A 288,358-nucleotide genomic window follows, 5' to 3' on the forward strand; every position below is an offset into this window, starting at 1 on the left:
GACGTTTGGTGAGATGTCGGATTGCCGAAATACAGGAAACAATAGCAACAACCACAAAAAACTGCCCATGGCGATCAATGTAGGAAGGACATTGTGCAGGGTGTAGAAGAGGAGAACATCCTTTCTGCTATGCATGTGGAAACGGTAGTCAATCCAATAAACTCTTCGCGGCGTCAATCAGCCTCGTGTTTAACCGCTCCAACTTTCAGGCATTGAAGTCTTCTTTCTTTTTTGAACTCAGAGCACAGCTACGTCACTATGGATCCTTATAAATGTCGGAATATTTATCCGGAGCCCTCCACTACGGCGTCGCTCATGGCCTGAGTCGCTAAAACTAAACCAAATGTTGCAATGCAGACACGTTAAGAAGATTCAATTTTTTTCCTGTCTCAAAAGAAAGGAAAGAACACATTAGAAGGGAGTGCAAAAGACTCTTCATCAGTCAGTTCCATAGTAATTTTAAATCATAGCCGACGGTCGTCAGGATGAAATTCCTGGGAGTGTTTAGGGTACTTTGTGGCGTTCCAAAGATACATCTGTGCGCTTATGTTTCAGTATCTTTAAAGGTGCACTGAAGAGGAATCTGAACTCGCCTTTTTGCCGCGGGAACTCAATCTACACGTTCTGAGCATTCTTAGAAACTTCGATTTATTGCCCTGTGTGGCCGATTTCCCTAATTAAATCGAATTAACATCCGGCTCCCGCCTTTTTTTTTAATTTTCCCCCGTACAGTGGGCGGAGTCCACCAACGCGCGGAGTGCCTTTCACCCAGTCCCGCGAAAGCTTGCCGCTCTGCCATCGGCGGAGTAATACGTAGTAATCCGTAGAACCAAATAGTCTCCGCTTATTTTTATTTCTGCGGGCTTATTTTGCGGCTATATTATCTGCGAATGAAACTATTTATTCACGGAAACCTAAAAAACAATGATAAAGTGAAAGCAAAGCCTTCACGGAGCTGGCTGAAAGGCACTCTACGCGTTGGTCGACTCCGCCCACCGTACGAGGGAAAATTCAAAAATAAAGGCGGGAGCCGGACGTTAATTCGATTTAATTAGAGAAATCGGCCACACAGGGCAATAAGTCGAGGTTTCTAAGAATGCTCAGAACGTGTAGATAGAGTTCCCGCGGCAAAAAGGCGAGTTCAGATTCCTCTTCAGTGCACCTTTAAGGACTACAGAGGCCATGGTTCTCCATAGTAAAAGTAAGAACATGCCAATAAAAAAGGACGCCAGGCCAAGGGCACTTTCTACATAATGTTATGGAACGTGTGTTTGCAGGAGATACTCATGGACTGTATTGCTAAGAGCTGGGGATAAAGGCAAACGTAGGAAATTTTAGTAATCTCTGATTTGCTGGTGACATTGTCCTCCTGACCAACTGCGCAAATGAGTAGAGCGAACGGTTCAGAGCCTAAGCACTGAAAGCAGAATGGTGGCGCTAAAATTTGGTATGAAAAAAAAAGCTGAAGTAATGGTCAACAAAAAGGGAATTCAGTGAAGAACGGGTTGTAATAGGCAGCTGAGTATTGGAAGTGTTGAGGAAATACCTCTATCTGGGGCAAGTATTGACTGCATATCCGGAGGATAAGAGGGAAAAACCAAGGAAAATAAGAATAGGATCAAGTGCGTTTGGCTAGTATCCTCAGGTCGAGAATAACATCTTGCCAATACCTCTGAATAGTAAAACAAGTAACAAAGTAACAGTTGTAAACTTCCAGCTCTTATATACTGGGCAGAAACTTGGAGGCTATAAAATAGGCTTTTGATTAAATTGAGGTCCACGCAGCCACCTACGGAAAGGACGGCGAAAGGTAACCTTAACCATAGGTAACTGGATGAAAACAGAGTGGTTCAGAAAACAAACGGTGGTTTATATAGTCGAAATCAAGATAAGACAATGCACATGAACAAGACATGCAATGCGGAGAAAGGGTAATCCGTGGCCCTTTGGGATAGTCGAGTTCATTTCAAAATGAGGCAATCACAGCACGGTCCGGCAAACAGGAAGCTTTCGCGGATGATGTAACAGGCGCAGGACAGGATAAACTGGGGGGAGGGGGGGGGATGTATTAGGCCGTTGTCGTGCAGTAGACGTAGTTGGGCTGACGATGATGACAGCAGGTGACAATAAGCGATCGGTTTCTGCATGTTCATTCAAGCTCTGTCGGTCCGTCTTTAGGAGCCGTTTCTCATAACAAGTGCTCAACAACTAGCCTGTCCGTTCGTTTATGAAAAATGGATGAACAGAAAGTTGAAACAAAATAACTCTGATGTGACAAGTCAAGAATGCGAAACAATAATTTGATTGAAATCGCGGAAATTACGAAGAGGGTTTGCGTATTCGGGAGTGTAATAAAGCCCTGTTTATTTCAGGAGAGAATCTCCCGAACTTCTCAACTAAGCTAAAATACCTCGCACACAACTGCGCCAATGAATAAAAAGGACGATCAATGACTCGATTTCTTTGAAATCTTTGCCTCTTCGATTTCTATTTTAAGAGAGAACAGGCATCATCGTCAAAGGTTTATTTCACAGACTTTGAATTATTTGGAACCGGCCTTCTTCGCTTTCTCTTTTGTGGAGTTGCGCAAAAAATGTACCGTGTACGTGTCACGGCGGGCACATGTAATTTAATACACACCCAACTGAAGAAATTGAATGGTTGACTCCTGGTGCGGAGCATGCATATAAAAACTGGCACACTTTATTATATACATCTGAGGAAAACAAGTGAATAAACTGTGGGAGATGCTCTTGAGATGGCCATACTACCTCCCTGAAAAAGACGTACCGTCATTGGTTTTGTTCTTAGGGACGCGGAACTTTCTCTTGGACAGCGAGCATTTCGTGACCGCATGGGCGAAAAACAGGCTTGTGAGACGCAGAGCTAAGCCATTTAAGCGGCTGAGAATCCTGCCATGGGCGTTGTGTGGGCTGGTTCGCAACATCTTCCTGATCTGCCGTGAAGTTAAGCTGGGCGGAGACACGACCCAAAGCAAGCGTCGACGAGAGGTTATGGGAGGCTCCTATAGGCTAACACACTCACATTAAAGCCTATAGATTACATCGTTATCCTGGAAAGCAAAAAGCAAATTAATTAAGGAGTCTCATAAGCAGTGTCCAACCAAAAGGGCGGAAAGTCGATTCTGTCAATGCCAGTCGTTCAGTTCCTCACTGCAAGCGAATCAAATAGATAAATTGGGGCAGTTGCTCAATCTTGCAATGGTCTTGAATTAGATCTTAAACAGTTGCATTGAAAGTGGTCATGACTATTTATTTACTCATGTATTTTTCATACTGTTAGCCCACTTTTGAGTGTCGCGATAGGGGGGGTATACAAATAATTTGATCAAAACACTGCTACATTCTAAAGGTTCAAATGCGAAACATTATAACGGCGAACATTTCCAGCTAGATTAGCGCAAACGCAAAACTCAAATACTGTTACGCAGGAGCTGATGACACTGAAAGCATAAAACAAAGCTTCTTGTCGAGGCCAAAATAATTTTGCTTTTTTTTTCTTTCCAGTGGGACCTGCCACTTTTCCGGCCACGCAGAGGGAGTTGATGCATCAACACTAGCTACCACTATTTCCAACTTACCCTGACGTTAGGCTAAACAAGTTTACAATTGTAATGTACACCAAAATACTTTGTAAAACAGCTCGTGTTTCCATCATTCAGATTATACACCATGCGACGCAAAGATCCAATAACCAACAGTGAAGGTTGACTGACCCAGACAACAAAATCGGAGTACGTCCGAGCGGTGGCTGCGCAAGACAACGATTCTGAGAAATTTTCATCCCGCGTGTTGCAGGCACTGCGCAATTCTTTAAAGCAGTGCTTAAGGTCAGGAGGGTCTCGATGGGTCTCGCACCCCTCCCCCCCCTCTTCCCCCGTCCGCAGAAATAACAAGGGATCCGGGACACCTCATACTGGAATGATGGCACCGCATGAATCCGAAGCAAGCAGCCATTTTTTATTCTTCTTGTCAGTTTTGGTTTTAACGTTCCTAATCTATTGTTTTGAAAATTTCTCAGTGATTTTAGACCAAAACCCCTAATGCACGACTAAAGCTGCAAAAGCGGGGCTATCGCTGAAGCCTTGACCTTGATTTTGAGTAAATAAATAAATATTGCCGCGACTGACTTCCGAACCAGCCGCGGCGCGAAAACATGAGGTTCGCTGATCACTGTACGAGAGCAGTTAGCTGTTGCCGCAGCCGATCCCGTGTCATGTGTTAAACTGCAACATACCCTCGCACTAGTACTTCTTCTTTTTCCTCTGAAAACATGGCACACACCCACATGGGGGGATTGACCAAGGTGTAGTGGCTTAAAAAAGGAAACTTGCATAGGCGATTACTACAAAATATTAGTGCCAAGCGTGAATCTTGAGAAACATAACGATGAAAAACGACAGAAGAATATTTAAAGTGAAATAACAAACCGCATTTTGGTGAAAAAAGAAGAGCTTTAAGAATTTTGAAAGAGCAAATAAACCTACAAGTTGCAACTATGTAATCATGAAGAAACCCACAAATTGAACCCAATGCAAATCCCTCGCACCGAACAATAACAACACTGGCTGAGTTATCGAGAGCCCTAACCTAGAGAGAGGGACTTCCAGGTAAATCTCTCTCTGAAGTGCGAGCTTTGGACAGTAAAGCAGAAAATCGTCTACAGATTCAATGTCCCCGCATGAGTAGCATAGGTTTGTCGGTGACCACCCCCATCTGTATAGATATAAATTTAATCTGGGAATCCTGCACCGCTACCGCGTCATTGATATCTCACGCAGGCTAGTTTTACACGAACGGACGTTCCAATTATATGCTAAGCGCTGATAACCTGCGATATTTAGCAAGGGATCGCGTAACCTGCCTGATATGTGTTGGAACCACTGAAACCTGGAACTCGCCAGCAGTCTGAAATTCGCGACGGGATAAGTCACTGATCCTTCAAGAGCTGACCTTGCTAAGTAATCAGCCACCTCGTTTGAATGAATACCTACATGACCAGGAACCCAGACAAAACGGACCTCCTTTAAAGGGGATGGGACAAAACATCTCAGAAAACGGCTAAAAAATCTCGCACTGTGTATTCCACATCGTCGTCTTCATCGAGTTAAATAGGCGGCGCGAACAGATCACATCTTAACAACAGAGCTTAACCCTAGCCTAATATCGTCGCCAGACGTGCCGACGACCCAGCAAAGCAAAACTATGAGCCAGTCAGAATAAACACACGCTTTCGCGCGTCCACGTGGTTTAACTTCGTTAAAACCCTATTTCATTTTCTAAAACCCGACACGGAATACCAAGTTGGCAGCGCTACAAAAACGTGGGAAAAAAGAAAACCCGTGCCCGTGCACAACGCGTCAGTCCTGAGCTGGCCACTCAGCTCCATGGCTGCACAACAAGAACAAGCACAATGACACAGCGTATGGATAGTTTGTTTCAGGTCTGTGACAAACTGAACAAACAACCTAATAAATGACTTGTCCCTTTCGTATAAAACGATATGTAAAACAGGCCGTCAGTCGCTATCTCCCTTTTCCTATTTATTTCATTTCCCACTTGTGCTCGAATCACTCGAGAAGCCTTTGTGTAAGACGGGGGTTTTTCGAAAGGAGCTGGAAGACGGAAGCAGCGGCCAAAAGAGTCCCAGGTCAGGAAGGGCGAGCACAGACATACGTGGCGAGAGCAATGCGGCTGAAGCGCAGGGCCGTGAGTGCGCATCTTCGTCTTTAGATTTGAGTCAGAGAAAAAACTTTTAGTTAGCATAGATTAATTCGCAGGAGCCGAGTGGTCGCTGCCCCTAGTCCACGGCTCCGCTGGCGGCAGCTGACTTGCGGACTAGATGGATGATCCAGGCTTGCTGGTCCAGGCTGTCGCTGGTCAGGGCCTCCTCCCGCTGCTCGTGTGTCACGTGTGCCGCTAGTGACTTTTTATCCTGTTTGACCTCGCATAGTGTGGTAGAGCGTGGGGCTTGCTCCGCACCAAGGACAGTAACTCCGGAATTGCTTGGGTCTGATCTTGTGTAAAAGTGAAGACTTGAATATGTGTTTGTTTGATTGTATTCTCCTCCAGTCACTGGCATCCGAGTTGTTTGTGTGGCGGTGAGAACTGTCTTCTTTCTAGCTAAGGTGTTCTAGCCAGTCACCATACAGTCCTAAGAGGGGAGGGGTCAGCGGCGTAGCCAGAAATTTTGCTTGGAGGGGGCTCATGTTGCAGCGCGGCCTCCTCATAGAATTTGTGGAGAGTCAAACGAAATAATAATAACTGCATTGTCATAGACAATGTCATTGAGTATTAGATAACGCTACGCATTGTCTAGGCAAGTGAAATATGTATTTTTTAAAATCAAAGAATGTATTCGTATGTCTTAAAAATCGTGGCAGACATAATTGATACCAGTGCTTCCACGTTTTTACATATTTATTAAGTAAAAAAAAATCACATGAAGTCTACAACTATATCAGTCCGAAACCAGCAAAGAAGTGCATGCCGCTAATATGAAAAACGCAACGGTCATGAAATGAGCAAGTAGAGGACAAATATTTTAATGAATCTTTGTCGTTCAAGAACATTTACATTTCTGTGCATATGCAACGGCCAGGGAAAAATTTCAATGACGCTGTCCTTCGTTCCAGTGTACTGCGCAGCAGCAGCTGTCACCAGTCGTGTATTGCGAGCAATTCCACCGAAATTTTAGCCGCAACAGCGAGCACATGTATAAACGAGGAGTTCGGCAATATATACATTAGAAGTGTGAAGATAAAATGGAAATACAACTTGATAAAGAACAAAAAAGTTTCAACGCAAACAAAGTCACTGTATGTATACACAAAACCTCGCAACAAGATTTTAAATACACATGTCTCCATTAAATCCACGTATCTAAGCAAACGTCACACTATATAACGCATCAAATGAGGCAAATAAACATCTTGCGCAATCACATATAGTAAACTATACACAAGGAAAGAGAGACCATCCAGGCAAGAACAGTACTTTGATACAAGAAGTCGCGATTTGGACTTGGGCCATGCTGCGATTGGTGACAGTTCGAAAAAATTTCGGGGGGGGGGGGGGGGGGGCTGAAGCCCTATAAGCCTCCCCCCCCCTTGGGTACGCCCCTGGAAGGGATAGGGATGGGGATCCGCCCTGTTTGTGAGAGCTCGGGCTAGATCACTCGCTACTTCGTTTCCAGCTAGGCCACCGTGACCAGGTGTCCATGTTACTCTTTCTGAGAGTGAAAGTGTACTTAAGAGTGTGCTCGCCCTTCCGTCATCTTTTCCAGGAAGGTAACCCTGCAAGCTTGTTGGGAGTCCACCACTATGTGCGATGACTTCACCTGTTGATCTTGAGTCTTGATTGTGATGGCTATGGCTAGTGATACCACTTCCGCAGGATCTTCGGTATTGAATAAAGCCCTGTCGTCGACCGCAGCAGTCGCGAACCTGCCTGGCACGGCATAGGCAACGATGTCCACGTATACCGTTTCAGGTTGTTTTGATAGTTTTTTACCGAAAAGCTTCACTAGGCTCGTCAACACCGCGCTTCGCGTGAGCTGTATCCCCCGGACTGACGTCACCCACGGCGCAGGCTACTGCGCATGTGCGCCGCCAATTCTCCTCCTCGCCACCGTTTGACCTTTCGCCGCAGCCTTGCGCGGTGCGCATTTGAAAGGAGGGGTATATAAGGCGAGCTTGCCCATAGAACAGGCCAGTAGCAGGCCCGTGCAATTTCCTTTTCATCCTTCTCTCAGTCACAACAGCAACAGAACAGGCGCCGACAGTCGCCACGGAAAGAGAACAAGAAGCAACAGACAGTGCGCCAGGAAACACTCATATCTCGGTGGACACCCGAACCGCGCCGTAAGGGAAGGAAAATAAAAAGAAAATTGGTTTTAAGGAAAGCAAACGACGCCTGTCACTCTCATATCTCGGTGGATACCCGAACCGCGCCGTAAGTGCCTTAAGGTAAATGAAATGAAATGAAAATTGCTTTTAAGGAAAGCAAATGTCTGTCTCTCATATCTTGGTGTACACCAGAAAGGAATGCACACCACAGTACATGTCTCAGAAGCAACCTTCTAAGACAGCACCGTAAACACTACAGGCGCGGCTCCTCCACCTCCTCGCCGCAGCTTTTTGCTTCGAGATATCCAGACTTAACCTCAACTAAGCCACAGCCAATTTTTTTTTTTGCGTGCTTTTTGTCTCTGGCGCTCCTTCTATCCTTCTGCCGTTAGGGATGCATGTGCCTTGTTATCGGGTTTACATAGATCTTTTCTCTTTAAGGTGTCAGAATTTAGGACTTGATCCCGCTAGTTCGTAATGCCTGCCATAGCCCCGGTGTCGTCAGGATATCCCTACCTTCTTGTCTCGTGGTTAAGCGTTTTTTTTTACCCTGTAGAACCGCTTCCCTGAGGTCGTCACAGGTGCTGTGTACTCCGAGTTCCCAAATACTCTCCATTGTTGTCGTTCATTGGATGTTTAGGCAGTTTTATGGGCTCCCCTTATGATGGTATCAGTGGCCCTTCTATCAACGATTCTGATCGCTTGATAAGGGAGCCCCTAAGTAATCCTGCTTACGACTAGGGCGAAACTGTGGCCCGGGCGTCCCTGTCGGCTGCAGCTCCTGTTCCTCCGAAGCTAACCAGCGGTACTCCATCAGGTTGAACTGCTGATCTTTCCTGCTGACGTGTTGGCTTGAAGGCTTTTGTTGTTGTTTCTTGTCATTTTGGACGGCGGTGTTGTTGTGCCTGGGTCCAGTGACTAGCTGCCTTGAGGCGCTCCTCGCAGTCTCTGTCTCCCGTTGCATGGTTTTCTTGGCAGGCCAATCACTCAGCCTCGCAGCTGTGGTTTTCCTCCGGGTCCTGATGTCCGTAGTCGCGGCACAGGTTGATCCCCGGGGTTGGGCACACGTCCGCGATGTGGTCTGCTTTGAGACATACTTTGCAGGTCTGCTGTGTCGGCCTACATGGTCAGCACGCCGTCTATCCTCCGTAGTAGATGACGTAACGGGGAAGGATGGGGCTCAGGAAGGTTAGCACTGCTGTGCGAGGCCCTCCAAACATGCGTGCTTGAACGATCTCTACCTCGCCGGGTGCGCAGTCAAAGGTTGGCTAAGAATCATTCTCATGGAGTGTTTGGGTCCATTCCATGAATAACTCCTCTGATGGCATCCTCAGGCGCCGCCAGATAGACGTTTACTGCGTTAGTCTTGCCCTCCAGGCACAGACTCGTGATATGCAGTCCGGCATCCGTGGTCTCTTCACAGGGAGCGCTGACTATGAGGATTTTTGATACATTGTGTGCTCGCACAATAATGCGGTCGCACGATGGTAAGTAATTGTTGCAGGCTGCCACGATGGCTCTAGAAAACTGGGCTGGCACAAATTTCTTGACGTCCATGCCCTTCTTGGGTCTTATACTTATCTTGTAGTCAGTTGTAGTAGGCGGTGGTAGCTTCCTCTTCTTCTGAGTCGTGTGACGCACTGCCGGCTGGGCTAGCGTTACTGACGGCTTTTGCGGTTTTACGGCGCTCTGAAGTAGGTGCGTTGGGGGAGCATAAGTCTTTCCTGCGTTCACGAGTTGCACGCACTTTGCTAATCTTTTACGATTCTTCTTGCATATGTTTACATGCCAGTTGCAGTGAAGGTCGTCAGGCGATCAGGCACAGCCTTCGTCACCACCTGGATGATTTTGGATTTGGGCGTCTAAATGCATTTCCTTGGCATTCGTAGAGTTAGCTGGGTCAGTGGTTCGTAAGCATAGACCACTGAGAACCACCTCATTTTGGTTTGATGTATCCTTTTTTGTTTTTAATTCGAGATGTTTGCCATTAGGCATCATGCTGACTGGGTAGGCTGCACTAGGCCTCGCCCCACCTAGCGTGGTGGCCACCGCCTCGAAACCTCACAATTCCCTAGAAATGTCGGAAAAACGCTCACAGGCTTGAGAAAGGCGTCGATGGATACCGGATGATTTCGCAAAGCTCTTCGAATTATGATTTCCTAGATTGGAGGGATCTTTCGCAGGAAATTTGCCTTTTGGCAGAGCCCATGGGAAGCGCGTCCACATATACATCTTCTTCTTCCCCTCAGTAAACACAGGTTACATACCCACGCTGGAGGCTTGGCCAAGGTACGGTGGTGACCACTCCCATCGGCTCTCCGTCTTCGTCTCTATCTTTAGATTTGATCAGCTGGTATCGCATACATCGAGGTTTGGTATGCAGAACAACAGCGTGAAGTGCGCGATAACAACCCATCATAATCCAGCCTCTCATTCGGACAATTAGGTAGTTAGTACACCATATGCTTTGTTCCTTAATTTCCTCGCAGTCGTTGTCTTGTGTTGTCGTTCTCTGGTGTCATTGCAGTGCTTAGGATCTGGGTCCCTTTGCAGCCTCCTAATTCGCCCCAGACATTGAGTGGCTTTGTCGCCATTTTCAACCCAAGTGCATCCACTTGCAGCACAGAGGACTCCCCCATATTCCTCCATTAACCTTATGCACCCTATTCCTACAAAATTCTTAATCTGATCTGGCCACCTGCGCATATGTGCCAAATTTCAGTTATTTTTTTTAAAATACGTCCCTTTCGACAACAGCTGCTTGGCCGAAACGCCGGATGCGGTGGTCAGTTGGGTTGCGACCGTGGGCGGCAGCAGAAGTGAGGGCGCTGGAAGCTGCGCTGCCGGCAGCTGCAAAAGGCTTGGAGACGCTTTTGCCCTTTGCCAAGAAACAGAACAAGACAAAAAAAAAACTGACATCTTGAGCATCAGACGAGGCAGTGTGAATATGCACCATTCGCGAAGTGGTCCTCAAAAAATACAAAAATACTTCGTGCACTCGTTTTGCACTTTGTATTTGCGAGATATATATTTAAATAAAGATGTGAATTACCCAGCTGCGTACCTTACACCAGCGACAAATGGCGGCGGCTGCAGCCACCGATCGCCGATGGCAAACCATAGCCGGCCAGATTATTCGTCCAGCCCGGCGCTTTACACTTAGCTCGAGGGGAAAGAGGACGGGAGAGGATAATTTGGAGTGCATTCTTTCGCTACACGACTAGTGGACGCAGGCTGCCGTGTACTGAAACAGCCAGACGCAGTGACGACCTCCGGTCAGCAAAGAGGGGTACTGCTTGCTGCCTGCGAAATCTCAAAACTAACTTCTCTCCTGTTATCGGAACACTGCGCACAGTAATCGCAGTTTTTTTTATTTTGCACACCTTTTATGCTGGCACTGCAGGAACCGCGAGACACTGCTCTAAGGCATTCCTTTTTTTCTGCAGAAAATAAACGAAAGGGATTATCTGTAAGACTTCTTTCTCTTTTTGGTCTCACGAAGGCGTTGACAGCCTTTGCGGGAGACGTCTTCTGAGCGTCACCGTGACGCAAGCGCACGTTTGCCCACGGCCACCTGGAAACCGGATATCTTGCATTCGCATTACATGCCCTGGCCAAGCGCATCTCTTCCTCTGGATTTCGACTCGGATACCCATAACATGCGCTTGTTCCCAGTCCCACTCCGTCCCCTTCCTGTCTCTTAAGGTTACACCTATCATTTTCCTTTCCACACTTTTGCAAGCTGAATCCTTTTAGTTAGCCCCGAGGTTTTTTCCCCAGAGTGGACTACCGGTAAGATACAGCTGTTATATAGATTTCTCTTGAATGAATATTCTTAGCTTTTATTCCTGCTTTTAGAGAAACTGCGAAATGTGCTTGGACCCACTCTTATTATTTCAGTTATTTCAATATCGTGATGCGCATCTGCGGCCACTAGCTGTCCTAAGTACCATATTCCCTTAGCGCTTCCAGCACCTCGCTACGAATTGTAAGCTGCAGTCCCCTTCCGAGACTGTTGTATATTACACCGTTCCAATGGTTTTCTAATGGGTTCAGAATTTACCCCGGCCTCGTGCTTCGGCACTCCTGGGGTGAAATGCTTGAAAAAGGGCCTTTGGTCACATCACGCGTCCTCAATGGAAAATATATCCGCCAGGAACCATAACCTGCCTTGTGGGGTAAATCCCATTAGAGCCCTCTTTTCTTCTTTTCGATGGAAATGAAAATGAAGGGATATACAAAGATATCAAGATAGGGTTTGCAGTAGCAGCGCCAGTGCACTTTTTTCACGCAAGGAAGGCGACAACAAAACCCAAAAGTCTAATATAAACCTAAGCAAAGCCTGTAGACGATTCGATGTAGTCACCACACTCGTGAGTTTGAACCGGTGCAGAGGGGGTCAAAAAAGTTACGTCGGTATTTTCCAGCAATGAAAGTGTCTCCCGCTGCTGAAGAGATGTCGACGGGGTCACAAAGAGACCTGCAATCGCACCGTATACAGAATGAAAACCTCGTGGCATTGTGCTCCATTTCCCCCTTTAAACTCAGTACGACACGGCAGCGCCTTTTTGTGCACTCGGACAACCGTTAGCGGCGCTGCAGGTTTGCAGCAAGCAAACGACCCGACACGGTACAAAGCACCTGCGCATGCGCTGTGGTACTGAATGCCTGCAGCTGGTATGTTCCACTCTGGGCTGCACAGCGGATGCACACGTCTCTACCACAGTTAAGCCCCGCATAACGAATGGTAGCCTTATGCCCTAACACACCCCTCAAATTAAAAACAACGAGTGTAATGTTATCACTGCTATCAGGAAGGCTAACTGCGTCCGATCAAAGGGAAGGCTGACTGCATGCCGAAACGCCCGCGTCAGGCATTGGGTGTAAACACTGCCATCGACCACGGGCGAAGTGGCGCGGCGATACGCAATGTTTCCTTCACATTTCTTCAGTATCCCGCGGTCGTGCGATTAAAAGCGCGGTCGCGGGTAAGCAGGCGCTCACATGATACCACACGATGGCCTGGATCAGCGGTAGGTGGTCCCGTGGTATCCAGGATGATTGTTCGTGGCATGAGAATGGAGAAGCCAGAAGTCTCTCAATCTCGCCGCTGCGATCACGCCGTGACAGTACACATGACCTTCGCCATGACTGACACGGGTGGGGACCAGATAAGTGCTCGCGTAGTTCCATATCTCTGCTCCGGAAAGACAAATGTCGCTTGTCGACATTTGGGTAGCAAGGCCATATTCCACAAATGCTGCGTGCATCACATAAGAAAAAAACACAAACAAAGCGCTGAGACGAGAGGAACATTTGGCAGTTTAAAACGTGACACAGCCGCCAATCGCCTCCGCAGTAAATGCCAGTTCCGTCACCAAAAGGTGCTCCTTCCCTTGTTTGCTTAACCTGAAATGTGTTGTCACGCTGGGGGAACAAGAAAAAGGAAGACTCCAATAAGAGACAATTACACCGTCACGAAGAAGTGCATATGCGCTGCTGTAAGGTGCAAAACGCACGCGTAGATTAGTTGTCAACATATGAAGCGTGCCCAGCCAGTCAGAACGGAAGCTTCAGCGGGCAGCCGTATCGGCGGAAGCACCCGCCCAGTAACCAGCGACTTTAAAGCTGTCGAACGTAGTTCTCTCCATTCGCTTGCATTCGCGCTGGCTGAAGAATAGATCGACGCTGCATATGGCCTGCGCGGGTTCACGCGCCAAGTTCACTCGTCCCGAGGCGCGAGGAAAAGGGCGCGAAGAAAAATTGAAGGACTGCACATTTAAACTCTTTCCCTTGCAGAAGCGAGCGTACGTACGCATCCACCCGTTCACTCCCTTAAACCATCCTTGATACCGCATCAACCGCAACGCCCCTCTTTTGTCGAATGTATTTGTCACTAATGCGATCACTGCAACAAGCCTGTTTGTTCACAAAAACAGTAACACTGATAGCTTCTCACCACGATTCCATGGGGCGCAAAAAGCGTAACAAAATATTGTGGTGGTGCCACAAGCACTGATAACAAAAGAATGTAAGATTACGTTTCTGGCGCAACCACTGATCGCATGTACAGCGGGCAGATATCAGTGGCACACAAACGCGAACAACTTCTTTATGAAAAGTGGCGCAACGAACAAGGACGCATTATTAGCTGCTCTCTGAGACACGGTAGATACTGAAGATGGTTCGTTTGAGAACTTGAAAGCACAGATATAGAAAACTAGGAATGCAAGGGTATAAGTGGAAGCGATCACAGCTTGATAGAGACTTTTAAAGGAAACACTGACATCAAGCAACTGATTACCCGAAGACTGAGAACAGGTCGCACGTAATACACACACGCGCATGCACTTCCCACTCTGCGTGCTAGAACTGCGGGTTTCAAATTTTGGTGCTTCCGTTTTGTGTGCTGGACGTCCTTCTGAAGTGTCTTCTACTATGCAAGACTAGAAAACTATTTCCCTCAGAGGAACGCATACCAGATTTGAGCGCACACCACCACACGTGGTCATCCAGTTTAGACCGTTTGGTAGCCTTTTAAATGGCTGTAATTTCTTTATTGTTAGTATGTGCTACCATGGTTAACCACTTGCACATCAAGTCTCAGTGCGTCATCAGCGTCATCAGTCTGTTCCTCAGTAAAGTGCTTGAATAATACTTAGACGTGCCCAGAGCTTCAGCCACCTTGCGGAACTAAGAGGTGTCCTGAGAAGCTTTTAAAATCGGGTAGATTTAGCAATCACTTAACGTTAGTAACTTTTAATAAGATAGCATTTGATTTGTCGTCTCACAAAATAGTTACGGCTTAGGTCACGACATACCTTGATTGGTCAGGAGAGCTCACCTGTTGTTGTGTTGTCATCCATTCCTGCTCACCCCATTTAACTGGCCCATCGTGTCAGGTGGCAAAATAATGATTGGCCTCGAGAGGTCACGTGAGCGTCTGACGTCATCACAACCTGATTACCATGGCGACCTACGTACCGGGTTGTGAGCAGCCTGCCCCCCGTGGTACGCGGACAAGAAGTTAGTTCAAATTCATTGTATGAAATAGTCGAATTCTCACCGTGACGCATTGCATGAGCCTTACGGGTTCTCGCAAACACCAACGTGAGTATCTCAAGCCGCTCAGCTGGATCTGTTTGAAGCAGTCACCTACCAGCCAGTTGCGCACCGCACAAAAGCCTGTACCACTGCGGCAGAAGTGGTATGAGGACTCTTTACGTGCTATGAATGCGATTGAGAGAGCTGTTACGTCATCCGAAAAGTAGAGTAACTATAAGGCAGCGCCAAATTTGAAAATCTGAGGAATACCAACATTTTGGAAGTATGCCCACGACAGAAAATGGATTAAAAGGAAACTCGTTTTTTTTAATACATAAATACAACTTCTGTTTCAAATATCGTGTAGATCTACCGCAGTGTATTACAAACGTATTATTTCGACATGTATCCTCGAAAACTGTCCACACTCTCCTTGCCCCTGCGTAAAAATAAAACTTTTAAAATACCAACTACGAGTACTTAAAAAGAGCAAAAATAAGAAAATCGAAACCTAGACTGGGTTACGACCAAACGATGACGTCATGAAAGAGCATCCTGTGACGTCACGGATACTGTCACAAAATCTATCGTGTGGGCGTTGATTGCCCAAACTAGCGACTTTAAGTGAGAGATCAAGTCAGTATTTGTCTCGAATGACGAAAAGCCGGCTCTAAATTCTGAGCAGGAAACACAATAATATCAATGGCCATGCGTCCAGAGAAACCAAGTCACACACGCACATTTATCTGCGAAATCTCTCCAATGGAGGCGAGGAAATGCGGAAAGTTTAAAATTCGTTCACCCCGCTCATGAACTCTGCACAACAGGACCAGAAACCTATGGAGAAAATACCATAAAAGTACCATAAAGGCTAGCACACATGTACAAGTCAACTAGAAAGGTTCATCTATGAGGTACTACACTCTGCATTCTTTGTGATCCATGGACGCGACATCACTTCCCCTAGGCTTGCCCTTTCTTTCCGCTCCTTCCGCAGCAGCCCAGGAATGAGTTCCTTGGCATCATCGGAGACATGAGCAGGGATATGTATGTGCACATGTCGGATCCTGTCATAGGTAGTTCTTGCAGAGCTCGACTCAAAAGGAGGCTTTCCGACAAGGAACTCATAGATTACAAGACCTGGAGCCCAGAGATGCGCTAGCTCGTCGTAGACGCTGTTGTCAACCGTCTTGGGTGGTAAGTGATCCATGATACCGCACAGGTTTTTACGCCGTGAGGACGGAGCATAGATGGACGAGCCAAAGTCTGCTGTCTTGAGCACACCTCTGTAACCGATCAGGATGTTCTCCGGTTTTATGTCGCGGCGTATGAAATCGTTGTTGTGGCAGTACTGGAGTGTGGCCGGCTGGAAGCAGTTGTGGAGGGCGGTGTACGGGTAGGCCAGGCAGCCGTCGCTCACCCGGTGGTCTGGGAGCACCCCGGACCGCAGCATGAGGAACAGCAGCAGCAGGTGGCCGAACACCAGGCCCGCCACGTCGTGCCACACTGCCACTAGCACTGAGATGGGCATCTGCATGCCCCAGGCTCCCGCCAGCAGCCGGTGCAAGATGCGTGGCACCTCCAGGTGAGTCAGGATGCGCTTGCCGGTCGTCTCCTCGTCCTGACCAGACCACTCAAGCAGCAGCCCAGAATGTTCGGTAGCAGCGCCACCTCTGGACGATGGGAGCGCGCGATGAAGAGAAAGTGTCACGAGCCGCGTGGAAGAAAGGCTCGGTCTTCGGGTTCTTGTTGTTGCCCCTGAAGCCATCGCATATACCCACGGTGGTGTATTGGCCAAGATTTGGTGCAGAACCAAAGAGGATAAAACAGGGTTCATTCAGGCTTATTTCAAGCGGCCGATAAATAAAAATTGAAGAATCTGCTGAAAACGAGCGACGAATTTTGATAGATTTTGAGGAGATTTGAATGAAAATTAAGGACACAAAAAAATGACGGTTAAAAGAAATTATTCGAAAATAATAAGCATAAATAAATACATTTTGAAAGAAACGTAAAGGGAAAGGGTCGGCTCGAGTTCAGAACAAAAAAAAATTGCTGAGGCTTAGCTAAGGTTAAGCCTAGTCAGATGCGAAGCATATTGATGGCTAGGCTTGGTAATACATGGCTTTCCTTGGTTGAATACTTGGTCAATTTAATACAACCACTAGAAGCCTTCGTCGTGGGGGCAGACAACGGCATGGCTACAGCGGAACGCCGACTAACCCCGAGACGCGCGTTGGGTGAGCGCCTGGATTGCCACGGAAGCCGCGTCCGCCTGCCCGGTGGAGCGAGCGTTTCACCTCCACCAAGTGTGAACGCGCGTTCGAAATGCGCGGGAGTGTGACGTCAACATACCAGGTGATTCACACGGCGTGCAACCGCAGCGACGGCACAAGTTGGAGCCCCGTCTCTCATCTGTCGTGACGTCATTGTGTCACGTGGTGTGACGTCACCATACCACGTGGTCTGCACGGCGTGCAACCGCAGCGACGGCACGTGTTGGAGCCCCGTCTCTCATCTGTCGTGACGTCATTGTGTCACGTGGGGTGCACGGCGTGTAACCGTCACGAAGGGCTTGGGTTACCTATTATAATATGCTGGCCATAAAAAACTTATTTTCTTCTCCCCCCCCCCAAAGACGCCTTGATATGGTACAAATCAATCTAGCCGGGCCACTTCCACCTTGCAAGCGCACTGTTATTTGCCTGCCTGTAGGTACACCGGCACGCCTGAAGGTACACCACACCCCGATATTGCGGCCTTAACCGTCGCATCTGCTTCTCCTTTCTACCTGGGTGGCCCTTATTCGATATCCGTCTACAATCATTAGGCACCTCGACATACAGTTCGAGTCGTGTCTCTTTGCTGAGATTCTTCCCCTTCTCGGCACGACTCACCTGCGCACCACCGCGTACCACCCACAGATGAACGACCTAGTGGAACACTTCCACACCCAACTAAAGACCGCACTCACCGCCCTGGCTAAAGCAATTGAGTGCGATCAGGGCTAAAAGGCCATCAGCAACATCAGGAGTCCGCGTCATGCCGCCTATCTGAACCACACGTGTACGCCGACGCGTGCCGCCTGCGCGCGGTGGGCCACAACAGCGTTCCGCATTGTGCAAAAACAAGATTATCGTAAATCCGGGGAATAAAATAATAAACATCAGCGACAATGTTGGACGAAAAAAAATTGCAACACTCATATAAACATGCAGACGAAAGGATATTGAGATACAACGAAAGGGAATAAACAAAACGGGAAGTTTTCTTGGCTTATGAATCAAATTAAATCAATTGATTTGGCGATAGCTATTCGTAGAGACTGAATAACACTCTGCTGGGCTTCTCGTCATCGTAGTATAGTAGGTGACGTCGTACCTCTTCGCGATGCAGCATCAGCCGCTTATTGAGACACGGTAGATATTGAACATGTCTCATTTGAAAACCTGAGCGGAGAGATACAGGAAACTCGGGATGCACTTACACAAGTGGAAGCGCTGATCGCCTGACTCAGAATGAGCAGGAAACACTGAAGAGTGAAGGCTGAGAATAGGCCGTGCATATTGTACGCACATGAACCTACTTCTAGGCGTGCTAGAACCGCAGGTTTCAAAGTGTGGAGCTTCCCTTTTGGATGCTAGACGCCCTTCTGAAGTTCCCTGTACTATACAAAGTGACATTCTTCCCAAGTGCACTCCCAAGTGAAAAGTACATTCCCAAATGCAAGGTAATCAGCCCATTATTGCAAATGGATGGTTTCACTCCAGTCCTTTCCCGAATTGGCCTTTGGCAATATATTCCCAGTATTGGGCCGAATACCTTATCTTGTGCGGTTTCCCTCAGTTGCCGCCGTAGTTGCTCAGTGCTTGTGGCGCTCAGGGGCTGACCCGAAACCCGCGGGTTCGATCCCAGCCACGGCGTTTGAATTTCGGTGGAGGCGAAATTCCAGAGAACCGCGTATTGTGTGATGTCAGTGCATGTTAAAAATTCCCAGGTGATCGAAATTTCCGGAGGCCTTCACTACGGCGCCCCATGGTCTGAGTCGCTTTGTGACATTAAATACCTGCGATCCAAAAACATTTCACCGATAAGTGCATGTACCAGTTTTCAGCGCACACCACCACAGGTAATCACCCTGTTTAGATCGTGTGTAATCCTTCTTGCTTGATGTATTTTTTTTCATTTAGAACATCTTAACATCGTTAAATCACTTGTCCATCCACACACAGCGCTTCATCAGTGTCATCATTCTGTCTCTCTGAAAGGTGCTTGCTGGCTCTGACATCTACCCAGAGACTCAGTAACTTTGCGTAACTTAAGAGGGGCCGAGTGAAGCTGCTGGGCCAACAACAGAATACCATCGGTAAGCTTTAAAAATCTTTAACTTTTGACACTGTCAATGCGACAGCATTTCGGTTCTCATCTCGCAAAGAAGTTCTGTCACGAAACTCTCCGACTGGTCGTGAGAGGTCACGTGACCTTGTGACGTCATCCAAACCTGGTCGGTATGGCACGTGGCATTCTACCTTCTGGGTTGTGAGTTGAGTTACCTTCCGCGCGTGGTACGAGGCTGTGAAGTTAATTCAAATAAATTGGATGCAATTGGTTAATTCTCGTGTGGCCTGTGCATGAGCCGTACAAGAGCTGGGGAAGAGAAAACTGGGTGTCTCAAGCGCCACCGGTGGCTATGTTTGAAGCACCCGCCTGCCGGGCAGTGGCGCATCGCTCAACCGCTGCACCCTTCGCGCAAGCAGTGGTGTGAGGACTCCCTGCGTTATATGAATGCGATCTAGAGGGTCGTGACGTAATTAACACCGTAGACTATATAAGCATATGGCTTAGCCAAACTTGAAAATCCCAGGATATCGAAAATATTGCAAGTCGGCCAACCCTAAAAAACTAAAAAAGGCCAACTACGCTTTTTGTTATAGTTTGAGTTGATAATCACAGCCCATACCATAGACAGCCCTCACTGCGGTGGAGAAAACCGTTTTTCAAGGTACCAAGTAGGAGTATTTAAAGAGAACAGAAACTGGGAAACCGAAACCGAAACTGGGTTTCCACCAAACGATGTCGTCATTGCCGACCGTCATAGGAACGTCAGGGATACTGTCACAGAACGTATCGTGTCCGCGTTGACTCGCGAAGCTGGCGAATCTAGGTGAGAGCTTGGATCACTAGTTGACTGCAATGACGAAAAAATTCAGGAGGGCACTTTGCTGACCTAAAGTGCGATGAGGCGAAAGATTTAAGCGCAGTGTTGTTTAAGAGTGGAATGGGACAGCGTCTTGCAACGCGGTCAGGGAGTCCGGAGAACGCCATCGCCCGTTCGGCTCTACGGCTATCTCGTCGGTAAATTGGTTTTTGTGGAAAGGAAATGTATCCGTCTCGCATATCTCGGTGGACACCTGAACCTCGCCGCAACGGGAAAGGAGGAAGATGGAAGTGAAAGAAGACACCGTATTCGCTAGACGCGCCTTCGTTCATTTCAAACCATCGAGCTGGCATGACGGAGTGGTTAGCGTTCTTCACTCGCAATCCGGAGACCCTGGTTCGATTCCCCAACTCGACCAATTTCCTACTCGTTTCTTTTATTCATATGGTCTGGCTAATCGGTTAATTAACAAATTAACTCAGCCCAGTCCCACTAATTTGGAGCATCACTATACGAACCCTTTAATTGGTGGCATGGTCACTAGCCAAAGTACAATTGGCCCCTTTTCAATTTCGCGCACTGCGACATCCCGACCGTTTGGACCAATTGAAAAGCGTGACATTTCTGTCGACAGCTCCTGCTTACAACGAAGAAGCATTAAAGGCTTCCGCCTTAAAAAGCATCTGGATATTCTGTCCAGCAAACGGATAAAGAAGATCGACGGGCGTGCATCCAGTGACGTCACACACGCAAGGTCAGCGGGAAATTTGTAAAATAGCTCTCTCCGCCGAAAAATTCGGCACAAAGGACCACGAAAGTAAGTAGAACGGACCATTAAAGTTTCTGTAAAATCAAAAGACGTAGAAGAAACATTACAGTTGCACTTTCAATCTGTTTAATAGCGGATTAGGGTGGATTAGGTGCTCGGAGTTGTATAATTCGATATGATAATCGTGTGAAAAGTACTCAAACATTTTAGGTGTTGACTAATGCGTACCATATAAGTTTGGAGTTTTCCCAGAAAAATCGCAAGAACATTAGACGCTTATTGTGTAGAAGACAGTAGCGAACCTAACTACTATCGCATTTTCATCTTTAATAATGGGGTTGACAAGGTCCGCAAGGTTTTTGACCCTTAGCACCATTTGAATTTTCGAAATGCATAGTAGTCCATCCGCCTAAAACAATGTTGCATGAAACAACCTGGATGTTGCACCGCGTTGCAAAAAAATTTCTTTATGCTTTATGTGTTGCACTATTAAGACATGATAATTGATATTCTGTATGTATCCGTATGTAGACTTACAGAGCCCTCATGCCTTTGTATGTAGATACGGTTGATTTGGGGGCGAACACATTCAACAGGATGTGAAACGGCTCGAGGCCGTATGCCTTTACATGTGGTGACAGCCGCTGAATGTTTTTTTGGAAGCACTGGTGCTGTTACAATGGCCTCCACTTCCTCATGTGAAAAAGAACCAGGGTAAAAGCACGCAAAACTTTTATTGCGAAAGCAATACTAGTTGCACTTCAGCCCGTCGCGTAGCGAGGCCGCTGGCTACCATATTAGCATATTGGATTGGATTGGATTGGATTGGATTGGATTGGATTGTATAACCGATGCATCACCAGAAGTCTAACCACAACCACCATCAGCTACACTACCAGCTGAACCATGGCATAGCTACGGATATTGCTTTCGCAAGTACCGGGCTTAACCAAGGTAAGCCACAGCCATTTTTTTTCCGCTCTTAGGCAACTAAACAAAAACAAATTCCGCATTACGTACTGCTAACTCTAATGGAATAGTATGGGATACGGGTGGCATTACTTTCTTTGACTGTTTCCGGTTAAGCAGACAAGATTAGTACTGGTAGACCGGTTATGTTCTAAGAGGCCACTGAAGTCCTGAGAAAGCTGAGTAATGGAGTGAACTGTACTTATGCAAAAAAACAGCGCGAACAAACGGGGACGAGACGAAGAATACACAGGAACAAGCGCTTGTTCCTGTGTATTCTTCGTCTCGTCCCCGTTTGTTCGCGCTGTTTTTTTGCATAATGTATCACCAACTCGCCCGCTTAACTATCCTGTTGAACTGTACTTACCAGCACTGAGCTAAGGCCTATGTAGAAAGCGTGGGCAGAGTTGGCTGGGCCCTTCGGGGGATGTTACTGACATGGTTCACTAGACTTAGCCTTGCTGCCTCAAGCAGCTCGCCATAACCATCACATCCGCAAGCACAGCAGCCCACGTGGTTGATAATCGCAGCAGCCTCCATCTGCGTTGCCAGTACGACGCTGAACTGTCGATCAAAAGGGGACCGACGACGCAGTACGTCCGCATACTCTGGCTGTGAGCGCGGCGCGCAGGGAGGCACGAAGTAGCGAGCACTGCTCTCGCGCAGGGTAAAGTGCGGTACAAGCGAACAAATTGTTGCCGATGCAGCAGCTTCGTTCGAGGCGATCGGTTAGGTTAGGCACCGGCGGGCCGCTTCCCCCTTCCGCCGTGGACCGCCGTCTAAAAATAAATATTGCAACCGCAGCGCGGGTAGTCGCGAGGGTTGGGGACAAGGTAGGCGCATCGGGCACATCGGAGTCCGTTCGAGGCATTGGGGCCAAATGGATTGTGATTCCTTGAAGGGAGCCATTACACGGTACAGAAGGAGGCGTCAAGGAGGTCTCCCATGGTCGCAAAGGGCCGAGACCTTTTTGTCACGAAATACGAACGAATAGTTAAGGGCGCTCGCAATTAGAGCTAGTGGCTTGAAAGTAAAGCCTACTCTCCTCGAAACCGCCCCCCTGCGCATTTCCGGACGTACGGGGTCAACTAAGCCGGGCTCTGGTGAGCCTCAGGCCCAGCCTACTTGCATGGTTATAGCTTCCAATGTGCAATACGAATGGATTAAATTGTACGGGAGCACAAATAGTATGTACAGCTCCGCGCAGCTACCGAAGCTGGTAAATGAAGCCGCAAAGGACCGAGTGGAAGGAGTGTTTCGAGTATCTGTTTCGCCAGCGTTCAAATCGCCTTTTCTTAACTGCCTTTTATGTTGTCTTCCGTCCCTAATAATCCATTTTTGTTAAGAAGTTCGAAGTTGACTGCCCAAACCCGCAACCTTTTGCCAGGCTAGCGTAGGGAGACTCAAGGTGCTCTCAATACTTGCAACTGCCTTATACTATCATTCACTATCGTGCCATCATCATCATTCATCGACCGCGTCGATCATCTGACCAGCCTTAACATGGTCCTTCGAAAGTTAACTAGCACATGCACAGTACTTTGAGTTCCTCGGGGGTCCCGCGCTTGTAAATCGAGGCACGTGAAAAACGAAACCACGCGGGCACACAAAACTCATAGCCGCAAAGCCCCAAAATGTGCCTAAACTCACCTGGCCGCCTGTGGCGCCGGCTTGTATCGGTTTTCTTTGCCTTCCAACATTCAGGTTGTCTTTTTTTCTGCTTTCTGTGCGTGATAAAAGCCCACTTGCGGTTTCAAAGTCAAACTTACTTTAACATTGAACCGCGTAACTCGTACTGCTGTCGGCTCAGAGAGTGTTTGGCGACGATGACCTTTTTAAACTTGGAATTACAGGCAGCCTGGACTCCGAAGCAGTTTTGTAAAGCCTCTGTATGGTTTTTCAGCGTCACAGATTCCTGGCGTCTTTTCTCCTATTTTATCATCATACATGTTCTTGCGAGATTGACCCGGGGCAACAATACCTGTTTTTTTTTTGTTCGTACTCCTTTCTACCTTACATGAGCTTTGTTTTCACTAAGGTTGGTTTTTTGTAATGAGGAGGTGGTAGTCTTCTATCGATACAAGCCAACTTCTATCTCTCCTCAGTGTCCGTTTAAAGGGCCTTCAAACTGGTAGCACCTTACCTACGCTTGCGGAAGAACGCCGCCTGGCTCTCGTAAGTCTTCGAACGGCTCAGAGTGTTGCCCTTGGCAACACTGGGCAGACGTGGTTCCCTTTCAGAGCTCAGTGTGTAAGCAGTCGGCTCTCGAAGACTGTGCGTCAATGCCGCCTTGTGCCTGGTTCTGCCTGCTCTGTACTGCCCCCTCAAGTCTTGTGCAGGCTCCTTCCAAGGCCTGTTTGTGGCTCTCGTTTGGTCCTGGCCGCTGCAGACTAGCTACCCCTGCCCTTCCCAGACTGGGCGTCTTTGATTGTCAGCGAGGGCTGCGCCTGCGCTGAGTTCAGAAGCTAAAGTGGCCTTCACGTTGCTTCATCCTCTAGAGCTGGGCACCTCCGAGATGAGCTTTGGACTTCGGGTTGCACGCTTGGTGCTGGGTTTATCTTCGCTCTCTCTAGCTGCCCATGTGGTTCTAGCAGAGACCTCCTATGGCTTCCTCTTAGTGCGGCTGTGTGCTGACACTTGTTTCTCATTGGTAGCCCTTGTCCTGGGCGCTGGTGATGTTTGACTTGTGGGCCTCCATTTCGACTCCCTGCTGTGCGCAGCCCTGGTCAGAGTAGCTGGCGATCTGTGAGATGGTGGGACACCGGCATTTTTCCTACGTGATGCACATGCTGCCACTGTTTCGAAACCGTGTTCCTCCTCACTGGAAGCAGCCTTCCGCCTTTCCCTGAGGTTGTAGGAAAAGATCACAATTCTATGCCACTAGAGTTGTTCAGTTGAACGCTAATGTTTTCTTACACCTTTTTCCGCGCCGCTTTAATCGCGCTTTGCTTCAGGTTCTGTGCGTTTTGGAGGTGAGTCTTCCAAGTTTGTAGTCGTAGGAGATGGCTTCGCAGGCGTCTCCTGCATCCTTCTGGCATCACCCGGCGATGGTGAGCGATCCAAGGCGCTGATCGGAGCCACAGGAAGAAAAACTTCAGCAGCACCAGGTGCCGCCTTCCCTGCGGCGACGAGGACTCTTAAGGAATGAAGTCTGTGTTAAAAATCCATTTCGGACCTATTCTATTAATTGAATATTGATTTTCTGTGATTTTGTCCCATTAGGTAAGACCAAAATGAATGCTTTTTCTGTATTGAATAAAACTTTACTGTCGCAGAAAATGTCAGAACTGCAACTTTTGCTCGCTTAGTATTTTTCTGACATATTGCAAATTTACTATATTCTATACGGCTTATAACAGCCCGAAAGTTCCTTTTACTGCATTAGACGTAATTCGGTTGTCCAACGACGGAAACTATCACTGCCTGGCCGACCCAACAGTGTAGTCATGACTCATTATTGTGATAACCATTAGGAGTCAGGTTTCAAAGAAAACGAGGCATTGTCATAAATCAAGAGATCGATAAGGTAGCGATGTCGCGGGACGTCACTTAGCCGGGAGAGATGTCGCCACACCACGAATGGCGACTGAAAGTTATGTCAGTAAACTGGATGCATTCCGACACGTGTAGCAGCTGGCTTGGCATACAAATACTTTCCGAGAGACGACACATAACCTTGTCCGGTGAGGCGTTCCTGACGCAAGGACTATGGGCCTCGAAATTGCTGCTCTAGAGCGGAACTAGTCGTGTTCGAAAGTGGGATGGTCTAGAAGCGAACTGCTCAGCGGAACTTACGTCAGGCGTCCGTCAGGAGCCGAACTGTCAACCAAAATTTACTTAGGCGTCTGTTGAAAAAATACGGTCCTGCGAGTCGGAGTCCTTTTGCCTGGATTGTCCGGGTCCGCAGATTCCCAACCCGCGCTTCTCGGTCTAATGTTATCCCACTCTCCACACGTAATGCAATAAGTTTTGGTTATCTTCCTGCCAGTTTCCTAAACACGAAGAGTCCGGAGAAAATGTGTTTTGATTGTTCCCCGGAAAACCGATTTCGAGCTCCAGATTGTTCCACGGCAGCATGAAGATTCCTGCTACAATTTTAACGAGGACTGCTTATTTGTTAGTACTGAAGAATAATCTCGACGAACTAATTTCATTTTTACGAAAGTACACTTTTCTGTGCTGCCAACACATTAAAACAACACAGTGGGCGCGGCGGAAGCTCAAGGAATATGCGTCTTACAAGCCCCTTCTTGTTTCTTATCCAGGCCGTGCACTTCATCGCTGTGAAGCTTTCACCAGGCGAAATATGCTTCGGTTTTGCTGTCGAAGCGACCGAGCATCACGTTTTCTTGACCAACCAGTCAGCGGAAAACACTTGCGGAACTGAAAATCCGGACCTGCCCGCCTGGAATCTACCACACGCGATTATCACCAGCCACCATCATCTACGTCACCAGCTCCAACGCGTATAAAGACGGACCTGCGGTGCAGCCTTGTCAGTGGGCGCGGCGGAAGCTCAAGGAATATGCGTCTTACAAGCCCCTTCTTGTTTCTTATCCAGGTGAGGGACAAGCGTCCTGTCCACGTTTACCATAGCGATGATGCCTTTCTTTTGCTTCTGCCGTGCCCACGGCCCCTGAGCGTAGTGCTTTTGGCGATTTACCATTGTTTCGTGGACTTGCTTTGTTCTTGTGGTGACGTCGAACTTAATCCTAGACCTGGCACTGAAACTATGTTTACACAAATTCTGGCTGAACTGAATGTCCTAAAGCAAACCATGCAGTCAGTACATCAACAACTTGGAGAAACAAATAACAGGATAGCTGCTATCGAAGGAAAACTGGACGGATTGACTTCTACTGAGGGACATCTTACATCTGTTACATCTTACATCTGTTACATCTTATTCACAGAGAGTCGACGAAATGCAAAAAACTGTGGACACTTTGCTTCGTAAGGTTGACGACTTAGAAAACAGAAGCAGGAGAAATAATCTAATTGTCTACGGTGTGCCTGAAAATAATGAAGAGCAGCACCAGGACCTAGAGGCAATTGTGTCTGAAAAAATTCTCAACGACATACTGAAGGTGTCTAATGTAGCTATCGAGCGAATTCACAGACTTGGAAGACCTGCTGAAAAGAAATGCCGCCCACTAATCTTTAAACTGTTGAACGGAAGGAACAAGGGAAGGATCCTTCAAAATTGCAGCAAGCTAAAAGACACGAAATACGTCATCTCAGAAGACTTTTCGCCACGGGTTCAGTCGATACGTAAGAAGCTTTGGGACAGCGCCCAACAGCAAAAAGCAAATGGTGCGAAGGTCGGGCTCTTTTTTGACAAGATAAAGATCAACGGAAAACTGTTCCGATGGGATGAAACTCTCGAGGAAAGAGTGCCCGTAAATGATCCCTGACCAGTCTGTTCGGACGCTCGCAAATATCACAGACATGCGCAGACTGTGAAGTTACCCAGCCAATGCCTCAAAGTCCGCCCCACTGCGGGCTCTTTTTCTTTTTTTAACATTAATGCCAGAAGCATATGGAATAAATGCGATGACTTAGAACGTCTTCTTATCACACACGACGCAGACATCACAATCATAACCGAGACTTGGTTGAACGAAGCTATTCCTGATTCAGAAGTAATACCCAACACTCATGAGATAGTACGGCACGACCGTAGCAGAAGGGGAGAGGGCGTAGCCATAGCTATAAAAAAGGGACTAGATTACACAGTTATTCCTCATAATACAGGCATCGAAATGGTTTGTATATTGCTTCGGTTTAACAATTTGAACATTTTTATTGGTTCTGTGTATAGACCCCCGGATGCAGACGCCTCGGTTCTAGAACAACTGCACGAATTTTTGTTAGAACATGGTAAAAAATATGCTTATGTAATGATGTGTGGTGACTTTAATTTACCAAAAATCAACTGGGAACTTCTGCGTACTGTAGCTTCATGTCAACATTCTGATCTTTTGCTTGATATCGCCTTTGCATTTAATTTAAAGCAGGTCGTGCAGGGGCCGACACGTACTGCATCAGGTTCAAGCTCCCTTCTAGACCTTGTGTTTGTTACCGATACTATTGAAAAACTTGGCTTCTCCGTTGAAATCATACCAGGCATTTCTGATCACAAAGCTGTACTCTTCAAAAATAACATGATGCGACTGCCTGTTCCTGAGTTAAGAAAACCATTTCTTGACTTCAACAATGCCCTAGACGAAAGTATCTTAGATTTATTGGAACGAGACTACGATGAATTCGTTGAGAAACAAGCGGCTGGTCTCATGAAAGTTAATGACCTATGGGTGCACTTCAAGTCTATTGTACACAAGTGTATCACAAGATACGTGCCGACTAAACTTAGAAAAATGAATCGCAGTAGTCCCTGGATTACTCGCGAACTGCTCCAGCTCAAGCGTCGTATCAAGCATCTAGGATCCAAGCGATTTAAAACAGGGCACATTTCCCTACAGTCACTTCGCACAGAGTTGCGCATGAAAATTAAACAGTCTAAGAACACTTTTTTAACGTTAAAATTGTGGGAATCCTGGCTTTCCGCCGTTGCCTTTGCGCGGCTGTGCCGGCTTCCTGCGTTGTTTCTCCTCTTTCCCTTGCTCCCGCCTCAGGCGGTGGAGAGGCGGCTGGGTGACTAATGACTGTCATTTAGCCACAGCTCCGCCCCGGCTCCCCAAGGGCCTTTGCCATTGGCGCCTTTTGGCGGGAATCCGGGACCCGCTTTGGGCGGCCGCGCACTGCGCGACCGTCCGAGCGGGGCCCAGAGGGAGAGATCCCTCCGAGACAGCGTAAGGTGCGTACGTTACTGTTTGTCCGTGCCGGCCTTTGCCGTTCGGACCAGTGCTTACTCGAGCTCGCCCGCACGTGTCCTCTGACCTGCAGCGGCTCGAGCCTGTCCAGCGGGGTCCAGCGACCTCTGACAGGCGTACCTTGCGTTGAATGCCCACTCTCTCTCGCAACTGGCCCAACGGTCGACACGAGAGAGAGATCACAGCACTGCCGCGGGGACATTCTCCTGCAGCGGCGTGCTAGCGTCGCGCATTGCTCGAGTCGCTTCGTGCGCGCAGCGGAGCCTTGCTCCTCGCGCGCCCCCGGGACGGGGTGACGATTGAGTGTGTGTGTACTGCTGAAGGACGACGTGAATAAACGTCTCCTTTGTGAGATTGGAGGCCTATTTCTTTGCGGCGAATCGCTCTCCTCCCAGCGGAGGTTGAGTGCACCGCATCGGTGTCCCAGTGTGTGTGTGGTGACGGCTGATCGGGGCCCTTGGCTCGCGCGAAGCTCGAACCCGCGGTGGGTGGTGGCCTTTGTCCACGTAGAAACCCACAACTGGCGGCCAACGTGCTAAGTCATTGGCGCTTACGCCTTTGATGGCACATTAGCCGAGCAGGTCGCCTTGACGATCACGCTTGCGCACCATGTCTAACACCCCCAGCGGGGCACTCGGCAGCTACATGTCGGCTCCCTACGGAGTTGTAGCGTCGTTTTATCCGCTGGCTGCTGTTCCTTCGAATAGCTAGACACCGTGGTTGGCCGCGGCCCCCATTGGGGTTTACGGCGACACAACCCAAAATGTCGACCACGCAGCTCCCATTGGAGCTGTATCGGAAGCACCCTGCGGTGCATCCGCTGGTCACATGCCTCAGCTGTGCACGCTTTCCGCCCAGTGCGAAAGCAGTTCGTGTCACGCTGCCGCAACCGGCAGTTACGAACAGCAGCAGCCGTGCCCCGCGAGCAGTCAATTCTGCTCTGGAAACGGCGAGGCGCTGGCCCGGCTCCCTGCGGAAACCGCGCCGCTCATCGAACTAGGAGCCTTGCCTCCCTCGTTCGTGCAACCCGCCCAAGCCTCCACTGAGGCAGGGGCGCAGTCGCTGAGGCCGGGGCTCCATTGAGCCAGATGCGGAGAAACTTCGAGCCATACTCGAATTTCCCGCGCCCGAGGACGTACGCGGCCTGCGCCGTTGTGTGGGAATGGCCAACTTTTATCGTCCTGTGCCCGCGTGCAGGCACCCTTGACCAAGCTCTTGGGAGAGACTGCAGCGTGGCGATGGGGGCCCGAGCAAGAGCGATCCTTTCGCCTCCTGTCTAGTGCCATTGCCGAGACAGCGCAGCTCAGGCTACCCGACCTGACCAGACAGTTCGTAGTCCAGACTGACGCGAGCGATCTGGGTTTAGGAGCACTTCTCCTACAGGAATTCGATGGCGTGCTGCAACCGCTGGCCTTTGCCAGCCGCTCCTTGCTGGCCTCGGAGAGGAATTATTCCGTGACTGAGAAGGAGTGCCTCGCCATCGTGTTTGCACTGCGCAAATTTGACGTCTACCTTGATGGAACGCAATTCGTGGTGCAGACAGACCACAGTGCGCTCAGCTGGCTGATGCGGCTCCGCGAGCCTGCGGGTCGGCTGGCGCGCTGGGCTCTCCTGATACAGCATTACGACTTTTCCGTGCAGTATCGAAAGGGGAGCACAAACGTGGTAGCTGACGCGCTATCCCGTGCCCCACTCGCCAGCGGCGCCTTGACGCCTGTAGGCGGAGGGGGCGAAACAGCGGACGAGCCGCCGGGCGGCAAGGAGGGGGAGCCCGCAAACGGGTTAACCCATTCCGCTAACCAGGCAAGCAGCGCTTCGCAAAGCGGACGAGAGGCAAAGCTCTTCGTGAGCGCCTCGGAGTTGCCGACGCGAACGGCAATTTTGGCTGCAAAACTGAGTGGGGACGAGACCAGGCACCCCTCCGGGATGACTGGAATCGTTTTCAGCCGTAAAGAGCTACTGAAAGCCCAGCAAAATGACCCCTTTTGTCGCGAGGTGAGCGACGGTCTCAGGGAGACGGAGCGCCGTGACGCTACTTGTATTGTATCGGGCGCAGGGGGGCAGAAGCCAGCGTGTGTCGCGGCGAACCCCGGGGATTCATATTTGCTGGACAATGACGGGTTCGTGCTGAAATACATAGCCACCGATGACGAGTTCATCGACCCGTTCAAGGTGGTTATCCCCAAAAGTCTGAGGGGTGCACTGTTGAGATTCTCTCATGACGAACCACTGGCCGGTCATCTGAGTGGCTCCAAAGTTTTTGCAAAACTGAGTCAATCGGTGACGTGGCCCGGCATGAAGCGTGACATTTTCCGCTATTGCCGTTCCTGCCATGTCTGTCAAGCGGTGAAGTCACGGGGCGGCAAGCCGCCTGGAATGATGAAACCGATTGACAGTGTGCGTCCGTGGCAGATGGCCACCTGCGATTTGATGGGGCCTTTCCCCAGGAGCAAGCAGGGGTTCATTTACCTGATGGTAGTCGCTGACCACTTTTCCAAATGGGTTGAGTTGTACCCCCTTCGGAAAGTGTCAGCACGAGCGGTGCTGGATAAACTCCAGGAAGTGTTCTGTCGGTTCGGCTTTCCGGAAAGACTGATCACGGACAATGCGTCCTATTTCACCGCTCGGGTGTTCGGTAACACGTGCCGTTCCCTCGGAATCGAGCACAACACCACTTCACCCTACCACCCCCAGTCCAATTTGACCGAGCGAATCAACCGAACGCTCAAGCCAATGCTTGCGGCCTTTGCCGAGTGTCAAAAGGATTGGGCAGACAATTTGAGCGAGTTTGCGTTCGCCATCCGAACAGCTGAGAATCGCTCAACTGGTTTCTCTCCCGCCTTCCTCAATTTCGGGAGGGAGCTGGCGAATCCGATGTCAAACGTTGTGCAGAGCCAGCTCGGGGATGAGCAGACGCGGGCAGACTGCTCTGCTTATGCGTCGACGCTTCGGGACCGGCTTGGTCGGGCTCTCAACAGAGCAAGGCAGAGTTTGGCGGCAGTCAGAGCCCAACAGAAGGCTCAATATGACCGCAAGCACCGCCGCCTGACTTTTCAGGTGGGTGGTCTTGTCCTGAAGCGCAACCACGTTCTTAGCGATGCGAGCAAGGGGTTCTCAGCCTCGCTCGCTCCTAAGTGGCTTGGTCCGTACCGAGTGGTCAGAGTCTGGTCGCCACTCGCGTACCTGCTGGAGGATCCCCTTACGGGGTGTTAAGAACGGGGGGGCCACACAGGCCACCCCTGGAACCAGTGTTAAAGATGGGGCTTCTATCCCACCGCTGGAACCAGAGTTGAAGACGGAGGGGTCCCGGGGATGACTAACTCGTTTAGCCTCACAGGTACCGGCTCCGAATGACGATGTCGGACTGCGCTATCGAGGAAACTGTACAGAAGGGTTTATTCTACATATTGATGCGGGTAGACGACGACGACAAAGAGTGATGGCACGAGTGGGAAGAGTAGAAGACGACAACGAAGTTCGGACTGTGTTCTCGCTGCCGCTCGCAGCTGTTCTTGTCTATTTGTAAATATCTGTAAATATATTCTTTCCCGCAACATATTTGGTGGAGGTGCGGGGTATCGATCCCAGTACCTCTCGCACCCCACCACTGCTTACGCTCGGGACGCCATCTCCCAGGCCACGCAGGCGCGCCAAATAGCACGTAGTAGGCTCCAAGCCTCTCAAGTTTCCCAGAAGTCAGCCTACGACCGCCGTCACCAGGCCGTCGAATATACCCCAGGATCACTCGTCCTTCTCTGGACGCCCTCTCGCAGCGTCGGTCTCTCCGAGAAGCTCCTTTCGCACTACCGTGGCCCTTACCGTGTCGTGCGCCGTGTTACCGACGTGAACTATGAAATTGCTCCCCTTGAAACCTCGCCCTCGTCATCTGGCGCCACCACCGACATCGTCCACGTCTGTCGCCTTAAACCTTACCACGACGCTCATACGTCGCCGCCCTAACGCCGAGACGGCGTTTCAGCAGCCGGGGGTCCTGATGCGGGTAGACGACGACGACAAAGAGTGATGGCACGAGTGGGAAGAGTAGAAGACGACAACGAAGTTCGGACTGTGTTCTCGCTGCCGCTCGCAGCTGTTCTTGTCTATTTGTAAATATCTGTAAATATATTCTTTCCCGCAACAATATTTACAGAAGAGAATCGAATCGAATGCAATGCGAATCCAATGCTTTGCGATGAGTCACACCCGGCTCTCAGGACCACGTTGTCCACTCTTAACAGCTCGTCCGCGGCCCGAAAAATCTCGAATGGCCAGCGTTCACGACCGCTGGGCAGGAAGAGATGAGGTCGGAGTCGGGTGGAAGGGCTGGTTTCCAGAAATGGCATCCAAGCTCGAACATTCAACAAAGAATGGCATCAGTGGGCTGTTCCACGAGACAGGGCACTGACCCACAGGCAAGCGTTCGGAATTTGCCAAAGACCCACCAGGCTTCCCACAATGACAACAAATGTTTACTAAAACATGACAGAATTTTGGCGCAATTTTGGTGCCGAGAAAGCGCAAAATATCCCCTTTGAAATCGCCAAAGACGGACTGCTTGTACCAAGGTTAAAAACAAAAACCCACACACAGTAGGTGGTCCTACCAAGTACTCCTGTCTACAACAATCGGCTGAATCCATCAGCATTTCCGTGCGGTTTTCCGTTCCTGAAACGCATCGAGAAATTCTGTTTTTAGAGAGCAGGACTCCGTCTAAGCAAGCGACCATTTTTGGGGGGACAAAACTGTCATGAGCATGTGTGAGACGATGATCAGTCTCAAACATGAACTTTGCGCCGTTCAAGTAGCTCTGGTAACCCGACAACATCTGTGCCGTCTAAACCAAACGCGCGCTCTTTGTCTGAAGCGCTGAACGCTTCTTCTCTACAGGTCAGCCTGCGGCTGACGTACTGAACATGGTGCTCTTCGTGGCCGTCGCCAACTTGACTTAAAATAGCACCCAGTCCTCTATCACTGGCGTAACACTGAACTTCTTTACTGAAATAAGTGGCCTGAAGCAAAGGTTGGGACACGAGCGCTTCCTTCAGACGAGTTTTCTCTTCGGTCATTTCAGTGTATGTCAGTGAGGCTCCCTTTCGTAAGGTGTCAGTCAATCAAGGGATCTACGCTCCGTCTACGCGACGTTAAGAGTAGTTCTACTCGAGCTGCACTCCTGTGAGTGCCCTTATCTCTTGGTAGCATGGGAAATCGACACCTGTGATTTCTAACTCAGTGACACCATAGCCTTTCTAACTCAGTGACGCCATAGCCCTTGTCTAAGGTAAGGAAAAAAAACAGTAACCTCCGATCAACTCGTTTTAACTCAAAAGTAGCCTTTCCCTGCCTGATTTCATAAACACACACACAAAAAAAAAGAGGAATAAAAAAAAGAAACAGCTACTTCGAATCGCCACGCGGGGGGGAAAGCTGACTCCCCGCCGCCGAGTTGAAAGGATTAGTCTTTCAGACGCGCCCGCCGCGGTCGCGCTTTGACTGATTGTACTGCGGTCAACTCGTGACAAAAGGCTGCAGAAAAAAACGATCCCCGACTCTCCCTGTCGTTTCCGCGCCCCCTCGAGGCTCTCCGAAAACCTTGGTCGCCCCTACAATGTTGATAACCGACTCTGGCTCTGGACAACGAGCAGTGACCAGCGCGAGAAGGTGCCTCTTTCTCTCGCCCCAAGCAGGAAGCTCGGCTACTCATTCGCCATGCGCGCTTCCTAGAATGCGGGGCCAAAAGTGAAGGATGATTCCTTTTCAAGTGCGCCCGCCGAGCACGCCTGCATGTGTCGTCTCGGTTGTTCGACGCCTGGGTTCGCATGCGCTGAGTACCGCGCAACCTTGCGGTTTCTGATCTCTTGGGCCGCTTCGCCTTTTTCCTAACTGGCTTTTTGTCCCGTCTAGGCTTTCTTACAGGCCTATGCCCCTTGAAGCACTTCGCGCCTGTTCTGGTCGGAAAACGCACACTTCCTTTTCCATTGCTGCAGTCAACCCTCGAACGAGCTGCACATGTCGCCAGATCATTAACTGCAGTTGCAAGTCTATGAGGCGCAACGCGGGAAGGCTTCGCCTTTCCTTCCACCGCATTTCTTTCTTTCGCACCTGTGCGCGCAACCGAATCTAGGGCTTTGAATTTGATTCGTTTTCTCTTGGTTCTTGCCCTTGTTCTTTTTCTGCGCCTAGACTGTGTCGCGTGCGTCTCCTGATGACAACTAGCTATCTCTAGTCTTTCCGTCGCACCTCGGAAATTTTCATGAAATTCCAAACTGGCCTCTGTGCCTTCGCAGCAGAGTGCCAGCTCCACGCAGCTGACAGACGGACATGAAACTGCCCCTGAGATCCCTGGCTCATTCCTTAGGGAGTTGTCCTCTACCGCGTGCCTGTCGCTTTGCGCTCTATTCTCTGCATTGCAGTGCTCAGCCACAACTGAGCCCGCCTGGCTGTCGCTCTGCGCGCCATTCTCTACATTGCAGTGCCCAGCTACAACTGAGCCCGCCTGGCTGTCGCTCTGCGCGCCATTCTCTGTACTGCAGTGCTCAGCTACAACTGAGCCCGCTGCTTGGCTGTCGCTCTGCGCGCCATTTTCTCTACTGCAGTGCTCAGCTACAACTGAGCCCGCCTGGCTGTCCTTTTGCTCGGCAGCCTCGCCTTCTGCTTGCGCCAGCACTGCCAAGGTAGCCTCTCCGGAGCCTTTGTCACTGAAGCCACTGTGACATCCCAACTCGCTCTTACCGCGGTTGTTACTCTCAAAGGGGGTTTCCGTTGTTCCTACTTCGAAACCTTTCTCGATAGGAAAATCTCCCTTTTCGCGGTCCTGCCGGTTTGACGCCTGTATCGACTCTACTGAAAGGGTCGCGCTCGCAACTGTCCCGACAAAGTTGTCCGTTGCCACTCCTGCCTCACCTGGAGGAGACTCCTCGCACTCGTGTCGTTGAGACGCTATCTCGGAATGCTCTCTCTTAGCATTACGTCCAACTACACTGGACACGGTCTCGGATTCTGCGGCATTCCTTGGACTACCGCACCGGTTGAACGCGTTCTCTGCCACTTCCCTCGTGGTGTCGCGATTTACCAACGCGGCTACGGTCACAGACTTTTCGGGTCTTATCTGCAGACCTATTTCATAAGCATCGCTTGCTCTTTCAGGACTTCCGGCTCTCACACTACCGCCCTTTCTTCGTATTTCGTTTTGAACTTCTAATATCTTTAGTTTCGTTGTTTCAATTTCAACCTTCCACTGTTGCCGTTGCCGTTCCTTCTCTTTTTCCCACTCTCGATCAGCTTGCTCCTTACGTGCTTTTTTCTCCCGATCGGCTTTCTCTTTAGCCTCCTGGTCGGTTTTCTCTTTAGCCTCCTGGTTGGCTTTCTCTTTAGCCTCCTGGTCGGCTTTTACTTTGCGGGCTTTTTCCCCTTGTACCAAATTCCACGTATCTACCAGCAACTGATCGTTATGCTTGACTTGTTTAAGAATGAATTCGCCCAATTCAATTTTGGTTAGTTTGCTAGGCACTTCAACCGACAGTTCCTCGCATATCAACAGCAAGTCCGACTTGTACAACCTCATTAGGTCCATGACAACGCTTTCTCCGCTTTGGCTCTGCTAACACAACAATGCCTTGAGAATAACCCCTCTCAAACGACAAAGCCCTGATTCCCAGTCAAGATTATTCTCTGAATCTTAAAGCCTGGCGAATCCCTTAGCAAAAGCCAAAACGCTCACCCGTGGAGAAAGTACGATGTCGCACGGTCCATCCCAGCTGCTGCCAACCGTGTTGAGAACGGGCCACACACCCTCTGCTGGAACCAGTGTTAAAGATGGGGCTTCTATCCCACCGCTGGAACCAGAGTTGAAGACGGAGGGGTCCTGGAGATGACTAACTCGTTTAGCCCCGCAGGTACCGGCTCCGAATGACGATGTCGGACTGCGTTATTGAGGAAACTGTGCAGAAGGGTTTATTCTACATATTTACAGAAGAGAATCGAATCGAATGCAATGCGAATCCAATGCTTTGCGATGAGTCACACCCGGCTCTCAGGACCACGTTGTCCACTCTTAACAGGGGAAAACCAGCCGTGCCCACATCGCAGACCTGAAGGCCTACGCGTCACGGTTTGACGAGCTTGCGCCGGTACCCATTGGTATCAAAGGCAAGCGCAAAGGCACAACTGGTGCTGCGGAACGCAAGCGTACGGAGCACCGGTACAATCTGAGGCGACGGTCACCGGTGTGATTTATGCCGGACGGCGGACTTTTCCGCAACCGAAGGCACGCAGCCTCAGCTAGCTGGCGAGCTTTCTCGTCAGGCCCTATCCAGGCGAAGCACGGTGTGATAATTTTTTTGTTGTTGTTTTTGCAGCATGCTCAGTTCCAGCCTTGTGTGTTTATCAGTTTATTTATTTGTTTGCTTACGTCAGTTTCTAGCCACTTTCGTTTCCTGCTTGTACGTCTGTTTTCGTTCTAACGTACCGAGATTGTACATAGGCAACATGCGTCAGCATTGGCGTTCAGTTTTTTTTTTTTTTACCAGACTTGTACATAGGCAAACTTCAGCCCGCTCGTGCTTGCTCTTATCTTCTAGAAGCAATAGATTGGGTGTCGTTTGTACAGCGCTCCTTTTCTCATTTCCGGCCCGACTGTGGGTGGTTGGCTCGTTAAGGAGCCGTGTGTCGCGGTGTGAGTTTTGTGCGGCCCGTGTATCAGCTGGAGGACGACGTGAGTAAACGTCTCCTTTGTGAGATTGGAGGCCTATTTCTTTGCGGCGAATCGCTCTCCTCCCAGCGGAGGTTGAGTGCACCGCATCGGTGTCCCAGTGTGTGTGTGGTGACGGCTGATCGGGGCCCTTGGCTCGCGCGAAGCTCGAACCCGCGGTGGGTGGTGGCCTTTGTCCACGTAGAAACCCACAAAATGCATAACTTTCTCACCGCAGACCCACACAAATTTTGGATACACTTAAGAAAGAAGAAGGACACAGTTAGTAAAATTCGTTTGAATAACAGAGAAAGTAAGGATCCTTACGACATTGCATCAGCTTTCAATAATTACTTTTCTTCAGTGTTTTCTACTGACAGTAGGCAGGAGCCTGAATTTCAATCCACGTGCCTTATCTTACCAGACCTACAAATATCTGTCGAAGGAGTTTTTTCAGCTCTACTCAGTTTAGACAAAAAGGAGTCTCCTGGGCTCGATGGCATTCCAAATGCGTTTCTCTCCCGCTACGCAGAATGGTGCGCGAAATATCTTGTCATCATTTACAATGAAAGTCTTTTAAATTCAGAAGTTCCGGCTGACTGGAAGACAGCAAAGGTCATCCCTATCCAAAAATCGGGTGACAAACTTTGTGCAAACAACTACAGGCCAGTTTCACTCCTGTGTACCTCGGGTAAGGTTATGGAGCATTTCATTTTCAAGCACTTGATTTCTTTTCTAGAAAGCAGTAACTTCGTTTCTAGTAACCAGCATGGGTTTCGGCGTGGCCTGTCCACCGTAACACAACTAATTCACACAACCAATGAACTTTTGGCATGCATTAATCAGGGTGGGCAAGTAGATGCAATATTTCTCGACTTTGCGAAGGCCTTTGACCGCGTTTCGCACCGTAATCTAATAATAAAACTCAAACATCTATTACAAAATTAGCGTCTTGTTCAATGGCTCGATTCCTACCTCTCTGAACGGCACCAGTACGTCCAGATCTCAGGTTCCAATTCTATGCCAGCTCCAGTTCTCTCAGGAGTACCCCAGGGCTCCGTTCTCGGTCCACTATTGTTCCTTATTTACTTAAACGACTTAAACTTCGACTCCCCTGTACGGTGCCGTTTTTTCGCTGACGACTGCGTTGTATATCTGCCTATTCAAAATGCGGAGGATCACCATGTGCTGAATGACTACCTTTCAGAGGTCTCAAGGTGGTGCCTAGTCTGGCAAATGTCACTAAACACGTCTAAGTGCTCGAAAATGACATTTACGCGTAAAAAGTGCGCTCTTAATTACACATACACAATAAACGGTGCAGCTGTCTTCCCCGTAAACGAATACAAATACTTGGGGGTTGTATTCAATAGTAACTTGAGTTGGAGTTCGCCCATCGGGCATATAGTCTGAAAGGCGTCCAACAGGCTTTGGCTGTTAAGAAATCGTCTAAGGCACTACACATCTAAAACTAAATTAGCAGCTTACACTGCACTCGTACGGCCATTACTGAAATACGCAGATGTGGTTTGGGATCCGCACACCCAAGTAGATGTACAGCGCATTGAAGGCGTTCAAAGGAAGGCGCTTAGATTTATCTACAACGCATATGGAAGGCACGTTTCGGTTACTAATCTATTGAGGCAATCTGAACAGCAGACACTTCAATCTCGTCGCAAGTTGCACCGTCTAAAAATCTTGCATGGGATTGTTAATAACTTAACAAATATTCATTTTGAGACCTACATGGCATACAACACTTCACGACCAACGCGCAATAAACACAATTTGACAATCATGGTGCCACGGTGCCGAACGAAAGCGTATCAGTTTTCTTTTTTTTCCAAGAACGATATTGGAATGGAACGGGCTTCCGTGTGACGTGGTCCGTTTGACAGATCAGAAATCTTTTTTATCTGCTGTCATATCGTCATTTTAAGCGCAGTGTATTCATTCATGCTCTATTGTTTGCTTTCTTTTGTATCTTTAGGTAACCGAGTGCATTTAACCTTGCTCTTTGTCTTTCTATAAAACCCTGTGTGTTAGCTTTTGCTTCTTTTTTCGCATTTTTACTTGCTTTGTTTGTCGCGATGTACGATGTATTCTTGTACCGCTCCTGCCTTGGCCACAAATGGAGGCTGGCAGTATTGAATAAAGTAAAATAAAATAAATAAATACCTTTATTCACGCATTTTAAACGTGTGCAAAACATGGTGTGGGTGAAATATCAGAAACTTTACGAATAAATTTCGAATACCGAGGGAGAAATTTCAAGAACCTATCTCCTACATACTTTTCGAGCATTCATGAATACAATTTATGTTTAAAATACATTACAAATAACCCATCGTATATTACAAACGCATCAATTGTCGTTAAAGGACCTCCCCAAACTTCAACAAGAGGTCTGTCGGAATTTGGAACAAAGCCGAAAGACACGTTGATTTGTGCAGATTTTTCAGTGTGTTTCTTCTGCTGGTGTCGTCACCGCATCTTCTGAGTGGAGAGCGTCAGATTTAGAGGACAGGTCTCTCTTTTCCACAATGCAGAGAGCCGACTGATTTTCTTCACCTGCAGCGTATTATTCCCAACTGAGTACGAATGCTGACACACGGAGGCAGACTGTTGACGCCTTAGAACAGGCTCTGCTTGATGGGTCTTCTAGCTCAGTGCCGTCGTTGTCGCCAAGAGAAGTGGGTTCCTCTTCAGCAGGCCTCCTGAATTCAGTAGTGCTGATATTTGCAGTGCCGACATGTGCAGGGCCGACATGTGCAGGGCCGAAGTTTGCAGGGCCGATGTTTGCAGTACCGAAGTTTGGAGTACCAGTTTGCAGTGCTGACGTGTATTGCAGTGCTGACGTGTAAGACGTACCAATTTTTTTTGCCAGCTTTTTGTCTCTGGCGCTCCTTCTATCCTTCTGGCGTTAGGGATGCATGCGCCTTGTTATCGGGTTTACATAGATCTTTTCTCTTTAAGGTGTCAGAATTTAGGACTTGATCCCGCTAGTTCGTAGTGCCTGCCATAGTCCCGGTGTCGTCAGGATATCCCTACCTTCTTGTCTCGTGGTTAAGCGTTTTTTTCTACCCTGTAGAACCGCTTCCCTGAGGTCGTCACAGGTGCTGTGTACTCCGAGTTCCCAAATACTCTCCATTGTTGTCGTTCATTGGATGTTTAGGCAGTGTTATGGGCAGTGTTATGATGGTATCAGTGGCCCTTTTATCAAGGATTCTGATCGCTTGATAAGGGAGCCCCTAAGTAATCCTGCTTACGACTAGGGCGAAACTGTGGCCCGGGCGTCCCTGTCGGCTGCCGCTCCTGTTCCTCCGAAGCTAACCAGCGGTACTCCATCAGGTTGAACTGCTGATCTTTCCTGCTGACGTGTTGGCTTGAAGGCTTTTGTTGTTGTTTCTTGTCATTTTGGACGGCGGTGTTGTTGTGCCTGGGTCCAGTGACTAGCTGTCTTGAGGCGCTGCTCGCAGTCTGTGTCTCCCGTTGCATGGTTTTCTTGGCAGGCCAATCACTCAGCTTCGCAGGCGTGGTTTTCCTCCGGGTCCTGAAGTCCGCAGTCGCGGGACACGTTGATCCCTGCGTTGAGACATACTTTGCAGGTCTGCTGTGTCGGTCTACATGGGCAGCACGCCGTCTATCCTCCGTAGTAGATGACGTAACGGGGAAGGATGGGGCTCAGGAAGGTTAGCACTGCTGTGCGAGGCCCTCCAAACATGCGTGCTTGAACGATCTCTACCTCGCCGGGTGCGCAGTCAAAGGTTGGCTAAGAATCATTCTCATGGAGTGTTTGGGTCCATTCCATGAATAACTCCTCTGACGGCATCCTCAGGCGCCGCCAGATAGGCGTTTACTGCGTTAGTTTTGCCCTCCAAGCACAGACTCGTGATATGCAGTACGGCATCCGTGGTCTCTTCACAGGGAGCGCTGATTATGATGATTTTTAAGGCGGAAGCCTTTAATGCCTCATCGTTGTAAGCAGGAGTTGTCGACAGAACTGTCAAGCTTTTCAGTTGGTCGAAACGGTCGTGACGTCACAGTGCGCGAATTTCAAACGGAGCCAATTGTACTTTGGCTAGTAACCATGCAACCAATTAAAGGGATCGTATAGTGATGCTCCAATTAGTTGGGAATGAGTTTTGTTCATTGCTTAATTAGCCAATTATCCTAATTAACCTTTCTAGTCAGCCGTATAAATAAATAAAACCGAGTAGAAAATTCGTCGACTTCGGCAATCGAACCCCGGTCTCCGAAGTGCGAGACGAGCATGCTAGCCACTACGCCATGCCAGCTCGATGGTTCGAAATGAACAAAGACGCGTCTAGCGACTACGGTGTCTTCGTTCACTCCCACCTTCCTCCCTTCCCGTTATGGGGAGTTTCAGGTGTCCACCGAGGTATGCGAGACAGATATATTTCCTTTCCTCAAAAACCTACTTACCGACGAGCAAGGCGTAGAACCGAACGGGCGATGGCGTTCTGTGGACTCCCTGGCAGCGTTGCAAGACGCTGTCACGTTTCGCTCCTAGAGGCGAAGCTTAACATCTTAACAACGCATCAGTGACACAAGCAGGAACACCGCGCTTAATGCTTTCGCCTCAACGCACTTTAGGTCAACAAAGTGCGCCCTGAATTTTTGATACGGTGTGTGGTCGCACAATAATGCGGTCGCACGATGGTAAGTAATTGTTGCAGGCTGCCACGATGGCTCTAGAAAACTAGGCTGGCACGAATTTCTTGACGTCCATGCCCTTCTTGGGTCTTACACTTATATTGTAGTCAGTTGTAGTAAGCGGTGGTAGCTTCCTCTTCTTCTGAGTCGTGTGACGCACTGCCTGCTTGGCTAGCGATACTGACGCCTTTTGCAGTTTTACGGCGGTCTGAAGTAGGTGCGTTGGGGGAGCACAAGTCTTTCCTGCGTTCACGACTTGCTCGCACTTTGCTAATCGTTTACGATTCTTCTTGGATATGTTTACATGCCAGTTGCAGTGAAGGTCGTCAGGCGATCAGGCACGGCCTTCGTCCACACCTGGATGATTTTGGATTTGGGCGTCTAAATGCATTTCCTTGGAATTCGTAGAGTTAGCTGGGTCAGTGGTTGTTAAGCATAGACCACTGAGAACCACCTCGTTTTGGTTTGATGTATCCTTTTTTGTTTTTAATTCGAGATGTTTGCCGTTAGGCATCATGCTGACTTGGTAGGCTGCACTAGGCCTCGCCCCACCTAGCGTGGCGGCCACCGCCTCGAAGCCTCACAATTCCCTAGAAAGGTCGGAAAAATGCTCACAGTCTTGAGAAAGGGGTCGATGGATACCGGATGATTTTGCAAAGCTCTTCGAATTACGATTTCCTAGATTGGAGGGATCATTCGCAGGAAATTTGCCTTTTGGCAGAGCCCATGGGAAGCGCGTCCACATATACATCTTCTTCTTCCCCTCAGTAAACACAGGTTACATACCCACGCTGGAGGCTTGGCCAAGGTACGGTGGTGACCACTCCCATCGGCTCTCCGTCTTCGTCTCCTTCTTTAGATTTGATCAGCTGGTATCGCATACGTCGAGGTTTGGTACGCAGAACAACAGCGTGAAGTGCGCGATAACAACCCATCATAATCCAGCCTCTCATTCGGACAATTAGGTAGTTAGTACACCATATGCTTTGTTCCTTAATTTCCTCGCAGTCGTTGTCTTGTGTTGTCGTTCTCTGGTGTCATTGCAGTGCTTAGGATCTGGGTCCCTTTGCAGCCTCCTAATTCGCCCCAGACATTGAGTGGCTTTGTCGCCATTTTCAACCCAAGTGCATCCACTTGCAGCACAGAGGACTCCCCCATATTCCTCCATTAACCTTATGCACCCTATTCCTACAAAATTCTTAATCTGATCTGGCCACCTGCGCATATGTGCCAAATTTCAGTTATTTTTTTTAAACTACGTCCCTTTCGACAACAGCTGCTTGGCCGAAACGCCGGATGCGGTGGTCAGTTGGGTTGCGACCGTGGGCGGCAGCAGAAGTGAGGGCGCTGGAAGCTGCGCTGCCGGCAGCTGCAAAAGGCTTGGAGACGCTTTTGCCCTTTGCCAAGAAACAGAACAAGACAAAAAAAAACTGGCATCTTGGGCATCAGACGAGGCAATGTGAATATGCACCATTCGCGAAGTGGTCCTCAAAAAATACAAAAATACTTCGTGCACTCGTTTTGCACTTTGTATTTGCGAGATATATATTTAAATAAAGATGTGAATTACCCAGCTGCGTACCTTACACCAGCGACAAATGGCGGCGGCTGCAGCCACCGATCGCCGATGGCAAACCATCGCCGGCCAGATTATTCGTCCAGCCCGGCGCTTTACACTTAGCTCGAGGGGAAAGAGGACGGGAGAGGATAATTTGGAGTGCATTCTTTCGCTACACGACTAGTGGACGCAGGCTGCCGTGTACTGAAACAGCCAGACGCAGTGACGACCTCCGGTCAGCAAAGAGGGGTACTGCTTGCTGCCTGCGAAATCTCTAAACTAACTTCTCTCCTGTTATCGGAACACTGCGCACAGTAATCGCAGTTTTTTTTTATTTTGCACACCTTTTATGCTGGCACTGCAGGAACCGCGAGACACTGCTCTAAGGCATTCCTTTTTTTCTGCAGAAAATAAACGAAAGGGATTATCTGTAAGACTTCTTTCTCTTTTTGGTCTCACGAAGGCGTTGACAGCCTTTGCGGGAGACGTCTTCTGAGCGTCACCGTGACGCAAGCGCACGTTTGCCCACGGCCACCTGGAAACCGGATATCTTGCATTCGCATTACATGCCCTGGCCAAGCGCATCTCTTCCTCTGGATTTCGACTCGGATACCCATAACATGCGCTTGTTCCCAGTCCCACTCCGTCCCCTTCCTGTCTCTTAAGGTTACACCTATCATTTTCCTTTCCACACTTTTGAAAGCTGAATCCTTTTAGTTAGCCCCGAGGTTTTTTCCCCAGAGTGGACTACCGGTAAGATACAGCTGTTATATAGATTTCTCTTGAATGAATATTCTTAGCTTTTATTCCTGCTTTTAGAGAAACTGCGAAATGTGCTTGGACCCACTCTTATTATTTCAGTTATTTCAATATCGTGATGCGCATCTGCGGCCACTAGCTGTCCTAAGTACCATATTCCCTTAGCGCTTCCAGCACCTCGCTACGAATTGTAAGCTGCAGTCCCCTTCCGAGACTGTTGTATATTACACCGTTCCAATGGTTTTCTAATGGGTTCAGAATTTACCCCGGCCTCGTGCTTCGGCACTCCTGGGGTGAAATGCTTGAAAAAGGGCCTTTAGTCACATCACGCGTCCTCAATGGAAAATATATCCGCCAGGAACCATAACCTGCCTTGTGGGGTAAAACCCATTAGAGCCCTCTTTTCTTCTTTTCGATGGAAATGAAAATGAAGGGATATACAAAGATATCAAGATAGGGTTTGCAGTAGCAGCGCCAGTGCACTTTTTTCACGCAAGGAAGGCGACAACAAAACCCAAAAGTCTAATATAAACCTAAGCAAAGCCTGTAGACGATTCGATGTAGTCACCACACTCGTGAGTTTGAACCGGTGCAGAGGGGGTCAAAAAAGTTACGTCGGTATTTTCCAGCCATGAAAGTGTCTCCCGCTGCTGAAGAGATGTCGCTGGGGTCACAAAGAGACCTCCTATCGCACCGTATACAGAATCCAAAACCTCGTGGCATTGTGCTCCATTTCCCCCTTTAAACTCAGTACGACACGGCAGCTCCTTTTTGTGCACTCGGACAACCGTTAGCGGCGCTGCAGGTTTGCAGCAAGCAAACGACCCGGCACGGTACAAAGCACCTGCGCGTGCGCAGGAACCTCCGAGTTCTCTGCGGATGCGCTGTGGTACTGAATGCCTGCAGCTGGTATGTTCCACTCTGGGCTGTACAGCGGATGCACACGTCTCTACCACAGTTACACCTCGCATAACGAATGGTAGCCTTATGCCCTAACACACCCCTCAAATTAAAAACAACGAGTGTTATGTTATCACTGCTATCAGGAAGGCTAACTGCGTCCGATCAAAGGGAAGGCTGACTGCATGCCGAAACGCCCGCGTCAGGCATTGGGTGTAAACACTGCCATCGACCACGGGCGAAGTGGCGCGGCGATACGCAATGTTTCCTTCACATTTCTTCAGTATCCCGCGGTCGTGCGATTAAAAGCGCGGTCGCGGGTAAGCAGGCGCTCACATGATACAACACGATGGCCTGGATCAGCGGTAGGTGGTCCCGTGGTATCCAGGATGATTGTTCTTGGCATGAGAATGGAGAAGCCAGAAGTCTCTCAATCTCGACGCTGCGATCACGCCGTGACAGTACGCATGACCTTCGCCATGATTGACACGGGTGGGGACCAGATAGGTGCTCGCGTAGTTCCATATCTCTGCTCCGGAAAGACAAATGTCGCTTGTCGACATTTGGGTAGCAAGGCCATATTCCACAAATGCTGCGTGCATCACATAAGAAAAAAAACACAAACAAAGCGCTGAGACGAGATGAACATTTCGCAGTTTAAAACGTGACACAGCCGCCAATCGCCTCCGCAGTAAATGCCAGTTCCGTCACCAAAAGGTGCTCCTTCCCTTGTTTGCTTAACCTGAAATGTGTTGTCACGCTGGGGGAACAAGAAAAAGGAAGACTCCAATAAGAGACAATTACACCGTCACGAAGAAGTGCATATGCGCTGCTGTAAGGTGCAAAACGCACGCGTAGATTAGTTGTCAACATATGAAGCGTGCCCAGCCAGTCAGAACGGAAGCTTCAGCGGGCAGCCGTATCGGCGGAAGCACCCGCCCAGTAACCAGCGACTTTAAAGCTGTCGAACGTAGTTCTCTCCATTCGCTTGCATTCGCGCTGGCTGAAGAATAGATCGACGCTGCATATGGCCTGCGCGGGTTCACGCGCCAAGTTCACTCTTCCCGAGGCGCGAGGAAAAGGGCGCGAAAAAAAATTGAAGGACTGCACATTTAAACTCTTTCCCTTGCAGAAGCGAGCGTACGTACGCATCCACCCGTTCACTCCCTTAAACCATCCTTGATACCGCATCAACCGCAACGCCCCTCTTTTGTCGAATGTATTTGTCACTAATGCGATCACTGCAACAAGCCTGTTTGTTCACAAAAACAGTAACACTGATAGCTTCTCACCACGATTCCATGGGGCGCAAAAAGCGTAACAAAATATTGTGGTGGTGCCACAAGCACTGATAACAAAAGAATGTAAGATTACGTTTCTGGCGCAACCACTGATCGCATGTACAGCGGGCAGATATCAGTGGCACACAAACGCAAACAACTTCTTTATGAAAAGTGGCGCAACGAACAAGGACGCATTATTAGCTGCTCTCTGAGACACGGTAGATACTGAAGATGGTTCGTTTGAGAACTTGAAAGCACTGATATAGAAAACTAGGAATGCAAGGGTATAAGTGGAAGCGATCACAGCTTGATACAGACTTTTAAACGAAACCCTGACATCAAGCAACTGATTACCCGAAGACTGAGAATTGGTCGCACGTAATACACACACGCGCATGCACTTCCCACTCTGCGTGCTAGAACTACGGGTTTCAAAGTTTGGTGCTTCCGTTTTGTGTGCTGCACGTCCTTCTGAAGTGTCTTCTACTATGCAAGACTAGAAAACTATTTCCCTCAGAGGAACGCATACCAGATTTGAGCGCACACCACCACACGTGATCATCATCCAGTTTAGACCGTTTGGTAGCCTTTTAAATGGCTGTAATTTCTTTATTGTTTGTATGTGCTACCATGGTTAACCACTTGCACATCAAGTCTCAGTGCGTCATCAGCGTCATCAATCTGTTCCTCAGTAAAGTGCTTGAATAACTCTTAGACGTGCCCAGAGCTTCAGCAACCTTGCGGAACTAAGAGGTGTCCTGAGAAGCTTTTAAAATCGGGTAGATTTAGCAATCACTTAACGTTAGGAACTTTTAATAAGATAGCATTTGATTTGTCGTCTCACAAAATAGTTACGGCTTAGGTCACGACATACCTTGATTGGTCAGGAGAGCTCACCTGTTGTTGTGTTGTCATCCATTCCTGCTCACCCCATTTAACTGGCCCATCGTGTCAGGTGGCAAAATAATGATTGGCCTCGAAAGGTCACGTGAGCGTCTGACGTCATCACAACCTGATTACCATGGCGACCTACGTACCGGGTTGTGAGCAGCCTGCCCCCCGTGGTACGCGGACAAGAAGTTAGTTCAAATTCATTGTATGAAATAGTCGAATTCTCACCGTGACGCATTGCATGAGCCTTACGGGTTCTCGCAAACACCAACGTGAGTATCTCAAGCCGCTCAGCTGGATCTGTTTGAAGCAGTCACCTACCAGCCAGTTGCGCACCGCACAAAAGCCTGTACCACTGCGGCAGAAGTGGTATGAGGACTCTTTACGTGCTATGAATGCGATTGAGAGAGCTGTTACGTCATCCGAAAAGTAGAGTAACTATAAGGCAGCGCCAAATTTGAAAATCTGAGGAATACCAACATTTTGGAAGTATGCCCACGACAGAAAATGGATTAAAAGGAAACTCGTTTTTTTTTAATACATAAATACAACTTCTGTTTCAAATATCGTGTAGATCTACCGCAGGGTATTACAAACGTATTATTTCGACATGTATCCTCGAAAACTGTCCACACTCTCCTTGCCCCTGCGTAAAAATAAAACATTTAAAATACCAACTACGAGTACTTAAAAAGAGCAAAAATAAGAAAATCGAAACCTAGACTGGGTTACGACCAAACGATGACGTCATGAAAGAGCATCCTGTGACGTCACGGATACTGTCACAAAATCTATCGTGTGGGCGTTTATTGCCCAAACTAGCGACTTTAAGTGAGAGATCAAGTCAGTATTTGTCTCGAATGACGAAAAGCCGGCTCTAAATTCTGAGCAGGAAACACAATAATATCAATGGCCATGCGTCCAGAGAAACCAAGTCACACACGCACATTTATCTGCGAAATCTCTCCAATGGAGGCGAGGAAATGCGGAAAGTTTAAAATTCGTTCACCCCGCTCATGAACTCTGCACAACAGGACCAGAAACCTATGGAGAAAGTACCATAAAAGTACCATAAAGGCTAGCACACATGTACAAGTCCACTAGAAAGGTTCATCTATGAGGTACTACACTCTGCATTCTTTGTGATCCATGGACGCGACATCACTTCCCCTAGGCTTGCCCTTTCTTTCCGCTCCTTCCGCAGCAGCCCAGGAATGAGTTCCTTGGCATCATCGCAGACATGAGCAGGGATATGTATGTGCACATGTCGGATCCTGTCATAGGTAGTTCTTGCAGAGCTCGACTCAAAAGGAGGCTTTCCGACAAGGAACTCATAGATTACAAGACCTGGAGCCCAGAGATGCGCTTGCTCGTCGTAGACGCTGTTGTCAACCGTCTCGGGTGGCAAGTGATCCATGATACCGCACAGGTTTTTACGCCGTGAGGACGGAGCATAGATGGACGAGCCAAAGTCTGCTGTCTTGAGCACACCTCTGTAACCGATCAGGATGTTCTCCGGTTTTATGTCACGGCGTATGCAATCGTTGTTGTGGCAGTGCTGGAGGGTGGCCGGCTGGCAGCAGTTGTGGAGGGCGGTGTACGGGTAGGCCAGGCAGCCGTCGCTCACCCGGTGGTCTGGGAGCACCCCGGACCGCAGCATGAGGAACAGCAGCAGCAGGTGGCCGAACACCAGGCCCGCCACGTCGTGCCACACTGCCACTAGCACTGAGATGGGCATCTGCATGCCCCAGGCTCCCGCCAGCAGCCGGTGCAAGATGCGTGGCACCTCTAGGTGAGTCAGGATGCGCTTGCCGGTCGTCTCCTCGTCCTGACCAGAGCACTCAAGCAGCAGCCCAGAATGTTCCGTAGCAGCGCCACCTCTGGACGATGGGAGCGCGCGATGAAGAGAAAGTGTCACGATCGAGCCGCGTGGAAGAAAGCCTCGGTCTTCGGGTTGTTGTTGTTGTTGTTGCCCCTGAAGCCATCGCACATAACCACGGTGGTGTATTGGCCAAGGTTTGGTGCAGAACCAAAGAGGATAAAACAGGGTTCATTCAGGCTTATTTCAAGCGGCCCATAAATAAAAATTGAAGAATCTGCTGAAAACGAGCGACGAATTTTGATAGATTTTGAGGAGATTTGAATGAAAATTAAGGACACAAAAAGGTGAGGGTTAAAAGAAATTATTCGAAAATAATAAGCATAAATAAATACATTTTGAGAGAAACGTAAAGGGAAAGGGTCGGCTCGAGTTCAGAACAAAAAAAATTGCTGAGGCTTAGCTAAGGTTAAGCCTAGTCAGATGCGAAGCATATTGATGGCTAGGCTTGGTAATACATTGCTTTCCTTGGTTGAATACTTGGTCATTTTAATACAACCACTAGAAGCCTTCGTCGTGGGGGAAGACAACGGCATGGCTACAGCGGAACGCCGACTAACCCCGAGACGCGCGTTGGGTGAGCGCCTGGATTGCCACGGAAGCCGCGTCCGCCTGCGCGGTGGAGCGAGCGTTTCACCTACACCGAGTGTGAACGCGCGTTCGAAATGCGCGGGAGTGTGACGTCACCATACCACGTGATTCACACGGCGTGCAACCGCAGCGACGGCACAAGTTGGAGCCCCGTCTCTCATCTGTCGTGACGTCATTGTGTCACGTGGTGTGACGTCACCATACCACGTGGTCTGCACGGCGCGCAACCGCAGCGACGGCACAAGTTGGAGCCCCGTCTCTCATCTGTCGTGACGTCATTGTGTCACGTGGTGTGACGTCACCATACCACGTGGCCTGCACGGCGTGCAACCGCAGCGACAGCACGAGTTGGAGCCCCGTCTCTCATCTGTCGTGACGTCATTGTGTCACGTGGTGTGCACGGCGTGTAACCGTCACGAAGTGCTTGGGTTACCTATTGTAATATGCTGGGCATAAAAAACTTCTTTTCTTCCCCCCCCCCCCCCCAAAGACGCCTTGATATGGTACAAATCAATCTAGCCGGGCCACTTCCACCTTGCAAGCGCACTGTTATTTGCCTGCCTGTAGGTACACCGGCACGCCTGAAGGTACACGACACCCCGATATTGCGGCGTCCACCGTCGCATCTGCTTCTCCTTTCTACCTGGGTGGCCCTTATTGGATATCCGTCTACAATCATTAGGCACCTCGACATACAGTTCGAATCGTGTCTCTTTGCTGAAATTCTTCCCCTTCTCGGCACGACTCACCTGCGCAACACCGCGTACCACCCACAGATGAACGACCTAGTGGAACACTTCCACACCCAACTAAAGACCGCACTCACCGCCCTGGCTAAAGCAATTGAGTGCGATCAGGGCTAAAAGGCCATCAGCAACATCAGGAGTCCGCGTCATGCCGCCTATCTGAACCACACGTGTACGCCGACGCGTGCCGCCTGCGCGCGGTGGGCCACAACAGCGTTCCGCATTGTGCTAAAACAAGATTATCGTAAATCCGGAGAATAAAATAATAAACATCAGCGACAATGTTGGACGAAAAAAATTGCAACACTCATATAAACATGCAGACGAAAGGATATTGAGATACAACGAAAGGGAATAAACAAAACGCGAAGTTTTCTTGGCTTATGAATCAAATTAAATCAATTGATTTGGCGATAGCTATTCGTAGAGACTGAATAACACTCTGCTGGGCTTCTCGTCATCGTAGTATAGTAGGTGACGTCGTACCTCTTCGCGATGCAGCATCAGCCGTTCATTGAGACACGGTAGATATTGAACATGTCTCATTTGAGAACCTGAGCGGAGAGATACAGGAAACTCGGGATGCACTTGCACAAGTGGAAGCACTGATCGCCTGACTGAGATTGAGCAGGAAACACTGAAGAGTGAAGGCTGAGAATAGGCCGTGCGTATTGGACGCACATGAACCTACTTCTAGGCGTGCTAGAACCGCAGGTTTCAAAGTGTTGAGCTTCCCTTTTCGATGCTAGACGCCATTCTGAAGTTCCCTGTACTATACAAAGTGACATTCTTCCCAAGTGCACTCCCAAGTGAAAAGTACATTCCCAAATGCAAGGTAATCGGCCCATTATTGCAAATGGATGGTTTCACTCCAGTCCTTTCTCGAATTGGCCTTTGGCAATATGTTCCCAGTATTGGGCCGAATACCTTATCTTGTGCGGTTTCCCTCAGTTGCCGCCGTAGTTGCTCAGTGCTTGTGGCGCTCAGGGGCTGACCCGAAACCCGCGGGTTCGATCCCAGCCACGGCGTTTGGATTTCGGTGGAGGCGAAATTCCAGAGAACCGCGTATTGTGTGATGTCAGTGCATGTTAAAAATTCCCAGGTGATCGAAATTTCCGGAGGCCTTTACTACGGCGCCCCATGGTCTGAGTCGCTTTGTGACATTAAATACCTGCGATCCAAAAACATTTCACCGATAAGTGCATGTACCAGTTTTCAGCGCACACCACCACAGGTGATTACCCTGTTTAGATCGTGTGTAATCCTTCTTGCTTGATGTCTGACATCTACCCAGAGACTCAGTAACTTTGCGTAACTTAAGAGGGGCCGAGTGAAGCTGCTGGGCCAACAACAGAATACCATCGGTAAGCTTTAAAAATCTTTAACTTTTGACACTGTCAATGCGACAGCATTTCGGTTCTCATCTCGCAAAAAAGTTCTGTCACGAAACTCTCCGACTGGTCGTGAGAGGTCACGTGACCTTGTGACGTCATCCAATCCTGGTCGCTATGGCACGTGGCATTCTACCTTCTGGGTTGTGAATTGAGTTACCTTCCGCGCGTGGTACGAGGCTGTGAAGTTAATTCAAATAAATTGGATGCAATTGGTTAATTCTCGTGTGGCCTGTGCATGAGCCGTACAAGAGCTGGGGAAGAGAAAACTGGGTCTCTCAAGCGCCACCGGTGGCTCTGTTTGAAGCACCCGCCTGCCGGGCAGTGGCGCATCGCTCAACCGCTGCACCATCGCGCAAGCAGTGGTGTGAGGACTCCCTGCGTTCTATGAATGCGATCTAGAGGGTCGTGACGTAATTAACACCGTAGACTATATGAGCATATGGCTTAGCCAAACTTGAAAATCCCAGGATATCGAAAATATTGCAAGTCGGCCAACCCTAAAAAACTAAAAAAGGCCAACTACGCTTTTTGTTATAGTTTGAGTTGATAATCACAGCCCATACCATAGACAGCCCTCACTGCGGTGGAGAAAACCGTTTTTAAAGGTACCAAGTAGGAGTATTTAAAGAGAACAGAAACTGGGAAACCGAAACCGAAACCGAAACTGGGTTTCCACCAAACGATGTCGTCATTGCCGACCGTCATGCGAACGTCAGGGATACTGTCACAGAACCTATCGTGTCCGCGTTGACTGGCGAAGCTGGCGAATCTAGGTGAGAGCTTGGATCACTAGTTGACTGCAATGACGAAAAAATTCAGGAGGGCACTTTGCGGACCTAAAGTGCGATGAGGCGAAAGATTTAAGCGCAGTGTTGTCTAAGAGTCGAACGCGACAGCGTCTTGCAACGTGCTCAGGGAGTCCGGGGAACGCCATATCCCGTTCGTCTCTACGGCTATCTCAATTGGTTTTTGTGGAAAGGAAATGTATCCGTCTCGCATATCTCGGTGGACACTAGAACCTCGCCGCAACGGGAAGGGAGGAAGATGGAAGTGAAAGAAGACACCGTATTCACTAGACGCGCCTTCGTTCATTTCAAACCATCGAGCTGGCATGGCGGAGTGGTTAGCGTTCTTGACTCGCAATCCGGAGACCCTGGTTCGATTCCCCAACTCGACCAATTTCCTACTCGTTTCTTTTATTCATATGGTCTGGCTAATCGGTTAATTAACAAATTCACTCAGCCCAGTCCCACTAATTTGGAGCATCACTATACGATCCCTTTAATTGGTGGCATGGTCACTAGCCAAAGTACAATTGGCCCCTTTTCAATTTCGCGCACTGCGACATCCCGACCGTTTGGACCAATTGAAAAGCGTGACATTTCTGTCGACAGCTCCTGCTTACAACGAAGAGGCATTAAAGGCTTCCGCCTTAAAAAGCAGCTCGAAATTCTGTCCAGCAAACGGAAAGCGAAGATCGACGGGCGTGCATCCAGTGACGTCACACACGCAAGATCAGCGGGAAATTTTGAAAATAGCTCTCTCCGCCGCGAAATTCCGCACAAAAGGACCACGAAAGTATGTAGAACGTACCGTTAAAGTTTCTGTAAAATCAAAGCAGGTAGAAGAAACATTACAGTTGCACTTTCAATCTGTTTAATAGAGGATTAGGGTGGATTAGGTGCTCGGAATTGTATAATTCGATATGATAATCGTGTGAAAAGTACTCAAACATTTTAGGTGTTAACTGATGCGTGCCATATAAGTTTGGAGTTTTGGTGAAAAAATCGGAAGAACATTAGACGCTTATTGCATAGCAGCGAACCTAATTACTATCGCATTTTCATCTTTAATAATGGGGTTGACAAGGTCCGCAAGGTTTATGACCCTTAGCACCATTTGGATTTTCGAAATGCATAGTAGTCCGTCCGCCTAAAACAATGTTGCATGAAACAACCTGGATGTTGCACCCCGTTGCAAAAAAATTTCTTTATGCTTTATGTGTTGCACTATTAAGACGTGATAATTGATATTCTGTATGTATCCGTATGCAGACTTACGAGCCCTGATGCCTTTGTATGTAGATACGGTTGATTTGGACGCGAACACATTCAACAGGATGTGGAACGGCTTGCGGCCGCATGCCTTTACACGTGGTGACAGCCGCTGAATGTTTTTTGGAAGCACTGGTGCTGTTACAATGGCCTCCACTTCCTCATGTGAAAAAGAACCAGGGCAAAAGCACGCAAAACTTTTCTTGCGAAAGCAATACTAGTTGCACTTTCAGCCCGTCGCGTAGCGAGGCCGGTAGCTACCATATTAGCATATTGGATTGGATTGGATTGGATTGTATAACCGATGCATCACCAGAAGTCTAACCACAAGCACCACCACCAGCTACACTACCAGCTGAACCATGACATAGCTACGGATATTGCTTTCGCAATTACCGGGCTTAATCAAGGTAAGCCACAGCCATTTTTTTCCAACTAAACAAAAACAAATTCTGCATTACGTAGTACTAACTCTAATGGAATAGTATGGGATAGGGGTGGCACTATTTTCTTTGACTGTTTCCGGTTAAGCAGACAAGATTAGTACTGGTAGACCGGTTATGTTCTAAGAGGCCACTGAAGTCCTGAGAAAGCTGAGTAGAGGAGTGAACTGTACTTACCAGCACTGAGCTAAGGCCTATGTAGAAAGCGTGGGCAGAGTTGGCTGTGCCCTTCGGGGATGTTACTGACATGGTTCACTAGACTTAGCCTTGCTGCCTTAAGCAGCTCGCCATAACCATCACATCCGCAAGCACAGCAGCCCACGTGGTTGATAATCGCAGCAGCCTCCATCTGCGTTGCCAGTACGACGCTGAACTGTCGATCAAAAGGGGACCGACGACGCAGTACGTCCGCGTACTCTGGCTGTGAGCGAGGCGCGCAGGGAGGCACGAAGTAGCGAGCACTGCTCTCGCGCAGGGTAAAGTGCGGTACAAGCGAACAAATTGTTGCCGATGCAGCAGCTTCGTTCGAGGCGATCGGTTAGGTTAGGCACCGGCGGGTCGCTTCCCCCTTCCGCCGTGGACCGCCGTCTAAAAATAAATATTGCAACCGCAGCGCGGGTAGTCGCGAGGGTTGGGGACAAGGTAGGCGCATCGGGCACATCGGAGTCCGTTCGAGGCATTGGGGCCAAATGGATTGTGATTCCTTGAAGGGAGCCATTACACGGTACAGAAGGAGGCGTCAAGGAGGTCTCCCATGGTCGCAAAGGGCCGAGACCTTTTTGTCACGAAATACGAACGAATAGTTAAGGGCGCTCGCAATTAGAGCTAGTGGCTTGAAAGTAAAGCCTCGAAACCGCCCCCCTGCGCATTTCCGGACGTACGGGGTCAACTAAGCCGGGCTCTGGTGAGCCTCAGGCCCAGCCTACTTGCATGGTTATAGCTTCCAATGTGCAATACGAATGGATTAAATTGTACGGGAGCACAAATAGCATGTACAGCTCCGCGCAGCTACCGAAGCTGGTAAATGAAGCGGCAAAGGACCGAGTGGAAGGAGTGTTTCGAGTCTCTGTTTCGGCAGCGTTCAAATCGCCTTTTCTTAACTGCCTTGTATGTTGTCTTCCGTCCCTAATAATTCATTTTTGTTAAGAAGTTCGAAGTTGACTTGCGCAAACCGCAACATTTTGCCAGGCTAGCGTAGGGAGACTCAAGGTGCTCCCTATACTTGCAACTGCCTTCTACTATCATTGACCATCGTGCCATCATCATCCTTCATCGACCGCGTAGATGATCTGACCAGCCTTAGCATGCTCCTTCGAAAGTTAACTAGGACCTGCAGGGTACTTAGAGATATTAGGCGGTCCCGCGTTTGTAAATCGAGGCACGTGAAAAACGAAACCACGCGGGCACACAAAGCTCATAGCCGTCAAGCCCCAAAACGTGCCTAAACTCACCTGGCCGCCTGTGGCGCCGGCTTGATTCGGTTTTCTTTGCCTTCCAACATTCAGGTTGTCTTTTTTCTACTTTCTGTGTGTGATAAAAGCCCACTTGCGGTTTCAAAGTCAAACTTACTTTAACATTGAACCGCGTAGCTCGTACTGCTGTCTGCTCAGAGAGTGTTTGGCGACGATGACCTTTTTAAACTTGAAATTACAGGCAGCCTGGACTCCGAAGCAGTTTGTAAAGCCTCTGTATAGTTTTTCAGCGTCACAGATTCCTGGCGTCTTTTCTCCTATTTTATCATCATACATGTTCTTGCGAGCTTGACCCGGGGCAGCGATACCTGTTTTTTTTGTTCGTACTCCTTTCTACCTTACATGAGCTTTGTTTTCACTAAGGTTGGTCTTTTTGTAACAAGGAGCTGGTAGTCTTCTATCAATACAAACCAACTTCTATCTCTCCTCAGTGTCCGTTTAAAAGGCCTTCAAACTGGTACCACCTTACCTATGCTTACGGAAGAACACCGCCTGGCTCTCGTAGTCTTCGAACGGCTCAGAGTGTTGCCCTTGGCAACACTGGACAGACATGGTTCCCTTTCAGGGCTCGGTGTGTAAGCAGTCGGCTTTCGAAGACTGCGCGTCAATGCCGCCTTGTGCCTGGTTTTGCCTGCTCTGTACTGCCCGCTCAAGTCTTGTGCAGGCTCCTTCCAGGGCCTGTTTGTGGCTCTCGTTTGGTGCTGGCCGCTGCAGACCAGCAACCCCTGCCCTTGCCGGACTGCGCGTCTTCGATTTTCAGCGAGGACTGTGCCTGCGCTGTGTCTAGAAGCCAAAGTGGGTTTCACTTTGCTTCGTCCTCTAGAGCTGGGAACCTCCGAGATAAGCCTTGGACTTCGTGCTGTACGCTTGGTGCTGGGTTTACCTGCGCTCTCTCTGGCTGCCCCTGTGGTTCTAGCAGACACCTCCGATGGCTTCCTCTCACTCCGGCTGTGTGCTGACACTTGTTTCTCATTGGCAGCCCTTGTCTTGGGCGCTGGTGATGTCTCGCTTGTGGGCCTCCATTTCGACTCCCTGCTGTGCGCAGCCGCGGTCAGAGTAGCTGGCGATCTGTGAGATGGTGAGACAGAGTCATTTTTCCTACGTGATGCACGTGTTGCCACTGTTTCGAAACCGTGTTGCTCCTCACCTGAAGCAGCCTTCCGCCTTTCCCTGAGGTTGTAGGAAAAGATCACAATTCTATGCCACTAGAGTTGTTCAGTTGGACGCTCAGGTTTTCTTACACCTTTTTCCGCGCCGCTTTAATCGCGATTTGCTTCAGGTTCTGTGCGTTTTGAAGTTGAGTCTTCCAAGTTCGTAGTCGTAGGAGATGGCTTCGCAGGCGTCTCCTGCATCCTTTTGGCATCACCCGGCGATGGTGAGCGATCCAAGGGGATTATCGGAGCCACAGCAAGAGAAAAACCAGCAGCACCAGGTGGCGCCTTCCCTGCGGCGACGAGGACTCTTAAGGAATAAAGTCTGTGTTAAAAATTCATTTCGGACATATTCTATCAATTTAATATTGATTTTGTGTGATTTTCTCCCTACAGTTAAGACCAAAATGAATGCTTTTTCTGTATTGAATAAAACTTTACCATCACACAAGGTTGTCGTCACACAATTTACTGTATTCTATACGGCCTATAAAAGCCCGCAAGTTGGTTTTATTGCATTAGACGTATTTCTGTTGTCCAACGGCGGAAAATATCACTGTCTGGCCGAAGCAACAGTGTAGTCATCGCTCATTATTGTAATAATCATTGGAAGTCACATTCCAAAGAAAACGAGGCATTGTCATAAATCAAGAGATCGATGAGGTAGCCAGGTCACGGGACGTCACTTAGCCGGGAGAGATGTCGCCACACCACGAATGGCGACTGAAAGTTATGTCAGTATACTGGATGCATTCGGACGCTTGTAGTAGCTGGCTTGGCATAACAGTACTTTCCGAGAGACGCCACATAATCTTGACCGGTGAGGCGTTCCTGACGCAAGGACATATGGACCTCCGAATTGCTACTCTAGTGCGAAACTAGTCGCGTTCGAAAGTGCGGATGGTCTAGAACCGAACTGCTCAGCGGAACTTACGTCAGGCGTCCGTCAGGAGTCGAACTGTCAACCAAACTTTACTTAGGCGTCTATTGAAAAAATACGGTCCTGCGAGTGGGAGCTCTTTTCCCTGGACTGTCCGGGTCCGTAGATTCTCAACCCGCGCTTCCCGGTCTAATGTTATCACATTCTCCACACGTAATGCAATAAGTGGTGCTTATCTTCCTGCCAGTATCCTAAACACGAAGAGTCCGGAGAAAATGACGTGTTTTGACTGTTCCCCGCAAAAACCGATTTCGAGCTGCAGATTGTTCCACGGCAGCATGAAGATTCCTGCTACAATTTTAACGAGGACTGCTTATTTGTTAGTACTGAAGAATAATCTCGACGAACTAATTTCATATTTACGAAATTACACTTTTTTTGTGCTGTCAACACATTAAAATAACACATACCTTTATTCACGCATTTCAAACGTGTGCGAAGCATGGTGTAGGTGAAATATCAGGCAAATTTTGCGAATAAATTTCGAATGCCGAGCGATAAATTTCAAGAACCTATTTCCTACATACTTTTCGAGCATTCATGAATACAATTTATGTTCAAAATACATTACAAATAACCCATCGTATATGACAAACGCATCAATTGTCGTTAAAGGTCCTCCCGAAACTTCAACAAGAGGTGTGTGGAAATTTGGAACAAAGAGACACGTTGATTGCTGCAGATTTTTCAAAGTGTGTTTCTTCTGCTGGTGTCGTCACCGCACATTCTGAGTGGAGAGCGTCAGGTTTAGAGGACAGGTCTCTCTCTTCCACACAGCAGACAGCAGGCTGATTATATTCACCTGCAGCGTATTGTTCCCAAGTGAGTACGAATGCTGACGCACGGATGCAGACTGTTGACGCCTGAGAACAGGCTCTTCTTGGTGGGTCTTATACTAGATCAGAGCCGTTGTTGTCGCCAAGAGAAGTTATTTCTTCTTCAGCAGGCATCCTGAATTCAGTAGTGCTGATATTTGCAGGGCCGACATGTGCCGGGCCGACAAGTGCAGGGCCGAAGTTTGCAGGGCCGATGTTTGCAGTACCAGTTTGCAGTGCTGACGTGTGAAGTAGTAATGCTTGGAGTGTCTACATGTCGAATGCCGAACTGTGCAATGCCATACTGGGCAGCGCCGACTGGTCTAGTGCCGAAGTGCAAATTGCCAACGACTGCAGCAGCAGCCGAGCTGTATACTGTCTTTTCTTGCTCAGGTGTCATAACCACACGGCACTTGCTCAAATCAGGCTTCATGTGGCGGGTAATGTGCGAATGCTTGCTTTCAGGAGTTATGTACTCATAGCTGTCCATTAGCGGCGTTCCATCAAGGTCCTCTTCATCGAAAGTCGCCACAGTCTCTGCAAGGCTTGACGCTGCAGCTGCAGGGGCTGGCTGAGATGGTGACTCCTTGGGACCTCGCTGAGCAAGCCCGGCATCAGATGAATCGGCTGCAGTGGGCGAGTGCAGGCACCCGCGAACCTCTTGATCCAGGAACTCTGGCAGCAGCAGTGGATTGCGCTCTGGGGAAGATGTCTGTCCAGCTAGCGGTCCCGGTACGTTGTTCCCATCTATATCCCCGTCGTCCCTTCTGGGCTGCAAACTGGGATCAGGCTGCTGTGGCGTCGGTTGTGGAGAGCAAACCGGACTTGGAGTGCTGTCTTGCAGATCAATGCCAGATCGGTCGCTGTCAGTGGCCTTGGGAGTCGTAAACTGTCTGGATCGGTCACTGGAAATTTCTGTCTCCTATCAATCGGATGCCTCCTCTTCGCCATTTGCCTGCTCCTCAGGATGAGACTGCATGGAGGTGCCTCCTAGGTTCTGGCCAGTGGTGCAATGGTCAGGGCTAGCTTCTGAACTGTTCGAATCCGGTGTGAAAAATCTGACCCTCCGCTCTGATGTATCTGCAGGTATTCGCTGCACCTCCTCGTCGAGATCTGTGGGCGTCGGACATCTAGGAGCATGTTTTTGTTCGCAACCCCTTGGAAGAACAACTGGCGTGGAAGTAACAGGTGGGAGTTTCACGAGTCGCCGGTTCAAGAGGGACGCAGGTGCGCTTGTAGGTCGGTGTGCCGCGGAGGTTGTCCGCTGAGGATGGCCCTCCCACAGAGTGACGGAAGGCGTGCACAGGATCGATACTGTATCCTCGTCCGGCTTGCTTTGCGGGGTATAGTAGCTGGCAGCCGGAGCAGACATTGAGGCACACGATTCACTCACAGCTGTCTTGTCGGGAGCAAAAGGCATACCGGGTGGCTTTGGCGCCTCTGCAGCACCCATAGTGCCCTCACTGCAGCCACCTGCGTTGCCAGGCGAGGCGTGATGCCCCTGTGCGGCACACGAGTTGGCACAAACCCCGGTTACTGCTCTCGTGTGGCAGGCTGGTTTCGATTGCTTGATGCTAGATATAGCTGCGCTGCCGGCAGGGGCACTGACCGCGCGAAGCTCTGTATGAGTTTCTGCGTGGCGGAAAAATTCTCCCGCATCTCGCGAAGGCATGAGTGCTGCATCCTCCCCTCCCGAAACAGCTCCTGAAGAAGGCGGTCAGCGGCAGTACAGCATGGAGTCGTACGCCAGGAAGGAAGGGCAGCACCACGTAGCAAATCTGGGTCGGCTCGGCCAGCTTGCAGAAGAAGTTGACAAACTGCTCCTCCTCCGTGGAAGACAGCGGTACTTGCAGAAGTTGCTCCAGCTGTTCACGGGTTTCTCGCACTTTCGATTTTCTGGCGATTGCCATAATGCAACCCAGTAGCGGCGCCACGCTGGAAGGGTGCCCGTGCCCGCTGGTCAGCTCCAAGGAGTAGATGATTCGAGAGTTGGCCAGCAGCACGTCCAGCTGCACGGTCATTTTCTCCGGCATGGAGGCCACCTGCAGATGGCCGAGGCAGCGCTGGGCCTGCCGGTGCTGGCACTGAATCATTAGGCGCTCGGCGGGGCTCCAGAAGGCGCCCAGAAGCGGCCGCAGTTCAGCACCGGCGCGTTGTTGTCCCTGCAGCATACTCTCCATCCCTACCTCATAATTGCCATGGACGAGGTGCCAGATATTCTGGACAAGACTATGCACGTCAGTGCTCAGGAAAAATGCATACAGGAAACGCTTCAGCTTTTCCTTTACCGGTAGATAGTCGTGGATGGCGAAGGCGGACATGTGTAGTAGGAGGTTGTACGTGACATAGTGGTGAACAGCGCAAAAAAGGCGAGACAACGACAAGACAAGCGCTGAACTATCAACTGGGTTTATTGAAGGACGGAAGGGTATATATACTAAAACATAACACAAAGAAGTAAGATGATAGTGTAAAAGGGCCGTGAAAATCAAAACCTATGTCACATGTGTAGTGATGTATGCTAATTCCTTGTTGCTACGTGACGACGTACGTGACGTGACGACGTGCGGCGGCCAAGCCTCTACACCACGTATAAGACGGATATCGGTGGCGCAGTGAATGCTTGGTGACAGGTAGCTCACTCGTAGGCGACTGCCGGAGCTGGCCGCATCTCCCAGGCCCGCCTCTACCAGCCCGATGTTCACCAGCAGTCTCCTGCCTCGGTCATTCCTGGGCGTGTTGGCACCAGGTCTGGAGGGTGGTGTACGGGTAGGCCAGGGAGCCCTTGCTCACCGGTTGGTCGGGCAGCACCGCGTACGGCAGCAGCGAGAGCAGTACCGAGACGCTGCCGAGCCGCAGGCGCGCTACGTCGTGCCACACTGCCAGCAGGCCTGGCTTGGTCATCTGCTTGGCTCGAGCTTCCCTCACCAGCCGGTGCCAGAGGCGTTGCTCCTCCAAGTGACTCAGGATGCGGTAACTCGTCGTCACCTCGTCCTGACCAAAGCAATCCAGCAGCGGCCCGTAAAGTCCAGTAGCAGCGATATCTCTGGATGTTCGGAGCGTGCGAGGAAGTACAAGCAACGCGAACCCCGTGACAGAAAGGCTCGGGCTCCGGATCGGCTCGAGAACGGAATAAAAAAACTATTTCTTCTGTTTACACCAGATTTCCGCTGTGACACGATCAGCATCGAATAAGGCGAACCACTTTCACCTTGCTTCACCTTGCACACCCATTGGCCAGAAGCAACCACAGTCCCCGGTACTGCTAACTCTGCTGTCGCGTCTGCTTTCCTTTCTACCTTGGTGGCCCGTTTTAAATTTTCGTCTACAGTCTTTCTGAGCCTCAGCGGAAAGTTCGAGTCGTCTCTCTTTGCTGAGCTCCTTTACATTCTCGACGCGATTCGCCTGCGCATCACCGTGTACCACCCCGAGACGAATAGCCGAGTGGAACGCTTCCACCGCCACCCCATGGCTGCATTCACCGCCTTCGCTACACCAGTGGAATGCGTTCAGCGCAATCAGGGCGTGAGCAACACCAGGAGTCCGCGTCTTGCAGCCTATCTGAGCCGCAGGTGTACGCCGGCGCGTGCCGCCTGCACGCGATGGGCCACAATGGCGCACCGAACTCTGCTAAAGCAATATTGATGGAAACTGGCGGTGGCTTGCCAATGTGTCTTGCATTTTCAGGCTCTTCGATGTCAGTACTGCACATACTTTTTTGAAGTATCGTGTGGTCAGTGTGTACTTTAATGCCGACTGACGCGGCGCTCTGGTTGCATTTCCCACTCGCGCTTCTGCGGCTGTTCTTTGAGCGCGCGCTCCCGCCGTGTCGTCGTTCGTTGCTTCGTTTCGTTTCGTAACACGGCATGGTCGCTCTTTATTCACGTGACGTACGAGACAAATAAAGAAGCGCGCTTCTAGCTGTGCTGGTAGCCATGTGCCAACAAAAATGAGCATTGTGTCTTTTGTTTTGTACTGTAGGTACATAAGCAAGCGGGAAATCCATCGCGCCCTGAATTTTTATTTCTCGCTCCGGTCATCCACGAAAATGGCCGTACGAGATTCAGGCATTCTACTCTAAACAGGATATGCCCTCGCGATGCATGCCAACGTGTTCAGGCAGCCCTTCATGCCCCCGCCGCTCTTATCAGTGGTCGTAGTGTGTCGGGAACAGCAGGTGGAACAGGCGACATGTGATCGCCGGCATTTCATTTATTTATTTATTATTTATTTATTTATTACCTGCATCGCCTGTTTTAGGCATTACAGCAGGGGGGCATCATCGCAACAAAAGCACTTCGAAATCACATGCGCAAAACGTGGTAACAACATTCGATGGCAAAGCATTCCAGTTTCTAATCGTACGTGCAAAAAAAGAATAACGCAAGACGTCACTTTTAAAAGAAAGTTCACGAACTTTCAGAGAGTGGTCACGCCTTTTTGATATATAAGATGGAGGTTTTGTGAATAGATCTCTACTTATACCGGTTTTACAGTGGTATATATTATGAAAAAATTTTAACCTCAAATCTTTCCTGCGCTCCTTCAGCTCCTGTCATTTCAGTTTGGTTTTAATTTCTCGCACACTAAGATTTCTACTCCAATTACCGTGAACAAACCTCACTGCCCTGTTTTGTATCGTCTCAATTGCATCAACAAGTTCGGCAGTATACGGATCCCAGCACACGCAAGCGTATTCTAATAACGAGCGGATATTAGTAAAATATAACTTTTCTTTGAGTCTACTTGGCAGCTGACTAAAATTGCGTCTTAAGAATCCCAACACCCTAGAAGCTTTAGTCTTCACGAAGTTAATGTGTTTTGCCCATCTAAGATCTGACGTAAAAAGAACTCCCAGGTATTTATGTTCTGAAACGCTTTTTAAATCTGCGCTACCTAATGTATAAGTGTTTATTTGATATGACCTCTTTCTTGTAAAAGTGACGTGCACACACTTTTCCACGTTAAGAGACATCTTCCATTTATTGCACCATTCCAGTACTGTATCCAGATCATTTTGCAAGCACTCATGATCACGTGCATTATCAATCACCCTGTAGACCACACAGTCGTCAGCAAACATTCTGAAAGATGACTGAATACTTTCAGCAATATCATTTGTAAAAAGCAAAAACAAAAGAGGACCCAAAACTGAACCCTGGGGCACTCCTGAAGTCACATCAACATAAGCAGATGAACATCCATTAACCACCACGGTCTGCCCTCTTTGGGAAAGGTATTCGGCTATCCACATAATGATACTTTCGTTAAGTTTATACGTTCGCAATTTGGAGACGAGAAGGTCATGAGCAACAACGTCAAACGCTTTCCTGAAGTCGAGAAAAATACAATCAATCAGTTGTCTATTGTCGATAGCTACCGCAAAGACATGGGTAAATTCAACCAGTTGCGTTGAACAAGAAAACCCTTGACGGAATCCATGTTGACTAGGATGAATAAGAGTGTACTTGGTGAGACGAGACATAATGCAACTATAAAGAATATGTTCCATTGTTTTGCACACTACACTTGTTAGTGACACCGGTCTGTAGTTCTCCACGTGATTTTTTGGTCCCTTCTTATGTACGGGAAAAACACGCGCCATCTTCTAATCATTAGGTAATGCAGTTTCAACCCAACTATTTTGGAATAAAAGCAGAAAATATTTGGACAATATCACTGAACATTTAGAGATTAACGCGACAGGAATGTCGTCTGGACCACATGCTTTGTTTGCTTTAATGCCATTGAAAAGTTTTCTAATACCCATCACGCTAAAATTGACTTCTGGCATTAAATCTACTTCAATCTGGGAAACCACATCAACCGTGCGCGAGAAGCTCAGATTGAAGACTAAAGAAAAGTAACTACTGAACAGCTCAGCCTTTTGTGCATCATCATTAACTATTACTCCATGATCTATTAGCGGAGGGATAGAGACACTGTCTTTACCATTGCGTCTATCAAATCTCCAGAATTCTTTTTGATCTTCAATTAGCTTCAGTCCAAGGTCCTGAAAAAAGGATTCCTTTGCCGAAATGGCCATGTTTCGGAATTCGCGTGCAAGTTTATTAAGCTCAAGGTTTGCTCTAGCGCAGCCGGTGCGTTTTGTCTTGCGATAAGCACGCCGCACTCTACGAAGAAAAATACGCAGTTGTTTATTAAACCACGGTTTATCTCTGGATCGCTTGTTTGACAAGACCCGTGTCGGGATGAAAGCTTCGCTGAGTGTAAACAGCTTCTCTTTAAGGATGTTCCATAGCTGTTCAGTGCTCAGGTCGTCTGCTAGCGTACCAAACGTTGGATAAAAACACTCAAGGGCTGAATTAATCGCATCAAAGTTGCCTTTACTGCAATCGTACAGTTTTCTAGTGGGTTTCTTAATAATTGGCAAATTTTCAATATTAATGTCAGAAACAAATACATTGTGGTCACTAATGCCAGGCAAGACGTCCACATTTGATACAATAAATATAAACTACCAGAAGCAGCAGTTCTGGGCTTATTGTGTAACCAGTCAATGTCAGGCAGGTTGAAGTCCCCCCCCCCCCCCCCCCGTAAAAAACATGTGATCACATTTAACAGTATTGACTAGCTGCGACAATTTGGCAATCTGTTCGTAGGTTGCATTCGGAGGCATGGAATGCATTCGCTCGTCTAACAATCGTAGCCGCGGGAACCCCGCACTTGACGTCACTCGCATCGCACTCTAGGTAGCGCTGTTTGTAGGGCGACTCATGTTCCTGTGTTCACAGTCGTGTCTTATGACTGTGCCATCTAATGATAGTGACTGGCGAGAAACGCAATGCTGCTGCTTACAAAGCAACATTGGCTAAATAACATCATTTTACGCCAAACATCATCAGGCCTGATGCCCTTTGAGCTGTAAATCCATTTTTATTGGTGAGTGGCGAATGCATGAACTTCACCTTTTGATTTGGCTTTTGGCTGCCGGCTAATTTCACGGGAGGAGCTTATCAGCAACTCTTTGTCCATTGCTTCTTATAGTAAATAGCATGAATACACTTGATGCTGCTCCAATTTTTGCTGCACCTGTGTTGATGTATCGCAAGAAGGCTGGAATTGTGATATTGTGTGCTTGTTGCAACCAGAACACCACAATTACCCAAGAAATATAATGATGCAATATTAATTTATTTGTAATGTGCATTGCAAGAAAGCGTGGTAATTATGCATCATGAAGTCCACACAGTAGAAGTAAAGTTACCAGCGATTTAATTCTTAGTAGGTAAGAGATCAGGTCGATTGTGTTTAGATGTTGTATTTGATCTGCCCACCCACTCATCGCCATCCTCGATCCACCTACCTACCCCTCTGCACCCTGCAAAAGCTCCACCCGCCACTCATATAACCGCCTCCGTCCATTTTCACTCTGTAGAAGAATTCTCTCGTGTGTGTCAAGCCTCGGCTCAGAGTAAGCATTGATAAGAGTAAAAGCATCAAAATAACCATCCAAGGAAAATCCAGCAGCTTTTTAATTGTCGTATCCAATATCGGGTCATGCCGCATTTTTTCCTTTTTTTTCTCGGGTTGGTCACAGTGACAAAATAGCTCTCCAAACATTTAAATAATTTTACAGAAAGTACAAGTAAATCCAACCACAGGCTGGCTGTGGCTTCCAAACACAAGGCCTCCGTAAGTCCCGTATTAATCGCAACCACCAGTTCTACACCAAAAGCAAAAAAAAAACAAATTCCTCTATGCTTTCCTTGGTTTGTATGACTTTTGGCTTCCATATTTGCGATGTGACCAGTTCCTTGTTTCCCTAAGCATATCTGCTCACTAGCACTTTTAGGCTCTCGGTTCTGATAGTATTGGCACCTGTCTTGACAGGTGTAGCATGAGAGGGCCCTCACGCAGCTGCCCCCTGGTGATGGTTCATTAGTTGTTCATTCTCACTTTTTCAAGGTGATTTGCAGTGCAAATGTGTGCCTAAAGGGAAACGGCCCAAACGACATAACAGTTCATGGTAATCATTGCTGTGCTTGTTTCATTTCCTTCCCTTATGAAGTGAATTATGAGTAAATAAAGCCTGCACTTGACTTTAAACAACTTCTTTAAACACGTAACCTTAGGAGCCGGTGGAGGCAAGAGCAAAATACATCTTTATTGGTGAAACAGTATCATTTATTAAGAAACAGCATTTTTTTTTGGCCCCTATATTCAAACGCGTGATGTCAAAAAGAAAACTCTGTGGTCGCAGTTTGCAAGAGTACGGAGAGTATGCGCCAGCCTCAGAGATCAGCGTTTTATTTTTTTATATTTTGACATTTTTCGAAGCGCTAAAACAACATGGACGCAGAGAGAGCGCAGGGACGATGTTGTTTTAGCGCTTCGAAAATTGACAAAACTGCACCAACTTGCCCGATCCGCTACCCTTGTGATTTTTTTTTTATATAACCACTATTTCTTTTGGCAAAGGCCCCTGCCGACGATACCCACGTAAACGTTGAAGAAGGTACCTTAATTTCTTGACTCCAGACCGCGGACTATACATGTTTAAAAGGTTAATTTTTGCGTCACCGCGGCGGACTATGGTCTGCAAATCACGGTATTTTGTGCTCGCCCACCGAGCTCAATTAAAGAAGCTTTACCATTTCATTTTTAGCTCATAAAATCCTCTTCTTGAATAAAATCTGGACTATTAAATAACCTTTGGAAACAACGTTCGCCAACTGTGTCCATGGTTGACTCCACGGAATGGGATGGGATTGACCACCCTCCGTCAAACTTGCTCCTTGCTCTCGGCGTTGACCAGAAATCGTAGCCGGACGCATTTTGTCAGTGCCTCTCTTACGCGACTCCTTTGAAATGATCCAAGCGTTCTCCAGCGAGCGGTACAGTTTAAACGGAATTCATCAAAAGTTTCCGCTTCCCTTGTGCGATCGCTTACGGTTCTTAGACCGCGAAGTGCGAACTGAAGAAAAAAAATGGCAGAGGTTTAGCTCTGGTTAAACCTGGAGGATTGCGAAAGCAACGAGGAAATAGAGAGAGAGGCGATGGAGAGCGCGCGGCAGCGGCGCAACTCCACTGCGCACGCAACTCCGGCACGCAACTTCACTGGCCTTGGCAGCCGCTTTAGCCTGCTCACTCGTTGCGCAGGCCAGAGCGGCGGCCAAGGCCAGTGGAGTATATTTCTCCTCGAGTCTTTTATTTACCTTGTCAATAAAGTTTTCTACTACTACGACCGGCATGCAAGCTATGCGCCGCTACTGCGCATGCGCAACTGGCGAGCGCGGCCGCGGCACCTCTGAGTCACCCGTGCAGCCACGGCGGCGGCGCGCCAGCTGTGCGCCGTGCGGCGTCACTGCTTCTCGCGCATGCGCAGTATGGCCTTGCCTCAGCTCCGCGAAATGCCTCGGCGACTCGCGTAGCGTTGCTTTCGCAACAAAAATGGACGGTCGAAGGTTGAGTCCGCCGCTTGGTTCTTCATCTGCATCCGACTATACTGTGAAATCATTCAGTTCTGCAGCCGATGTTTCTATTCTCTTGTTCACGTTTCATTCGTCGGTGACAGGACGTTAAAGAACCCCAAGTAGCCGAAATGTATCTTGAGCCCTGCACTTCGACGCGTTTCTCTCTTCTCTTCATTCTCTGCTTGATTGCAGTCCTAACAGAGCGGTTGAGTGTCCGCCAAACGCTTGGTGCTGAGTCCCAACTTCTACGCTGCGAAAGAAAAGACGCATAACTGCCTCAGTTTGTAGGTGGACGGCACCGCCTAATCGGAGAGCGATTCTGGTGTCCACTGAATGGAAAGGAGAAGCTTTACTGATCTCAAAGATCAATGGGGTGGGATTAATGTCCCCCTAACGGAGGGCGACCTTTCGCACCCAGTCCGCAAGATTGGCTTGCGGGTTCCTGTCCCGCTCCTTCAGGAGCCTAAGCCAGCCTTCTCGAAAGGGAGCCGGCAGAAGGTCTTTTGGTGGTGGATTTTACTCACAGTCCCATAGGATGCGTTCGTCTGTCGCAATGTAAGCAGTTGGGATCGATGGGTTGTAAGGTAATTTTGGAGAGAACATGGGGGTCGTGACTGTCTTAGCTTGAGCTCTACGTAGGTTTCTGCCCTGCTTTCTGGTAAGGTCCGGGAGAGCTGCAGGGTAAAGTTTCCGTGTCTCACGGAGTTGATTCTTCATTTCTGGGTAAGTGAAATACTCGTTGATGTGGGACTCCGACACACACCCGCGTCCCCCTCGGTTTGCTAGAGCTCGGGCATATCGGTTCACCTTCCAGTGTCCCGCATTTTCCTCGTGTGCAGGGACCAAATTATTTTCTACGAGGCTTATCCTTCGCCTGTGTTTGATCAGTCCTGCGGCTGCAGAGCAAATCAGGCCTTTCTTGTAATTTTGGGTCGCAATCTTAGAGTTGCTAATTATTGTGTCTGCGCTGTCGTTCTTGAAAGCGAAGGCAATGGCTGCTTCTTCGGCCTGTGTTGCTGAAGTTACTACTGGTCCAGTCATCCAGTTACAATTCCTAATCAGAGGCTTCGCACAGACGGACACCGCTGAAACCCGAGGAGTGCGGCTAGATGTCCTATCGCACTAAACGTTAAGCGCCTGGGAAGAAAAGAGAGACGTCGGTTATAACCTCTTGCAAAAGCGCTCGTCACTCCTTGGATAGGAAAACCAACCGGTCTATAATTTTGCCTGCCTAGTGCAGCTTTCCAGTTTATTTCGGTTGTCTTGTTCGGGTTTCACTTGACGCTTATAGTGCGTTTAAGCGCCGTTGGTAATCGGAATTGATCCTGAGCTCTGCACTACGGCGCGCTTATCTGTTCTCTCAATCCTTCCTTCACTGCGATTGAGGTGTCCACCGAACGCTTTGTGCTGAGCCCTGACCACTGCTCATACATCGTGCATCTTCGCGTTAAGATCAAGGGATCAAAAGTCAAACATTTTGTACTGCGAAACACTTGTAGGGTTTGCACTCAAGAGATATTTTTGCTGATAACTACTGAATAACCTCTTTCATACGAGCTTTGTAAATTACACTAGTAAAATAAAAATAACAAGAAAAATTGTTTGCGCTTCCCTCCTTGACGATTCACTTCTAGGTTCCACCAAACTGTTACTTTATTCTACTCTTAGCTCTATAATTAGAGAATAAAAAACGAGCATTTGTGTTCAAAAATGACTGACCACATTCAAAGAGGGAGCACTCTTTTCAAAACCGACTAAGAATCTCCTATGACTGGCTACACATCCAATCTTGGAGCCGTCCATCACACTGCCACAGAAGCGCTGAATTTATCGAATAACTTTAACCCATTCAGCACGCGAAAATTTATTCTGTGTTCTTCCTACATTGTTCCAGCGCTGCGATTAGCAATGTTGAACACTTAACAGACGAATGCTATCATGCCGTAGCAGCGAAGACGTGTTTACGTGCACAAAAACAACTGCACTTAATGATAGACGCCTTCACGGCCGGAAAGGTCGTAATGGGAGTGAACGTTAATGCTGAAGACTCCAGCGGGGAATTTGACCTCTGTGTCGAAGTTAGGAGTGTCGTGAGTTTTACTCTGCGTTCCGTCGCAAATCTCTACTCTATTCGCAGGAGATATGCTTTCCGATTGCCCGTGGCTCCCGTAGCACCCGCAGTCACGAAAGTTGCATTCTAAATAAGAAAAAAAAAATAGTTATCGTGGTCCCTCTGTTTTAGAGGTGAGTAGCTATTTAGATTAATGAACAACATGATACATCTGCGGAGTGCCAGTGGTGAAGGCGTGAACGGGGTGTTCTGAACTGTCCTAAACAGGCACTTGAGATATGCGGCTGAGTCTTTTTATTATAATTTATTTTCAACACCTCAAATGGCCCCGTGCAGGGGTTTTACATGAGGGGTGGGCATTCGTCATGAGAGATTAGTTTTCAATGAACCGCTTGAAGTGTAGCTTGGTAGCTTAGTAGATGTGTGAATTGACTGTGATGGAATTTAGGTTCCCTGCTATGCTCTATACATTAAGTGTCTAACGTTCTTCCGATTTTTCTTCCAAACTTATATGGTATGCATGAGTCATCACCTAGAATGTTTGAGTATTTCGAATAAGATTACTACATGGGATTATACTACTCCAAGCCTCTGATCCACCTTACTCCCCAACGAAACCGATTTAGAGGGCTACAGCAGCGTTTTTTCTACCTCCTCTGATCTTACTGAAACTTTTTCAGTCCGCTGTACGCAGTTTTCTGATAGTTGTGCCAAATTTCGCTGCGGGGAGGACAAATTTTTAAATTTCCCGCTTCGTGGCCTCAATCGGCGAGATTTTGCAGGCAACCTTGTGTGTGGGACGTCACTGGATGCTAATGCTGGGCAGAATTTCGAGCTGGTTTTTCGTCATTTCGTCAAACTAGTGATCTAAGCTCTCACCTACAGTCGCCAGTTTGGCGAATCAACGCGGACACGACAGGTTCTATGGCAGTATTCCTAACGTCCATGATACAGTCAGTCGTGACGTAATCTTTTTGTAGAAACCCAGTTCCGATTTCGTTTTCCTGGTTCTTGCTCTTTTTAACACTCCTACTTGGTATTTTTAAAAACGGTTTTCTCCACCGGAGTGAGAGCACTATATTGAATGGGCTGTGATTATCAACTCAATTTATTAAAAAAAACGGAGTTGACCTTTAATCTATTTTTTAGGTTTAGCCGACTTGAATACAACTTTCAAGTTTGGCTGTTTGGCTGTGCCCTGTGATTAATAGTCTATCCGTTAATGACATCACGACCCTCTCGATCGCATTCATAGGACGCAGGGAGTCCTCACACCACTGCTTGCGCGGTGGTGCAGCGGTTATGCGATGAGCCACTGCCCGGCAGGTGAGTGCTTCAAGCACAGCCACCCGCCGGGCTTGAGAGGCCCAGGTTTCTCTTCCTCAGCTCCCGCTCGGCCCATGCACAGGCCACACGAGCATTAGACAATTGCTTGGAATTTATTTCAATTGACTTGACAGCCACGTACCACGGGCGGCAGGTAACCCACAACCCAGCAGGTAGCGTGCCACGTGCCGTAGTCGCCAGGTGTGGATGACGTCACAAGGTCACAGGACATCTCTCGACCAGTCGGAGAATTTCGTGAGAGAGAAGCCGTAAATTCTTTTCGAGATGAGAACCTGAATGCTGTCGTATTAATTTTTGTTTTATTGTTTTGTTTTATTGGGCTTTAACGTCCCGAAGCAACTCAGGCTATGAGGAACGCCGTAGTGAAGGGCTCCAGAAATTTCGGCCACGTGGGGTTCTTTTGACGTGCATTAATATCGCACAGCACATGGGCCCCTAGACTTTTGCCTCCATAGAAATTAAGCCCCCGCAGGCGGGATCGAACCCGCGTCTTTCGGGTCAGCATGTCGCATTAAGAGTGTCGAACGTTAAAAGATTTTTAAAACTTAGCGATGGTATTCTGTTGTTTGCCCAAGAGCTTCAGTGGGCACCTCTTACTTACGCAAAGTTTCTGAGACTCCGGGCACATGTCAGAGTCAGACAAGCACCTTTCTGAGAGAGAGAATGATGACATTGATGAAGCGCTGCGTGTGGATGGATAAGTGCTTAAAGATGGTAACCTGTACTAAATAAAAAAATTACATCACGTAAAATGAATTACACACGGTCTAAACCGAATGATCACCTGCACAAGTGTGCGCTCAACACTTCCATATGCCCCCACCTGGGAAATGTTTATTGATTGCAGGGGTTTAACGTCCCAAAGGGACTCAGGCTATGAGGGACACCGTAGTCAAGGGCTCCGGAAATTTCGATCACCTGGGAATGTTAAACATCTACTGACATCGCAGCACAGTGCACGGTTCTCTGGAATTTCGCCAGCACCGAAATTCAAACGCCGGGGCAGGGATCGAATCCGCGGGTTTCGGGTTAGCAGCTGAGCGCCATTACCACTGAGCAACTGCGGCGGCCTGAAGAGGAAACCCCAGCGGCTAAGGCAATCGGCCCAATGCTGGAAATATGTTGGCAAAGGCCGGTCCTACAAAAGAACAGAGTGAAACCATCCATTTGCAATATTGGGCCGATTGCGTTGGGTCTGGGAATGTACTTCTCACTTGGGAATGCACTTGGGAATAATGTAAGGTTGCATAGCACAGGGAACTCGAGACGGGTGTGTAGGACCTGAAAGGGAAGGTCCGACACCTGCGGTTCTAGCACGAGTAGAAGGAGGTTCATGTACAGTCTCCAGCGAAAAATATTAGCACAGATCATTGGCGATCAGAATTCGTATATCTCACCACGCGGCGCTGCGGTACGCAGACCTGCCTGACGGGCCGTTTCCATGTTTGCAGCCTAGGAGGGGACGGCAGGAAGTAAGCTTTATCAAACGTGCGCCGCCCGAGCATTGAAGTGCCGACCCTACGTGACTGTGCTTGCGGCATTTATTTTGGCTCGGTTATCATGAGCAAAGATGGCTTCTTTTTATTACTGTTTTTTTATGTCCGCGATGGTTGGCAAAAGGAACTCGCGGGAAGAACAGATGATAGCGCTGCTTTTAGCCAGTAATTTTGCTGTCCGTGGCAGTCCGCTGAACCCCCCTAATACTGTAGAATGGGAACGACCAGGCACTTTCGTTATCAGCCTCTTCGCCACCCGCAGCGCCACCCGTTATCATTCCGGCGCTCTAGTGTTCCGTCACGTGTGCTAATCTTTTTTACCCGCGACTGTAAGTGCAATACGTATGGCCTATTCTCAGTCTTCAGAGTTTCCTGTCCATTCTGAGTCAGGCTAACAGGGCTTCCGCTTGTGCATGTGCGTCCAAAGTTTCCAGTGTCTGTCCGTCCAGGTTCTCAAATGAAACATGTTCAATATCTACCGTGTCTGAAAGAGCAGCTGATGCTGCATCGCGAAGAGCTATGCCGTCACCTACTATGTTGCGATGATGAGAAGCCCTGCAGAGTGTTATTCAGCCCCTGCGAATAGGTATAGCCAATTCAGTTGATTTAATTTGATTACATAAGTCGAGGCAACGCCGGAAGGCATGAAACAATCACTTCGCGTTTCGTTTATTGCATTCCGTTGTGTCTGAATATCCTTTCGTTTTCATGTTTATTTGAGTATTGCAACTTGGTATGGTACACGGTGGTGCGCAGGCGAGTCGTGCCGAGAAGGGGAAGAATCTCATCAAAGGCAGATCACTTGAGCAGCATGTCGAGCTCCCTGATGATTGTACACGGACATCCATTAAGGGCCACGAAAGTAGAAAGGAAGGCAGATGCGGCGGCGGAGGCAGCAATACCGTGGAGTGGTGTAGCTTCTGGCCTGCGGATGTACCTACGCAGGTAAGTAAGTAACAGTGGCCTCGCACGGCGCAAGTGGTGCGAGTAGATAGAGGCGGACTATATCAAGGCGTGCGCCGGTTGGAAGAAATGAAGTTGTTATTTCATTCTGATCTCGAAACGACCCTTTAGTTTTACTTTTCTCTCAAATTTATTTACCCTCACATTTTTGATTCCTCAATTTTCATTCCAATCCCCTCAAAATCCCTCAAAATTCGTTGTTCACTTCCCGAGATTCTTCCAGTTTTATTTATGAGCCGCTTGAGACAAACCTGAATGATATTTTATCCTGTTTGGGCCTGCATTAAACCTCGGCCAATCCCCCACCATGGGTATGTGCCACCGCTTCAGGGGCAACAACAACAACAACAACCCGAAGACCGAGCCTTTCTTCCACGCGGCTCGGGACGCTTCCTCTTCATCGCGCGCTCCCATCGTCCAGAGGTGGCGCTGCTACAGAACATTCTGGGCCGCTCCTTCACTGCTCTGGTCAGGACGAGGAGACGACCGGCAAGCGCATCCTGACTCACCTCGAGGAGCGCCGCATCTTGCACCGGCTGCGGCGGGAGCCCGGGGCATACAGATGCCCATCTCACGGCTTGGGGCAGTGTGGCACGACGTGGCGGGCCTGGTGTTCGGCCACCTGCTGGTGCTGTTCCTCATGCTGCGGCCCGGGGTGCTCCCAGACCACCGGATGAGCGACGGCTGCCTGGCTTACACGTACACCGCCCTCCACAACTTCGAGTTTGGGATACCCTTAGGCAAAGGAAAGTTTGGAAACGTATACCTGGCGCAAGAGGAGAAAAGTAAATACGTCATTGCATTGAAGATTACGTTCAAGTCCCAGCTGAAGAGCAAGAATGGTGAGCACCAGCTTCGAAGAAAGATCGAAATTCGGTGACATATCAGTCATCCTCATATCCTGAGGCTATATTGTTACTTCCACGATGAGACTAGGGTTTACCCTATTCTAGATTGCGCACCCAAAGGAGATCGATACAAAGAGCTCACCAAAGGAAAAATGTTTCAAAGCAAAAAATTCGCGACTGATATCCACCAAGTTTGGAAGGCGCTCCAGTCCTTCCACACCAAGAAAGTCATTCACCGTGACATAAAACCAGAGAATATCCTGGTAGGTTACAACGGTGTGCTCAAGACAGCGGACTTTGGCTGGTCCGTCCATGCTCCGTCTTCAAGGCGTGAAACCCTGTGCGGTACCATGGATTCCTTGCCACCAGAAATGGTTGAGAACAGCGACTACGACGAGAAAGTGGATCTCTGGGCTCTAGGTGTTGTGATCTATGGGTTCCTAGTCGGAAAGCCTCCTTTTGAGTCGTGCTCCGCAAAAACTACCTATGACAGAATCCGAAGTCTGGACCTCCAGTTCCCTGCTCATATCTCCAATGAAGCCAAGGATCTCATTTCTAGGCTGCAGCGGAACGAGCCTAAGGAAAGGGCAAGCCTAGAGGAAGTGATGTCATACCCATGGATCACAAAGAATCTTGAGTGTAGTGCCTTATAGATGAACCTTTCTAGTGGACTTTTACATGAGTGCTTGCAAAGAAGACTCCTATATGCTGCATGCGCCTGGGGAGAAGGCATGTGGCGACGAGGAGGCAAAGCATTTAAAAGGAACATTCCAAGACCAAAAAGGAGGATGCTTTGAAGACGAATCTGTATCAGACAAAGTGACGTTTAGCCTCGTTTCGATTGTGGACACTCGTCGACGATGCATATCGAAAGGAATGTTTCTAATATAGGTTTGTAATTGATACATTTGTAATTTTAAACAAAATCTGTATTCAGTTATTCACTAAAATTCCAGCACGATTTATGCAACCCTGCTTTGGGAGCGTGCACTGGTATATACTTCGATATTTAAAATGATCCAAAGGGCCAAAACACTTGGAGACCTTCTTTACCTCATTCTTAATGAACAAAGTGCGGTAGCATAGAGGTTGCCTGCTATGCTCTGTACAATAAGTGTCTAATGTTATCCCATTTTTCCAGCGAAAACTCCAAACGTATCGCTTGCATGCGTGCGTTGCATTGGATTATCATATTGAATTATACTAAACCAGCCACTCAAATATAGCTTACTTCACTGACTAAACTGATTTAAACGGCAAGTACAAAGTTTTTCTATCTCCTGTGGATTTTTTTAAAACTCTTATGGCACTTTCTCCGCAGTTTTTGTTCCTTTGTGCCGAATTTGTTATGTGTAAAAGCAACTTGTAATCACTACATGACTCCTAATCAGCAAAGAAAACTTGAGCAATTGATGCAGTGTATTTGTGGGGGAACTGCATGCGTCAGATTGTAGCTTCGGCAACTGTGCCTCGCTAGAATGTGGCAGGCTCAGTGACAGCTGGGTTTCGCCGTTTTAGACATCGGCTTCAGGACTACAATGGTGCCGAACATAGCGGTAGTGCGACAAACTTTCCCATGTTTGTTTCATCCCATTTTCCACGGCCGGTGAGTGAGCTGTGGAGAATTCGCCCTCGGACGGGAAGTAGGCCGCCTCAGGCGTACATTTGGGGCATCAATTTCTTTTGGCGTGGCACTGAATGTCATCCGAGCGTGTGCCAAAGAAGCTGTACTGAATTTGTTACATACGTGCATCAAATTTAGTCTAATTTCAAGCACAAGTTGGTAAACAGCTTTTCACCCACATCTTATCGCTGTTTGGCTGTTTACTCGTAGGAAAAGTTTGTTGAAGACAAAAGTCAGACATGCAGGCGACATTTGAAGTACAACGAAAAACATCTCCACTAATACCATGCAGCCATGTCCCTGCCTCTCCTAAGCTGAGCATCAACCGCATCGCTCCTCTCTTGTAAAATGTATTTGCGTCTAGTGCGATCACTGCAACACGCCTGTACGTTGTTAAGAACGGGCCACAATCCCACCGCTGGAACCAGTGTTAAAGATGGGGCTTCTATCCCACCGCTGGAACCAGAGTGGAAGACGGAGGGGTCCTGGAGATGACTAACTCGTTTAGCCCCACAGGTACCGGCTCCGAATGACGTTGACGGACTGCGCTATCGAGGAAACTGTACAGAAGGGTTTATTCTACATATTTACAGAAGAGAATGGAATCGAATGCGATTGCTATGCTCCGATCACACAACCACATCCCGTTAAATACGGTTCGTATTCCCCATATCCCTGACTGGGGAATTTAGTCTGATGAACGTTGTCCAATAGAATGGGCAGTTGATGACGATGGCGGTACCACCCACGGCAGGGCGGTACTGATGCTCTCTCGCTCTCTCACAGCTCGGGGGATGAGAAGGGGAAGACAGTCATCAAACACAGATGCGTCACCTTGACCACTGCCGCAAGTTTTCTGTGCGTTGCCTCCGTGGGAAAGCAGAATCCTGCAGTCTCCTCGCAGGTGGTTGAACCTCCTTGAACTCCCCCGCCGGATGGCCGAAGCACGAGACCCATTCGACACAGCGTCTTTCAATTAGCAGCCTCGCTCAGCGTGACCCTGCGTAGCATCATCCAGTCCGGTGACCCGAAGGCCGACTCGGCCAGCGTATACCGCTGCTTCCGCCGTGCTTCTGCTGTCGCAAGCTCTCGCCGCATCTTTGCCTAACGACGACACTCGTCTGACAGTAATTTCTCCCAGGTCCGTGGGACACAGCGCCCTTCGATCGGTTCGGAGGTTCGGTGATTTCGAGTGCAACAACCCCGTCCGTCGTCGTCAATGCTTCTGCCGCCGGCGCCAGGCCTCGTCATATCCCTTGCTTTGCGATGAGTCACACCCGGCTCCCAGTACCACGTTGTCCACTCTTAACAACGTTCACAAAAACACCAACACTGAGGGCTTCTCGTCACGATTAGATGGGACGCAAAAAGCGTCACAAAATGCTACGGCGGAGTGACAAGCACTGATAACAAAATAATGTAAGATTACCTTTCTGGCGCAACCACTTATCGCAAGTACAGCAGGCAGACATCAGCGGCACACGAACGCGAACAACTTCGTAAGGAAAGCTGGCGCAACGAACGAGGACAGTGTTACCGGCGCCAAGAGAAGCACTTATCGTTGTTTCTAGCGGTCATCTTTCCTTCAAATAAAAATGGAGGAACGTCTAACCCTGAGCACAGCTTCTTTGGCACACGCTGGGATGACATTCAGTGCCAGGCCTAAAGAAATTGATGCCCCAGATGTACACCTGAGGCGGCCTACTTCCCGTCCGAAGGCGAATTCTCCACAGCTCACTCATCGGCCGTGGAAAATGGAATGAAACAAACATGGGAAAGTTTGTCGCACTACCGCTATGTTCGGCACCATTGTAGTCCTGAAGCCGATGTCTAAAACGGCGAAACCCAGCAGTCACTGAGCCTGCCACATTATAGCGAGGCACAGTTGCCGAAGCTACAATCTGACGCACGCAGTTCCCTCACAAATACACTGCATCAATTGCTCAAGTTTTCTTTTGTGATCAGGAGTTATGTAGTGCTTACAAGTTGCTTTTACAAATAACAAATTCGGCACAAATAACCAAAAACTGCGCAGAAAGTGCCAAAAGAGTTTTAAAAAAATTGATGAGTTAGAAAAACTTTGTACTTGCCGTTTAAATCAGTTTAGTCAGTGAATTAAGCTACATTTGAGTGGTTGGATTAGTATAATCACATATGATAATCCAATGCAACGCACGCATGCATGCGATATGTTTGGGGTTTCGCTGGGAAAATGCAATCACATATTAGACACTTATTGTATAGAGCATAGCAGGCAACCTCTATGCTACCGCACTTTGTTCATTAAGAATGAGGTTGTGGGTTCCTAAGTGGACACAGGCCACCACCCACCGCGGGTTCGAGCTTCGCGCGAGCCAAGGGCCCCGATCAGCCGTCACCACACACACACTGGGACACCGCTGCAGCGCACTCAACCTCCGCTGGGAGGAGAGCGATTCGCCGCAAAGAAATAGGCCTCCAAGTTCACAAAGGAGACGTTTATTCACGTCGTCCTCCAGCAGATACACACACACTCAATAGTCACCCCGTCCCGGGGGCGCGCGAGGAGCAAGGCTCCGCTGCGCGCACGAAGCGACTAGAGCAATGCGCGCCGCTAACACGCCGCTGCAGGAGAATGTCCCCGCGGCAGTGCTGTGATCTCTCTCTCGTGTCGACCGTTGGGCCGGTTGCGAGAGAAAGTGGGCAATCAACACAAGGTACGCCTGTCGGAGGTCGCTGGACCCCGCTGGACAGGCTCGAGCCGCTGCAGGTCAGAGGACACGTGCGGGCGAGCTCGAGTAAGCACTGGTCCGAGCGGCCAAGGGCCGGCACGGACAAACAGTAACGTACGCACCTTACGCTGTCTCGGAGGGATCTCTCTCTCGCTGGGCCCCGCTCGGACGGTCGCGCGGCGCGCGGCCGCCCAAAGCGGGGTCCCGAATTCCCGCCAAAAGGCGCCAATGGCAAAGGCCCTTGGGGAGCCGGGGCGGAGCTGTGGCTAAATGACAGTGATTAGTCACCCAGCCGCCTCTCCACCGCCTGAGGCGGGGGCAAGGGAAAGAGGAGAAACAACGCGGGAGGCCGGCTAGCCGCGCAAAGGCGACGGCGGAAAGCCAGATTCCCACATCCCCCTCTCCTTAAATGCCCTCCTACCCATCGGCAAAGCACGCGGCCAAAAATAAAGAAATCAATACACAAAAAAACTACACTTCAGTTCCAAAATAAAGAAATGAATACACAAAAAAAACTAGCTACACTTCAGTTCCAGCCAGAACAATGTAAAAAAAAAAACAAAGGAAAAACAAGGCAAACACTTGCACACTCTTCAGTAAATCAAAACAGCTTGCAGATTATATACACGGTACACAAGAAGATGTGAATAAAACTGTACAGCTATGTGACAGGTGGATGTCAGCCTCAAAGTTCGATGGCGCGGCCCAATGGGCCGGTCGGCGACTCACCGCTCGCAGACTTCAAGTTGAACGGGTTGGGAGGGCCGACGACTGATGGCGGTCTTCTTTCCGTTGATGTAGGGTGCGTTGATGACGACGGGGCCGCGGCAGAGCACTGACCTCGCGCCCTTGGACACGACATCACGTTCGGGCACAAGAAAGTTAGTGCGCCCCTTTCACGCCGGCTGAAACGGGCGAGGACGTTCGGCGGCGTCCAGATGTGTAACCTTGTCCACAGCGAGGGGTCCTTATCCTCGCGCTCACGCAGAAGGACACAACGGCACAACTCACAGGCGTCACCTTGGTTCATGGTTACGTGCGCACACAGCCACAGCCACAAACACGCATACACCGGCACGTGCGCGGACGCTGGTCGGCGACAACGACCCCCCATCAGAAGCGTCCAGAGGCGCCGCGGCGAGGGTCAAAGGGTGCACTTTCCGCCCCCCCATCGCTCCAAACGCCCCGCCAACTTCCCCTCCATACGGGCCGCACAAAACTCCACCGCGACACACGGCTCCTTAACGAGCCAACCACCCACAGTCGGGCCGGAAATGAGAAAAGGCGCGCTGTACAAACGACACCCATCGTTTTCTTCTTGAAGATAAGAGCAAGCACGAGCTAGCTGAAGTTTGCCTATGTACAAGTCTGGTACGTTAGAACGAAAACAGACGAACAAGCGGGGAAACGAAAGTGGCTAGAAACTGACTAAAACAAAACAAATAAATAAATAGATAAACACGCAAGGCTGGAACTGAGCATGCTGCAAAAACAACAACAAACAAAAAATAACACACCGTGCTTCACCTGGGTAGGGCCTGACGAGAAAGCTCGCCAGCTAGCTGAGGCTGCGTGCCTTCGGTTGCGGAAAAGTCCGCCGTCCGGCATCAATCACACCGGTGACCGTCGCCTCAGATTGTACCAGTGCTCCGTACGCTTGCGTTCCGCAGCACCAGTTGTGCCTTTGCGCTTGCATTTGATACCAATGGGTACCGGCGCAAGCTCGTCAGACCGTGACGCGTAGGCCTTCAGGTCTATGAACCCCTGCTTGCTCCTGGGGAAAGGCCCCATCAAATCGCAGGTGGCCATCTGCCACGGACGCACACTGTCAATCGGTTTCATCATTCCAGGCGGCTTGCCGCCCCGTGACTTCACCGCTTGACAGACATGGCAGGAACGGCAATAGCGGAAAATGTCACGCTTCATGCCGGGCCACGTCACCGAATGACTCAGTTTTGCAAAAACTTTGGAGCCACTCAGATGACCGGCCAGTGGTTCGTCATGAGAGAATCGCAAAAGTGCGCCTCTCAGACTTTTGGGGATAACCACCTTGAACGGGTCGATGGACTCGTCATCGGTGGCTATGTACTTCAGCACGAGCCCGTCATGGTCCAGCAAATATGACTCCCCGGGGTTCGCCGCGACACACGCTGGCTTCTGCCCCCCTGCGCCCGCTACAATACAAGTAGCGTCACGGCGCTCCGTCTCCCTGAGACCGTCGCTCACCTCGCGACAAAAGGGGTCATTTTGCTGGGCTTTCAGTAGCTCTTACGGCTGAAAACGATTCCAGTCATCCCAGAGGGGAGCATGGTCTCGTCCCCACTCAGGTTTGCAGCCAAAATTTCCGTTCGCGTCGGCACCTCCGAGGCGCTCACGAAGAGCTTTGCCTCTCGTCCGCTTTGCGAAGCGCTGCTCGCCTGGTTAGCGGAATGGGTTAATCCGTTTGCGGGTTCCCCCTCCTTGCCGCCCGGCGGCTCGTCCGCTGTTTCGCCCCCTCCGCCTACAGGCGTCAAGGCGCCGCTGGCGAGTGGGGCACGGGATAGCGCGTCAGCTACCACGTTTGTGCTCCCCTTTCGACACTGCACGGAAAAGTCGTAATGCTGTATCAGGAGAGCCCAGCGCGCCAGCCGACCCGCAGGCTCGCGGAGCCGCATCAGCCAACTGAGCGCACTGCACCCCTGCCTCAGTGGAGGCTTGGGCGGGCTGCACGAACGAGGGAGGCAAGGCTCCTAGTTCGATGAGCGGCGTGGTTTCCACAGGGAACCGGGCCAGCGCCTCGCCGTTCCCAGAGCAGAATTGACTGCTCGCGGGGCACGGCTGCTGCTGTTCGAAACTGCCGGTTGCGGCAGCGTGACACGAACTGCTTTCGCACTGGACGTAAAGCTTGCACAGCTGAGGCATGTGACCAGCGGATGCACCGCAGGGTGCTCCCGGTACAGCTCCAATGGGAGCCGCGTGGTCGACATTTTGGGTTGTGCCGCAGTAAACCCCGATGGGGGCCGCGGCCAACCACGGTGTCTAGCTATTCGAAGGAACAGCAGCCAGCGGATCAAACGACGCTACAACTCCGTAGGGAGCCGACATGTAGCTGCCGAGTGCCCCGCTGGGGGTGGTAGACATGGTGCGCAAGCGTGATCGGCAAGGCGACCTGCTCGGCTAGTGTGCCATCAAAGGCGTAAGCGCCAATGACTTAGCACGTTGGGCGCCAGTTGTGGGTTTCTACGCGGACACAGGCCACCACCCACCGCGGGTTCGAGCTTCGCGCGAGCCAAGGGCCCCGATCAGCCGTCACCACACACACACTGGGACACCGATGCGGCGCACTCAACCTCCGCTGGGAGGAGAGCGATTCGCCGCAAAGAAATAAGCCTCCAAATTCACAAAGGAGACGTTTATTCACGTCGTCCTTCAGCAGTACACACACACTCAATCGTCACCCCATCCCGGGGGCGCGCGAGGAGCAAGGCTCCGCTGCGCGCACGAAGCGACTCGAGTAATGCGCACCGCTAGCACGCCGCTGCAGGAGAATGTCCCCGCGGCAGTGCTGTGATCTCTCTCTCGTGTCGACCGTTGGGCCGGTTGCGAGAGAGAGTGGGCATTCAACGCAAGGTACGCCTGTCAGAGGTCGCTGGACCCCGCTGGACAGGCTCGAGCCGCTGCAGGTCAGAGGACACGTGCGGGCGAGCTCGAGTAAGCACTGGTCCGAGGGGCAAAGCCCGGCACGGACAAACAGTAACGTACGCACCTTACGCTGTCTCGGAGGGATCTCTCTCTCTGGCCCCGCTCGGACGGTCGCGGGATGCGCGGCTGCCAAAACGGGCCCAGGATTCCCGCCAAAAGGCGCCAATGGCAAAGGCCCTTGGGGAGCCGGGGCGGAGCTGTGGCTAAATGACAGTGATTAGTCACCCAGCCGCCTCTCCACCGCCTGAGGCGGGAGCAAGGGAAAGAGGAGAAACGACGCGGTAGGCCGGCAAAGCCGCGCAAAGGCGACGGCGGAAAGCCAGATTCCCACAAGGTAAAGAAGGTCTCCACGTGTTTTGGCCATTTCGATCATTTTAAATATCGAAGTATATACCAGTGCACGCTCCCAAAGCAGGGTTGCATAAATCGTGCTTGAATTTTAGTGAATAACTGAATAGAGATCTTGTTTAAAATTACAAATGTATCAATTCGAAACGTATATTAAAAACATTGCTTTCGATATGTATCGTCGACGAGTGTCCACAATTGGAACGAAGTCACTTTGTCTGATACAGATTCGTCTTGAAAGCATCCTCCTTTTTGTCTTAGAATGTTCCTTTTAAATGCTTTGCCTCCATGTCGCCAGATGCCTTCTCCCCAGGTGCATGCATCATATAGGAGTCTTCTGGGCAAGCACTCATGTACAAGTCCACTAGAAAGGTTAATCTATAAGGCACTACACTCAACATTCTTAGTGATCCATGAGTATGACATCACTTCCTCTAGGCTTGCCCTTTCTTTAGGCTCGTTCCGCAGCAGCCTAGAAATGAGATCCTTGGCTTCATTGGAGACATGAGCAGGGAACTGGAGGTCCAGACTTCGGATCCTGTCATAGGTAGTTTTGGCGGAGATCGATTCAAAAGGAGGCTTTCCGACTAGGAACCCATAGATCACAACACCTAGAGCCCAGAGGCCCACTCTCTCGTCGTAGACGCTGTTCTCAAGCATTTCGGGTGGCAAGGAATCCATGGCACCGCACAGGGTTTCACGCCTTGAAGAAGGAGCATGGACGGACCAGCCAAAGTCTCCTGAGTTGAGCACACCGCTGTAACCTACCAGGATATTCTCTGGTTTTATGTCACGGTGCATGACTTTCTCGATGTGGAAGGACTGGAGTGCCTTCCAAACTTGGTGGATATAAGTCGCGAATTTTTTGCTGTCAAACATTTTTACTTTGGTGAGCTCATTGTGTAGATCTCCCTTGGGTGCGCAATCTAGAATAAGGTAAACCCTAGTCTCATCGTGGAAGTAACAATATAGCCTCAGGATATGAGGATGAGTGACATGTGACCGAAATTCGATCTCTCTTCGAAGCTGGTGCTCACCATTCTTGCTCTTCAGCTGGGACTTGAACGTAATCTTCAATGCAATGACGTATTTACTTTTCTCCTCTTACACCAGGTATACGTTTCCAAACTTTCCTTTCCCTAAGGGTGTCCCAAACTCGAAGTTGTGGAGGGCGATGCACGGGTAGGCCAGGCAACCGTCGCTCACCCGGTGGTCTGGGAGCACCCCGGACCGCAGCATGAGGAACAGCAGCAGCAGGTGGCCGAACACCAGGTCTGCCACGTCGTGCCACACTGCCACCAGCACTGAGATGGGCACCTGCATGCCCCGGGCTCCCGCCAGCAGCCGGTGCAAGATGCGTGGATCCTCGAGGTGAGTCAGGGTGCGCTTGCCGGTCGTCTCTTCGTCCTGAAAAGAGCAGTTCAGCAGCGGCCCAGAATGTTCTGTACCAGCGCCACCTCTGGACGTTGTGAGCGCGCGAGGAAGAGGAAGCGTCACGAGCCGCGTGGAAGAAAGGTTCGGTCTTCGGGTTGTTGTTGTTGTTGTTGCCCCTGAAGCGGTGCCACATACCCAATGTGGGGGATTGGCCGAGGTTTAACGCAGTCCCAAACAGGATAAAATTTCATTCAGATTTGTCTCAAGCAGCTCATAAATAAAAATGGAAGAATCTCGGGAAGTGAACCATGAATTTTGAGAGATTTTGAGGGGATTAGAATGAAATTTGAGGAATCAAAAAGGTGAGGGTGAAACAAAGTATTTAAAAATAAGCATCACTAAATAAATTTGAAAGAAATGTAAAGCGAAAGGGTCGTTTCGAGATCAGAATGCAAAAACAACTTCTTTTCTTCCAACCGGCGCACGCCTTGATATGGTCCGCCTCTATCTACTCGCACCACTTGCGCCGTGCGAGGCCACTGTTACTTACTTACCTGCGTAGGTACATCCGCAGGCCAGAAGCTACACCACTCCACGGTATTGCTGCCTCCGCCGCCTCATCTGCCTTCCTTTCTACCTTCGTGGCCCTTAATGGATGTCCGTGTACAATCATCAGGGAGCTCGACATGCTGCTCAAGTGATCTGCCTTTGATGAGATTCTTCCCCTTATCGGCACGACTCGCCTGCGCACCACCGTGTACCATACCAAGTTGCAATACTCAAATAAACATGAAAACGAAAGGATATTCAGACACAACGGAATGCAATAAACGAAACGCGAAGTGATTGTTTCATGCCTTCCGGCGTTGCCTCGACTTATGTAATCAAATTAAATCAACTGAATTGGCTATACCTATTCGCAGGGGCTGAATAACACTCTGCAGGGCTTCTCATCATCGCAACATAGTAGGTGACGGCATAGCTCTTCGCGATGCAGCATCAGCTGCTCTTTCAGACACGGTAGACATTGAACATGTTTCATTTGAGAACCTGGACGGACAGACACTGGAAACTTTGGACGCACATGCACAAGCGGAAGCCCTGTTAGCCTGACTCAGAATGGACAGGAAACTGAAGACTGAGAATAGTCGATACGTATTGCACGTACATGAACCTCCTTCTAGGCGTGCTAGAACCGCAGGTTGCGGACCTTCCCTTTCAGGTCCTACACACCCGTCTTGAGTTCCCTGTGCTGTGCAGGATTACATTATTCCCAAGTGCATTCCCAAGTGAGAAGTACATTCCCAGACGCAACGTAATCGGCCCAGTATTGCAAATGGATGGTTTCACTCTGTTCTTTTGTAGGACCGGCCTTTGCCAATATATTTCCAGCATTGGGCCGATTGCCTTAGCCGCTGGGGTTTCCTCTTCAGGCTGCCGCAGTAGCTCAGTGGTAATGGCGCTCAGCTGCTAACCCGAAACCCGCGGATTCGATTCCTGCCCCGGCGTTTGAATTTCGGTGCTGGCGAAATTCCAGAGACCCGTGCATTGTGCTGCGATGCCCAGGTGATCGAAATTTCCGGAGCCTTTCACTACGGTGTCCCTCATAGCCTGAGTTTCTTCGGGACGTTAAACCCCGAGTAAAACAAAACAATAAAACAAATCTTAATCGACAGCATTCTGGTTCTCATCTCGCAAAGAAGTTACGGCTTCTCTGTCACGATATTCTCAGACTGGTCGAGAGAGGTCACGTGACCTTGTGAGGTCATCCACACCTGGCGACTATAGCACGTGGCACGCTACCTGCTGGGTTGTGGCTTACCTGTCGCCCGTGGTACGTGGAAACTTTTGACGAATTCTGTTTAAACTGCACCGCTCGCTGGAGAACGCTTGGATCATTTCAAAGGAGTCGCGTAAAATGAGGCAGTGACAAAATGCGTCTGGCTACGATTTCTGGTGAACGCCGAGAGCAAGGAGCAAGTTTGACGGAGGGTGGTCAGTCCCATCCCTTTCCGTGGAGTGAAGCATGGACACGATTGGCGAACGTTGTTTGCAAAGGTTATTTAATAGCGGAGATTTTATTCAAAAAGATGATATGATGAACTAAAAAAGAAATGGTGAAGCACCTCTAATTCAGCACGGTGGGCGAGCACAAAGTACCGTAATTTCTAGACCATAGTCCGCCCCGGTGACGCAAAATTTAACATTTTAAACATGTATAGTCCGCGGACTGTAGTCCAGAAATTATGGTACCTTCTTCAACGTTTACCAGTGGTATCATCGTCAAGGGCCTTTCTCACGAAAAATAGAACATTATAGATTATGGAACAACAAATTAAACACTGATTTCTGAGGCTGGCGCATACTCTCCGCACGCTTGCAAACTGCGATCACAGAGTTTTCTTTTTGAAATCACGCGTTTGAATTTAGGGGCCAAGAAAAAGGTTGTTTCTTAATAAATCAAACTGTTTAACCAATATAGACGTCTTTTGCTATTGCCGCCACCGGCTCCTAAGGTTACGTGTTTAAAGAAGTTGTTTAAATTCAAGTGCAGGCTTTATTTGCTCATAGTTCACTTCATAAGGGAAGGAAATGAAACAAGCACGGCAATGATTACCAAGAACTGCTATGTCGTTTGGGCCGTTTCCCTTTAGGTACACATTTACACTGCAAAGCACCTTGAAAAAGTGAGAATGTACAACAAATGAACCATCACTCGGGGACAGCTGCGTGAGGGCCCTCTCATGCTACACCTGTCAAGACAGGTGCCAATTCTATCAGAATCTAGAGCCTAAAAGCGCTAGTGAGCAGAAATGCTTACGGAAACAAGGAACTGGTCACATCGCACATATGGAAGCCAAAAGTTTTTTCTTGATTTTTTTTATTTTTGTTTTTTTTTGCTTTTGGTGTAATACTGGTGGTTGCGATTAATACGGGACTTACGGAGGCCTTTTGTTTGGAAGCCACAGCCAGCCTGTGGTTGGATTTACGTGTACTTTCTGTAAAATTATTTAAATGTTTGCAGAGTTATTTTGTCACTGTGACCAACACGGAAAAAAAAAGGAAAAAATGCGGCATGACCCGTCATATGATGCGACAATTATAAAGCTGCTGGATTTTCCGTGGATGGTTACTTTGATGCTTTTACTGTTATCAATGCTTACTCTAAGCCGAGGCTTGACACACACGAGAGAATTGTTCTGCAGAGCGAAAATGGGCGGAAGCGGTTATATGAGTGGTGGGTGGAGCTTTTGGAGGGCGCAGAGGGGTAGGAAGGTGGATCGAGGGTGGCGATGAGTGGGTGGGCAGATCAAATACAACATCTAAACACAATCGGCCTGACCTCTTACCTACTAAGAATTAAATCGCCGGTAACTTTACTTCTACTGTGTGGACTTCATGATGCATAATTACCACACTTTCTTGCAATGCACATAACAAATAAATTAATATTGCATCATTATATTTCTTGGGTAATTGTGGTGTTCTCGTTGTAACAAGCACACACTATCACAATTCCAGCCTTCTTGCGATACATCAACACAGGTGCAGCAAAAATTGGAGCAGCATCAAGTGTAGTCATGGTATTTATGAGAAGCAATGGACAAAGAGTTGCGGATTAGCTCCTCCCGTGAAATTATCCTGCAACCAATAGCCAAATCAAATTGTCAAGTTCATGCATTCACCACTCACCAATAAAAATGGATTTACAGCTCAAAGGGCATCAGGCCTCATGATATTTGACGTAAAATGATGTTATTTAGCCAATGTTGCTTTGTAAGCAGCAGCATTGCGTTTCCCGTCGGTCACCATCATTAGATGGCACAGTCATAAGACAGGACTGTGAACACAGGAACATGAGTCGCCCTACAAACAGCGCAGCCTAGAGTGCGATGCGAGTGACGTCAAGTGCGGGGTTCCCGCGGCTACGATTTTTAGACAAGCTTATGCATTCCATGCCGGCTATCACGTGTCGCCTGCTCCACCTACTGTTCCCGGCACACTGCGACCACTGATAGGAGCGGCGGGGGCATGAAGGGCTGCCTGAACACGTTGTCGTGCATCGCGAGGGCATAACCTGTTTAGAGTAGAATGCCAGAATCTCGGACGGCCGTTTTCGTGGATGACCGGAGCGAGATTTAAAAAATCAGGGCGCGTTGGATTTCCCGCCTGCTTACGTATATGCACAGCACAAAACAAAAGACAAAAGGCACAACACTCATTTTTGATGACACGTGGCAACAAGCACAGCTGTAAGTGCGCCTCTTTATTTATCTCATATGGTCACGTGCATAGACAGCGGCCATGCCGTGTTACGAAACGAAACGAAGCAACGAACGACGACACGGCGGGGCGCGCGCGCTCAAAGAATAGCCGCAGAAGCGCGAGTGGGAAATGCAACCAGGGCGCCGCGTCATTCGGCATTAAAGTCCACACTGAGAACGGATGTACACGATACTTCAAAAAAGTATGTTCAGTACCGACATCCAATAGCCTCAAAATGCAAGACATGCAAGACACATTTCAGGAACTGATTTTGATACACATACTAGACACTCTGTCATCGATACTTCGAAACATTGTTGAAATCAGTGTTGTGATCGGAAGGGAGCAGACATCTGTCACTGTAAATGCGCTTGAAAAAAATAAATAAAAACTAGTTTCGGACGAGCCAACACTCGCCCCATCAGCAACTCGGATTGTATGGGCCCTGAGGCACCGGGGCACGTGTCCACCGGCTGAGTTCAGAACCTCCGATGCTTGCTTTTTCCTACGTCCACAACACTAAGCTTCATAGGGGGTGGGACCCTGCTCCTCTACAGTTCGCTGGTCAGTCCTGGCAACTTCACAAAACTGCTGCCCCGGGTTTCCGGATAGGAGGCGCGCCCTCTCCAAGGCTTGAGCTCCCCTGGCCCCGAGGGTTGAATCTTATTCGCGGTTCTATTTCATGTAAATCGTCATTAGTTTATTACGGATATTTCATTTCGGTTCAAAAATTTTTTCGAGGTGCCGCGATTTTTGGCCGGCCGACACGGTTTTCAGTATGGCGTCTCACATGCGGACGAAACATACTACCTCTTGCGATGCATTTGCTTGCCACATTTTTTATTCGAGCGTGACGTCGGTCGTTGAACTCGACGAGTACTGTGTTGGTCACTTTTTTGAGCTGCTCTGGAGGCAAACCCTTAAAGAGACATCTAATGACTGTTTTTAGAAACTCAAATGACTTTCGATATTAGGCTAATATGCCTTTCTCATGACTTTCTGGTGGACTTTCCTTATGCATTCCTAGTGGCTTTCTGAAACAAATTTGCCAGCGTGGTTCTTGTGTGTTTTCTGTGTCCTTGTGTGAATGTTTTTTTTTTACGACACTTCTTGACTCTGTGATGTGGCGCTGCCCGTTGCAAAAACCAACGCAAATATTGGAATCAGTAGTGCCTAGTCAGAGCCCAAATAAATGAAGTAAAGCAAAAGCAAAAAAAAAACATAATTTCCCCGACGCCAGACGATTCGACCCGCTCACCTTCAACTCCCCAACTCACCGCGCCAACCATTACACAACGCCAACACTTTTCTTTCGTTATTGCAAAGGAAACCATCCCCTTTTTTTCTTGATTGCAACGGTAACCATTCCCGCCGAGCTAGCAAATGCTTTAAGAACGCACATACTATTCCGCAATGCAGACGCACATTCTCATGTCAGCGCACACTGCACTCCATCTGCACATCATAACTGTGGGAGACATACACTTGCGCCAAGAACCACCAACCATTCAGGCGGCCGGCCATGCGCAGCATAAACTCCCCGCACCAGGGCGCATTGTTCAGTGTACAGAGACGTAGATGAACGGGGTGGTTCTTAAGTCTAATCAGCATTAACAGATCACACTTAATCCCGGAGTCTCTCAGGACAGCCAAGAACCTTGTAGTGTAAGGCGATATCTCAATGTCCCTCTAGATTGTCCGCTGAAGTATGTCCCGGAGTAACACTCCATAACGCCACCACGCAAAGCAACGATAGTTCGTCTCTGGTTGGCCGCACAGGCGGCAGTTCCTCGACCACGGCACAAAAGTCCCCTTGGCGCGAAGCGAGAACTTGACGGGTAGAGTCGAAGTATGGTGTTTAAGAAAAAAAAAGGTTTTTTCAACTGACTCAATCTGCATTCGCTGAACTTGCTTCAGTGCACAGGAATCCAAAAAGCCAAGGTAGGCTTCCGATATACGAGCACAGAGAACAGAGATTCAATTAGCACTTTTGTCATCTGCCTTCTTGACTGGTGGAATAAATATTGCAACGGGTAGCGAACAGTCAGGAAATCAAAGGTATCAGCAACCACCCACGGGAAACTCCACAGAGCTGCCTCACGGCCGTGACCAGTCGAATCAAACAGATAAGGCAGACGACAACTGAGTCGCCTTCTAAGCATAGCAGAAAGGGTTGGCTTGAAGCTTTGAAGAAGGAAAACTGTGAAACGAGCTGCTGTACAAACAAGTGAACAAAGCCAACTCCTCCAGACTCGAAAGACACGAATGGCCTCCACGCATAGGCTCCTATTGAGAGCGAAAAGCAAAGGTCGCGAAAAGTCTGTGCAGCGCTTGTAGCTTGTTCCTCGCACAGTGCATCTCTTGCAAAGCACAGACAAGCTTTGCAACCAATATGTTGCAAACTTGTGCCCGAGCAAAACTCGAGAGCTCCCGACCCATTCACCCCTGCGTTTGGCGGCCCACACAGAGAATTTGTGACTCCCAGTAAAACCCATAAATCCGGTCCTGATTAATGTAACCCCAAGATACTGCAGGGAATCAGAGTCACAGCTTATGCCACTAAAACAATGAGTGCAGGTCGGCGATTATCGCCCGACGTTCGCACTCGATGCATGGCGGTGAAAAAATGCGCTCGCTGCCGCCTAATGGGTCCCACAAGATATTGACTTGTGGAACCTGGTGAGACTGGTAGAGCAACTAACGAAAGCTAATAGCAGCGCAGAAAGTCCGCTTTGCCGATTTAACTTTGCCGATTTAAAAGTAACTAAATACGTTACTCGTTACGCTAAGAAAAAAAGAACGCGTTACCGCCCTGCATTACCTACAAAAAAAGGTAACACGTTACCGTTACCGATACCGAAAAAAAGTATCGCACGTTACTTTGCCGTTACTCCATGGCCATAAATTTTAATCAGTGCGTCTTCGCTGTAACTGTAACCTATAACTCGTCTTCTCTGCAAGGCTTGTTTTCCAACCAAAAGGTCTCAAACCCTGACGACACGCTCATATTCTTCAAGCGAATGGAAACTCCGGATGGTCGCACTCTGCTTGCAACAGAGTCTAGGCAGGAAAAGGAGGGAGGCCGTCCTTAGTCCCAGTGCTGTGGGGCGTGCGTTGTTCCTTGTTCTGGCTAGGGGAGAAAGGGGGGGGGGGGGGGGGGGGGTATTACTATGACGGGAGAAAGTTGGAGCGACAGTGTTGTTCAGCAGAAAATTTTTAGAAAGTTTAGTGTGAGGTAGCTCACTACTGCCGGCACAGAAATTAACAATGGCCCATTTCCTTTTTTCCTCTACTTCGGTGCTACAGCCGGTCGACTGCAATCCCCTTTTCTGTGCTGTACCATTGTACTCTTTCGACGGCTCTCTGGGGGCCATCTTGAAGTAAAGTGACGACATTCCTGAGTTTACACAGAAGAGGGAACTTCTTCCACAAAGAATGCGAGAGTGTCGCCTGGGAACGAGACCTTTTGGCTGGAAAACAAGCTTACCGAGAAACTGACTTACAGATTTCTGCAAATGGTCCATTGGTGGCTGGGCAAGCGTCCACTGATTAGAGAGTTGTGTGTGTGTGTGGTTTGGGGGTGAAGACAAGTGTGTGAATGCGTGTTCGTGCTTTTTTTTTTAGTTGAGTGCGTCGTCAAGGGCAGGTGTTTTCTGGCATTCATTCGAGCCGCAACAAGGGTCGTCGAGCGCACCCGTAGGTTTCGTTTATTTTCAACATCAGTGTCGGCATTTTTTTTTTCTGAAAAAGAGGCGAAGGGGGACACCTCACGTTACCGGAAAATGTTAACGCAAGTACGTTACGCGTTACAATTCCGAAAAGGTAACGAGTACGTTACTAAGTTACCGAAAAAAGTAACGCGTTACCGGTAACGCCGTTACTTGTAACGCGTTACCGACAACACTGCTATACTTGCACAAAACGCTACTTTGTCAGGCTTAACAGCTGGAATATCGCCCTTCTATCTGAAAACAAAATATATTTGTCACTTGAAACTTTATGCCAGGGCAAGAATGGGCAAAATGAAGGCGAATACAACAGTTTAAAGGGCGATATCGCATCGAGGGATTAGAGACGAAGCTATTATCGCTGTGAAGCGGGCGGGCAGGGCGCCGCCATGTTGTCAGCGTCAGCGCTACGTACTATCGCGCTCGAAAGAGCTTGCAACCGGCGAGCGCGTGGCCGCAGGGTTTTCGGAAGCATGGTGGGGCCGACAAGCGGCGCGCCTGAAAGCTAAGTGGAAAGGATTCTAGTGTTCCAGCAGCCAGGCGCATCCCCCCGCGTCGTCTGCTCATCGAAATCTGAGCTGCTTAATTCTCACAGGCGCCTTTGCGTCTAGCCTTGCGCAGGCGTTGTTTAATGCTGGGGCCGACGTCTTTATGCTAAGGCCAGGGTGTAAATATGAGCTGAAGCACCGAGTTTTCCAACTGCAATGTGCACTGCTCCTCCAACGCCGACAGAAATCGTCAAAACCGCTCCAGCCGTACTGTGATTAAAGCGCGATTTGGGCCACGGTTTTATCGGGCATGACAGGTGAAGGCAAAAGGAATGAAACAAAATCAATACGGCCAAGACCAGACGGCACAGAGGAGAAGACTAAGTCGTGGAACAGCAAAATTATTTTCGTTTTGTTTTCAAGCACGTCGCTTGTCGGCTTCACCATGATTCCGGTGAGCGTTCCGGCCACGCTGCTTAAGGTTGCAAGTCATATTGAGCGCGATAGTACGCAAGCAGCGCAAAGAGCGCAACGTGAAAATCCGAATCTCACGCACAGGGGCGATGGAAAGAAACGTGAACAGAGCGGAGCCTAGGCGCACCGCTGTGCGCATTTCTTTTCGCCACACTTTTACTTCGGTCGAAGGAAAAAGACGCGAGAGTCGCCCGTGAAACATCATAGGACGACACTAGAGTTTCCCTTACCACTCAGGTAAAAGCGCGATGAAAAGGAATTCGAACAGCAGAAGCTACAAGAGGGCCGTAAGGTTGTCTGGGATTACACCCGGCGCCCTGTAGAGCGCGAGCGTAGCCTGATGGGAGACGCGGCCCTCACACGCATGGAGAAAAAAAAACAAACTGAAGAAGCGTCCGCGAGAACCTTGAAGCCTAGTCATAAAAAGTAAAAAGCATGTAAAAAGAAGACAGCCCCCCCCTCCCCCCTCGTGACCATATCACGTGATGGCGTGCTGTGATAATTATCAGCGCCGCGCGTGCGCATGCGCGGACCAGCGCGGGTAAACAAACCATCTCTCGAAACGCTGAACGCGCTCAGGCGTGCGCCGCATTATGAAGTGCTGTGTGCCCGGGTGCAGGAGACGCACAGAAATCGTTTCTTCGGAGGTTTCGTTCCACCGGTGAGTGAATATTTGTTCAATAGTGCCAGCGGTCCAAGCATGCGCTGATAGAAAAGAGTCGAATGGGTATTTTTTTTTTTTCAATATTGCCCGGCAGGTTTTTGAATGGCCCTGCAGCCAGAAAACGGTGGACTGGCGCTCTGCAACGTTCGGATAATTGGTTACAGACGAAATGGAGCGTTGTATGCTCCCTGCATTTTCGTGCAGAGGACTTCCAAGGCTTCGACAGGCCACCTTCGCCGGATGACAGAAAGTGCTGTGCCATCGCTGTCGGTTACTTCAGTAGGCCGCATGCGTGTATAGCATTAGTAATTAACAACTGGGGTTTTTAGCTACTTGCTGACTGTCGGCATAACTGCATGACGGAATCTTTGCGTGCTAAGTCGCCCTAATATTTCAGTGAGAGTGAATGCTTCTACAACATGCGCGACTGCAATGCATTAGCACAATTTCATTGCACTGTGTACAGCACGTTCCGAACTATCGCGATACCACCTGACACCAGCCGGGACGAGTTCTGCCAACTACCGTTCGTGGCAATGCCATGACATAGTAATCCTCATTGCGCACTACGAGCTGTCATTCCCATTTATAGCGCCCAGCTTAAAATCTATACAACACCATCTATCCGCTCTGTCAGTGCACGAATACGCTAGTTCCCAGACACTCTTGTTTGCAAAGGACATGGTGTCATATCGTTGCGAAACCAGTTTTATCTATCATAATCATTTTACTATACTGAGCATGAGCGAGCAGCGTACGTCTCCCTCCTCTGCATGTCGGCAACTGCACTGAATGACGCGTCAATGAAAGCCACCAAGCTCTCAAATGAACGTTTTTTTCCTGTGGTGCTCTGTAAAACAATTCCTTTAGTTGCGTCGTTTCCGGAGAGCGTCGTCGCTTTTCGTTTATGTATAGCCGATGATCTCTTCTTGACCCTGTTTCGGTTAAACCAACATAACGATGGCTGTGACGTGTAGTGGAAATTAGGTCGCGTGAGGTGCCATAAAACGGCAATATAACTGCTGATACGTCGTTCGTTGTAATTATAGGTCTTGGAAGTCGGCTGATTTAAGTGCTACAGTGAGTCAAAACAACGTATCAGCGTTTGTATTAGTTTTCCCGTGCCTCACGTGACCTAATGTTGAACTCACGTCACAGCCATCATTCGGTTGATGAAACCGAAACAGCATGGGAGAAAAAATTATTTTCTAAATTATTTAGTAGCAATAGACGAATACCACATGGTGATCCATGTATTCTAATATCTATGGCGTCATTTGAAAGGAGAAAACACGCAATAAAACTGGGTGTCTATAGTCATTTTAGTACCGATTGAGAATACCTTCCTTTCCTTTGTGTCATTTCCCACAAATAGACGAAATATTAGCGCGAGGACCCAACAATGTTGTGATGGTGGTTTTTGAGGAAAGGAAATGGCGCAATCTGTCTCACTTCTTGATGCACACCTGAACCGCGCCGTAAGAGAGGGAGGAAGGTGGGAGTGAAAGAAAAAAATTACCGACGATTACGTTACTTCCTAATGCGAAATTTGAGCGCAGCAAATAAGCTGTTTCACCTTTTCGATAGATTGAGGCAAAGAAATCGAGCAACACATGTATGCGCTATCACAGAATTTTTTTTTTTATTTTTCACACGTATTCGCAATTTCGGCTCGGGCGGTGCACATATACAGATCCGCCGCCACCGATCTGGCTCTCTGATTGCCACCGCACAGGGGTTGCATTGGAGGAGGAGCGAAGAAAGGAATTAAGTTCGAGCCGGCGCTTTGACAACCGGAGACTCGCAGGAAGAGGGGGGAGGGGGGCGGCGTGTACACCCAGCGGCAAACGATGGGGGCAGAAGCGCGCGCAGCAAGCGGACAACACGATAAAGGGAGGAGGGAAGAGATAGCAGCGACTGACTGATGCCGCTGACGCCGATAGCGCTGGGGGGATGAAAGGGGGGCGGAGCTGGTTACGAGGCCGAGGCCGACGCCGACGACGACGCGAAACCCAGGAACGGACGCCAAAGAGCTGCGCTCTAAAAGAGAAACAGGCGCAGTAGGAGTGAGCTCCGGAATAATTTCGACCAGCTGGCGATCCTTAAAGGGCAACTGCATAGGTTTTAGAAATCGACGAGCTTAAAAGGGTCGAATGTGTGAAACTTCCAGGTAAACTATGTGAAGTCCTTTTGGTCTAGCATTTGACCAATTAAATTTGCGATGGCCTTCAAGCTTCTCCGCAGCGCACAACGCGAAGTGGGACGCATGATAACGACATCGAAAGTATCCGTACATTTCCAACGCATAAACGCCTGCTTTGAAGGAAAAAAAACAACGCCACAGAAGTCAAAGCCCGCCGAACGTTGTTTGGCAGCGTCCAACGAGGCACGGCAGGGCGTGGCTGACGGCAGCAGTAATTTGAAATCATACCTTCCATGACATCACACTGAACTTCCCCGCACTCCTCTGTTGCTTTGATGGTTTGGTTTGGTTTGGTTTATGGGGTTTAACGTCCCAAAGCGACTAAAGCTATGAGAGACGCCGTAGTGGAGGGCTCCGGAAATTTCGACCACCCCGGGTTCTTTAACGTGCACTGACATCGCACAGTACACGGGCCTCTAGAATTTCTCCTCCAAAGAAATTCAACCGCTGTGGCCGGGATCGAACCCGCGTCTTTCGGGTCAGCAGCCGAGCACTATAACCACTGAGCCACCGCGGCTGCTCTCTGTTGCTTTGAGAAGAAGTGCAAAATTTAATCGTCGATTACGTCACTATTTTAAATGGTAGTGCAAAAAACTTGGCATGCTTTACCTACAGCCTATATAGATTCGAATCCTTGAGTATCGCGAAATTCTCAAAAAGTGGCGCAGTTGCCTTTTAACGTGCACTGACATCGCGCAGCACACGGTGCCTTTCGCGTTTCGCCTCCATCGAAACGTGGACGCCGGGGCTGAGTTCGAACCCGGTTACACCGAATAAGTAACCGAGCACCCTAACCACTGAGCAACCGCAGTGGTTAGTGCAACATTTACTTTTGTAGGCGCTCATTTTTTTAGACAGCAAGTTCTAAATAAAACCCCTCACGATGGGCCCGTAGGGCAATAAAGAAAAAAAATGGCTCAATGGCTGTGGAGCTCGGCTGCTGATTCCAAAGATACAAAAACCAGCGTGCTCTGTCGCACGTCGAAAATCCCCAGCTCGTCTCCGTTAATCTGGAGCCCTCCACTACACCGTCTGTCATGTAGCCCCAATGTCTACTATACACGTTATACCCGAGATATTATTACTAGTATTACTAAATGAAGGATGTAGAAATTGGTGCAGCTTCTTGATTTTTTTTTTAAATCCGCATATTCTTGTTTGCGCGGGACGGAAATAAGCAACGAAAGGCGGGTTTCATGGCAACGGTGGAGATGTACTAATAAGAAAAAAATTAAATACCGATTACACAAAAGGGCAATGCAGAAATACATGCGCTCGCTGGCATGCGATAGTGATTACGGCCAGAAAGATGCTACTGCGATGATATGTAATTGCGATGAAGTGATTTCGTTATGCCGATTCGCTGATTCCGATTCGCTGAAATCATTCTGCTTCTAAGCCGCCGCGGTGGCTCAGTGGTTATGGTGCTCGACTGCTGACCCGAAAGACGCTGGTTCGATCCCGGCTGTGGTGGTTGAATTTCTTTGGAGGATAAATTCTAGAGGCCCGTGTACTGTGCGATGTCAGGGCACGTTAAAGAACCCCAGGTGGTCCAAATTTCCGGAGCCCTCCACTACGGCGTCTCTCATAGCCTTAGTCGCTTTGGGACGTTAAACCCCATAAACCAACCAACCGTTCTGCTTCTAAGAAAAAATTGCTGCCAGTCGCCAGCGCGCGGCTCCATCGGCTGTTTTGGCACTAGTTGATCTTGAATTCTCTGTCTGGCGACTTATATCTACTTCTCGCAGTCATACTTCCCGTTCATAGTGTCTGACACGACAGGCTTATGATTGTTAGCGTTTTTTTTTTCGTAGAACGCTTGGGCGACTGAATACGTTGAACCTTCACAACAATCTGCATCGGCTATATCGGGTACAGGTGGGTGATGGGGGGTGGGGAGATGGGTGAAAGTTTTTGAAGGTTCATTTTTGCCAGTGAATGCCCTGATGTGCGCCCACCGGAGTGTGCATCAAGGATGGAGGCTGCACGCACGCAGCGCGTTTATTTTTGGAAAGCAGGCTATACTTGCTAACGCAGTAAAACGAACAACTAAAAGAGTATGCATAGTCTAACCTCCGACTCCGAGCGGGATTCATACTAATGGCGGCGCAACAGAAAACTCTGTTTATAAATGCTTTAGGCTATTCAGCTATCTTGTAGGCTTATTTTTATGGTTGTTGCATGGAATATTTGCAACCTCTCTGACCCTCCTCATGCCTTACTTGACCGCGTCGAATTCAGCGATCTCGGCATAAGGCCTCATGCCTCCATAACTCCCTGCCTCCGCCCTCAAATGAAAATTCCAGATGGTGCACAGGTCATGAAAGGGGAACCAGTCAGGAGGTTGAACTTGCGCAGCATATTCCTCCGGCGTTAAAGTGCACTGTTTTCTGAACAGGTTTAGGTTTAGGTTTATGGGGTTTAACGTCCCAAAGCGACTAAGGCTATGAGAGACGCCGTAGTGGAGGGCTCCGGAAATTTCGACCACCTGGGGTTCTTTAAGGTGCACTGACATCGCACAGTACACGGGCCTCGAATTTCTCCTCCAAAGAAATTCAACCGCCACGGCCGGGATCGAACCCGCGTCTTCAGGGACAGCAGCCGAGCACCATAGCCACTGAGCCACCGCGGCGGCTCAGTGGCTATGGTGCTCGGCTGACCAGTGACCTCGTGGAACACGGCGGTTCTGAGTCCTATGAACACGAAGAGTTCGCACGGAATTCCGGAGTTTTTCATTGCAAGCATAAAGGCTATAATGAAATGTATGATGTCAATGGGTTTTTTGAGAGGCTCCTTAAGTGTGTTCCAAAAGGATACAGCATCACGACAAATATATCATTTTATTGCTGAAATTGTTTCTCGTTGCTCGCACTGGTAGAAATGCACTGACCACTGCACAACACCCCTTTGGCGCGAAAGGCCGCCGCGGTGGCTCAGTGGCTATGGTGCTCGGCTGCTGTCCCAAAAGACGCGGGTTCGATCCCGGCCGCGGCGGCTGAATTTCTTTGGAGGAGAAATTCGAGGCCCGTGTACTGTGCGATGTCAGTGCACGTTAAAGAACCCCAGGTGGTCGAAATTTCCGGAGCCCTTCACTACGGCGTCTCTCATAGCCTCAGTCGCTTTGGGACGTTAAACCCCATAAACCAAACCAAACCAAACCTTTGGCGCGAAGGTACGTCCTAACATGTAAGGTCCATGTCTGAAGGGTGAAAAAGGTTTTTGTGGCCGATTACAACTACAGTCGAGTCCACTTATAACGAACCTGACGGTCACGCGGGTTCCATTCGTTATATCTGATGTTCCTAGCTAGTGGATTCTTCGACAACAGCCAAAAATACTAAGGCCGCTAAAAGTGGCAATTATTTCTTATAAAGGTGCGTTATGCGTGCCTACTTGTGCAAAGCAGAGCCTGTCGCGGCTCTTTCCAGGCTATCTAGGGCTGTCATTTAATCCTCGTCGAGACCTTGCTGCCAACTATCAAATTCAGGGATGGGGTATAACTAATCATGGATGAAGTGTGCATAGCAACCGGTGGCAGGTCGGCCACATAAATGAGATTCCTGGCAGTAGGGAGAGCGCGCACTTGGTGTTCAACGCCTCCGTCAGAGCAGGTGCTTCTGCGATTTTGTAGTCCGCAGGAACGTAGTTATCGGAGTAAACATCCGGTCGGCTATGGATCAACGAAGCGTTGCCATAACTCTGCAAGCATCTGGTCACGCGTGTTTTCGATCTGCTTCTGTCGTTCCTGGGCTGATGCAGCGACGAAGTAGCGCAGCGCTTGTGGCGCAGAATGCATTCGTTGCACTGTCCGCTATATGACAATGCCTGCACGCGCAAAAGACGGAGACGACTAGGTAGGCTATGCATACCACGTGAGTGGCATGGCCAGCAAGAATTTCAGAATTATCTAATCGCTGCTGTTAGTTGATCTGCGACCATGGCCAGTAGCTTCGCTTTTGACGATGCCCCTTTCTCACGCGCACCGCGGTTCTATTCGGGATGCTTTGCCGAGCCGGCGAACGCGTAGGCAATGATTTCCCTCGTTGGCCATCGACGCAGGTTTGGCCGGTGGTTACTTACTATTTCAATGGAGAATTATAGCATATCATTATCGTGTGTACTTTAGCGTTTACAGTGTTACCGGACGCCGGACTTTCCGGTTAGCGCTGCGCACAGCAGTGCCGCCTTTTAATTTCATTTCTGGGTTGACGTGTTCTTTCTGGGGCGGTGTCGTGAAGGTTGAGAGCCTTGGTTTGGTTTATGGCGTTTAACGTCCCGAAGCGACTGAGGCTATCAGAGACGCTGTAGTGGAGGACTCCTGAAATTTGGACCACCTGGGGTTTTTTAACGTGCACTGACATCGCACAGTACACGGGCCTCTAGAATTTCGCCTCCATAGAAATTCAACCGCAGCGGCCGGAATCGAACCCGCGTCTTTCAGATCAGCAGTCGAGCACCATAACCACTGAGCCACCGCGGAGGCTGAGGTTGAGAGGCACTATTTCATCTGCGTGCTTAGCGGAAGAACGACCTCTACAATCTCGGGGTAGTTAACCACGCCACCTCGTTCGCTATAACCGAGTAGTGTGGCCAGAGTTGTCCGCTGTATCTGCGACGAATTTCCGTTGCCCTTATGCATATTTTCACGGTGGCACCACACCCGCTCGTAATAAGCGAGCATTCGTTATATCTGCGGCCGTTAAAGTGGGCTACACTGTACATCCGCTGACTTCGCTTTAAAACACTAGTATCAAGAAAGTCTAGGTAACGCTGTAGATGTATGGGTAGAGAAAGTAATGACCGATCGCAACATTTGTCATCTGCCTTGTGGAGAGGCCGTACAGGTAAGCAAAAGCGAAGAGTGAGAAAGCCGTAGGCCGGCCCTCGCTGCAGCGAACTGGATTGACAGCCGGCCAAGTTCGAAGCGGATCCACTATCCAACGGCTTTTTACATTCGCTGGTGTGGGGTGTTTTTTGTTGTTGTTTTTTTTGCTAAAAGTTGCATTGAGGTTTCTTTACCGAAAACAGGCTGGACTTGCGGCTCTGCGCTTTTTCGTGTACACTGTTGAAACGCTAAAATAGAGCTCTGCGTTGCGTATTTATCCCTGTTGGCATAAAACCTGAATGGCAAACCATTTTTAATCGAGGGAAACATGTGTAGGCATCTGATTGTTTACTTCAGATGGTAACGTTCATCCAGTTTCGAGTAAACTCTATTTTGGATTTTTATACTGTCCTTTCTATAGTTCCGGCTCATAACTTTTTGCAGGGTTTCGTATTTAGTAAAGGAGACTATAAACAGGTTTTTTAACGCAGGTCCGGTGAATAAATGTTGCCGCAAAGATGAGTGAATGCTGCATTTTCACGGCGTATTTAGGATACTGAGTCCGTCCTTAGGTTATCAGGTAAATAGTTCGGGGAAGGTGACTGTGGGAATCGCTTGCTCCCGCAGCTCACGGCGCGCGCTAGAGCACCGTTTTTTTCTTGCCTACATTTGTTTACTGGGTTACGCAGTCAACTTTTTAGATGCTTTTTGTTTGCGATCAATCGAAAAAGTGCTTTAAAAACCTCGGAAAAGCGCCCACGGTCGATCGGTGATGCGCTAGGCATGTCGCCTGCAGAAACGGAGTGCGGCATGTCGCCTGCAGAAACGGAGTGCGGCTTCGCCGCATAACTTCGGTTGCAGAAGAGTTGAAATCTGGGTTAGTTGGTACATTATACTTAAGAAAAACCAGCCAAAAAGACGGGGGCAAAGGAGAGACGAGGCACACAAAACGACTGGACTATCAACTGTGCTTTATTGAAAAACAGCCAGTCTCCGAGAAAACCCAACAGAGCATGCGCAGCTCACCGGCACCGCAAAACGAGCACAAAAAACAACAGCGAGCTCGTAAGATAGTCAAGCTGCAGTGTCAACGGGACAAGTAACCTAATTCTTTCTGCATCAACGTGATAGAAGCCGTGCTGACACAGTTATCTCCATGATTGCTAATGTGAAATGCCTCGAGGATTTCCCGCTCAACCTTACCCTTGCCTCTACCGAGAAAAGTGACATTCGAAAACAACGGATAGCACCCGCAATCGCGGCAATGGCGAGGCAAGATTGCTCCGTCAGCCGGAGTCAGAGAGTTATGGTGCTCTCGTAGCCTTTCATTTATACACCGGCCAGTTTGGCCGATGTAAACTTTTTCGCATGTCAGCGGAATCGGTTGCTTGGCAGGCAAGATGGCGGACCTACGCGCAACTCTGCTCCCTGCGGGAGCATTAACAGGAACTCTAGCGCCGCTCGCTGGCAGCCAGTGTGCCCCGAGTGACGACAAACTTCGCTCTCGTCCTCGCGCGGGGGCTTGTCGCGCTTGATAAATATCTAGTGTTGCGTTCAGCTGCTCCGCTGTTGACGTTCCCGACGAAGGCGAGCGCGCATCGTCTATTCATCGAGCACATCTGGCTGTGGAAGATCAGTTGGACAGCCGCAGTCCGTCAAACCGCGGCTGTGTGAAGAAACGAGTCGGAGTTTTGTTTTTGGTTGCCCTTTTATATTGCCCTCATGTTAGATGTTACTGCTAATCCCCTGCATCCACCATAGCCGGATTTTAGGCAACGCGGTCCAATACGCCGCATCAGCAGCCACCGTGACGGACGCTTTTTCACGCCAGTGAACAGACTGCGAACTTTTCTACGGGCGCTGCTTCTCTTTCGGTTTGGTTTGGTTGATAGGGTTTAACGTCCCAAAGCGACTAAGGCTATGAGAGACGCCGTAGTGGAGGGCTCCGGAAATTTAGACCACCTGGGGTTCTTTAACGTGCACTGACATCGCACAGTACACGGACCTCTAGAATTTCTCCTCCAAAGAAATTCAACCGCAGCGGCCGGGATCGAACCCGCGTCTTTCGGGTCAGTAGCCGAGCACCATAACCAATGAGCCACCGCGGCGGCAACTGCTTCTCTTTCGAAGCTGTCGTATTGGCACTGTCTTCGCAATAAGCTTGATATTCTATTCAGCAAAACATCTGCAATTTTTTTTTAATTGGGGTCGACAATACGTAGTCTTTGACGATAATTTATTTACAATAGTTCAGTCCCGAACAGTTTCTTAGGAAGACGAATCACAAAAATTATTGTCAGTGATGAAATTTATTTGCGAAAGCAGATTAAATATTTCATTGGCATTCTTCAGAGTGACCTTAGAGAGAAGAAAAGTTGCCGCCTGCCGCGATGACTTGACTTAGTTGTCTTGGCATAGAGTCATATAGTGCCGCCACAAGGTCTGGACGTCGGCGCAGGGTTTCCCATTCCTCTTTGACGGCATGCAAGAGCTGGTCTGCTGTGCCACCACAAAGGCGCCTTGAGGAAAGTTCCTTTTTCATGACTCCCCAGATGTTTTCGATGGGGTTGAGGTCAGCCCCGTTAGGCGGCCACGGGAGCTGACGCACGGCGCCGCGCTCAAGAAGGTCGCTTACAGCACGCGCCTTGTGCACTTCCGCGCCCTGGCTGCCGACGCCAGGGGTCGTGCGGAGGTCCTCCATGACATGTGGGCCGCCAGCCAACGGGAGAACGCGGTCCTGCGCGAGCGTCTGGCGCGGGCCGAGGCCAGCCTCGAGCTGTAGCCCCGGGCTCCCGCTCCTTCCTTCGCGGACGTCTTGCGCGGGCGGGCGCCTTCTGCGGTACTGGACGCCGCGGAGGTGCAGTCGCCTGCGGCCGCGAACCAACATTCACGGCAAGTCCCAAACCACGTCGCCTTTCTGACCTCATCGGCACAGTCGCAGGTCGCGCCAAGCGACCTCGTAACCACCTTAAAAGAAAATATAAATGCGGAGGAAGCGGGCATCGGCCCGGTCGTTTTGCGGCCCACCGCGACGGGCGTAACTGTTTCTGCGCGGGATGGGGCGACAGTGGAAAACTGCGCTGCGCGGTCCAGACCAACTAGGTCACTTGCGCGGTCATGACTGTGCGAGTGGCCGAGCGCTGCAAGCCGCACGTTAGGATTTTTGGTGTACATCCTGACGTCGCGGACGGAGCCGTAATCGAGCAGCTGAACGCGAAGAACCCGGGGCTGGACCCGGACCCGTGCGAGACGACGCGGTGATATACCTTTAGACAGCGCGACGGAGCCAAAACTCACGTTTTGTCAGTCGCTCCGGACGCGCTGAAGCGCTTAATTGAGAGGGGACGCGTGATGGCAATTGGGTGGTCCTCTGCATCGGTCGCAGAGGACTTGCACGTACCCATGCGCACGTTTTGTGGAGCCTACGGCCATTCGCGCCGCGGCTGTAGGCAGTCGGCGCACACCGAGCGAGCTGTTTGAACGAAATGTGCTGGAAGCCACGTCGCTGTGACGTGCTCGGTTCGCGCGGGTGACGCGGCGGTGGCCTGCGCTGAGTGTCGCAGGGCGGGTCGCTAGGGTCCGCCGCATCCTGCGGGAGCGCTGTCTTGCCCCATTCTTATGGAACGGGTGGCGAGACTGAGCTCTCGCACTGATTATGGCGCGCCTTATTGTTGTTGTCCTCTAAATAATGGCGCGTACCCAGTGCGGGGGATTGGCCAAGACACAGGCCAAATGCGATCTTTGGCGCTGAGCGGGCGGGGAGCCGCGCTTTTTCTTTTTCTTTCAAGTCGCGGCCGGCGTTGCGCCTCAGGGCGCCGCCGCTCAGGCCGCGATGCGATCGTACTTCTTATTCTTCTCTGCGCCTGTCTTTTCGATGGCGGTGGAATTTTTCCATCAACTCTTCATCATATTTCGGTCCTCGCGCTGCGCTTCTTCGGAGCGCCGGCGATCGTCTCTTCTTTGCGTTTCTCATCTTTGTTTACCGCTTTCAAATCTGCCGCCAATTCTAGCTTTTTTCGGCTGCTGTTCCCCCGCCTTCTCGTTTTGACCGCTTGGGAGGTCTTGAGATCTTCTTTTAGTCACCGCGATAATACCGGACCGTCCGCTAGTCTTCGCCCAGGGTCCGTGCTTGATTCCGTCGCGTTCCCGCACGTTCCGGGCCGCCTGGGCGGTAGGTAATGCGCCGAACGAATGTTCAACCTGAGAGTACTTGTGTGCGGGTTCGGCGCGCAGGTACCACACACGACATCGCGATGCAAATCATTGCAGGAAGAGAGGCCAGGAGCTTTTCTAATTTTATGTTTCGTTTTCTTTTGTTGCCTTCTATTGGTATTTTTACAGCGTGCCTCTGACTGTCTACCTTTTATCTTTTTCTTTTTCGTCCCATACCTGTTATTTTCGTTTCCTTTCTAACCGTTTCTTGAAAGGTGTTCTTTATTCTTTCAACACTTCATCTGGCCTCTCTTCTTTGCGGTTTGCAGACACCGCCGCACATTCAAACAGGTTGACCTGTTTTCCGCGCACTGTATTTGAGTCGTGGTGTTTGGTTGTCGGCTCATATCGTGCTTGACGCATGGAATGCGGCAATGACATTATCATGAAGGTTTTATTTTCACCCAATCAAACCTTTCTAACCACCATCTTCGTGTCCGCCCCTTCGGCAGGCGCGTGCTGTGGCTTGTGTGTGTGAATGAGTGTTTGTTTTTTTTTCTTTTGTGTGTTTTCTTTTCTCTCTATCTTTTTATTTTATTTTTGTACAGAAACAAGTTCATTGTACATACCCTTTTTCAGTACATACTCAAGCATTACCTTCTTTATTTATTCTTTTATTTCTTTAATACATGTTTACTTTTTATTACTAATTTCCCCTTTTCTACCATTTTTTATATGTATATATAACGGTCCCTTACAATTCTTTTTTCCATCGTTTGTTTGCAAATATAAATTTTCTTTTTCTGGTAACTTAAGGGAAGGAATCTCATTCACATTTTTTCTATTACTTTCTACTGCTCTGCTTCTGTTTCTGCTTTTTTTTTTCGTTTCAGATCTGCTTCGTCCTCCTGCCCTTCCCTGTTTCTTTTCTCAACGACCAGATTAATCACATCATGCATATTTTTTTTTTTCACTTCTGTTTCTGTGTTTTTCTTTGCCCGTACTTTTCCTTTTTTTCTTTACACCTTCTGGGACGGTATTACGAGTTATCGTCTCAATTTTGAGACTCTGACGTCAAAATGACGACACCGCGAGATGCGAACGCGGAGTAAACCAATCAGCGGTGGCCAGTGAAGTCCCTAGCTAGGGGCTTTCACGGCTAGTAGCAGGGCTCCACCCAGGAAGCATTTAGTTGCGCAATAGGGGACCGTATGCAAACGTTTTGCTGTAAACAAGCCGTTAATAAAATGAACAATGTTTTATTTTCACAACAAACTATGTTTCAAACCTAACAACATTAAGAAAAACAAGAAGCGTCCTCAGTTCTCCAATTAAGTTTGCTCTTCAGTCACTTTTGCTGCCGCGAGAGCGCACTGACGATGGAAAAGCGTCGGCTAGGTGGCGTGAGCTGCCGCCTGATTCAAAGGATTCAGCTACGTTCAGCCTTATCCCTCCACCCACATATTCACCCATCGTAAACATGGCAGCCAGAAAAAAAATCAGCTGATTCGACTGCTGTCCTCTTTTTTTACACATTACGTAGAATCAAAGTACTGCGCAGACGTCTTAAGTGCGCGGAAAAATCTGCTTAAAGGCAGTGATTGCTACGAGTCTGCCGAGATCAATTTGGAAGGAGCGCTTGGCTCGAAAACCGGCGAAGGCAGCTTCAAGGCAAGTTCACACTGGCGAGTTGCAAACGTCGCGCTAGTATTCTAGGCGACCGATTTCGGTCAATTAGTTACGGTTTCCGAAGTACATGTTAAGCGGGGAGGAAGCGTAATAAATCGATTTAAGCCTGTCGCGCAACCTCCGCGACTCGCCAGTGTGAACTCACCTAGCCTGCTATCGACAGCAAATGTGCTCAAAGGGCGATGCGTGGTTCTATTTATTTTTGTTCAGAAAATACCAGGCGACCATGAATAATCACACTGCAGTAACTGCCGGCACACGGGAGCAGACCGGTGCAGCTGCTGGGAGCTTGCAATCTCACTGCGGGAATTAAGAGCCGGCACGCGCCCGGTCACTGCGCCAACAATCACTCACGACGCCTCGTAACCAACTCATGCCGCCCGCTTCGGGTTAAGCACTTGACATTCGTGTTGGTGGTGTTGCCGTTCCGTTCGGATAATGCTTGGATGACGCCGCCGGGGATACTGCGGTGGCGAAAGTTTATGCGAAGGAAGTCCTCCTTCGCCGCTGCCTTGTCTTGGGGGTCTCGCCGGAAAGCGCGTACCTTCTGCGACTTAACTTTGACAGTGGTCTCCGCAACTCACCGCAAACACTTGCAGTCGGTTGGGCTACGCCGACGTTTACTTCATTTCCGACGGTGTCTTCAAACCCACCGGCGGCGAAGGCGCGCACAGACTTGCCGCTCCACTGACCGCGCACTCACCCGCACACCTCCAAGTTCAACGGCGAGTTCGTCGCATGGCCATTGTGCTCTTTCCTATGTCAAAACGTCGAAACAACTCGTCCGGCACGTCAAAGCCGTCTTCATGCACCCTATTACACCGTTGCTCGCGCGGCCACCGGCCATGTAAACAACCCGCCATTTTCTGTCTCGAGCGGTTTGAGACCAATCGTTCCTGTCGCAAAAAATAGTCTCAATCGGCTCGCATAATTAGGTAAGTAACGTCAACACTTCTGCCCGTTCTATGACGTCGGCCGGTGACGCAAAAAAACAATATGGGCGCTGGTCACGACCGACCAATAGGAACGGGGCAAATGAGACACTTTTTGAGACACTTTCCGATTGAGACGATTTTGAGCGACTCGTAATCGCGCCCCTGTTTACAAACATAACTTTCCTTTTTCTAGTCACCTAAGGGAAGGGATCTCATTCACATTTTTTATATTACTTTCTACTTCTCTGCTTGTGCTTTCTTTTTCGTTTCAGATCTGCTTCATCCTCCTGCCCTTCCCTGTTCCTTCTCCCACCACCAGATTAATCACATCATGCACATTTTTACACTTCTCTTTCTGTGTTTTCCTTTATTTTTAGTCACCCTCATACTATAATGAAATGTGTCATTCATCAATAAATCAGCTCATGCAGAACACCAATGCAGGAACCTCGACCGCCCGTAAGAAGCTGCCAACACGTCATACCCGTCAACCGCCAATTTTATTCAATGTAGTTCATCAATTTGCGCAAGACTCTGACTTACTTGCGTTCGAAGGATCGCGCAGAAGCAAAGGACATATTAAGGGATTGCGTGTGTGTAGACCTTTTAGTAACATCTAAATATAAACCCTATACATCTCCGCTAAAGCTAGCTGGAGTGCTTGGAGGTCCTGATGCCTCCATAGGGAAGTCTGTGGCTGGGATGCTGTAGGCCCCCTTTGCATCTGGAATTGCAACAGGCGCCAGCTGCATCTGGTATTGCAACTTGTTCCAGTCTTAACTGGTTTAAGGAACAAATTTCTGGAAATGTGTTCCTTAAACCAGTTAGAAATTTTAACCCGGGTATTGGTCTATGTGTAGTCGTATTCTCTTTATATAGACGTCTAGACTGCGTAGACTGGCCGTACTTACACCGTCCACAATGAAATATCTCGTAAATGTCCAGCTGGATGTCTGCAAAACGTACTATACCTCGGTCTGGATTCTAATTTTGGTGTTGCAGGTACGTAGATTTTTGATAAACAGTACTAAAATATGTCTAGTAAAGGTGTCTGGTTTACTGGGCTAGGTAACAGAAGCGGCATTGAAGCGTAAGGTCCTCAGTTGTCCTCTGGCGTTTGGTGAAATCAGCACACGCTTAAGCAGTCGTGGCGTACTTCCTGAATGTCACTTTTTTTTATTCAGTTATGCCATGGTTCCAGCAATCGTACGAGGCTATACTCACCGACCGCCAGAATGTTCGACTGGGTCAATCGGTGACCACAGCTTCGCACGAAAGCAGGAACCCTAGGCCGCCCGTCTGAAGCTGCCAACACGGCATATCCTTCAACCACCAATTCTGTACAACGTAGTTCATCAATTTCTGCAAGATTGTGACTTATTTACTTGAGAAGGATCGCGCAGAAGCAAAGGACATATTAAGGTATTGCGTGTGTGTAGACCTTTTAGTAGCATCTAAATATAAACGCTATATATCGCCGCTGAAGCCGTTGCACAGATTTAGAACTTGATATTGGTTCTTGACATGGAGGAAGGAAACCATAGGAGAGGCCCTCGCTATCCGGGCAACGTGACAAAAAACGAGCAGGAAGTCACGTGGTTTTGCAAGGTCTACTGGGATTTCTTGGCCGACGGCGCAGCCAATAGCAGCGTTGGGCGCAGCGGCGTCGTCTGCTTCACGCATCACCCATGTCGGCAGAGCCGGTCGAGTAGAGTTGGAAATTCGCATTTTAGAGCGCAGCTCTTTGGCGTCCGTTCCTGGGTTTCGCGTCGTCGTCGGCGTCGGCCTCGTAACCAGCTCCGCCCCCCTTTCATCCCCCCAGCGCTAGCAGCGGCCGACTGATACCGCTGGATGCCGCTGACGCCGCTATAGAGTCAAGATAACGTGACTGCATAGAACACCGTCGCCGCCATGCAGAAAGAGGAGGAAAGGTTCCCCCTCCCCCCCCTGTTCTTGTGTGGCGGATAGGGTGCTCTTCAGTTGCCGACGCGCCGGTTGTCGGCGCGCCGACGATTACGTTACTTTACGTTCTGTGATAGCGCCGACGATTACGTTACTTTACGTTCTGTGATAGCCCATACATGTGTTGCTCGATTTCTTTGCCTCAATCTATCGAAAAGGTGAAACAGCTTATTTGATGCGCTCAAATTTCGCATTAGGAAGTAACGTAATCGTCGGTATTTTTTTATTCAATCGTTGTGGTCCGCGGGAGGCACAAAGTTCCAGAGGCCTGTAGTCGGTGCTGGTCTTCATTGCTGTGCGCTTAGTTCATTCAGGATGTCGTCTTGACGAAAGCGGTTGTTTTGGATGCCCGCGACAGCTTTCTCTGAAAAGGCTTGGCGCTGCAGCTTCGCTATTCTCTTTCGGCTTTGTGCGGTTGCGTCCCTCAACGCTTCTAGTCTTGTTCCAAGGAGAAATTGACAGTGCCGAGGGCTCATAAAGCGGTAGACGACGGTGACACGCTGGTTTATGGTTACAGCAGCGCGGGAAGAAAAAGCCATTTGCGAGTCGGCGCTTGTTTTGTGTATGTATACGTGTTCTGCGTGTTCCTTCATTTCTGTGTATTTTTCCCGCGCTGTTTTAACCACGAATAAATAAACTCGTCCAGACCGTGTCCTTGTAAGTATACCCGTTGCGTCTACATTCCCCTATGCATGACGGTCACAATTGTTGGCGACCGATATGCGTGGGCCGCGGTGTGCTCACCGAAGCGTGCAGTGCCAAGAAAGCCGCGCCGCATCCGATGGTATCCGTCAGCAAAGCGATACGCGAAGCAGTCTGAAGCGTACCATATCTGTTTACTGTACGCTGTGCGAGTGATATGTCAAATGCGTGGAAGTTTTCTCCGATATGGACCCAGTGGATCGACCGACCCGCGCTGCTGTCTCGATCGAGTGCTGTTGTGCGAGCGTAAGGACACATAGCCGGGTTTAGGAGGCGCAGTGTTAGGTTTAAAACATTTGCGCTTAAGGGTGGTGAAGTGTAAGGCCATGCCATTGTAAGGTTAAGTGTGCCTCGCAACTTACCGTTTACCGAGATGCCGAGTCGACCTGCGACCACCTCGCCGAGTTGCACTTTCTTGCATTCAGCTGATTAAACGCATTAGTGAAGTCCAAAATTTGTAGTTTATTGGACAATCAAAATATGAGCCTTAAAAAGGATTGATACTGCATAGCACTTATTACAAAACATAGTTTGCTACCTGAAGCAAGCAAAATCTTTTAACAAAAGTGATAACACTCATGTATGGAAGGAGAACACACACAAAAAGGATTCAACAGAAAGACTAGAAAGAAGAAGAAATGCACAACTGAATTAGATCACTTTGCAACCATGAACTATTCGAACAGAGAGAGTAAAACATATATGAAGGCAGTAAATGATGGCTTTGAGACAGAAAAATATTTGTGGACCGATCTTGCCAAATTGTGTGAAAGCTTTCATTTCTCGGTAGTTGTTTCTGTATCACAAAGTTTATAAAATTTAACCAATGTAAATGCAAAGTAATTGGAGCACTGTGTGGAAGTTACTTGAAAAATTGGTCACAGTTGTCGCAGCTGGTGGAAAAAATGAATCATTTCCCTCCCTTCTGCTTCATGTATTCCTTTCTGTAATACATGTAAAGAAAGAGAGTACCCTGCTGACACTAATTCTATTGTTGCATTGTTGTATTCGACTCTTATCTGCCTAGCCTGGAACAGTATAGAAAGAGCATAGTTTTCTGTCTAATTTTCTGTTCTGTTTGTTGTGTGCTATGTGGTACTTGTGTGCACATGCTGTTTTATATTTGTCAAAACCACGAGCCAACTAACATAGTCTGCACATAAGACGGGCATTTGAGCTGTGCACAACTAATGCATGATGACAGCTAAAGAATGATTAATATAGTGTACAAATTGCGGCTGGTAGAATCATAAGTTTTTCCTCTGTATGCATATGTACCAAGTGCATGTGGAAAAGTGTTTTCATCTTTTTCAGAACATGAATTTGTTGCAGGTTGCGAAACTTATATTTTTTTATTTATTTACATACACTGCAGGCCAATGTTTTGGCCCAAGCAGGATGGTCATACAAGTGTAGAATACAACAAGAAGAACATATACAATGCGAGGAAGAACACATGGGAAACAACACATTTCTTAAAAGAACAACTATATGCTAAAACTAATATTGGGTAATAAATGGCAACAACACATCTCATGTATGATAAGAATGCGAAATGCGCGACAAATAACTCTTCTGGAAGGAAAACAGGATATGTTAAGTATGCAAAATATGGCTTTCTAGCCCTTTCGGAAAATCTTTGCTCTTAAAAATGTTGTGTGGTAAAGAATTCCCTTATATGTTAGAACTTATATGCTAGTGCTTACTCTGTTGCTGCGTGCAGTGGGATGATCACCCCCTTTTGACACTACTAGTTTGAAAGGCCAAAATCTCCTTCAGTTGTGTTGAATATCTAGAACTAAAATTGTAAGTATGGTACACTAATTACTCTCTTGATTATTCCGGCTTCTATAGTATAAAAAACATGCACTCCATATTTTTTACAAAATACGATACTTAATTCAGTCACCCTGTACCCTAAAGGACAGTAGTGGAGGCACGCTAAAGAAAGCTCTAGGAGGCTGCTAACTGCAGCCCCTATTATTGAACATCAGTGACCAATAGTATATGTCCATCTGTGAAGCTACAGCATATAGATTCATGAACAAGAACTAGCATTTGCACTCTGGACATGTACTGTTGATGTTACTTAACTGACTTCTTTTTGAAAATGTGCGTATCGTTCATTTACCACAAAAGACAAATCTGATTTTAGGAAGCAGGAAATTTCGGGTTGATTCAGTAGCAATGAAGCTAAATCAAAGCCCTGATTATTCCTGAAAACACTGACAGTGACTGCCATCAAGCATGAGCCTAAAATCGGTGGTGTACATGACGCATTCACATTACAAAGCTATTCATTTCAATACTCAGTATGACAGGTTGTAATGTACTCTAAATTGTGAGCGGCAGTTTGAATAGAATTTTATTTTGACGAAGTCAGACATTTACCGTATTTACTCGTGTAATTTGCGCCCACACTTAGATTGTGCACCCCAAAAAGTTCTAACTTTTAACCGAATTAAAAAAAAACTACTCGCACATTTTGCGCACAATGCTGAGCCAGAGCACCAGCATGTATACGCGGGTACGAACTGTGCGCTGTTAACCCGGCTTGCTCGCGCTGGCGGTTGCTATCCCGGACGAGCAGTTGCGCGCGCGCCCAAATCCAAAACTCTACCGTACCGTTTGCTATACGGTTTGCCGCTAGTCAGCCGGGCCACACGCAAGGACCCCGCTTTATTGCCCGTTATCTCCTCCCACTGCTGACTTCGCGATTGAATCTTTGCGCGTTTATTGCTTTGAGCTAAGCACGTGCCGTCATGCCACCCCGCAGGGAGCTACATAGCGTGAGTGGAGCGGACGAGTCAACCGTTCTGTTTGCCAGCGAGGGGTGCCAACCTTTTTTTTTTTAGGACGTGTTCGGATAACTCGCTTGCGCGTAAATTGCGCACCCTCTTTTTGGAGCCCTAATTAAAGAAAAAATGTGCGCAAATTACGCGAGCAAATACGTACGGTGCTCTGTGCCTTATGGAAATTCTTTTGTGATTTCCTTTGTAAACGAACTATAGTTTTAAGAAATCACAGTGCTCTCTTAGTTATAAAACAGTGACACTTCCCAGGCGCTATGGCCGAGATAACAACAAAAAATGCACCGCCATACAGATTACTGCTAGGCGCAAACATTTGCACACTACAAGTAATAATCAAATGGAAATGATGCCCCAAAGAAACTGCGGTGTGCTCGATGCTATAGATGACAAGGATCTCTTTTTATTTTCTTCTAATGAGGGAGTGCGTGAGCTAATAAATAAATAATCATGTACAGTAAGCAGATTTTCATCAGAGCCATATATAAACCGCAGCCAGTTTAGGAGTAATGACACAATTACTTTTTATCTGTGTGGGAATACTGTAGCCGTGCTACTCGATCATAACGTCTAGCTAAAGCCATTTATTCGCAAATCGTTCTATTTCTTGCATGAACACCTAAAACGTCATATTGAAAGCATACATGCAGTCAAGGTATATAATAAGCACCTTCTCAATAAGAGCATTTCTTTCCCATCTCTTGAGAATGTATCGAGGTGGTTCCTCACCTGAAGGGGGACGGCATCCGCACGTATACGAACTACGAGCGGCGACATCCGATCGAAGTGCTCGGGCAGAAAATGTTTTAAACATACGCAGGTCCATTTTCCTGGTTCCCAGTCGCTTTGGCCTCGTCTAACGGCCTCAGTCCACTGCATCCTTCGCTCTGGATCTTTCGGAAACCTGTTTGAAAACAATACTATACACTGCACTCGGACAAAGAGCCACGAATAAGGCCGGGGCGGTACGAATACCACGTTCACGCCGTGTCGTGCGTTATGTTCTGAGAGCATGCATTTTACTCATTACGCAGTCAATTAAATACGAAAACAAAATGCAGTATACTTACGTGTGGAAAGTGACGCCCAGTTCTTGCCCTGGCGTGCGCGACCGATACCCAGGAAAGCAGCAGCTGGGCATCGCAGCGTCTTTGTTGTCAATCGGAGCACAAGTCTCACTTTCCGCCGTGTCCGACAGCTGCCGACAGCCAGGCGAGGCGCGAATTCGTCTGCTCGCGCCGCTCGCGTTGATCTTCGCGGCGCTAGCATGCCATTGGCTGAGACAGTGGCCAAGCGTCATGGCGGAGCCCAAGCTTCCGGCTTCCAAAAATTTGACGTAGTAGCCTCTCCTCTTTTCAATCTTTCCTCCATGGTGTCAGCGCATTGTTAGGCACTATACTTGTACAAAACGCTACTTTTTCAGGCTTAACAGCTGGAAAATCGCCCTTCTATCTGAAAACAAAATATATTTGTCACTTGAAACTTTATGCGAGGGCAAGAATGGGCAGAATGAAGGCGAATACAACAGTTTAAAGGGCGATATCGCATCGAGGGATTAGAGACGAAGCTATTATCGCTGTGAAGCGGGCGGGCAGGGCGCCGCCATGTTGTTAGCGTCAGCGCTACGTACAATCGCGCTCGAAAGGGCTTGCAACCCGCGAGCGTGTGGCCGCAGGGTTTTCGGAAGCATGGTGGGGCCCACAAGCGGCGCGCCTGAAAGCTAAGTGGAAAGGATTCTGCTGTTCCAGCAGCCAGGCGCATCCCCCGCGTCGTCTGCTCATCGAAATCTGAGCTGCTTAATTCTTACAGGCGCCTTTGCGTGTAGCCTTGCGCAGGCGTTGTTTCATGCTGGGGCCGACGTCTTTATGCTAAGGCCGGGGCGTAAATATGAGCTGAAGCACCGAGTTTTGCAACTGCAATGTGCACTGCTCCTCCAACGCGGGCAGAAATTGTCAAAACCGCTCCAGCCGTACTGTGATTGAAGCGCGATTTGGGCCACGGTTTTATCGGGCATGACAGGTGATGGCAAAATGAATGAAACAAAATCAATACGGCCAAGACAATACGGCACAGAGGAGAAGACTAAGTTGTGGAACAGCAAAGTAATTTTCGTTTTGTTTTCAAGCACGTCGCTTGTCGGCTTCACCATGATTCCGGTGAGCGTTCCGGCCACGCTGCTTAAGGTTGCAAGTCATATTGAGCGCGATAGTACTCAAGCAATGCAAAGAACGCAACGCAAAAATCCGAATCTCACGCACAGGGGCGATGGAAAGAAACGTGAACAGAGCGGAGCCTAGGCGCACCGCTGTGCGCATTTCTTTTCATCACGCTTTTACATCGGTCGAAGGAAAAAGACGCGCGAGTCGCCCGTGAAACATCATAGGACGACACTAGAGTTTCCCTTACCACTCCGGTAAAAGCGCGATGGAAAGGAATTCGAACAGCAGAAGCTACAAGAGGGCCGTAAGGTTGTCTGGGATTACACCCGGCGCCCTGTAGACCGCGAGCATATCCCGATGGGAGACGCGGCCCTCCCACGCATCGAGAAAAAAAAAACTGGAAGAAGCGTCCGCGAGAACCTTGAAGCCTAGTCATAAAAAGTAAAAAGCATGTAAAAAGAAGACAGTCCCCCCCCCCCCCGCCCCCCTCGTGACCATATCACGTGATGGCGTGCTGTGATAATTATCAGCACCGCGCGCGCGCATGCGTGGACCAGCGCTTGTAAACAAACCATCTCTCGAAACGCTGAACGCGCTCAGGCGTGCGCCGCATTATGAAGTGCTGTGTGCCCGGGTGCAGGAGACGCACAGAAATCGTTTCTTCGGAGGTTTCGTTCCACCTGTGAGTGAATATTTGTTCAATAGTGCCAGCGGTGACAGCATGCGCTGATAGAAAAGAGCCGAATGGGTATTTTTTTTTTTTTCAATATTGCCCGGCAGGTTTCCGAATGGTCCTGCAACCAGGAAACGATGGGCTGGCGGTAACCAATGTTTGGATAATTGGTTACCGACGAAATGGAGCGTTGTATGCTCCCTGCATTTTCGAGCAGAGGACTTCAAGGCTTCGACACGCCACCTTCGCCGGATGACAGAAAGTGCTGTGCCATCGCTGTCGCTTACTTCAGTAGGCCGCATGCGTGTATACCATTATTAATTAACAACTGGGGTTTTTAGCTACTTGCTGACTGTCGGCGTAACTGCATGACAGAATCTCTGCGTGCTAAGTCGCCCTAATATTTCAGTGAGAGTGAATGCTTCTACAACATGCGCGACTGCAATGCATTAGCACAATTTCATTGCACTGTGTACAGCACGTTCCGAACTATCGCGATACCACCTGACACCAGCCGGGACGAGTTCTGCCAACTACCGTTCGTGGCAATGCCATGACATAGTAATGCTCATTGCGCACTACGAGCTGTCATTCCCATTTATAGCGCCCAGCTTAAAATCTATACAACACCATCTGTCCGCTCTGTCAGTGCACGAATACGCTAGTTCCCGGACACTCTTGTTTGCAAAGGACATGGTGTCATATCGTTGCGAAACCAGTTTTATCTATCATAATCATTTTACTACACTGAGCATGAGCGAGCAGCGTACGTCTGCCTCCTCTGCATGTCGGCAACTGCACTGAATGACGCGTCAATGAAAGCCACCAAGCTCTCAAACGAACGCTCTTTCCTGTGGTGCTCTGTAAAGCAATTCCTTTAGTTGCGTCGTTTCCGGAGAGCGTCGTCGCTTTTCGTTTATGTATAGCCGATGATTTCGAAGGCCAATGGGCTGATAAAGCGTCCGCGTCTATATGGGCTGCGACCCATAATCCTTCCGTTGCGGCTTAAGCCCCACTCTTGGTTTTCACCGCGAAAAGCGACGCTATCTCTTCAAACGGCCGACCTTTTGGCGGCCAAGGTCAGCCCGCTATAATTCGTTTCCTCGCATTTTTTTGTGTGTGCGTGCACGCTTGGGGACGAGGCGAGTTTTGAAACGGAACCCTCGCCTCCCAAAGCTGTCGGCAGCGTTCATGAGGTCAGCGACTGCGCCGGCCTGCGAGGATGGTTATTGCCTACGCAGTAGCAGTGGCGCGCTCCCCCACCCATTCTTTTGTTTTCAGGCGTTATCTGGCTCTGTTACTTGCATTTCCCTCCTCCCCCCCACCCCCACGCCGCTTCTTGTTATCAGGTGTTCCCTGCTGAAAAAAGTTGTATGATGCAATAACATCATAGAGGCTTCATCACGGAAAGATCTTATTTTACTGATATTCTATGACATCTGTAGGATGGCTGTATGATATTGCAGAAATGTGACATTTGTATGATAATTGCGTATGATTTGTATAATAACTGTATGATACCTATACGACAAACTGAGTTTATTGCATCATACAACTTTTTTTCAGCAGGGTTATCTTACTTCTTCGGTCCTGATACGGCTGTCGTTTAGACCTAGCCTATACGTAAGTCAAAGATTGTATTTAAGTATGATGGCAATAATTGTTTGTAGACCTCACATGTACTATCGGCCGGAAAATAAAATGGACCACCGCTCAGGGTAGCGGAGCGGCTGCGGGGCAGCACAGGGGCGCTGTTATCTCGCGCCGCTCGCTGGCAGCCAGTGTGCCCCGAGTGACGACTAACTTCGCCCTCGCCCTCGCGTGGAGGCTTGTCTCGCTTGATAAATATCTAGTGTTGCGTTCAGTGCTCTGCTGTTGACGGTCCCGACGAAGGGGAGCGCGCATCGCCTATTCATCGAGCGCATCGGGCTGTGGCAGATCAGTTGGACAGTCGCAGTCCGTCAAACCGCGGCTTGGTGAAGAAACGAGTCGGAGTTTTGTTTTTGGTTGTCCTTTTATATTGCCCTCATGTTAGATGTTACTGCTAATCCCCTGCATCCACCATAGCCGGATTTTAGGCAACGCGGTCCAAGACGCCGCATCAGCAGCCACCGTGACGGGCGCTTTTTCACGCCAGTGAGATAACAGACTGCGAACTTCTCTACGGGCGCTGCTTCTCTTTCGAAGCTGTCGTATTGGCACTGTCCTCGCAATAAGCTTGATATTCTGTTCAGCAAAACATCTGGAAATTTTTTTTTAATTGGGGTCGACAATACGTAGTCTTTCACGATAATTTCTTTACAATAGTTCAGTCCCGAACAGTTTCTTAGGAAGACGAATCACAAAAGTTATTGTCAGTGATGAAATTTATTTGCGAAAGCAGATTAAATATCTCACTGGCATTCTTCAGAGTGACCTTAGTGAGACGAAAAGTTGCCGTCTGCCGCGATGACTTGACTTAGTCGTCTTGGCATAGAGTCATATAGTGCCGCCACTAGGTCTGGACGTCGGCGCAGGGTTTCCCATTCCTCTTTGACGGCATGCCAGAGCTGGTCAGCTTTGCCACCACAAAGGCGCCTTGAGGAAAGTTCATTTTTCATGACTCCCCAGATGTTTTCGATGGGGTTGAGGTCAGCCCCGTTAGGCGGCCACGGGAGCTGACGCACGGCGCGGCGCTCAAGAAGGTCGCTTACAGCACGCGCCTTGTGCACGGGGCTGCGGTCGTGCTGGAACACGCAGCAGCCATCCGGGAACAGTCCGTCCAGAACGTAGGGAATCATGTGATCGTTAAGGATCTCGCAGTACCTCGGCCCGGTGAAAGAGCCCTCGATCCGCACGAGTGCGCCGAGGCCGTCCCTACTGATGGCGCCCCAGACGCTGACTGAACACCGGCCACTGCTGAGCACGTTGTGGGTGTAGTCAGGGAGATACCTGTGCATAGGACAGCAAAGATGTTCCAACAAACATTAGCATATGTCGGCTCCCAAACTTAAGTCAAGTAGCGCTAACATAACAAATCCAACACTCTGCTGAAGCTCCTCTTCGGCAAGAGAGAATAACCTACTTCGTATTCGATACTGAATCTACGCCAAATCGGACAAAAAGAAAAAACGAGGCTGCGCTATATTCTCAATACTACGATGTGTTGCAAAGCATACTTCATTAGCTGTAAGAATGGCAGGTCATACCTGCTGTTGAGCGGGCGCCACGCACGTTGCTGCTGGTCCCAGCGCGTGCAGAATGTGGACTCATCCGAGAAAATCACTTCCCGCAACTCCTCCGGAGACCACTGCTGGAAGGCTCTGGCGCAGCTGAGTCTCTCCTCTCTGGTTTCTTGTGAGGTGCGGCTTTTGAGCTGCAACGCAGTTCATTAGACCTGAATCTCGCCACCTGGATCTAATGGTGTCGCAGGAGCAGCTCATCCCAAGTTCGTCACGAACCTCCCTGGCGTTCAAGAAGGGGTCTACAACTACTGCAGCAACGATTAACTCATCTTCAAGCGTAGTACTCCTTGGCCGTCCACTGTGTTCGTCCCTGCATGCTCTAAGAATACGGCTCACCGCTGTTCTTGTCCTTCCGGTACGGCGACAGATTTCACGCTGAGGGACGCCTTCTATGCCCAGTCGCACGATCCGTCCTCAGATGGTGCGGCGTTGTCCTCTGGCCTTCCCCGGTTCACAAGTGATGGACCCCTGACTTCAGACGCGGCGGCGCTCTCTGGGACGCCTGCCGATCTTGCTGCGACTGCCGAGGACCAGGCTCCGCACCTGGGTCTCGGCTTTGACCCTTTACCTGATCCCAGCGACGCGCTGTTTATCCAGCAGCGACTCTCGCTGATGATTAACGACACATCGAACAATCTCGCGGCCCACGCGCGGCCCGAGGTCGTCAACCTCGTGGCTGTTCTGGCAAAGTACTGCGCGGACTTCCGCGCCTTGGCTGCCGACGCCAGGGGTCGTGCGGAGGTCCTCCGTGACGGTATCCATCCGGTATCCAATGTGACGGTATCCATCCGGATGTCGATGCAGGCGCAGTCACTCTTCCTGAGGCGCTAGGGTTTAAAGATAACAATGGTCATGTAAATAAATCTGCACTGGAAGTCAGCAAAAAGCGATTGGAGAATTGGTGGCTGAAAAGCAGAGATGTGGCATAGGGTTAGAATTGTAGCAAACCGTAGGTAAAGATGATGCCCATTCTTAATGAGAATTGCCAACACAGTAAACAAAAAAAATAAAGAAGAAAAGCTGAGCATGGTGTCAATCGCTACCACCCCGTTTCAAAGGGGCGCTCCTATCCATCCATCCATGACATGACATGTGGGCCGCCAGCCAACGGGAGAACGAGGTCATGCGCGAGCGGCTGGCGCGGGCCGAGGCCCGCCTCGAGCTGTCGCCCCGGGCTCCCGCTTATTTCTTCGCGGACGTCTTGCGCGGGCGGGCGCCTCCTTCTGCGCCACTGGACGCCGCGGAGGTGTAGTCGCCTGCGGCCGCAAACCAACATTCACGGCAAGTCCCAAACCACGTCGCCTTTCTGACCTCATCGGCGCAGTCGCAGGTCGCGCCAAGCGACCTCGTAACCTCCTTAAAAGAAAATATAAATGCGGAGGAAGCGGGCATCGGCCCGGTCGTTTTACGGCCCACCGCGACGGGCGTAACTGTTTTTGCGCGGGATGGGGCGACAGTGGAAAACCTGCGCTGCGCGGTCCAGACCAACTAGGTCACTTGCGCGGTCATGACTGTGCGAGTGGCCGAGCGCCGCAAGCCGCACGTTAGGATTTTTGGTGTACATCCTGACGTCGCGGACGGAGCCGTAATCGACCAGCTGAACGCGTAGAACCCGGGGCTGGACCTGGACGCGCGCGAGACGATGCGGCGATATACCTTTAGACAGCGCGACGGAGCCAAAACACGTTTTGTCAGTCGCTCCGGACGCGCTTCAGCGCTTAATTGAGAGGGGACGCGTGGCAGTTGGGTGGTCCTCTGCATCGGTCGCAGAGGACTTACACGTACCCATGCGCACGTTTTGTGGAGCCTACGGCCATTCGCGCCGCGGCTGTAGGCAGTTGGCGCACACCGAGCGAGCTGTTTGAACGAAATGTGCTGGAAGCCACGTCGCTGTGACGTGCTCGGTTCGCGCGGGTGACGCGGCGGTGGCCTGCGCTGAGTGTCGCAGGGCGAGTTGCGAGGGTCCGCCGCATCCTGCGGGAGCGCTGTCTTGCCCCATTCTTATGGAACGGGTGGCGATCGAGACTGAGCTCTCGCACTGATTATGGCGCGCCTTGTTGTTGTTGTTGTTGTCCTCTAAATAATGGCGCGTACCCACTGCGGGCGATTGGCCAAGACACAGGCCAAATGCGATCTTTGGCGCTGAGCGGGCGGGGAGCCGCGCTTTTTCTTTTTCTTTCAAGTCGCGGCCGGCGTTGCGCCTCAGGGCGCCGCCGCTCAGGCCGCGATGCGATCGTACTTCTTATTCTTATCTGCGCCTGTCTTTTCGATGGCGGCGAAATTTTCCATCAACTCTTCATCTTCTTTTGGTCCTCGCGCTGCGCTTCTTCGGAGCGCCGGCGATCGTCTCTTCTTTGCGTTTCTCATCTTTGTTTACCGCTTTCAAATCTGCCGCCAATTCTAGCTTTTTTCGGCTGCGGTTCCCCCGCCTGCTCGTTTTGACGGCTTGGGAGGTCTTGATCTTCTTTTAGTCACCGCGATAATACCGGACCGTCCGCTAGTCTTCGCCCAGGGTTCGTGCTTGATTCCGTCGCGTTCCCGCACGTTCCGGGCCGCCTGGGCGGTAGATAATGCGCCGAACGAATGTTCAACCTGAGAGTACTAGTGTGCGGGTTCGGCGCGCAGGTACCACACACGACATCGCGATGCAAATCATTGCAGGAAGAGAGGCCAGGAGCTTTTCTAATTTTATGTTTCGTTTTCTTTTGTTGCCTTCTATTGGTATTTTTACAGCGTGCCTCTGACTGTCTACCTTTTATCTTTTTCTTTTTCGTCCCATACCTGTTATTTTCGTTTCCTTTCTAACCGTTTCTTGAAAGGTGTTCTTTATTCTTTCAACACTTCATCTGGCCTCTCTTCTTTGCGGTTTGCATACACCGCCGCACATCCAAACAGGTTGACCAGTTTTCCGCGCACTGTATTTGAGTCGTGGTGTTTGGTTGTCGGCTCATATCGTGTTTGGCGCATGGAATGCGGCAAGGACATTATCATGAAGGTTTTATTTTCACCCAATCAAACCTTTCTACCACCATCTTCGTGTCCGCCCCTTCGGCAGGCGCGCGCTGTGGCTAGTGTGTGTGAATGAGTGTGTTTGGTTCTTTTTCTTTTGTGTGTTTTCTTTTTCTCTTTTTATTTTATTTTTATACAGAAACATGTTTATTGTACACACCCTTTTTCAGTACATACTCAAGCATTACCTTCTTTATTTATTCTTTTATTTATTTAATACGTGTTTACTTTTTATTACTAATTTCCCCTTTTCTACCATTTTTATATATATATATAACGGTCCCTTACTGTTCTTTTTTCCATCGTTTGTTTGTAAATATAAATTTTCTTTTTCTAGTAACTTAAGGAAAGGGATCTCATTCACACTTTTTCTATTACTTTCTACTGCTCTGCTTCTGTTTCTGCTTTCTTTTTCGTTTCAGATCTGCTTCGTCCTCCTGCCCTTCCCTGTTCCTTCTCCCAACCACCAGATTTGCACTTTTTTTTCACTTCTCTTTCTGTGTTTCTTTGCCCCTACTTTTCCTTTTTTCTTTACACCTTCTGTTTACAAACATAACTTTCCTTTTTCTAGTCACCTAAGGGAAGGGATCTTTCACATTTTTTATATTACTTTCTACTTCTCTGCTTGTGCTTTCTTTTTCGTTTCAGATCTGCTTCATCCTCCTGCCTTTCCCTGTTCCTTCTCCCAACCACCAGATTAATCACATCATGCACATTTTTACTTCTCTTTCTGTGTTTTTCTTTCTTATCTTTAGGCACCCTCGTACTATAATAAAATGTGTCATTCATCAATAAATCAGCTCATGCAGAACACCAATGCAGGAACCCCGACCGCCCGTAAGAAGCTGCCAACACGTCATATCCGTCAACCGCCAATTTTATTCAATGTAGTTCATCAATTTGCGCAAGACTCTGACTTACTTGCGTTCGAAGGATCGCGCAGAAGCAAAGGACATATTAAGGGATTGCGTGTGTGTAGACCTTTTAGTAACATCTAAATATAAACCCTATATATCGCCGCTAAAGCTAGCTGCAGTGCTTGGAGGTCCTGATGCCTCCATAGGGAAGTCTGTGGCTGGGATGCAGTAGGTCCCCGTTGAATCTGGAATTGCAACAGGCGCCAGCTGCATCTGGTATTGTAACTGGTTCCAGTCTTAACTGGTTTAAGGAACAAATTTTTGGAAATGTGTTCCTTAAACCAGTTAGAAATTTTAACCCGGGTATTGGTCTATGTGTAGTCATATTCTCTTTATATAGACGTCTAGACTGCGTGGACTGGGCGTACTTACACCGTCCACAGTGAAATATCTCGTAAATGTCCAGCTGGATGTCTGCAAAACGTACTATACCTCGGTCTGGATTCTAATTTTGGTGTTGCAGGTACGTAGATTTTTGATAAACAGTACTAAAATATGTCTGGTTTTCTGGGGTAGGTAACAAATGCGGCATTGAAGCAATCAGCACACGCTTGAGCAGTCGTGGCGAACTTCTCGAACGTCCTTTTTTTTTATTCAGTTATGCCATGGTTCCAGCAATCGTACGAGGCTATGCTCACCGGCCGCCAGGTCGATCGGCGACCACAGCTTTGTACGAAAGCTGGAACCTCGACCGCCAGTCAGAAGCTGCCAACACGGCATATCCTTCAACCACCAGTTGTGCACAACGTAGTTCATCAATTTGTGCAAGATTGTGACATATTTACTTGAGAAGGATCGCGCAGAAGCAAAGGACATATTAAGAGATTGCGTGTGTGTAGACCTTTTAGTAACATCTAAATATAAACGCTATATATCGCCGCTGAAGCCGTTGCACAGATTTAGAAATTGATATTGGTTTTGAGACAGGGAATAGGTGGTGTCCAACTGACGGCGGACATTGCGTCACGGCGCAGCTTTGTCACGTGAATTTGAACTTCCGGGTCTTTTCTGTCGTTTGGTTTCCGTAGGCATTGCTTGCAGACGTGCGGTTTCGGTCTTTCTTTTCTTAATACTGGCGCTCATATTGCTGGAAAAAGGATGTTGTGCGCTGCCGCAACCTGCACAAACTTCATTGCAACGGAATGCAACATGTTCCGTGTGCCATCAAGTACAGGGAACAGCAAGAACAGTGCGCCGTTGCGATCCGCTGGCAGACTGCCTGCGACGGTCAACCTTATGCTGTGCTTCGAGCATTTTGTTTGCGGCAGAGTTTTGAGAGCGTTGTGGAAGTTGAAGAATTCGGTAAAGTAGGTTGTTTATCTCCTTGAGGAGCACCAATTTCTCACTCGGAAGACTTCGGCTATGTGCCACAACCGTTCTCGCATGACGGCGGCAGCACCGCGCGGGCTATGTTTGCAAATATATGCTGTTCGGCCTCCGTCAGTACAGCGTGACAACTTAAGATGTTAAAGGACAGGACGATTATTCCTAGAAATTTGCGCTGAATGCGAGTAGCTCGAATTCATAGCTAATACTTAAGGCGTGTGTTGTTACTGCCGTCAGCTGTCGAAGCGGCGACACCGCGGCCACGTACGGCGGCATCTCGTTCGCTGGCACTGCTCTGGTCGCAGTGTTAAGGCATGTTTACGAGCACTTGTAAGAGTTATAAATTGTTCTATGAGGCCATTTTCGCTAATTTCATGCTCAAACTGAAACACGTTTTCACCAGAACACTAGTCGACATGAGCACGCAGCAAGTGTCGAAAATTATAATTAAGCAACCTGTTACACATAAGTTCCCTGTTTGTGTGGACCCGCGTGTTGCAGTAATGTTTCTTCGTTTCCTGTGTGCGGAGAAGGAGGCTCACAGATGAGGTGATCGCATTAGAAAGTGATAAGAATTATTAACCGCCTTTCTTTTCATACTCTGAGTGAGTAAGCTGGAAAAAGCTTCACTTCAGGATAACACAATTAAAAATAAATGGCAGCCAACATAGCCTAGCTGTTTTTCACCTTTCATTGTACAGAACTTAGTAGAATTGACATCTGAGACAAATGCTATAATACTGAACTCTCACTGTGCAGCAAAGTGTCATTCGCACACTGTTTATGTGCTGATGCATGCATATGAAGTAAATAAATGTCTACGTCTATAGCTTGCATATGTGATGCATTGCATGTTTGCATGTAGTAATATTGCACTTAATGATTGACTAATTGAGAGGTACATTGGTGATTTCAAGAAGTGCAAGATGCTACAAGGAAGGCAGAGGCTGGTCTAGTGGTCGTTGGGTTCATAACGATCAAGAGTAATAATCATGCTATAAAATTACGTTTTTTTATTAAAAAGCCAAGGAACGCATTGTGTTCAGTCATTACAGACTTTTTGGTATCACTAGTGTCTTAGGGATGGTTTATCAATGTGCAAGCTGTGCCGCATTGTTAACGCCAAAGCTAAAACTGGATGCAAATGCCTTTTGTTCAACATTGCACAAGACTTTATAACAGGGACTTGTAGAAGATTCTGAAGACAACTCGTATCAAGCTTCTGTGTGTGCTGTAAAATCTGAAGCATGATATTTTTTTTACTCTTGACCATACTATTTATTATAGTAATTTACTATTTTCCACAAACATCTCCTGCATTAAACTCATTTATTACATGCTGTAGAAAATGCGCTGCGAAAGGTTTTGCAAGACAAAGATATGATGTTATACCTACAGGACAAGAAGAGTTTCTCGTTAATAGCTGAGAAACTTGCTCCTCTTGCAGTTCAACAGTAAAGCTGCCCACGTCAAGAGCTTGTTCTGCTTTTGGCTCCTGTTGCTTACTGTTTTATCTTTGTGCCTGACTTTGCTTACATTCAAAAAAACTTCTTTTGGGGCTAGTTGGTGCATTTTGAATCTAAGAAAAGGAGCAGCACCAAAGCATGCAAACACAAACAAAGAAAGGAGAAGAGACAAGTGCTGTAGTGCATGTTGTGGTGCCTGTAGTGAAGCTCTGTAGCAGGCTTTGATGCCTTGTTTTGGCTTTAGGTTTTTATTAGGAAAAACAGAAGGCAAGCTCATCTTTTGCCTAGCTGCTAGTGTTGTTACCTACCTTACCTTGAACATTGTGCATACAGTGCGTAAGTTATACATCTCCACATTTCTATACATAGCTAGGCATCAACAGCTGAGGTGCCAATCATTGGCGACATCTGTCTGCACACAGGCTGGTGGTTCTCCTTCAACTAGGCTCAGAGCATGAAGTACACGACAGCAAAATGGCTACAGGCTCTCCTCTGCTTTCATGGGAAGCAACATTGATCTTACATCCTTGAAGCTAGTGAATGTTCAAGAGATGACACAAAACAAAGCATTTATTTTTGTACATTTTTTTCATCTACCTAATGCGGCAACCAGCATCGGGAAATCGAGTACAAAAATTCTTAACATTCAGAGGTGCAAGTTAAATGTAAATGGCTTGTAATGTCCCACACCACCATGCAGGGTGTGAAATGCATTGCAGTGCAGTTGCAGTGCATAACTATGCATAGTCAATTTTGTTTGTGAGAAAAGTTCTTGTGCATCCACCAAAGCTGCAGTAAGTGGACGCCTCTCACTGCTGGAATAGCTGCCATGTAACTTCCCATCTGGGCTCTTGGCGCACATAAGTGGAGGTTTTCAGCCACAAAGTCTCGGTGCATGCTTGTCGGGACATAATTCGTACAGGCAGAAAGACTACAGTAGTGCTGAAAATTCAACACATTTGTAATGCAGTTGCATTTTTGCATTACAGCTCAACTAAAATTAAATCACATGACAGAGTTGTTAAGAATGCCAGCTTCTGCAGTAATTATTCCATAAAGCATAGCAAATATGCAACGAAAGCAATTAAGCTGACAAGTACAGAAACCGACAATAAAACAGATTGTGCCCCTTGCTAAGGTTGTAAAACATTGATAAGTTCACAGACTTTCCAGAGGAGGAGCGACACGTGAGCAGTCAGGGACGCCGTAGTAGAGGCCTCCATATTATTTGGAACCACCGGGATTTCTTTAACGTGCGCTGACATCGCGCAGCGCACGGGCGCCTTTCGCGCTTCGCCTCCATCGGAAACGCGGCCGCCGAGTCCCGGATCGGGTCCTCCGACTTAGTAGCCGAGCGCCCTAACCGCTAGGCCACCGCGGCGTGTATAGAAAAAGTACCGAAAGTCCTCCGCGGATTTGCACGGTTCAAGCTCCTTGCCGTCGTAGCCACCCTGCTACAATGTGCGCTCGTACGTAATGCTAGGCTGCGGTTGCTGGTAGTCCATATATTCAGCGCCTGGAAGCGCGAAACCTCTAGGAAATATGTACTCTAATATATATTAGAGAACTATGTAGCAGCCATATGATAACCGTAACAAGAAGCGGACTTTTCAGCGAGTGAATGAAGCGTCCTAAACTTCAGCGCGAACAGACGACGCATGCCGAAACGTTCGCACTTACAACGCTTTTCCGCCCTTAATTCCAATACGGAACGTCGAGCGGGTGCATAATAATGCACGTAGAGCATGCTGACCTTTTTTACGACTTCATTCGCGCGTATTAACTTATTAGGAGCGAATTTAAGCTTGACAAATCCGCATTTCAAGCAGAGCGCAGTACACGCGCATCTCGCCGAAAGACCCGGAAGTCGGAGTACCCAGCATGCCTTGCGGCTCGTTCAGATTGGACACCACCTATAGCGCAGGAACGGTGGCGGTCATAGAGTTTCTTACTATTACCTAGAGGGAAAGCTGGCAAGCCGTCTATGGGAGTTTGCATGGAGACCCCACGTGACCACCTCAGCCACCATGGGCGCTCAAAGCATCATGGGGCGGTGAGCTACTTCTTGCGGAACTGTAACTTTTGGCCAAAAAATAATAAAAAAATAAAGCTGTTGATAGCTACAAACGTCCTAACATTCAATATCTTGTCTAATGATTGCAACAAACAAGCAGAAAAGCATTTAAGTGCAAAGTTTGCCTAAAACAAGACATGACTAGCTTTCCTATTGGCCAAGTGATGAACACTAAAAAAACTAATATTTCGTAATTAACAGGCGCACTTTTAAAAGTAAATATGTTTTAAAAAAAAATGTTGTTGTTTAGATACTTTAAGAGGTTTTTTAATGGCATTTCGGAAGAGTAAAACCTTTTATTGGCGTCGTGTGTCGTCGCGTCTTCACTACTATGGCTTTTACACACTGCGTTCGCGCGAAAGTCGTCTGCGCACACACGAACTACGTTTTCGGAATGAAACGCCTTAGTACTGCCACTCTGTGTTCCCGAAAAACTACGACTGTGCCGCAACAAGTAGCTCACCGCCCCATGATGCTTTGAGCGTCCATGTTGGCTGAAGTGCAGCGCCGCCAGCTTTCCCTCTAGGTAGTAGTAAGAAACTCTATGGTGGCGGTGCCTGGGAGTGGCGCCAAATGATGGCTTACCTTGCTCACACTCCTAGGCCAGCTCGAGACGAGCTGAAACAAGCCAATCCAAAAATCCAAAATGGCTGTACACGTTCTGGCGGGGCGGCTGGTTGCGGTCAGTTCCTTGTGCTCCCGAGTTCCCGGTCCGGCGGCCGCTAGCTCCATTCAAGCTTCGTACATACTGGTAACTACCTGCTCCCGCGCTGCTTTCCCACATGATTTCCTAAATACCTACGGAATGTGCTTATTCACTCCTGTATTTCGACGAGTCTGTTGAGGTATAGAGGCTATAGATAGTTGAGGTAGCATGGTGCATAGTGCTCACTCGAGCTGCGCTCACTCGAGAAGCAGAAGCGTAAATAATTTTGTGCAAATTGCTGTTCATTAAAGAAAACATCAGTATTGACAATGGATGGACAAAAATGATAAATCTAAGTGTCAGTTGTATGGCAGTATCAGTGACAGGCACCCTAAAAAAATCAAGATTAAAAAATGCAGCGTGCTGCATAAAGGTGCAGTACTGTCAAGGGAAGTGTGGTGTACATAAGCAAATGCTGTATCAATAACTATGTGTATATACTGTATTGTGTGTTTTTATTGTGAAGATTTCAAAAATTTTCCCGCCTCAACCGCTAGCTCGCTTGCAATGAAACTGCACACAGAGCTTGCGCAATATGGTAACTTTTAACAAAACTTCGTGCTGGGCTAGTTGATGGGACATAGTTAAAACTTCGTTCAGCGCAAAAGACGAACACAAAGAAAGGAAACGACAAACCCGGAGTGCTACTAACTAGAGTTACTGTATATGATATACAGGAACTCTACTACTAACAACTGATTTATTGATATATGCAAGAAACACATTTATATCTCCACACGCATGCGCACAATCCGGCGGCTCCGGGCTACTTTAACAGTTTCATATGGCTAACACTTATCTAAGCTCACATTATGTCACTGAAGAAAGCGTGGGAACCAGATAATGTAGATAACTCTGAAAATGACAATGACAAAAGGAAAATAAATGGATGGGGTATGACCGAAACATTTCGAGAATCGACAGACGAAAAGAAACGGGCCAGGATGTTACATGACATTATATGACGTCGTCCAGAACATACGCTCAGCCGAGTACAAACTTCTGGAAGGGTCGCTGATGCACTGCTAGACTTTTTATGAATATGAAAGGCCTCCAAAATAACTCTTGATTTTGTGCTTTTCCTTCTGCCTAAAACTTTGATTCTTTGAACCGTGGCGCGCAGCTGCATCCCATTACCTGCGAAACTAGATTCGCAAGCTTATCTTGATTTATCAAATTTTGAGCATGCTCCCTTAAATGGTCATTGATGCAACGCCCTGTCTGCCTAATATAGCACTTTCCACAGGACAGGAGGATCTTGTAAACAACTCCTAAAGCACATTTGACGAAGGCTTCTTCATGTTGCTTTTTGCAACCGCGCTCACCATCACCGCAGATGCGGGGGCACAGCTTCGCCAACTTATTTGGCATGGAGAATACAAGAGGCACTTTGTGCCTGCTGGCCACTTTTTTGAGATTATGTGACACCTTATGAATATAAGGCATCACCTCAGGTTTGGGCTTTGCGCGTTCAGTTGCAGCCACGTTTCGTCGAGGGCGAAACTTCTTCAGGAGGGTTTCGGCTACTGCCGTAAGGACCGAGCAAGGGAAGCCTGCGGCCAAAAGCCTGCGCACCTGATGGTCGAAACTGCCGTGCATCTCGTGTGGACACGATTTCCGAAGCGTGGATTCAAGGCAGAGCATTTCTACTCCTCTCTTAATGGTCTTAGAGTGAGACGAATCATAGGGCAAGAGTTCCTTCTTCGCGCGTGGGAAATACGCCCAACAGGTGTGCCCCGCACCAAACCTCAACCTCAGGTCTAAAAAGCGTATCTCACCGTTCTGGGGAAGTTCATGTATAAAGGTCAGGCCTTTACCGTGCTTGTTAAAAGCTCTTAAGACATCACCAATGGAATCCTCAATGGTTGAGTTAAAAGGGGCTTTTAAAAAGATTAAAAATCATCGACATATCTAAAAACCTTTAAAATCGGGCCTCCGATAAAAGCGTGCTGCAAAAGGCGATCAACATAAGCTAAAAAAAATATCACATAAAATAGGAGCCACACAGGACCCTATGCAAATTTCGTTGCGCAGCAGAAACGGCTGTTTGTCAAAAAGGATAAAAGTGGTTTGGTTTGGTTTATGGGGTTTAACGTCCCCCCCCAAAAAAGGATAAAAATAACACTCAAGTAAAATTCTAAAAGCTTTAAAAAATCGTCAAGAGACACACCTGCTGAGGACCGAAAAGAAAGTTCCCCGGACTATTCAATAGATTCCTTCACGGCGACCAGCAGTTCCCAGTCAAAAAAAAATGGAACCAATAGGAAATTTCCAATTGGAACCAACTGTAGCCATTTGGACTTCCCAATTGTGTTTTTAGCCCTCCACCAATTGCAGCCAGTAGGTGAGACCCATTACACACAATGGGTCCAGTGGGACATACCAACTGGATTCAATGGGTCTGACCCACTGCATACGTTGGGTCCAGTGGGACACACCAATTGGACCCAATGGGTCGGACCCACAGTATACAATGGGTCCAGTGGGACATACCAATTGGACCCAATGGGTCAGACCCAGTGTACAATGGGTCTAGTGGGACACACCAGCTGGATTTAGTGGGTTGAACCCACAGTATGCAGTGGTAAGTGGGACACACAGTTGGACCCAATAGGGCAGACATGAGTGCAATTGCACTGAATTAGCTTCAGTGAGAGAATTTAACTGGTGAGACACTGTGATCAATAGGTCTGACCGATTCAGTTTAACTGGTCTGTCCTACTAACCAATTTGTGTCCAGTGAGCCTGACTAGCAGAATACAGTAGGTTCTGGAATGAAGGGTGTACTGTTTATATTTGCATTCAATATAAACACAAGCAAACAGTCGGAAACAATCTATTCATGGCAGCATACAAATATACAAAAGCAGTGGGGGTGGAGTGGGTTAGGGAACAAACGCGAGTTAATGACATCCTAGTTGAGATCAAAAGGAAGAAATGGGATTGGACAGGGCATGTATGCGAAGGCAAGATAACCGGTGGTCCTTAAGGGTAACGGAGTGGATTTCAAGAGAAGGCAAACATAGCAGGGGGCGGCAGAAAGTTAGGTGGGCGGATGAGACTAAGAAGTTTGCTGAGATACGGTGGCTACAATTGGCAAAGGACAGGGTTAATTGAAGAGACATGGGAGATGCCTCTGCCAAGCAGTGGGCGTAGTCAGGCTGCTGCTGATGATAATGTGTGAAGCAATCTTCATGGCAGAAAAAAAAAGCCGTGATGCCTTCACTGCTCTCCTCTATGTTCCTGCCTGCAAAATGAAACCAAAACAAGATTACGGTAAGAAAAAGCAAAAAAATTAATTAAAGCACCAGTTTCACTTGGCACAAAAGCGAGACCACCAAACCTGACCAATACTCATAATAGAAAATTACAGACTTAATTATAAGCCTTCTACTTCACTTACAGTCACCCTCCAGGTGGGCAGACTGTTGTGATAGACTCATGAAAAGCATGCTAGCACCATTAATGACAAAACTGGATGTCTAGGTACAAAGCCACGCAAAGTACAACATCAATTATACACACTTGTTGGCCACCTTCTCAATGTTGGCAAGTTTCTCAACGACATAATGGTTCATCTGCTTCGTAGCCAGGAAAAGCATATGTGCCGGTATTCCCTGTTTGGCCAGGTGCTCCCTGTAGCATTCTGTTTCCATAAAGAGAAACTGCACATTATGAACAATACAAGCAAAAGGAGACTCAAGAGTTTGGCAATGCAAGTATGCTGCCTTGCTTCTACAGCGCTGTATGTAAACTTCCAAACTGTCATAGTAGAATGCACTGTACATTTTTGAAGAAGCAGTTTGATTGCATATTGGCCATACAGTTGTGCTTATCCTTTGTACATAACCTCACATTGATGAATGCACTGCACCTTTTTGAAGAAGCAGTTTGATTGCATATTGGCCATACACTTGTGCTTATCCTTTGCACATAACCTCACATTGATGAATGCACTGCACATTTTTGAAGAAGCAGTTTGATTGCATATTGGCCATACAATTGTGCTTATCCTTGTACATAACCTCACATTGATGAATGCACTGTACATTTTTGAAGAAGCAGTTTGATTGCATATTGGCCATACACTTGTGCTCATCCTTTGTACATAACCTCACAATGATATTTCCAACAAATACAAGCACTTATTCTATCCAATTCTTTCAACCACCTTTTAAATTGTAGGGGTGTGCGAAAAGTGGTTTTTTGATTCGAAGCGAATTCGAAGCTAATAGCCGTTTTCTTCGAATAATTTCGAAGCGAATAGTTCGAATAGTACTTCTGGCACTAAAAAAAGGCTGAATGACAGTAGGCATTTCCAAAACAATTTATTTTCTTAACACACGGTGCCATTACATACTGCACTGAGGCTTTATTTAAAACCGTGCTTCAAAATTTTAAGAGAGCACCTAAAGTGAGTTAAGAACAATTTTTACTGGTTTGGTAATAAAAAGTTGTAACACAAAAATACCGCCTGCTTTCTAATAAGGAACTACAGATAAAATACAAAAAATGACAGTATAACAGAACGGTGCCAGTAGTACAACCAATAACTGAAACCATAGGAGTAACTGCACTACACTGCAGCAAGAGCACTGAGAACAATAATGAATTCTGCACTACCGGTGACCAGTGGTCGAACGGGTCGAATGTCCAACACTGAGCTAGGCAATCACGTTCGGTGCACCGACTTGCCACTTGCGTTGCTTGCGTTTCTATAGTTTGGATCCTCACTTCTTGGCTTGGATTGCGCCTTCTTTTCGGTTACGCCGATGGGACTGCTGCGTCCAAAGATGCTAAAATGGAACATAGGCTGACCGGACCTCCTAGCAGCACTGGCAGCATCGCAGCATCGCGTATCCACAGCTCCCACAGCACCGATAGGTTGGCGGTACTGTCGGGGACAGAGCGTTCAGGACGCGCCGCCCATGGCTCAAATGCATCGCCATGTACCTTGCGGCCAGAGATTGGCGCGTCTATTTCGCTATCCGAGGGGTGCTCGCATGGAAACGTCGGCTCTGCTCTGTCTCCCTCGGGTTTAGTGCGGCAAACTGGCGCTCTTCCCGGCCTATGCCGTCACTCTGATAAGTCCTGTCGCACGATGCATTTTATTTTTTTTTGCATTTCACTAGCAGCTCGCGGCTGCTGTTTGCCGGAGCGTTGCTTCGCTTATCAAGCTGAAGGATCAGAACATCGTGTTTATCTTGGCTGCGTGTTTATCTTCGTATCTGTCCTATCAGATAATCTTTTCCGCAGCTTTATTGGAAAAAAAATAGGGGGGGGGGGGGGGAATGAACGCGGCCAAGCGATGCCCGCGTTCGAATACTTGCGGCGTCCGAGCTCATCGATAGCGTCACCGCCAGCCAGAATATATAAAGGGTTCGCTGACAATAAACTGAGGTTTCTTGTTTTGAAGCTTAGACGACTGTCGGCTGTGTTCTTCCTTCATTGCGTCTGCCTCGACCCGGTGGCAGCGACGCGGCTTATGGCAGCCTTAGTGCGGAGTTTCGAAAACGGCCAGAACGCAGGATCTTTCGCAAGAGCGCGTCGCCCTGACTTTTCTTTCGTTTGTCGCTGGGTTCGGAACCCGGCCTGATCGTGATTTGCGTATTGACTGACCCCCGAGCGTTGAAAGCGCGATAAAAAAAAAAGCCATCTATGTGGCAACACTCGTAACCGAAACCACATAAAGCAAGCGGGCAAGCGTCCCAGTAACACTATTCGCGCGAGACGAATACTTCGAAATTTCGAATACCGAGAACTCGGTTCGAAGCGAATATCGAATACTGTGCTATTCGATCGAATATTGGAAATTATCGAATATTCGCACACCCCTAAATTTAAGTGCAGCAACAATGCTGGCCTCATTTTGCATTTTCAAATATCGAATCTGGCTAACTGAAAAATCTGCTTCAGCACTTGTGCTTCAATTCCTGCCACAATAAGCAGAAAAACACAAGCTTTGAGGAAGACAATGTTCAAAGGATTCTCACGTACCGCTCATAACAAGCGCAAGCAGTGCAGCAAGAAACAGAACAGATTTAAACTGCCCTAGACAGCTGTAAGTACTCACCGTGCATTACTGTCACTTTTAGTAGCGTTAACGGGCACTTCCTCTCACAGTCCGGGTACTTAGGGCTATGTTTGCCTGTGAAAATGACATATTGCAGTGTGTGTATATATATATATATATATATAAACAGGAAAGGGCTTCTTAAAAGCATCATCTTTCCGATAGTCAAATAGTGACATTGCTGTGTTATTACCTTGAAGGGAACGACCCCTCAGTGCTGCTGTGCCCCAAATTGCCACCAGGAGCTCCTGTACAAGCATGCTGTCTTTCTCCAACTGTTTGATTCTGGTCCAAGTGTTTTTAGTGATGAGGATCCCCTCCCCGATGTAAACCTGCAGATATAAAACAGCAGATTTGTACGCATTCTATGCACATCATTAATTATACTCTATCATCCAAAGTGCTTGAAAAGTAGTATTTATGTTAACTTTTGCAGTCTTAAATGCAAAATAAATTTGCAAAACAAATTATGCCAGTTATTTTCAAAAATGAATGAAGATGTCAGTAGTTTGCAATTGCTTTGCAGAAGCAAATGAAAAGTGCATTATTTCAGCACACACAACACCACCTCCAAGCAATGAGATACAGCTATTCATGCCTATTTTCCAAGTCTACAACTGCATTAAACTTTGCCCAGCTATTATTATTCATTAATCCATTATTTCAGGCATTTGAGAAAGCATCCAGGTATACCATGTCATCTTGAGTTTCAAACAGAGGAGAGTCCTCTGTATTGTAGATGGCAGCAGTCTCTGTAGCTGGAGTGGCGACTGCTGCTGAGACTGCTGAGGTCTTCCTCTCAGGAGCCGGAGTTAGATTTTTCAGGGCCGGGATATTATAGAAAAGTATTGAAACAAGCACAGGGATACACATTAGTCACTATAGTGCACACATATGAATATATCACATGCATGAAGTAGCAAATGTAAGCTTTGTAGCACAGTGAAACAGCTCTGATGTCACACTGCCAGTGACTTAATATTGTGCACTATCAAGCCACACCCTTGTGTCTTCATATGCCCACTTCCTATCTTCAATAAATACTGCTTGTCATCGACAACCAGCCCGCACACAAGGTTTAAAATATCTATAGATATTTCTGCTGCCCAGTATACACATCAGTGGTGGCCACTGCTTTTCAGCTTCATTATGCGAATCCAGGGAGTAAAACTTGAGCATTATTTGTTGACCTCACATTCAGACAGAAATCAGACGAGACTGTGCAGTTTTTTTTTCGGACATGTTTTCACTGCAGGAACAACTGACTAAGAGTTTCGCTTTGTCTTCAAAATTTTATTCGCTTTTTATAAAAACTCTAGGAAGGGCAGCTTGCACAAAGATACTAATCACTAAGTCGGGCATCAGTTACTTTTGTGCCATATATTACGATTTCATTGCATACATTACAGTCTCCACATCGAAAATAGGTTTTTTTAGGAAAGGAAGTGACACAGTAACTGTCTCACTTATGCAGATGGACACCCGCACCACGCTGTAAGGCAAGGGATATAAAGGAGGAAGTGAAAACGAAAGAGATGCCACAGGGGAGGTCTCCGGAATGATTTCGATCACCTGGGGATCTTCAGTGTGCACTGACATCGCACAGCACATGGGCACCTTCTGTGTTTCTCCATCGAAACGCGGCCGCCGCGGTCGGGTTCGAACCTCGGCACTCCAGTTCAGTAGACGAGTGCCTTAACCACTGAGCCACCACATGCACCATTTCCAAATTTGTGCCAGATATGTCTGCCTTTGTTTTTACACTCGTAAAGCATTCAGTACCACAGCTGCAGTGCCAAACCCCATGGAACAGCTTCATCTGTGTGGGTAACACTTGTTGCAATCATGTTACCAAAGCATCCCAACAGTAACTCTTTTGTAGCCACTCATTTCTAAAATGTATTGGAATGAAGTTACATCTAGACAACAAGAACCAATGAAACTAATTAGTACTAAAACATCAAGACAACCTACCAAGCTCATCTATTCTCGAAATCACTTTCTCCTCAAGTCGCTCATTGAGGCATCTCAGCTTTTGAACTTCTGCATCTTTCTCTTCAAGCTGCTGTTTCAGGCTTTCAATTTTCATTAATGCATCCGAGAGTGCCCTCTGCTGACTTGTTTCTGAATGTGATTCGTTAAGTTTTTTTTTCAATAGCCTGAAAAACACTGTCTTTGCTGGTGTGTTTCCTCTTCTTAGGTTGCTATAAATGGACAAAACAGAAAAAGATTACCCAGTCTCACCGACCAGAATATGAGCCCAGTGGTTTCTGTAAAAAAAAGGAGGATGCATATCACCTCACGTTCTTCTTCACTAGCACTGGAATCCACAATTCGCATGAAACGGACACGCTGTTTTTTACTTTTTTCTCCACATCTGCTTCAGAGTCTGAAATGTTTTCACAGGGGCAAAAATAAATTGCAGGCAAAAATATTTACGGCTCTTAGATACTGCAACATGTAAAAATGCACAAAGTTTCATTTGGATTGTGGGACTGAATGGGCTCCCGGACATCTGGTGTTCTCTAGCTCCACCGACACTACAAAATACAGCACCAGATAGATGCACTTGCTAGTAGTACAGTTATTGGAGAAAGAGCACACATGCATTACTTGCTTCGCATACTAAAACCAAATTACCGTATGTTCTAGTGTATAAGACACGGCTTTTCTTCAACAATCTTGCTGGTGCGCCCCATACAAGGGTGCGTCTTATACGCGAATTTTTCGGGGTTTTTTTGCGAATTCAGAAATTCTCAGGTTCATGCTGAAGCTTTTTTCACTGAAAAAATATCGCTGCCAATAACGCGGTTGTAACACGGTCAATACTTCAATACGAGGGGCCGCCGTACGCAACTTCTATTTAGGTGAACTTTATCATGAAACAGCGGGGATAACGACTTCTGGAATCACAAACCGGTGGCCATTTCGGAGGCTCCAAGCAAAAGTAATGTGAAATGCCAAAAGATGGCGACAATCGTGCTTCTCGCCATTATCAAGACAAGCCGACAACTGTGTTTCCTCTGAGTACATAGTGCGAAGAGAATGTTTCAGCCACGTCGCCTCCAGAAATGGCGAACCTTTTTATAGCGCATCTGAAGATGAAGACTTTGAAGGTTTTAAGCAGAAATAAAATGTTGTTGCAGACAAAGTTTCTTCTCTGCAGTCTTTTATTGTGTACTTTTTCATGCATATGTGCACCCAATCCTGTTACGGCCTCAAAGAGAGGCCAACAGTATGTAATAAATAAAATAAAAAAATAAATATGGGGGAGCTCTTTCGTTTTTCTTTCTTTTTTGCTAAAGCCTGGGTATGGCGTGAGTGTTGCCTTTTTCTATCACTTAGCGTTGCTTAAGAATTTCTCACAAGTACGGTGCATTCGCGATGGTCGCACCAGCGTGTTTAATTAAGCCTCACAAGCCTAACTAGGGTGCGTCTTATCCACGGGTGCGTCTTATGTACCAACTTTTTCAGTGACAGCCTGCATATATGGCGGGTGCGTCTTATACAAGTGTGCATCTTATGCACCGGAAAATACGGTATGCATCGCATTGTTAACGACACAAAATTCCTCTGTAATATTCAATTCTGAAAGGGTGAACCTTGATTTGGACATGTTTAGTAAACTATAAAAATTTCAGTTAAGAACCGCTCCTTAAAAGTGTACCCGCGGTTCGTCTCACAACTCTATATACTCAATCAATTCAAATTTTGACCAAGGTTTACCCTTTTTCCTTAATTCATCAAGTGCATCTAGGCCTAGGAGGCTCGGGCTGAAATTGTGGATACAAGGATTCCTTCCTCAGTATGGCCCATTTTTCTTGTATTACCTTAGCAAGCATAAAAAAAATGCAGTTATTTGACCCAATTTTCACTGCATATGTGGTTATCAAACAGACAGGCAAATACGGCTTATGCACGCAACAAAAGCAGCTCCATGGCATCTTAATTTTACAATTAAGCCCTGTTATTGCCCTCACGGTCGGCCGCCTGTGTTTTCATACAGTTGTAGGGCAAAAGTTCTGAATTGTCTCGGTAGCTATAGCAAATTGGTATAACAGTGGATGGGGGCTTCAACTGTTTTCATTGACCTGCTTTGCCTGACAGAAATTTTTTTTTTAGTGAACACAAATCCCACAAACTTTTATCCATGACCGCACGTGCAACATAGCTTTTCACGCAGCTTAATCAGTTGCCAAACACAGACAGATGTCGACACGATTGAGTTTTGTGGCGACGTGTGCACATTGTTTGAATTATCACGTATTCACTCATTCACACTACGCTATCTGAGACTCTAGCTGGTCGATCGTGCGACCACTGCACATTGAAATATAGATAGTTGCAATGCTAAAACTTTAAACGCCCACCGTAAATGCTTCTCTCGGCTGAACTGCTCACTTATTCGTGCTGAAATTGTCGCAGAGATTGTGCACTACTGTCCTGGTTTTTCAATACCAAGTTTGAATTATGTACTTTCCTGATTTGATCAGAATTATAACCGTCTGTAGCATTGGCGGCAGATAAGCAACTTTCGCGTAGTGCGCGTTTAACGTTGAAACAGTCACTTTTTATATTTGTTTCTCTGTGGAGATGCAGTTGAAACCCCCCATGTTCATGACAAAAGTGATAATTCGAACTTACCTCCCAGCAACAGTACTCTTGCACGATAATCGTAGCTCCCGTCATCATCAATCCATTTCACAGGATAGTAGGCTGACCTGAAGTCACCATCATCACTGGCCTTATATCCCCTGATATAGTCAATGGGGACTATAGCGCAACGCTTATCTTCATAGCGTACGTACGTGTGCGTACCCATGGTTCTGCTGGCCTAAACGATGGGCACGAGACTGCACTAACATTTTTCGACAAAGCGACCGCCATGGCTGGCCCCTGTTACGGTGGCGGTGGCGATGTGGATAATTCCAAATCGAAGCGCCAAACCGGCCAAACTTGCTAAAGTGTTGTTGCTACACAAATTTGAATTAAACCATGGCTTTATTTTTATTCCACATAAAAAATTTAGCTTCTAAAATTCGCACTTAGTATGTTTTTGAATGGCTAGTTTGGTTGGTTTGTTTATGGGATTTAATGTCCCAAAGCAACTCAGGCTATGAGAGGCGCCGTAGTCAAGGCCAGCCGTAGGCGTACCTGTGGCTTGCGGCATGTTTGCAGTAATTTTCTGGAAGATACACGCGTTGTTCCTATAAAGAAAGTTCGGAAGCGCAATGGAGTGCCCAAAAAAGAGGCAGAAGCGAGGACAATGTAAAAAGTATTTAAATCCCGATGAAACCTTCAAGCTGCCGAAATCGACGCGCTCCTGGTACAACCGTGCACTTGCAAACAAACAAGGCGTGAGTATTGAATGCATACCACATGTGTCTATCACGTGTGCTTGTGACCACCGTGCTTCTGCCCACTGATCCTTTAAACGTTGTTAGAGGAATCTTCTACAGCGGACAGCGGCGGTACTGCAAGAAACAAGCCTGTCAGTTCACATGCTGCTTCAGGCAGGTCTTCGACGCTGTGCGGCTCATATCATAACGTTGCAAATGCCGACCTGCATGACTCTAGGTCGCAATCACCACAAGGATGCATCAGTATAAATGAGGAAGAAAACATCCAACCATGCTCCTCCAGTGGCAGGGAACACTCCGCGGTTGGAGCAGCGCGCAGTCCGGAGGATGAGCAGAATAAAGCTGTGAGAACACCATATATATATTCTTTACGCGCCATGCATGAAGTGGCATTGGTCTGAAAAAAAAAAGTAATAATAATGAGCTCTTTCTTCGTTGGCGTTGCATAATTCTCCTCGCAGCGCCGCCCCTCCTCCTCCGCTCTAAGGGTGTGTTCCTCGTATTTTCTCGTTTTCGGTTGTTTACTGGATGTTTCTATTGCAGTGATCGGTGCACCTTGTTTGAATTATTCGTACCAGAGGAAAATAAAATTGTGTGCAGTTGACCTACTGCTTGCCACTGTCCTAGAAGGAATGAATCCAGCTCTCAAAAAGTCTACAGAGAGAATAATGATGCTGCATCTAGTTAGTTTCATTCCCGCTGCCTTTGCTCAAAGCATAAATTAATTTCTTGCCTTTTCCCTCGAATGCAAAATATAACACTTATCCGGCAGTTCCTGAACTTGGTAACGTTTTCGCGGTATGAGTGCAAGTTCAACGCGGGAACCCCAAGTCGCCGCTACGAATAATTCAAACAAGGTGCACAGATCAGTGCAATAGAAACATCCGGTAAACAATGGAAAATGGAAAAATACGACGAACACACTCTTAGAGCGGAGGAGGAGGGATGGCGCTGCGAGGAGGGTTATGCAATGCCATCGAGAAAAGAGCCTAATAATGCGTATCTTGCCAAATTTTTTTAAAGGCACTTTTGATGTTTTTATTTGTTATTTGTTTTTTATTTTTTCCACCACCTGTATGCAAAATGTGAGAATGAGAATCCTTGTCTACAGCAATTGAGCGTGTGCTTGAAGTGAAAGTTTAATGCAGCTCCTTTGCTATATCGGTGGCAGGGTGCTTGTGCCTGCATGGTTTATGTGCATGTCGATCTGGCTGCGCTCAAGCTGAAGTATTATCTCTAAAATTGAGATTTCGCTGCCCTTCATCAGCACAGCACCGCTCGAGCATTTGAGACATAGTAGACCTCTGTGGTATTTCTTTTAGCTTGCGCCTGTTTCAATGTTATTGTTTTGTTAGCACTGGTTGCTATTGCCAAGATGGATGTGAAGGTGCAAGGTCCATCAACCTGCCATTCTTGTGTATCGTACAGTTTGCACAGGTGTCATTGGCCGCCATGTTTCAGACTACGTTATATAACCTACATATCACAACCCGCTCTGGTCTAGACTGTGAAAGCTAGAATTAGCGCTGAGAGGTAGTGCTCGTAACGTCCGTGAGTGCAGCACATATAAACTTGTATTGCTGGAAGAGTGCATCCTGAATATTGATAGTGAATTCCTTATGTATGCAGAAATGTCATGCCACCAGTGAGAGCACAAGCCAAGATGCAACTGGTGCATTTGTCTCTCTCTTCAAGGACATGCTGTCGTTAGTGCTAACTGTGACAGCAGGTGATATGCTGTTAATGGTTCTGAGGTATGCACTTAGGGCAAAGTTAACATATAGTGCTCTGCTGCGCCTCATTGATATGATAAATGGTTTTTTAACCACCCTGTCCTTCCCCAGTTGAAGCACACGATGAGCAAGCTTTTGCAAAGCACTGGGACAAGTATGAGCTTCCATTATTATTGCCCACACTGCACAGTATATGTTGGCGAGGCAGTAGCAGACATTCCCCTGGAATGCTCTGTATGTGGTCATTCTTGTGAGTCATCTGCCATGGCAGATGCACCCTTTTTTGTGCTATTAGACCTTCCCTCACAGCTGTGCAAGGTGTTACAAAATCGCAGCTTTCTCGACCTGACACAGCCACTCCAGTCAAATGGCACGTTGTGTAATATTTACGATGGCATCATGTACCAGAACTTTGTTGCTAAGCTACAAGTCAAGCTGGGCACAGAATCAGCTTCACATTGAATGCAGATGGGAGCCCTGTATTCAAGTCGAGTGGTACATCAATTTGACCTATTCAACTTATCATTAACGAGCTGCCACTGACAGAAAGAATGAAAAATTTGGTATTGGCAGGTCTCTGGTTTGGAAGAGACAAACCGCATATGGGCATCTTTCAGGGTGCCTTTGTGGAGGTTTTGAACAAATTATCACAGGAAGGACTTGAACTTGAACATAAAGGCAAAAAACAAAACTTCAAGGCCTTCTGCATTTGTTGTGCAGTTCATTCTGTGGCCAGGGCCCCCATGCAGGGTTTGACACAGTTTAACGGATACTACGGCTGTAATTGGTGCCTGCATAGAGGGGAGAGGGTTGGGAGGTCAACAAAGTACCCTGCAGAAGAAGTAGACACTGCTGAAAGGAGCGAGGAGCAGATGGTTTCAGACATGGAGAGGGCAGTTGTAGAGGAGAGACCTATTAATGGCGTGAAATCTTTCTCCGCACTCATCAACTTGCAGCAGTTCAATATAGTGTGGAGCTTCGTTCCTGACTATATGCACTGTATGCTGTTGGGAGTGGGGCGCCAGTTTCTGAACATGTGGCTTTAGTCAGCAGGCTCTCCATTCTACTTAGGTCGCTGTCAGGCTGCAGTAGATGAATTGATGAGCATCGCACCTCCCAGAGATGTCAAGCGCACACCAAGGTCCACAAAAGAGAGGCGATGGTGGAAGGCAAAGGAATTCGAGAACTGGGTGCTCTTCTATAGCGTGCCTGTGCTGGATGGCATTTTGGACAGGAAGTACCTGCAGCACTGGGCATATCTGGTGGAGGCTTTGCATACCCTGCTGGAACACAAGGTGTCTTACGTGCCCTCTGCCAGCAGTAGCACCTTAACTGAAGAGCTACAGGTAGAAAACAGTGTTGAATATGCTCACTTATGTCAAAATGGTCGCATATTCACTGGCGAAAGCTATGCCAGAAACAAAAAGACAAATAACTCCGTGGTGCAGTTGCTGAATGGCACTTTTGCTGTTATTGTAAGCATCATTAGCTGTGGTCCCACGTATGCTCTTGTGCGCCCAATAAAATGCAGTGCCGTGAAGTATGGCACTGTTGAGTTGAACCACCTGTTCAAAGTTCTTTCATTCACAAGGGACCTAAATCTTGTGCCATTTTCTTTAGTGAGCAACATTTGTGTATTTATGGACGTAGGAAGTGTGTTTCTTTCACCTATACCTAGCTGTTACAGTTGATTGCTTATTGCTGGTTTGGTTTGATTTTTGTGGTTTAATGTCCCAAAGTGACTCAGTCTATGAGGGAAGCCGTATTGAAGGGCTTTGGACAATTTAAACTACCTGGAGTTGTTTAACGCGCACTAACATCACACAGCACATTGGTGCCTAGCGTTTCGCCTCCTTAATTATTGAGCTACTTTGGCAGGGGCTTATTGCTGGAATTTAACATCCTGCAACTGAGTGATGATAGAGGCCTTAGCGTAGGCTTCTAGATTTTAAATAATTTTTCATTTGGGAATTTTATTTTGTTGTAGCATTGTACAGATTGCGGGCTATGTGTGCCCACCGCAGTCAAAAAATGACCTGAAATGTCATGCTCAAGAAGGAAATGCTTTGGGCACCATGCTGCCTTGTAGGATCTAGTGTCTGTATAATGGAACAGTGTACCATAAGACAATTACAATATCGGTGGTAGTAAAATGGGCAACGAAAAGGTGGAATTTGAGGCATGCAATGAAAGACCAAGGGTTCTGCAGAACCCATTGTGAGAACCGCTAAGATTAATACAGTTCCATTGTACAAGAGTTGAAATCAGGCTGAAATGTGATCCATTTAGCAGAGCATCACAGTTTATTGTGTATTGTGTAACACGTTGCACACTGATTAGGTTAGGTGTAATTGTGAAGTGTCTACATGCTGAAACCTATTCTCTGAGCTGTAAGATACTAGTGTTTTGGAATAATTTTCAAACACTTTGCATTTTTTAATTTGCACTGGTATCACAACACAAACGCAGTTTTGTGTTTCATCTTTACTGAAATGGTGCCACTGCTGCTAGTGTTTGAGTCCATGACTTCGTGTTGAACAGCCATATACTGTGGCCATTGAGGCACTGCTGCAGATGTGAGAGTTTGCAACCCAACACAGTGTTGCTAGTGTACTGTGATGGCATATGGTAGTAATATTGTCCCAAAGCAATGCTGGGCTTGATATATGCTATGACTAATGACTGCCTCATATTACTTCAGAGCAAGGGCTCTGTAATGTGCACAAATAGCAATCCTAGCAGACTCGCAAGAAATACACGTTACGTTTTTCAGATATGTGTTGTCGCATTGTAAGCTCTGTCGAATGATTCCTACCAACTTTCTGTCCTCTCGGGCATATTTTTCCATCATTTAAAGTGAGTGTGCTTGTTAAGTACTGCAGTGGGATGCCTCAGGGACTACACTACTGCAGGAAGGAAAAGCATGTTACATAACTTCTGGAAAATATTTTTGATTACTTTCACATACAGGTTGTCACTGGACTCTAGGAACTGTTGGCTTTCATCTCAGTGAGACTGAGTTGCATAATTTGAACTGAAATGCATATGAACTTTTTGGTACTCGGCCTCCATGTGATTGGATGTCCATGTACTGGATTAATATTCAGTAGGCACATATCAGAGTTCGTATTACGACTTGCAGGTATATTTTTCTTTTGGGTAGAATTCTTATGCCAGTAAGGAAGCATTATTGCGATTGTATTCGAATGTTTGTGTTCTAAGTGCATATCTCAGACCATTTTGACCTTCATGCCTTTCATCAGAATGTGTGGTTTGCTTGTAGCCTTCCTCTGTGTGCAGTGCACTTCACCTATACTTTGCCCTCCTTATGAAGTAAATAACATGTCCAGAAAGTAAATATACAAAGGCCAAATACCAGAACCGAAGTGAAACCTAATTGCTAGTGCACCTGATTTGCATTTGGCCGAACTATGAGTTTGACACATAATGTCCTGAGTTGCCTATGTGCCACAAAAGCCAGCACAACACATTTGGCTGAACTATGTACATCGACAGTCTTTTTTTTTTCATGAACTTCTGTTTTTTGACGAGAATTCACGGCACCACTTTGCCACATTCTCCTGGCTCGTTCAAACAACCGCACAAACTTCTGTGAATGTCCACTGGTGGTTTGCCCCTTGTGTGCAGAAAGCATATCATGGATTGCAACTCATATTTTTAAGGATCAATGCAGGCATTCGGAATTCTTGCTACTTGACCAGACACTGGCAAAACACTGAAAACTGGCGGGCAGTAGAAATCGTGTGGTCCAAGGTGTAGGGCAGTGCTGGCACCCCTCAGCTAGCTCTCTTTGTAACTTGGTGGCTAGCACGCAGGGTACTGTCACTTTCCAGACACTCCTCGTATAGTCTTATAAAGCTCACTGCAGTGGCAATGGAGGCTGTCCACCCAATGGCATCTGCTGCTTGGTGATATTTCAGTTCATCCCACTACACTGAGACACCTGGCAGCCACATAAAATTTCACACTAGGGGGTTTCATGATGGCATTGGTTGGTAGGCCTTTTTTTTGAAAGGCATTTGCAGCTTTGTTCTCGAGTTGTGCCTGGCTCTAGCAACTCTTACAGCATATGTGTGTAAAGGGAGGGAAGGGGGTAGTACGTCTGCCATGAGTCTTGAAACTTTGACAAAAAGAATGGGGGCCATTGCAGCTCTCTCATGGCAATCTCACTTTAGGAGGGGGCTTGCCTCCCCCCTTCCCCCCATTTCCTTAATTTGTCCCTGATGTCTTCATGAAAACGGTAGACATAGTGTTGATAAATCCAGCTGTAATTTTCATTATTTCAATGTGGGCCATTTTTGGGGTGCTGTATGTTTTTATCTTGATGCTGTATGTATGTTTTGCATCTCTGAAAGTCTTGAGTAGTGTTTTTGTTTCATAATTTTTGATGCTTTCTCGTGATGTTTTTCGCTTTGTCATTTTTCTGTTTTGTGAACATGTATGAATATGTGAAACTGAGCTGCATGACCTTTGTGGACACCATTTTTCAGTTTTTCTTTAAAGGGACTATGCAATAAATTAATTGCGATTGCGTAAAGCAGACAAGAGATGGGCATTCCACCACTCGTCACCCCAGCGCAAGAATTTTTGAGCTAGCATCACTAACAATGAAGTTATAGACGATTAAAAATCACGCTCCTCCTCTCCCCCCCTTAACTCGTACCTGCAGAGCATCAAGAAAAAAATAAAGAAAACAGCTCTGGGACAGGGCCCCGCCCATGAATACGTCATTCGCTGACGTTCGGTTTGCGACTTCCGGTTGTCGCACCCAGAACCCCAGCAGCAGCGTCGGCAGCGTCTCTCCGACCTCGATCTCTTTCTTCGCCTTCCTGGATCGCGGTGCATGTCAGATTTCTTTTCTTGTCACTGCGACAAAGGCACTGCAAGTGGTTCCCGAACTCCCGACAGAATGAGGCGGCAGGGGTAAATTGAAAACATACGCGTGAAGGCAATGCCCTGACTTGCGCTTGCCTGAGGGGGTCATGCGGCAGCTCAAGCAAATGATTTTCACAGCTGTTGGAAGCATGCCCGTGACGTCGTGGCTGCCGTGGCTCCAGCTAATGACAACGTGTGGAGGCCTGCAGACGTCGCGAGTCCAGTGACGTCTATTTTCACGATTTTAGCTTCAAAGTCGGTCACTACGAAGACACCAATTAGCCCGCGAATTTTAAAAAGCGAACTTTTTAAAAATTTATAATAAATTGCCGGCTCAGTTTCGAAGACTCATACTTGGTGTGAATGATTCATAGCATCATTTCTAAGTATTGAAAACATTTACAAGTGACTTTTAATTCATTGCATAGTCCCTTTAATGTGCAAGTATGTCCATCATTTTTGTAAATGCAGTTCTGTCTTACGGAGCCAAGCATGATTAAATAAATTCATGCTTTGGTCACATACATGGTTTGTGAAAACTGGAAAATAAACAAATGTATAATGCTTCTAGAGTACTTACTGTGATTGTGCTTTATAGTTTATTTTAAAAATTGCATGAACATTTAGCTGATTTAAGAGGTAAATTAAAATCATGTTGGTAACATACAGTTCGAAGACAGGACGAAAGAGCAGACACAACACAAGCACGTCTGTGCGGTTACCAACATGATCGCGAACAAGCAAGCCCAATTCCCCAATCTTATAAATCAAATCCTGTAACTGATGTGCCTTGCATCACCAACAAGTACACTTAATCTGGAAAAAAATTCATTGTTGCTTCATGTGATATGGGGCTTAAGTACTAAAAGCAGATATCAATATCAGGAAAATGAATTTTGATGTAACATCCATTTTAAATATTCAGCCTTTTTAACCTCACAGGAATTGCAAATGGCCAACTGTCTCGAATTCATTCAAGACTGTTTGCTTCAAAAAATCTGCTGAAGGAAAAAAATGCTGTACTAGCAAAATTGACAAAAAAACAAAGGAAATTGAATGATAAATTTAAAAATGAAATGGCTTGCACTGCTTTGTGTGCAGTTGGAATGTGGCAAATAATTTAGCAATGACTAATAAACACTGTCCAAATGCAATGATAATTCTAACTGGAACCAATTGGGACATCCAAGTAAAGTAAAATGAGCATTCCAATTGGGCTGTCCACTTGGACCGCCCAATTGGGATTTGAATTCCAATTGTAACCAATTGGACCACTGCTGTGTCCATTTGGGATGACCATTTGGAAAGGGCATTCCAATTGGAACCAGTTGGACTGACCAATTGGTCTGGCCAGTTGGAATGAGATTTCCAATTGGAACCCATTGAGATCAATTGGAACCAATTGGAATCCCAATGGGTCAACTGAAAATGCATATACGGCCCGGTGGTCAGTCTGGAGGAACCCTGACACATCTTGTGACTTTTTTGTTAGGAAGGGGTCGGCAACCTTAATCATTTTAATGTTTCAGTCATATATGTTTCGGTCATATCCCATCCATATCTTTTCCTTTTGTCATTTTCATGTTCAGAGTTATCTACCTTATCTGGTTCCCGCGCTTTCTTCAGTGACATAATGTGAGCTTAGGTAAGTGTGAGCCATCTAAAACTGTTAAAGTTGCCTGGAGGTGCCCGATTGTGCGCATGCGTGTGAAGACTGTAAATGTGTTTCTTGCATTTATCAATAAATCAGTTGTTAGTAGCGCTCCGTGTGTGTCGTTTCCTTTCTTTGTGTTCGTCTTTTGCACTGAGCCAAGTGGTAACTTGTATCGTAGCAAGTTTTACAATGGTACTTACTTAGTTGAGCCGTGCATGATGCGAAAACGTAATCGTCTGCGTAGAGAGCGTTGAATCAAAACCTGCAAACGCCGTTTTTTCGCTGAAGGGCGGCAGTGGCGTCATCTGTTTTCTGCAGTGAAAAGTGTCACAGGCGCCGAGGCAAGTGTTGCATGAAGCGCGGGCCCTTTGAATATGCCGTTCCGGCATTTGCGTCTGTTTCAACTGAAGTGCTTCCAGCATTTTCGGCTAACTGAGCGTAAAAAAATATCTGAACTGATTTAACGAGGCTCTACCTTTCACAGGATATTATTTGCAACGCTCGCCTCGGCGCCTTGTCATGACACTTTCCACTGCAGAAAACAGAAGGCGCCACTGCTGCCCTTCAGCGAAAAAACAGCGTTTTCAGGTTTTGGTTTAACGATCTCTACGCAGGCGATTACATTTTCGCATCATGCACGGCCCAACTAAGTAAGTACCATTGTAAAACTTGCTACGATACAAAAGTTACCATATTGTGCAAGCTCTATGTGCAGTTTCACCACAAACGAGCAAGCAGTTGAGGCGGGAAAATTTTTGAAAGTCTTCACGATAAAAATGCACAGTACTGTATACAATAACTACGTATTCAGCTAGCAATAAATTAAAGCGTTTCAGTTGTAATTAAAATATATCAGTATGTGGCTATGAGTATGCACAGACATAAATTAGTTAGGACAGACGAAAAAGAAATGAAAATAATGTGTCCCTATACACATGCAGAGAGAGCCAACCAGAAGTTCCAGCCTATGACTCGTGCAGAAGAATCCAGTGCACAAGCATAACAAGCAGGACGTAACATGCTGCAGTGCTGTAGCTTAATGTACAGACACCAAGACAAGTTCACCGCCTGACTCGGCTAACCTTTGGCATGTTTGCGTCTTGCATCTTTTATGGCATGGAATGTGTGCCATGCCATTTTCTAGTTACTTGATTTTTTTAGTTAACAATTGGGGGAATGGGACCAAGATAGGTTGAATGTCAGGCGGAGAGACAAAAAAAATTTGCAGAACAGTTGTGGCCATTGCCGGCACACAACAGCAATAATCTGAGGTCATTAATTCAGTTTTCTGCGATCTGTGTAATCCAAAATAAGCATGTGTATAACTAGCTCCTAAGACAAATAACCAAGATAATGCACAGTGTGTGTATAAGAAACTATAAGTGCTTTTCTCTGTGGCATTATATTGTACCTACCACAGTGTCGGGCAATTTACTGAATGATAAATTGCAAGCAGTTCGTGTACTGTTGCATGTGTCGGCAAGCGTTAAGGAACCCCACATAGCGCAATATCATCTGCCGGCCACTAATGTGTTTTTCATAGCTCATGTGTTGCTTTGAAGCTTGAAACTCAACACTTTACAACTTCCAGAAGGAAACATTGCTAACACGGCTACTATTAATAGCACATTATCATAATTTTAGAACGCTTGTATTCCACACTATCTTACACTTTAACCAAGTCCCATCTTATGTGAACTGATTTACGTGTCTTTTTTCTTAGTCTTAGAGAGGCGTCTTTTTTGCGAGCTCGAAGCCATGTATTGGATTTAAAAAATTTGAGGAATGAATGAATGAATAAAACACTCTTCTTAATTTTTACAGAGCCATGCACCTGAGCCAGTCTGTTTTCCTGCCCATAGATTCCAGACATTACTATTTTTCCGAAGACCACAACAGTGTGCAACAGTTATTACCATGGGTTAGTAAGCCTAAAGCCATGCATGCCTCAACATTTGCTTAAGTTTCATAACTTTAATTTTGCACTAACAACTGTTCATGGACTGTTTCCAGCAGACAGGCAGTCATTAATAATTGAATTCTAGGATTTCTTGAGTGGCTGTGTGGCCATGTGCTTGTCAGAAGGGAAGAAACTAGCCAAAACAAGGGGTTCGCTGTCACCTTTTGTAAGCTGCTGGAGTTCACGAGTACCGGGAAAACTCTTTAACCATGATAAACTGAGAACACCTGGTCATAATGATGCTCAGACAAGCAAGTGTCACAATACTTCCAGAAAGGAAACTTGCATTTCGTAAAAAAAGAAATGACGCAGGAGCAAACGCAATCAGTGCAGTACATGTGCAATCGGAGTATAATTATAAATAAGCAGATACGTAAATACTTATATCTATAAAAAATGTATACTGCAACAAAAGTTCAAAAGAGGGCACCTAAGCAGTAGGCAGCAATACAAAATCAAATGTTTAAATCATCTACTAATATGATTCATCATAAATATAAACAGTGAATTTATGCGTATTTTTTACAGGAGCACAGTGTTTCGGCTTTGATTCTGTGCTTTTGTTGACAAATGAGATCTACTATCGAGATGGAATAAAACGTGAACAACGCAGCACCTACACTCTGTGCTGTTCGAATTTCTTTTTGTTGCACTTTTACCTGAGTGGTAAGAAAAAGACGTCAGAGTCATCCTCCTGTAAGAAAAGAACAGTAGCGCAACCAAGACGAACACAAGAGAGGACCACACAGGACTAGCGCTAGTCCTGTGTGGTCCTCTCTTGTGTTCGTCTTGGTTGCGCTACTGTTCTTTTCTTACAACATGCACCATCTAGCCCAACAAAAAGTTCTTCTAGAGTCATCCTAGAATGTGTTACAGACAACCCTAGCATCTTTTTGCTTTGAACGAAGTAAAAGCGAACAGCACCTGGGCTCCAAACTGTTTGTGTTTCTTTCCATTGCCCCTGTAGCAATGTAGCTATGTGTGGCAGAATAATTTAAGAAATTTAGGACTGCAGCCTAATGAACAGAAAAATAGCCTGCTGGTGTGGCATCCTTTTAACCAGATTCTTACATACATTCGATAAGTGGGCATAGTACATGATTTCTTGTCTGAAGGTGGAATATAGTTCCTTTATGTAATTTAGACATTCTTCAGAGGTTGCAGCAGTTGACTTGTATGGTTCTCAGGAATACCATTCTCCTTGAGTAGTGTGAAAAATTGGTGTTGCGCATAGAGAGAGCTACCGTATGCTTCAAGGAGTGTCGTCTCACAGGTGCACTCTGTAGTCCTCAGATAAAGAAAGCTCTTCACAAGAGTGCCAGCGACATGGTACACAACATTTCTGTATACAATGCAGGGGGATCTCATGAAGACACATGCACATCGCATGAATTGGAGCCTTGCTGCCTGCTGTGGCTTGTGATTGATGTGTTGCTTGGTGACAACAATGCGGAAACACTCTCCCATTTGGTAAGCAATGCATATGTTGTTAGTTCACTGTTTCCTTGACAAAGTTTGAAAAGTTTCCCAATCCAGATACCTTTTTGAGAGCGGCCATGGATTGGTACACATTAGATGTCTCATTCCAGCCATCTTTCTGACGCAATATTGCAAAAAAGGTTTGCAAAGGGCCTTGCTGCAATTGATGGTTGAAAAGATGAGTGAATTAAAAGTCTCGTTCTTGATCATTCCACAGCACGAGCAAGGCTTTCATTGCAATCTGCCAACGTTTGATGAAGTGCAGTTGCTTGTCCTGAGGGCAACCAAAACGCTATTGGGCAATCTTATTTGTGTATTTGTGCACAGCTTAAGGATGACATGGTGTTCCGAGCCCTCAGTTATTGCGTACCCCACCTTGTTTTGCTTTTTTGGGGCTGAACTGTCCATGCTGTCAAAAGCTTATCCACCTTTCCGCGAACTCTGCTGCCAATTTGGCATCAACAGGAAGCTCCTGGATGGCGATGAGTGAGGAGTGACACAGACATGGATTCACTGAACAATTGCATGGCATACTCAACTCTCATGTAAGCGAAGGGCATCCTGAAGATGTGTTGTTCTTTTAGTTTCTTTGCAAATCTTTTGAAATGTTGCCCCGCTGTGGTGGCTCAGTGGTTACGGCGCTCGGCTGCTGACCCGAAAGACGCGGGTTCGATCCTGGCTACAGCGGATGAATTTCGATGGAGGCGAAAGTCTAGAGGCCCGTGTGCTGTGCGATGTCAGTGCACGCTGAAGAACCCCAGGTGGTTGAAATTTCCGGAGCCCTTCACTATGGCGTCCCTCATAGCTTGAGTTGCTTTGGGACGTTAAACCCCAATAAACCAATCTTTTGAGGGGGCGTGGAACCGGCGAGATGGCGGTGACCCTCACAAGTTTTCTACTGCTCACGCAGGTGTTTTCGGCGAGCATTTCGGTGGCGGTCCTTCCTGACGGATTTCTGTTCGACGACGTAGGCCCGGAATTGGTCGACAGTGGTTCTTCGTGTACGACTGCATTGTTTGAGAACTTCGAATTGCAACAGTGCCTAGCCAGCGACGAATTTGAACATGCTGTGATTCCGAGCTGGCAACATTGCCAAGTGGGTATCAACGCTGCCAAGTGTCGGCTACAAAAGCATCGGATCAGCACTGTAACGATGGGGCGTGGAACCGGCGAGATGGTGGTGACTCTCACAAGTTTTCTACTGCTCATGCAGGTTGGTCTTTTTCACCCTTTGAAACCGTCGAGCTACATTTTGCCGGTTCCAACCCAAATGCTTTATCTTACATTTCCTGTAAGCCATGTGGTTTTGTGTTGTCAAATCGTCTTTATGTTAAGAGGCATTTTTCAGTTTTTCGTAGCCCAGCGTTTTATCTGCTGATCTTGTTGCTTTGTGGCGGGGATATTGAGAGTAACCCTGGCCCAGCAACAGCTGAACAAATTCAAGAGCTGCTGAATGGTCAAACCACAATTCTTTCCAAGTTATCGCAGCTTACCATGGACGTGACTGACGTAAAAGCCCGGCTTGTTGCATTGGAAACTAAGCTAGGAAAAATTGACGCAATTGAAATAGCCCTAGCCAATGTTGAAGATCAGCAACGAAAAGATCATGAAGTTCTGAGAAGCGTGATTGCAAAAATAGACGACTTGGAAAATGATGGCAGGCGTAATAATTTGATTTTTTACGGCTTAACTGATTCTGATGCCAGTGAGACGGCAGCCAAGTCTGAGGAGCTCATAAGTCAGTGCACTGAGAAGCTGGAATTGTCTTCCTTGTCTATTGAATGGGCTCATAGGCTGGGTAAATTCTCCAAAGGAAAAAATCAGCCTATCAATGTGCGCTTCAATTCCTCTAAAGACCGCCAGGCTGTGCTCGCAAAGGCATTCAAGCTCAAGGGATCCAGTGTTGCTATATCTGAAGACTTTTCCCATACTCTCCGTGATAACAGAAAGAAATTATGGGATTATGCCAAACAAAATGGCGAAAAAGGCACGAAAGCAGTTATGAAATATGATACGCTTCATTTGGGTAGTAGCTGTTTCCAATGGGACAGTGAAGCCGGCACCGTACAGGAACAATGACAAACTACTGTTCATTCTGCGATGTGCCCAGTCAGCATTTTGTCAATCAATTGCCGCAATATAAACTATATCTGACTATATCAAGCGCTGAAATATTTCCTGACACGTACGAGTGTTTTCGTCGCGACCGTTGTGCACGTGGCGGAGGAGTGTTTATTCTGGCCCATAAAAGTGTCCCATGCGCTCAAATGGAATTCTCTGATAGTGAAACCGAATTGATTGTGTGCAAAGTAAGACTGCCGAACGGGAAAGCAATGGTTCTTGGGTCATTTTATAGGCCTCCTGGTCCTTCTGTAAAGCCGCTAGTTGGCTTATCTAATTTTCTTGAAACTATTAACAATGAATGCCTTGTTTTAGGGGGGGACTTTAACCTTCTGGACATTGACTGGTCAGCTGACGAACCAATAGATATAGCTCGAGGGAATCTATACTCAACTTTTTTTGACATTTTAGATTCCAACACCTTTTGTCAGTATGTGCATGAGCCATCACGAACAGATGGAACTGGTCACGTACTTGACCTCTCGCTGTGTAACGTGCCTGATGCTGTATGCAATGTACAAGTGTTGCCTGGTTTGAGCGACGACAATATTATTCTAGCAGATTTATTAGTTCACTATGTGAAGGTTGCAAAACCACCTAGGCGAAAGATTTATGTATACAGTATGGCCAACTACGAGGCGATTAGCGCTGCTTTCGATTAATTTTTTCCAACTTTTGATGAACTCGCGGATAACTTAAGTATCGAACAGCTATGGAATACTTTCAAACAGAAACTGTTTGAATTACATGAAGCTTTTATTCCATCAAGCGTTATATCAAGTAGGAGAGCTCGAGATAAACCCTGGTTTAACACGGAGTTACGTGCCCTTGTTCGCAGACAGCGACAAATGTATCGAAGATACAAGACGTCTAATTAGCCAGAGTGTTTGGCCTTGCTGAAAACAATAAAAAATGAATTCAGATAGAAGTCTCACATCGCTAAGAACTTGTATTTTTCGAATCTAGGAGAAAAACTTGTCAGAGATGCCAAAGAATTTTGGAGATATGTGAAGCCTAATGGTAAGGATGACAGCTCAGTACCTGCTCTAGAAAATGATGAGATAATCATCCATGATGATGAGTCTAAAGTTGAAATGTTTAGCCGTTATTTTTCATCTGTGTTTTTGCCACCTAGTTCACATTGTCTGTTTTGCATTACCTCTTGAAATAGATTGCATGCCGGAAGTTAATTTTTGTGTTGACGGTGTGCATAAATTATTGAAGGATTTTAACCAGGCTAAGGCTTGTGGCCCTGATGACATTCCTGCCGCAATTTTAAGGAATTGTGCGGATACATTATGTCTGTATTTCACCCGGCTGTTCCAGAACTTCCTTAATGAAACCGACTTGCCTGCTGACTGGAAGGTAGCGCATGTCGTGCCCATACACAAGAGTGGTATGCAAAACTCCGTTCAGAACTACAGACCTGTTTCTTTAAACAGCATAACCTGTAAAATTATGGAGCATGTAATATATAGTTGCGTTATGGCCCATCTCACCAAACACAGTCTCCTATGCGCTAGTCAACATGGTTTCAGGCGTGGATTTTCCTGCAGTACGCAGTTGGTAGAGTTTGTTCATGATTTAGCATCGGGAATTGATTTAGCATCGGCAAGTTGTGGACTGCGTTTTCTTGGATTTCCGTAAAGCATTTGATGTTGTCACGCACAGTCTTCTTCTCTCCAAATTGAAAGCGTATAACTTGGATTGTAAAGTAATTGCGTGCATTGCAGAATACTATCTGTCGTTACGAAAACAGGCTGTTGTTCTGAACGGTATTTCTTCGCAGTATGCACCAGTTACGTCGGGAGTTCCCCAAGGCTCAGTATTGGGACCACTTTTGTTTTTTCTGTATATTAATGATATTTCAATTGGCATACAGTCTTCATTCAGGATGTTTGCCGATGATTGTGTTGTTTACAGAGTAGTAAATTCCACTTCTGATTCGCAAATCCTCCAAACTGATTTAGATACTGTAGCAGACTGGTGTGTACGTTGGGACATGGCCTTAAATATAAACAAAACTGTTCACGTCATCTTCACAAGAAAACGTGCTAATCATCCGTATAGGTATAGAATTCATGATTTTACTCTAAACATAAGCAAGTCATTTAAATATCTAGGTGTCTTTTTTACATCGGACTTACGATGGAATAAGCACATTAATTATATTGGGAATAAGGCAGCATCACGTTTGGGTTTCCTACGGCGGAATTTTAGCCATTTAGTACCAAGTAACTTAAAAACACAGCTGTATTTCAGTCATGTACGCTCTATACTTGAATATGGATGTGTTTGCTGGGACCCACACACATCTGAGTGTGTAGGCAAATTAGAGAAAATTCAGAATAAGGCTGTTAGATTTGTTCTTGGTAATTATAACCGGCAAGTTAGTATGACGGAAAGCAAACGAAAACTTAACTGGCAAGAGTTGAAGGACCGTAGAAGGTACATCAAACTGAAATTTTTCCATGAGATTTATTATTCCAAACCGGCATAAACCACGAACAATATATCCAGGCACCTCATTATATCTCAAAGTGACTGGACCACTGCTTGAAGGTCAGGGAATTTTCTTGCAAGGGTGACGTCTTGCGTTGTTCTTTTTTTGTTAGAACTGTTCGGGACTGGAACAGTTTGCCATCAAACATTGTATGTGTCTCATGTAATAATGCATTTTTCCATGCACTGCAATAATTGTTTTATACCTATAATGAAGTATGTACCCCCCCTGCTGTAATGCCCTGCGGGGTGATGCAGGTAACTAATAAATAAATAAAATAAATGTTCAGTTGGTGTGTTCTGATCTGGCTCACGGATAGAATAGATGAGCACTTTTCACAGGCTGACAGTGTTTGCCTCTTGATCACAGATGACGGCTTCCACCAAATGACCGTTTGTTTCAAGCTGCTTAACTGCAACAAGCTTGCACATTGCAAAGCCTGATGGTGCTTTGCTGGAACTCCTGAACTTTTTTGATTGAAAGGAAGGCTTCAAGTTCATTTTGTTGTTTAATTATTTCATGTTATACTTGCACATACAATTTAAAATTTTAATCATATTTTAAGGCGATAGCCTTTAATGCCTCATCGTTGTAAGCAGGAGTTGTGACAGAAATGTCATGCTTTTCAAATGGTCGAAACGGTCGTGACTTCACAGTGCGCGAATTTCAAACGGGGCCAATTGTACTTTGGCTAGTAACCATGCAACCAATTAAAGGGATCGTATAGTGATGCTCCAAGAAAGTGGGACTGAGTTTAGTTAATTGCTTAATTACCCAATTAGCCTAATTAACCCTTCTAGTCTGGCCAGATAAAGAAATAAAACCGAGTAGCAAATTGGTCAAGTTTGGGAATCGAACCCTGGTCTTCGGAGTGCGAGACGAGCATGCTAACCATTCCGCCATGCCAGCTCGATGTTTTGGAATGAACAAAGGCGCATATAGTGAATACAGTGTCTTCATTCACTCCCATCTTCCTCCCTTCCCATTACGGCGAGGTTTAGGTGTCCACCGAGATATGCGAGACAGGTACATTTCCTTTCCGCAAAAGCCAATTTACCGACGAGCAAGGCATAGAACCGAATGGGCGATGGCATCCTATGGACTCCCTGGCAGCGCTGCAAGACGCTGTCGCATTTCACTTTTAGAGGTGAAGCCTAACATCTTAGCAATGCATCAGTGACACAAGTAGCAACACCGCGCTTAAGGCTTTCGCCTCACCGCACTTTAGTAGTAGTAGTAAAAACAATTATTTATTTTTTTTTTCAAAAGGAAGAGTTAGGGAGTAGGGGGATAGGGATAGATAGATGTGGAGCTACAGTGGTCGGTCTTCCCTAGTCCAGGATACCGTTGGCCTCCGCCGCTGCCTTGGCCCTCGTCACCAGCATAAGCTGAGTGCTCGGGTCGGAGTCAGCCAGGAGGGCCTCCCACTGCTCTAGACTAGGGCTATTTACCTTTGGTAGTAAAGGGCTTTTTTCGCAGCCCCAGGTGGCGTGGTACGTTGTGGCATAGCCCCCACACCACACGCACTCTTTCGCGTATCTGTTCGGCCACATTTTGTGATACCTGGCTCTGCTTGGGTAGGTGTCTGTTTGTAGTCGTCTGAGCGTGGTGGCCTGCTCTCTGTCGAGGATATCCGCCGGAGCCGAGTACTTCTTGCGCGCTCCCAACAACGCCTTCATTGCCTCCCCGTAAGATTCTGGCGTGCTGAAGGGTTCCACCGGCAAACCCGCCCTCCGGTTCGTGAACCCTCGGACAACGGTGTCTGCCATGAGATTTCCCTCAACCCCAGTGTCAGGGACCCAAATGATGGTGTGTTGAATGTTTGTGTTGTTTGATCCATGTCTGTGTTGTTTTTGTTCGAAGAGGATACTCGCGGCTTTTCGGCCGATCCTTCCATCTCTGTACGCCCTTGCTGCAGCCTGAGAATCCGTGGCTATCCAGTAACTCAGTCCCTGCCGATTGGCTTCAGTCAGGGCTAGAGCTATGGCGATCTCTTCCGCTGCTTGTGTTGTCCTTGTGCGCACTGATGCACCAGTAACTATATTCCCATTGGCGTTCACTACTGCTACCGCCCTAGCGTTTTCCTTCGTTCTGTACTTGGACGCGTCAACATACAGAACCATCTGTTTCTTCTTTAGGAACCTGTGCAACTCCAATGATCTCGCCGCCCGTCTTCCTTCGTGGTTCTTCGGGTCCATGTTTCTGGGCACTGGTTTAACCAAGAAAGTGCTCCTAATTTGGCTGTCAATGTCTGTCTTGTCTTCGCCCTCGTCTTCTGCTGGGTATCCTAGCTTGAGCAGTAGTGCGCGGCCAGCGGCTGTTCTTTTAAGCCTTTCCATTTGAAATCTGAGCATGGTTTCGCTGTGCTCCTCATAGGTGCCGTACACCCCCATGTTCATCAGCTTCTCTGTCGAGGCGCAGGTCATGACGCCTAAGGCTTGCTTATACGCCCTTCTGATGCATGTTTCCATTTTGTTCTTTTCCCCTTTGTTAGGTTGTAGGTACGGAAGCGCGTACGTCATCCTCGGTATGATGAGCGCAGAAGTGATCCGTAACGCATCTCGCTCCTTCACCCCTTTTCTCTTGTTCGTAATCCGGCTTAACATCCTGCATATCTGTTTCGTGGAGTGTTCCAAGAGCTGGATGGTATGGTCCCGTTTGCCTTTCTCCTGCAGCCACATTCCCAAGATGCGAAGCTTATTTGTCCTTCTTACGGGTTGTCCATCTATCTCTAATTCTATCGTTCCCTTGTCCTCTTTATTTTTGTGAAGTCTAATAAATTCTGATTTTTCTGGGGAGAACTGCATCCCGCTAAATAAAGCAAATTGACCGATCTCATCCGCCGCTCTTTGCAGTATTTCTTGCTTGTTTCTCGTCGATCCTTTTGTCGTCCACACTGTGATGTCGTCCGCATAAACTGAATGTTCTACATCTTTGATGTTTTTCAGTCTCCTAGTTAATCCAATCATTGCTATGTTAAAGAGCAAAGGTGAGATGATAGATCCTTGTGGCATCCCTCTGTTTGGCGTCGTCTTCTTTTCTGACCTAATGTTGTTGATGCCGATCGTTGCTGTTCTGTTAGACAGGAAGGCCTTTACGTATGCGAAGATCCTTTCCCCACAGTTTGTTGCCGAGAGTTCTGTGAGAATGGCATTGTGGCCGATGTTATCGAAGGCCCCCTTGAGGTCTACGGCCAAGATTACGCCTTCTCGAGTGCCCGATATTTGTTTTAGTACCGTGTCTCTTAACTGGAGCATCACGTCTTGCGTGGAGAGCCCCGTTCTGAACCCGAACATGGTATCCGGAAACAGACCGTTGTCCTCCATGTAAATGCTCAGTCTAGTCTTGACCACTTTCTCGTATAGTTTACCGAGGCATGAAGTTAGTGAAATGGGCCTAAGGTTCTCTAAACTGGGTGTTTTCCCTGGTTTAGGTATCACGATAATCTCAGCGTGTTTCCACTCCGCTGGGACCGTGCCCCTTTCCCAGTGCTCGTTGATTAGTCCAGTCAGGCTTTCGATTTGGTCATCACTGAGGTTTCTGATCATTGCATTTGTTACTTGATCTTTTCCCGGTGTTGTGTTCCTTGTGAATGACCTGGCAGCCGCGTATACCTCGTAGTCTTTTATCGGTTCATCCAGCTTCGAGTTCCTTGTCCCTGAATATACCATGGTGCAGGGTGGCACTTGCGTGCTTCCGACGTACCTGGACCAAAGAAAATCTGTAATCTGGGCGTCCGTTCCCTGAAAATTGTGCGTGATACGTTCTATCGTTTTGCTGTTTTCTCTTTTCGATTTTGTCGGGTCTATGAGGTGCCTGAGCAGCGCCCATGTTTTAGCGCTACCCAAGTTGCCGTTTAGTTCATTGCAAATTTGGTGCCAATTATCTCTAAGTAAGTTTGCAGTGTGGTCTTCTATCTCCTTATTGATCTGAGCTATTCGGAGTCTCAATTTCCTGTTATGTTTTTGTTTCTTCCATCTTTTCGTCAGTCCCCTACGAGCCTCCCAAAGATGTAGCAATCGTTTATCCGCACGTGGAAATTCATCGGTGACCTCTAGCTCTGTAGTATTGTCTCTGTGGACCTCCCGTAGTCGTTTGGTCCACTTTTCGATGTCCGTTAACGCAGTTCTTCCGGCTTCATTCCCCAACTGTTCACGGAATTTTTTCCAATCTGTGATTTTTGTCTTTCTCTGGATTGTGCTGAACCTTGTAAGTTTAATTTGCGTTTGAATTACGTAGTGGTCACTTCCGAACTGCTCCCCGGTGTTAGACCATTCGTAGTCTAGGATATTTCCGCACTTTAGGTCAACAAACTGCCCCCCTGAATTTTTTAAAATTATGTACCAGTCAAATGCTGTTATGCATACAAAAGTTTAATTGAAATGGTCAGCGCTTGCGAACAAACAAAATATTTTACCTGTGTACTTTCAGCTGCAGTATGCAACTAACCTGATGCATGTTTCTGGGTATATGCCAGTCTACCTAAGTATATATTCATAAACCAGGGGTTAAGGAATCATTATCACCCTGACTGTGCCCAATGTAGGGCAAAGGCCTCTCCCATTTCTTGTGGAAATATTGAGGGACAGCCTTCTGCTCCACACTTCCACTCTACGGATGCAACGTTCCCGCTCGCTAACTGCGGAGGTGTTTGTGCTCGAGGGAACCAAGGGAAGGATGACAAAGCATGAACACTCATATGCTATTTATTACACTTGTAAATAATCACAGAGCAGGCCAGCTAGCTACGGTACATCAACGATGTATTCCTCGTAAATAGAAGGCTACGTAAGAAGGGCTTCGGACTTACCGGCTGGGGCATTGGCGCGACTTCGGACTTACCGTCTGGGGCACTGGCGCGACTTTGGGGGTATCGGCGGCGAAGATTTGTGCGGGCCAACAAAGGCGGCCAGGTTTTTCCGTGCGCGCCGCATTCATAGGGCAAAGCTATCCCCAAGCATTTGCTGGGGAAGGTGACGAGAGCGCATTTGCTGCGCTAGTTTTGCTGCCTGGAACCGTAAGTCCAGCGTCAGAGCTCAACAGATCTCCGTGTGCCTGCTGCGGAAGGTGACGAGAGTGTGCGGCTGCTACCGCTCGTGACGCTGGCCGGATCCCGAAAAGGCTCTCACCAGCTCCGTCGAGTTCCACGTAGCCTTCGAGGTGGCGCTTCCGTTGCTGCTTCCGCTTCCCTCATGTCGAAGATTTCCTCCTTGCCCAGCTGGCACTGTCCTCCTTCCTTAAATGTTGGCCTAGGGTTGAACTCATCCATGGAGGCCATCGATGTGTCCATGAGCGCTGCAGTAACGACTGCAGGACCGCTCATTCAGGTGGGTTGCCAGCGTCATTCGATGAGCAGCAAGGTCACCTGGTACGCCTCCTTGTCCAGCGGCAGGCACTCAAAATAAGTATGCCAGGAGGGTGTTGTTCATGCAGACCCGCCTTTGTTGGAAGGCTGGGGAATTGCCTCCCCTCTCGTAGTCACTGCAAACTGCTTGCCCGAGACTCCGCAGCTTACGATGACTCACAGCCGCAGGGCAGCAGGTAGGGATGCAGACAAAGGACAGCAGGTCAGGGCAGCTTCTCTTGAACTCTGCATTAGGGCTCCCACGATCTCCAAAAGTTTGAATCAAAGGCCATGGAGACCACACAAACTGACCATTTGGTAAAATGTGGAGCAGTGCGAGTGCCAAACAGTTTTATCCGGCGCCGCCCAAATGCTTGGCTTATTTGAACGTAGCTGGCTCTCTTCGGTCGAAGCGCATCTGCAGTTCACTTTCCGACATGGTGATGCTAAGCTCACTTGAACTGCATTAGCGTCTCTAGTTCTGCAAAATTATCAATTCGATCCGCAGCCGAAAATAAAATACCTTTTGAACAAAGTCAGCTTTCTGTAGTTGAATGAGGTTTCTTGGCTCTAGCGAGGTTAATATAAAACAAGCAAACAGATTTGTGCATGCCTGCACTGCAGTACAACTGTGTATTCTCGAAAGCAACAGGCAGCTCCCAAAGAGCCTTTGGCCTACTCGCTCTGACACTTGCCGGTGCCAGTAAAGGGCCAATGACAATAGCTACGAGGAGATACGTTTCTCCCATGGTGACCCTACTCGCTCGCTGTCATGCCCGCAACTTCCGAGCGAAAGACACCCACCGCTTCCCGCAATGTCGGAGCACCCCGCTGCTTTTCCTGCAATTCTGATTGCAATACAAGCCAGCAGGTTATGCGACCCGGCTCCCAGAGCGAAATATACAGAACGGAGAATATTTACATTTATATACAAGAAAAAACGGGCCACCCTTAAAAAGGCTTCCGCAATCACTCGCTTCTGGCTTGCTGTTCTCAGTGGACAGCTCGGTCTATATGTGCAGACCTTGTACGTTCACCTTCCAAATGTATATTGGCAAAGTGCTCATCCAAAGCGTAACGTGCACGGCAATTTCCTCGTGCTGCTATTCCACTCATCTCGCTGTGAAGAAAGCATATTACTAATGCCTTGCTAGTAACTCCGAATTTCGGTCAGGCCTAACGCAGTCCTGGTGGGCATTGCATGAAATAAACTCCCTCGTCCCAAGAGCTTGCCACACATTGAGGAAGTATTGGGGTACAGCCTTCCGCCCCGCTCTTCCACTCCACAGTGCGGAGTGCAGATGCAGACGCAGATGCAGCATTGACGCTCGCTAACTGCAGAGGCGTTCGTGCTCGAGGGAACCACGGGAGGTACGACAAAGTGCGAACACTCATATGCTATTTATTACACTTGTAAGTAATACACAGAGCGGGCTAGCTAGCTGCCAGAACATAAACGAGGCATTCCTCAGAAATAGAAGGCTACGTAAGAAGGGCTTCCGACTTAATGGCTGGGGCAGTAGCACGACTTGGAGGGTATCGGCGGTGAACGTTTCTACATGCTGACAAAGGCGGCGGGGTTTTCTTGTGCGCATCGCATTCTTGGGCCAAAGCCATCCCCAAGCATTTGCTGGGGAAGTTGATGAGAGCACGTGTTTGCTGTGCTAGTTTTGCTGCCTGGAACCAGAAGTCCAGCATCTAGGCGCAACCGATCTCCATGCGCCTGTGGCAGAAGGTGAGCAGGGATGTGGCTGCAACCGCTTGTGAAGCTGGTTGGATCTTGCAAAGGCTCTCATTGTCTCCCTGGAGTTCCATAGCCTTCGAGGTGGCGCTCCCGTCGCTGCTTCCGCTTCCCCCATCAGGGAGATTTCCTCCTTTCCCAGCCGGTGCTGTCCTGATGCACGATGATATAGATGGTCGGTCACTTCGAAACGAAGTAGGGGAAACAGGTTTCAATAGTCTCTACAATTAAGCTTTCCTTTGCCAGCTGTGGCCACGTATCTCTGCAAAGTTCTTAATCCCATGCGCCCACCTAAATTTCTGCCGCTCCCTGTTACACTTGCCTTCTCTTTGAATCCACTCCGTCACCATTAAGGACCAGTGATTATTTTGCCTTCACATTGCATATGCTGACCAAGCCCATATCTTCCTCTGTAAAGGAATATCTCACTGCGAAGTACAAAAGTATGGCATATGCGTGTTCGTGCTTCATTCCGGCCTGACTGTACACACAAGGAGTGATCGACTGGATTAAAAAGTTTGTGCGTGTCTGAGAATTCAAGAATGTTGCTGGTGAGCAAGGCTCAGACAGTCAGTTACTTTTGTTGTGACCTGAATAAGTTACTTGAAAATGCTTTACAACTGGCTACAAAGCTAGCTTGCTCAACCCCTTTATGCTTTGCATTCATAACATTCTAGAATTCAAGCATTTGTCAAAAATGTCATCAGATTGCAAGCAGTTGTAGACGGAGAGGTCAGGGTGCAGTGCTGTCCCCTCTGGAGAAATGGGGGGGGGGGTAACCGCCTCCCTTTGCCACCACTGAGCTGGGGTCCCTGATGCTTTGTGGGCTGCTACAAAAGCTACTGGATGAATCCAACTTCTTGATGCATTGAAACTGCCATATCAGGGGCTGTGGCACCCCATATGAGATTTCCTTTCAATCCCGCAATCCATGAAGCCAGTTACTATATCTTTTGATTCATCAATTTGCAATTTCTTTTCAAGGCAATTTCAATGAATAAAAGACAGCATTCTTTCTTTTGCAGGGCCAATCTTTTGTTATTGATTCTACTGCATCCATAGCACCTGGCATAAAACCTGGTGTCACTGGGATGTCTGCCAGCCAGTGCTTCAGTGCCTTTACATCCAGCAAATGAAGCATTTCTCTAAAGGAAGCAGTAAGCTTTTGGGTTTTGAAAGAAGCAATTGAGAGCAAATTGTTTCATTTGTTTTGATCATTGCTTTTTATATTTTGGAAAAGGAGAGGCCTGATCTAAGCTTTAACCAATTCGAAAAGGTTTTGTAACAAATGCGATTCAAGCTTGTTTAGAGCCTCCTGCTGTGTCGCTCACCTTTTCTCAAGCCTAATCAGACCCAATGCTTTGCTGTATTTGCTGCTTCAAGAATGCATTTTCTGAGTCCGCTTTTTGGTGCAGGGGTTGTGCGCAGATGTGCGTTTCCTTCCTCTAATTTGGTGTTTCCATCATGTGTCACCGCTGTTCGTTCCACGCTGGCCACACTGGGGCCAGCTTGAGCTCAAATATATATGAAAGAAGACAGAGAAATAAATATCGTCTTGTCAGCCTCGTAAAAAAACCTAGATGCCACGAAAATTACTATTAGGGTGCAACCAGAGGGCTAATAACTGGCCACCATGTAGTGCCATGCCATTTTTTGTTTGAAGTGATGAATATACTGTTGCTCAGACAGAAATGTCCATTCATAGGTGAATTTCATCGTGTAGTGGTCAGAGGATTTTACTATCAGGGGACCACAAGTTCACTACCGCAGAAATTCAACGTGGCAAGAAAGCATTCCAACAAAGAACGTGCAAAATTTCATGAAACATTGAAAGAAAGCAACTGCCTTTACAAAGTAACGGTTTCTGTATTAGTTCAGAGCTTTCTGAGGGGTTCCGCTAGGCTACATAAGCCACATTTGCACAAATTTGACTGGGCCCAACTGCATTTCCTCGTTTGTCCTGTTCAGCTGTTGCACCCTCGTTTACATGCACCACATCAAGCCTGGTGGTGCCATGCCCAGTGCAGGCCGTGGAGGGGCAAGCTGCACCCGCCTTCTGCTTGGGCTTCTTTTGTGATCTGCAGCTGGGAGGTGGTGCATTCAGAGCAGGTGGCAGGGAGGGGTGCCTTCCCACAATTCAACTGGCTATGCTTCACCTTTTTCTGTTCACTGCTGAGCTCTGCTTGCCTTTCTAGACCTACCCCCGTCTGGCAGATTTATGCGATACATATTCTGTCCTGGTGCATTTCTCTTGTGCAACAGACCAGAAAATTGAGACAAATCGCATTCGTGTCAATGCGGCTGTGATGCAACTGGCATCACCAGTGCTCTATATATGTTGTAGTATCAGCAAATTAAGAACTTTGTGAAAAAGGTTAATTTTGTGAACAAGCCTAGAGCCATATGTTTTGTTCTGACAATACACAGCTTAAGTATTTACATGCCTGTGCCTGAAAAATGCAAATATTTTCACGAAAAAAAAAAATTTGGTAGCAGTGGCAGTTACCTAATGGCCACTGCCACCACTAACACTGCAGGGGACCACCATGGCATGAGAAGCTTGCAGTAGTCGTAAAATAGTCTGGTAGAGCGCAATTTTTTTCACGAGTTTCCTCTGACTGTCGTGCCTGACCGGTGGCCTAATAGCATATTTTGAGAAGCAGACAACGAGCCATTAACAAAACATCCGTGAGGCATGATGCTCGCATGAGGGTCACTCAAAGTCACAGGATTTGAAGACACAGGCTACCTTCCAAAGCTGTGCACCAAGGAAAACCTAGTGCCAGTCTGGGCCATAACTTGTACCCATCAGAAGAACAGGATGGATACCGGGGCCACGGGAGTGTTGAAACGATGGTTTAGTAGTCAGAGTATCTACCTCGCATTCAGGAGGCACTGGCTTTGTTGCCAGTGCCTCCAGGGCACCTACCGATTTTGTAATGTTTACAAGGTTCCTGCGTCATGGTGCTTGTTTCTTCATGGGTGGAATGCTTGGGAAAAGTGTCTAATTGAGCCAACCCACGCTTGGTGGTAAAATTTTATAATGTTATCTTTTTCCATGGAGTGGATGCACGAGCTTGATTACGTCAGGCCTAATTAGTTTTGAAAGGTGAGAAGTCTTTTGTTCGGCAAGTTGTCATTCCGTTGTGTGGGTTCAAACAGTGGACACAGATCAGGACGGACAGTGAGCAAGACTGCACTGTGTTCGTGTTCCTCACTGTCCGTTCTAGTCTGTGTGTGCTATTTGAACCTACACCATTCTAAAAGATATTCAAGAGTTACCACTACTGATCGTCTTTCTGCACATCTATAGGTACTAAATACAAGAAAATTGGATGCACTGCGGATGCAGATATAAATTTTTGCCTCTCTGAATTTATATCACAGGGCAAGTTCACTCTGCAGTTTGATATACACTTGTTTGGTGGACTTGTTTGGATGTGCTTGTACAATAGAACCTTAAAGTCACCGTGTGTCGCTTTTCAATCAACTTTTTATGTATTGTGAAAAGTGCAGGAAAAGCAAGGACGAGTAGTTGCTTCTGAATGGCTGCTCAAAAAAAGCGTCGCCAGATGTAACGCTTAAGCAGCGCCTGCAGTGCCTGCGGCGAATTTGCATTGTCTGCAAATGGTGATGGCACCACAGCAAGAGGAATGGACTCTGCATGGCTTTGTATGCAGGGAGCTGTGTCCCTCAGCTTGTGAGGCGGAGCTCCATTGCCCATTTATTCACTTATTCGAGGTACCTACAACAGCCCCGAAGGTGTAATTGCAGGAGGGAGGGATGTAATATATAAACAAGATACAGAAAGAATCCGACAAAGCAAAACAAAACAGAAAAGAAAATGTTTTACGACACTTGTGGTATATATTTGCCGCGACGGCTCAGTGGTTATGACACTTGGCTGCTGACCCAAAAGACGCGGGTTTGATCCCAGTCGTGGTGGTCGAATTTTGATGGAGGCGAAATTCTAGAGTCCCGTGTACTTTGCGATGACAGTGATATTCAGGAACCCTAGCTGGTCAAAATTTCCTGAGCCCTTCACTATGTCGTTTCTGACAGGCTGAGTCGCTTTGGATGTTAAACCCCTATAAACCATAACTGTGTGGCATATATAGGTTAAGTGTATTAATCAAACTGAGAACATAAATGTCATTAAAATATTTTCAACAAACTTTCACTATATATGCATTTCTATACACAACTGAAATGCACAGTCAACATGGACCATAGTAAATATCAGCAGTTTGTTTCATAGATATTTCAAAAAAGCCCATACATCCACTTTATGTCACAGATAGAAATGTTTTGTCTGTCTCATCTAGAGGTTATCGTGTTTTCTTGAGATTGTTTTCCTCATATCTGAGTCATGTTGGCCGAGATGTAATGATACCATGTGCAGTTATCTGTTTTACTACAAATAGTGGTGTTGAGCAACACACTCTCATTACAGGAGCTCCTGCAGCTGCTTTGCTGTTCAGGTGTTTATAGCATCCTTGAACTAACAGAAAACATCAAATAACTCTATCCATTTGTACTCGGTTTAAAACGAATGCATGGCTTCAAGGTTAACTCTGGTAGCTTGGCTAATGAATAGTTTGCCACTGGGACCTGTTTGGAAGCCATTCTGAGGTGGTACATAAGTGTATGTGAAGGTTTTCAGTTTAAAAGTGCTGACTGTGGAGTTTGGCATGCAGTGGTAGTCTTTTTGAGGTCTTTATGTCTCTGAAAGGTGGTAGCTTTATTTGCACCTCAAGTACAAAACTTTGCCCCAGTGCTGGTCCTGAAAGTAACTTCATAGTTGCAGACTACCTAATGGCCTGTAAGAATATTTGTTAGAATACTACACCTTATTAGTTACCCATGAGAAAATAAGCTACTAGATTTTCTGTCAACATTTTCTCTGTAGATGCCTGGAAAACACCTTTAATCATGAAGGGACCCTTGGTGTAAACTGGACTTATAGCTTTTATTTTTATTTTGTGTACTGTGGGATTGCAGAAGCCCTGACACCCAAAGAGAGTGCTAAAATGTTAATGATTTTTTTTATGGTTTATGGGGGTTTAATGCACCAATGTGACTCGGGCTGTTAGGGCCACCATATTGGAGGGCTGTGGATAATTTCGACTGCCTGAGGCCGAATTACAGAACGATCAAATCAAAAAGCTGTCACAACCGGATCCATTCTCAGTAAAAATAACAATGGGTCCAATTGGGTACACGATCTGGTTTCAACTGGAACCAGTTGCACCTAATAGGTCAGCCGATTGGGCTCATAAATCCGATTAGGTAGTCCATTCGGTCTTGCGAGTGGCAGTTGGGCATTCCAATAGACTCTGCATTTCCAGTTGGATTACCCAACTGGTTCTTGAGGATCCAATTCGTTTCGGCACTCCCAGTTGGATCGCCAAATTGGAACCGCTTGAATCTTTTTGGAGCTCCCAGTTGGAACCCAGAAAACCAATGGGAAGCTCCAGTTGGTTGGAACTGGCTGATACAGTTGGAGAATAAAAATGCAAGTCACTGATTTCCTTCACTAAGATCTGTAAAACAACACTAATCTAATTAGGTTCTTGTAAAAGAGATTATAGCAGCTTCATCTTCTGAATTGTTTGCATCATTTCCACTGTCACGAGCATTCTTAAATAACTGCTTAATTGCCAACTGCCACTGGCCCTAGCAATAGTGTCTCACGATTGGGGTATAATAAGGGACTGCAAAAGTGTGTTCTGTGGATGTATGTTTAGAACTTAAGTTGGTATAGTGTTTGCCTAGTGTTGCTGTGTGCTTGTTGTTCCCGCTTGATTTTCATAAAAGTGTGCTATTATAATTTCAGTTCCCTTCTAGAAATGTTGGCACAAGTATCAAAGCAGTCATAGAAGAAAAGCAAATTGGTTCCAAAAGATATTACTATATGTATTTTTTTTGCTGGCCAGTTCAAACCATTTGAGTCGAATAGGTGTGCCATTGAGTTCAGTTGGTAGACCATTTGGCCCGATTGGCTGATCAAATATTTCTTACTGGAAGCATCATGCAGTTGGGCTCAATTGATCGAAGCCCAATGGGTGGCGAAAACACAGTTTTTGACCTATTGGTTTCAACTGGAAGTTTTCCTATTAGACCCATTGTCTTTTTTTTTACTGGGTTAGCCCTACTCCTATTGGTCTATATGTCTACCAGTCCATGCCGACCAATAAGAGCGGGGCTTTGCAACCATTTAGTGATTGTCTTGAGATTGTGATTGTTCTGTAACTTGGCTCCTGGTGTTCTTTAACATATACTGGCATTTCTAGCATTTCGGTTCCATCGAAATGTGATCACTACAGCCGAGATCGAACCCACATCTTTTAGGCCAGCATCTGAGCACCATAACCACTGAGCCAGTGTGGCAGCCATTAAGATGATCATTATTCAATGTTTCACACTCTCTTGCGGAAATTCTCATGTTGGGCTCTTGTACCAACACAAACGAGGTAGGAAGCATAATGGCTGCTGCCTTGATGATTGGTTGGCTCTGCAGCTTGCATTCTATTCCTTTACATTTAGTAGATTGAAGCAAACAGCAGTGCCCCTGAGTTTCATTCCTTTTTTTGTGGAGGAAACCAAAAGTGAAATGCAGCATGAGAACTGCATGAGAAAAACACAATGTTATGAGTGCCATTCCTCGCTGTTCCTTCAAGCTCTCTTGTAAAGGTGAGTTGTGCAGTGGAAGCGACAGTTAATGAGAAGGTATGAAAAGAAATACAGCGGACTAGTGGGAGGGAAGGAAAATGGAAGGGGCAAAGAATTAGGAAGATAGGGAGAAAATGCTTGTCAGCTCTACTCGTACCCAAAGGATTAGCAGCAAGAATTAGGGCATTTTGTTGTCTTCACAGCTCCTCTGTCTGTTATGTCTGTACACTGAAGGTTGGGATGATGACATCACTGAAAGCATGAATGGCTGTGGCATGGCTTGTAGGATGCTCCAGCAGGACAGCCCTGGCATGCAAGCTTCCGCTGTGTGTGTGCGCAAGGCACAGTACTGACTGCTAGAAATGTCGCCTTATTGGCGAGTGAAATAGTTCTGATCTTTTCGCCTGCTTTGGTTTTTTACTTTAATACAGTGCAATCCACTTATAACGATACCACATATAACGATATATCGGTTATAACGATAAGTTGTCTTAAGAGTATCAACTTATGCATTGAGGCTATGGAAAAAAAAACCATATATAACGATATGTCCGTGACCGAATATCGGATACAACGATCAGAATTTTTTCTTCTGGACATCGTTTTCCATGCTGAGCGTGACATTCGCGGTGCAAAGTTCTCTTGAACGATGCCGAGATCGGGCGAAAACTTCGGATACGCGAGTTCGCCGTGCCTGCCGCCATTTTTTCCGTGCGGCCGATTGCGAAAGCCACGGAGAGCGAGCTGTGGCCTCCGTGATCGTGGCAGCGCGCCGCCGCCGGAGGAGATCGCGGCGGCCACAAGCGAGCATCGCGAGTTGGCGTAAGCGCCGCAAGATGGCGCGAGTTGCTCCGCGCGTCGGCCGCATCGCCTAGGCTACGGAAGACGATGAGAAAGAGAGAGGCAAAAAAAAAAAAACGAAGCGGGGGCGTTCTTCGCCCCTTTGCGCGCCTGTAAGAGAGGAGAACAAGCGCAGTGCCTGCAGCCGATGAGAGAGAGAGAGAAGGAAAAAAAAAAGAGAAGCGGGGCGCCCCTTGCGCGCCTGTAAGAGAGGAGGACAAGCGCAGTGCCTGCAGCCGATGAGAGAGAGCGAGGGGGGGGGAAAGAGAAGCGGGCGCCCCTCGCGCGCCTGTACGAGAGCAGAACAAGCGCAGTGCCTGCAGCCGTTGGATGCCGGCGTGATCGCCTATTTCAAAGCATTGTATCGGCGACGCGTGCTGGAATGGCTAATTTTAGCAACCGATCGTGTTTCTGGCACGTCAGAGCAGGCCGCGGACTTGAAGATCAAACTGCTTCAAGAAGGCGGGCTTTGTGCGCCAGGACGAAACCCCCCCTGACGTGGAAACTGATACGGTGGAAGCTGCGGACATTACTGAGCTCTGGGAGCACGCCGCAAATGTCGACGAAATGAATGGTACGTCCATTGAGGAGTTCCTAAGTGCAGATAGTGCTGCTACGTTCTGCGAGGAGGTCACCGAGAATGTGTTGTCACGGCAGAGTGCGGCGGCAGCAGCGACAGCGACGACGAAATTGACACTGGCCCACCTTCGACACCGATGACTACGCAAAGTGCGCTGTGCAAGATAGAATCGCTGATCGACTTTATGCACGCAAAAGGGTTGCCGCCAGTGTACGCGCAGCAGCTGGATGCTATGCACACTGCAGTAGTGAAACTGCAACTGCCACGCAAGCAAGTGCCCATATAAATTACTTTAGCGCACCTAACGCTTGAGGCACTTGTTAAACGTGACGAATAAACACGTTGTTTCACAAATCGTACGTTCTGCAATTACTGTTCTTCAGCGCAAGTGTAAAACTTGAGTCAGGAGCTACAGAGGTAAGTTTGGCAGCCATTTTTATGGCAGTCCAGATATAGCGATGATCGGTTATAACGATCGTTTTTTCCGGATTTTTCGATATCGTTATAAGTGGACTGCACTGTAGTAGAATATAGCCTTTGTTTGCATGTGCTTATCGCTGTAGGATTTTTTCCACTGGTCTTTTCAATGCCTGAGCAGCCTTCTGGACCACAATTATTGGCATTGTAAAAATTTTGCAGGGCCCTTTACAGTTGTACAACTAAAGACTTGATTCTATGTGATACGACAGAGTACCCCTGCATGGCAGACTTAGTAACCCATCCACTTGTGTTTCTTAGCATTAGTGACTGTTGTCCTCAAGGAACAGGCTTTTGCTTGTAAGCTAACCATTAGCAGCACTGGAAATACATTATACTGAAGTACAAATGACTCAGTGTTTCTTTTTTTTTCTTTTGGTGCATCATTTGTGAGAGAAACGCAAACGAGAAGCTTCATTTTTCTGTAAAGCTGCTCTGTCTGCCAGTGACAGTGCCCACAGTGTGTCTGTCCATCCTGTTGCTGCCCCTAATTACATGGAAATATGACCACTCTTTCTTTGCAACTGCTAAAGCCCGAGGGAGTGCTTCTGTCAAACAAGCGGGTATAAGCTAAAGTGTAGTTTATGGATTCGCTGCCTTGAAGGGTGCCTTTGTTTGTGCATGTTTCACGCTTCACGTATGGCCTGTTCTGTGGAAAATTCAGGAAAGCATCATGAGTGTGGAGTACTCCAAAATGGTAAGAATGAATTACAACTATTACATGAGGAGCCTGTCAGGTGACACCTGGTGTCTAATAACATCAACAGTTGTGTGGTGTTAAGTTAGCCCTACACATGACGGACTAGGCTTCAGGTGTGAACAAAGCTGGTATTAGGCAGGCAGGTAGTTGCCTTGTGTGGTAACGAAGCTCTAGGCACACTTACAAGATGCATTCTATAACCGGTACTCTATTTCTGAAGCTGGAAGTAGTTTTAATAGGGCGGCTACCCAGAGCTCTGAGGTAAGCATGCTGTGTAGCTCCCATTGTCTGACACACACATGAAGGAAGCAGCATGCTTCTTATGTTTGCTGAGATCACTTGCATCATGGGACAGGGTGGTGAGTGAGAAGGGCATGCTGTGTGTCTCCTTGCAGGCAGGTGAATACCTGAGAATCAAGGTGACCGATGTTCTGGTTGACCCCGAGAAGATGAAAGCAGATTTGTGAAAAATAAAGGTGGATATTACCAGTGGTGAGTGGCTTCATCGAATTGGGCTAGTTTGGCTCGCATAGGAGGTATGCACATGACGTCACGGGTGCCATTTTGTGGTACAGCGTGCATGGGCGTCCGGAGGGGGGGGCAAGGGGGGGCGGCTGCACCCCCCTGGAAAATCACTCACTCGAACCGTGAGTGATGGCCGCACGCCAGGGGCGGTGGTGCGCTCAGTCAAAAGGGTAAAAGCAGCCCCGCATGGTCACATCTGCGAAATGCCGCGTCCGGGCGTGCGTCGTTCCGCCGTTTTCAAACCACGCCATCGTTAGCTCTACTGAAGGGCGACCTGTTCCAGACATACAGCGGCACCGGCGAGCATGTGTTTCGAGCCGCCTTGAGATGGGTGTCTGTTTCTTTGATCTCTAGAGAGATAGCGACACGGAGGCAGACAGTGCACGGGGCATCTTGTTTTCGCCTATCGTTACGCCGGTCACCGATGAATTCTTAAGGAGGGAAGGTAAAATCAGCCGTGTCCACCCCCGCTTTGTCGGGCTGCTCAGGGGCAAGCGGGCGATGAGTTGGCGCCGCCGCCGCTCGCTGTCTCCTCCGATCCACGGGTAGCGCAGTTCGGTAGAAGCGCCGCTTTCAGAATCTCCGGCAAAGGGGATTAGCTGCTTTTGTTCACGGCGACGCAGTCTCCCGAGGCGCCCCCACACCAGCGTTCTTTGCGTCTTCTGCGAAAACCAGCGCCTTTGGTCAACGCAGCCCGATGGCGCCTGCCTGGCTCGCCTGTCACCTCTGGCTGGGCCTCAAATCACAACAGCGCCCATGTACTGTGCGTGTCAGTCCACGGTAAAGAGACCCAGACCCAGGTGGTCGACATTATCCGGAACTCTGTACTACTCTGTCCCTCATAGCCTGATGCGTTTTGGGGCTCTGAACCCCATAAAAACACAACAAATTTTCCGACCGGAGTGGCGAGTGTTCCTTCCCCTCGGAAGTCGCGCGGCGTTCCTTTCACCCCCCAAAGTGCGCATTCGGGGATATTGCGGCAAGTAAGCCCTTGCACGTGTGCGCGCCTCTGTGTTTGTGCTTCGGTGTTTTTAGTGGCCGGTTGTCAACGAAGGTCAGAACAACCAAGACAGCGGACGAGAAAACGACGAGCGGCGAGCAGTGTGTGTGCGGTTGCTCGACTGTGCGGATGCGCGAGCAAGATGGAGCGAGGTGTATGAAGCGGCGAGCGTGCATTTATCTTGTAAAGAAGTTTTTGTTGTATATATAGTTGTCTTTTGTTTTCAACGTACGTGTTCAACCGTTTTTCCATTCAATGTGTATGATGAGTATGCACCGAGAGCGTGTAGTGAAGCACAGAAATGAATTTATCACCCGTGCAATTACACAATTCGCCCAGAAAAATCCGAGGCGCCTACAGTTGCTGTTCAAGGAAGACTGACTGAGTGACTGTAGTTGCGTGTTTGTGAACATATTGTGCTGTGTGCTGGTCATCAATCCGGGTGAGTCGAGAACCCGTATGCAGCAAGACTGAGCACTCTTCTCCACGAAGTGATAGTATCTTTTTGTATTTTTTATTAATTTTAATTGTTTTTTCGTTGATAAACTTTAATGTATCTCTCCTAGCCGTGCTTTAATTTGCTGTTTGTAATTTTTCTTTCATGTGTGCATTTTGTTTAATTTTTATTTATATATAAATAAATAAATTTACTCCGCAAATAGCGCCTTTCTGCTACGAACATACCCCCCCCCCCCCCCCGGGGCACCAACGGGGCCCCCCCCCTGCAAAAAATTCTGCGGACGCCCTTGACAGCGTGTAGTTTCCGCAATGCAGGCTGGAGCAGGTGGTGATAAACCGACCAGATAGCAGCCTTTTGCCATGCTCCACGCACCACAATATGGCAGCCACTGCAACATTGGCGCATACTCCCTATAACATACCTATTCAATTGCATATGTGTTTCCCAGCCTTTGTCGCAGGCTGAATCTGCCTTGTGCCCCCACCACCATTCTTATCACTGTGCTTGAGACAATGAAGAAGTGCAAACTTGGTGTGTGGCGTCACTTCTGTCAGTGACAAAGGGCAAAAAATGCAGAAAACATCAGATCCTCCCGTCTTCGACTCCTGGAGTATTACAATTCTTCCTGGATGACTGGTGAGGTCCCCACGGAATGGAAGCTGGCGAAAATTGTGCCTGTTTTGAAACCCTGTAAGCAGCCAACAAGCTACGCATCATTCCGGCCCATTGCCCTACTGAGCTGCGTAGGTAAGCTCATGGAGCACATGATCTGCAAACGCATAACTTGGTTCCTAGAAAGCCGAAATGAGTTCCCCCAAGAAATGAACGGGTTCCGTCAAAACAGGTCTGCGACTGACGATATCATCTCCCTCATCTCATCAATTGAGGAGTACCTTCATGCTGGGTACATCCCGACAGCCGTTTTCCTAGACATCAAGGCCGCCTTTGACTCTGTCTTTCACCATGCAATTCTCGCCGCCTTTGCCAGTCTTGGCCTTGGAGGAAAGCTATACAAATGGATTGGGCATTATTTGAAAGAACGGCAAATTTTTATGACCACTCCAAACGGTCCAACACGCTTTCACGCAGTAGAGAGGGGCGTACCACAGGGAGCGGTGCTCAGCCCTCTCCTGTTCAATATTGCCCTTATACACATAAGAAGAAACCTTCCGCAAGGGGTCCGTATAACAATTTATGCTGATGATATCTACATCTGGACCGCATCACGCTCGCGCTATATCACCCAGCAACGTCTACAGAGAGCGCTATTGCACATTTCGATGTACCTGGCTTCCAGAGGTCTTCGTCTCTCGCCAGAAAAGAGTGTTGCAATGGCGTTTACAAGAAAAACGATGACCCGATATCCGCTGCTCCTAGGCGGACGATCGCTACCATATGTACGATCTCAGCGATTCCTGGGTGTTGTAATTGACTATAATCTGTCATGGACACCTCAGATCAAAAAACTCCGCGAGAGGATCGCTGCAGCATCGCAAGTGTTTAGGTTCATGGCGGGAACAAGGTGAGGTAGCAACTGCCGATCAATGCTTCTGCTTGAAAAAGCCTACGTTGAAGGAACCTTGCGCTACTGTCTACCAGTGTTTCAAAGATTATCTACATCAAGCAATAAGTCTCTCGTTGCCGCACGGAACAACTGCCTGCGAATATGCCTTGGCCTCCCAAAGGGTTCCTCTGCATCAGGAACAGTAGCGGAGGCAGGATGTCTCCCACTAGAGGTGATTGCCGCCCAGGAAACTATGCGTACCCATCTCCGCCATGTTCTTCAAGGGAAGAAGCACTTCCTGCACCGTGTCCACCTAACTCACAGCAACTCTAGCTTTGGCCAGGCAGTGCAGCTCCTGCCCATCCCTACTATTAATCAGCCACAGAAACTACTACCTCTGGCCTCTCCTCCATGGACACTCTCTCCTCTAAAGGTGAAGTTTGTTCCAGGTGTGAATGCAAAGAGCCGCATGCCACAGGCAGCGCTTCTGCAAACTACTCTCGCCTACTTAATGGAGGAATATAGGCAGCACACCCATATCTTCACCGATGGTTCAACTACTAAAGAAACCTCTTCATTTGGCCTTTATGTGCCCTCAACAGGCCATGCCCTTTCTTACCGGCTGCAGCGGAAGACATCCTCTACGACAGCTGAGCTTCACGGCATTAAGGAAGGTGTTTCTTACATCCTGCGCCGAACCGCCGGCCGTTGGGTTATCTTCACCAATTCGAAAGCATCTCTCCAGATCCTGGCCAACCTGCTGAAGAAAACGAATCACCAGCCAGTTTCCCTGGACATCGGATATCTACATCATTTAGCTATTGTTGCAGGCCACTGCATAACATTTCAGTGGGTACCTGCTCACTGTGGCATTCAGGCTAATGAAAAAGCAGATGAAGCGGCCCGTAAGGGCCATCAACATCGGAGATACATTAGAACTTTTTTTACGAAATCTGATGCGTCCCAGGTGGCCAAAAGTTTTGCTTCCGAAGAAATGTATTGGCTTTGGAGTTCGCCGACATATCAGTACCAATTTCTTCACTCAATCAACCCACATCTTAGATCAAGACTCTCACCCAGAATTCCTCGACATCTGGAAACACTTTATCATCGACTTCGTCTTAATGCTGCATATACAAACGGCTTACGATACCGTTTTAGACAAATGGACAGTCCGCACTGTGACAACTGTGCCGCGATTGAAACTGTGGAGCATATCTTGCTTGAGTGCCCTGCATATGCTAACGAGCGTGCGTACTATGAACATTGCATGCAGAAGCTCTGCTCAGTGCCTCTTACAATGGACAAAGTTTTAGGTCCCTTAGCCTGCCTTAGGCAACAGAGACTTGCAATGAACTTTCTATTCACATATTTAAAAGACATTGGACATCTCGATAAGCTTTAAATTCACTAGCACGTCACCTTCATGCATTCTTCATGCAGTGAACTTCGTCAGCCCATTTGACGGACTATGCACTCCATCACTCCATAGGTTACATCAAAACTCGCCATTGCATCCTTAGTACCCATTTCATGGCCACATTTTATCTTCGTTTTTTTTTTTACCTCTTCCACTCTGCTCTCCTTCTGTCTTTATCTCCCAAATTCCCCTTCCTACGCAGAGTAGCATGCCAGCGATTTTTAAACGCCGGCTAAATTCTCTGCTCTTCATTAAAGAGTCTCTCTCTCTCTCTCACATCAGATTCAATATCGTCAGATTATGCCAGCCTTGGGGTGGCCTCGCTTTAACAAGGCATTGAAAATGGCATATTCAAAGACAAGATTCTGCAGCATCGCACTGCGTCTTCTTCCTTCTTGTTTTGTTATTTTTGCTGCCTTCTGAACATAAGGTCGTGTGCCAGTTCTTAGCAGGCATGAAGTACTATCAGGTAGAAAAGTCTCCAGGACACATCAGCCACAATAAAAGGGTGTGACTGCATTACAGGCCAATCAGTAAAGACCACACTTGCGGAGATGAAAGTTGGACTTGCCTGCCCCCACGTCCAGTAGTCAAAACGGGTAATTAGTGGCAGACGCTGCACTTGTGCATCTAGATGGCACACACCTCGAATTAGTGATCAGAGATTTGTTTGATCAGAGAAATCAAGTGAGGCATCAATAGGCATTAGAAATTTAGAAAAGGCCAAATTGAAGTAAGCTGAAAGAATGCAGAAGAGAAACAGAAAAGCAGTGGTGGCTTGTGCCTTTTATTGGCATCTCTTTGCTGCAACTTGAAGTTGATGGCTTTCAGGTTTAAGATGAACCAACAGCCCTGTTGCCAATATTCTGAATGTATAATAGTCACATGTATAAGCGTACACATGTAGCATTCTCACTGAGCCATGTTGTGAAGTCTGTGCACTTGCACTGTTGTACTGTGCTTACTTTTCTCAGACTCTTTTTAAGAAAAAGTCCTCATTAAAACATGGTGTTATTGCATTTCTCGGTGTGGTCAACAGATAAAAAATTTTCTGTTTTGATTGGTCATCAGGTACCTGACTGCTAGTTAATGTCCTCTTTTTTATCTCATTTTTTTTGTGTGGAGGTCATTGGCTTTTGTCATTGTGGCAAAAACCTGGCAAGAAATGCAGGCCACAAAGTGGGGCGCATGTGCGGGAGCGCATTGCGCATGGTAATGTGGTTCTGGCTGCTGCCAACTTGTTCACGAGATGCAGCCCAACACAGTCCCTGCGACTTCTGGAGAACGCTGGTATCTGCAGCTCCTCGAAATGGACTTGCGACTGTATCTAGAATGGCATCTTAATTCCAGATATGCATATAGTTTCCACGTCTCATTTATGAATGCTTGCACTTTTGCATTATTAATGTAGTTACTCGTCTGTAAGCCGACCTGTTTTTACAAAATCATATTTTTCCAAACTCGTGGGTTAACCAATACGTGGATAATGGCCAGGACGAGGCGCAAACCACTACTGCAGAAAGTCACGCTCTGTCCCCAACCGTTTTGCGGTAAGGCTTTTACGTGCTTCTTGTTTTTCAAGAAAGCCAAGAAAAAGATTTTCAAATAAGGCTCATATGAGGATAAGAATGGAGCCTCACTGTGATATTGTAGTATCAACCGCACACTTTGGAGGCAGCATCGTAAAAGCAATACTTCTCTCAGTTGCTCAGCTGTGCAGCAACTGATGCCTTTGGTGGTGGTCGTATAGCCTCATCTAATAGCAATAATACTGCTCATACAAATGAACATTGTCAACGAGCCGCCAACATATGGTGCATGTGCCAATGGAAACGGAGAGGTGGTAATTCATAGTACTTACACCAGAGAGCATTCACAGAAGTATTTGATTACCGTGTTTACTTCTTTCATAAGTAATGGAATGGTGAAATTGGTGTGTAATGTTCTGACACTAGATAGTTGGGGGCTGAGTAACACAAGCTTTCAAAAGTGCTATTGGGACAGTCATCTTGATGCCTGGATAATAATCTATAAGCATGTATGGAATGAAAGGAGAAAGATCAAGTATATGATTCTTAACTTATTAACTTAACGGAGGTTACCCGAAAGAATGCGGCACCTGCAGTGGTCAAGTTCAGGGCTCCAAGCCTTAATATTTTTTTTTTTTGGGGGGGGGGGAGGGGGGGACAGTATAGAGATCCTGAATTACCAGTTTTTTGCAGTGTTTCTTATGATTATATTTTTTTTCATGGGCTCTTTTCTGTTTGCTTCTATGTAATGCAGGCTACATCAGCCAGCTCCCCAGCATCGTTGACAAGCCCATAGAGAGTGGCAGCGGTGGCAGTGCCAGGCAAGTATGCTGCCATCAGCTACACCATCCCTGTGAATCCACTTTGAGCCAGTCAGCAAGGCACAACCTGTGCAAGCCCACATGAAGATGGCTCTAGTGGCCTGGTCAGCACAATTCATCGCAGTCAGCAGCAATGATGTGCTCCTCTGTGGTGGAGCAAACTGAAGATCTGGATTGTGTGAGCAAAAGTCCCTGCACATTTGTCGGCTTTCGGTGCTAGTTCTTGTGTGTTGTTGTTTGGCTGTACTGAAGTGCATATCAGCTCTGTGGTGCGCTGTAGTGGAGAAAGCTGGAATAATTTTTATTACTTGGGCTTCTTTAACATGGGTTGACATTATACGATGCAAGTGTATGATTTGGTTTTTGGTGCAATACTTCCCATAGCTGTAGGTGGGCTGTCACAGATGCCACACTAGAGGGCTTTAGAATGATTGCAATTGTCTAGGGCTCTTAAGGGGGGATGAGGGTCTTGAACACTTTTTTTTTATTTGATAACATATCTTTCTGAAACTTAGCACCTGGGTGTATCATTGAATGCTGATTTCGAATATGCATTTAGATTTCAAATACCTCAGCTGGAAGGAAATATATGGCAAAATAAAATATCCTAATTAGGTAATTTCTTACGGGCCTTTTTAGTAATTTATCAGTTAAATAAACATTTTTAAAAAATAAGCAGACATTTGGAAAGGCCCAAAGCACATCCTAAAGCTAACAGAATGTCTACAAACTAATTTTGTTGATCATAAATAAACAACAAAGTTGGAAAGAAAAAATGACGTGGCAGTAATTAGCGCCTAATTGCTCGTATATCATGTTTAAAGGAAAAAAGAAAGCTTTAGCATGTGCTTTGACCCTTTGCAAATGTTTACTTATTCTTAAAAAATCATTCTTTAACTGATAAATTACTATAAAGGCCCGTAAGAAATTGCCTAATTTGAATGTTATTTTGCAATAAATTTCCTTCCAGGTGAGATATTTGAAATCTAAATGCATATTTGAAATCAGCATTCTATGATACACCTGTGTACTAAGTTTCAACAAGTTATGTCGAAAAATAAAAAATAAGTTTTCAAGACCCTCATCCCCCCTTAAACAAGCACCGTCAGTGTGCAGCACATGGGCAATAAATTCTTCATTCGGTCTTCATTGAATTGTGGCCACCACAACCAGGAATCACACCAACTGCACAGATCATAAGGACAATGCGTTGACCAGCTGGGCTACTGCAGTGGGTTTCTGCATGTTGGGCAACGTCATATAGCAGCACATGATGAGTGCAGCCGCTTTAGTCTGCAGCATGGCTTGCTTAGATTCAACCATCGAAGGTGCATACTGTGTAATGATTGCCGCAGGCTTTTCACCAAGCAATGCAGTGCCTTCTCCGACACTATGTCTGTGTTGTTTATGTGGCCCAATGGTGAAATTGTATGGCAGCATTCGCTGATTGGCTGAAGTGTAGATTGATAGCATTGGCGTGCTTTACAGGGAGGAACGATGCTGATGGCCTGTGGGTAATCGGTGTGTAAATAAGCCTGGCCAAGTGGAATTCATTATGTATGCATGCTCCCATTGTGGCGAGTGCCGTTTTTCAGAAGACACCTGTGTTCGCTTGGTAACATGCACTACATGCAAGGCATGTGACACTGGTTAGGATTTCTCCTTGTCAGCTACCTGAGGAAGTGATGCTGTTAGGCACTGAGGGGATGGTTGAGCATGAAAGTATTCCGATGTGCATAGTGGCATTGGTTGTTGACTGTTGTGAATTCATTGTTGTTCAACACCGTAAAACTAAATGTTTGATAGAGTTGCCTGTCTGGTTGGGTTTGATAACTTGTGGTAAACTGTGACACATCTCCAACCGAAACTTTTTTATTTCAAAATGCTGACGTTTTGGCGCTAGCTTGGCTCCTTCTTCTGGCTATGGCCTTGTGTCATTAAGTACATGGCAGGCAGAAAATAAGTACTGCGGTGTTGTGATGGGTGTAGGAGGGGGCGAGGATGTTTTGACACAGGCTCTGCTATGGTCTACGGCTGTAACAGTGCCAGTCAGTGTGGGGATAGCTGCCAGTGTATTTTCTTTTTTGTGAGCTGCAGAGCAAAGTCAGCACTTCCACAGAAGGATAGCTTGCCCTTTGTGCGGTTGATATTGTTTTGGGTAGTTTGAATATGCATAGGTTCGAATAGGAGCCTTTTTCATTAATTTGTTTTGGTTCCGAGTGCTATGGTTTCTTGAAAGTTTATTCTAGGGTCGGTATATTCGGAATGTCCGGCTGCTGGGCTGCATTCTCTTGCGAAGTTGCATACTTCGGTTTTGTGTTGTCGAATTCTTTATTTAGTTTTTTTTTTGTTTCGCCTACATAACTTGTGTCGCAGTCAGCGCAAAGAATCTTGTAAGCAGTGCTCGAGCTCTCTCCATGGCCAGTCTTTGGGAGCAGGTGGGGAAACTGCCACCATGTTCGTAGGCATGTGCGCTACTCGGAGGCCACCTTTTTCAGGATACCGGTGATAGTTTCGCTGGAACCTTCAGACATAAGGAAGAGTGACATATTTTGTGGTGGGGTTAATTGGTATTGGTTGATTTCTTGGCACATGTTGGGTTTTTGGAGGCGAATGGTTATCTGAATAAAATTTTTGGGTACCCGTTTATGGTGAGGTTCTTGAATGACAGGTTTTTGTTTTTTGGGTACTGTACTGCATTGTGTTTCAACTATTCGTAATCATGTCTTCACAAATGATGTCTTGTAGATTATTGAATAATTTGAAGTGAAGTGCAGATATAGGCCTGAATGGGTTGGTTTGCAATAGACGAAGAACTAAAGGGAGCTGTGTTTTTGGGTTACGAGGACATCCAAAACTGAAAGGAAGTTTCCTTTTTTCCACTTTTAGTGTGAACTGAATAATCGCTGCAATGGAATTTAATTGAGGGAGGAAATTTTGAATTTGGGATCTCTTGATGATTGAGAAACAGTCCTCGACATGCCTAAGGAAAGCATTTGGTTGTGGCTGGAGTGATCTGAGAGCTTGTTCCTCAATGTGTTCCATAACTAGATTTGCCATAGCAACACAGGTAAAGGCTTCCATTGGTGTTTCTTTGACCTGCCTGTAGAATTCTCCTGCAGACGAGAAATATGTGTGCTGGTTGTTGCCAAGCTAGATTTGTCTGCAGAGTTCAGCCTCACAGTTTCGTTTTCCTTGCCAAGTTTAGAGCGATCTACCGTATGTGTCTAGGTAGCCAAAAACCCTGATCTTAGATTTGCTTCAGGACTAGCATGCATTACTTTGCTTATGTTCCTTCTAGTGCTGTTTCCTCAGTGGTTGTGTTGTCTGTAATCTCTCCCAGAAAGGTTATTTCCAAAAACCTTCACTCACTCAGTTTTCTGCTTCTTTCAGGTGCTTAATCACTATTGCAAGTTAGGTATTGTATGTAATTTAGTTACTCTCTGCACAAATAGACTTTTGTGCTTGACATGGCAGCAATGCAGGGCATGCCTAAGGAAGTGTGGGATTGGGAATCATGTTCTTAGTTGGCTTTAGTACAAGCCATTGTCAGATGTATTTTTTTATGAATTCAGAGGCTGGTCATAAATTGCTCCACCGACTGGCTTGTAAACTCAGAACGCTTGCTTTCAAGGAACTTGTGGAGTTGGCAGCAATGTGGGGTACTTTCGACCCTTTAGGAGCTGAGTGCCATTTTGTTGCATGCATTGTAGTTTTACCTTGATCTCGTTTACAGTCGACGACCGAAAATTCAGACGCCTGATTTTTTGAACATGCTTGATTATGCGGACTTTTTCGCGGCACCGCGACATGGCCCATAGAGCCAATGTGTAAGAGCGCTTGAAATTTCGGACGCACTGCAACTGACCACTCGATTTTTCGGACTTCGCACTCGCCGCCAGTACCCAAGCACCATATAATGTGTACAGTAGAACCTCATTGAATCAAACTGCAGGAGAGATCGAAAACTTGATCAAACAAAACGAAATTCAAGCTTAAAGGGAGCCTCTTAACTTGTGACGCTGAAATTCTGTACGAGTCGGCACATTGCGCTCGCGTGTTTTCGAATTCGTACTGTTCTTGAATGTCTTCCGCCGCATGAACTTGAACCGTAGTCTGAGCTCACGAAACTCATCTGTGCCGAGTCTTTAGTCCAGAATACGGAACGCGAATACGATTGCGGAACGCTTGATCGTGGAGGCTACGCGCACGCCGTGGCCTCCGAGATCGAAGCGTGCTTTGGGTGCGCCGCCAAAGCAGATCGCGGCGGCCACGGCGCACACCCGCCGCGGTGGCTCAGTGGTAAGGCGCTCGTCTACCGAGCCGGAGTACCCGGGTTCGAACCTGACCGCGGCGGCCGCGTTTCGATGGAGGCGAAATGCAAGAGGCGCCCGTGTGCTGTGCGATGTCAGTGCACGCTAAAGATCCCCAGGTGGTCGAAATTATTCCGGAGACCTCCACTACGGCACCTCTTTCTCTCTTTCTTCTTTCAGTCCCACCTTCCTCCCTTCCTTTACGGTGCGGTTCAGGTGTTCACCGAGACATGTGACACATATACTGCGCCATTTCCTTTCCTCAAAAAACCAATTTACAGTTTTAGGCGCGATAGGCAAGCACCTTAAGCTACACGGCTGGGAGTTAGCTCTCGAACACGGTGGGTAAGCGTGCGGCGGGCAGGAAATTCGACATGGCCGAGAAGTGCGTTTGATGATGCTGCAACCAAAAGAAAAACACAAGCTGCAAAAAGCGCGCTTTTCGAGGCAAGCCGTGTGAGTTTCTTGAACTGGAAGAAGAGCTGCTCCTCTATGTGATGGAATTTCGGAACGGCTACGCGTTGACAGCGGACATGCTGCGCGACTTCTTTTGGGATGAGCGTGCACCAGAGCACAGCACCAGCTCAAGATTCGAAATACTCCGCGAGTGACGATTGAACGTAAAATGAATGTCGCTCATTCCCTGGTTGGTGTGTATTTACTTAAAAAAATTTTTTCGCATATCGCGTGTATGGGCCGCACCGCGAAAATTGGCCCTCGAATCTGGGGGGAAAAGAAGTGCGGCCCTTATAGCGTTTGTATGGTATGTCACGCGGCGAAATATAGTCATGAGGAGCTTTAGAATGTGTGCAATACAATTGGCCGCTTTCTTCGTCATACTGGTAATAAGTTCGTGAGTTTTTCGGTAAAGTTTGATTTTCCGGACTGCCCGATTTTTCGGTCGTTCTCGCAGTCCCTAGAGAGTCCAAAAAATCGGTCGTTGACGTTCCGCTGGGTACTTCATGTGGAGCTGGCACCCCAAGAGCTGTTCCTTCACTTGTACAGAGCAGTTTTTCCTGGCAATTTTCAAATGCATTCTGCCACATCAGAAAAATTATCAAACACTTTTTATATGAGCTTACCTGTATTGTGGTGAATGCAACTACAGTCATTTGCTGTGTTGAATTAATTGCATGTCATAAAAATTGGCTTCAACGGCAAGAAAGAATTAGACTCCAGCTACATGATAATCGTCACATGAGCACTATAGTTGCTACAATGCACTGATTGATGTTTAGATTATTATTTAGAATGCTAACATGAAACACATATAAGGAAACAGAATGCAGAGTAAAACTGCATTTTCTGGAAAGGGGAATACATTTTGTGTTGTTAATTGTGAATGTGTTTGTTTAATTTCAGGCTGCTTTTGCCAGTTGCCAAGTTTATGCATGTACCATTTTAGTAAGTTGCTACTGAGCTTGAAGTTCATGTTATGACTCATTCATTTTGAGCTGTCAATTTACATAGTGGAGACTCTCCAGAAAGAATCATTGCTGATACTGCTGCTGAGAATCCCTGAGGCGGCCATCATTGTGTCGAGCTGCTGATGCTTCAACGATCGTTCCCACACCTGCTTGCAATATGCCCAAACTTGCCAGATTTGTGCATATTAGGTAAAAGTGTGTGTTGTGCTGCTATAGTATACAACTCAAGGAAGCAGCTTTTCCCCGTCGCAGGACCCCCTTCCAGCCAATGGCGTCGATCGATTCTTTAGACCGTGCTAGCGTGACAGTGCAGGGAAGGGACTATCCCCTTTCATCTGCCACTCCCTGCACTGTCACGCTGCAAGGTCATGAAAATTGGCCACCATTGGATGGAATTTGTGAGAGAAACGCAAACGACGAGCTTCATTTTTCTGTAAAGCTGCTCTGTCTGCCAGTGACAGTGCCCACAGTGTGTCCGTCCATCCTGTTGCTGCCTCTAATTACATGGAAATATGACCACTGTTTCTTTGCAACTGCTGAAGCCTGAGGGAGTGCTTCTGTCAAACAAGCAGGTATAAGCTAAAGTGTAGTTTATGGATTCGCTTTGTTTGAGCATGTTTCAAGCTTCACGTATGGCCTGTTCCGTGGGAAATTCAGGAAAGCATCATGCATGTGGAGATTAACGTTCCAAAATGGTAAGAATGAATTACAACTATATTACATGAGGAGCTTGTCAGGTGACACCTGGTGTCTAATAACATCAACAGTTGTGTGGTGTTAAGTTAGCCCTACACGACTGGCTGGGATTCAGGTGTGAACAAAGCTGGTATTAGGCAGGCAGATAGTTGCCTTGTGTGGTAACAAAGTTCTAGGCACACTTACAAGATGCATTCTATAACCTGTACTCTATTTCTGAAGCTGGAAGTAGTTTTAGTAGGGCAGCTATCCAGAGCTCTGAGGTAAGCATGCTGTGTAGCTCCCATCTCTGACACACACACGAAGGAAGCAGCATGGTTCTTCTGTTTGCTGAGATCACTTGCATCATGGGACAGGGTGGTGAGTGATGGTTGCCTTGTGTGGTAACGAAGTTCTAGGCACACTTACAAGATGCATTCTATAACCTGTACTCTATTTCTGAAGCTGGAAGTAGTTTTAGTAGGGCAGCTATCCAGAGCTCTGAGGTAAGCATGCTGTGTAGCTCCCATCTCTGACACACACACGAAGGAAGCAGCATGGTTCTTCTGTTGGTGGTGAGTGATGGTTGCCTTGTGTGGTAACGAAGTTCTAGGCACACTTACAAGATGCATTCTATAACCTGTACTCTATTTCTGAAGCTGGAAGTAGTTTTAGTAGGGCAGCTATCCAGAGCTCTGAGGTAAGCATGCTGTGTAGCTCCCATCTCTGACACACACACGAAGGAAGCAGCATGGTTCTTCTGTTTGCTGAGATCACTTGCGTCATGGGACAGGGTGGTGAGTGATGGTTGCCTTGTGTGGTAACGAAGTTCTAGGCACACTTACAAGATGGGCCGCCGCGGTGGCTAAGCGGTTATGGTGCTCGGCTGCTAACCCGAAAGACGCGGGTTCGATCCCGGCCGCGGCGGCTAGAATTTCTTTGGAGGAGAAATTCTAGAGGCCCGTGTACTGTGCGTTGTCAGTGCACGTTAAAGAACCCCAGGTGGTCGAAATTTCCGGAGCCCTCCACTACGGCGTCTCTCATAGCCTTAGTTGCTTTGGGACGTTAAACCCCATAAACCAAACCAAACACTTACAAGATGGATTCTATAACCTGTACTCTATTTCTGAAGCTGGAAGTAGATTTAGTAGGGCAGCTATCCAGAGCTCTGAGGTAAGCTTGCTGTGTAGCTCCCATCTCTGACACGCACATGAAGGAAGCAGCATGCTTCTTCTGTTTGCTGAGATCACTTGCATCATGGGACAGCGTGGTGAGTGAGAAGGGCATGCACTGTTGTGTCTCCTTGCAGGCAGGTGAATACCTGAGAATCAAGGTGACCCATGTTCTGGTTGACCCCGAGAAGATGAAAGCGGATGTGTGGAAAATAAAGGCGGCCATTACCAGTGGTGAGTGACTAAATCGAATCGGGCTAGTTTGGCTCGCATAGGAGGTATTCACATGATGTCACAGACACCATTTTGTGGTATAGCGTGTAGTTTCAGCAGTGAAAGCCGGAGGAGGGGGCAATTCATATAAGCCTGCAGGCTTTTGCTATGCTGCATGAACCGCAAAATTGCAACCATCATGACATTGACGCATACTCCCTATAACATACCAATTCAATATCATTTCTATATTTCCCAGCCTTCATCACGGGCTGAATCTGCCTAATGCCCCCACCACCCTTCTTATCACTGTGCTTGAGACAATGAAGAAGTGCAAACTTTGTGTGTGGCGTCACTTCAGTCAGTGACAAAGGGCAGAAAATACAGACATGGAACAGTATCAGTTTCAATATCGTCAAATTATGCCAGCCTTGGTGTGGCCCTGCTTTAAGAGGCATTGAAAATGGCTTACACAAAGAGAAGATGCTGCAGCATCGCACTGCATCTCCTCCTCTCTTGTTTTTTTTATTTTTGCTGTCTTCTGAAGAATGTCTTGTGCCGGTTCTTGACATGCTTGAAATACTGTCAGGGACAAAAGTCTCTAGGACACATGAGAAACTATAAAAGAGTGTGTACCTGCATTACAGGCCAATCAGTAAAGACCACACTTGTGGAGGAGAAAGTTGGACTTGCTTGCCCCCACGTCCAGTAGTCAAAACGGGTAATTAGTGGCAGACGCTGCACTTGTGCATCTAGATGGCACACACCTCGAATTAGTGATCAGAGATTTGTTTGATCAGAGAAATCAAGTGAGGCATCAATAGGCATTAGAAATTTAGAAAAGGCCAAATTGAAGTAAGCTGAAAGAATGCAGAAGAGAAACAGAAAAGCAGTGGTGGCTTGTGCCTTTTATTGGCATCTCTTTGCTGCAACTTGAAGTTGATGGCTTTCAGGTTTAAGATGAACCAATAACCCAGTTGCCAATATTCTGATTATATAAAAGTTGCATGTATAAGCATACACACGTAGCATCCTCTTGAAACTTAAAAAAAAAACCACCTAGTCACAAATAATTTCACAAGGACAAAAGAGACGAGGAGACAACGGACAGGCACCTGTCCGTTTTCTCCTCGTCTCTTTTGTCCTTGTGAAATTATTTGTGACTAGGTGGCTTTTTCCAAGTTTCAAGATGGAAGACCAACTAGCCCATCAACATGCCTTACTAGCATTCTCACTGAGCCACGTTATAGTCTTTTTGTTGCATAGCTAAAGGGACGATAAGGGACAAGCACAAAGGAGAGACTGCTTGACATAGATAGGCGCACTAATGCATGTTTAGCTTAGCAATGCACGAATTTAGCTAGGTAGACCTAGCTTGTGCACAGTGTGCAAGTTAGCCTAAATGCAAGTGTGGTGTAAATCTGTTCCGATAATACTTGAAATATATTATGGAGAATGTTTTCAAAGAACACATTATTCATAAGAGAGCTTTGTACTGGCTTGGCGAGGTGAGCAAGTGACTAAGCACTTTATTAGATCAGTTTATGCCTTAACTGTCCCGAGTGACAATACTTAATAAGACAATAAGTGAGTAATTACTCATTACCATCCCCGCACAGCCATACTTCCTTTGTAGCCATAAGGCTGCTTTTGGGTGGATGCAAATGACTACAATAAAAGCTCGTTAATTTTAACTGCAATAATTCGAATTTTCGGATAATTCGAACTACACTACCTGGTCCGGCCAAGCTCCATAGAGATCTGTGTATAAAAAAGCCCGTTAATTTGAAACCGAGTTGGTTCCACTACGGATAATTCGAACTACGCGCCACCGCGTCTGGGCCACTTGGCACGCAGCACGTGGCCAAAAAAGAAAGAAAAAGCACCTCCACATAGAGGCTTTCACTTCCTAAATGGGGATAGATGATGGAACCAGATAAAACCGTGGAAGAGTGAGTAAAGCCTACATGGCGTCATCACCAGCGCGGCGGCCGGCGGCGCCGGAGGGTAGAGGTATTGGCGGCCGCGGTGGTGGCTGCCTACCGTCTTTTCTGCGCAACCTCCGAAACTCTCAAGTATATACTCGTTAGTTCGAGCCCTGTTAATTCGGAAATACGAATAAGTTCTGTCAGCGCGGTCCCAGCCAATGCCCATGAAAGGCTATGACTTCGGATGGGCGCTACAGATAACGTGCGAAAAACGTTTTTTTGCGAGTGTCGTCCATCCTTCCACCTATCGGCCGCCAACAGAAGCACGCGATCAGCCGCGATCATGACACCGGCTTTTAGCATTGTTCGCTGCAAAAGGCGTTTGCTGCTATCACGCGTTCCAATGACTGAGTGGCAATAGACAGCGTCCGCCCCAATTGCTCATGGCCCGATAAGGTGAACGTACTGAAAACGAGGCTTGCACAACCGGACAAGCACTGGTACTCTGCCAAGTTCACTTCTCCCCTTTGCACTAGAGCTAACGTGGAACGAAAGACACCGTGGTGTTATCGCCGCGCAGCATCTTGGCGCGCTGCCAAGAAATGCGTCGTGGACCGTGACAGTGGAAACAGAGGAAAGCGTTGACTGACACTTTTTTTTCCAATTCTTAGACAAAAATTGGGGGTGGGTGGGTTTATTATGTGAGTGCGAGTAAATATGGTACATATACCGTAATGCAAATGGTTCTTTTCAGTTTTTTCGAGGCCATTCGATAATTCGAACATCGGATAATTCAAACTTTTTTCCCGTTCCCTTGAAGTTTGAATTAACGAGCTTTTACTGTAATTGCTTCCATATTGCAATTCATCTGCAGCTTCAAGATTCTCCAAAACTGCTAGTTGAACACCGCTTCCGCTTCCACACACTAGCCCTCCCGGTTAGCTCAGTTGGTAGAGCCACTACCCCGATGAGGCAGTGGTGCCAGGTTTAAACCCCAGACCAGGACGAATTTTCTTTTGACTATGAAGTTTTTGTGGAACCTGTATGGCTTTCCTTTGTAGCCACACGGCTCTTGGGTGAATGGTAATGAGTATAATTACTCCCTTAATAAAAAATCACCCTTGGGGGATTCCCCTAAAACATTGGACCAACAGTGTCATTTACTACATGTTTTTGCAGTTCAAGTGAGAGAGAGAACAACTTTATTTGCCACTTCAGGGTTGGTAGTTAGGGCAGGTGGGCTGAGTGTGGCCCCCAGGATGGGGGCAACGTCTTGAGCCCACAAGACAAGTGCGAGTGGTGTCTTCATGTCTGGTCTTGCAGGAAGTTGGATGCAACCCTCAGAGGAGGGAGCTGGCAGTAGTGTTTGTGGGGGCGTGTTACCCTCGCTTCCCCAGACGGTGTGTGCCTGAGTGGAAAACACTCCATGGTCGCAATTAGGACAAACGGGGTCGTATTCCCTGTCAGTGATGAGGTATAGCCTAGAAGGACTGAGAATGGAATTGGTCTGCGGTCTGCAAAGCATGGTGGCTTGCACTCATTCGAGATCGGGATAGGGAGGCGGGTACACGCGTCTTGTCTCCTTATAGTAGTTGGTGATTTCCGCATAGGATAGGGGGGCCTCGGCAAGAGCATCCAGGTTTGAGGAGCCAGCTGCCCGGTTGGTTAGGCCTGGGGCAAAACGGTCGATTCCTTCGTTCCCAGAGTTCCCCGCGTGCGCAGGTACCCAAACTAAGCTTAGAGTGTGGTCGAGAGGGCAGCCGCGGAGGAAGTGTGCAGGTAGACAAATTGAGTTCGTCGAGAAATTTTGAATGGCTCGTTTAGTCGCTGAGACTTGTACATGTGCGGGATCTGCGATGGCCAGCGCGATTGCGAACTCTTTGGCAGCAGTGGGAGAGTGTGTGCGCACTGTGGCAGTGTTGATGAGGGTGGCGATTGGCGTGGCTACGCAGGCCACATATGTGTTGAAGTCTCATTTCGCCGCGTCCATGTACATGGCATGCTCGTCGGTGGAGTATGTGTCGTCCAGAGCTGGAGCCTTGAGTTGGCGCGTATCAGGGCGGTCGAGCAACATGTTCTTGGCCATGGGTTTGACAGTCAGCCAACTATATAGACTCCAGTTGAAAGGGCAGAAGGGGGTGGATGTCACCTGTAGTGTTGATTTTAAGACGGCCGAGAATGTAACGACCGTGTTTGGTGCGAGAGAGGCCGTGTATCTGGGCAGTCTTGTGTGCCTCGATAAGCTCTGTGAGGGTTATACACTCCGAGTTGGAGCAGACGCTGCGTGCTGGCAAACTGGGGCAGTCCGATTGCTGCCTTGTACGCTGAGCAGATTTATTTATTTATACAAATAACTCGCAGGTTCCACACTTGGAACATTTGGGGAAGGGAGGGGTGACAATATTTTGCAGACAAAAGATGGTACAAAGTGGAAATTTAAGCACAAAAGTAAACAATATTAAATACATTGGACTGCAAACAATTATTAAAACATACTTGAAAGAAAAATATATTATATTGACCCAACAGAAAAACAGTAAACGAATAGTGGCGCTGCATGGATTCAGCTCACACGTTACGAACGCAATTTATGTACTATATCATGGACGCATAAAGGTGGTCAATTTGTTTTTGAACATTAATGGGTTGCATGGTAGCAATGCAATCTGGAAGACCATTCCAACACTTGATAGCACATGGCAGAGCAGAAGAATTAAACGTGAGTGTTCAGCTGAATAGACGTTGGAAGCTTAGATTATTATGTAGGCGACGTGAAGTGCGCATTGGGCGTGTAATTGTAGTATAGACGCGTGACGACTGTGTATTAGCTTCTGTAGTAAGCTAAGAAGTGCGATATCCCTACGTGTCTCTAAACTTATTAGCGATAAAGATAACTTGATGTTTGTTACGCTGAAATGGTGGTTGTAATCGTGAGAAATAAAACACGCTGCACAGTACTGAACTCCTTCGAGGGAATGAATTAAATAAGCCTGATGTGGTGACCAGATAGCTGATGCATATTCTAGTTGGGGACGGACAAATGTTAAGTATACTAGCTTGCGGGTAGAAACAGGTGCGCTATGAAGATTTCTCTTCAGGTAGCCAAGCATGCGTGATGCTTTGGCAGTTATGTTTTAAAATGTTCCACTCATGATAAATTTGAAGTCAGATAAACGCGAAGGTAATCATAAGAAGACGTGCGGGATAGCATGACACTGTTAAGGGAATTAGTGAATAGAGAGTTTGGATGCTCCCGGCTAACTGTCATGATTTTACATTTTTCAGTATTAAGTGTCATTTGCCATGATGTGCACCAGTTAGTTACGCATTCAAGGTCCTGCTGAAGAATTACATGATCAGTGGTCGAGCGGATTTGACGGTAAATTATGCAGTCATCGGCGAATAGTCGGACTGGTGATGTAATATGCAATGGGAGGTCATTTATGTAAATTGAAAATAATAAGGGGCCGAGAACACTTCCCTGAGGAACGCCGGAAGTGATTTCACTAAGGGGTGATGAAAAGTTGTCGATTATCGTGAACTCCTTTCGAAAAGATATGAAGTTCCAGATCCAGGAGGCAGTGAGTCGAAGTTCAGCAACAATATTGTTACATTAGGCGGTGCATGCATAAGGAAGGAAGAAGAAGAAGCTCTTGAGTTTTTGTGAAGAAGACGACGGTCGAGCAGTGTCGGCTGGTGCCTGCAGTAAACGCCTGTGGTTTTAAAGCCCTGTTTTCCGTGTCCGCTCTCTGCAATCCCAAGCGGAACTACCCCGTAACATCTTGGTGGAGGTGCTTTCGATCCCCCTGGCCACAGCTCCTCGTATTTCTGCGCCAGAAACCTGGATTTGCGCAGTGGACGCCATCTCCCCGAACTCACACCACCGACTGCCACAGTAAGCATGGCTTCCCAGGACGCATCTCCCGCTCCGGACACTTCAGCTGCCCACATGGTCTTAACCAAAATCCGCCATCCGCCTATTTTTAACGGTGAAGACAAGACGGATGTTGAAGATTGGCTCGATGAATACGAAAGGTGCGGCAAGAATAACCGTTGGGATGCTAGCATAATGCTCGCAAACATCATCTTTTATCTCGCGAGAACTGCGAAGACCTGGTTTACCAACCACGAACAGGAGATGCCTACTTGGGACATCTGCAAGCAAAAACTTAAGGACTTGTTCGGCAAGCCAATTGGGCGAGCTCTCGCAGCCAAAAACGACCTGGCTACTCGCGCTCAATCGTCAACCGAATCTTACCTTGCCTACATACAGGACGTCCTCGCCCTGTGTCGAAAGGTAAACACCTCCATGACCGAAGCTGACAAAGTGGGCCATATACTTAAGGGTATCGCCGATGACGCATTCAATATACTTATCTGCAAAGACTGCTCTACGGTGGACTCAGTCCTGCAAGTGTGTCGCCGTTTCGAACAGGCGAAGCAGCGCCGCATCGTCCATCGGTTTGCGCGCCTTCCCAACACGGCGACTACATCCTCATGCGACGATCTGCCCACTTTGCAGCAGCCTTCAAGTCAGAATAACCTCACTACCATCGTCCGCAGAGAAATCGAGGCCTTGACTCCTGTTCCACTTACAACACCTCCTGCAGAGGCAACAATAGCTATGATACAGGCTGTTGTCCGCCAAGAATTCGCGAATGTGGGCCTCGTTTGCAATCCTACCACACCACCCCCTGCACCACAGCCAATACCAGTGGTTGCTGCTGCTACGACAACCCCGCCCTACACACCGCCCTACACACCGCCCTACACACCGCGCTACACCACCCACAATCCTGCGGAGTGGCGCACGTCTGACAACAGGCCTATTTGCTTCGTCTGTTGTCGGGCTGGCCATACGTCCCGCTATTGTCGCAGCCGCCCGGCTCCCCCCTCTCACCCCTACTACAGCCCTGTCTGCCATGACTATTATGCACCGCGGCGCGTTTCTGTCACCCCAGCACAGCATCGTGCCGAAAACATTGAGCAAGTCCGTCGTCCTAGCCGTTCGCCATCGCCACAAGCCCACCGTTCCCGATCACCTACTCCTCGCCGCAGCTTGTCCCCAACGTACCAAGACCCCTACTCGGGAAACTAGGCGACGCAGCGCCCGGACGTGACGCTGCGTTACCGACCCGGACAGCCAACTGTGTCTCGACCATCGCACCACGCCGCAACCTGATCAATGTCCTCGTAGATAGAGTCCCTGTGCCCGCTCTCATTGACACTGGAGCCCATATTTCAGTCCTTAGCTCGTCATTCCGCCAGCGCCTCAAAAAAGTTCTTACGCCCGCTAACACCTCTACAGTTCGTGTTGCTGACGGAAACACTGCTACCATCATCGGAATGTGCACTGCGCGCGTTAGCATCGCCGGCCACCACGTCCCTGTGCTATTCACCGTCCTTACTACTTGTCCTCAAGACGTCATTTTAGGCCTAGACTTTTTAACAGCCCATTCCGCTCTCATCGACTGTTCCTCCGGACTTCTGCGCCTAGCCCTGCCTTATTGTGTTCACGACCCTAGTGCTGACCATTCCCAGCCTCGCCTCCACTCCAGTACATTTACTCGCCTACCTCCCGAGGCGGCAGTATACGTGCCCATGTCACCTTTTCCCTCCCTTCCTGACGGCGACTACGTTGTCAACCCCATCACCGACGTCACTCTACAACACAACATCGCCCTACCTCATAACATTGTACACGTCGAGAACAACCTCACCTACATTCCCGTACTCAACTTCAGCATGTCCTCGCAAGTTCTCCCGGAGGGCATTTACCTTGCCGAGCTGTCACCTTTGTCCACATTTACTATTTCTGCAGTGCTGTCCGACCGTCGCGCCGAGGTACCTGCACAGCCTGCCTCGTCACATAGTCCGGAGGACCGCATCTCAGCCATGGTTGCCTCTGACCTGCGTCCCGAATATGCCAGTGCCCTTGTCAGCCTTTTGCGGTCGTACAGCGACATTTTTGATTTCGGTCACGGATCCCTGGGCCAAACGTCCGTCGTCACACATCGCATAGATACTGGAGATGCCCGCCCTGTTCACCGACGGCCTTACAGAGTTGCTCTTTCAGAACGCCATATCATTCAGGAAGAAGTAGACAAAATGTTGGCCAGCAACATTATTGAGCCGTCGAGCAGCCCCTGGGCGTCTCCGGTAGTACTTGTCAAAAAGAAAGACAACAGCTGGAGGTTTTGCGTAGATTATCGACACCTCAACAAGATAACAAAGAAAGACGTGTACCCTCTTCCTAGGATCGATGACGCCCTCGACTGCCTGCATGGTGCCAACTACTTCTCCTCCATCGATCTCCGTTCTGGATATTGGCAGATCTCTGTTGACGAACGAGATCGTGAGAAGACGGCTTTTGTCACCCCGGATGGACTCTACCAATTCAAGGTGATGCCTTTCGGCTTATGTAATGCCCCTGCGACCTTCGAGCGCATGATGGACTCCTTACTACGCGGGTTCAAATGGACCACATGTCTGTGCTACCTCGATGACGTCATCGTATTTTCATCAACCTTTGAGGGCCACCTCCATCGTCTTTCGGCTATTCTTGGCATCTTCTGACGAGCTGGCCTTCAGTTGAACTCCAAGAAGTGTAGCTTTGGTCGCCGGGAACTCAAGATCCTCGGACATTTGGTCAACACCCATGGCATCCAGCCGGACCCCGACAAAATTCGCGCTGTAAGTGGTTTTCCTATACCGAAATCTAGCAGCGACGTGCGTAGCTTCCTCGGACTTTGCTCATACTTCCGGCGATTTGTACCAAACTTCGCGGAAATCGCCCGTCCACTCACGCAGCTTCTGAAAAAAGAGGTCTCCTTTTCCTGGGGCCACGAACACTCGGCCGCCTTCGCCGCTCTTATTGCCCACCTCACCCGTCCGCCTGTGTTGGCTCACTTCAATCCATCAGCACCCACAGAAGTACGCACCGACGCAAGTGGTCATGGCATTGGTGCCGTTCTCGCACAACGTCAGCTCGGCTCCCCTCGCGTCATCGCCTATGCCAGCCGACTCCTCTCTAAGGCCGAACAGAATTATTCCATCACTGAACGTGAGTGCTTAGCCCTAGTCTGGGCCATTACGAAGTTCCGCCCTTACTTGTATGGGCGGCCATTCACAGTAGTCACTGACCACCACGCCTTGTGTTGGCTTTCTACACTCAAAGACCCTACTGGCCGCCTTGGACGTTGGGCCTTGCGCCTTCAGGAGTACAATTTTTCAGTAGTTTATAAGTCTGGCCAGTTGCATCGAGACGCCGATTGCCTGTCCCGTCATCCAGTCGACCCGCCAAGCCAACCTGAATGTGACAATGACGATTTCGTGCTCTCTATTTCTGACTTTTCCAACATTTACCGTGAGCAACGCCAGGACTCTCAGCTTCGCGAAATTATCAGTCGCCTCTGCGCCGATCGCCATGACCCTGCCCTTCGTTTGTTTGTGCTCCGCGACGGCACCTTATACCGGCACAATATGCGACCTGATGGCCCTGACCTTCTACTAGTCGTCCCTCAGCACCTACGCAAAGCCGTCCTTGAACAGCTTCACGACGTTCCGACAGCGGGTCATCTAGGCGTCTCTCGCACATACGACAGTGTGCGCCGTCGGTTCTTCTGGCCAGGCCTCTACCGCACAGTCCGCCGATACGTGGCTGCTTGTGACCACTGTCAACGCCGGAAAAAGCCATTAGTTTTACCAGCTGGACTTCTGCAGCCGATCGACATCCCCATAGACCCATTTTCTCGCGTGGGTCTGGACCTTCTAGGGCCTTTTCCGCTCTCCGCATCGGGGAACAAATGGATTGCGGTGGCCACTGATTACACCACACGCTACGCGGTCACACGAGCAATACCAACCAGTTGTGCAACCGATGTCGCTCCTTTCCTCCTCAACGACATTATACTCATCCATGGAGCTCCCCGCCAACTGCTCACCGACCGTGGCCGTTGCTTTCTTGCGCGTATCGTCGACGAGATCCTACGGTTGTGCAACGTTCGTCATTCTTTCACGACTGCCTACCATCCACAGACGAACGGGCTTACCGAACGCCTTAACCGGACATTGACTGATATGCTGTCTATGTACGTGTCTGATGACCACCGCGACTGGGACATCACGCTGCCATTTGTGACATTTGCATACAATTCGTCATGTCACAACACTTCCGGCTACTCCCCCTTCTATCTTCTATACGGCCGTGACCCTCTGCTTCCATTCGACAGCCTGCTCCCTCCAGTCGCCACTGCCAGCTCATATGCCCGTGACGCCATAGCCCGAGCTGACGTTGCCCGCGTTGTTGCTCGCAACCGACTCACAGCCTCCCAGCACTCCCAGAAACGTCGCTATGATTCCTGTCATCGCAACACCGAGTATTCTTGCGGCTCTCTCGTGCTGCTTTGGACCCCAGCTCGCCGCATTGGCCTCTCGGAAAAACTTTTGCCACGTTATACAGGCCCCTATCGTATTTTACGACAAGTCACTCCAGTGACATACGAAATTGTGCCCTTGCATCTCGCACGCCATACCTCCACACCTCGCACTGAGACGGTCCATGTTGCACGCCTCAAGCCGTACTACACGGACCCTAGTGTGGACGCTAGTACGCACCGGGACGGTGCTTTTCAGCCGGCGGGGTAGTGTTACATTAGGCGGTGCATGCATAAGGAAGGAAGAAGAAGAAGCTCTTGAGTTTTTGTGAAGAAGACGACGGTCGAGCAGTGTCGGCTGGTGCCTGCAGTAAACGCCTGTGGTTTTAAAGCCCTGTTTTCCGTGTCCGCTCTCTGCAATCCCAAGCGGAACTACCCCGTAACAATATTTTAGCTATAAGGCGACAATGGGCGACACGGTCAAACGCTTTGGAAAAGTCAATGAATATGCTTTCAGTCTGGTAGTTTTCATCCATGTTCTTGAATAGATCACTAGTAAGTTCAATTAGTTGTGTATCACAGGAAAACCCTTTTCTGAATCCGACCTGGCATGGGAAAAAAAATTGTTCTCCAAATGGCACGCAATGTTAAATGCAACAATGTGTTCCAGTAACTTGCATGGGATACTCGTCAGTGATATGGGGTGGTAGTTACTGTGTTTTTTTGCCAGATTTATAAAAAGGGTTTATTTGACGATCTTCCAATCGTAAGGATTTTCGCCAGTTGCTAAACATTACTTGAAAATATGACAGAGAATGATACTGTAGGAATGTACGGTGTGTTTGAGAATTTTTGTATTTATTCTGTCTACCCCTGAGGAAGTTGGTACCTTAAGACTGTCAATTAGAGATGCTACGCCTTCTGTTGTTATATCTATTGTAGTCATGAATGGGTAATTTAGTTCTTGTGGTTGAGGTAGGTTGGAATAGTCTTCGGTAGTGAATACTGATGTGAAGTAGTCATTAAACAGGGCTGGACAGTTCTCTTGAGGTATCGGACGTCTGTTTTGATCAAGCAATGAAATGGTGTCCGATGTGCCTGATGGGGAAATTGTTTTCCAAAATTTTGCTGGGTTATTTTTTATGAGCGATTGAAGGTCTTGGGATAAAAATTTTATTGGCCTTCCGGATGGCATGGCAGTAAGATATCTCACACAATCTATGTGCAGCTTGCGCATAATCAGTGCGCAATCGCTTTGCGGCTCTGAAAAGGTATTTTTTCTTGTTTTTTAATGCTCGTAAGGAATTGTTATACCAAGGTTTAGGTATGTTGACCCGTAATGTTATACGTGGAATGTATTTGCGCACAAGTTTCGCTATTTTTCCTTGTACAAAGTCAAGTTTTCATTAAGAGACCGGGATGAAAAATCACGAACAAAAAATTTGGAGAAATGCTCGAGACAACGATTAATAGCGTCGAAGTCAGCCTTTCTATAATTTAGTATCTGTTTTGGTTGGGCGTGATGTGAGTAATGAGGAGCATTTATCGATAACTGAAGAAGCTGATGATCGCTGAACCTGTCATTATAAGATATATCGCTACCCTTCTCTGGAGCAGATGTTAAAGTAAGGTCTAAAATATTAGCATCGCGTGTCGGAGTGTCAACTAATTGGACAAAAGAAAAGTCGAGTGTTAGCTGCATGAACTCATTAGAGGCAGATAAATGAGAAGATAAGTTCAACCAATCACTGTCCAGGTAATTAAAGTTGCCGAACAAGAAAATGTCAGATTTAGGAAATCTAGTTCGAATGGCTGTAGTATTGTCATGTAGATCAGCGGCAGTACCATGGCAGGGGAGTCCGAGGGCCTGTAGCAGATGCCTAAGACAGTGTTAAGTAGGGGGATGTTGTTAATACCCATATGATTTCCAGTTCGCATGGGATATCAACAATGAAAGACAAAATGTTATTATTAACAGCAATTAATACTCCACTGCCCCTTTTGCTTATTCTATCTTTTTAGTAAATTTGAAATCCGTTGCTATCAGGCAGAGGTTTCTCATCAGCGATATCAAGATGCGACTATGTTTCTGTTAAAAGTAGTTGGCAGAGACATCGGCAGCAGGAGCTCTTTCGGCTAAACTTTCTGCAACTGCATTACAGGTATCAATTCCTGATCTACCGGTGCAGCACCATCATCGTGTCGCTGTTATCATCCACAACTGTGACGGACTGACATCGACGGACTGACAAGGCTGCCACGCCCCAGCGTGCCAGGAAGCAACACGGCCACCAGGGGACATCAGCGATAAAAGAGCCGACACTGGAGAGCAGCCCTTTCAGTTGGCAGAGACATCGGCAGCAGGAGCTCTTTCGACTAAGCTTTCTGCAACTGCATTACAGGTTTGAGTGCATTCTGTAACTTACCCTCTGTACTACAAGTGACCTTTTTCCGCTGTCGCTGCCAGCTGTGTTTTGAGTGTTTTGAGCATGCCGAGTGAGATAGAAAAATTGCGTGATCAGCTGCGGAAAGAATTTCGTGCCGAAATTGCAGCAATGCGCAGTGCAATAGAAAGGGATTTACGTAAAGAAACCCGTGAGCTGTCGCAGAGCGTAGATTTCTGCAGCAAGAAATATAATGACATGTCTGCCGAACTCTCAGCACTAAAGGAGGAAAACAAAACGTTAAAAGACGAAAACGCTGCGCTATCTGCTGATCGCGACAGCTTACGGAACATGCTCCTTGCTTTTGAGCTTCGGTTGACCGATTTGGAGCAATACTCTCGAAACAGAAACCTGGAAATTAAAGGGCTTCCCGAAGCTGACAACGAAAACCTCCCTGACATCCTCCGAAAGATTGGAGAAGTAATCGAAGTGCCCATAAGAGCTCAAGATATTGAAGCCTGCCACCGGGTTCCGGCTAAGAAGTTGACATGCCCAAATGTGATAGTGCAGTTTCGCAACCGATCGAAGCGTGATGCTTTCCTGAGTAAAGCAAAAGAAGTCAAAGCCACAACTGCTGATCTTGGTTACACTGATCTTGGTCAGACTGAAAGTTCTGCCGTGTATATTAACGAACACTTGTGCCCTACTCTGAAAACGCTAATGAGCCTGACTGTGGCGAGGAAAAAGGATAAAAAATGGAAGTTTGCCTGGACAAAGAATGGCAAAATTTTCGCCAGGCAAAATGAGACTTCCACAACTGTGCGCATCACCTGCATGGGCGACTTGGACAAGATTGTCTAAGCCGCTGGTGCTGGTCACGCAGACCAATACAGCCGTCCTCAGAACACTATGCTATACCTGGAAAACAGTTTGCCTTGCAACATTCCTTTAAAGTGTTGTACACAGAACACAGTTTTTGCAGTCCATATAAATTCGCGATCTCTTATATCTAAACAGGAACATGTTTCAAACTTTCTTGATGAGTGCCGCATCCAGTTCGATGTGATAATGTTCACAGAAACGTGGTATCGTCTAGACAGTGACATGCTATCTATAGACGGGTAAAGTCATTATTTTTTAAACAGAAGTGGAACTCGTGGTGGGGGCGTTACGATGCATGTCAAGCAAAACATATCCTCCGACATTTTTAAACCATTTACGCGGATCACTAGGGATTATGAATCGTTGTGCGTACAAGCCGAAGAACAATTGTTTACTGTGGTATATCGGCCACCAACTGGCCGCCATAGCATTTTCTTCGAGTTCGTTGAAGAAGTATTAGACTATGTTGCAGATAAAAATTATCGCTTGCTACTAGGTGGTGATTTCAATGTAAACATGGGCAGTGATAACGTTCATTCTTTACAGCTGAATAATATAGTGACTTCGTGTGGCTTCAAAAATGTGATTTCGACACCAACTCGCGTTTTGCTGACTGGACAATCATTGTTTGATCAGTTCATTGTAAACGCAGACACAACAGTTGAAACTGCGGGCACTATAGGCTATGACATAAGTGATAATAGTCCCATCTTTATATCATATTCAAGCAATCTCTCCAAGAAAAAAATGCTTAAGCCTCCAATAATCTCTCGGTGCCTATCGACAGCAAACATGGATTCTTTTCGCGCGTGTGTTTCAGACGGTGACTGGTCTCTTGTATATGAGAAAACAAATGCGAACGATGCCTACAATGCATTCCTCTCTATTTTTCGCCGTTACTATGACACCTGCTTTCCATATAGACGAGTGAAATCGAATGGAAGTATAAGAAAGCCTTGGGTTGGGCCCGATCATCTGAAAATGATAAAGAAGAAAAACAAACTTTTCAAAAAATTCCTGGACACCAGAGAGCCATCTGCTTTCTTAAAATTCAAGAAATGCAGAAATAAGTTAAATGCGGAGCTAAGGAAAGTGAAGAAATTGTATTATAATAACCTTTTTACAAATACGTTAAAGAATCGTCCTCATAAGGCATGGAATGTTATAAACATGGTGTTGAAGGGCCGAAATCCAAGGTTTTCAGCAGCAGAATTTCTAAGCAATACAAACCTCTCCGGTGTTGACTTAGCGGAACACTTTAATACTCATTTTGTCAACTTGACAAATACACAAGATAGCCTGGAAGCAGATTTCACCTTTCCATCTCGCTGCAGTGACACTCTTTTTCTTCCGCCAACCGATGAGGCAGAAATCTGTTCCACATTTCTGAACTTACATAACAGTAATGCCAAAGATGCTGACGACTTGCAAATAAAGCCGGTTAAATACGTTATTGATATCATCGCACCCTATTTATCGTATATATTTAACTTAGTACTTGAATCAGGCTGTTTTCCAACCGCTATGAAGAAAGCAAGAGTATCCGTTATACATAAGGGGGGCGAAAAGAATGATATTAATAACTATCGACCGATATCTATACTTCCTGTATTTTCAAAAGGACTAGAAAAACTAATATTTGCACGTATTAACATCTTTTTCTTGAAGCATAGCTTACTAACCGACTGCCAGCACGGTTTCCGGAAAGGCAGGTGTACTGAAACGGCTTTACTTACAATGAAAGAACTTATAATTAACAACATTGACAACAACTACCTTACACTCGGCATATTTGTTGACTATAGCAAAGCTTTTGACCGTCTAAATCATCAAATATTATTGCACAAACTGTTTGCATATGGCTTACGTGGTGTATGTCATTCGTTGCTTGAATCTTACTTATGTGACCGCCAACAGTGTGTTTCTATTGACAATATCTGCTCTTCTTTTCAAACAGTTACCTCCGGCGTACCTCAAGGTAGTGTTCTGGGGCCGTTTTTGTTCAATGTATATATTAATGACGCTGTTGAAAATAGAAATACTGCATCATTTGTGCTTTATGCTGATGATATGAGCATGTTTGTTTCTGGCAAACATATTAGTGCAGTTCTAGCGGAAGCTCAATCTGAATTGCTGAAAATTTGGGATTGGTCCTATCTTAATGGACTAAAAATTAATACAACTAAAACTAAAGGTGTACTGTTCAAAGCCAGAAACAAACATGTGGTTATAAACCACCCTCTTGTACTTGGTCCTGAAGTGATAACAATAGTTGATAAACTTAAAATATTGGGCGTAACCTTCTCCGCTGATATGACATGGACTAGTCATATCAAATCATTATCAAAACACCTATCAGCAGCAGCAGGTGCAGTATCACGATGCGGGCAGCTCTTACCAGTGAAAGCCAGACTCCAAGTTTACCACGCTCTTTTTGCTTCTAGAATTAATTACTGTACACTTGTGTGGGCTACAACGAGCCTTAAGAATCTGTGCATTCTTCATCGTTTGCAAAAGAAAGCTTTGCGCTACATTGGCAATCTCCCACGACTACATGCAACCGGCCAGTTATTTGCAGATTTTGGCATTTATCAATGTGATGACTGTCTTTGAATTCCGCTTAGTCTACTCGTTGTTCTTTTCAAGTGAAGATTTTAAAGCATTTTTAACCGCTTCTTCTTCCTTAACTAGTCAAAGAAGTGATCCCCGAACCCGTGCTTCAGACATGTGGCTTCTACCACACCGTCGCACGGGATACTTACTTCAATCACTTACATACCAGGTTCCCTTTGTGCTGAATAAACATGAAAAACTGCGTGCTGATTTCACTACTTTTACTCGGAGACAAGTTCGCGAATATTTCATGAAACGTTGAAACAATCCTTTTGATGCTTTGATTGTATCCCTCTGGTAATACCATCAGGTTGCACTGTTATTTCGGTAACCACATATCTATTCTTTATACCTGTGTTTATACCTGTGTTTATACCTGTGTTTATACCTGCGTTTATACTGCGTTTATACTGCGTTTATACTGCGTTTATACTGCCTTTATATTGCGTTTATACCTGTGTTTATACCTGTGTTTATCCCTGTGTTTATCCCTGTGTTTATCCCTGTGTTTATGCCTGTGTTTATGCCTGTAATATGTTCCATGTAAAGCAGCTTCCTGCTAAAACTGTTGCCTGCTGATGTATGCGAGGGCCCTCGGCACTCTCAAGCAGTGAGAAACTGCTTTTTCGCTGAGGTGCCCCCCAACCTAGAGTTGGAAAATAAACATTGAATTGAATTGAAAAAAAAAATTGAATATTGTAGTTGCTATTATCAAGATATGAGCAGACTTCGGAGCGTTTACGAAGAAGGCTGCGTATGTTAGTGAATGACAAACGGAGGGGTGGGCTTGAAATACTATCCATTGTGGGTTTCTACGTGGACACAGGCCACCACCCACCGCGGGTTCGAGCTTCACGCGAGCTAAGGGCCCCGATCAGCCGTCACCACACACACACTGGGACACCGATGCGGCGCACTCAACCTCCGCTGGGAGGAGAGCGATTCGCCGCAAAGAAATAGGCCTCCAAGTCACCCCGTCCCGGGGGCGCGCGAGGAGCAAGGCTCCGCTGCACGCACGAAGCGACTCGAGTAATGCGCGCCGCTAGCACGCCGCTGCAGGAGAATGTCCCCGCGGCAGTGCTGTGATCCCTCTCTCGTGTCGACCGTTGGGCCGGTTGCGAGAGAGAGTGGGCAATCAACGCAAGGTACGCCTGTCGGAGGTCGCTGGACCCCACTGGACAGGCTCGAGCCGCTGCAGGTCAGAGGACACGTGCGGGCGAGCTCGAGTATATGCACTGGTCCGAACGGCAAAGGCCGGCACGGACAAACACTAGCGTACGCACCTTACGCTCTCTCGGAGGAATCTCTCTCTGGGCCCCGCTCGGACGGTCGCGCTGTGCGCGGCCGCCCAAAGCGGGTCCCGAATTCCCGCCAAAAGGCGCCAATGGCAAAGGCCCTTGGGGAGCCGGTGCGGAGCTGTGGCTAAATGACAGTGATTAGTCACTCAGCCGCCTCTCCACGGCCTGAAGCGGGAGCAAGGGAAAGAGGAGAAACAACACGGGAAGCCGGCACAGCCGCGCAAAGGCAACGGCGGAAAGCCAGGATTCCCACACCATAGACGGCTGGGTTGGGTTTTTGGTAACACATGCATTGCTTCTGCGTCTTAGCTATTTTGAGACTTCTGTTACTTGGTCAGTGTTAGAGTCATACATGTATACTGAATCACCTATGCGCAGTTTATCTACGTTGAGTTTGTAGGCCGTTTATTTAGATTTAGCAAATTTCAAGAGCTTTTTCCTGGCGAGCCATGTTTGTCGTGAAAAGTCCTCATGCACTGCATAATCGGTGTCCTTAAACTTTTTTCCGTTTTCGAGAATAAGTTGTTTGTCCTTAAAAAATGTAAGTTTTACTATGATTTCCTGCATTCGTCAGTCTGAAACTGCCGTAGACGATGCAATCTTTCAATTTGTGTATTTTGAAGATTACCCCTAGTTTTTCAGTACAGAGATTTATAATTTTATTTCCTGACATCGACCAGGTTTCAGACATCTCGTCCGGAACGCCAAAAAACAGCAGATTTGATCACCTATGTCTGTTTTCAGCGTCTTCGCATCTTGATTTGATTTTACGAAGCTGTGCGCCAGTCATCATCATCAATAGCCTGACTAAGCCCACTGCAGGGCAAAGGCCTCTTCCACGTCTCTCAAATTAACCCTGTCCTTTGCCAGTTGCGGCCACCATATTCACGCAAATTTCTTAATCTCATCCGCCCACCTTTCTGCCGCCCCCTGCTATGCTTGTCTTCTCTTGGAATCCACTCCATTACCCTTAAGGACCAGCAGTTATCTTGCCTTCGCATTACGTGCCCTGCCCAAGCCCACTTCTTGATTTCGACTAGAATGTCATTAACCCGCGTTTGTTCCCTCACCCACTCCGCCCTCTTCCGATCTCTTTAACGTTGCACCTATCATTTTTCTTTCCACAGCTCGCTATGTTATCCTTAACTTAAGCCGAACCCTTTTTGTTAGCCTCCACGTTTCTGCCCCATAGGTGAGTACCGGTAAGATACAGCTGTTGTATACTTTTCTCTTGGGCGATATTGGTAAACTGCCTTTCATGATCTGAGAGAACCTGCCAAATGTGCTCCACCCCATTCTTATTCTTCTATTTATTTCGTTCTCATGATCCAGATCAGCTGTCACTACCTGCCCTAAATAGACATATTCTCTTACTACTTCCAGCACCTTGCCACCAATTCCAAACTGCTGTTTTCTTGCTAGACTGTTTATTATTGCTTTGTCCTGCTGTGCCTGTCTAACTGATTGATCATGCTTTGCAGTTTATGTCCTGAATGACTTAGCAAGGCAATGTTATCAGCGAATCACAGATTACTTAGGTATTCTCTATTAACTCTTATCTCCAACTGTTCCCATTTCAGGCCCCGGAATACCTCCTGTAAACAGGCAGCAAATAGTATAGGCGAGATCGTGTCTCCCTGCCTGACAGCTTTCCTTATGGAATTTTATTGCTGACTTAATAGAGAACTATGGTAGCTATGCAATCATTATAAATATCTTCCAATATTTTCACATAACACTCTTCTACCCCCTGAATCTGCAATATATGCCTGCATGACTGCTGAGGTTTCTACTGAGTCGAATGCTTTCTCGTAATCAATGAACGCTATATATAGGAGCTGGATATATTCTGCGCATTTCTCTATCACCTGATTGATATTGTGAATGTGGTCTATTGTCGGGTACCTTTACAAAAGCCTGCCAGTTCATTTGGTTGATTTCAGTCTACGGTTGTCCTGACTAGTGCACTGCACGGGCTCGTGCCGGCCCGAAAGCCCGGGCCGGGCCGGGACATGATCTGTTTTGCCGGGCCTGGGCCGGGCCCGGGCCTGAAGTTGTGGGCCTGGGCCGGGCTCGGGCCGAAAGCTGTGGGCGCGAGTCGAGCTTGGGTCTGTACAGAAACGCCTGGTGTCCGACTATTCATTCACTATTGCAGAGTGAAGTACACAACTGCGACATTGAAGCAGCGACATGGATGAGTTATGGGTTATAGTACGCGCTGAGAAAAAAACTAAACTTTATTCATTGACTTATTTATTTCCTTATTTCCACGCCGTGGTGGCTTAGTGATCAAGGCGATGATTACTGAGCCGGGGAACCAGGGTTTGCTCCTATCCTCAGCGGCCGCATTTCTGTTTAGGCGGCAAGCACGACAGCCATGTACTTTGTAGTATCATTGCTTGTTGAGGAAACCCAGGTGGTCGAAATGATCCGGAGCCCTTTGCTTCGGCATCTCTCACAGCCTGACACCCCTTGGGCCCTTAAGCCCCAAAAACATAGCTTTAATTTTATACCTATATTTTTCTCATGTGAGAAAATTCACAAACTAAAGTGCGTTTGGTTTTCTTTTTGATGAGCTGACCGGAACGTCTAGTAAATGAAATAGCCACAAAAGCTCACGAGAGTTTGTAAATCTCATCGAATAAGCACATCTATCTCTCCTCGCTTCTCCAGCCTGGTTTTCATGACAAGGGTTTCGCCCTGTAAGTTATCACATCGTTTGCACGTTATCTTCTGCTCCACCAGTAAGAGTAAAATTCAACCGGTCTTAATTGGCCATTGATCATTCATCATCCCAAAGTTTAGGATGCTTATAGTCTTCAAAACACGCACCATGAAATACTCAGGTCTTTTAGCTTTTCATTTCTGCTGAAAGGCAGCCATATCGGCTATGATTTCAACCTCTGAGATCGTGTTCACTAAAAAAATGTCATCCCACTGCTTGCTAGGCAGCTTTAATGTTTATTCTTCCGGGCGGCAAAATGTAACTAATTAAAATCATGGCGGAGTGCAAAGTGGTCTATTACGCGCGTATGCAGCCCTTTTTATTTCGCTTTCGGAACTTCCGAGTTTATCTTCGCGCACCTACACGAGATCAATGTCCAAAAGAGGGCCTGGCGAGCACTACTCTTAATCACTTCCTTCTGGGTTAAAAAGAACCAACTTTCTGCACGACAAATTGTGGTTTCAGGACCTTTGTTGGCCAGTTCCTTATCGGTCTAGTCGCAGTCTACTTGCTCAGAGTGAGCAGTGTACCTCAAACGTTACTGTGAAACGGGCCGGGCCGGGCCCGGGCTGGGCTTCACTCCGGGATTCACGGGCCGGGCCGGGCTCGCTAGAGCGATAATTTAGCGGGCCTGGGCCGGGCTCGGGCTTTAGGTCTCGGGCCCGGGCCGGGCCCTAGATTGAGGCCCGTGCAGTGCTCTAGTCCTGACCCTATTAGGGATTACCTTTGTAAATAACTTGTAGGCAACAGTCAATAAGCTGATCAGTCTGTAATTATTGAATTCCTTGATGTTTCCTTTCATATGAGTTAAGATAATGCTAGCATTTTTCCAAGCTCTAGGTGTGCTCGAGGTCCCAAGGCATTGCGAGTACAGGGTGGCTTGTTTTTCGAGCACAATCTCTCCTCCATTTTGTTACCTGATCCTCACCAGCTGCATTCCCCCTTTGCATTGCTCCTAAGGCTTTCTTTGCTTCCTCCTTTACTGCTGGCGGGATGTCCCTTTGCTGTGCTCTACTGCCTCTCTCAGTAACATTCTGATCACTACTGTATAGATTTGTGTAAACTCTTCGACTACTTTAACTATCTTATCCATATTGCTGATGACATTACCTATGCCTAGTTTTCTCTTCACTACTTTTAGGCTACCTCCGCTCTTAAGAGCATAATCGATTTTCTCCATGTTAAACTTCCTGATGTCGGCTATGCGCTTATTTATTAACTTCGACAGCTCTACTAGTTCTGTTCTGTCGATGGAGTTAGATGTCCTCGTGCTTTGGTGTTTCTTAATCAGATCTTTAGTCTCCTGAGATAGTTTCCCGGTATCCTGTCGAACCATCCTACCGCCTACTTCTACGGCACACTCCGCAATGATATCTGTAAGACAATCGTTCATTGTTTCAACATTATGTTCGTCATCTTCAGTTAAAGCGGAAAATCTGTTGTGCAGCAAAATCCTGAATTCCTCTACTTTCCCTCTTGATGCTAGCTTGTTAATAGACATCCGCATCACTAATTTCCTCCGTTCTCTTTTCAAATCTAAGCTAATACGAGACCTTACCATTTTGTGGTCGCTACAACAGACCTTTCTGAGGACCTCCGCATTGTCTACGATGGCAGGGTGAGTGCACAGTATGAAGTCTATTTCATTTTTAGTCTTACCATTGGGGCTGTTCCGCGTCCACTTCCTGTTGGCTCGTTTGCGGAAGAAGGTATTCATGATCCATAAATTATTTCTATCTGTGAATTCTACTAATAACTTTCCCCTGCTATTCCTAGAACCTATACCATAGTCACCTACCGCCTGGTCTCCAGGTTGCTTTTTGCCTACCTTTGCATTGAAGTTGCCCATCAGTACAGTGTACTGTGATTTTACTTTGTTCATTGCTGATTCCACGTCTTCATAGAAGCTTTCAACGATCTGGTCATCATGGCTTGATGTAGGCACGTAGGCCTGCACCACCTTCAGCTTATACCTCTTATTAAGCCTAATTACGATAGCTGCCACCCTCTCATTAGTACTATAAAACTCCTCTATGTTGCCAGCTATATCCTGATTGATGAGGATTCCCACGCCTAGTTCTCATCTGTCTGCTAATCCACAATAGCGCAGTAAGTGCCCGCCAGTACGTATACGCCTCATCTGCCCTCCTAACCTCACTTAGCCCTATGACATCCCATTTATTACCCACTAATTCCTCTAACAGCACTGCTAAGCCAGCCTCACTGGATAAGGTTCTTGCATTAAACGTTGTTAGGTTCAGTTTCCAATAGCGGCCTGTCCGGAGCCAATGATTCATAGCACCCTCCGCTGTGTCACAGGTCTGACCGCCGCCTTGGTCAGCTGCTCCGCAGCCGCTGGGGACTGAGGGCAGAGGGTTAATTCGGTTGTTCTTAGAAGATTATACTACACCAGGGTGGACAAATCCTGCTCTGGTGAAGTGCACTGACGGTTCTAGTCACCAAAATCAGGCCCTGTACCTGAACCATACCTTACGTATTCGGTCTGGACTCGGACACTGTCAAAACCTGTTTAATCTTACATTCTGCCATGTCAACTTCGACTGTGCGAATCCTTTCTGACAGTTGCTTCAGCTTGACGACAACACAGGCACGCCTGTGTTTAGGCGCAGTCATTTCGCTCCGAATGTTGTTTTGACCTATTTCAATTCTTTGTATCGTAGCGAGCATAGTTGAAAATATATCCTCATTTTCGGGGTTGGGACCAAGGTTTGTTTCCACGTTGCCACAAAAATCAAGAGCACGTTACTAATGCCGCGTGCAGCTTTGCTGTCAAGCAATCGTAACACACGACACAACACCTCGGGGCATGACACCACAAAGAAACAACGATTGCTGGTTCTAACACAACAGTAAACGTTTAGGTAACTGACCTGGATGAAGAGGCGAGGTGAGGGCACCATTCTGAATGCGATGGTCTCCCCACAGGGGTGGCTGCTGGAAGCTGCTTATATTCCCGGTGGCGATTGCTGACAGTGACGGAATGCGCTCGTTGTTGCCAGATTAGCCACTGATGATTGGTTGTAACTGGTTGTTGCGTCCAATCCTCGGGCCATTGCGTCACAGTCAAGGCACAGGCTCGCAGGGAGGCTGTGTCGGGGGTCGCAGCAAGCATGCTGTGTATAAGGCCAGCCTGGAAGAAGAGGCGAGGTGAGTGCACCATTCTGAATGCGGTGTCATGCCCCGCCTCTTCATCTTCATATTTGCCGCCTCTTCATCATTGGGGCGCAAGTGGTTAATAGGGGTATGAATAGGTAATCCTACATAGAACGAAGGCTTGTATGAGGCAGCAGTGGTCGGTCTCCCGCATGCCTCTGGTGCGAGTGGTGATGCTGCGGATGAGGCCGTTGATCTGGTGGGCAGTGGTTCGGAGGCGTTGTATGGCTTCCGAGTTCTGCGTGTTGTTCTGCGCCAGCGTACCTAACACGCAGATGGTCTGCACGGGAGGTGGGTGTCGATGTGGAGCGTGATCGGCTCATGCCAACCCCATGACCTTGCCAACTCCAGTGACACCACGACCATAAGTTCTGCCCGACGTTAGACTACTCGTTTTTGAGCACAAATATGCAGTTATTGCAAAAATATATGTTTGTTGGGTTCTTTCTTGCTGCGGTAGAATTAATTCTCGGCCTGGTTGCGCACTGTAGGTCCATGGTAGCATACAAGTATGCACAAAAAATCACTCAACTAAAACGCTCCTGAACCCTTCTGTGAACTCTGCAACCTCATCAGAACACCGAGAAGCATGCGTTGATGCCCCTCGCCCGGTCATCAGATTCTTCTGAGCTGCAGTGCGCGGGCCATCACAGTTAGCGCTGTGCTTTTGAATTGAGAATGCCGCTCTCAATGTTTTCCTCTTTCTTTCCCAAGCATATGTTATCAAAGATAGCGGGTGATCAAGAGCCTTGCAGCGTTACCACAATCTGACTTGATATTCTTGCCATTCATTCATATAACAGTGAATAGTTTCTAGCATCGTGTTATTAAGTACAGTTTTTTTTTTATTTAAATGCCCTAAAGGCTCAAGTGGGAATTACTTAGGAGGAGTACATAAAACAGCATAGTGCATAATCTTTCCGTACGTTAGTTCACAAATACAGTAAAGCGCTATAAATACGGATGGTAAGTACAGAGCACTGCATTCGATAAGGGATACATAGCTTTCATACACAGCACATGGAGGAGGAGGAGGACGAAAGGCGGGTAGGTTAACCGGTAAATGAGACCAGTTTGAGCTACCCTGCACTGGGGGAAAGGGATGAGGGGATATAAAGGTGAGGGAGAAAAGGGAGAGAGATAGAGGGAAAGTATAAGGCAAAAAGGCTTAGACAAAGTCACAGCCTGTTGTGCAGGCACAACACTGACAGCTGATGATCTCCGTTGTAAGTGTCCCCGAATCTGGAACTTCGTTAGCGGGCGTGAAGCGCTGGGTTCCAATGCAAGGCGGAGAGAATGTCTTGTAGAACTGTACTCTGGTCATTCACAAAAAATTTGAGATATGGTCTCATCACGGCCACAGATGTCATAGGCAGGGTTATCAGCCATGGCGATCAAATTAGAGAAGTGCTTTGTGAATGCAAACGTTAAGCCACAGGAGGCACACCATAGTTGCCTCACTTCGTGGTAAACCAGATGGAAGCCGTAACTTTAGGTTAAGATCCAGGGATAATTGATGCTGGTTCGAAAACTGGCCAGAAGAAGTGTGATCTCTCGGGCCATTGTTCAAAACCTACCCACTGTGTCTGCTCTCGAGATGGGGATGGTCAAAATCGCCCTCGTGGTGAGCAGTTCGCGCGGCCTGGTCCACGCAGTGGTTGCCGGCAATGCCGTTGTGTCCTGGCAGCCATTGGTAGATAATATCATGCCCTTCATTGATAGTGGTGTGGTGTAGCTCTCGAATTTTCACAACAAGTTGTTCATGGGACCCCTGACGAAGAGTAGATTGCAAGGCTTGGAGGGCTGCTTTTGAATCAGTGAAAACAGACCATTGCTGGGGTGTTTCTTCACTAATATGTTCAGTGGTGATGCGAATAGCAGCAAGTTGTGCACCAGTCGATGAAGTCTGGTGTGATTTTTTCACTTTCTTAACTATGGTCTTTACGGGGATGACTACGGAGCCTGAAGAACTGGAGGGGGTCACAGAGCCATCGATGTATACGGGCAGTCGGTGTCTGTGGTTCTTATTCAATTAATCCAATAGTGATTTGTTTTAATGCTGCTGGTGATAAAGCAGCCTTCTTTTTGATGCCTGGTATGGAAAGAAGCACACGAGATTGGTGCAGGCTTCATAATGGAGATGACGGTCTAGAGGCTGGTGTAATTTGTGATGGCAAAAAGTCGTGATGGGCATCCGTAATTTTTGCATAGGATGTACACAGCCAGTTAGCAGGAAGACTGGCAAGATGGTGAACGGGAATCCGAGAGAGGTGTCATATGCACTCTCAAGGTGTCGATTGTTATATAGGTAGTCACTAGATTCTCCTGGGCCTTGAGTACTCTTGCCGCTGTAGACGTGCATTTGGGCAGTCCTAGGCACGTCCAGAGTCTCCGGAGTCGTCTTGAATGCTTTGTAGACACTGTATGTTCGTTTTCCTGAAGTTTCCAAGTGCAGGGAGACTGTACCGAAGGAATCCCATGAATAATACGGTGTACAGGTGGAGCATCGACTGCACTGATGCACCCGACGGCTTCCCTCCAAGAAAGGAGAGAACGTGAACGATCAATGTCAGTTGCCTTTTCATGTACGAGACATGAGCGCCATGATAGGTTACGATCAGTAATTACTCCAAGGAAGCGATGCCTTCTTTCGCAGGGTATTGTTCAGCCATTTATACATACGGGGTAATGAGACATACTTTTGCATGTAGAGACAATCTCTAGGTCTTGCAAGCGGAGGTAGGCCATAAGAATGCTGGCTGCCTTTTGAAGCCTTGCTCTAACTTGCGGCCGCGTAACTCCTGATGCCCAGACACAAATGTCGTCCACATGGACTGAGAGTTGCGCCGACTGTGGTAGTACGTTGATAAGGCTGACAAGCGGAAGGTTGAAAAGCATTGGGCTAAATACCCCATCCTGTGGGACACCATGGGAAGTGAAATGTGAAGACGTTGGTTCATCCTCAGTTTGCATAAAGAGTGATCTATTGGATAAATAACTTTGCATCCAGCAGAATATGCGACCACCAATTTCTACAGATTCCAGAGCGTCCATAATAGCTTGATGATTGACGTCGTGTGCCCCTTTAACATCCAGAAACGACGCCACGGTCAAGCACTTCAGATGTTTCTGATGTTGAACTGATGACACCAGGTCAATCACGCTATCAATAGATGATCGTCCACATCGAAATCCAGACATTACATCTAGGTATATTTGTTAGCTTCTAGATACCACTCAATTCTCAAGTACAATCCTTTCCATGAGTTTGCCCACGCAACTAGCCAGTGCAACTGGATAATACAATGCAAGGTCAAGCGGTGATTTTTCAGGTATAAGGACTGGATCCAGATGACTTGATTTCCATGCATCTGGTACTGTACCTACACACCATGATAAGTTAAAATGGTCTGAAGAGCACGTCGAGCCTCCTGACCAAAGTTTGCTTGTGTAGAGTATGCTACTCCATCGGGCCCCGGCAACGATGACCGTCTACAACCAGCCATGGCGGCGTCTAGTTCTTCCATGGAGAAAAGGAAGTCCATTCGCGAGTCCCTAAATCTGGGCACAACAGAGCACATAGTTCTTAAATAGACAATAGTGAAAACAATACTACGAAGAGTTTGGGCAACTAAGGTGCGCTGAAACTCTTGTGTGAAAACAGGATATATCAGTTTCAGTAATCATGTCATTTGGCAACGAGTTCATCTTCCATAGAGAATAGTAAGGGCTAGGTTTGATATTTTAGGGTTCTTGCAAAGGTGGGTGTTACTTTGCGGAAATGATCACTCCTGGATGAAATATGATAAGCAGGAGCAATAAGGTCAGGTGCAAATGGGGGGTCACTGTACTATAAAGAATAAAAGAGCGATAAACAGGAGAACTTGTGTCGAGTGATAAGGTTGGTAATATTGAGTTTCCTGTAGTAATGAACTCTGATATGGTAAGTATGCCAAAAGCATGAACTTGACAGCTTGATTTGGACAGACTCAATGTGGTTAATTAATGAAATGCTGCTTGGATTTTATATTGTAAAGGCATACTGTAAAGCTGACCTTATGAGAGTAGTATACGTGTGAAGCTTTTTCTTGGAGGTGGCAAGGTATAAATGACGTTTAATGCGTTCCAGTTTTTGAAATGCTTTGTTTATGGTGGGATTTATGTGGGCACTCCAGCCTGAATAAGCACTGAAATATACACCAAAGTACTTGAACAATCTTTTCTGTCAACTACATTGAGCCCACTTATAACGGACACTTATAACGGACGCTCTATGAACAAGGGCAATGTGACCGCTAAAATATGTATTGGGGCTATGGCACTGCATCTAAGATAGAACGTACAAGTGTGGCCGCACAACTCGGTTGCTGCAAACGAGGAGGCACCACAAAATTGGCCCCACCGTAACCTCGCACTTCCTTTAGGGCCAGTGACCGAAGAGCGCCTCCCAGTTCCCGTGACACAATCTCCCCTCTTGTTTGGAAAGAATGGGGCAACTTGAGAAAGTAGTCATAAAGGTGTGATGTGTACAAGGCGAACGAAACTATGTACCAGATGTAGCCATCGAAATGCATGCTTGGGAAGGCAACGCTTCGCATTACCAACTTTCTGTACACGGTTATGGACATGAGTGACCAGCAGCTGTCATCGCCAAGTCTCTCAGGCCAAGATACTTAGTGAGCTATGCATGTGTACACTGCAGGCCTAGCACAAAGACATGAATCACAAATGAATTTTGTTTATTCGACGAGTATGCCACTAGGCTTTAGTATAGAAGGGGGTATAGAAATGAAGCATGACTGCGTGTCGAGTGGTCAACTGATTTCGAGCACTATATAGCGAACAAAAAAAGTTCAGTTGCTTCTCGTTGTAAGGAGATAGCGCCACCCAGCGGCGTTCGTGAGGAGAAGAAGACAAAGCACGAGGAGCGCGTGCGGAGGGGAACGCCGGGACAGGTAGAAGAGGATTACGTGGCAGAGAAGAGAAGAGCGCAGTGGGCGACGGACGTGGACGAGTTCTGCTGGCTCCCCGAGTTCCGGGCTTGGGCCTTAGCCGCAGACGTCCGGGCCACCAGACCTGGACTTCCATCGTCGAGAGCCTCAACCACCAGGCTCAGGCGCTACTCTTCTCCGTCCACCCGTCAGCTGCTCCACACAGGCCGCTTCTGGCGCCTACGTGACTTTTCCGGGATACCAGACCTGGGAACCGTGCTGGGAGCCACAGACGCCGACGCTGCGGTAGCGTTGCATCAACATTGGAACGCCCAGAGACTCCCTGACTGCCCGACACCCAGCCAGTCCTCCCCGCTCGTTGCTCGAATCAGAGACAAGTAGTGTGACTTTCTTCTTTGTCTTTCTTTTTCCCTGTATTTTTCGTAAGCACTTTGTTCTGTTCCCCCGTGAGTTTTTCCCGTGTGTTGCTGCCTTGCTCTCTTGTTCCTTTCCTTTCTTCACTTTCATACTGAAATTGGTTTCCTTTCCGATAAAAGCCACCTCGTTTATTGTTTGTACTTTTGTGTTTGTTTAAAATAAGACCTGCAATCTCACAGATCCTCACACTCGTGCTCGGCAACTGTGCTTAGCACCATGTGCTATTCTCTGAATGCCATCGAATGCGACACGAAAGACCAGCCATGCGACATGGGCGCTTCATTCACGTGCTTTAGGTGCCCTATTGGCACTGTCACAGTGTATGCCGGTAGCAACTTGGAGACCAGCTGCCGATGTCTCAGTTAGGGTCTCTGTTCACAGCCGTCAAAACGATTATAACCATTTAGATAGAAATGACTGCATTAAAGTGCATCACAAATTGCTTTAGTGGGGTAGGATTTACGCATCCAGGAACAACGGAGGATGCAGTGGAACACCCACGCATTGCGATTGAATTGGACTTGCGGCAGTGCATCATTCAAAGTTGGTCGGATGTGAATTTGTTAAGAATGACTTGGTTTGCATTTGTGATGATGCTGACATACGAGAATCGTGCACCAACGCGGCTAAAGTATGCGTGCATATGCACTCCCAAACTGCCAAGAAAGAGGTTATTATGAAGACGATGCCGAGAGTGCCAATCTAGCACAAGCTGCCGTGAATGCTTCAACTGCTATTAATCACATCGCAATTCCAAAGCAGCTAGTCACATCAAGTGTCTTGGCGAGGAGCACATGACGTCTCTGGCGAGCTTGGAAAGTGCCACTATAGCGTCTACCTTTAAGAACCACATGCGCATAAGGAGCTTCTTTAAAAAATAAATGGCACTTGCGTGTGGCTTTGTACATTTGCCTGTAATATGGGATGTAATGCAATGAACATAATATGCGTGACCATCAGGTTCATTATAAGTGGGCTCTATTATATTTTGTCTTGATGAATACTTCCATGAATAATTAAAGGTGCCCCTGACAAACACTGATGGGAGCTGCAAGGCTTGGTCTGTGCTGGTGATAAGGCGAGCATCAAAACTGCAGGATAGTTGTGCCGGACCCTCACTGTCCACATGCACTTCCGCTGCTAGAGCCCTCTGGGAAGCAATTTGTCCACCGCTTGCATGAACAGTGGTACTTCCAGTGCACTTGCAGTGTTGAACTGTGCTTAGTGTTCTCATACTCTTGAGATAATGTCCTGGTTGTGTAAATGCATTTTGCGGTGTGGTCAACAAATGAAAAGTTTTCTATTTTGGTCGGTCATCAGGTACCTGACTGTTAGTTAATGTCCTCTTCTTTGTCTCCTTTTTTTGTGTGGAGGTCATTGGCTTTTGTCATTGTGGCAAAAACCTGGAAAGAAATGCAGGCCACAAAGTGGGGCGCATGTGCGGGAGCGCATTGCACATGGTAATGTGGTTCTGGCTGCTGCCAACTTGTTCACGAGATGCAGCTCAACACAGTCCCTGCGACTTCTGGAGAATGTTGGTATCTGCAGCTCCTCGAAATGGACTTGCGACTATCCAGAATTGCGTCTTAATTCCAGATGTGCATATAGTTTCCACGTCTCATTTATGAATGCTTGCATTTTTGCATTATTAATGTAGTTCCTCGTCTGTAAGCCGACCTGTTTTTACAAAATCATATTTTTCCAAACTCGTGGGTTAACCAATACGTGGGTAATGGCTAGGGCGACGCGCAAACCACTACTTCAGAAAGTCACGCGCTCTGTGTAAACCGTTTTGCACAAAGGTAGATGCCTCTTGTTTTTCAAAAAAGCCTCACAAAAGATTCTCAAATAAGGCTGATATGAAGATAAGAATAGAGCCTCACTGTGATATCGTCGTATCAGCCGCACTTTTTGGAGGCAGCATCGTAAAAGCAGTACGTCTCACAGTCGCTCAGCTGCGGAGCATGTCATGGTGGTATAGCATCATCTTCTAGATATAGTACTGCTCATGCAATAGAAAATTGTAAAAGAGCTGCCAACATATGTTGCATACAAGAGTGGAAAAGGAGTGACTGCAATTCATAGTACTTACACCAGAGAGCATTCACAGAAGTATTTGATTACACGTTTATTTCTTTAATAAGTAAAGGAATGGTGAAATTTGTAATAATGTTCTGACACTGGACAGTTGGTGGCTTAGTAACACTGACTTTCGAGAATGCTATTGGGACAGTCATCTTGATGCCTGGATAAAGATCTGTAAGCATGTATGGGATGAAAAGAGAAAGATCAAGTATATCATTCTTAACTGATTGAACTTAGCGGAGGTTACCCTAATGATTGTGGCACTTGGAGTGGTCGAGTTCAGGGCTGCAAGCCCTGATATTTTTTTGGGTGGGTATAGAGATCCTGAATTTTCAGCTCTTTGCAGTGTTGCTTATGATTTCATTTTTTTTTCATGAGTTCCTTTCTGTTTGTATCTATGTAATGCAGGCTATGTCAGCCAGCTCCCCAGCATCGTTGGCAAGCTCATGGAGAGTGGCAGCTGTGGCAGTGCCAGGCAAGTATGCTGCCATCAGCTACACCATCCCTGTCAAGCCGCTTTGAGGTAGTCTGCAGGCACAACCTGTGCAAGCCCACATAACAAGGCGCATCACATCAAGATGGCTCTAGTGACACATGGGCAGTGCAAGTCTGCAGTCAGCAGAGATGGTGTGCTTTTATTTCGTGAAGCAAATGAAGATGGGGATTGTGTGAGCAAGAGTCCCTGCACAAGTTTCTTGGTGTCTGTGTATATTTTGTGCTTTCAATGCTAGTTCCTGTGTATTGTTGTTTGGATGCACTGAAGATCTATGTTTGCTCTGAGGTGCACTGTAGTGGAGAAACCTGGAATAATTTTCATTACTTGGACTTTTTTAACATGGGTTGGCAATATATGGTACAGGTGTATGATTTGGTTTTTGGTGCAATACTTCCCATAGCTGTAGGTGGGTTATCACAGATGCCACACTAGAGGGCTTTAGAATGATTACAGTTGTCTAGAGCACTTAAACTTGCGCTATCACTGCGCAGCACATGGGGAATAAATTCTTCATTTGGTCTCCATTGCATTGTGGCCACCACAACCAGGAATCACAACAACTGCACAGATCATAAGGACAATGCGTTGACCAGCTGAGCTACTGCAGTGGGTGTCTGCGTGTTGTGCGATGTGATCATATAGCAGCACATGATGAGTGCAGTTGCTTCAGTTTGCAGCATGGCTTGCTTAGGTTCACCAGTCGTAGGTGCACACTGTGTAATGACTGCTGCAGGCTTTTCACCAATCATTGCAAGTGCCTTCTCTGACACTATGTGTATGTTTTTTGTGTGGGCCCAATGGTGAAATTGTATGGTAGCATTCGCCGATTGGCTGAAGTGCAGCGTGATGGCATTGGCTTACTTTATTGGGAACAACGATGTCGATGGCCTTTGGGTTATCAGTGTGTAAATAAGCCTGGCCAAGTGGAATTCATTATGTATGCATGCTCCCATTGAGGCGAGTGCTTTTTTAGAGAAAACATGTCTGTGGTTGCTTGGTAACATGCTCTACACACAAGGCATGTGACACTGGCTACCATTTCTCCTCGTAAGCTGCCTGAGGAAGTGCTGCTGTTAGGCACTGAGGGGGTGCTTGAGCATGAAAGTATTCCAATGCACATAGTGGCATCGGTTGTTCACTGTTACGAACTCATTCTTGTTGAACACTGTAAAACTAAAGGGTTTGAGAGTTGCTTGTCTGGTTTGGTTTGATAACTTGTGGTAAACTGCACCACATCTTCAGCCAAAACCTTTTCAATTTCAATATCCCAACATTTTGGAGCCAGCTCAGCTCTTTTTCTGGCTGGGATGCAACGCAGGTGCTGTGGGCTTGTGTCTTTAACTACGCAGTGGGCAAAAAAGGACTGTGGTGTTGTGAAGGGTGTGGGAGGGTGTAAGGATGTTTTGACACAGGCTCTGCTACGGTCTACGGCTGTGAGTTATGGTGCCAGGCAGTGTGGGGACAGCTGCCGCGTCTTTTCTTTTTCCGTGAGCTGTGGAGCAAAGTCAGCGCATCCACGGGGGATAGGTTGCCCTGTGTGCGGTTGGCATTGTTTTGATTAGCTTGAATATGCTAAAGTTTGAATAATAGCCTTTTTCGTTTATTTGTTTTGGTTCCGAGTGGGGTGGTTTCTTGAACGTTTGTTCTATGGTCGGCGTATTCGGAATGTCTGGCTACTGGGCTGCATTTTGTTGCGAAGTTGCATATGTCGTTCTTGCATTGTCGAATTCTTTATTTAGGTTTTTTTGTTTTGTCTACATATCTTGCTTCGCAGTCGGTGCGAGGAATCTTGTAAGCAGTGCTTGAGCTCTTTCCATGGCCGGTCTTTGGGAGCAGCTGGGGAAAGTGCCCCAGTTTTCGTAGGCATGTGCGCTACTCGGAGGCCACCTTTTTCAGGATACGGGTGATAGTTTCGCTAGTGCCTTCAGACATAAAGAAGAGTGACCTATTTTGTGGTCTGGTTAACTGCTGTTGGTTGATTTCTTGGCACATATTCAGTTTTTTGGAGGTGACTGGTTATCTGAATAAAATTTTTTGGGTACCCGTTTATGATGAGGTCCTTGAATATCAGGTTTTTGTTCTGTTTGCTTCTATACTGCAGTGTGTTTGAACTCTTCGTAATCATTTCTTCACAACTGGTGTCTTGTAGATTGTTGGGTGGTTTGAAGTGAAGTGCAGATATAAGGCTGAATGGGTTGGTTTGCAGAAGACAGAGAACTAAAGGGAGCTGTGTTTTCGGGTTACGAGGACATCCAAAAACGAAAAGAAGTTTCCTTTTTCCACTTCTAGTGTGAACTGAACACTTGCTGCTATGGAATTTAAATGAAAGTGAAAATGTTGAATTTGGAATCTTTTGATGATTGAGAAGCAGTCATCGACATGCCCGAGGAAAGCCTTTGGCTATGGCTGGAGTGAGTTGAGAGCTTGTTCCTCGATGTGTTCCATAGTTAGATTTGCTAGAGCAACATAGGTGGAGGCTCCTATTGGTGTTTCTTTCACCTGCCTGTAGAATTCTCCTTTAGACGAGAATTATGTGTGCCGGTTGTTGCTAAACCAGACTTGTCTGCCGAGTTCAGCCTCGCAGTTTCGTTTTCTTTGCCAAGTTTTGGAGTAATTTACCATATGTGTCTAGGTAGCCGAAAACTATGATATTACGTTTTCTTGAGGGCGAGCATGCATTACTTTGCTTATTTCTTCTAGTGCTGTTTCTATAGTGGTTGGGTTGTCTGTAATCTCTCCCAGAAAGTTTGTTTTCAGAAACTTTCACGTGCACTCACTCACTCACTCCATTTTCAGCATCTTTCAGGTGCTGAATCACTATTGCAAGTTAGGTATTGTGTGTAATTTGATGACTCTCTGCACAAGTAGACTTTTGCATCTGACATGGCAGCAGTACACGGCATGCCTAAGGAAGTGTCAGATTGGGAATCATGTTCCTAGTTGGCTTTAGTGCAAGCTGTTGTTAGATGTATTTTTTTATGAATTCAGAGGCTGGTCATAAACTGTTCACCGACTGGCTTGGAAACTCGGAAAGCTTGCTTTCAAGGAACTTGTGGAGTTGGCAGCAATGGGAGATGCTTTCAACCCTTGAGGAGCTGAGTGCCATTTTGTAGCATGCATTGTAGTTTTACCTTCATCTCCTTTTCTGTGCTGGGTACTTGATGTGGAGCTGGCACCATAAGAGCTGTTCCTTTACTTGTTGTGAGCAGTTTTCCCTAGAAATATTCCCGTGCATTCAGCCAGATCAGAAAAGTTATCAAAGAATCTTTATGTGAGCTGACCTCTATTGTGGTGAATGCACCTAGAGTCTATTACTGTAGCCTTTTGGCTGTGTTAAATTATTTGCATATGTCAGTGGGCAAAACTGGCTTCAGTGGCAAGAGCGAATTCAAGACGCCAGCTACATGATGTTTGTCACTTGAGCATTGTAGTTGGTACAATGCACTAATTGACATTTTGATTACTATTTAGACTGCCAACATGAAACAGACACAAGGAAACAGAATGCGGAGGGAAACTGCATTTTGCGGAAAGGGGAATACATTGCAAGTTGTTAATTGTGAATTCGTTTAATTTCAGGCTGCTTTTGCCAGTTGCCATGTTTATGCATTAAACATAATATTTTAGTAAGTTGCTATTGAGCTTGAAGTTCATGTTATGACCCATTCATTTCGAGCTGTCCATTTACGTAGTGGAGACTCTCCAGAAAGAATCATTGCTAATGCTGCTGCTGAGAATCCCGGAGTAGGCCAATTCACTGTGTCGAGCAGCTGATGCTTCAACGACCTTTCCCACACCTGCTTGCAAAATGCCTAAATTCGCCAGATCTGCCTTTCCCACGAAGGATGTGCGATATGTAGTTTTGCCAATGAAGGGGTTTTTCGCCAAACTGTTGCTGCTGTCGGGTGACATTGAACAAAATCCCGGCCCCGAATTGGCTATTATCCTTCAAAGTTTGCAAAAGGGTCAGGCAAGAATTCTTAGTAGGCTAAGTGACATAATGGAAAGACAAAGCAAGCTTTAAAATATAAATGGGTGATTTCAGGGTAAGGTTAGAGTCACTAGAATCAAGGATAGCCATTCTCAAAATCAACGAATGCGAGACTGCTAGTATAAATAGCAGTACGCAAATATGTTCCGGAAAAGTCGATATGGCAGCCAAAAAAGTAGATCATTCAGAAAATAACAGCAGAAGGATGAATTTAATTTTCTATGGTTTCGAAGGCAAGGAACCACACGAAATCTGGCGAAGTTCCGAAAACTTTGTTAGAAACTGTTGCCAGGATAGGTTAAAAGTCACCATAGGGCAGATTCAGCGGGCCCATGGGATAGGCAAACACACTTTTGAGCGTAAACGACCATTCATTGCAAACTTTGCATCATACAAGGAGATCGAACTGGTCCTAATCAACGTCAATAATCTAAAAGGCTCTGATTATGTAATCTCATGGGACTACTCAGTGTGTCGGAGAAATTTGTCAGAAGCTCTGGACTGTTGGTAAGCCAAGAAAACCTAGCGGTAAGGACAAGGTGTCCCTGGCATATGACAAACTAATTATAAATGGAGAGGCTTTCAGATTGGATGAGGATACCCAGTCTGTAAACAAGCTAAGTAAGGAATGAACAGCCTTAAGTAATAGGTAGTCCCAAAATTCTGAATGCTCTGTTCTCTTAATAAACTGCCAAAGCATTAAGAACAAAATCGGTCAGTTTTATGGTTTGGTACAGATGCTCAACGCAGAAAATGTTTTTGCTATAGAATCATGGCTGGACGACTCACTGAGCGACAGTGAATTGTTTTCTTCCGGTTATCAGATCTGTAGAAAAGACAGGAACTGTAGAGGCCGCGGATTATTTATCTTAGTTACGAAAATCTTGCAGTGTACTCCAATTGATGTGCAAAGCAGCAATCACGAGTCAGTTTGCTGCAGGATCCTCACTTCTGATAAAGGAACAACAGCGTTGGCGCTCGACTACAAGTCATCACAACACTAGATGATATGCTGGCTTCACTTCCTGTTAATCGCATTGTGTTAGCAGGAGACGAACTCTCCAAACTTAAACTGGGACGAGAGCATGCTCTCATATGGAACCTGCTCAGCATTTTTTGATATGGTTTGCAAATACGTGTTTGATCAATATGCTGTAAATGGCACACACGGAAATAACATCCTCTACCTATTATTCTGCAGGGATCCGAGTGTTGTTCATGATGTTTGTGTGTGTCATCTGGTGGTTGTGACCATAAGATTGTAACTGCAATGCTTACTCCGCCACAAATAATTCCTGCTGCTCATGAAACTCGCAAAGTGTATGAATACCGCAGGGCAAATTTTAATGAAATCAGCTTGGGTATGGGAGCAGAGTTTCAGGCTTTCTCACAGCATTTATCTGAGAGTGCAGACTTTCTATGGAACTCTTTCTTTTAAAAGCATGCTGTCATCAGTGATTGAAAAACATGTACCTTTCAAATACATTTCAGATAAACCAAAAGTAGACAAACCCTGGATGACTTATGAACTTAAAAGGAAGATAAAACAAAGGACTCGTGCGTTCCAAAAGTATAAAAAGAATCCTTCAAACAAACTTGAGCGCTGTCAACAAGAGCTACATACAGATTATATCGAAGCTATCACTACCGCCAAAGATATGTACTTTTCCGGACTCGCTGAATCTATTAAGACAAATGCAAAAGCAGTTTGGAGCTATCTAAGGAAGACTCAAAAGGAGAGGACGGGTATTCTGAGTTTTCTTCACATTGAAATCCAGTAATCAGCATGGTTTCCATAAAGGGGTCAGCTACACCACTCAGCTGATTGAACTATTTCATGAGCTTGCAGATACTGCTGCAAAAAAGAATGCGTACTGATGCAGTCTTCCTTGATTATACAAAGCCTTTGATTTCGTATAACATGATCTGTTAATACATAAAATGAGTACTCTTAACTTGGATACATAAGTCATCAAGGTTAAGACTACCTGAACGACTGAACACAAAGCGTAGTTATTGGATGCAAGAATTCTAGTTTTGCTCAAGTCACCTTGGGAGTGCTGCAAGGCTCTGTGCTGGACTGCTACTCTTTTTAATTTACATCAATGATATCGCCTCAAACATTTCCTCACAAATCAGAGTATTTACAGACGGATGCATTGTTTGCAAACGTGATTTAGATCCACTTCAGCAAGACCTAACCAATATGGCCTCCTTGTGACAAAACTGGGAACTTAGCCTGACTACAAAGAAATGTTCCCAGGTAACATTTACTAAATCTTAAATCAACCCACCTACAAATTGGGCAATTCCATACTCACAAAGGTAAATGAAGTTAAGTGCTTATATGTTATTTTAACAGCAGATCTGTCTTTTTCAAGCCATATTGAAACGACTGTCAAAAAAGCTGGGAAAATGCTTAGCCCGCTTACACGAACCCTTAGGACTGCCCCTCAGATTCTTAAAATTACAGCATATAAGTCAATCCTAAGGCTGCAATTACAGTATGCATTCAGATTATGGGATCCCCACCAGCGGTACCTGATTGATAAAAAAGAAGCCATACAAAACCCCGCTGCCAGATCTATATCAAGGCAGTACTCCGGACACTTAAGCATTACAGAAATGAAGAAACACATTAGACTAAAACCGCTACACATAAGATGCCAGAAGCACTGCCTGAAACTACTGCTTGCAATATACACTGACTCGACTGGCATTGACGAGCTTACATACCTCAAACCTTCCCGTTATGTTTCAAACAGAAGATACCACAGTTCCAAAATACACGAAATCACCTGCAAAACGAACTACATGAAATATTATATTTTTCCCCGTAGTATTTCTGAATGAAATAAGTTGCCGGTGGAAGTTGCGGCTGCTCCCCAAGATGCATTTTTAAGTCTATTCAGTGATTTGTAATTGCACTGTTCTTTTAAACTGTTGTCTATACTCTTTGTCCTGAAGCGCATGCATGTTTTTGTTTGTGTGTGTTTTTTTCTTTCTGTTCTACTGATCTTGATACATTGCTTCTTTGTCATCCCTCCCTTTTGGTGTGATTATGTTCGCGCACTCGTCACTTGATGCAGTGCCCACTCCCCTGCTATAATGCTTCGGTGTTGCAGGGTATACTGTAAATAAATAAATAAATAGTTTGACACAGCAGTGAATCTACTCTGACATCAGTTTTTCAAAATTATTGTTACGTGCCAGCTACGGAGGTGGCAGATTCGGGGTCATTAATGGTATTGTAGCGCCCGGCGGCGCTGGCGCTGAGATCGGCGTTCCCGCGCTAGAGGAAAATAAAGATGAACAGCGCGTGCTGGGCGCGCACGCCCGGCACGGGCAGTCCGGAACTAGAAGCCTGCCACGCTGGTCGTCTCTCTCTGGTGCTCCGCTGCGACCCCGCTAATACCTCAACAGTGGTGACCTGGCGAACCGTGCCTTCTATCCCAGCGGCGTTCCAGCATGGCGTACTGGCAGCACCAAGGGCGTCCGCAGAATTTTTTGCAGGGGGGGGGGGCCCCATTGGTTGTTGGCGCCGGAGGGGGGGGGGGTATATTCGTAGCAAAAAGGCACTATTTGCGGAGTAAATTTATTTATTTATATATAAATAAAAAAAATAAGTAAAATACGCACATGAAAGAAAAATTACAAACAGCAAATTAAAGCACGGCTAGGAGAGATACATTAAAGTTTATCAACGAAAAAACAATTAAAATTAATAAAAAATACAAAAAGATACTATCACTTCGTGGAGAAGAGTGCTCAGTCTTGCTGCATACGGGTTCTCGACTCACCCGGATTGATGACCAGCACACAGCACAATATGTTCACAAACACGCAACTACAGTCACTCAGTCAGTCTTCCTTGAACAGCAACTGTAGGCGCCTCGGATTTTTCTGGGCGAATTGTGTAATTGCACGGGTGATAAATTCATTTCTGTGCTTCACTACACGCTCTCGGTGCATACTCATCATACACATTGAATGGAAAAACGGTTGAACACGTACGTTGAAAACAAAAGACAACTATATATACAACAAAAACTTCTTTACAAGATAAATGCACGCTCGCCGCTTCATACACCTCGCTCCATCTTGCTCGCGCATCCGCACAGTCGAGCAACCGCACACACACTGCTCGCCGCTCGTCGTTTTCTCGTCCGCTGTCTTGGTTGTTCTGACCTTCGTTGACAACCGGCCACTAAAAACACCGAAGCACAAACACAGAGGCGCGCACACGTGCAAGGGCTTACTTGCCGCAATATCCCCGAATGCGCACTTTGGGGGGTGAAAGGAACGCCGCGCGACTTCCGAGGGGAAGGAACACTCGCCACTCCGGTCGGAAAATTTGTTGTGTTTTTATGGGGTTCAGAGCCCCAAAACGCATCAGGCTATGAGGGACAGAGTAGTACAGAGTTCCGGATAATGTCGACCACCTGGGTCTGGGTCTCTTTACCGTGGACTGACACGCACAGTACATGGGCGCTGTTGTGATTTGAGACCCAGCCAGAGGTTACAGGCGAGCCAGGCAGGCGCCATCGGTCTGCGTTGACCAAAGGCGCTGGTTTTCGGAGAAGACGCAAGAAACGCTGGTGTGGGGGCGCCTCTGGAGACTGCGTCGCCGTGAACAAAAGCAGCTAATCCCCTTTGCCGAAGATTCTGAAAGCGGCGCTTCTACCGAACTGCGCTCTCCCGTGGATCGGAGGAGACAGCGAGCGGCGGCTGCGGCGCCAACCCACCGCCCGCTTGACCCTGAGCAGCCCGACAAAGCGGGGGTGGATACGGCTGATTTGTCCTTCCCTCCTGAAGAATTCATCGGTGGCCGGCGTACGAACGTATCCTCATTATAGCGAGCGACGAAGGCGAAAACAAGATGCTCTGTGCACTGTCTGCCTCCGTGCGGCTATCTCTCTAGAGATCAAAGAAACAGACACCGATCGTAAGAAGGCTCAAACACATGCTCGCCGGTGCCGCTGTATGTCTGCAACAGGTCGCCTTTTAGTAGAGCTAACGATGGCGTGGTTTGAAAACGGCGGAACGACGCCCGCCCGGACGCGGCATTTCGCAGATGTGACCCAAAGCGTGTAAGCGGGGCTGCTTTTACCCTTTTGGCTGAGCGCACCACCGCCCCTGGCGTGCGGCCATCACTCACGGTTCGAGTGAGTGATTTTCCAGGGGGGTGCAGCCGCCCCCCCTTGCCCCCCCCCTCCGGACGCCCATGGGCAGCACCCAAGTTTCGACCTGCCGCTCCCGGCGTTCCGGCCTGCAGGCGTCGGCGGGTGGTTCGCCCAACTGGAGGCTGCGATGTACCTGAACGGCATCACCATCCAGCCGTTCAAACACGAAGTCCTTTGTGACATCCTTCCGGCCGACCTCCTGCGTCGGCTCACCTACTCTGCTTTCGGCGGCCGGCCATACGATGAGCTGCGTGCGGCCGTCTTGGCGTACTTCGGCGCCTACTACGTTCCGCCGCCGCTCTACGACGCAGCGGACCCGTTTTCGCCGCCGCCAGCCTCTGCCCCTGCACCGGCCTCGCTCGCGCCCACGCAGCCTTCATCAGAACCCGGCCCGCCTCAGCAGCACCTCGCCGCATCGCCGCCACTCCCGTCCAGCGTCTCCAGCCCGGCTGTCTCTCTCGACGCAACACCAGGTGGGATCCGCACGAGCTCCGCCTCGCTTCCTGCTCCCACTACCATCCGACCCGCGTCTCTGGCTCTGCCTCCTTGCGCTTCAGTGGCGTTGTCGCCAGAGCCTCCTGCAGCCAAGGACGACTCTGCGGCAGCAGCCGTGCCGAGGCTTCCGGCATCTCCACCTACCTCGTCACTACCGTCAACAGCTCTGCAGGCCTCTGCTGTGAGGTTGACGCCGCCACCACAGCATCTGTCAGATACCAATTCCACTACCCAGGCAGCCACACCGCCTGCCCAAAGGGCCACGCTCCAAACCCTCGGTACTGTCACCCACTTCTCGGCGTCTGACCCTGGCAACTCGACACTGTCGCAGCAAGCGCCTGTTTTGGTGCCTGACTTGAGCAACCTTCAGCACCGAATGGTCGAGCTACCCACACCGAGTAGTGCAGCAACTGTCCAACCACCAGCTATGCCTGTTGCTGTCAGCCAGCCATCTGATGTCGCAGTCTCAGCTGCACGGCCTGTCACTGCAACAACCTTTTTGCAGCCACCTACAGCCGACCATGCTCACACGCGCATCATCCCTGGCCAACCGCTCCAGACTGTCGATCCCGCTTCACGCAAGCACCTGACAATGAGCCCCGCAACTTCCTCCACCATCGTCACGGCTCTCACCGTTGTGTCAACAGTCACACCTGTGCCAAATACTGTTACAGCTGCTGCTGTCGCAGCACAGCTGCATTCAGTCCATGGAGCTGTTTCGCCCGCTCCTGTGCTTGTGATCGTGTACTCGGCGCGTCAGATTCCCATCGGCATCTGCTGCAACGTTCCGACCCTGATGACACTTGTGCCAGCGGGCAGCACTACAGTCGGTGCCGGCCCAATCATGGCCTCTCCTGCCCCGATGTCCATTGTCAGCTGGACACCCTGCATCATTCGCCCATTGCGCAGCAGCCAGGCTCGTCCACCTGAGCCCGCGCACTCCACCCGACAGCTCTTCCCGGCTCCTGACATGAACTTACTGGACACTTCTACTCTCTTTTCTTTTACCGAGCGCACATTCCGACGTTCCGTCTAGGCGGGGGGCCCTGTAGCGCCCGGCGGCGCTGGCGCTGAGATCGGCGTTCCCGCGCTAGAGGAAAATAAAGATGAACAGCGCGTGCTGGGCGCGCACGCCCGGCACGGGCAGTCCGGAACTAGAAGCCTGCCACGCTGGTCGTCTCTCTCTGGTGCTCCGCTGCGACCCCGCAAATCCTCAACAGTATAACCACTTGAACAGAGGAAGAGAGCATGTGGCGAAGTTGTGTCAGATGCTATATTTTCATTGCTTTCAGCTTTGGTGGCAGGAGTGCCACGATTGTAGCAACCTGGCTGATATTTGAAAACTCATTTGAAATGATGCAGTGTTCGTTCGAACTGCAGTACTTTTTCCCAGCAAAGCAGCAGCCAACGTACAGCTTTGAAGCATAAATGGGAACCATTGGGTTGAATGCAGGATATATAAATGCACAAATGGAGCCTGTTCAGCGCAATCAGGCCACGAGGAGCATCAGGAGTCCTCGTCTTGCAGCCTATCAGAGCCACACCTGTAACCCGACGTGTGCCACGCGGTGGGCCACAAAGGGACTCTGCACTGCACTGAAACAAGGTTAACTCAATTTGCCGGTAGATTAGAATAATCAACTTAAGCGACAACGGGCGGACAAAAAATTTCCAATACGCAAGTAAGTACGCAAAGCAAATGAAATTAAGCCAGAATACAAGGAAATAAATGAAACTCGAAGTGGTTGTGTCATGTCTTCCTCTACTCTCTTGGCTCACGTAATGAAATGAAAATGAATTGCATTTTCTGAGCTTGAGCACGGGAATACATAAGTCTGCTTGGCTTCGTGCCATCATAGTTTAGTGGCGACAAAATATCTTTTCACGACACATTATCAGCTGCTCTCTGAGACACGGTAGATGTTGAAGATGTTTCGTTTAGAACTTGAAAGCACAGATATAGAAAACTCTGGATGCAAGGGTACAAGTGGAAGTGCTCACAGGCGGACACAGAATTGAAACGGAACACTGGCATCAAGGAAGTCATTTTCTGAAGACTGAGGACAGGTCACATGTATTACATGCACATGCACCTCCCACTATGCCTGCTAGAAACCACAGGTTTCAAAGTTTGTAGCTTCTGTTTTGTGTGCTGCATGTCCTTCTGAAGTGTGTTGTACTATGCAAGACTAGAAAACTAATTTCCTTGAGAGGTACGTAATACCAGATTTTAGCACACACCACCACACATGATCATCCTCTGGTTTAGACCATGTGGTATCCTTTTTATTTGCTGTAATTTCTTTATATATAGTTTATGTTATCACCGTTAACCACTTGTACATCTGGTCTCGGTGCATCATCAGCAACATCGCTCTGTTCCTGAGAAAAGTGCATGACTAACTCTTACATGTGCACAGAACTTCAGCAACTTCGTGGAACTACGAGGTGTCCAGTGAAGCCTTTAATGTTGGGTAGCCTTAGCAATCATTTAATGTTAGAAACTTTTAATGCGAGAGCATTTAGCTTGTCATCTCATAAAATAGTCCTGGCTTCTCTGTCACGAAATTCCTTGATTGGTCAGATGTCACCTGTTGTTGTGTTCTCATTCCAACCTGCCCACGACATTTCACTGGCACATCATGCCAGGTGGCAAAATAATGATTGGCCCAGAGAGGACACGTGAGCTTGCGACGTCATCCCAACCTGGCCACCATGGCGCATAGTGACCTACGTACCAGGCTGTGAGCAGACTGCCCCCATGATACGCTGGAGTGAGGTTAGTTCAAATCAGTGCAATGAAATTTTGAAATGCTCGCCGTGACGCGTTGCATGAGCCTTACAGGTTCTTGGGAAGAGCAACCTGAGTATCTCCAGCCCCACAGGTTGATCTGTTTGAAGCAGTCATCTGCCGTGCAGTGGCGCATCGAATAAAGGCTGCACCACTGTGCCAGTTGTGGTATGAGAACTCCCTATGTTCTATGAATGCGACTGAGATGTTTGTGATGTCACCTGAACAGTAGACTGATTATAAGGTGCCGGCATATTTTAAAATCTGAGGACACCAAATATTTTGGAAGTGGGCCCACCCCAAAAAAGGGATTAAAGGCCAACTGCGGGTTTTTTAATGCGAAAGCATTTCTAAGCTATGTCAGTGGGGTTGTGTCACCAAAGCATGTCCGCAAAACGTGTCCGCAGCAGTCGCGACGTTCTCAGAAGAGGCAACATCAAACGAGTAGTTGTAATTGAAAGAGGATGATGTGAGGATGCTGCGCAAAAAATGTCAATAGGATGATTGGTTCATTAACTAAGGCCAAAAATGTAGGAAAAACGTCGAAACAGCACTGATGTCGATAAAGTGAGCGGATGGGAAAACAGCCGTGGACGTCAAAAGAGTGAAAGTAAAGTTTGGAATCAATTGAAACGTATGTGATGAGTGATAGAGAATCAAACGAAAAGTTTAATTGACTTAGATTAATTAGTTAATTATCAGCAAAAACCATTGGAAGGTTGGATAGGCTGGACGGGGGTATAGTAAGTGGTCGGGAAAGCAACCACGGCATATATTTGAAAACCAAAATGATTGATTGAGATAAAAGTATAATCAATCGGAGTAAATAATTGACATTTAATTAAAGCATAAGGTAATGACGCTAATTCAGTAGCTCAACTAATAAAGAAAAAGTATGATAAAGAGAAGCGATGAGTGCCGAGGACACGTTAATCCTTTCGCATTCTCCCAATGCGAGTTGCTGCTGTGATGTCTAATTTTTTGAAAACATGAATACAAATTATGTTTAAAATTTTGTCTAGATATCCTGCAGTATATTAGAACGTATTATTTTCATATCTTTTCTCCACAACTGTCCACACACGCTTTGCTCCGGCGAAAAAACTTTTTTAAAATGCCAAGTACGAGTATTTGAAAGGAGCAAAAAGGAAGAAATCGAAACGTAGACTGGGTTTCGACCAAATGACGACATCATGAGGGAGCATCCCTAGTAGCACAAAATGTCGCCAGAACGTTATGACAATGTCGCCAATGTTTTATAATGTTGTGCAACATATTCCTACGTTACAGCAACATGCCCATAAGTTGGTCAGGATGACACTCTCTGCTAACATTGCAGCCAAATGTTCAGAAATTCGTTAGGATAACATACCATCTGCCATCTTTGGAACAACATCGAGAAGCAACGTTGAGGCAATACAGCCTGATGAACGTTATTATAATGCTTGAATCATAGCAACAAAGCAACATTACAAATATATTTCAAGCACAGAGTTCCAGAAGTTTTCGGACTGTTGCTACAGTAAACATTTTTTAAGCATGAAATGCTTTTAGCCCCCGTTGTCGGCAGTGTGGTGACGTCACGCCGAGACCGAGATCCACTCATCCGGGCATTGAAATCCACTCATCCGGGCATTGAAATCCACTCATCCGGGCACCGAAATCGAGTCATCCGGGCACTGAAATCGAGTCATCCGGGCACTGAAATCGAGTCATCCGGGCACTGAAATGGAGTCATCCGGGCACTGAAATCGAGTCATCCGGGCACTGAATTCCAGTCATCCGGGCTCTGAAACGAGAACATCCGGGCACCGTACGAGACTTAGCGAGATTTAACGAGACTCCGTAAGCCCTCCTACGCGACCGGCATGCAAGCGCTGGTTGGTCTCCAAACGAGACAAAAAATAACTGCTGCCAGTACCTTCTCAATGTTTATCAAGATATCAGTGGAGCTGTGGGTTTGATAACGCACGGAATTATAATTTCCGATTTCTAATAACGCGTGCAAAAACCACATAAATTGCATGTTGCACTTCGTTGTCGTACGTGATCCGGGGGAGAAGCGCTGCGTTCAAAGGGCAAGGCATCGTGCCGAACGGGTGGTGGCGTTCCTCCCTTCCTTCACGGTGCGGTTCGGGTGTCCACCGAGATGGCAGAGAATTACTGCGCCATTTCCTTTCCTCAAAAAACCTTGCGTTCAAATGACAAGGCATCGCGCTGAACGGGTGGTGGCGTTCCTCCCTTCCTGTACGGTGCGGTTCGGGTGTCCACCGAGATGACATTAGGCCCGTAAACATTTCATGCTTACTCTAATCTCGGTTACGGGAGAGGCAGAGATTTTTAAGCGTGAAATGCTTTTAGCCCCCGTTGTCGGCAGTGTGGTGACGTCACGCCGAGACCGAGAGCCATCATGCGGGCATTGAAATCCACTCATCCGGGCATTGAAATCTACTCATCCGGGCACTGAATTCCAGTCATCCGGGCACTGAAATCCAGTCATCCGGGCACTGAAATCCAGTCATCCGGGCACTGAAATCCAGTCATCCGGGCTCTGAAACGAGAACATCCGGGCACCGTACGAGACTTAACGAGATTTAACGAGACTCTCTAAGCCCTCCTACGCGACCGGCATGCAAGCAACGGTTGGTCTCCAAACGAGTCACAAAAAATAACTGCTGCCAGTGCCTTCTCAATGTTTATAAAGATATCAGTCGCGCTGTGCGTTTGATAATGCACGGAATTATAATTTCCGATTTTTAATAACGCGGCAAAAAGCACACAAATGCCACGTACACTTCGTTGTCGTACGTGATCTCTTAGGGGCTTCGCGCATTGAAGCAAAGCTGCGCAGGTGCACAGGGGCCCGGGGGAGAAGCGCTGCGTTCAAAGGGCAAGGCATCGCGCCGAACGGGTGGTAGCGTTCCTCCCTTCCTTTACGGTGCGGTTCGGGTGTCCACCGAGATGACATTAGGCCCGTAAACATTTAATGCTTACTCTACTCTCGGTTACGGGAGGGGCAGAGATTTTTTTCAACTAGCAGTACTTTGCAACTGAACCTCTTCTGTTGCGCCTGCTATAAATTGCATGCACAGCTCGATTAATATGTCGCAAAGCTTTGTTTATTACCTATTCGCCACTGTCACCCTTGGGACACCCTTCAGGAACGGCTATATAAGCTTGACTCTATGTTATCCGCTCGGAGGTGAGTGTATGAGTTACATGTTGTACTGTATTGTGGAGCTCAAGTGCCGGTCGCTCTCGTTGGTCCTCGAAAAGTGTTATGATATGTTGTAAAGCTTACCAATTGGCAGGCCTGCATGCTTGTGCAGGGTTGCTAAAATTTTCAAGAATGTTACATATGATGTTATAAAACATTGTGGCAACGTTGCAGCAATGTTGTACATATATGGACACAACATCGTGGGAAATGTAGCAGCAATGTTTTTCACATATGTTGTCTTGATATCGCCAAAGGAGGACACTAGCCACGTTAATGCAGCCTAAATAGGTAACATTGCTGCAATGTTCCAGCAGCAATCTGTGCTACTAGGGATGCTGTGACGTCACCGGTACTGTTGCAAAATATATCGAGTTCGTGCTGATTGCCCGAATTAGCGACTGAGAGTTTGACTCAATGTTTGTCTTGAATGAGGAAAACCCAGCTTGAAATTGTGAGCAGGAAACGTCAAGATAATATCGGCAGCTATGCATCCAGCGACGTCTCAGACGCAAGGCTGGCTGCGACATCTCCCCGATTGAGGCTACAAAATGCGTAAATTTAAAAATTTGTTCGCCCCGCTCATTAATTCGACACAAAGGACCACAAAAATGCGCAGAAAGTACCGTAACTGTTTCAATAAATTCAGAGGAGGCCCTCTCTCTACCATTGCTACTGTGTAGATATTTGTGTATGTTAGTTGCTGTTGAAATGAGGTCCTCGACATGAGCATGGTCGGCCGCAATTTCATGGCACTTTGTGCACTGCCAGCTTCGTGCTTCTGCTAACAAGGTTTGTTGAAGTGCTGGGATCATGTATTGTTGGGACAAGCTTAGCGAGAACCACTGGAACTTGCAGAACCACAATGAGTCCTTCAACTGGGGCTATTTGATCTTACAGATTAATGATCATTTTAACGTTGGATAGTTGTAACTCAGCTCTTGCTGTCTTATTAACATCAGTGGTAGACACCTTTGACCATGCCCTGAAATGTCAACTTTACAATCCAGACGTATGGACATGTTATACAGAAAGTGTTTCAAATTGTGCTTCTAGGTGGTACATGTTTCAAGAAAATTTTTTACCAGTTTTGGCATTGGCAGAGCAGCAAAGGCACGTATTAAATTTGAATCAATATAGTTATTTTACCACACATTCTAAATTTGCCTGCAATTCTTGTTAAAATTCGTGAGTGATATTAGGATGGCAAGGTATTTTTAACATTTCAAATGCACTTTTTTTGATGCCAAATTTGTCACAACAATATTGATATTTCTTTTGCTTTGCTATAAACTTTTCTTTCTTTTTACCATTCAGTTTCAACACTACAGAAAGTCGTGTTTTCTGGTTTACAACTCTATTTCTTTCCTCTGGTGCACTGATGTTCAGCTTTTCACGAGCACTACAATGAGCCCTATATTTCATCACGTAATGACCCCATGTTTAAAGTCTGTGTTATCGGATGTCATATATTCATTTTTTTCACACTCCAGTAGCGACTGGAACCACTTTTCTGCCTTTGTCACTGCGATCACCAATAACATCGCCTTCAAGAAAGCTTCAAGATCCCAAAATGAACAAGGGAGGGGAAAACCTCAGGTTGCTTGAGCCAACGTTTCGACAAGGGGACTTGTCTTCGTCTGGGCAAAGCGTTCATCATTGGCAGGGATTAAATAGGGCCTTCGCTCCGAGGAGGAAGGCAAGCCTGGAGGGAGTGATGTCGCATCCGTGGATCACAAAGAATGCAGAGTGTAGCTTCTCCTAGCTGCACCTTTCTAGTTTACTTGTACTTGAGTGCTTGCCTAGGAGAATCCTCCATGTGTATCAGCCTGGGGAGCACGCGTGTGGCGAAGAGGAGGCGAGGCCTCGAAAAGGAAGCATACTCTGAGACAAAAAACAATACTTCGAAGAAAAATCTATGCGAGTCAAAGGGACATTTGGCTTCGTTAAAATTGTGGACATTCATCGAGGATACATATGAAAAACAATGCGTTTGTAGTTAATACGTTTGTAATTTTAAACATTATCTGTATTCATGTATTCATTAAACTTTTATCGCGATTTATGCAACCATGTTTTGGGAGGGTGCCCTGTTATTTACTTCGATTATTAAAATAGGCCAAAGGGCCAAAACACTCGGCGATCTTCTTAACGGCATTCTGAAAGAACAAAATCCAATAGCATAGAGGTTCCCAGCTAAGCTTTATACAGTAAGTGTCTAATGTTATTGCGTTCTTGCAGCCAGCACTGTAAACGTATGGCATGCATGACTCATCACCTCGAATTTTTGAATGCGTTGCATTGGATTGTCATATTGGATTAAGTAAACCAACTCCTCTCAACTGATTTAAAAGGCAACTAGACCATTTTTCTGCCTCTTATGAATTTATTGAAACAGTTATGGTACTTTCTCCGCATTTTTCAGGTCTTTTGTGCAGAATTAATTAGCGGGGCGAACGAATTTTAAAATTTCCGGATTTTGTGGCCTCCCTCGGGGAGATATCGCAGGCAGCCTTGCGTGTGTGACGTCGCTGGACACACAGCTGCTGATATTACCTTGGCGTTTCCTCCTCAGAATTTCGAGCTGGCTTTTCGTCATTCGAGACAAATATTGAGTCAATCTCTCACTAAGCCGCTAATTCGGGCAATCAACGCGCACACGATAAATTTTGCAACAGTATCCGTGACGTCACAGGATGCTCTCTAGTGACGTCATCATTTGGTCAAAACCCAGTCTGGGTTTCAATTTCTTCATTTTTGCTCTTTAAATACTCGTGCATGGTAGTTTAAAAAAGTTTTTTCCCCGGAGGGAAGGGTGTGTGGACAGTTGTGGAGGTAACATATCAAAATAATATGTTTGTATTACACTGCGGGATATCTCGACTAAATTTTAAACATGATTTGTATTCATGTTTTCAAAAAATTAGAGATCACTGCGGCGACTCGCATTAGAAGAATGCGAAAGCACTGACGCTTCCCCGGCATTCGTCGCCTATCTTTATCGTTCTTTTTGTTTGTTCGTTTAGCTACGGAATTAGCGTAATTATTTTACGCATTAAGTAAAAATCGATTTATTGACTCTGGTTATACTTCTGTCTCAATCAACAATTTTGATTTTTCAAATTTGGCGCCGTGAGTGCATTCCTGTCCACTTACTAAATCCCCGTTCAGCTTATCCAACCGTCCAATGGTTTTTGCTGATAGTTATTTAACTAATGAATCTATGTCAATGAAGCTTTTTATTCGATTCATTATCACTCCTGAAATACATTCCAATTCATTCTAAACTTAATTTTCACTAATTTCCCTAATTTCCCACTATTTTGCCGTCTACGGCTGTTTTCCCATCCTCTCACTTTATCGACAACCGCGCCCTTTTGACTTTTTCTACCCATTTTTTGCCCTAGTTAATTAGCTAATCATCCTATTGACATTTTTTGCGCAGCATCCTCACATCATCCTCTTTCGATTACAGCTACTCGTTTGATGCTACCTCTTCTGAGAACGTCGCGACTGCTGCGGACACGTTGTGCGGACGCGTTTTGGTCACATGACCCCACCGACATCGCCTATAAATGCTTTCGCATTAAAAAACCCGGAGTTGTCCGCTAACCCATTTTTTAGTGTGTTCCTACTTCCAAATAGTTAGGGTCCTCAGATTTTCAAATTTGGCGGTGCCTTATAATCAGTCTACTGTTGAGGTGACGTCACAACCATCTAAATCGCATTCATAGAATGTAGGAAGTCCTCATACCACTACTGGAGCAGTGGTGCAGGCTTTATTCGATGCGCCACTGCACGGCAGGTGACTGCTTCAAACAGATCAACGTGTAGGGCTGGAGACGCTCAGGTTGCCTTTCCCGAGAACCCGTAAGGCTCATGCAATGCGTCACGGTGAGAATTTCACAATTTCATTGAATTTATGTGAACTAACTTCACTTCCGCATACCACCCGCGGCAGGCTGCTCACAATCCATCATATTGGTCGCCATATGCGCCATGGTGGCCAGGTTGTGAGGACGTCGCAAGCTCACGTGACCTTTCGGGGCCAATCATTATTTGTCCACCTGCCACGATGTGCTAGTGAAATCTCGTGGGAAGGTTGGAATGAGAACACAACAACAGGTGACATGTCCACACTAATCAAGTAATTTCTTGACAGAGAAGCCAGAACTATTTTACGAGACGACAAACTAAATGCTATCGCGATAAAAGTTTCTAACGTTAAATGACTTCTAAAGCTACCAGTTTTTTAAAGCTTCACTGGACACCTCGTTGTTCCGCACAGTTGCTTAAGTTCTAGGCACATGTAAGAGTTAGGCATGGAATTTACAGAGGAACAGAGTGATGTCGCTGATGACGCGCTGTGATCGGATGTACAAGTGGTTAGCGATGATAACATATACTAAATATAAAGAAATTACAGAAAATAAAAAGGATACCACACGCTCTAAACCGGATGATGATCGCGTGTGGTGGTGTGCGCAGAAATCTGGTATGCGTACCTCTCACGGAAATGTAGTTTTCTAGTCTTGCAGAGTACAAGACACTTGAGAAGGACGTGGAGCACACAAAACGAAAGCTCCAAACTTTCAATATTGCGGTATCTAGCACGCATAGTTCGAGGTGCGTGTAATACATGCGATCTATCCTCAGACTTCAGGGAATGACTTGCTTGATGTCAGTGTTCCGTTTAACTTCTGTGCCCGCCTCTGAGCGCTTAAACTTCTACGCTTGCATGCCTAGTTTTCTCTATCTGCGCTTTCAAGTTCTAAACCAAACATCTTCACAATCTACCGTGTCTCAGAGAGCAGCTGATAATCTGCTGAGAAAAGGTATCTTCTCACCAACTAAACTATGATGTCACGAATCCAAGCAGAGGGGTATGTATTTCCATGCTCAAGCTCAGAAAATGCAATTGATTTTCATTTCATTGCGTGACCCGTGACAATAGAGGAAGGCATGAAACAACCACTTCGAGTTTAATTTATTTCCTTGTATTCTGTCTTAATTTCATTTGCGTCTGAGGGCAGCACCGTTGACGATGTCATCGACGCACTGGAAACTGGTTTGGTTATTGGGGTTTAACGTCCCAAAGCAACTCAGGCTATGAGGGACGCCGTAGTGAAGGGCTCCGGAAATTTCAACCACCTGGGGTTCTTTAACGTGCACTGACATCGCACAGCACACGAGCCTCTATAATTTCGCCTTCATCGAAATTCAGGCGCCGCGGCCTGGATCGAACCCGCGTCTCTCGGGTCAGCAGCCGAGCGCCGCAACCACTGAGCCACCACGGCGGGGCGCACTGGAAACTGTCACAGGCACTGCCGGTATCAAGTCCCTCGACCACATGGGGAGGGTAAAGTTCGGCGTTTCGGCTGCCTCGGACAGCGCAGCGTCGAAGCTCAAGACCCGGGCCTCTATTCTCCTCAACGGCGTCTCAGTCCCCATTGTGAGTGTAGGCGCAGAAATTATCCATGCTTCCGTTTTCCCATTTGCTCTTTGGGTGTCTGATGCGTAGCTAGCAGCGGCCTTGTCATCATACGGCAATGTGCAACAGGTGCACGAACCCTCATTTAAGGGCCGTCCAGGAGTTGGCGCGGGAATCGGAGCAGCAAGAATTGAAATGAAGAAACCAATTCGGAACTTTCTGTCGGTGCAGGAATACACAGACATGTGCGATTATCGAGTCGTGCCGAACCTGTGTTGAAGGTGCGGTCTTGCCGCCCGTATTAGAAGAGAATGCCATATCTCCCGCTGCTCGAGGTGCGGCGTGTTCGGGCGTGCCTCAGAAGGGTGCGAAGAGCCGTGCCGTGCCGCAGATGCAGCGGAAGCCACGCTGCCGTCGACTGCGTGCGACCACGGTCGTTTGCAGCCGCGGCTGCTACAGAGGCGCAAGTCGCATCCATCCCAACTGCGGAGGCACCGGTCGAGCATAAGGTACGTTCGCTAGAAATTACAACGGATCTCCAAATAAAAATACAAACAAAAATTGATTAGACAACATCCAGGTTTCTAGAAAGCTGTAGGGAAGTGAGCGCCGCTTTAGTACTAAATTGGATTTCACACAGAGTGCACCCCCCAGTGTTCGATTTTTACAAAGTGCCACCCAAGATCGCTGATGTTTCACTATTTGGCTACGGTTGTCGAAGAGGCAAGGACGTTTAGTGCAGCGAATTCAATCACCGATTAACGAAAACCTACGTGACTGCGAGGGCAACAAGTGGGCGCGACGTTCGTTGCTGTAGTCGCACAGGCGGGAACCAGTGTTTAGGGAGCGACTCTCCTCTTCTTTTTCAGACATTGGGCTGCTCTGCACTCAGAACCTCTGCACCAACGCTGCGTGCAGTTCCTTCAACGATGGTGTGTGCGTCTTTAAGTTGCCCTCTTTCGACGACAAGTGCACGTGCTGCGACTGGTGCCTCGCCCGAATTGCTGGTGAGCGCCTGCTGCCCTACCGGAAATGAACACAGAGGGCGAATCGTAGTTGCTAGAGCACCGTACCGTGTTGTGAGGACGCAGATACTACTTTCACTGCAACCGATGATTTTTTTTGTTAGACATGGTCAAAAGACAAAATACAAACAGCGCCACCACCAGGCAGTCTTCTTAACTCGGATCTCTGAGGCTAGGCTAGGCCGCCATTCACTATCAAATGGGATTTACGGAGTCGCTTTTAGTCTTGACGTCTTGAGTTTGTATGGAGAGGAAGGAAATATTTTTCGCGTTTAAATTTAATCTTCCGAGTAATAATTACTTATTTTGCTGCCAAACAAGAATCGGTATAGTTAGAAAGTGCCACAGAATGAATTTTGTCTTAAAACAAAAATTATATCCCTTGGTCCTCGTATTCCTTCAGGACGCGAGAATCTCTCCTGGAAGCCTCAGTGCGCCGTGGTGTCATGTTTGTGGCGCCATGACGTCATGAGGGTCCATCGCTAGCGTACGCTACGAGCGGATTTTGCACTCTGCACGGTAGAGAAAGTAACTTCATTGAAAGGCACTTTTCTTATTTCCGCTGTGATGCTGCAGGGACAATGAGCGGAATCGAGAGGTGCTTTCAGTTTTGATCGCGTAGACATTCATTCGGTTGGGGCAACCTAAAAGGAAATATGAATAATAAGCACGTGCCTGCACCACATACGTACCACAGGCTTAACGCAATTCGAAAATAAAAGAAAAGGCCAGTGGGCAAATGACAATTTTAGCACCCGTAGGTGGGAAAAGAAAAAAAAAGGGGGGGGGGGGGTAAGCTACTGTAGCGACCCAGAGCCGGGGGAGCGGGCCCGGGGAGACTCCCTTGGTCTCCCCTGGGAACTAGCGGAAAGGATGGGTAAAAGAGATGGGTTGAATGATTGTCAGGAATGGGTGATGGTATTAAAGGAGTTGTAAAAAAAATGAAGCTGCCCGGTTTTAATTTTTGCTGCTTCCATAAACATTAGACATGCTGATTCCGAAATATTTCGGCTCAATATTGAGTCTGCATTAAATGAAGCCCGTTCGGAATCGCTGCCTTTTTGCGCTCATGAAACGACCATGCGACGCCGTCGGCCGGCACACGCGTTACTCGACTACGTCATCTTAAGATCTTTAGAAACGTAGAGGTATCTTTAACTTTCGTTTACCCTAAAATAATAGCTTTATAAAAATTCAGAAAGTCAAACAAAGTTTTCCAATTATTTGCATACGCAATTGTACTACGTTAAGCTGCAGCACGTGATCATAGATCGTTCCCTGACCTGGGACCGGTTTCGGCTCTGCTTCTCTATCCTCCGTGGCTCCAGTATCAGCGGCTCGATATAGCCTTGCTTACGTGAACCTGTCTAGGTGGTGTTTCTTGACAGCGGCGGTTTGACTCAGAGAAGTGATCTGAGCAAGGTCAGCCCATCTCGACGACTTTCTGTTCACATGAACTCGATATGAACGAGTCGGCTATCGTGGCGCTCATCGGCTCCGCGCTTCTGTTCTTCGCTGCAGAAAAAATGCTTTCCCCAAGCGTGAACGAGGATTAGGCGTAATTTTCGGAGGGGGCTGTGAGTCAAACAACCCTTGGGGTGGAGATGAGGACTCGAGTCCACATCCGGTTTCGGGAGGTTCACGGTCGGGGCTTCCGCAGGCAGAGGTGTCGCGGGCTCTCGGCATGACTGCTAGATGCCGGGCGCGACGCGCCGTTGCGAACGGCGTAACAACGACCGACAGCAGCTCGCCGTCTGTGCCCAACCGATGTCAATGACAGGCCGCACGCAGCGAGTCGCACTGACAAGGGGCAGAATGCGAGCGCGCAGAGCGCCAGCGTCATAATGACATAAGAGCGCGGTTCTCGGGGCCGGCCTGTCAGCCTGGATGCCGGCTGCTGGCGTCAGAAAAACACGCTGGTATTATTTGTTAACGTTCACAACAAGCCACGGGATAGATTAATGCCAAAAATGAATCATATTTGAGCATCTTTGGCCAATGCGGAGTTTCTGGCAGAATTGAATACTGCGATACAAGCAAATTTCATCCCATGGCCGCTTCTGCCTGGTCGCGGCTCGCCTGGCATCTGCTAGCTCCGCTGCTGAAGGCGTCGCGGAAATCGAGATTATGATTATTTTATTATGGGACAGGTTCACAGTTAAAGGAGTGACGTGAGTAGTACCTTTTACAGCGCTTACCGGTTCCGAAGCTCACTCAGCTGCGGTATAGAGGCGAAACCAGGTAGGCTTAGCGACGGCCACGGCCGCCGGGTAGCCTCGTAGTTAATCGCCCGGCGCGCCCGCGGGCAGCGTCGTTGCCGAAAGCTCGGCATGCTGTCATTGCTCGAACATAGCAGGCAGCCGTTCTGATAGCATGGCTGTTTTGTCTTTTCTGGTGCGAATATGAAATATATCGAGCCTGCATGCCGGCCGGTCAGCCTGGATACCGTCCGCTGGCGTCACAAAAATGAGGTAAAGATTGTTCTTCACGTAAATAACAAACTCTGGGAGCAAGAAGTGTGGAAAAATAGATCATTTTTGAGGATCGTTGAACAATACCGAGTTGCTGGTAGAAGCAGCAACTGTAATACGAGCAGATTTCTTGCCACAACCGCCGCTCAGCTGCCGCTGCCCGGCCGCTGCGGTCTGGCTCGCGCGCCTGGCGTCCGCTAGCTCCGCTACCGAGCGCATCGCAAAAATGACCACACTGTTTGTTGTGAGACGATGCTGCTGATAGTAAAGCGATGCCAAGAGTAGGCATTTTATTCTAACCCAAGCTACCTCCGAAGCCCTGTCCACCGCGGCTTCGATGCGAAACAGGCCTAGCGACGACCCGGGCAGCCAGAGAGCAGTGCAGTTCGTCGCCCGGCGCGCCCGCGTCCAGCGCCGTTGCCGCAAGCGCGCTACACGGGCAGGCATGCTTTGTGGCCGCTCGAGTACAGCAGGCAGTCTTTCTGATAGCAACGCTATTTTGTCTTTTCTGGTGCGAACTTCGGAAGCCAAGCAGCGCGCAGGCGCTGGTGTGCGGTGCCAAAGTGTTACACCGGCTGTGGGCCGGGCTTGAGTCTAGCGGCGCAAAGATGCTTGCCGCTCCGTGTGTCCCTGCTTGCAGTAGGCGGCAGTTCGCAAGCGGCGACTGGTGCGGCGCGCCGGCCAAGTTTTCGCACATGTGTCAGCTTAATAGCTAGCAGACTCCATTCTGAGCAGACAACGGTGCAACTCGCGAAGATCGGTCATTTTTCAATTACCTGCTGACGTGACGTCAGTTTGACGCCACATTCGAGTCAACATAGTGCTTTGACCTCGGTCAACTATGTCTCAACAGGCCTCACTAAGACGCCATGTTGTGTTGACGACAGAAGCCTCTGATTGGCTGCTGATGGATGACGTTTGCTGTGAGTTGAGGGGGACGCGCGCAGGGAAACCGAAATTTAGTTTTTTTCGCTATTCAATCAACCCAGATGATGAAACGAACCAAGGTATACTATAGAATGAAGGGTCAGAATTCCAAATACACACGTCGTTCAAAATTTTCGGAAAACATTTCACGACCCCTTTAAGGATGGGAATGAGACAGCGAGTTGTTTGCTCTGATCCTTCAATTTTCTTGACTCAATTTCTGGCTTGCCTGGCCAGGGCAGGGAGAGCATCGAGATCGCCCAATGCTGCGGCCCCTCTCACGGGATGCCCGACCACCCACCAAACGCAACGGGCTCCGTCCGCCGGAGACAGGAGAACCTAACACGGGGTCAGCTACCTGGGGCCCCTCCACGACAGGGTTTGTTTCCGACCAGCCAGCTACTCCCCGTCTAGTGCTTTTCGCGTTTTTTCAGACACCGGAGGTATGTGTGATGGATCCGGCCAGTAGGGGCTTTGGTCGTCGGCCTAACGGCCACCTAGCCCTCGGCGTGATGACTTAACACCCCCGGAGGGACCCATCTGTGCTTCCAACGAACCAACCAACCATGCACTTATTTTCTCCCCTAGCTTGCTCTTCTCCTACTGAGGAGGGAGTGTTGAACCTTAGCGGCCTTGAACCTTAGTGTACAAGGCCGGGCGACCGGGCCACAAACCAAGAACGTGGCTTAAAGTGAGATGGCCCGGGCCTACTCCGCCTGTACTCCACAACATCGACGGTTTTTACCGGACGCTCTGAGGTCGTACTATGCCCCCATACCTCGGCGTCCCGCAAAGGCCATTACAGCCCTGCGGCAAGCCGTGAGGCCCCTTCCCCGAGGCGTAGTTTCAGAGCCTGGCTACTGTGAACCGCCGCGCGGACCTGACAGAGGTTAGATTGAGCTAGGGGAAAACAAATGCCCTGCCCGCACCGTCCTGCGACTCAACGGGCTGCGACACCTGACAATGAACAAGTTTGGGCGACCTAAAAGGAAATAAAAATAATAAGCCCTTGCCTGCAAATGCGAGTGAGATCAGCTTTTATGAACCCATGGAACTTCTCGCAGACTCCAAACGTAGAGAGGACTCGGATGGCGGGAAAGAGAAGAGCGCCGAGCGGTACTTCCACTGCCAGCGCCGCTGCTACCCTCTGCGGCCTCGCAAGTCCGTGTAGTGCGGTAGGTGGTTTCTGTATGCTTGAAATAAGTGTGAAATTTGCTGAGCGCATCATTACCAGCAGCGTTATAAATCATAATCCGCGGCTCAACTGTACAATTAGCAGATGTATGCCTGCAAGAGCCCTTCACTCTGAGGACAGCTCTTTGTTCCACATAGGCATATTTCTGTTGTTTGATGTATCAGTCTGGACCTTAGAAAACGAGCTTTTTTTTTCATGCAGCCTCCGTCCGAATACGGCTCCCACAGCCGGGATCGAACACATCACCTCACGGTGTGTTGCACAACGACATGTATTCCTTGAGCAAAGACGTTGGATTAAATGTCTTCCATCCGAAATCTAAGCAACAACTGCAACAACCACCAGTGCTGCCCACGGCGACGAATGCAGGAAGCAGAGTGCGGAGGAGGTAAGAAAGAGAATCACTTTGTGAAATGCATATGGAAACTGTAGCCATTCTAATGAACTGTTCGCAGCGAGAACCAGTCTCCTGTTTAAGTACACCAACTTTCAGGCATTGAGCTGTTCTTTCTTTTTCGTGCTTAGAACACATCTAATTTATTATTGAGCGCTCATAAACATTGGGTAGTTGACAGGTAGAAAAGGTTCATTTTTTGCCTTTTTGAAAAGAAAGGGACGAGCACATTAGAAGCGAGGCAAAAGAGAGTTCACGAGTCGCTCTCGTAGTAATTTTTAATTCATAGCCGATGGCGTGAGGGTGAAATACCTGGGAGAGCCTAGGGTACTTCGTGACGTTTCAAAAGATCTGTCGGGTCGGACATGTTTCAGTACGTATAAGGACTAGCCCATAGGCGGTGGTTCTCCATAGGTAAAGTAAGACAATATTAATCAGGAACTGTTAAGGCAAGGTGATGCAACCTCTCCAGAGCTACACAACATGCGTTTGCAGGAACTACTCAAGGAATGGATTGTAAGAGCTGTGGATAAATGTCAAGGGAGCAACTTTTAGCAATATTCATTTATCTGGAGACATTGCCCACTTAAATGACTGTGGGGGTGAATTGCATCGCATGATAAAGAATTGAAATACTCAAAGGAGAGCGGTGAGCGAAAAATTGAGATGAAGAAAACTAATGTTGAACAATCAGGGCAATCATGGAGGAAAGGTTTGTGGTAGGCATCGAAGTATTGCAAGCGGTGAGAAAACACATCTATCTACGGCAGGTATTGGCTACATGTGTGGATTATTATAGGGAAATAGCCAAGAAAATGAGAACAGGATCAAGTGCATTTGGCAAATACTCCCAGGTCAAGAATAGCATGTTCCCAATAGCAGTGAAAAGGAAATATGTAACATTTGTATTCTCCCAACGCTGACCTATTTGGGAGAAACTTGGAGATTAAAATACAGGCATAAAGAATAAAGAATAAAGGTGCAGCTTTGTGCTCACACTGCATTTCGAGCATGCGTTAATTTCACAGTAATCGTGTATTATTTGTACCTGTACTTAAATACAAAATTGAATGCTTTCTGTGCACCCTATGAACAAAACTTTCAACAATAACACAACCGGTCAAAAATACTACTTTTACCCACTCAGTAGATTTCTGACGCAGTAAAAATATACCATATTCAGTTCGGCGTAAAATAGGGTAACAAGTTTATGTTCTCCGACGACGGAAGGAATCACTGAACCGCCGTCACAAGGGTACGGTCGATGACCCTTTTAAAGCGAAATCATTAGGAGGCAGATCCCTAAGAAAGCACGGCATTGTCATCAATGAGGAGGCCGATGATGTCGCAGTGTCACGTGACATCACTTAACCGGGAGAAATGTCGGGACATCACAAGTGGTGGCCGAAACTGTCGTGAGCACACTGCAAGTGTTCCGACACGTGCACTAGTTGGCTTGCCTTATATAGTGCGTGTCTCTCTTAAGACTTTGGACATTTTCTAAAAATAGGCCTTTTCAGCTACAAGAGCGCTTTTTTGAGGCACAGCATTATCAGGAGTGTGGTACATCAAAATACTGCTGAGTCGTGCTTACTAGCAGGCTGGTTAACTAAATAATAAAAAATCAAGTTTTAACTATTACTTTTAGGTTACTTAATTACTGACGAGCATGTTGGCCACCGTAAGTATCATCCATATCTGTATTTAGAATTTAGAAAACGCGGTTACCCTCTGAGCTGTGGCCATTAAATTTCGGCTATTTCGATTAGTTACGTGCACTGGAGAGGTTGCTTTCCCTGCAAGCTTCTCGAAAGTGCATGTATTTTGGCGCGTTGTAGCCATGTTTTGTTGTGCCACAGCGCTTCACGTAACCGCGTTTTCGAAATTCTAAAAACTGACGTGGATATTACTTATGGTTTGCTGCACGCTTCCGAATAATTAGGGAGCCTAAAAGTGATAGCTAAAAAATTAAGTATTCAATTTGAGTTGACCAGCCTGCTAGTTAGCCCGTCTTATCTATATTCTGTACGGAGCCGCTGACAATACCATGCCGGAAAATGCGCTCTTCTAACTCAAAAAGCCTATTTTTAACAATTGTGTAAAATCTTGGGTGAAACACCCAGCACCTCGCTTCATCCTTTCCAATTATTCTCGCACGGTTAGTGTCTATTTAATAAAAACTAAACTTGGTCTGAATAATCTTGCAGTTCGCAGAAATATTTCACGCCTCAGTCTTTTCCACAGCATCTTCTTTCATAACGAGACACTAAAACAGGACTTCTTTCCTTCTATACCATCATACCTGTCACCACGTGTTGATCATCCGCATAAAGTTTCCATCCCAACTTGTAAAACGAATGTACTTTTTTATTCTTTCATACCAAAGACTAGCACTGAGTGGAACCACCCTCCACCCCACATCGCCTGCATTGAAGACGCGTCATCTTTCAATCCACTTATCACCGAGCATATCATCGAACAAGCGTCTGCATCATGATTTTTGCCTTTTGCCTGTACTTTTTACTATGTATTTTTTCTTTTTTCACCAACACCATCTATAATGCCCTGCGGGTCCTGAGGGTATTGTAATAAATAAATACGCTCCGAGAGAAAATGCATTATTTTGCCCATCGAGAGGTTTCTGGTACGAAGACTGCGCGCCCCGAAATTGTCGCACAACTGCAGGACGAGTGGCGTTCGAACGTGCGAGCAATCTACAACCAGACTGCCAGTCGCAGCCTGCGCCAGGCATCGGTCAGGAGTCGAAATGTCAACTAACGCAAAAAGGGGGCCTTTAGGAGCCAGCCGGCCCAGCGATTGGGGTCGTATTCGCTGGCAGGTTCGGACCCGAAGGTGCAGAACACGCACTTTCCGGCCATGTGCTATCATGTTCTTCTCGTTCACTGTAATTAAGCGGTGGTTGTCTCCCCTCTACAAGTTGTCGTAAACGAAGGGACGACAGAATAGGAAGTTTTTATTCACTGTGTCCCGAAACACCGTTTAGAGGACGAAATTTTCCTATGGCAGCTTGTAGTGTGCAGGAAATATGTTCACAAAGACAGCACATTTGTTAGAACTTTAGTATAATTTGTACGGATTAATATCATATTTACGAATGTACAATTTTAAAGCATTCGCAACATGTTTTGTCACGTATTTGAAACGTGCTCGAAACATGCTTTAGGTGGGGTACATATTTACAGCAAACCTTAAGGATACATTTCAAATACTAAGCAAGAAATTTCAGGAACCTCTTTCGTGCGTAGATTTAGAACATTCATGAAGGAAATTATCTTTAAAATGCAATATAAATATCCCGTCGTAAATTCAAAACGCGTTAATTTTCACTAAGGAATACCGTTCTTCTCCTCTTCTTTTCACTCTCAGTCCTCAGAAACACTGACGATTGCGTGCTGCTCAATAACACGTCCGCCTACTTCCTCGGCAGCGTATTTCTCCGCACTGGTAGGGAATGCTGGCACGCGTAGGGAAATTATTGACGTCTGACAAACGGCCATGCTTGGTGGACCTTCTACCAGCTCGGTCGCGGTCACAATCACAGAGAGCAATGGGCTCTTCCGCTTGAGCAGGCATCGGAAACTGAGCATTGCTGACCTGTGCACTGCTTAATTGCTCAGCGTCAATGTGTGAAGCAGCTGCCGAGCTTGGTGCTGCCTTCTCTTCCTTTGGTGCCCTCACCACAAGGCCTATGCTCAAATCTGCTCCATGTGGCGGACAATGTGGCCAACACTTGCTTTCAGGAACCGTGTCCTCATAGCTGTCCATAAGTGGTGTTCCATCCTGGTCCTCTTCACCGGACCTCTCCACAGTCTCAGCAAGGCTTGACGCTGCAGCTGCAGGCGCACCCTGGTATAGTGACTTCTTGGATTCTCGCTGAGCAGGCCCGGAAACAGCGGAATTGGCTGCAGTGGGCGAGTGCAGGCGCCTGGCAGCCTCTTGAATCAGGAACCCCGGCAGCACCGCCTTGAGCTCGGGGGCAGATGTCTGACCAGGTACGCGTCCTGGCGCCTTGTTCCCACCAAAATCCTGGTCGGCACTTCTGGGCGGCACACTGGGAGCAGCCAGCAAACTAGGAGCGCTCTGCAAACTGGGGCTAGGTTGCATTGGTGTCGGCTGTGGAAAGCGAACTGTTCCCGGAGTGCAGTTCTGAAGATCAGTGCCTGAGTAGTCGCTGTCCGTGGGTGTCATAAACTGGCTGGATCGGTCACGAGACTCTTCTGTCTCCCTTGAATCGCTTGCCTCATTTTTGCCACTTGCATCTTCCTCAGGCGAAGGCAGCATGGAGGAGCCTCCTGCGTTCTGGCCAGTGTTGTCAAGGTCAGGGCTAGTTTGCGAACACTTCGAAAGTGACATGACAAGTCTGAGCCTCCGAACTGTTGTATATGGTGTTGGCTGGACGACCTCACTGAGTTCTGTTGGCTTCGGGCAGGTGCCGGCATGTTCTTCCCAGGGGCCCCTTTGATGAACATCTGGCGTGGAAACAATAGGTGGGAGGTCCACGGGTCGCCGTTTCAGGATGGAGGCCACTTTCTTGTTGATGCGTGCGCCGCAGGGTTTGTCCAGCGTGGATAGCCCTCCCACAGGGTTACGGGAGGCGAGCACAGGATCGATGCTCCACCATCCTCTAGCCGAATTTTCGAGGTGTAGTGGCTGACTGCCGGATTAGACACTGAGGCACACGATTCACTCTCAGCCACCCTGTTGGGAGGAGATGACACAGCGGGTGGCATTGAGAACTCCGTAGCATCTATGGTGGCAATAACAGCAGCCAGGCGGGGCGTGGTGGCCTTGCGAGGCACACGAGTGGGCACTATCACTGGTTCACCTGAAGGGCTTCGCCTGCGTGCCGCTGCATTCAGCTGCGATGCTGTCAGTGGCATCGGCCGCATGAAGCTCTGCACAAGCTTTAGTGTGGCGGATACCTCCTGCCGCACCTCGGGAAGGTATGACCGCAGCATGCTGCCCTCCCGAATTGACTTCTGGAAGCAGCCGGTCAGCTGCAGGGCAGCGTGATGATGTGCGCACTGGAGGAAGTACAGCACACTGTGGCGCCTCCAGGTGGGCTCAGCCTGATCGGAGATGAGACTGATCAGCCGCTCTTCGTCCGCGGCAGACGAGATCACATGCAGAAGCAGCTGCAGCTGCTCACGGTTTTCCGGCACTTTCAATTTTCTAGCCGGCGCTATAATGCATCCCAGTAGCTGCTCCAGGCTGGACAAGTGACCGTGCCTCCGGATCAGCTCAAGGACGCCGATGACTTGACGGTTGGACAGGAGCACGTCCATACGCAAGGTCTTGTGCTCGTGCGCGGGGGCCATTTGCCGGTTATCGAGGCAGCGCAGGACCAGCTGGGACAGGCAGTGGACCAGCATTTGCACGGTGAGGTCCCACAGAGCGTCCAGAAGCGGTAGCAGTTCAATACTGACCTGCTGCTCTACCTGAGGCACTCTCTCCACCCCTTCCTGATGGTTGCCATTATCGACAAACCAGATTCCCCGGTAAAGGCGCCGCACGTCAGTGCTCAGGACAGAAGCAGATGAGAAGGGCTTCAGATTTTCCTTGACCGGTGGATAGCTGTGGAAGACGAATGAGGAGATGCCTAGCAGGACGCAGTAGGAGGCGAACTCAGGCCCCCAATGCTCGAGTCCACGTATGAGATATATGTTGGTGGCTGTGTGTATGCTTGGTGGCGGGTAGCACACTCGCAGGGGACGGCCAGGATCGGCTGCATCTATGAGGGTCGCCTTTACCAGCACGTTGTAGATCAGAAATTTTCTTCTCTGGTCACTCGCCTGCTGGCACCAGTTGTGGAGGGTGGTGTACGGGTAGGCCAGACAGCCGTCGCTCACCGGGTGGTCTAGTAGCACCCCGGACGGCCACAGAACGAGCAGCACCGACAGGTCTCCGAAAAGGAGGCCCGCTACGCCGTGCAACACAGCCACCAGCTCTGACTTGGTCCTTTGCATGCCCCGGGCTTCCGCCAGCAGCCGGTGCATGATGCGAAGCTCCGCAAGGTGATTCGGGATGCGCTGATCGGTCGTCACGTCGTCCTGACCAGAATAGTTAAGCAGCAGCTCGCGTATTCCTGTAGTTGCGCTACCGCTGGACGATGAGAGCCTGCGAGGAAGACTAAGTGACACGAGCCGCGTGGCAGAAAGGCTCGGGCTCCCGGTCGGCTCGAGATCAGAGTAATAAATGGCGGCTGGTTTAGCATTGCACGAAATATGTGAAGGCAGTTTTTGCAGGTGGACACCACTGCCCCGGACAGGTGCGCACAAAAGTTTTCGGAACGCCGAAGTCACGGAAAACGTCATTTTCCTAACTTGCTAGAAGCGCAGCCATGCACTCAGGGGTGCATTGCGCAAATCGCGCTGAGAACTGCAAAACACAGTTCACTTCACTGCGGCATCCTTACTGTGCGGATTAATTGGGCTTTGTGGTAATTTTCGTGTTTCCAAACTTTTCCGGGCACCTTTACCTTAGAGCGCTATAGAGCAGAGCTTCGAGTTCTTCAAAGGTCCTGCATGTCTAGGTGGCTTCGGCAATATCTGCTGATAATGCGAGTTGTCGCATACTTTTTATTGCTTGTCGGAAATGAGCGTCGAAAATCATCGTTGGAATGAGCAAATGCGGAATAGGACTACTCCGTTTCAAGTAGCGGTTCAGGCTGCATTCCTCACTTCAATGTGACTAGAGAAAAGTGATTTCCCAAGCGCTTTGGCCGGCATCGTTCGCACTCAGCAGGAATCGGGGTGCGGAAGTATCATTTGCACACCCATGAAGATCGTCCGGTAGAGCCAGCCAGGAAAAGAAAGTTAATGAAGAACTGAGAGGATACAGACAAATTTACGAGAGAAATTTTACCACCGCCCATTTGTGACGTCACCTGTTGAACGTCACCTGGTGAAGGCGCTTCAGGGAATGGGGTCATAGAGTTTCTTACTATTACCTAGACGGAAAGCTGGCGGCGCTGCACTTCAGCCACCATGGACGCTCAAAGCATCATGGGGCGGTTGCGAGACAGTCGTAGTTTTTCGGGAACACGAAGTGGCACTACTGAGATGTTTCATTCCGAAAACGCTGTTCGTGTGTGGGCAGACGACTTTCGCGCGAATACAGAGCGTAAAAACCATAGTAGTGAAACCGCCACGACACACAACGCGAATGAAAGGTTTCACTTTTCGAAAATGTTATTAAAAAACCTTTTGAAGTATATAAGCAACTAAATTTTTTTTAAAACATATTTCCTTTGAAAAGCGCAGCTGTTGAGCACGAAATATTAGTTTTTATAATGTTCAATACCTGGCCAATAGGAGAGCTAGCCATCCCTTATTTTGGGCGAACTTTGCACTTAAAGGCTTTTCTGCTCGTTTATTGCAATTTACAGACAGGATATTTAATGTTAGGACATTCGTATTTATCGAACAGCTTTATTTTTGCATTATTTTTTGGCCAAAAGTTGTAGTTCTGCAGTCAGTAGCTCACCGCCCCATGATGCTTTGAGCGCCCATGGTGGCTGAAGTGGTCACGAGGGGCCTCTATGCAAACTCCCATAGACGGCTCGCCAGCTTTCCCTCTAGGTATATGAAACTCTATGAATGCGGTAGTGGTGGAGGAACTTCATCTCGCCTCTACTGTTATGAGGGCTATGAGCGCATGCGCACTGTTGTTGTAACAGCCGATACGCGGCTGGGGGCGTTGTCTGCTTTCCACGGCGCCATGAAATGAAAATTGCTCTTTGAAAATTGGTTTTTGGGGAAAGGGAATGACGCAGTAATTGTCTGAAATCTCGGTGGAAACCCGAACCGTGCCGAAAGGGAAGAGAGCAAAGTTGGAGTGAAAGAATAAAGAGAGAAAGAGGTGCCGTAGAGGAAGTCTCCGGAATAAATTCCGCCACCTGGGGATCTTGTGTACTGACATTGTACAGCTCACAGGCACCTTTGCGTTTCGTCTCCATCGAAGCGCAGCCGCCGCGGCCGGGTTCGAACGATTACTCTGGCTGAGTAGCCGAGCGCCGCAAAGCAGTTCGCGCTGCTAGCGAGCGCTGTAAGTCCGTCACGTTGCTGCGCATTTGCGCCAAATTTGCAGGCGGCTGTACAGAAGCGTCCGTTTTACCACCACTGCGACACGCGCCTTGCCATGGCGGGTGTCGTGTCAACGGCATCTGAAGAAGAAATGTTTAGATTACATTTGTTGCATTTAAAGAAGCAAAAATGCACGGAGATCTCGCAACGCGTTTGTGGACCTTGGGCCTCGCCTCTGCATAACTTTCTAGACTGAGCACCCTTGAAGGAATTTGTGAGTGCGAATTATTAAAGCTGCATGCATGCCTCTTGACATTGAGCTTGCGCCGTCGAGTCAGCTTACAAGATGTACCCTGAAAGGATATGCGGCGTGCACCCCGAACGTCTTTGGCGGTATTACGAAGCAATTAAAGGACACTATCGCGATGAAAAGAAATGCCAACACGGAACGCGTAGCTTACGGCACAATCAGCGCAGCCTCGAACCGCTAGTCCGAGATTGCGCCCCACGCGGAGCACGAATGCATGCAGTATTCGTGCGCAGTGAATGCCCAGTCTGATGTATCGGCGGCAACGATGAGGTCGCCGATCTCATCATCGCCGCACTTCAGCTCCCTATATAGCGACATCCCTCTTGCCCAGGAGGACGTCCGTGAGGTGTTCCAGGGTCACCTCTGTCAGCAACACCCGGATACACGCTTCGTGCAATGACAGCGCATCCCTGTCATTGGCGCGCGTTCCAAATGATGATCATTCGAATGCGCGTCGGCTGCTCGTATCCCGGGGAAAGACGGGTAAACCATGGACTTTTGCCCAGCGACGGGGGCAATGGTCGAGGTGCAATATAGATATTAAGGCGAAAGCTTTTATGGGCTCACGGGTCGGCAAATTTGAGCTGGTTTTGTTCGTCCTCAGAAAGTATCCGCGCATTCTGTCAATGACACTAGAGTTACGATTTAATTAGCAATTCATGAAGAGATAAGTTTTGTTTATAACGAAATTCCAGATATAGAGAAGACGTAGTAGGTCGTAACGCGAAATTACCACGTGATCAGCACATGCGCATGTGACGTCACAAAAGACGTCGCAGGTGGGGTGACTGATGACGTCACTGGTGGCTCCACTGCTCCTTAGCTGCGCGCGCGCTCGTCACTCCCAGAGAGCAGATGTACTCAGTCGCTCCACTCGCGAAGTATTCGCGCCTGCCGACGTTACCGTCGAGCTCAAGCCTTCGCCGCGCCCGGCCGCACCTCCTGCCTGCCCTTTGGACGAACTCGAGGAACCCCGCGCGCGGCCACCCCATCGGCCGTCGGCCGCTTCGGCGGCCGTGTAGTGTTGGCGCTGCCACCAGTTGTTGGCGAAGATGGGTCGGTTCGGCGTCGTTGCTAGCTCGCTGCTGCTGCTGCTGCTCGCCTGACGGAACCGTGGTCAAGCTTCGACACCCGTTCCCACCACCACCAGGACAGGAGTGCCGCCAAGTCAAAGAGTTAAGTGATGGGAGGAAGATTACAAAAGGGTTTATTTACATCTTTTTACAACATGGTTAGAGTCTGAAGTGAGGCTCCAAAAGAGGCTCTAGGGGAGGCTAAGAGAGGCTTGAAGTGAGCTGCTCTGCCGCATTCGTTCTCGACATTTATACTGTTCGCCTTCCCTAAATTCCCTAGGTTGAGGACGCCCACGCCGGGGTGGGAGGGGCCCAGATCACAAACAACACAAACTTGTGCGCACAAACACACCACTGCACTTAGGGCCACGCCCCCGTCACATGTGGAGTCTGAGGGAAAGAAGGTTGTCGTAGAGGTAGCGTTGACTGCGGTAGGTGATGGCCTCCGGCCAGTCGAAGGTTTCTGCGGGTCACCGACATCTGCTCATAATCAAAGACACCCGCCGCTCGAGGCCGGAACAAAGAGGTCACGAATAGGCCAGAAAGTGGTTCCTCGTGCTTGGGTCGGAGATGATGCCCGCCAGCTTGTCGCGGTGCTTGGCACAACAAAGAGCAGCCGGAGACGAGGCCCTTTGTTCCCTGGCACGGTCACGGCAAATGGGGAAGATAACGTTCGTCTCCCCGAGGCGGCGGCGGCGTTCTACACGTGCAGGCACTTTGTGAAGGAGGTCTGGTATTGGTCCTGTACTCCAACCGGGCAAACTCCGTAATTGAAGTCAGCTGTCACCTGGGTCCTCTCAGTGCGTGCGGTCCAAGGCGGCAGGCCCGAAAGTAATCACGCTGAAGTTGCTCGCAGCTATGCACAGTAGAAACAGGTGTGCTGGCGGCCACCCAGCGAGACTTGTTGACGTCGATCTTAATAGCTCCTCCGCGGCCCGGAAAATCTCGAATGGCCAGCGTTCCCCACCGCTGGGCAGGAAGAGATGGGCTCGCGTCCGCGTTGATATCTTGGCTTGCAACATCAACTCCCAAGGCAAACCCAAAACACCAAACCACCAACAAAGAAAAGCACAGATGGGACGTTCCAAACAACAAAGCACCGCTCCACGCGCAAGCGCTTGGAATTCACTCAAGACCCACCAGGCTTCCTTTTAATTCTAAACAAAATCCTGCTCCAGAATACTGACCCCTCAATTTTGCCCGAATTTAGGGTCAAAGCGCGCGTCCGCGTCACATCTGAGGTTGCCATAGACAGACTGCCACGTTGTACGATAAGCGGTGGTGTGTCAAAGCCTACAAATTTTGAATAGAAACTCCATTCCTTATCAATCAAGCTCTGATCCCCAATACCACCCGGATATCGAAAGTCTGCTTAAAATTTGGCCCACGCTCAGTTTAATCCTCTGGCTCTTCTCAAAGAAGCTTGATCGCTCGAGACTGAGAATCAACTGCTCCAGTTAAACTCACAAAGATGCGACTGCTCATCAGAATCCGTACTCATTCCAGTACTGACGCAAAACTTCTCTTAAACTCATTGTGTCAGGCACCATAACCTATACACAAGCTGCTACAGCTGTTCTCCACAAAATTCAGCACTTTCAGTTCATTCGGTTAATCTCCGAATACCGCAATCGGATAATAACCACGCGCCAGGAAACACGAGTACGCAAATGAGCACAAATACACGCACTTTCTTTGCCTTTCGCAAGGCATTAGCTACACTGTCGTTAATGTAGCAACAAGATCTTGGTATCTCAACCAAGTCTGACACGTCTGAGTCTACTATCGATACAACAGAAACCTGTGCCAACCTTCAAACACAGCAAGACTTGAATGCTCTGAACAGTTCCAACTATGCAGACAGCACATAGTCTACTCACAAATCTTCGCTAAACTCCTGCGAGTGCTCTCATAACTTCGTAGCGTGGCAAATTAACCCGCGCAATTCCTAACTCAGGGGCCCCAATAACATTTGCCGAAGTTATATGAAAACACAGCAACATTCGTCAACTCCAAATCTTTAGCTCAAAGTAAGTAGCCTTTCCCTTTTTGATTTCGCACACACAAAAAAAAAGGAACAAAAAACCAGCTACTTCGAATGGCTACGCGGGGGTGAAAGCTGACTCACCTCTGCCGCGTTGAAGTGATTAGTCCTTCAGACGCGCCCGCTGGGGTCGCGCTCTGACTGATGACACTGTTGTCATTTCGCTACAAAAGGCCTCTGAAAAAAGCCATCTACGACTCCCTCTGTCGTCTCCGCGCCCCCTCGACACACTCAGAAAGCCTTGGTAGCGCCTGCAAAGTCGAGAACCGGCTCTTGGCGACGCACAGCGACCAGCGCGAGAAGCTGTTCTTTGTTCTCGCCCCCAGCACTGAGCTCGGCTACCCTTTCGCCCTGCGCGCTTCCCGGAATCCAGTGCCGAAAGTGAAGGACGCATCCTTCTTTTCAATTGCGCTCGGTGAACATGCCTGCGTGCGGGGTCTCTGTTTCTCAATCCCTGTGCTCGCATGCGCTGAGGGTCGCGCAACCTAGCGCATTCCGGTCTCTTGGGCCGCTTTGCCTTTTCCCTTGCCGCCTTCTTGTCAGGTACGGGTTGTCTGGGTTTTCCCGCAGGCCGATGCCCTTTGAAAACCCCCCCTTTTTCTCTGCTTGGAAGATGCGGTCTTCCCTTTCTGTTACTGCGGTCCGGTTTACAACAATCCACGCGTGTCGCCTGACCAGTAACTTTAGCCGCAAGCTTGCGAGCTCTAATGCGGGAAGGCTTCTCTTTCCCTTCTGCCGCATTTTCATCTGTGCTAACACTAGCACCTGTCCGCACACGTGAATTTAGGGCCTCACATTTAAACCGTTTCCTTTTTGTCCTCGCCCTCTTCCTTTTTCGCTTTGGCCTTTCCGCGTGCACCGCATGAGCCAAGACTGCTTCCTCCAGCCCTTGACATGCATCGCGTGATCCTTCATTAGTCACAAAATTGACCTCTTTGCCTTCGCAACAGATGGCCATCTCCACAGAGCTGACAGACGGACCTTCAGCTGCCCCGGAAATGAGCAGTTCGCTCCCCTGAAGGTAGTGCTCCGCAGCTGGCTTATCGCTCTCAGTGCTTTCCTCCGAAACGCACTGCTCTTTTCGAATCGGGCTCTCTTCCTGTGTCTCAGCCTGGCTTGCAATACTTCGTTTTAACTCAACAGCAGCTTCGCACTCTTGATACGCCAGCTTCGCCGAGATATCCACAACACTGGCTTGGTCACTCACGCTCTGAGTGGTTTCCTCTGAAACGCACTGCTCATCTAGAATCGGGCTCTCGTCCTTTTTCTCAGCATGGCGTTCAATACTGCGTTTTAACCCAACAGCAGCTCCACACTCTTTATTCGCCAGCTTCGCCGAGGTAGCCACAACATTGGCTTGTTCACTGACGCCGCAGTGACGCTTTAACTCACAGTTGCCACGATTCTCAATCACTAAAGGGCTTCCCTTTGTTTCCTTTTCGAAACGTCTACCTTTGGGGAAGTTATCCCTTTCACACCCGTGCCGGTTAGTCGCCTGTACAGGCCCCTTTCTAGCGTCCTCACGCTTAACCAACTCGGCCACGGTTCCTACTCTCACTGCACAGCCTCTATTCGGAGCTCTCTCTTTTCTAAACCGTCCGTGCCAGTTAGACTCTATTTCTCGGCCCTTATTCGCAGGTTTGCGACTATCTGACTGGGCGACGGTCTGTTTAGCTCGCTTGGGAAGTCTCTCTTGGCTCGGCTTTGTCCGACGCCATCCGTGCCCTCTCCACTCGTTTTCTGAACGAGCTCTCGCGGAGTTACACTTAGCTAACTCGGAGACGGTCTCTGTAGCCTCTCTATTTTGGCCGTGCTCTGTCGTGTGCCATCCATGCCGGTTTTGCGCCATTTCGCAATCCTGTATTATGGCGTCATGTCTCTCTAACTCGGCGATGGACTGGAACATTGAAGGCAATATCTGGACGGAGATAGCGTCACTCATTGCTACTTCGTTCCCATTAAGACCATTGAGCATTGCGAGCCGCCTTTTCTCAGCCTCGAGTTTAAGCTCTTTTAGCTCCGCTGCTAGCTTCTCCATACACTCCTGGTGCTGTGCCTCTCGTTCCTCTCTTTCCGCTTCCTCAGCTCTTTTACGCTCCTGTTCTTTTGCCCACCTGTGCGTATTATCCCAAGCAATTTCAAAATCATCTTCTTCTTCCGTTTCAAAACTTTTGATTGCCTGGATAATATCCGAATCTTTCGCTCTTTCCTCCACATCCACACTTAACTCGTCGCACAAGAACAACAGTTCTGTCCTCGACAACCTCGTCAGGTCCACGGTCGCTGCTTTCAAATATTGGCTTTGCTCGCTCATGGTGATTCTGAGCAACTACCCCCGTGCTACAGACATACAAACACCGATCAACCAGCAGTTCAAATTATTAACCCAGAATTTGAAGCCTGGAGGATCCAAAGCAAAAACCAAACACTCACCCGCAGATGCAGCACCATGTCATCAGGTTCATCACACCGCTGCCACCAGTTGTTGGCGAAGATGGGTCGGTTCGGCGTCGTTGCTAGCTCGCTGCTGCTGCTGCTGCTCGCCTGACGGAACCGTGGTCAAGCTTCGACACCCGTTCCCACCACCACCAGGACAGGAGTGCCGCCAAGTCAAAGAGTTAAGTGATGGGAGGAAGATTACAAAAGGGTTTATTTACATCTTTTTACAACATGGTTAGAGTCTGAAGTGAGGCTCCAAAAGAGGCTCTAGGGGAGGCTAAGAGAGGCTTGAAGTGAGCTGCTCTGCCGCATTCGTTCTCGACATTTATACTGTTCGCCTTCCCTAAATTCCCTAGGTTGAGGACGCCCACGCCGGGGTGGGAGGGGCCCAGATCACAAACAACACAAACTTGTGCGCACAAACACACCACTGCACTTAGGGCCACGCCCCCGTCACATGTGGAGTCTGAGGGAAAGAAGGTTGTCGTCGAGGTAGCGTTGACTGCGGTAGGTGATGGCCTCCGGCCAGTCGAAGGTTTCTGCGGGTCACCGACATCTGCTCATAATCAAAGACACCCGCCGCTCGAGGCCGGAACAAAGAGGTCACGAAAAGGCCAGAAAGTGGTTCCTCGTGCTTGGGTCGGAGATGATGCCCGCCAGCTTGTCGCGGTGCTTGGCACAACAAAGAGCAGCCGGAGACGAGGCCCTTTGTTCCCTGGCACGGTCACGGCAAATGGGGAAGATAACGTTCGTCTCCCCGAGGCGGCGGCGGCGTTCTACACGTGCAGGCACTTTGTGAAGGAGGTCTGGTATTGGTCCTGTACTCCAACCGGGCAAACTCCGTAATTGAAGTCAGCTGTCACCTGGGTCCTCTCAGTGCGTGCGGTCCAAGGCGGCAGGCCCGAAAGTAATCACGCTGAAGTTGCTCGCAGCTATGCACAGTAGAAACAGGTGTGCTGGCGGCCACCCGGCGAGACTTGTTGACGTCGATCTTAATAGTAGTCTACGCCTACCGGGACAGCTTCTCCGGGTCGTCGTCGTCAGCTGCAGCGGCGGCGGCCCCTTCTTCCTGCATACTCCCAGAAGCTGGCACAGCGGACACCGATGGCGGCGGCCTGCCCACCACATCAAAGACTGCTGTGTTGATCATGCATGCGAGAGCGGCCTTCCTGCTGCCCTCTACCCATCCCACGCGCACTGGTGGACCTCATCGCGCCGCTATTCGAGGCGGTTTCCAGCGAGTTCATTTTGCTGCCCCCCTGGTGCAGCCTCCAGCGGACTACCCGTATTCTGTGCTCCTGCTACAGCCCGCTGGCCCTCGTTGTGCTAGCTTCCTAGCGCCACTGCTGTGTCCACAACCCCCTACGAGCCGGCAAAAACGCCGGTACTCAGCGCCCCCCGCCGCGCTACTACATTGGAGCAGTTTTCTGCGGTCTTCACCTGCTGTCGCGCGGACCAACCAACGTGACAGCTACATGTTGACAGCCCTGGCTGCCCTGCAATCCTTGTTGCGCCTCTGGCTAGCCTTGCGGCTGGTTGAAGGCCATGCTGCTTGCTTCCAGCAAGCCCCCGACGCGCGCGCGCCCCTCCCAGCGCGCTGCCGTTCATCTCCCCCCCCCCCCCCCCCCGGTGCTGATCCTAATGTGGCTGCGGTTGGCCTGGTGGCTGCGGAGAGCCAGCTGTTCGAGGAGCCCTGGATTTCAGCAAGCTCAGCGACGATGGAGACACCAATCCCCCTAACCACACCCACCTCCCAATTCCCTTCCCCCTGGTGCCAAGAGTGATGCCATTAACTGGCCAACATACGTCGGGACCAGTATCCCCCCCCCCCCCCCCCAGAATATCCAAAGTATCCACCATCACCGTATATTGGCTTTGGTCTCTCCTCGGTCGGCCCCCGGACTGAACGAACGCTCGATGGAGTTCCAGTGTCTCCTGCGACCAAGCGCGCTCGTGATGCAGAACGGGAACGACTGAAACGCCAAGAACAACGTGCTTCTGGTAAGTAAACGACTACCTCAAACATTAAAGGCGGCACGAAGGTACGTGTCATAAAGGTTTTCGCCTAAACGCACGTAAGGTTACTGAAGTGCTCCCCTGAGTTTTTTGGAGCACCTGCTCCTGTGCAGATTATCATCCTGTCTATAGTCTCAAGGCGGTCTTGACTTTCCACTTGCTCATTGCCAGGAAGTGCGCGCGTGACGTGAACACTCCGTGTGTGCTACCTGGATGATATGCGGCAGGACGCCTCAACCAGCGCAGCTTATGCAGTGTGCCGCTCGCGCGATTTAGACAGGACGCTACTTCCGCGCGGCTTTATATATACGCGCAACGTTTTTTCGCGTTGTGTAAATATGGGCTCTGATCGCTCGTGCACGGTTATACTTTGGACAGTACCTGGACTCTCACGCGCGGGCTGTGCGAACTTGCTCAGCTTTTGCGCTTTGTAAATAGTGCACATTGCTCTGCCACTTCTCCTCGCTGTCCCCTACCAGCCACTTTCATTTTCGACGGCGGCAGTTCCAGTGCACAAGATACAGAAAGCAACTGCCGCGGCCGGCAGCGCTGTTTCCTTTCCTTTTGTATTTTTCTTTCAGTAAACCCCTAGAGCGCGGTGCTGGAGGGGAGCGGTGGAGTGCTCGCGCTTCGCGAATAAATGCAAATTAGAACAAAATTCATACGAATGCAAAAAAAAAACTGTGCGCTCTGAGGCTCCGAGAAGCGTGGAGAACTCCGCGTATAAGTCACTGCTTTTGTGTTTGCAAAGCCATCCATGCGATCCGGTAACGCTCACTACCTACGTGCGTATCAGGTAACGCCGCCACAGAAGCAGACGACTCCACTCTCTCAGCCTTCTCTCCTGGCGCTGCTCAAGTAGAATGGTCAAGCACACGGCTTTAACTTGCGCAGGGCATGCTACAAGCCCCATGAACGGCTATGGGGACTCGGGAGGCAGACGACGCGCCTGGCCGTGCATCCGTTGCTATAGCAACGCGGCGCATGCGCAGAGAACAGTGGAGGAAGTGATGAAAACCTCTCCCGCACCAGGGACTCGTCTTCTGCCATGGAGGAATGTCTTCTGCGTTCTTCCGCTTGACGGGATTGCTTTTCGGGAGCATAATCTTCAAGAGGAACTTTTTGCAGGACAGCATATCGAGCGCGATTTGAAGGTGATCACTTCATGCTTAAACTCCTTATATTAAACCGCTTTAAAGTGGTTTATTTTCTCTTTAAAGCTGCGGATAATATATGAGCGTTGCTAGGCGAATGATCCTTCGATCATGCGCAGCCATATTTGTTGCGGACTAAATGACCGTCAAGGCAGGAAAAAATTGTTTCATCCCGAACAGCAGCGTCGTTTTGGATCCTTGAAGATACACGACCTGTTTAGCATCGAACTCGGAAGCCTTGATCAGCCTTGGTTATGTACCAGAAGGACAAAAACCGTGCGATATTGGGAACCTAAGTATAAAATGCTGCACAGCGAATAACTGAGGTGCATCAAGTCATGCTATAACCGAAGACATTGATGAAGCGGCTTGAAGACACGCTGTTTCTCGGGGGCTTTCGTTGAGGTATTTACGTTTTATTTGAAGTCATCTGTGCTTGCCCATGGGAACCTCTTTTTGGTGCAGCGATCAAGTCTATGCATAAGGTCCAGCGTAGCAGGTGCTCTTGGCAACATTTTTAAAGCTTTGTTGACAGAACCATAGCTAAGTGCTCAAGGGACTTGTTTCTAAGGGCATTCCGATACGCGGATATTGTCGACGACTGTGAGAACTTTGTTCGTATTGTGATCGACATATTGTGAAGTTATAACGCTGTTTTTTCTCTCGGTGCTAATTTCGTGCAGCCGTTTTTTTTTGCGATAGTTTTGTTTATTTTGACCGCGTTTTTTGTTTCGTTAGTTGGTTTGGTTTATTGGGGTTTAACGTCCCAAAGCGACTGAGGCTGTGAGAGACGCCGTAGTGAAGGGCTCCGGAAATTTCAACCACCTGGGGTTCTTTAACGTTTGGTTTTGCAGTTTTGAGACTTATAAATGTCTTGCATGAAATTTTCTTCTCAGTCTAAACATGTGTACGGCAACTGCATCGCAAAAATTCGTACCTGAATATTTCCGCTTTCCAGGAAAAAAATGTACGCAAGTCTTGACCTGTAGCATGCCAGTAAAAACGCAAATAATGCTGAACCGACCTTCTGCCACTCGTTAACTCTGCTGACTTTTCACAAAAATCAAGGGAAAAGGTGTATCGTATAAAAAAGTTGAGATATAACAATGGCATTTTTCAAAATAGCAATATTAATATTTCTATCCGCTGAAAAGTTATCGCACAAAATCATCAAGAAATGAAAAAAAATATGTTGAAGCAGCTTCAAAAACGCAAGTTAAACGAATAAGCTAGGCCACGGACGATCGACGACGGTCGTTGTGAAAGTGGTGTTAACCACAATGCATCCTAATTCCTCACGCCCTTGGGTATAGGAAACTCTAGTTTATTTTTCGTTTGCGTATTGCATGTTGGAGGGTGGTGCCGCAGGCTATGACACTGTGTGTGCTGCCGCATTTTTTTTAGTCTTCATCTTTTCTTGCGTTCTTCGATGTGGAAAATGGTTCGACCGATCTTCGTCGTCGTCGCCAGTGCGCCCTACGAATGCACGTTCGCCACGTCTCAGTCACCTCGAGGGCGCGCGTTCCGCTGCCTCGCGCCCACGCATTCGGGTTCTGATTTCTGATTCGTGAGCCAGCGCAGCTCGTCCGGCGTGCAGCCGTGCTCGCAGTCCTAATGCATTTCGAGAAAGCCGACGTGGAAGGTGGCCCGGGACCGTCGCGTGTTGGCGTAAGCCGCGATTCTTCTAGATTCGCCGCTAACCGTCGCCGACGCTCCTTCTGTTTTCCCCCTCTTTTTTCCAGCAGTCTTCGCACCGCGTGGGGGACGAGGTCTGCCGCACTACGGACGAGGTCTCCCGCACTACGGACTCCGAGAACGACGAACGGGATTCAGCAGCGGGTGAGTGAAACTTAACGGCGCGCTCAAGCCAGCACTGAGTGCGGTGACCGGGCTCGCGCGTCGGGCGCAGTCAGCTGTTCGGACACTCGAACGCGGGCTCTCTGGCATCGGCGAGCTCGAACAGCCCGGAAGACAGCCGACCATACCTCAGGGACTCTCTGCAGCCAACAGGTCGCTTTGGTGGAATTTCGCGAAGCATGCCTCCGTCGTGGTATTGGCGAGCTGGTGTACGAGAGCGCGCGTCGACCCGCCTTGGGGCGCCGCTGTTTTCTGCGTAGCCGCGCGCGCAGTGCGACGCAGCGGTGCTACAGGGGAGGCTCGGCAGATGTGCCGATGAGAGAGGACGTTTGCGGATATTCTAACAAGCCGACGGCACGCTCCCTGGTCGTGGACCGGCGCGTGTAGACCTTGGCGCTCGCGCCTTCTCGGCCACGGCGCCGCGTCCTTACACGAGACGGGAAAGGCACGCGGCTTCACCAAAGGGCGTTCTCGAGCCGTGGGTTCCACAGTTATGAATTTGAACGGGCTGGTGCTGCGGCAAGCCAATGCGCGTTCACGCTTTGAAGCCACGGGTCAGGTCTGTCGCGGCGCATGTAGCGAAACCGACGCGCCCGCTCCCCTTTACAGCTAATCTTATCCACAGGCGTGACGTGTGATTACGTACGTGTAATTCGAGCCGCTCCTTGCTGCCGGACTGACTCGACTCGGCTACTCGACTCCCGGACACGACTCGATGGCGTTTACATGAACCCGGTAATTGGTTTCCTACTCGGAAGACTTAACTCGACCCTGTCGATTTCGTGTAAACGCCGCTAGCGGTCGGGGCGTATGGGGCACATTCCCTGGTACCACTGCTGGAAGTTTGTTAACAGCAACGATTAGAGGCGCCCAGTCGGAGGTTTCAGACACTCGTCTGGTGGTCGAGGTCTGGAACACTCAGACGCAGTACGACATCACAGAGAAGCTTTCCGTTAGCAGCGATTCCCCCGACGATTCCCTTCCCTTGTCTGCTCCCTCTTTATAGATTGCGATTGACTTGTTCGGTACCGGCTCATCGTTCCACAGGTGTAGCCAAGCCTGAAGGCTCCCCTTTTGAAATATCGTGAGCTGTACGCGCAGGTTTTTGCGTATCCCTAATTGCCTATATTTGCGACCATTTCTAGCCAAGGCCCCGATGGAACGCCGGAGAGGAAGTGTCATCGCCGTTGTTAAGTGCTGGCGAACTTTTTCTTGCCTTTCAAAAGCACTCTCATATTTTTAGGAATAGCTAGCGGCGCCTTTGTTTCCGCTGCTCACGGCCGCCTCATACGATCACATACCCTGTGCGCGGAACACAGGTTCCGTTTCTAGCAACGCATTGGGTAAGCGTATACGCACAAAAGGGAGACGCACAAGCGTTGCTTCCAACTAAAGTCTGGTTCGCAGTAGCACATCTTTGCCGTCTTAGTTCGTCTCGATGCCTGATGGGATTTGGCTTGCGCGAACTGCGGGGGTATGTCATCCCGCCAGATTTCATTGCTCTTTTGTCGCGGATCACTGAGGCCAGTGTATAACACCACTGTCCACTTCCCAGCGGGGATCACGGAGTCCCTTTCGGGTTCAATCTCACGAGTTTGAATTGAATGGCGAGAAAAGACTGTTCCATTTTTAAGTCCAATTTTCTCAGCCGAATAAACATCGACATAACAAAATAAAAACCACAGAATCAATTTTTACTGAGAACACATTGGACGAGTTCTCCTGAGCGTGTCCTCAAAGTTATCGTTTTCTTTGGCCTCCGAGTGTTTTTGCTTCCTCACTAGTGCTCGGAGAAAAGCACGTACTGCCGATATTTTTATGAATTCTCGGCAGGTAGCATTTGCAGTAACAATCCCGTCCTTGCATTTATTTTCTTTTGTGATCAATTGGACTCTGGTCCTAGTCAGCGCGAGACCACGGTCTGAACTACGACAGACACTCAAGAGAGAAGCGGCCAGTGCGCCTCACAGGACTCTCCACTTAATGGCATCGACCTATTGTAATGATCATCAACCGGCTTGCACCTGACAAAGGCAACTGCCGGATGGTTGACTGCGACGTCATTGACAACAAGCAGCGCGGCCATTGGTTGGAGGGTGTATTTTGAGGACCACTTTAAGATTGAAGTTCAGAATGGCGCAAAAGACACACACACAGGAAAAAAGGGAATGACAGAAAGAGCGCCAACTACCAACTGAGTTTATTGCGGAAACACCCTCTTTTATAAGGCAAGCCATATCAACCACGAACCGGAAGCAGAAAAAAACACATATTCATGGTTTGAATTCACATTTGAAACACCATCGGCAGAAAAAAGCCACAAGAACAAAAAAGCAGAATCTAGAACTACACGTGGCCGTCTAAGAAACCCAGCTCCTGGCGGCAGAGTTTAATCGATGAAGTGCTAATGCAATTGGACCCAGCTTTCTGTATATGATATGCTTCTATAATCTCTCTTTCAAACCTTTCCCTGCCTCTGCCGATAAACGTTGCCTGTTCCAGCATCGGTCCGCAATCTCTGCATTCCCTACAGTGATCCGGCAGGTTGCCCCTGTCATTGTTTTTAATTGTTCTTCTGTGCTCGCTAGCTCTCTCGTTGAAACACCGGCCAGTCTGGCCAATGTAGGCGGATCCACATCTGAGCGGTATGCGATATACGACTTCGGACTTGCATTCAGTGAAGCGTATCTGATGTTTGATAGCGCATCTTCGGGGTCGTCTGTTCATCATGGAGCAAATGTTTGCAAGCTTGCATGGTGCTGAAAACAACACATTTACACCATATCGACCCCCTACCTTCTTGATATTGTGCGCTATCTTATGCATGTACCGTATTACCACCATAGGCCTCTTGTCTTCCTGCTTACTTTGCGTATCATCGCTAGAAGTGACCTTGATTCTTTGTAGCAGAGATTCACATATCGCTGTTATCAGCAGATACGGGTAGCCAGCTCTACCCAGTCTCACTAGCTGCTTGTCAAAGCCGGCCTGCACACAATGATCGCAGGATTTCGAGAGAGCTGCGTGTAGGCACGTGATGGCTATGCTGCGTTTAACCAGTTTGGAGTGGGCACTCCTGAACGGCATGAGGTTTTTCTTAGATCGGGGGTTGTACACCCAACGCACATGGTCTTTTTTTTGAGAAATCAAACAGAATGTTCAGGAACTGGATTTTACCCTCTTGAGGCAGTTCCCAAGTAAAGGTAAGGCCTTGAGAACTGTCTCTAAAAATGTTAAGAACATCAGCAACAGCGTCGTCAAAGATAAAAGGAGAGGTCCCGTCAAAAAGAATAAAATAATCATCAACAAAGCGGAAAACACGTCTAACAGGTGTTCCGTTCAACTGCGCACTAATGCGCTTGTCAATAAATGATAAAAAGATGTCGGTTAAAATAGGGGCAATAGACGAGCCAATGCATATTCCATCTCTTTGCAAATAAAACTTCTGGTTAAAAACAATGACAGTAGAGTGAAGATAAAATTCTAGCAACGATATAAAGTGGTCACTGGTTATGCCACAGGCGTTTTGAAAATCTACTTCATCAGACTCGTTTAACTTCTCACGAATAGCTGTAAAGATGCCATCGTGAGGAAAAGAGTAATAAAGGTTTTCTACGATAGCCTCTTTACAGCAGAGATTGCGGACCGATGCTGGAACAGGCAACGTTTATCGGCAGAGGCAGGGAAAGGTTTGAAAGAGAGATTATAGAAGCATATCATATACAGAAAGCTGGGTCCAATTGCATTAGCACCTCATCGATTAAACTCTGCCGCCAGGAGCTGGGTTTCTTAGACGGCCACGTGTAGTTCTAGATTCTGCTTTTTTGTTCTTGTGGCTTTTTTCTGCCGATGGTGTTTCAAATGTGAATTCAAACCATGAATATGTGTTTTTTCTGCTTCCGGTTCGTAGTTGATATGGCTTGCCTTATAAAAGAGGGTGTTTCCGCAATAACCTCAGTTGGTAGTTGGCGCTCTTTCTGTCATTCCCTTTTTTTCCTGTGTGTGTGTCTTTTGCGCCATTCTGAACTTCAATCATGAACCAACTAGCCCCAAGGCAAGTTCTTTAGCCCTATAAGGTGCACTAATGAGGAATCTTAATTCGTCTTTTTACCGCGGGAACTCGATCTAAACGTTCCGAGCATTCTCAGAAACTTCGAATTAATCTCATGTGCGGCCGATTTCTCTAATTCAAATCGGGTTAATCGTCCCGGCTCCCGCCTTTTTTTGAACTCACCGCTGAAAGTAGGAGGAGTCAACCAACGCGTGGAGTGACTTCAGGCAGTCGCGTAGCGGCTTCGCTTTCACTTTTATTTTTTTTTAGGTTTCTGTGAATAAGATTCAGTCAGGCTACATAGCTGCAATTTAGGCCCACGGAAATAAAAATACGCGTGGGCTCCTTGCTTTCGCCGATCGCTGCGTACCACTCCGCCGATGGCAGAGCGGCAAGCCGCCACGGGACTGGCTGAAAGGCACTCCACGCGTCGGTCGACTCCTCCTACCGTCAGCGGAGAGCTCAAATAAAGGCGGGAGTCAGGACGTTTAATCCGATATAAATTACGGAAATCGGCCGCACAGGACAACATAATTCGAAGTTTTTACGGATGCTCGGAACGTGTTCATCGAGTTCCCGCGGTAAAAACACGAGTTCAGACTCCTCTTTAGCGCACCTTTAAATGCCGCTTAGTTCATTATTTGTCTCAGACTTTGTGTGTTTCGGAAAGGCTAGCTCTAGCGCAGGTTGCTCACTGGAGTCCCTTGCGGCGCACATACAGAATATGTGGATATACTCGCGTGCTCTCGAGTGAGGCGCACGAGCGAAGCAACATTTGTCGCACTCTGTCTTGCTGTATCACAGTGTTGCAAATGCTGGGTTTCGGCATCGCGCGAAGACCGCTGCATACGCGCCAGAAACGACGGATGCGCATCTCGACGAGTGAGTCAATCGTGTTCCACGTGTGTGGCCTGCACTTGGCTTACGCTTGAAGCGTCACTCGCGCGGAAAGCTGTGCTATCCGATCGTGCCACCCTAAGGCCAGAATGGAACTGCGTAGGGAAATGCCTTGCATAGTCCGCCGGTGTACCGCTTCGCAGGGTTATGCAAACGCGTGACATCAGGTGGTCAACTTTCATGATTGCTCTGCTCGATTCCGGGGGGAAAAAAACGAGCCCCTCGCTAGCTGCATGTGTCCGTTGCGCTCATCCTTTGCAGCGTGTCTTCTTCCCTCCCAGATGCGGCCTGTGAGGAGAGTCCTGAGGAAGGCGAAGCCACGGACGATGATGCCGACTACTTGGAAATCGCAGACGTCGCCGGATGCCTGAGTTCCGAGGAGGAGGAGGGGAAAGAGGAGGAGGAAGTGAAGAGTGAGTGCAGCGCCGCAGTGCGATGAGCGTGCAAAGGTGGGACGAACCAAACTCTGGTGGGATCCGCACAGCACAGGCGGTAGAGGATGTGGGGGGTGGGGAAGTCTGCGAACGAATCCCGGGCGCGCGCGAAGCACACCGCACATGCGAAAGTCGGGATGCCTTCTCAAGGCTGGACTGTGGGTAATCCATGAATTGGAGGGGCTGGTAGACATACGCAGGCTGGGTAAGTGCGGTAGGAATAGGCGAGTTAAGGAGGTGGGACCATGACAAGTCTGGTGCAGGTCCGAATTTTGGCAGTCCAACTGGAGAAGGGCAAGTGTAGGCGAACACTCCAAGCACGGGTAGATGGTAATCGAAGATGGTGGGCGAGTGCACAAGCAATAGCATGGTAAGCAGTTTGCGTGAACACTCGCGCACACACACTAACAGCAGCTCGGCTCCGGGGTAGGGCAGTGAGAAAGTCCGCTTGTGCAAACTTGAGGAAGAGGTTGGATGGTCTGGAGAGCAGTCCTTAGTGGATGAAAATGCTTGGGGGATGATGGAGATGAACGGAGACTGGGCCGCCATAGTAGGAACGCATCCGCTTGAAGGTCAGGTGCTGGAAGATGAGGCGAAGTTGCTCGCCGTCCTTCTCCGCCGTCCTTCCCGTATGAGGAGTGGTCCGGAGAGAGCGACTGGAACACTGTAGGGCGTGACTCTGACGACAAGGTGCACTCGCACCGAAAGAAGTTAAGCACTGGGGTGAGCCACGACACAAGACGGCACTGGACAGTAGAAGAGTTATGCACTGGGGTGAGCCAGGAAACGATACGACACCACACGGCACATGACAAAAGGAGCAGAACACTGCAGTGGAGGGACGACTATGGGGGGCCAACCACTCAAAGAGCAGTGGCCGGTCGTGAATGGGGTATGTTCCAATGGTGGTGAAAGGAGCACTGTGGGCGTGACACTTAGGGCGAGGTATATAGGATAGGATATTGTCACGTAGTGGTGACTGCAGTACGGCTAACAGGAAAACAGCGAGAACGTCTTCGAAACGAAACGCTTTATTCGGGCTGACTTGCGCCCGCAAGGAACTGAATCACTCGGCGACGTCGGCGTAGCAACAAGCGTGCTCGGCGGTCGTCGAACACAATGCCCGCCGCTGTCGGCCGTGCTCTTTTTAAAGCCGGTAGCGAATCTTCGAGATAAAGCTTTAGAAGTTACTAGAACATTCTGGCACAAACTAGAGTCGGCTCCGTCCGGATGCGATCCATCGAGATAATTCTAGGCGCGTCTTGCGTCACAAACGAAGCGATAAAGCGGCGTGCCGGCAGCCTTGAAGCATGAACAAATAAACACAACAAACAAACGCTACAAAGACTCGCGGCATTACTCCCCTCTCAAAGAAGCATCGCCTCGATGCTTTAGAAAATAATGCGGCTATCAACAATCAAAAACGGATTGTGCAAAAATAAACACCGAATGTGGAAACACAGCGTCCTTTAGCGTGCATGATAGGGCTTTAGGCGTACGACATGGACTAGTTCGGGTCGTACGCGGCGTCGCTGGGATGCAGTCATTTGGTCAGGGACGACTTCATAGTCCAATTCACCTAGCCGACGAAGAACCTTGTACGGGCCGAAATAGCGTCGCAAAAGCTTTTCGCTCAATCCTCGGCGGCGAATGGACGTCCAAACCCAGACTCGGTCTCCTGGCTTGTATTCCGCGTTGCGTCTTCGTAGGTTGTATCGTGTGGCGTCGGTACGCTGCTGGTATTTTATCCTTAATCGGGCAAGTCTTCGGGCTTCTTCTGCGCGTTGTAGGTAGGCGGCGACGTCGACGTTATCTTCTTCGGTAACGTTCGGCAGCATGGCGTCCAGAGTGGTCGTGGCCTCTCTGCCATGGACGAGCCTAAAAGGCGTCATCTGGGTGGTCTCCTGCACTGCGGTGTTGTAGGCGAAGACTACGTAAGGCAAGATGACGTCCCAGGTCTTGTGTTCGGCATCGACATACATCGGGAGCATATCGGCGATGGTCTTGTTGACGCGCTCGGTCAGTCCGTTGGTCTGCGGGTGGTATGCAGTTGTTCTCCGGTGGCTGGTTTGGCTGTAATGGAGGATGGCTTGCGTCAGTTCCGCCGTGAATGCTGTTCCTCCGTCAGTGATGAGCACATCGGGGGCGCCGTGTCGCAGAAGAATGTTCTCCACGAAAAATTTGGTGACTTCTGCTGCTGTTCCGTTCTGTAGGGCTTTTGCCTCGGCGTAGCGGGTCAGGTAGTCGGTCGCTATAATGATCCACTTATTTCCAGATGTAGATTTCAGAAAAGGGCCAAGAAAGTCTATGCCGATCTGCTGAAAGGGCCTTGAAGGTGGTTCAGTGGGGTTCAAAAATCCTGCTGGTCGGGTTGGAGGGGTCTTTCTTCGCTGACAATCTCGGCAGGTTCTCACATAATGCGCGACATCGGCAGACAGTCGGGGCCAGTAATACTTGTCTTGAATGCGGCGGAGGGTGCGAGAAAACCCGAGATGTCCAGCTGTCTGCTCATCGTGTGAGGCCTGAAGAATTTCTCCGCGCAGACTTACAGGTACAACAAGGAGGTAGGCTGTCTTGTTCGCTGCAAAGTTTTTCTTCACGAGGACATCGTTCTGTAAACAGAATGAAGACAATCCTCGCTTGAAAGAGGCGGGGGGTGAAGAAACCTTGCCTTCCAAGTATTCGATGAGGCATTTGATGTCGGGGTCCGAGCGTTGCTATTGTGCAAAAGAGCTGGCGGTGATGGGTGCCAGGAAGGCGTCCTCATCGTCGTCCGGCGGCGGTGCATCTACAGGGGCTCGTGACAGGCAGTCGGCGTCAGAGTGCTTGCGTCCGGACTTGTAAACGACGGTTACATCAAACTCCTGGAGCCGCAGGCTCCATCGAGCGAGGCGGCCGGAGGGGTCCTTCAAACTGGCGAGCCAGCACAGTGCGTGGTGATCGCTGACCACCTTGAACTTTCGTCCGTACAGGTAGGGGCGGAATTTCGACGTAGCCCAGATGATGGCAAGGCACTCCTTCTCAGTTGTCGAATAATTAACTTCGGCTTTGGACAGGGAACGGCTGGCGTACGCGATGACCTTCTCCACTCCGTCAATTTTCTGAACGAGGACAGCGCCTAGGCCCACACTACTTGCGTCGGTATGAATTTCAGTCTCAGCGTTTTCGTCGAAGTGCGCGAGGATCGGTGGGGACTGTAAACGACGCTGAAGTTTCTTGAAGGCTTCCACTTGCGGCGCTTCCCATTTAAATGGCACGTCTGCCTTTGTCAGGTGGGTCAGTGGCTCGGCGATGCGTGAAAAGTTCTTCACAAATCGTCGGTAGTACGCGCACAGTCCGAGAAATCTGCGCAAAGCTTTCTTATCGGCCGGTGGTGGAAACATTGCGATAGCAGCGGTTTTCTGCGGGTCTGGCCGTACTCCCTCCTTGCTAACGATGTGGCCTAGAAACAGCAGCTCTTCATAGGCAAAGTGGCACTTCTCTGCTTTCAAAGTTAGGCCGGACGATTTGATTGCGTCTAGTACTTTTCGAAGCCTTTTTAGGTGTTCCTCAAAGTTCGAGGCGAAGACAACGACGTCATCTAAATATACCAGACAAATCTGCCACTTCAGGCCTGCCAGCACTGTATCCACTACTCGCTGAAATGTGGCTGGTGCGGAACAGAGACCAAAATGGCATCACCTTGAACTCGAAGAGCCCATCTGGAGTGATGAATGCGGTCTTCTCGCGATCTCTTTCATCGACCTCAATTTGCCAGTAGCCGCTCTTGAGGTCCATCGATGAGAAATACCTGGCGTTGCAGAGCCGGTCCAGTGTGTCGTCGATGCGAGGGAGGGGATATACGTCCTTCTTTGTGATGTTGTTCAAGTGCCGGTAATCAACGCAGAATCGAAGTGCACCATCTTTCTTTCTCACTAGAACAACAGGTGCCGCCCAGGGGCTCTTTGAAGGCTGAATAACGTCGTCGCGCAGCATTTCTTCCACCTGGTCCTGGATGTCTTGTCGTTCTCGCGGCGACACTCGGTAGGGGCTCTGGCGGAGAGGTCGGGCGTGCTGGTCGGTTATAATGCGATGTTTGGCAATCGGCGTTTGTCGGACCTTCGGCGATGACGAGAAGGACTCGCTGTAGCTTCGAAAGAGATTGCGAATCTGGTCTTGTCTGTTCCGGGGCAGGGCTGGGTTTATGTCGAAAGTGGACGAGTTCTCTTGGTCAGGCGAATCTTCTACGGATGGGTCGAAGAGCGTGAAGAAGTCTCGTACGTCGGATATTTCGTCGAGGAATGCAATCGTCGTTCCTCTGTTAACGTGCCGGTATTCTTCGCTGAAGTTAGTCAACAATACTTCGGCTTGTCCTTTGCGGAAATGTGCGATGCCTCTTGAAGATGCCGATTCCACGGTCGAGAAGCAACTGCATGTTCCCCTCGATAATGGCTTCAGTGTTATTCGCTTCTGTGGCGCCTACGGTGATGATGACGCTTGAGCGGGGTGGGACACTCACGTGTTCCTCCAGGACACTGAGGGCGACGTGATGTTCCGGAGTTCTCATCGACGGGATGGCCTCGTCCGTGGAAAGTGTGATCATCTTGGATCGCAGGTCGATGATCGCTTGATGCTCATTAAGGAAATCCATGCCCAAGATCACTTCGCGGGAACATTGCCGTAGCACTACAAAGGTCGCTGGATAGGTATGTCCCTTGAGAGTCACTCGCGCTGTGCACCGTCCTGATGGCGTAATGAGGTGGCCCCCTGCGGTGCGAATTTGCGGTCCGTCCCAAGTCGTCGTTACTTTCCTCAGCTGCGCAGCGAATGGTCCGCTCATCACCGAATAATCGGCTCCTGTGTCGACTAGAGCAGTGACTTTCTGGCCCTCGATAACCACTTCTAAGTCGGATGTCCTGGCTCTGGAGTTACATGTCGTCCTCGGCGTCGGGTTACGGCTTCGTCGGGTATGTGAATCGTGGGTGGGGCGTGTGGTCGGAGATTTCCTTGATGGCGGCGTAGTTTTGAAGGCGGTTTGCGTCGTGGTCGAGGTTGTTGTATGCGTCGTCGGCTTAGTAGGTGCGGCGTCTTCATACGGCGTGGTCGCTGGAGGATCTTCGTCGTTCCCTCGGCAAGCAACCTGACCTCCACAAGTTGCTTTGTTGAGTTTCCCCTACGGGGGCCAGGGGACCTTCCTCGGACAGCCGCGGCGTAGCTTCGGCTCGGTGAAGGAAATCGTGCGGTGGACGGCGACGGGGAGCGGGAAAAACGGCTTGAAGACACGTACTCCCCTCTACGTAGGTAGTCGTCAATTTCCTGTGGTCGCTGGCCGGGGAGCTGTCGAGGGGCGTCGATGGCGAAACCTCGCAGCCCGATGCGTCTGTACGGGCAGTGGCGAAGTATGTGCCCGGCATGGCCACAATGGAAACACAGTGGGCGGTTGTCGGGAGTCCGCCACTCGTCGCATTTCCTAAAGCTGTTGCGTCGGTCGTAATGTGGGCGCGCAGGAGCTTGGGGCCGTCCTTCTTGTAGAGCTGGTGCGTGTCGAAGAGAGCTTGGGGGGTCTCGTCGAGGAACAGGACTGAGTAGTGCGGCGGCGTAGTTCATGGCTACAACTTCCGTTGGTGTTGTCTGTGACGGGGAGCCAAGTGCGTGCTGTACTCCTTCGCGGATGATGTCCGTGAACGACGCCACCTGAGTCTGCTGCGTCGGCTGTGTTGGCGACGGCAGCAGTCGGCGAAGTTCTTCGCGAACAATTTCGCGTATGAGATCACGAAAGTTACCTCCACTTGCAGGGGTATCTTCTGGGGGGCTCGCCGACAGTACTTCAAGTGGTCGGTTGTAGTGCCGGGTCCGGGCGTTCAGGGTCTTTTCGATGCTTGAAGCTTCAGCTTCAAACTCGGCGACGGTTGTTGGAGGATCCCGGATCAGTCCAGCGAAGAGTTGCTCCTTCACGCCTCGCATTAGGAAGGAGAGTTTCTTTTCTTCGTTCATGTCAGGGTTGGCGCGCTTGAAAAGGCGTTTCATGTCTTCCACATACGCCGTCACGGTCTCGTTTGGGCGCTGTAATCGCGACTGCAGCAGGATCTCCGCTCTTTCCTTGCGTACGACGCTAGTGAACGTAGCCAGTAGTTGCTTCTTGAAGGTCGCCTAGGTCGTGAGGGAAGATTCGTGGTTTTCGAACCACGTTCTGGCGGAGCCGTCCAATGCAAAATAAACGTTACGAAGCTTAGCGCTGTCGTCCCAGGCGTTCACCGCTGCTACACGATCGTACCGTCTTTGTCAAAAGTAACCAGGCTGCATGGCTTGCTTCTAGCTTGTATAGTGGAGCCCTTGAGACTTTCCTAAACATCAAAACGTAATGGAAGGTAAGAAGACCCCCCAGTCCTTACCTCTAGCGGCCATTTCAGCTTCAGGGAATCTGTAGGGGCTCCACTGTCCGAGCTAGAAGCAAACCATGCAGCCTGGTTACTTTTGACAAAGGCGGTACATGTCCAGCCAGTCTTCCCCATCTTCGTGTGGTTCTCCACGAAAAGTCGGTGGCTCACGGGGCTGGCGAAGCACGACGGGCGTTGGCTGTGCACCAGGTTCCATCTTGGGGGGCATAGTACCCCGCACCTCCACCAGATGTGACTGCAGTATGGAAAACAGGAAAACAGCGAGAACGTCTTCGAAACGAAACGCTTTATTCGGGCTGACTTGCGCCCGCAAAGAACTGAATCACTCGGCGACGTCGACGTAGCAACAAGCGTGCTCGGCGGTCGTCGAACAGAATGCCCGCCGCTGTCGGCCGTGCTCTTTTTAAAACCGGTAGCGAATCTTCGAGATAAAGCTTTAGAAGTTACTAGAACATTCTGGCACAAACTAGAGTCGGCTCCGTCCGGATGCGATCCATCGAGATAATTCTAGGCGCGTCTTGCGTCACAAACGAAGCGATAAAGCGGCGTGCCGGCAGCTTTGAAGCATGAATAAATAAACACAACAAACAAACGCTACAAAGACTCGCGGCAATATGCATTGGTGGGAAGGGGCATAAGATAGCACTGACAGTTTGTACAGCCACTTGACACTGTGCTCTGGCAGAAGTGGAAGTCAGACGGACTGAAGGCGATATTCGCGGAGAGGACACTTGAGAAATGCATATGAGTCGGGAACAGTAGTATAGTACACGAACAGAAGATATAGTACACGCACTCGCACACACCACCAAAAAAAAAAATACCCCTCACGATGAAAAGACAAAAGCGCCAGCGCTGGACTGTTCGAATCCTTTCGTTACACGATGACATTGTGGGCTACTTGGCGTTTTTATCTTCTTTGAGACCCTCGTACGGAAGCGTACAAACCTCTGTAATCGCACATTTACTTCCTCAGTGCGTGTGTGTAGCAAAGGAAAAGCTCTCCTGCTTAGAGAGGGCCAGCTTTTTTTCAATTTTAAACTTTTTGAGCGGGTTGAATTTAGTTCGAGGCGTAATGTAGCACTCATTATAGGTGTCTGAAGCGTTTTAACTTTATGGTCGCTGAAGCACAGCGCATATACCAGGAAACGTTGATTTCTCCAGTCAGCTGCGGCGGCAGGGGGAAGATCGGCACAGGCACAAGGCTAGGTCGATATCTCCCCCTCCCCCCGCCCTCGTCGGCTTCGGCATGCCGTTCCCGGGCGTCAGCGGCGCGCTTTTCGCATCGTCACTTTCCATTGTGCGTCGGTGACTTTAGCAGTGTTCATGCCTGGCACTACCCATGGGGAAGCGACGGGGCCCAGTCGGGATTCATCTCCTCGATCTGTAGCTAGGTGGTCTTCATTTCAGCGCACACACTCAGGTTACACAGCGAGGCTCAGCAGAGTGGAATGGTTGGCTTTGTTGGTGCATCATTGTTTAAACACTGTAGCGCAACAAAAGAAAACGGACACATCGACAGAAACGAACAGCGCCAACTTCCAATAAGGTTTACACTCCAGAGGCATCATAAGGCATCATGCAGGCTAGAGAGGTTTCGCCTGCTCACGTGTGTCCCATAATCTGTGAATTTTACGAGGGAATAAATATTTTACCTGAGAGGGAAAGGAAGCCTCCCGATCCCCAGAGTTTTCAGAACATACTGAGGAGCCTTAACTTGCTTGAAATCTGCATCTTCTTTCTGCAGGCCGACACACAGCACTTCCCTGCCCCCCCCCCCCCCCTCCCACCCCTCCTCTTTCTATTGAGGTGCCCAGATTTAATTCATAATGTCTGGCTGTGTACTAAACCGTCAACTGTAAGCACTTTCAGTATGATTAGCCCCAAAATAAAGTGGGCAGAAATTGAGCTACGCGTGAATTTTAGCGCTCTGGGAGCCGAAAAACACCCCAAGCAGCCCAAAAAGCCCACATAACCCGCTACGAGAACCTCTGCTTTAGTCGAACGTCTTATGCGGCATTTGTAGCTTCTGTGTCGGGTTCTTGGATGCTTTCGTTCTTTCGAACCCGTTTACTCCATGGTTGGACAGTAGCAAAAATTCTAAAACAATTCGCTCAAAACCCCCTATTGGCACGCAACACGGTAGGCGCAGCTCCCGGTTTGTTGACACACAGTTAAAGAACCCCAGGTGGTCGAAATTTTCGGAGCCCTTCACTACGGCATCCTCCATAGCCTGAGTCGCTTTGTGACGTTAACCGCGAATAAGCCAAACCAACAGTGGCGTCATAGCAGGCCTCACATTGGCTCTCTGCACTTTTCTCATGTTGACTGGCACAGCCCTTGTACTTTGCTGTTTCTATTCGAAACGCGTTCTTTCCAGCGGTGTGGGGTACCCTTATTGGCTGATGTTAGTTGGGAAGCGGCGTTCGGCATTGACTCCTGAAAAAAAAAAAAATCTACCATAGTTTAGGTTTCCGCAATTTGCTCATTTTGAAAAAAAAAAAACGATCTGATTTGCTCTCAGAGTTGCGCAGCACGAGCGTGCACAAGGCAGGTAGTGTGGTTTGGAAGTTGTGAGCACTATCCCACTTTCGTCGCCTTACTGAGAGGCGCCGAATGTTTCGGTCTTCGTGTCGTCTCGACTTCTCTTTTTTATGTTGACACACAACATCGTGTGTAGAAGACGGCGCGGCCCATTCCGATCGCTAGTACGATAATGCATTCGCTTTCCGCGGAAAAAAACGCAGGTGTGCTGCGCTATGTCAGTGCACGTCAAAGAACCACAGGTGGCTGAAGGTAATTCAGAGCCCTCCACTATAGTCTCTGATAGCCCGTGTTGCAGCTTTGTGACGTCAGACCCCACGTACCACACACCTCTGCGCGCAGGTGGTGCAGCAAAAGCCCGGTCAAGGGAAAGTCCTTTTGTCCGAAGCAAGTGTCGCCAGTGCCCAGTTATCTGTCGCCCCGAATAAAGGCACCTTTTGGCATTGTGAATGCGCGAACTCTTTGTAAATTCGAGGCACATTTTTGCTAAACGCATCACGTGGTCCGGGCTGTGACGAACAGCGCCTCTCGCTACGCCGATGAACATTGAGCAACACAGAGTCCGTGTCGCGTCTAACGATTCAGTGTTTGGGTGCGCAGGCTGCAAGAAGTCCGGCAAGGGACGCGGCAAGCACAAGGGCGGTAAGCGCGGGAGCCGCGCCAAAAACTTCAACGAGCTGCGCCTGGAAGGTAAGCACGCGCACCGACATTATTTTTGGTATCGCGACACTGTGGACATGAGCGTTGGATACTGAGGCAGTGCAATTACTGGGCTTCATCATAGTCATCACCCTATGTCCAGTGCCCCCCCATATCCCTTGTGCCAGCTGCGGCCACCTTATACCAGCGAATTTCCTATTCTCACATCTGATTTTTGTGCTGCCGCCTGCTGCACTTGCGTTGAATCCAGTCCGCTACCCTTACCGACCATCGGTTACCTTGTCTCCGTATTACATGCCCATTTCTTCTTCTTGATTTCAACTAGGATGTCACTAATTAGCCTACGTTTCCTGGTCTACTCTGCTCCTTTTACATGTCTTTTAACAGTTGCTCCAAGTGGCGCAACAATTCCGCTGCTCTGTAGCCAGCAGCCTCCAAATGGACGCCTATATCGCCTCATATGAGCCAAGGAATCGCACTGCAAACGCGGTAAGCGTTTTCTAATCGTGTGTGTGCGTTTTTTTTTTCCAGACTATGTGCCGGAGGAGTGTATCGCAAGCCTCGGTAGGTGTCTTTCGCTTTCTTGTATACCTCACTTTCACCTCGCAGGATTTTTAGACTCGTTTTTGATGCACAGCGTATCATGATTACATTCCATTTTACTTAGTATAACACAGAGTTAAATAAACATTGCTTCGGTGCTGTTTTAGCCTTGTCCTCCTTGTGCCATTAAACTGCCAACTAGCTAATTCGTTTAAACTCCCATAGCTAATTCGCAAGACGTGAACTTAAAGGGACCATGCAAAGAATTAAAAGCCGCTTGTAAATGTTAGAAGTGATGCTCAGAAGCATTGACACCAAGTGTGAGTCTTCTGAACTGAGCCGGCAATTTATTATGAATTTTTAAAAATCGTGTTTTTTAAATTCGCGGGCCGTTTGGTGTCCTCGTAGGGAGCCATTTTGGAACCAAAATCGGGAAAACAGACGTCACTAGACCCATGACGTCGGCAGGCCACCACACGCTGTCATTCGCTCGAGCCGCGGCAGCTACGACGTCACGGGCACACTTCCGGTAGCGGTGAAAATCGTCTGCTCATGCCGCCGCGCGACCCCCTCGGGCAAGCGCGAGCCAGCTAGGCATTGCCTTCGCGCGTATGGTTTCAATTTACCTCTGCCGCCTCTTTCTGTCGCGAGTTCGGGAGCCAAGAAAGCGCAGAGACCGGAGAGACGCTGCCGACGTACGCTGCTCCTCGGGAGTGCAACCGGAAGTCGTAAACCGAACGTCAGCGAATGACGTATTCATGGGCGGAGCCCAGTCCCGGAGCTGTTTTCTTTATTTTTTTTATGGTGCCCCGCGCGTACGAGTTGACGGGGGAGAGGAGGAGCGTGATTTTTAATCGTCTATAACTTCGTTGTTACTGATGCTAGCTCAAATTCTTGCGCTGCGGTGACGAGTGATGGATTGCCTATCTTTACGTAATCTCAATAAATTTATTTCATAGTCCCTTTAACGGCGTGAATCTTGCACCTTTTTTTCTAGCCTATGTAACGGTGGAGAATAACGGCAGCCGTGTTCTCTCCATGGGTGTGAGGTCAAATGGCACACACGCGAAGAAAATTAGCGTGGCAGTTGCGCGCAGTCTGCTTTCATTGGGTTGTAGAACCGTACAACTCATCAGCAATACCTTACTGCGCTCTTGAGTATTGAGAGTCTTAAACAGCAGTTATATTTTACTGTTCGTGCATACGCTTGGCCTCTGCTCTTTCTGACGCCCCATTTCACTTCTTTTTGGCGGCCTAGATCGTTTCTCAGGTTTGAAATACTTTTCAGAGAACCCACACGTACGCCTCTCGCGTGTCGCGCCTTGTATCCGTTTATTTTGCGGTGGAGTATCTGGGGGCATGCCGCGTGAAGGTGTACTCCGCCCCTCGTGGATTTTGCTGCGCCAGGCGGCGAGTCCTAGTAGTTTACGTGCTGGTTAAAATTACACGGCAACAGTGCCCACGCTGTGGCGGGGAGGGGCTTAGAAGCAATTCATTGCGACGAAAAATACAATGTTCAAAAGACGGAGGGAGGTGGAGGGCGAGTGGCAACGGTGAAATGGGATGCAGGACGCACCACGGGCGCCATTCTCACGGAGAACTGTTTCCATTTTGCAGAGAAGAGAGACAGCTGCAGTCTGGCAATCACCATGAGATACAACGTGCGCTCCGTTGACCTTACGGAGCTTTCTGGTGACATCGTCAAGTTGGTTTTCAAGGGGAAGTGAGTGGACCAGACTCCTTCGTATTTCAGTAACTCGCTTCCAGTGTATGCGCTCGTCCGCACGTTGTCTTCAGACGCGAAAGCTTTTTACAGAATTTACAGAAAGCCTTTTATAGAATAACAGAAGGAACTGCCCGCGTACGTCTTACACGCTCCGAGCATTCTTAGAAACTTGGCATTATTGTCCTGCGCGGCTTATTTCCCTATTAATTTTTTTAACTGACCTCCGAGAGTAGGAGGAATCAACCAACGCGTGGAGTGCCTTTCAGTCAGTCGTGGAGCGGCTTCGCTTTCGCTTTTATTTTTTATTTTTTTTTGGGGGGGGGAGGGGGTTTATGAATAAAGTTTCATTCGCTGAGAACCTAGCCGCAAATTAGGCCCACAGAAATAAAAAAAAAAACGCGTGGACTCTGCTTTCGCAGATCACTCCGAGTATTATTACTCCTCCGCGGTGGCACAGCGGCAAGCCGCCACGCGACTGGCTGAAAGGCACTCAACGCGTTCGTTGACTCCTGCTACCTGCGGGAGCCGGGACGCCTAATTCGATTTAATCGGGAAATTGGCTGCACAGGACAATAATTCCAAGTTTCTAAGAATGCTTGGAGCGTGTAGACTGAGTTCCCGCGGTAAAAAAAATGAGCTCAGTGTTCTCTTTAGTGTCTCTTTAAGAGTAGAAGGCGACAGCGTTATCGGGCCGCTGCCGGCGCTTATCGGCAGCTGCTCGCGGGTAGGGGGCGCCGGTTTCACGCGTTGACGGAGCAGCTGCGGAAGGCTTCCGCGCTGGTGCTCGGGGCAGTTGCTGACTGATCGATTTCTTGCGACGCGACATGTCGCAGAACTCCTCAACCAATCCGTGGCGTGGTATGGCGTCACGTGACTTGACATTGATATCCGGGTTCTTGCTCCGCCGCGAAATTCAAGCCATGGCGGGCGCCAGCCGCCCCGTTTTAGGCGTCCGTGTTCAAACATACACGCTTCGGCGGCAGCATTGCGCCTGCTGCTGCATGCGCTGTTTTCTACTTTTGGCGAGACGTTCGTGTCTCTCCTGTGAAATTTTCCTCAAAGGCAATCTGTGACGTCGTAAAATATTTTTCTCATTCTTATGATAAGCAGCACCTCAATTTCATGTGCGGATAAAAACGGAAACGTGGAAAGAGATGTCGGAGTTGTCTTGAACATTTACGCAGACAAAGGTTATGCGTGCTTATACATGCATGCTGCCTTTCGTGATATCAGGACGATTACTGCGAGTAATTTTTCCTGATTGACAGTTAAAGATATGGTTATTCGCGATTAAGTTGCTCTCACTATGCGTTGTTAGGTAACGCATGTGTCCTTGGCCTTTCGTCCACATTCGGGAGTAGAGGTACAGTGTGTTATACATGGTGAGCCGAACACAGGAAATCGGCTCTCGGTGGCGGCATTCGTTGTGTGCACGCCGCTGGGTCCGGCGACGCTTGCGTGGCTGGCTATACCTGCCGCCACCGCAAGCACATGCGCACACAAAGGCACCTCTGGTTTCGTCGTTAGTGCAGTACAGCTTTCGGGGTTTTCAAAGCCGTTCACACCCTCATGTGCGAGCTGAAGGCGGAGAGGGCACTCCACCGCCATTTCTCGTTCGGAGAGACTCGCCTGTGAAAACGCTCGGCGCCCGTCGAGAGTCGGCCAGAGCAGTCGCGTCGCCTTCGCCAGTGTGAACGCGCCTCAACTCCAATTTCGCCGGTCATGTACGATATATCGAACTGTGCGCCGCGCTCCTACAAGTGGCGCTTCTCCCAACAGCCCTCATCGATGACTTTTTTCGCGCGGAGTTCTGCGCGACCTTGTTCACCTGCTGCAAGCGCTATAGCGCTGTGAAACCATGTTACGAGGTGAACGTGAGGTGTGGTTGAGAGTGGTCCCCGATCTCTTGTATTTGTTTTCCATGCCACAAAGTTGCCATGTGGTATAGCGGCGGCCCTCGCTGTAGTGCTACGCTCGCTACGCCGCCGAAGGAGTTGCGCAAACCAGCTTTACCCTAATTTTATGAGCGAGTATTCTATTTACAGTGTGCTGGCAACAAGACTAGGCATCTTATGATAGGAAGTGCCTAGTTCCAGAGAACCTTCCGCCACGGATTAAGGTCAGGCATATCAACGCCCAGTGACCGGCGCGTTGCCAGCACGCCGGCGGGCGGCACGCCACTGCAAGAACCGTCTCACTAGCGTGGTTGACGAGTATTCTTGCTTGTAGCTTACAGATAGGCTTATCTGCTGCCATTTTTTATACATCAAATTATCGGTACATCGAACTATTTCCAGATCCCCTTCGAGTTCGAGATATCCGGATTCGACTGCGCTTTATATTATAATGTTAGAACGTGCCGCTGTTGCGATCGCGTATGAATCCAAGGAACCAATTTTTCCATACGAAACGCATGAAAAAATTTCATACGCCAAAGTGTGCTCAGTCATACTTTAAAGCGATAGCTGTAAGGCTCCCGTTCCGCGGGAAATACGGCGTCCGACGTTCTTGTGTCGCGAAACTCCGAATTGGTCGAAAATGTTTGACGTCACATGTGGAGTGATTTAAACAACACATAAATCGTGATTACTTTCCGGCCGCGGCGGCCGAATTTCGATGGAGGCGAAATTGCAGAGGCCCGTGTGCTGTGCGATGTCAGTGCACGTTATAGAACCCCAGGTGGTCGAAATTTCCGGAGCCCTCCACCGCGCGTCCCTCACAACCTGAGTCGCTTGGGACGGTAAAATAAATCAAACCAAACCAAATCGTGATTACAAGTTCGCAACATGACCCAGCGTCATTACGACATATAAGCATATAAAGCAAGTTAACTGCGCAGAAAACGAAACGGTTAATAATGGTGGAGAACTGTACGTTTGCCCCTTGGATTTCTAGTCAGACACGCTATCCCTAGGCCACGGAAGCACGTTCTTAGGCTTGGCTAAAGCGAGCTTTTATATGTATGTTGTGTGGTTTTTCACATAACTGTGGTAGTTTACGACTGTGCGCTATTGAGTCTGTGTGCGATTATAGAGGCACTAATTAAGTAAGTTGTGATTATGTGAGTAACAAAGTGCATGTCGGTAAGGAGTGAGTGTACACGAACGACCTTATGCTTGTGTCACGTGACATTGGTGTTCTAGTGATCTGGCACGTGATCAGGTAATATGCTAATGAGACAAGTGTCCGCAGTCGCTGACGCGACCCATTAACGCTATTGCCTCATACCCTTAAAGGCGGAGCTTAAGTGTCCCCCATATTTTGGCCACACCTCTACATGACCCCCCCCCCCCCCCCCCCTCCGCAGAAAGCTTGGCGTGCAGTTTTCAATCTGCTGGTGCCCCTCGGGTCTTATGAGCTCGCATGTGGTCGCGCGGACTGACAGTAATTTTAGGGCGGATAATGTATTTGCTGTAATCGCTCTGCGGCCCTCAGACCGACTGGAAGAGCGACCACTCGCGTTCTTACATGATGTGCCTTAGGCATCAAGGAAGAGCGTCTCAGTACGGCTCTCTTTACTGCTCAGTGACGAGGACCGAGCCCATTGTGCTTACTTGCAACATGAGTAATGTCACGGGGATTTTACATTTGTCATGGGACCGTCAGACTGCGAGCTGTCGAGCTGCGACAATACAAAATATGTGCAGTCGGGCCTCGTTATAACGAAATAATGTATGTAACGAAGGAATAACCATTCCCCTTGGAAGCCCATTTGACATCTTGTGTTTATGAAGTGAAATTTTCTTTCAGCGGGATAGAACGAACTTCGAGTGAACCCCACAAGCCATTTAGCGCTGAGCCTGTAACTTCGTAACGGTGTTTAACACGTGCATGCCTGTTCAGAGTAAAAAACTGCAGTTGCTCCGTGCGCAAACCTCCTCGCAACGTACGGCCTACTGCGAGCGCGCACTGCTTCTCTGGTTCCATGTGCACATCAGTTGCCATTTTCGCCCCGCCGTGGTGGCTCAGTGGTTACGGCGCTCGCCTGCTGTCCCGAAAGACACGGTTTCGATCCCGACCGCGGCGGTCGAATTTCGATGGAGGCGAAATTCTAGGGGCCCGTGTACTGTACGATATGTCAGTGGACGTTAAAGAATCCCAGGTGGTCGAAATTTCAGGGAGCCCTTCACTACGGCGTCCCTCATAGCCTGAGTCGCTTCGGGACGTTAAGTCCCAATAAACGAATAAGCCATTTTCGCATTATGGTCTCAATGTTAAACCTGTTCAGTAGTGCGCTAGATGAGCATAACGGTATCGATAAGCAGCGGAAAATGAAAGCGTAAAACAATTTCCGTTGACCAGAAGGCGGCCATCATCAAAGCTTTCGGTCTGGCATGTATGCATATCCCTGTCGTGCGAAGAAGTGTTGTCGCCCGCGTGCTCGTGAGCTATGCTGCGAAGCCAACCAAAGCAGGCACTCGCGACGAAATCGGTGCTGCGCGCCCTCTTTTATAGCGGCACCAAGAACGAACGCAGCTGAACATTCCGAATAGGTCGGTCCTCGAAGACCCATCCTCTTGGCTCTGAAGCTCATGCGGCCTGCGGAAGGCACGAGCGCGCGTTGGCAAGGCTGACTTACTCGGTTGGTGTACACATATTCGGCCACGTGGTGGGCGCTCGGTTCAGTAATGAGCCCACAACGCACATCGGCGGCACGCTAAACGTCGTCTTTGTTGTTCTCGTTATGTACGTAGGCCCGCTGGCATGCGACAGTTGCAACCGAGGTCGCGTTTGCTATGTCGAGGCAGTAGCTATAACGAAGAAATCCCGGAGATTCTCCAACTTCGTTGTAACGAGGTTCAGCTCATTATTGATAAATAATACTAGTACCAGCACCCTTTCGCCGGCCGCTGCGGTGGCTCAGTGGTTATGGTGCTCGGCTGCTGACCCGAAAGACGCCGGCTCGATCCCGGCCGCGGCGGTTGAATTTCGATGGAGTTGAAATTCTAGAGGCCCGTGTACTGCGTGATGTCAGTGCACGTTAAAGAGCCCCAGATGGTCGAAATTTCCGGAGGCCTTCACTACGGCGTCCCTCATAGCCTAAGTCGCTTGGGACGTTAAACCCCATCAACCAACCATTACTCCTCTACGATTGAGTTTTTTTTTACTATACCGTAACTACGAGCCATGCATAAAATGCGAATTTCAATCTACCTTGAGGAAAAACACAGCGCACTCCTAAGACACGGACAAAGAAAGGCAAGAAGATACAGCGCTGACTTCAACTGGTTATTTTATTGTGGAGCAACATATATATACGTTCGAAAAGTGGGCGGGAAGACATGAGTAACATCTGCTGTGTTTGCACGCGACCCA

At 48.1% G+C, this 288,358-nt stretch overlaps 1 protein-coding gene, 1 long non-coding RNA gene and 3 pseudogenes across 8 annotated transcripts; 3 read left to right on the top strand and 2 right to left on the bottom strand.

The window, feature by feature from the left end:
* Window positions 1-26,036: 26,036 nt before the first annotated feature.
* LOC149357202 (uncharacterized) lies at window positions 26,037-27,328 on the top strand (annotated as a pseudogene).
* A 47,172-nt stretch (window positions 27,329-74,500) lies between these two features.
* LOC149357203 (aurora kinase C pseudogene) lies at window positions 74,501-75,694 on the top strand (annotated as a pseudogene).
* Window positions 75,695-83,783: 8,089 nt separating this feature from the next.
* LOC149357204 (aurora kinase C-like) lies at window positions 83,784-104,831 on the bottom strand (annotated as a pseudogene).
* Window positions 104,832-116,429: 11,598 nt separating this feature from the next.
* LOC149357205 (uncharacterized) lies at window positions 116,430-221,799 on the top strand. Of its 7 annotated transcripts, XM_089584471.1 has the most exons (11): window positions 116,430-116,518; window positions 116,617-116,800; window positions 150,772-150,868; window positions 152,265-152,377; window positions 153,297-153,599; window positions 165,121-165,252; window positions 173,760-173,856; window positions 180,557-180,801; window positions 188,348-188,444; window positions 200,889-201,128; window positions 219,665-221,799. In XM_089584471.1, the coding sequence occupies exons 1-6, from the start codon at window positions 116,451-116,453 to the stop codon at window positions 165,229-165,231; spliced, it is 876 nt and encodes a 291-aa protein (XP_089440597.1). In that variant the 5' UTR covers window positions 116,430-116,450; the 3' UTR covers window positions 165,232-165,252; window positions 173,760-173,856; window positions 180,557-180,801; window positions 188,348-188,444; window positions 200,889-201,128; window positions 219,665-221,799. The 7 variants fall into 7 exon arrangements, 6 of the variants coding, with proteins under 6 accessions (XP_089440597.1, XP_089440599.1, XP_089440600.1 ...); XM_089584473.1 differs by lacking the exon at window positions 165,121-165,252; XM_089584477.1 differs by lacking the exon at window positions 116,617-116,800 and having other exon boundaries at window positions 116,432-116,518.
* LOC149357206 (uncharacterized) lies at window positions 132,052-134,358 on the bottom strand. Its single transcript, XR_016289887.1, has 3 exons — window positions 133,855-134,358; window positions 132,757-132,877; window positions 132,052-132,478 (listed from the first exon to the last, which is right to left on the bottom strand). It is a non-coding gene; the product is annotated as an uncharacterized LOC149357206 (long non-coding RNA).
* Window positions 221,800-288,358: the final 66,559 nt, after the last annotated feature.

The sequence above is a fragment of the Amblyomma mixtum genome, chromosome 3 (assembly GCF_055824585.1).
Source record: "Amblyomma mixtum isolate Tamu chromosome 3, ASM5582458v1, whole genome shotgun sequence".
NCBI lineage: Eukaryota > Metazoa > Arthropoda > Arachnida > Ixodida > Ixodidae > Amblyomma > Amblyomma mixtum.

Coding starts and splice junctions, on each gene's coding strand:
- LOC149357205 (XM_089584471.1), top strand. CDS start 116,451: ATGAAGTGCTGTGTGCCCGGGTGCAGGAGACGCACAGAAATCGTTTCT. Junction 116,519..116,616: donor TCGGAGGTTTCGTTCCACCT/GTGAGTGAATAT, acceptor ATTGCCCGGCAG/GTTTCCGAATGGTCCTGCAA. Junction 152,378..153,296: donor CGGAAACACTCTCCCATTTG/GTAAGCAATGCA, acceptor CTGCTCACGCAG/GTGTTTTCGGCGAGCATTTC.